We start from the raw sequence: 252187 nt of genomic DNA, 5'->3' as shown, positions 1-252187 counted from the left end.
TCCGTCGCTTTGGATGAAAGCGTCTGCTAAATGACTGTAATGTAATATAATGTAATGTAATGTCCCCTGTTGCTTTCCAATTTAGCTAGCTCTTATGGGGCACATGCTAAAGCCATACCGATTATTACTCAGTAACAACATCCCGTATGAATGAATAGGTGGCTCGCTCAGCTCGTGTGGATAGTTTTGGTTATTGCACGGTTATCTTGGCTAATTGCTGAATCTAGTAATCAGGCTGATAACTGAGTCAGCATCAAGCCGAACAATTTATTATAAACTACAGTTGCTACCGGTACTAGATCATCCAGTGTTGTCATAAGCTTCTTCACAATTACATCAAATGGAGTGATTATTTATGAACTTACTAAGTATCGAAAGTTACATCTGAAAACCAAGAGACTGATTTTAGATATTTAAAGAAAAAATAAATTGAAACAATGCTCCTTTTCTTCTTAGTTGAACATTTAGACCATAATGAAAGGTTTTGTCTTATTTAAACATGAAATAACTGTGAAGATGCTTGGATACCAAATCCATAAACATCAAAGACTTTGAAAATCAATAGATGATTATTTATTTATTTGAGGTCACATTTAAGTTTTAATTTTATTCTACATAGTTGCAGAGGTTTCCTGAAATGTCACAAGATGGATGAGCTAAGTGACTACTTAAGGTCACGATATGTGCCTCAGGAAGACATACAGCGAATGGAGCAGGAGAAGGTAGTTAGTGTAGGAAATGCTTAATTTTGACAAATCAGGAATTAAAAAAAACAAAGTTTGAAAGAGCTTTGTATATAATATCTCGTGCTGTATATGCATTGTTATAATTTAAGGCACTTGACCTCAGAATTCATGAAATATTTCTTAATTTTAGATTGACTCCAGTGTCATACACCTCATGACAGATGACCAGCTAAGAGAGTATCTGCCATCTTATGGTGATCGACTGGCTGTTTTTGGATACTGCAGACGGAAGGAAAAAGAACCCAGTAATCGCAAGTCAAAAATCTTTGAGCGACTTCGAGGAAAGTTCTCAAGAAACAAAGGGGATCATGTGCCTGAGATAGAGCATCAAACCATTTCAAAGAATGCTCAGAAGAACCAGAGAAAAATAGAATTGGGATGGCTGCATTCCAGAGAGGGGGAATTTGTGCAGGTACGCACAAGAAAGGGTGGGGGAACCAGATAAGAGAGTGTGCCAAAGGACAGTAAAAAACAGAACTTGATTGAAAAGGCTGTGCAGTTGTTTTTTCCAGATGGGAAAAGTGCAGAGGGGAGTCTTTCTGATTTTGACATAGATTTAACTGACTTTCAGCAGCATCCATTAGTGGAGAGCGTCACAGTTGGGGAACTGTATGAAAAGACAAAGTTACCGCTGTTACGTTTCTATTTGACAACCAAGAAGAGAGACATCACCAGTGACATAAATGTGGAGGAGGAGAATAGTGATGCAACTGCACAAGAAGGTGACAAGACACATGACAGACAAGATACCGATCACCACACTCCAGGCACTGCAACAAACACTGTGGAGATTAATACCTCAGATGTAATTTATGTTGGAAGCAGCACAGTATTTGCAAATGCAAGCAGTGACAGTGTTTCCCTTCTTTACACCATAGTCGACCCAACTGATACATGTGGGTCTACTGAACATGAAACGTTACTTCACATGGATGCTTTAGAGGATAGTGGCATTGTAACTTTCCACACAGAAAGCATCGCTGGGATGGAGTACTCAAGTCTTGAGGATACCTTGCCTTTCTCTCAGGAACTACCTTTTGAATCACCTTTGCCTCTTCCCACAGATATGTTGCAGGAACAAGCCAATCAGAGAGAAAGACAGAAAAAAATTGTTGCTCTTCATCGTGGACAGATTCTCAAAGAACTTATTCAAGTGTTTTCTGAAGAAAGTATCATGGAGGGTCATGTTCACTTTCAAGTTATTCTTCCTGATGGAAAGCTTGAAAACGCTGTAGATGATGGAGGTGTTTTGAGGGATGTACTGTCAGAATTTTGGAATGACTTCTATGAGCAGTGCACCATGGGAAATGGATTCAAAGTGCCATACCTACGTCACGATTTCGGTAAACAAGAATGGGAAAGTGTAGGCCGAATAATCACATTTGGCTGGCAAAAGGAGAAGTACCTTCCTGTAAAACTTGCACCTGTACTTCTGGAGCAAGCTGTTTTGGGCTTTGTGGAGAGTAATCTTGTGGACTGCTTTTTCAAGTATGTATCAGAGTCTGAGCGAGTGATTTTTGAATCTTGTCGCTCAGATTTTGAAAGTGTTGACCAGGAAGAATTGTTGGAAATCATGGACATTCACAACTGCCGGAGACTTCCAACAGCTGATAACATTGAGCAAATCTTGAGGGAGCTTGCTCACCAAAAACTGATTCAAGAGCCCGCTTTTGTGATTGAACAGTGGACCAACACACTTGCACCTGTTAGATCAGAGCTGAAAGGGATCTCAGCAGTCTATGAAGAGCTACAACCAACATCAAGGAAGATTATGAGGTGTATTATTTACCCCAGTACCCAGAATGCCCAGGAGAAACAAATAGTCAAGTATGTAAGTGCATACCTTAGAGAGTCAGACACCCAGCACCTCTCCTTTTTCCTCAGATTTTGCACTGGATCAGACTTGTTCACAGGAAGAGACATCACTGTCAGCTTCACACAAATTCAGGGATTTCAGAGAAGACCTGTTGCTCATACATGTGGCTGTTACTTGGAGTTGCCAGTCAGTTATGACAACTACCCAGATTTTCGACATGAAATGAACAAAGTCTTGGAAAGCAACGTGTGGGTAATGGACATAGTCTAAGATGCAAAGATTTCAGCCAACTGGAAATTGGACTGCCATCACAGGTTCATGTTTAGGATTTTTCTTTTTCACTTATGTTTTGTTAAACATTGTTTTCTGTTACAGAACACATTCTTTTAAGCAGTAAGATTGATGGCTTATATTGTTAGACCTCACAAACAACCAATGAGTTATTTCAGACAACAAAGTGTTGTGTTCACAAAGTTCCCTCTTCTCTCACATCACATAGTAATCCTATCTTGTTATAATTTCCGTTTTCTTTTTCAAATTTCATATTTCAAGCACAACATGCTCTGTTCAGGTGCTGATGTTATGTACCAAAAGACAGCTTGGCACTGTCAACCTTTCCATAAGACTTTTAGATGGATTATTATTTAAGGATCCCTACTTAAGCAAGTTGAATGCATTTAAACCAAAAGCAAGTGCCGTTTTGTATGCTGTGATTGTTTAAGTATTTGAATAAAAAGTTCATTTAACACGTGAGAATTTTGCATTTTTTTATAGTCAATGTAAAAACAACACAGTACTTTTGTGTGTACATACATTTTGTTAGACAGAACTGAACATCTTTGGTACATCTTTAATGTCTCTAAAATAGCTACAATTATATTTGTCTCAATCACAGGTTAACATATGTGTGAATATATGACAAATTTCAGTCAGTGCACAAGTTTCAGTTTGTCCTGGAATGAAACAAATGGAAAATGTGACAGGCCCAGGTAAGTTAAGGATCTATGTCTAGTTCATTGGATATCAGCTGTCTGAGTTCAATATACAGGTTAACTGTTTCAAACACATCATTTGTTAGTATCAGATTATGCTCTGACATTAGGTCCACGCAGATATGGAACACATCTTCATCACATGGGAAGTCCTTGAACACACACTCTTCAAGGCATACATTAACCTTCTCCAGGTCCACATGGTGCAAACAATCCCTGCCTCCGTACAGTTGAGGGACTGCATGCAATATGGAGGGACGTCCATGAGGTGATCGTGAGTTGTGGACCTGGCGGACTCGGTGGTTGTTCTAAGTCAATACAACCTCATTAAGTTCTACCTAGGAGGTAAATAATATTCAGTCAGACAGAGTGTGTAAAAATATTGGGGATTGTTAATTAATCCTGGCACATGATTTGCTTCATTTTAAGCTTTGTCTTCTTGTTGTAATATGGTAGGTTGGCACACAATATTAATACCTGTTAAATGTATTTTTCTGCAGTGCAGCTAATGTTGAACAGTGCACTTGTGTGCTTGAGTAGGACCAGTATATGCTTAAGTGTTGTGGGTGCAACAGGGGACATTACATTACATTATATTACATTACAGTCATTTAGCAGACGCTTTCATCCAAAGCGACGGACAACTCGGTGCAAACGTAACGTTAAAATATCTGTATTGCCGCATGCTTTAGGTCTTCACAGCGTCACGTTTAATTAAACGTAGGATATAGCTATGACAATATTTGACTTACCAACTCTTGGTTACAGAGATATGTTTAGGCTGCTATGGTATTGTAACCGCCTTCGAGTAAAATAAAGCTACTCACTGCCGCAGTAAACACACGGTTAACACACACTTGTCATTTCAGGGACACCATTTAGTGGCGTGAACGTTACAACGAAACTTTATGGGTTCAATGACATATTCACATATCCGAAGCTAAATTAACAGCAACGACAGACTAAAAGACTTAACGATTACGTCTAACATCCGATCTAACTAAAGTCACCTATAGTTACCTCATTTAGGATTGCATATAGCGTGGTTAGGCAGCGAGATGATGAATGAAGGGACCATTGAACACTGCCATTGAGGCGCATGCGCACTTCGTATCTCATAATTTCGACTTTTTATCTCATAATTTCGACTTTTTATCTCATAATTATGACTTTTTTATCTCATAATTTCGACTTTTTATCTCATAATTTCGACTTTTTATCTCATAATTTCGACTTTTTATCTCATAATTATGACTTTTTATCTCATAATTTCGACTTTTTATCTCATAATTTCGACTTTTTATCTCATAATTTCGACTTTTTTATCTCATAATTATGACTTTTTATCTCATAATTTCGACTTTTTTATCTCATAATTTCGACTTTTTATCTCATAATTTCGACTTTTTTACTTTTCTTTTTTCTTTTTTTATGGCGGAAATGGGCTTCCATAAAGAACAGTATAGCCTATTGTGAAATAAGTGAAGATTCTAAGCAAAACTAATTTTCCTGGCATGAAAGCACATAACCACCGTCACACGGTCCCCCGCCCCCACCCAAACCAAACACATCGAGCCTCACGCCGTCACAGTCGGGAGCTAAACAGGGAGGGATCAACGAAATACTTCAGCTGGTGTCGACACAAATCGCTGTCTGCTTTGACTATTTCTATAACAGGAAAATCGTGAACGTATCGGGGGTGCTGGATACCAGGAGGAAGGCATGGGGGAGTTCATGGCGTTTTTGCTGTTACTGGTGGCGACCTTGACGCTTTCATCCGAGGTTAGTAGCCTTCCGTGGATAAATCACAGAGGGTGGGAGTCGGTGAGTGGATCCGTGGCTCCACGGCTCATCTGCGGGCCTGTAGCCACCACACCGACCAACAGGACGACCACCGTCTAACCGGAATACAGACTTGATTAATAGTTATAATTTAAATGTAACGGTCAATAACTGCTTATATGTAGTGTTATGTTTATAGTTAACGGAGCTGCTAATAAAGACAACAACATTACCGGAATGTGCCGAGGCCCACTCCTTTTTTTATCCACTGAATTGGTTATTTTTCCAATTTTGTGCGTTCATCAATATTTCAGGTTTATAGTGTTACACAACATACTTAATGCGAGGAATTAGCAAACCCGAAAATGTCAGCAATGCTACCCAGGCCTACCATTAGATGTCAGTGATTTGATGACTGTCGTGATTGACAGCTTTGCCCTGCGATGTTGGACATGTTTTGGTTAATCCAGTGGAGTTTATTTTATGCAGTTCTGTATAATGTAACAATAATGCTTGCTGTATAAATACGCCAGATAGACCCTACACATACACCATGTTGATGGTTCATGTGTTGGATCTCCTAATATTGACTTAGTTTTTTTATTTATTGTAATGCACAATAGTGTTATTCTTGCTGCTGCTACGTCGTCATCGCCAACTCGGTCCAGTTCAGCATTGTTGCAGCTGCAGGGTGTGATATTGCTGAGGAGAATGGAAAAAGATGCAGCCTTTTTAGTTTGGCACCAAGCAAGATGGCGCCTGCAGCTTGCTGCTGGTGCTGGTGCTTTGCTGGACCAAAGACAAATATAAAGCCTTAAAGGACCTACTGGAGATGAACAGGGCCTATATTGCATAATTGAAACAATATGCATACAGCTGTACTCTCATTACCATGTTACACTTAAGGGTGCATGTAACACAGCAGAGCGTTTCTATTAACTGCAGGCTTGATATAATAAAATATGTCTGTAGGTTCCCCACACATACCAAACCCCTATGTTTTCGTTATAAAACGTCTTGATAGCAGAATAATGCAGGACACCCTACTATTGTGGCATTCCATTATAGGCATGTTGCCATTATAGTGACTATCCTGAGGTGCTGTAAACATACAATTTTAAGAGCACCCTGTCAATTCATTCACATACTATCATGTTGAGTTGTACTTTTACTCATTTGTTACTCGTTTATATCTCCTAGTTTTTGTAGTATTTTAAGATTGCAATGTTTAATAAGATCATAGGATCTGTCTAGTGAGTGTCTAGTGAGTTTGGCATTATAGCCTGCCAATGCAATCTAGGTAACTTCCAACTGTTAATTTCCCTGCATGTGTTTTAGGATGTAGGCTGAGTCATGATTAAAAGAGTAGCACACGCCTTAAGATGTGTTAACCTTTGTCGTGGCCTGCTTCCACACTTCCCTATAGTCAAACAGGAGTTTGTTAAAACCTTTTCTTTCATGTAGATAAAGACCAGTCCCAACTGGTTGTCTCAGTGTAAAGTAAGGGTGCGAAGTACAGGAGCAATTAAGTAACTCATAAAATGTTTCTACAGATAACTGTGCCTTCTAGTTTAAATGGTGTGTCCATGAACATGATTTGAAAGATTTGCCAATGAAACGACAGGTTAACTCTTGTCATTGGACTGATATACTCAGAGTTGGCAGGGGTTAGGAATATCATCCTGAGTTGTCTTCCCATTTTACTCATTGCAAAATCAATCAATTATAAAAATACCAATGGCCTGACAAGGTGAGAAGAGAATAGTTTCGACATTAAGGAACACAGATTTAACCCATCCTGAGTCACAGGCAGCTTAAATGCAGAGCTTCATAAAAGTCATTGCATTGAGAGGAAATGAGTGGTTTAAGTATTGTCAACATATGGCTTGGTGGCGTATTATCAAACTTGCACCAGTGTTTTCTAGTGTCTGCTAGAAAAATACAAGATCCAGAAGGCAAAGCACATTGAGACTGTTGGGCTGAAGGAAATGGTTATTTGTAGCTCACATTAGCTCACAGCTGATGAATAGTTTGTGGTTCAATAGGTTTCTACACTTTGCAATGAGACGCAATATGATCTTATCCACATACTCACTGCGCTTCCATTTTAATATAGGAGATGGGCAAACAAAGGGCACATGTGCTGGCCTGTGGCTGTAATGCGTAGCTGTCTTGCTTAAAGGGAGAAAACAGAGAATCTTGTCTTGCTCAGGCTTAAACCAGTAATACAATCCTTTATTTTGTACGTTGTCAATTAAATGTGAAATGATTTCATAGATTCATTTTAAAGAGACCTTTATCCTTATGATTCAATAATCTATGTTCTGCAAAAAGAGACAGATTTATGTGGTGCAGGTCTGCATGTGAAAGGAATAGGAATAAACTGGGTGGCTTAATATACATTAGCTGCATCAGGAGATATTTATGGTTGAGTTATACTTCAGCTAGTTTGGTACCATCCATCATCATTGTCCTCTCTTTCTCCTTGTCTGTCCAGGTGCCTGCTGATGACTCTGTAGGTATGCAAACTGAGCCCCAGGTGGCTATGTTCTGTGGGAAGCTCAACATGCACATTAATGTGCAGAGTGGAAAATGGGAGTCTGACCCTTCAGGCACCAAGAGCTGCATTGGCACCAAGGAGGGCATCCTGCAGTACTGCCAAGAGGTATTTTACAGAGACAGAGAAACACATAAGGACAAAGAAAAGCAAGTAGACAGGAAGATACAGCTAATGCAGTCACAAAGGACATGAAAATATCTAACTTTTTCTGCAGGTGTACCCAGAGTTGCAGATTACAAATGTTGTGGAGGCCAACCAGCCTATCAGCATCCAGGACTGGTGCAAGAAAGGCCGCAAGCAATGCCGCAGTCACACCCACATCGTGGTTCCATACCGCTGCCTGGGTAACCAGTTTACTAGTTCTACATTTCAATGTAACTAAGTGTGTTTGTTTGTTTGTATGGATGTGAATGTATTTACACAATGTTAACAGAGGCCTTTTTATTTTTTTCAGTTGGAGAGTTTGTGAGCGATGCCCTGCTCGTTCCTGACAAATGTAAGTTCCTGCACCAGGAGCGTATCGACCAGTGTGAGAGCCACCTTCACTGGCACACTGTTGCCAAAGAGGTGAGTACAAAAATGTCCTCAATATATGTTCCTTTGACAAAAAATGGTTTTCACACGGACCAAGCTAATTCATCACAAGACTACACGGATGACATGTTTGAATCTGCGAGTGATTTGTTCAAATTATTGTTATTTTATTATCTTTCGTGTTCAGTCAACCACAGAGACAATTGTGTGGCATCATTGATTTGACTATAAGCTTCATCTCCTTATGAAATGTTTAATTGTTGTATGGTTCTATTATGTTTATAGTGCTGTAAGAAGTTGTCATTAATGCTCATTATTATATTTAGTCCTGTGGAGACCGCTCAATGAATCTCCATGACTACGGGATGCTTTTGCCATGTGGTATTGACCGTTTCCGAGGGGTGGAGTTTGTGTGCTGTCCGACGGAGGCAGAGCGAGAGGCAGACAGTGCTGAGCTGGAAGGGGATGAGTCAGACGTCTGGTGGGGCGGAGCTGAGACTGAATACACAGATAACAGGTATCACCACTCGCACACATTCATCATACATTCATCCACTCTAAAGTACAAACTGACTCGTTGATACATGAACCTCCTCCTCTCTACGCAGCATGACGCGCCCGCCAGAGACAGAGCCAGCCACTACTGAGGACGATGAGGACGAGGATGAAGAGGCAGAAACATTTGAAAGGGATGAGAATGGAGATGGAGATGTCGATGAAGATGAGGACGAGGATGACGAGGATGTAATCGATGAAAGAGATAGTGATGAGCGCAATGCTAACATCGCTATGACAACCACCACAACCGAATCAGTTGAGGAAGTCGTCAGAGGTGAGAAACCAAGCGAATAATAAGCCGTTTGTTGATATGTTTATCGGCCATTTTTTCTTCGTTGGTTGATTTACAAACTCATATTTGTCATTCATTTTTTTTAATATATACATATAAATTTGCCTGTGTGTACATATCTCAGCCGTGTGTTGGGCTCGTGCTGAGTCAGGCCCATGTCATGCCATGCTGGAGCGTTGGTACTTCCTGCCTGAGAAGGGCCGCTGTGCTCCCTTCTTGTTTGGGGGCTGTGGGGGCAACAGGAATAACTTTGACTCAGAGGAGTACTGCCTAGCTGTCTGCAGTACCTCGTGTAAGTCCCAGGGCCGGAGCCCTCTAAACCCTGAAGTGTCCTAACCACGAGCCTGATTCCTGTCCTCCGGCTGCTGCAGATTATCTATCTGTCTCATTCACTTTCTCTTACTCTCCCTCTCTAATATTTCCATCTGTGGTAAAGATCAAGCAAATTCATTGATTTCCTTTTTTGAACAATAAGGCTATGGATTTTCTAAATTTTACTTTTGTTAAATCCAATAAAGAAATGTAACACAAAAAAACAATCAAGCTTTGACTACACAAACGATATTTGTTATTCGAAATCACTTCACTGATAATTTTCATGGGATTCCTAGAATAGGTCGAATTTAGCTAGTGATCTTCTTTCATAAGCTTAAGTTACAAGCCATTGTACACCATAAGTTTAATTGATAATGTATGAACAACATATTCAAAGGAAAATGAAGCTCATTGCATTTCCCTTTTGAAAAGCAGCCATGATGCTCTCTTTAACTATTCATTTCACCGTTTTCACTGATACTCCTTACAGCATGTGGATAAGGCAGCATAAATTCTGAACACTGAATACCAGTGTGTGTCTGCATGCATTTCTACGCACACACATTAGCATGCTTTGCAGCTACACATTGTTGTCTGCTGCTGCAGCTTCGTAGTGATCTGACCTGTTTGTTGTGGGTCTCTAACAGTGTCATCAAAATGTCCTAACCAGCTGAGTGTTGCAGACTGTTGACAGTCATGTATGGGTGAATGAGGGAGAGCGCTCTTAAGGGTTAATGGGTTCATTTGCTGAGTTTGAGTGCAGCTTCTGCCCTTATCCTTACTCAGCACTTTTCATCTTATCTCCAGGCTCCCACATTAAATACACAAACGCACAACACTCTCCTGGGAAGCTAATCCCCCTTTGTCCTCGTATAACCTCTCATTTTTTTTACAATATTATGTATGTTTATTTAACCCATCTGTATGTACTTAACACATTGTATGTTTTCAACACACTTTGCATTGAAGACTGTTGTATGTGCGTCACTTTTGTAATATCGCCTCAATAATCTGCATTGTGTGTTTTTGATGCACTGGTTCATGTATAATCTATACTCGTTCTCTTGTGTTCTCCCCTGATCTATATTTGATTTCTGCCTCTCAATTGTCCTCCAGTGCCCACAATGGCCCCCAGTCCTCCTGACGCAGTTGATCACTACCTTGAAGCACCTGGAGACAACAACGAACACCCCGACTTCCAGAAGGCCAAGGAAAGCCTGGAGGCCAAATACCGTGAAAAGATGTCCGAGGTTTGTTTGCGTGTCAGGGTTAACATCCTAAACATTCTCTCTGGGATATTGCCCTGTCAACGTGTCCACATGACTTTGTCGGTCTTTAATGCTTCTGTCCCTGATGTGTCGCTTTTTATATCCAGGTGATGAGGGAGTGGGAAGAAGCTGAGAGGCAGGCAAAGAAACTTCCTCGTGCTGACAAGAAAGCGGTCATCCAGGTAGGACACGCATCACAACTTCTTCTGTATTTCTGTGTATTTTACACCATGGGTTCTCAAACTTTTGTAAATAAAGTCACTGGGCTGTTAATATGTGTTATTCCTGTCAGCTGTAATGATTCCATTAAATAAACTGCTTTCTCTCAGTGGGAGAATGTTACTGACTACATTTTGCAGTAGCCTCTTCGATTACGTCTCAGCTCATATCCACACAGCTAGGAATGACAACCTCACTGAATGTAAGGGGTTTCTTGCTACGAGCAGCAACCTTACAGCTAGCTTTTAACGATAACAATAATACTTTAATGTTCAGATCAAGTCTGAAATTTGACATGCCTCACCGCAGCTCCATTTGCAACATTAACAGGACAATTATTAAGACCCATTACAAGAAAGACAAACGTTTAACAAAACATCACAATCACTGAGAGAAACATGCTCAAAGACCCTTTCGCCTAACAGTATTTACTGTTAGAATTGACTGCTGAACAAAGAAGTGCTTCAGTCTGACTTGACTTAATAAAGTGGTCTTTGACTAATTTGTTAATGTTGTGATGACTCTTTATTATACCTTACACCCCATCCATTTCGTTTAAAAAAAATATTAATTTGGCTTCCCAACAGTGCTTTTGTATGAGGTCCCTCTAAGGCTATGATGGTTTAAGCTGCTCACAAGATTTCACCACATTGAACACATTGTGCTGTCGGCATTGAAACACTGCCTGCCTTTATAAATGTATTTAAGGTATTTCCTACCTAAACACTTAGAGCTTATACTGGCACAGGGTTGTCTCCCACATGACTTTTCATTTAAAAAACTGTATGGGCAAAGAAAGGAACTTATTTGAAAGCAAGAGCAAAAGAAATGTGACACTTGGGTGAAGGATTCTTGTATAATTATAACTGGTGTACTTATAACCAGGCATACAAAGTAAAGATGACTAATTGTAAAATTTACTTCATTTGCAGCACTTCCAGGAGAAGGTGGAGGCTGTGGAGCGGGAGGCAGCAGGAGAGAGGCAGCAGCTGGTGGAGACCCATATGGCCCGGGTGGAGGCTCTGCTAAACAGCCGCAGACGCCTGGCTCTGGAAAATTACCTCAGTTCCCTGCAGGCCAACCCTCCACGGGTACACACACACACACACACACACACACACACACACACACACACACACACACACACACACACACACACACACACACACACACACACACACACACACACACACACACACACACACACACACACACACACACACACACACACACAGACTATGCATGAGTCCAAAATTCATGTGTGTTCACGGAATGGTAGATATTCATTTAATGAAGGATTAAGAGAGTATCTATTGCTGTCTCGGTACATTTCCCAAAATAAGTGTCTAACTATTCAATAGTCTTACCTGGAATTTCTAGAATAAAAACATGAAATGACAGTATATGTTTTTATTTGACGTTACGACTCTGCCCCTCCAGGCTCGTCAAGTGTTGACAATGCTAAAGAAGTATGTCCGTGCAGAGCAGAAGGACAGGCAGCACACGCTTAAATGTTACGAGCATGTCCGCACAGTTGATCCCAAGAAAGCTGCACAGATCCGGCCTCAGGTACTTCGCACACAAAACTCTTTGGCTCTTTTTAATTTTTAATGTGTTTCAAGGATGTAAAATCATGGTATTGGTAAATTCTTAGTTAAAATCTAAAGTTAAATGTCAATGCAGATGCATGTATATATTTTTTTAATCTTAAAAAAATGAAACCAGAACTTCTTAATTTTCCTGTGACCTTTAGGTTTTGACCCACCTACGTGTGATCGATGAAAGGATGAATCAGTCCTTCGTTGTGCTCTACAAAGTGCCCAGTGTGGCGAATGAGCTCCAAGGCCAAGTCTGTAAGTGTCTGCTTCTGTACTTCTTACTAACTGTACGATAACTGTCTCATGATTCACGTTTTTGTATAAATTATTATAGTGATCAAAGTTATAGTATTATAACCACATAATATTTTACCAGATACAATTCAATCACATGAAATGCTGAAAACACAACAAATATTAAGTTCTATTTTATACCAGAGCTATTCCTTTTTCTTAAAGTTATGTTTTTACATATTTTAAGGTTTTGCCCTTATTTCTAGATTTCACAGTTGTGGGTAAATATCAGTTTCATTGCTAAAACAGTCAGAACAAAGGATACTTATCTGCAAAAATAAAGATAAAACATCACCTGTGTAAGTCTTTTTGACAATGCCAACAATTCACTAGTTTCCGCTTCTAAAATGTAAATGTATATTTTGCAAATATAACACTGGTTCATGTATACTTTATTTTTTGCTTAACATTTTTTTCATGTTGTGATGTGTTCATTTGAAAGAGATCAGTTGTTAATATTGGAATTATGAAACCTATCAACCTAATATTACTAGCTGATTTTGCAAACAGACTTAATTAAGTGATTCAGTGCTGAGTGAGACAGAAAAGCACTTTAACAGCATGTCTGAGGTCCTGTGATGGAGGGTGTGCTGATGGCACAGAATCTCCTCTGTTAGTTTGTCTTCAGTAACCAGCACACCGGGCACACCATCTATCATCGTGCTGCGACTCACACTCTATTTCTCCTTTTCCTTTCCCTTTCCAGCTGTTCTGATGCAGAGAGTTCAGGCAGAGCTGTCTCAGCAGGTCTCTTCTCTGCAGAGCGATGGGCGGGTGAGTCCAGTAGCACCCACTCACATGTATGGAGTTTGTCCAGTATAAACTGCACCGTCTCTCTGGATAGAGTCACCTCGTTTTCGACAGTGGAGAGAAACTAAATCTTTGTGGGCAGATGGTGGACTTGATACGGAAAGAAGACATTTTGTTTAAATGGCTCAGCTGATCATAGATAGTTGTGAGGATGAAAAGGGAAACCAATATCGTCACACAAGAGGATACTGTATGTGAAGGGTTAAATGTTTAGACTCACAGTCAGAGAAATAATTAGTTTTCAGTTTAGTTTATTGGGCTAATAATCACAGCAGTAAGTTAAAGTTCAAAGAGGGATAACTGAATTTCCACTTCTTCAAGCATGTGAAGACAGAGTAACATCAATATCTCCATATATAGACATTTTTGGGAAAAATCGGGATGTAATGATCATTTTCACACACATAGAATTGTATCAGAAAAATTGCATGTCACAAATGTCCTGGGAAACGTCCTTCAGTTCATCTTCATCCCTGTTAAAGTTCTTCTGTGTTTGCAGGTGGACGGCAGGGTGAGCTACGGTAACGACGCTCTGATGCCCGATCAGGCCTACAGCTCTGCTCCCATGGAGCCCGGCCTGGATGGACTGGGTTTCATCCATCCTGAGAGCTTCAACCAGCCCAACACAGAAAACCATGGTAACACACAACTCATTTAGTATATACAGTGGGGCAAAAAAGTATTTAGTCAGCCACCAATTGTGCAAGTTCTCCCATTTAAAAAGATGAGAGAGGCCTGTAGATTTTTATCATAGGTATACCTCAACTATGAGAGACAGAATGAGAAAAGAAAATCCAGGAAATCACATTGTAGGATTTTAATGAATTTATTTTCAAATGATTGTGGAAAATAAGTATTTGGTCAATAACAAAAGTTCATCTCAATACTTTGTTATATACCCTTTGTTGGCAATGACAGAGGTCAAACGTTTTCTGTAAGTCTTCACAAGGTTTCCACACACTGTTGCTGGTATTTTGGCCCATTCCTCCATGCAGATCTCCTCTAAAGCAGTGATGTTTTGGGGCTGTCGCTGGGCAACACGGACTTTCAACTCCCTCCAAAGATTTTCTATGCGGTTGAGATCTGGAGACTGGCTAGGCCACTCCAGGACCTTGAAATGCTTCTTACGAAGCCACTCCTTCGTTGCCCTGGCGGTGTGTTAGGGATCATTGTCATGCTGAAAGACCCAGCCACGCTTCATCTTCAGTGCCCTTGCTGATGGAAGGAGGTTTTCACTCAAAATCTCACGATACATGGCCCCATTCATTCTTTCCTTTACACGGATCAGTCGTCCTGGTCCCTTTGCAGAAAAACAGCCCCAAAGCATGATGTTTCCACCCCCATGCTTCACAGTAGGTATGGTGTTCTTTGGATGCAACTCTGCATTCTTTCTCCTCCAAACACGACGAGTTGAGTTTTTACCAAAAAGTTCTATTTTGGTTTCATCTGACCATATGACATCCTCCCAATCCTCTTCTGGATCATCCAAATGCCCTCTAGCAAACTTCAGACGGGCCTGGACATGTACTGGCTTAAGCAGGGGGACACGTCTGGAACTGCAGGATTTAAGTCCCTGGCGGCGTAGTGTGTTACTGATGGTAGCCTCTGTTACTTTGGTCCCAGCTCTCTGCAGGTCATTCACTAGGTCCCCCCGTGTGGTTCTGGGATTTTTGCTCACCGTTCTTGTGATCATTTTGACCCCACGGGGTGAGATCTTGCGTGGAGCCCCAGATCGAGGGAGATTAGCAGTGGTCTTGTATGTCTTCCATTTTCTAATAATTGCTCCCACAGTTGATTTCTTCACACCAAGCTGCTTACCTATTGCAGATTCAGTTTTCCCAGCCTGGTGCAGGTCTACAATTTAGTCTCTGGTCTCCTTTGACAGCTCTTTGGTCTTGGCCATAGTGGAGTTTGGAGTATGACTGTTTGAGGTTGTGGACAGGTGTCTTTTTTACTGATAACGAGTTCAAAAAGGTGCCATTAATACAAGTAACGAGTGGAGGACAGAGGAGTCTCTTAAAGAAGAAGTTACAGGTCTGTGAGAGCCAGAAATCTTGACCAAATACTTATTTTACCGAGGAATTTACCAATTAATTCATTAAAAATCCTACAATGTGATTTCATGGATTGTTTCCCCCATTCTGTCTCTCATAGTTGAAGTGTACCTATGATAAAAATTACAGGCCTCTCTCATCTTTTTAAATGGGAGAACTTGCACAATTGGTGGCTGACTAAATACTTTTTTGCCCCACTGTAAACTTGTTGGAATATGCATATCAATTTGAAATGTTTTTCAATTTAACATTTTTTTATGTGCTTTATTCATTTTCCTGTAGTTGAGCCTGTTGATGCTCGTCCAATTCCAGATAGAGGACTCCCCACACGACCTGGTGAGTGTGTATTTCTGACCATTTCTGGGTTCAATATGACTGTGAACCGTTTAAACATGACTGGGCATTTTTGAATGAAAATGTACATTGTGATGATGGAAGAAAAGTTCAAAGGTTCTGTAATCTGTTAGATCATGAGCTCTTATAGTTCACCTGTGGAGATTTTTAATACTCTATAAATATAATATAATGCAATATGTATTTCATTAGTACATTCCTTTAGACATGCATGCATTTTTATAACAAATATTTGCTGTGTATGTTTGTGTCAGTATCAGCCCTGAAGCCAGAAGAGATGCCAAAGGTGCAGATTGGCCAGACGCACAGTTCTGATTATGCAGCTTCCAAAGAAAGACTGGTATGAAATGCTGGACTCCAACAGTACGCACATCATTGTGTCTTTCATTTCTGGCCCTCCACTGATGACTGAAATGTATTGGTTTGTAATTAATTGCAGGTGTTTTTCGCTGAGAATGTGGGGTCCAATAAGGGGGCCATTATTGGACTTATGGTTGGAGGGGTTGTCATAGCAACCGTCATTGTCATCACCTTGGTGATGCTGAGAAAGAAACAGTATACTTCTATTCATCACGGTGTGATCGAGGTAAAGAAGGACCTTTGAAAAGATGTGTGTGGAATGCAGCAGTAGCTATTCCTTGTTACTGAGCCCCTCTGTGTGTCTGTAGGTGGATGCAGCTGTGACACCAGAGGAGCGTCATCTGGCCAAGATGCAGCAGAACGGCTACGAGAATCCCACCTACAAATTCTTCGAGCAGATGCAGAACTAAAGAACCCCCCCCCTTCTCACTTGTAGGGTCTGTTCCTTTCTGTCCCTTACCCTCAGGCCCTACACCCTCAGTTTCTCACCACTACAGGCAAGGGAGAGGTTTGAAGAGTCCTGCAAAGGCTGATTTTGATCTTGTTTGAAGGTTAGGAAGTATTTGTACCAGTTGTCTCAATCAGAAGTTTCCTTCCTTCTTTATCCCTCAATTGTAAAGCGCCACACTTAAGTTTATATTTACCTGTAATTGATAAGACAAGGGTCCCCTGTTTTACCTGCACATTTCTGCAAATCAGAACAAAGACATCAGTGTTTGTAGTGAAATACCCTGACGATTGACTCGCCGCTGAGACCAGAAACATTTCAATCCTAGCTGTTTAAATCCCTGCCTCTCCCGTCTCGCTCCGCCACTTTGCTCCATTTTCCGATGGCAGCTGTGCTGCATTTGATGATTTAACGGTTCTTAGAGCTGGGGACGGGCGGAGGCTCTCAGAGCACCTCTCGCACGATTAAAGCCCAACTGTTTCAGGTTTGTTTTTCAAAAAAGAAGTAAAAAACAGAAAAATATGCATAATCAAAATATGTACAAGTTGAAGAATTTTGAATGTTTTTGGTTTTCTGATTATTATTTTTTATGTGTAATATATTAAGACAGAGATTAGCTGTAAGTATATGTAGTGCATGGCAATATTGAAGACAGATGCAGTATATTGTATGTTGAGTTCCTGGAGAGAGGTCCTCTTACTAGATATTTTAGCAGGATTGTACATTTCTCGTGTCTTCTTTGTGATCTTGTGATATGAAGAAGAAAAAAAGAGTATTCAAAACCAGTCTGCTTTGTGGTCACAGACTTGCTTTAACTGAGTTTGGCTCTTCACACTCATCTCCATGCTTCACTGTTGTGTTAGCTGCATGGGCAAAATGCTCTATATGTAATATATATGAACTGTTACAGTATCCGAAAGGAAAACAATTGTGTTACTGTTTGCGTTCTATGCACTCTGTCATTTTAGAAGAATATTATCACCAAACATTATTCCTGTTAATTCCCCTCAGGCCAATTTCCGCGGTCCATTGGGTTTTTAATAGGTTTATATTGAACTCTCTAAAAGTATCATTCCACTCTTGCTTTTATATATTTGGAGGAGATCAGCTCTCAATGGCCCAGTTTCATTATTAAGCTCCACCTCTCAAGTTTTTTCCCTCGCTTTTTTTCTACATTCCCCCTTTTGTCCTGTTTGTCCACTCTTTCTGGCTGTGTCAGCAATATTTTACAGCACAGCACAGCACTTAGGAGTATTTGCTATAACACGAGTTGTTGTTCTTGGGCCAGCACATATCAAATGTCTCTCCTCTTCACATTCCTTCACCAAATCTCTCACACAATCTATTTTTCTACATTTCCTGCGTAAACATGTACAGTGCTTCTGTCCGTCCTGTGGTGAACATTTCTTTGCCTGCATATCTGTTAACAGTCATATCCTGATGACTTACCATCAGTAGTGGGAGTGGACCACATGTTACATCAGCATAGAGACACATTTCCCTCTCCCTTGATTAAGTTATTAATGCCACCTCCAGTAAACATGAATGTGACATGAATAATGTGCTTTTTATACCATAGAAATACAACACATATCACCCCTCTACACATTATACTCACATGTGATCAGACACTTAATGAAGCCCCTAATCAGGTGAATGTTTTAACATTTGTATTGATGCTCACTCTGGGTGTCTTTGGAGAAATGTGTTATAAAAATGATGCTTTTCCCCCCATTATTGTGCAATTAAATGGACCATTTGCTTAGAGTAAGAAAAAGCTTTCTACACTCACTATACCATGAATAAAGTTTTGAATGTACATAAGTTGCTGGCTGTCATTTTAAGTTTCTTACTATGATTTATACAGAATATTTAATAATAAGTTCAGAGATGAAGAGACTGAATCACAGACATTAAGAAAAATGCTTGCCACTTTATTCCCTCTAGTGGACAAAAAAGGGTCCAACAATTCAGGGAACCAACACTAAATAAAATACAAAGCAGGTCCTCTATAAATGGAAAATATGAAAATACACTTGTCCTGGTGGCTATCAAAAACATGAAGTACCGGTATATACAGTGGACATGATCCTAAACTACAGACAAGGAACTCCTGACACAAAGTCCAAATCTCATTCACTCACTCAAGCATTCAGTCACATGCACGCAGCAATACTCCATCAGCACACAGACATCCGCCTCCTCATCCTGAACACATCTCTTGGTTAAAGGTAAAGAAAGGATTACAAAAACATTTTTACCGCCTCAGGCTCACTTCAAACTGTAAAGACAATAACAAAATTGTTAATCCACAATGATCAGCCTTGCATTTGTGTGCCTGATAAACACGGTTGTATCAAAAAAGAATAAAGTTGATTTGTTTCCAATCAGCGCTGGAGAGCGAACTTTGGCGTCTGGAGAGCGTTTTCACAGATCCTCCTTCAACTGTCTTTGTCTAGTGCGGTGGTGGCCAGCGTCACCGTGGTGATGGGCTGACCGATGCCGTGCATTTGCATGCGAGCCAATTTTTTCTGTTCACACTCAGTCACCAGGTTGTTGAGGTCAGCAGCACTGTAGCCAATCAGAGTTCTCAGGTCGCACACAAACTTGTAGACGAAGCGCTTGCCCTGCACCTTGCTGATCATGTCCCCGTCGTAGTAATACCTGAAGGAGAGCAGGAAGGTTAGAAATCTGCCTGAAAAAAGCCCAAATAAAAATCTGGCAGTTTAAGTATTTTTGCCACATGGAATACAATATTTTTTGTTATCTATTACCATATTTGTTTTTGACCAATCCAGCATGACACCCATGCACAAAAGGATTTTACACATGAATAATTTACTTCTCAGTTGTATGTTTTCTGCGTCCGGGACGTGATTAGCTGCATCTAAACGGAACTTGTGAGCTTTTGGTTATGACGTGTGAAGTTGTGGACAGGATGTGTTTGTTGTAAACAGTTGAGAGAGGAGAACACTGTTGCTAAGGGCAATGGCAATATCGACTGATTATTACCGTTATGGGCAGAATCTAATAGCCTAAGAGGCTAACAATTTAGCAAATAAGCGATTTTATAAAGTATTGCAGGAAGATAAGGCCATTAGGATTACCAACATTTTTCTCAGCCATTAAATTAACAAGAGAAACATTCTATGAACAGAAAAGTACAATATAGTGACCAAAAAGATAACTCTATTGTCTTTTCTGATGTAAGCAAACATATCACAAACTAAGCATTTAGAAAAGTGTAAATAACACAGACTTACTGTAGGCCATGTCCACTTATTGTAAACACAAAAGACAGAGTGCATTAAGCACAGGTGTTTAAAGAAAATATGCTTTTTGAGTTGCATTGTAGGAATCGAAGAATTATTACTAAGAGCAAAGTCAGAATGTGCTGGAGACAGCTGCACTCAGTTTGACCAGAATCTCACCGACTTTACGGAAGTATAATACTAAACCACCCCTTAAAAGGAAGAAACAAACCTGAGGGCTCTGCTGAGTTTCTCGTAGTTCATAGTAGGCTTGTTCTTGCGCTGGCCCCATTTCTGAGCCACAAGCTCCGGCTGGTTGAGCTTGAACTCGCCCTCCTCTCCCACCCAGGAGATGCAGTCTCTTGCATCCTTGTCTGTCAGCAGCTCCAACAGAAACTGCCACAACTGGATCTGGCCGTTGTTGCCTAGCACCGAAGAAACAGAGCATTCAGTGTCAAATCCCAGTTACAAAAATCACACAAAATAAAAGATGCATTTCTATTGATTATTCTGCCAATTTATGTATAGTTCCACATCTGTGTACACCAGGCCAACAATACTGACAGATTCACAGCTTTGTAAAATAGGTACAGTATTTCACAAAAGTGAGTACACCCCTCACATTTTTGTAAATATTTTATTATATCGTTTCATGGGACAACACTGAAGATATGACACTTTGATCCAATGTAAAGTAGTCAGTGTACAGCTTGAATAACATCATACATTTTCTGTGCCCTCAAAATAACTCAACACAGCCATTAATGTCTAAACCGCTGGCAATAAAAGTGACTACACCCCTAAGTGAAAATGGTCAAATGTTGCCCAAAGTGTCAATATTTTGTGTGGACTCCATTATTTTCCAGAACTGCCTTAACTCTCTTGGGCATACACTTCACTAGAGCTTCACAGGTTGCCACTGGAATCCTCTTCCACTCTTCCATGACGACATCACAGAGCTGGTGGATGTTAGAGACCTTGCGCTCCTCCACCTTCTGTTTGAGGATGCCCCACAGATGCTCAATAGGGTTTAGGTCTGGAGACATGCTTGGCCAGTCCATCACCTTTAACCTGATTCTTTAGCAAGGCAGTCGTCATCTTGGAGGTGTGTTTGGGGTCATTATCATGTTGGAATACTGCCCTGCGGCCCAGTTGCCGAAGGGGGGGGGGGGGGGACATGCGCTGCTTCAGTATGTCACAGTAAATTTTGGCATTCATGGTTCCCTCAATGAACTGTAGCTCCCCACAGCCTGCAGCCCCAAACCATGACACTCCCACCACCATGCTTGACTGTAGGCAAGACACACTCTTTGTACTCCTCACCGAGTTGCCACCACACACGCTTGACACCATCTGAACCAAATAAGTTTATCTTGGTCTCATCAGACCACAGGACATGGTTCAGTAATCCATGTCCTAAGTCTGCTTGTCTTCAGCAAACTGTTTGCGGGTGTAACCAGGGTCACTGATTGGTTGAGGGGCGTGAGAGTGGTGGTTTGACTGACAAAGTCGCAGCACCAAGTGTGAATTAAAGTTAAGATTTTGTGGCAAATAAGTATGTAGTTAGTGTCCCAGGATTGTCGGCTCGGCGGTCTTCATGCGGATTCTTTTCTGCACACCGTCTGCAAGGAACTGGATATCTTTCTACTCGAAGTTTGTCACAGAGTTACCCACGTGTGTATATTAGCTTGTTAGCAACTGAGTGTTAGTATTCATTAATAAAGTGAATGTACTCTTAGCCACGTTATAGCTAACTCAGCTTGCGCTATTGGCTTCACTTTGGGGTTTTTATCAGTTTTGCTGCAAGTGGGTGACACAGTGAGGCGTTTTGGACAATATGAGAGAGCACATGGTCGCTGTAGACATTCCCGCCGCTGTTGATCGCCATCTGAGACTGAGGGATCGGTACAGTTGCAGTTTGGAGTTTCAGATGTTCTTTATTGCTCATTTGAGTGAAGAGGACAAATAGTTTTGACTTTCAACACTCTCAAGTATCACATCAGGCCTGCAACGTGAGGGGGTTTTATTTCATGTTATTTGCCGGCTTGTGTGTGTGTGTGTGCTGAATGAGTGTTGGCCCACTGAGTTAAGTGTGAAATTGATACAAAGGTGATCTGAACTAGTTTGATATTATAATAATTTCCAGTTAAAGGGATTGTACTGCCCTCGCAGTGCGTTTCTATGCAAAGCTAGACAAGTAGCTAACAACTTGAATCCTCCAATAATCACAAGGCTGATATACAAACAATTACAATTCACCATTCTACCATCAAAGGCATATGAAAACAACAGCTTACTGTAAATGTAAGTGCAATAAGCACGCCAACATTTAAATGCAATAAGCCTAAACATAGTGCAATGACAATACGGCTTCTACTAGCAAGCTCAATGGAAAGCTAGCTGCTAACTGCTTGCTAAATTAAGCATTTTCTAACAAACTCTCTACATACAGGGAAAATGTTACAGACTCACTTTTCTACAACATATTAATGTTACACAGGTTAAACATTATGTTCTGGTACTTACAGATAAATAGTCTCCAAAGCAAAAGCCTAACACCCAATGAACTCTGCAGCACCGAGAGCTGGTGTTCCAGTTTAACTGGATTCCGGTTCAACTGGTGGCGTTTGTTTACCTTTTCCGCCAGATGTTGAGGTTGCCCGGTTCGTCGTTTTCACATAACTTGTGTGTCTGAAGTGTGACCAGACAACAGAGAAAACCTCGGCGGAAATACGTTAACATCACCAGTTCATGTAAAATGCACATGTTGAGACAACAACACAAAATACGCTGGCCAAAAAATGAAAATAAACAATATTCATACTCTAGCGACAGGATTCGAACCCGTACATTTAGGTAATATACATGACAACCATGAATGTTACTCATTACGCCACCGACTGGCTTAAACAACACCGTGCTTGAACCATATACATTTTGTCAGCTGTTTACAAATCAGTGTTTACCATGGATGAAATAAACCCCACCATGTTAACTGGTGATATTCACAATATGACACAGGCAGACGCTGCCAACGCAAGCCTCAAAAACGAATGCAAAAGCCACGTGTTACGGACAAAACACAAGCATGGCCACCTCAAAGGATATTGCTTTGTTTTTTTTGCATATAGTGCCCATTACAAAGCACATATCAAACGCTATGAAAATAGCCGCTGTGAGATACGAACCCAGTCATGCTTTCAAAAGTTATTAATCCACTGCCTTACCGCTAATGGCCTGAGCTACCGTTCAGACGTTGAAAAAGTAAGTTGAATATTTCATATTGACTAATTGCTTGTAGCTGTTCCCAACAATTGGGAAAAACAGTAACAATGACATTGAAATTGATCACTGGATGAAGTCAATTAGCAAATTAGGTGGCAAAGGATATATATATAGCTGTTTAGACGGGCCATTTATAATCGTCAGCATGGATGGAAAAAGTGCGGACATAATGTCAAAGAAGGGCAAGACCTTGCATAAAGTAAATATACACCAACTCGGCCATAGAGTCAACACCACGTGTGCCGCACAAATGGCCAACTGGTTCCCCATCCGCAATTACTGACCCATCCCCACCTCAGTCCCCATCCCCACCTCAGTCTAGCCCTACATTTCCACAAGTACAAGAAATACAAGCAGACACTCTGGAAACTAGTAATTATGGACTTATTTTGTCGATTGTTGATGAGACTGGTGGCTGGTCCCTTTGATGAGCAGGGGATCAGCCATCTGCGAATGGACATAGCCCAACAGCTCATCACGGAAACGGGTTGGTTTCTAATTTGTTTTCAGTGGTTATGCAAGTGCTATTTATTTCAGCCAATAACATGGCTATCTGTAATCAACAGATGATTTGTCGGAGCTATGTCGGGTGCGTGGCGAACATGACACCCATGACGAATGGGTAAGGCAGGTTTGGAGCACTTGAAGTTGATTACTGTAATGTTTTTATTATACAACTGTCATAAAGCATATCCTTCTTTTTCTTTACCCTTTTTTCTTCCAGACGTAGTGCACGCTTTGTAAAAGCTGGTATCACAGCCTTTGTGTGGGGGAACCACCTGTGGACAAAGATTATTACTGTCTTGCATGTATTTGACAGTCAAAAAAAACAAAAAAAAACACCAAACCACGCCTCTATTCATCCAGGGATGAAGTTGTAGCCAATTATGACAGTTTCTCTCACTTGGGAGCAGCTACAAGCAAATAGTCAATAATAAATATTTACCTTTCAACGTCTGAACGGTATATTATAAACGGTAGAGCAGTGGATTAATACCTTGTGAAAGCATGACTGGGTTCGTATCTCACAGCGGCTATTTTCATAGCGTTTGATATGTGCTTTGTAATGGTCACTATAAGCATTTTTTAAGGCTAATAAACAAAGCAATATCCTTTCAGATGGCCATGCTTGTGCTTTGTCCGTAACACATGGCTTTTGCATTCGTTTTTTAGGCTTACGTTGGCAGCGTCTGCCTGTGTCATATTGTGAATATCATGTCATATATCATGGTTTATTTCATCCATGTTAAACGGTGATTTCTAAACAGCTGACAAGATGTATATGGCTCAAGCATGGTGTTGTTTATATTTTCAGATTTACGGGTTCGAATCCCGTCGGTGGAGTTGGAATATTGTATATATATTTTCTATTTCTTGGCCAGCATATTTTGTGTTGTTGTCTGTAGGTGATCTCCACATACACATTTACATGAAGTGATGCTTACGTTTTTTCGCCAAGTTTTTAAAAAAAAATATTGTCTGGTCACACTTCAGACAAACAAGTAAGGTGAAAATGATGAACCTGGCAACCACATATGATTCGGCCGTATGACGCTCAAGGAGTGGAAAACGTAAACAAACGCCACCAGTTGAACCGGAATCCAGTTAAACTGGAACACGGGCTGCATGTCTTGAGGTCAACAAAATAAATTCCCATATTACATGCACACATCCTAGGTACCGCAAAAGAACATAGGGGGGCGGTATACACAATGCAAATCAACCTTAATTATTTATGTTGAACAGTTTTACTTTGAAACTAATATTAATCTTTAAACAAAGGCAACACAGGGATTATTAATCTGACAATATTGAAGGCACATTCTGACTGTATATTTCATGTTGTTTGTTCACAAGTATACAGTAAATAAGTGAGATCTCTATTTCTTCAACTGATTTCAGTGTGATATTTGGTGATTTCTGTTAATAGAGGTATTTAAACTAATGTGTGTAAGGTAAGTGACTAGTGAAGTTACATTATTTAAAGGTGCTTAAAGGTACTCAAGATAACACAAAGGGTACATTGGTAACATATAAACAGGATAACGAAAGAGAAATAAGACAACATCACCTTATGTATTATTTATTGTAAATTTGATTTATAGAGTTAATGAACTCAGGGCCCTTCACTGAGTAAACTAGAGAATAACTGGGCTACACGGGCTTTGTTGTGCATCATCTTTAGAAGAGGCTTCTTTCTGGGATGAAAACCATGCAGACCAATTTGATACACTGTGTGGCGTACGGTCTGAGCACTGAAAGACTGACCCCCCACCCCTCCTGAGACCCGAGCTTTTGTCTGGTGTGCATTTTTCATTTTTCTTTGCTATTTGGGTCAAGTAGGACCTAATAAATATAATATCCAAATTTGGTTTTGATACATTAAGTAGTTTTTGAGAAAAATGATTTTTGGCATCACAAGGTGCCAATTAGTCTAAATTAAAATTTTTAGCTTTGTACAATAAGTATTTCACTCAAAAATCAATGTCCTCGTATGAGGACAATGGGTCGATCTTGGTATATGACAGACATAGACACCATCGGTTTAAAAGTACAAAACAGTTTATTTTAATAGGTAAATATCAATATGTATCACATCAAATTGAATCAGCTATTCATTTAAAGCCCTTAACATGGCTTTACAAAAATAAAACCGCATAGTCATGCGAATCAGAACCACAAAACACTTAACAGAATTCATTTCAAGCTTCAAACAAACCGTATGTATCCAAACTTTTAGTGATCTAAACTTTTTTTAAAAAGCCAGTGTGAAAAGCTGCAAAGCAGTTGCGTTCACTCGTCAAACAGAGGTAAACATTGCATGTCACGCATTGCACACGGGATTTCCCAGTGCAGCCTTTCATTCTGCACCGCATTGGGTTTTTCAGAGGAACCATGTCTGGAAGATGGGCAGCAGTGGATCGCACTGAGACATGGGGGATTGGAGCAACACGAGAATTTTTCTCAGGTGGTGGAAGGAGATTTTCATTTCCCACGTCACACTTGCTGAGGAATACCTGAGCCACTACCATGCGAAACTCCAGAAACTGCATGATCGCTTTCCTTGGTGTTCCACTTTCTTGGCGATCCTTGCGGTACAGGATCCAGCTGTTGGCCAGTGCCAGGTCGGTGAAGTGCATTAGCATGCGAACAGTCCACTTCTTTGTTCGGACACCCATTCTGTAGTAGCTGATCATTCTGTCTGACATGTCAACACCTCCCATATTTGTATTGTATTCGCGCACAACACTCGGCCTTGTGACAGTGACATATATTTTGTCCTTCTTGGACCACCGCCGGCATTGGTCTTCTGGCTGCTCTGCATGGACAGTGGAGAGCATCATCACTGGCTTATTGTCGTACCACTTCACCACACACACTTTCCCATCTTCCCTGGTTACTGCAGCAGAGGTACCTCTTCCTTGGATTTTCAAGGTTTTGTCATCTGGTAGCTTACTCACTGCTTGTGAGACACGGTTCTTCATCACAGTGCCAGTAAGATAGATGTGATCCTTCAGCATAGTATCCACCGCTGCAGTGGAGGTGAAGAAGCGATCACAGTACACTTTCGTGCCGGCAGTCAGGGTTTCAGACAGACGTTTGATGACGAGCGATCCTAGACCCAATCCATCAGAGTCCGGAACCTGCAATGCCAGTGCCTGTGAGCCTTGGTACACCTCAAAGTCTAGCACGAGACCATCCACCGATGCCATCACGAAGTTCTTCATCCCAACTGGATTTGGCTTTAGTGGCAAATACATCCAGAATGGGCAAGCGCCTGTGAATGGTATCATCTGCTCGCCTATGGAGACGCACTCTGGATGGATCTGCAGGCGGCAGCCGGCAAGTATGCGATCCATGTATGGCCTCACCTTCCAGAATCTGTCGATTCTCTTCTGTTCTTCTGGAACGTCATTGTCAATGACCACTTTCAGATGGCTCCGTAGTTTGAAGAATCGATCTTGTGTGATTTTTTCAGTAATGGCAGGGATTCGTAGAGCATTGGACCAAAACATTCTCATCTGTGGATAAGGCACGCAAGACATCAAGATTGCTGCTCCAAAGAAGTGATACATCTCATCCACTGATGTGTTGAGAAATCTCCCAGTGTTAACGAGTGACATGGCATTTGTGCAGTCAGCGATTAGTTTCATCAACTCTGAGTCGATGTACTGCTCCACATAATTCAGTGCCTGCCAACTTGCCCGAACATCTTTCAGTACAGTGTCATCTTCAGCTTCGAAGTGGACTAAGTTTGGTTTAAATGGAGTATATCTCCAGCGCTGTACACGTCCAGCAATCCTAGATTTTGGCCTGGGCTGCCCATGTCCGTGCTCTTCCAAAACCAGCTCTAATAAGAAAGACAGAACACAGTTTATTTATTATGCAGTCGGGATTGTTAACGTTAAAGTGGCTGATTGAGTTGAGAGATTGTGATGATAATAATAACAACAACAATAATAATAATAATAATAACCATAATCATAATAAACAATATTAGCAATAGTAATAACAATAATAATGACAATAATAATTATAAATATTTTTTAGCTCACCATCATTCTCAATATGTTTACGGCCATGTTCATTCTCAGAGTCTTCGGCTGCATTAGGTGCATCAGGTATGTATTCTTCATCTGAATCATCTCCAGGTGCTGGATCATCAGAGTCAGAGTCAGACTGCTGTTCTTCCATTAGCTTAGCTGCATGCATATCGACTTCATCTTCATCATCTGACAGTTCCTCAACGTCAGAATTCTCTACAATTGCCATGAGCAATTCTTCTGGCCTTGACAATGACAGCTTTCCTATAATAACAGCATGACAGAATAAAGTCCAAATCAAAATCTGTACCAGACATAGAGGATGCAAGTATACATGTATATAGTATATGATGCAGACTAGCTATCAAGCTTGCTTGCTAGCTCTAACTGTAGAACTATAGCTAACTGTGGCTACTGTAGCTAACTGTATTGCATCGCAAACTATAAAATTGTGAAGAAGGCATATAGGAAACCTTTATGTTAGCAAATGTGCCACTTAAATTAACTAAATAACTTATTTACAACTGTAATCTCTTCTGAATCTTCCCAACTTTAGCTAACCACATGGTGAAATAATGTAATGGTGCAATTAATCGTGATCGTCCCAATGTCCTCATATGGGGACGTGGCATTTATTGAGTCTCTAGCCTGCTATTTTTAATTAAATGTGTCAAATTTTCATATCATATGAAACTAGAGACATTATTCTACACAAATACATGGGTTTCATTTATGAAATATAAATAAAACATTACCTTTCTGCTGTTTGTTTCTGGAGCTGCTGTAAAAGTCTTTCGTCGATATCCCCGCCATTTTGTTTCTTTGGTGTAATGTTGTAATAACACCACAAGGTGGTGCGGGCAGTGTCCCTCAATGTGGTCAACAGGTCAATGTTAAAAAAAAATGAGTATCATGTTCCTGAGAGGCAAAAATGTAATGTCCTCATATGAGGACGCAGGGTCTCAGGAGGCTCTGCAGCAATGCTGGCAGCAGTCATACGTCTATTTTCAAGAGACAACCTCTGGATATGACGCAGAGCACGTGGACTCAGCTTCTTTGGTCGACCATGGCGAGGACTGTTTTGAGTGGACCTGTCCTGTTAAACCGCTGTATGGTCTTGGCCACCGTGCTGCAGCTCAGTTTCAGGGTGTTGGCAATCTTCTTATAGCCTAGGCCATCTTTATGTCGAGCAACAATTCTTTTTTTCAGATCCTCAGAGGGTTCTTTGCCATGTTGAACTTCTGGTGACCAGTATGAGAGAGTGTGAGAGTGATAACACCAAATTTAACACACCTGCTCCCCATTCACACCTGAGACCTTGTAACACTAACGAGTCCGGGGAGGGAAAATGGCTTATTGGGCACAATTTGGCCATTTTCCCTTAGGGGTGTACTCACTTTTGTTGCCAGTGGTTTAGACATTAATGGCTGTGTGTTGAGTTATTTTGAGGGCGCAGCTAATTTACACTGTTATTCAAGCTGTACACTGACTACTTTACATTGTATCAAAGTGTCATATCTTCAGTGTTGTCAAATTAAAAGATATAATACAATATTTACAAAAATGTGAGGGGTGTACTCACTTTTGCGAGATACTGAATATGGTATACAATCTGGTTAAAAAAAAACATCCTCCCAGATTTTCAGAACTTCAAGGTTGTGTATCTAAAAAAAGCATGTTACCCGCTTAAAAATGACACATCAACATCATGTGTTATGAATTACCTGTGCGGTTGCCTGGTGAGCTGCGCTCCTCTCCTCCAGAAATACGGGGTGTTCTGGGACCACGGCTCTGCTTCATCACCTTTATGGCTGTGGGTGTGCTTACTTGAGTTGGGATAATCTGTACGGCTAAAGACACAGACGGAAAAGTTAAATGGTAACCAGAATATTAATGATCAGAAAAAAAGCTAGTGTCAATTATAATTTAAGTAGAGCTTTTACCTCTGCAACAAAGGGATCATTTCTACCCCTAATGTGCTAGCTTTGTTTGTTTTTTATCCCCTTTGGTTTATTGGAGACACTTTATATGGCAGATTTTTCAATAAACCACTTACGCTGATCAATGGTGACAGTAGCATCCCCTCCAGACTGGTCCTGGCTTGCCAATACATCTGAAATAAATACAAGGCATTAGGACTGACACATGTATTAGGCTACAATTTCTGTCCAAGGTAAAAAAAAGTTGGGACTTTGACTTTCATTAGATTTGGTGACCCCTTAAAACACAAAATCAACTCATACGCTACAAAAACCTAAAATAAGTATTGAACTTACATTTGCGCAGCAGCTCCAGGTGACTCCAGAGTATCTCTCCGTTGGGAACTTTCTGAAGGAACTCTTCCTGGCTGAATAAGCAGAGATCTCGACCTGGGATGTGAATGCTTCCGATTTCCATCTCATCGATGTTAAACTCCTTCATTACCCACACTGCCCAGTGGATCACCTGGTCAGCTGACCAGAGCACAGGATCTGAGGAAGGAGAGGAGGAAACATCAAACACCATGTACATTTTTTCACCACATTAAAGACATTTCGTCCCAGAGTGAAGCGTCTTATTAAAGTGTTTCTCACCATATGGTATGCCTAGGCGAACCTGCTCTTTGCGGTAACCTTCCAATGCTGCGGCCCAGCGTGTAACCTGCTCCGAGGTCTCATCAGAGAGGCCAGATCGCTCCACAGCAATGAGTTGACCTTCCTCTACCAGCGTTCCATCTTCTCCTGCTGCATCTGGATCAATAACTACTTCTACGGTTTCTACCGGCTTTACAATTTCCAAAATGTTCAACTTCTCCTCTCCTGGACAAGGGAAAGAACACAATTACATGAGTTTGGTTTTGGTGTATGAGGAACTTTAAGTTTGGATATCAAAAGTAATACATAGCTGTATATTATCTGATATTTAAAGCATCATCCGAGTACCTGGTTTGGTTATTATCTGCAGGCTGAGCTGCACGGTGCCATCGGTTTTTACACCCTGGTCAAAGAGGCTGTGGTCAGGGTGAAGCTAAAAGGAAGAACACAACAGATAAGCTTAAAAGCAACACTTTGCAGTTCAAAAGACTACTATATGGTCAACATTACATGATTGATGTTTTAGCAGCAAAAACATCAAATCATATACAGATAATGATATGTTGTATTTATCTAAATTCTTACCTGAATGTCTTGCAAGCAGATCTCATAGGCATCCAGTGATATCTGGATACGGGGCTCCAAAAGCTTCTTCAAATTGCCAATGGGCTCATTGATGTCAATATCTTGTTGAATCAGATCTGATGCAGTAATGGTCTGCTCCTCAACACTACATGTAAAGAAAAGGAAGGGGGGGGGGGGGGGGTCAATGTGTATTTGCTTCATGTGCAAGTGTCTGCCATTCAAATGATCATCTTCCTGCTTACCCTTCCTCCAGGCATGCCTGCTTCTCCTGCTCATCTATCTCGATCTCTATCATCTCTTCAGGTTCACCTTTAGACATTATGTTCTACGCAGAGAAACAACCTGTAGCAAATAAAATCAAGGTTACGTTACTAATGCTTGATACAATATATTTGACTATAGCCTACCATAATTACACGCAAACCCTTTTTGAAGGTTTTTTAAGGTCAATGGCGATGTCTTGAAAGTATGCAAAAATAAAAGAAATAAAGAAAGTAGTGACATTTAAAATTACACTAAATGTTTTTGGGGAGGGTCAGGATCAACTAAAGATCCTGGCAGTCCTTCTGCTGAAAGAACAATTATATTCTGATTGTCCAAAACTGTAATCTATACAGAAGGGTTCTCAGGAAGTTTAAATGTTGGAAACTAATGCAGACTACTTTCATGTATTTCGTAGCTGCTCTTTAACCATTCAAATTTGCAGGGGAAATGGAAAACATACTTTAGGGGATGTGACCTACTGGAGTTAGAAAATGGTACATGAAATAGTTTGTACTATTCTTTTTTTTCTCTGTAATCTGAATCCACCAATGAACAGTTCCAATAAGAAATGGCATACATGAGGGTAATTTTTGTTTTGTTATACATAATGCCATAAATATGTAATTATATATACACTTGCATTAAAAACACTAACATAATAGTGACACTTTATTGCACAGACATGCTAAAGGAGAATAAATGCTTGTGTTTTGGCATTTATTATTCTGTGATTGGAAGGTTTATGAGCACAAGCAACTAAAATTGTATACAAAAAGTTAAAATAGTTGCTATTTTGATAAATGAGAATATTCCGGCTTAAGTGTGTAAATACGTGGTGCTGGGTAAAGTTTGCAGTTTGGGGGGGTTTCTACTATAAAGGCCTCTCAGCCTCGAGTCCTCATTGTCCTTTTACAACAGTTCACTGACTGCTAACGTTAGCCAACTCGAGGGCGAGGCATTGGCGTCTAAAGGCCAACTGGTAGGCCATTAGTTACATTAAGTGCCCACGTATAACTACACAAAATAGACAAATGTTGAAAAATCACATAAAAGTATAATGTATACACCAGGCTACACGTGTGGACACACTGAGCTTGTGTACAGTGAGCCGAGTTAGCTACTATTTTGCACGCGAATGCTGCACGGGGCGAGGCTGCCCGTTACACAACCGTTGCTCCCAACGTGCGAAACAGTGGTTAAAATATCAGAAAAACACATTGCGCTTCATAGCCGAAACAAATCTGTGTTAAATCACACTTTAACTCTGCACGTAGAAAAGTTTTAAAAAACGGAAATAGAATAAACGGAAACAAAACAGCATAGGGCAAATGGAAAGGAGCCGGAAATCCTGGCTAAGGTTTACAGCGTTACAAGACTTCCGAGAGCAGCCGCCATAAATGCGACACGAGCTTCAGGAGAAAAGAGCAGCGGCGGTGTTGCTATGACACCTTAACAACGTTCGATTACATACTGAGTGAAACAATACGGAGAAGTACGAACTAAACAAGTCGTTTTAATCGTTTTGTGGATGTATACGCACTGTGTTTAAAGGCTGGACGGCGATCAGAGGCGCGGCAGCAGTCTCTCCTCTTCACTGCAGATAGCAACCGGCTAACACTAACCTGGTACAACAGAGTTTGTCTTAAACTACATTGAGGCTGTTGTAATCTTCCATATGCAGAAAAAGCGCAAGAAGCAGCTTTAGCGTAGCTTCAAGTTGGCTGATGCTCTGTGAGTGTGTTTTTATGACTGCATGGAGATAGGCGGCCTCTTCCCATTAGGCTAAGAAATCAACAGCTAGCTGGCTAGTAAGCCTCAAAATAGCGGGAAGAGTCTAAACACGGCAAACAGACCCCCTCACATGGCTGCGATTGAGTACACTTTCACTTAAATAAGCAGCATAGTTTGCGATTCATCCATACCTCTGAAAATGCAGGCCTTGAAAGATGTTTGATTGTGTTCAACTGTGGTAGATAGGCAGCCAAATTTCACACAGTCGAGTCGTATCATGCAAGTTTTTGGTCAACACACTCCGGGGAGGGGCGGAGACTAACTGGCAAGACAGTTACTCTACACTTGTATTGAAAATACAAAATGTGACTAGTGTTTATTGAAGTGTGGACTTGTGTGACGTTTTCGTAGTTTTGGATAATATTCTTTGTACAAGTGTGTGTCCAGCATAATGTTTTAATTACAAACATGTTTTCCCGTCAGCTTTGAATGTCATGTTAGTGATCCATTTAAATTGCTAACACACTTTCCAGTTCTTCTTTCCCATCAAATTAAGATTCAAAGGCTTTATTGTCATATGTACAGTAGCTACACTGTAGTTATGGCAATGGAAATCTTCCTCCAACAATGCAACATAAATATATATATATATATATAAGACATAAAATACATTTTTAAAAACCCAATACAAATAGTGCAAGAAGAAGCAGAGTATAAATACAAAGTTCAAGATTATGTTGCAAGACCCATGTTTAATAATGCAGGGGAATTCAACTATTAATATGTCAAATAAAATAAAATTAGCTAAATGTTGCAGGTGACCAAGTAAATGCAGAAGTCTATATACATGTAAATAGAATAAGATAAACAACAACAGAATGTAAAATGCAATACTGTTCAACGGAATGGCACTGCTTATTGTAGTAATAAATACATTTCTAAGACTGAAATGTTGTGAATCCTCAATTGTTTCATATTTATTTTTGAGTTTCTTTGTGTTTCCTGCAGACTGTTAACGTTAAAAGTTTGAAAACAACTATGTGAAATACTTGCAACAGGGTGGTAATAACCCACTATGAGAGGCAAAGATGAGCTTTGTGCCTCTATCCAAACTATATTTAGCCTCAACCTGCACATATTCCCCAACCCATTTGATAACGGTCAAAGAAACCAACACTGTTTCCTGTTTGTAAATTAATAAATGTATCTTATTTGCACCATGTATGTTGAGTTGTTGGAGGAGCACGCGACATAAGATTTTCATTGCCAACATATGCGTTGTATATGCTGTGCATATGACCAATAAAGCCTTGAAACTTGAAACCTTGAAAAGTGTGCACCATGTAAGCACAACATTTTAATTGAATTTGACACAGGCCATGTCGACAAAATCTCAATACAGGAGCCACTAACAATTCAGTACCAGGTCCATTGGGGTCTGGTCAGTGTGGAGTTCTTGGGCAGCTTCTTTTGTTCTGTTTCTTAATCCATCCTTACTTTGCAATATACTTTTTTTTTTAATGGATAAATGTGTTGGATAAAACACTTGAGTCATTTTAATACAACATACTGTGGTGGTTCATTTTGTAAATAATAAGGCTCTTATCTTTTTTGTTATATGTTCTTGTTTAAATTTGCACTGTGGGACTGCCAGAAACGGTATTTCAATTTTCTGTATGTATAACACATGTGAACATTTTGACAATAAAGTGGACTTTGACTAAAGAAAACGTCTCTTGAGATATGCAGTATCATGACTCTTGTATCTGTTGAATTTTCTGTTTGTACTGTTTCAAGATGATTAATCACATTTGTCTAGTAAAATATTACCTAAAGGACAAACTAATGTCTGTAGATGTGCTGATGATGGTTTCTGAATAATTTGTAGTCAGGATTTCACTTTTTATCGAATTTTCCTTGATGAAGTGGACCACATAGTTTTATCAATAAACTTATTGGGATGAAGAACTAATTGGTCATGTTTGTGTTTTGTTAAAAGATATGGCCTTCAATATGTTTCATATCTTTCATAATGATGTTTCCCTCCCTGAAGATCACAAGGATTTAACTTGTTTTTAAATAAAATAATGTTATATATTTAAATATCCAGAATATTGAAAGTTGTTGCTTTAATGAGCAGGTGGTACTGCACACTCACTTGCACTGCAGGTCCTTCAAGTTCTCAGCACCACCAATATATCTCTGGCCTTGTTTGGGTGCCACTCCCTTAAAAAAGACTCCAACAGTCAAATAAATCTATTAGTCTTCTTTACCTTCTAAATGCATATTTGTAACCTTAACTCTACTACATGACAACCAACTATTTAAGAGGCACAATATTTAATGTTTTTACAAATATAACATAAACATGACTCTAAAAGATTTGAAAAAGCTTTTGTTTCAAATTCACTGTAGAGACGGAAATGACCAAAATGACAAATGTCCGGTGTGTGTGCTAGCCTTCAAAATAAAGGTAATCATGTTTAAGTTTTTATTTGTAAACTTAAGCTTCTCAGTCAACATTTGCATTCTAAACCTCTAAGATTTTAGCGTTTGCTTATAGAAAAATGAAACAACTATTTTTCATAGACGCATATTGCCATCACCACCCAATAAGTGCGACAAGTGGGAGTTTAAAAAACAAACATTATTTTTGATTAGTAAATAAGACTAACGGTAGCCCGGTATTCTTCCTGATGCAGTTTATAGTTAATACATTTTGTGCTTTTCTCCCAAAAACATAGACTGATGTAGCCTAATTACTATCTACCTTTAATACATCCAAATCGTTGTTAAATAAGATGAGACAACATTACATTTAACACGTGTAATTTATTAACTTTTGCATGTATGAATAATTTGGGCAGGTTTTGTGAGTAAAAAAAAAAAAACCATTTTCTGCGCAGTTGTATGTGTGGATACATTTATTCTGAAGGAGGGACGGAAGTCTTGTCGTTGCTGCCGCTGATTGAGCGCAGGCTAGCCAAGATGGCGGAATACTTGGCGTCCATTTTTGGGACAGAGAAAGATAAGTAAGTATTTATCTGTAATTTAATTGTTGTAAAGCAATGTGGTCAATAATCACTTGTCACACCTGCTTTTATTAGTAACAGTGTATACAGCAATGTTTGGAGACTCTAGTTTGACACGTTTCACCGGCTCTAACAACTACCAGCTAAGCTAAGTGCTAGCACGCTGGCTAGCATTTGTAAAATACCGCGCCGCGACTGTTAGCCAACATCTGGCTTCTGCTGAGCATTTCTGGGCTGTTTTGAATAAAACGATTACAACGACTTAATTATTCGGAATACAAATATAATCACTTAACCAATTGAATACACCAGCTACTCTCTACCATTGGAGTTAGCTATTGGTACTCAGCTACTTTATGAAACTCATAGAAGCCTTTGTTACAGTGGCACATACACGGATAGTCATTATATAGAGCTAAACAAGCTGATCACTATTTCAGAGTAATGTTTTGCACCCAACGCTACAGCACTAAATTGCACAGTGCTCCTTTTTGTTTTTGGCTGTAAATATTACGCCACATTAAAAGTCAAGTTAATGAATGGGAGCAAGTGTAGTTTCACTGTACATTCATTTCAGGAGCTGTTTCTCCTAACAGTTAACGCTCCTTTATTCATATACAAAAGTTTTGAGAAAACTGAAATGAACCAGGTCGGTCCAAAACTCTTATCTTTTCTAATGAGTCCCAAACAAGATAGGTCCTCTGGAGAGTTTCAAATGTGTTCATTCAAACGTACAGCCTCAACCCACAGAATGAAAATATATTTTGAAAGCATAGCAAGATCTTTATTTGGTCACCTCTCTGTTACCAAGATATGTAATTTTTTTATAAACAAGTGATGAAACTGAAATTAGTCTATGAATAGTGAAATATGCAAGCGGCTGGTAGATTTGCTCTCCTTACTAGCAAAAAAACCCCAATAGTCTTTGGCCAGTGGACAACAAAGCCAAGCCACATTACCTTCAGCAAACATGGACACAGGTCAAGAGAATGCTTTTATGTTTACTTTATCTCATCTGCATTTATTGTGTCTTTTTCCCTAGGGTCAACTGCTCTTTTTATTTTAAAATTGGTGCATGCCGACATGGCGACCGCTGCTCCAGATTACACAATAAACCAACATTCAGCCAGGTGAGATTACTATTCATTTTAAATGTTTTCACATGTCCTGTGTATGTAATAGGAGCTATAAGATTGTCTTCACTTTACCTGACGTTTTAAGTTTTATCTGTGACTCACACATCTTAGTCTTATTTTGTCTGATTTCTTTGCTGTTGACACATTGCCACAAAAAGAAGAAGACAGCCGTTTAATGCCCAGCCCTGAACCAAACAAATTGTTCCAATAATTCACTTTTTTCTGTTTCAGACAATTGCCCTCCTGAACATTTACAGGAACCCTCAGAACAGTGCCCAGTCTGCTGATGGCCTCACCTGTAAGTTTTTCTCTGGATTTTCAAGCCAATTCTTGATCATCAAGAACATGTTTTTATATAGCGTACACAACAATTGTCCTAAAATTCATCTTTTATTTTTCATCTTATCGAAATGGTAAATAAAGTGAATGAAAGTCCAACAGTCTGTGAGGGTTGTTCAGGTAGCACCTAAGTGGAAGTCTTCTGATGTCAGCATTTTGAGTGACTGCAACTACTCAATGTAGGCTTTTCAGACAAGAAGTTGCATCGAAAAAGGATTTGTTGTATCACTGGCATTGAAAAGAAATTACACTATATCTGTTTGTTTGGTTTTCCTGTAATCATTCTCTTTTTTAACCACTAGGTGCTATCAGTGACATGGAGATGCAGGAGCACTATGATGAGTTTTTTGAGGTGAGTTCTGAATGTCTGCCTCAAAACCCAACCATACCCCTGTGTAGCTGATACTTTTCCTTTAATTTATCTTTGAAGAAATTATTCAACCTTGTTTTATAATCGGTAAAACCTTTTTTAGTATGTAGCTGTTGATGACATAATAATGATAGGTCTATTTTAAAAAAATGCATACCTCAAGTATCACATTATGGCGGCGGTACTATTTTGCATTTCTGTACAAAACAAACCATCTCTTTTATATATAACTTAAATCTCAAAGAAATAGGGAAAGTAGAAGTCATAGTAAGGTAGAAACAAGATAAGAAATCCTTGACAAACAAACTATTACTTTTCTGGACTAAAAATCAACAATGTAACTATCATTCAAGGTCAATTATACTTAATTTTTGTCTTTCTTAACCTTACAGGAAGTCTTCACAGAGATGGAGGAAAAGTACGGAGAGGTGGAGGAGATGAACGTGTGTGACAACCTCGGTGACCACCTTGTAGGAAATGTGTATGTGAAGGTGAGCATCAGTTCTAAAAATGACATCCATTACTACTACTTTAAATAACAAAGTTGTTAGCTTAGATACAGAGACTGAGTTCTATCCTCAACTACTCTCCGTGTGTCTCTTGATGGACCTTCTGTAGTTCCGCTATGAAGAGGATGCTGAGAAGGCTGTGATAGACCTGAATAACCGGTGGTTTAACGGACAGCCCATCCATGCTGAGCTCTCTCCCGTAACAGACTTCAGAGAAGCCTGTTGTCGCCAATACGAAATGGGGTGAGTCCTATGTGATTGCATGTATCCTATTTGATGATTAACCAATAACAAGCGTTCATTCCTCATGGTTAGCAGTTGATTCTTTTACACCACAGCAAGGAAGAGCCCTGCAACTGCAGAGCACCCGTTTTTGAAACATAATGTGTCTGGTCACTATAATCTCCCTAAACCCAATTCCTGTTAGCATGCTTTTCATTTTTATATTTATTCAAGTGTCAACATTTATCTTGTCAAATTTTTTAACCATAAAATGAAACTAAAACAGAATCTCGAGGGTATACAATTCAAATCATAGTTTTTACATTAATTACGCTCTCTTGACATTCAGAGCTGTGCTGCACATCATCCGCCTGAAATAATTTCGCACAGATAACACCATTTAGCTAATATTCTGAATATGAGTATATCTTCTTACACCTTACTGATCTGTCTGCCACCCGTTGCCCTCTCCACAGGGAATGTACTCGTGGTGGCTTCTGCAACTTCATGCATCTGAAGCCCATCTCACGTGAACTCAGGAGGGAGCTCTATGGTCGTCGGAGGAAGGGGTACGAACATATCAAGTATTACATTGAGGCATAAGTAAACATTCATGTATAGTTGTTTGTATAGCATTTTATAACAACATCATTTTCTTTAACACAGCGGCGGCGGCGGTGGCGGTGGTGGTGGCGGCGGCGGCGGCGGTGGTGGTGGTGGTGGCGGCGGCGGCGGCCGCCATAGGTCCCGGTCTCAGTCGAGAGAGAGACGATCTCGCTCTAGGGACAGAGGTCGAGGAGGAGGAGGTGGTGGCGGAGGTGGTGGTGGTGGAGGAGGAGGCGCTGGAGGTGGTGGCCGTGACCGCGAGAGACGTCGCTCCAGAGACAGAGAGCGTTCAGGACGATTCTAAAGCAGCAGCCATGACTACTTTTCCCTCCCTCCCTGTATCCACCCCCAGTCTTTTTTTTAAGTTTGTACCCTTCCAGAACTATTCTAGGACTTATTAAAAGGTACCAGATTTTGAAGCTGTGACGGCATTGATAAACATGTTTTTTTCTTGATTTCTGAAAATTTCTTTCACTTCCATTAAATTTAACATTTTTACTGATTATGACTGATTTGTGAATGGGTTTTGCATTGAATATCATTTAACAGTTATCTAAAGCACCGGCTGCTCCAGATGGGATACAGAAGGTACTAAAGGTACACACGAACAGTGTTTTTAACATAAAATGTAGTTTATTAAACTTTCTACATTGCTAACGGGTCACCTTTTCAACACCCTAATAACTTTATCACTTAACAATTTTCTGTCCTGGACTTGGGCTTATACTCTCTTTTTATATGAAAAGGGAAGGAAGCAAACATTTTAGTCTTAGCACACACATGAGTTTCAGCCTTATAGGTTCAACTTGTCATACAGAGATGAATGATAGAAATGAAATGCTCATGGATGGTTCTCCCGGCTTTGGTGATTATTACACAATAATATACACCGACAAAAAATATATAACACAGTGCTAAATGTCTTTAGTATTATCTGTAATTAATTGACCAATCTGAAGGGTTAAAAAGCTTTTGCAGCATTTAAATAGACAAAATAGAATAAAATAGGTTTTTAATAAAACAACATAAAGTCCATCAAAGAAATCCGTTAGAGTTAATTTTCCCCAACAAATATTGTGCTTCCCCGCCTGAAGGATTTTATAGGTTAAGATAGAGTCATATCGCCACCTACTGGGAACAAAAAGTATGTGACAAACATCTGAATATACACCTTTCTTTTGAACGTCTGCTCTAGATAAAGAGCAACATACTGTTTGTTTAGTGCATGTTCACATAGTGGACACTGGAGGAGCTGCAAGATGTGCTAAACGAATGTGCTAAACATTTATTTCAGCACTGGGTTTGTTTTAGGTTTTAGTGATGAATGTAGCCTAATGTTTTGAATTAAATTGGGTTTGCAATGGGCGCCTGCAGTGTCAGGATGAGTATTGGCCAGACGTGGAGATAGGCAGGGGCGGTACTGTGCCGAGAGGAGGCTTCATGTGATGGCAGAGATAAGAGTCTCGGTCACCTGAACACATCATTTCTCGGCTGACATACAGGTGAGTGCACAGATCATTGTTCCCTCAAAGTGTTTGCTACACACGCGGTAAGTATTGCATTGTTCTTTATTTTCATATTTTGAGAAGTAACTACAAAATGTCAAAATATCGTTTTTTTCTGTTGTGTGGTGTATTAAACTGGTCATATACAAAGGTAGATACTCTCTGAGGTCATAGTTTGGGTAAAAGGAATGTTGGGTGATAGCAGAGTATCGCTACAAGATATACCTCAGTTGCAATGGTTATCGTGAATTTATATTACATTTTAAATCGTATATTACGCAATCAAAAGGATCAACAGGATTTTCACTACATCAAAATCGAAATTATTAAAGCTACAGGATGAAGTTATCCTTATAAACCTTATAAGCAGAAATAAAGCTGATAATTATTCCATCTGTCAATCATTTTCTACATATCATGTTTGGTCCATAAAGTTGGGAAATAAAAGTATAAAATATTAAGCTAGAGGTGCACAAAGTACTAAGTTATACTGACGTATAAGCAGTAATATCACATTTAAAAACTATTTCATTACAGGTGAAATCCTGCATCGAAAAGTAGTTTACTAGATTTTTAACATCATCATTTATGTTAACTAGGTTCTTGACAAGTCAAAAAGTGTTTTATATATTAAAATTTAACGGGACCGGGACAAGATGTCATGTTCATTTACCTCGTCACAAATTGCCCTTTTACGTGTATTCACATAGCACAATCTCTCTTTCTGGTGATGTAATCCATTGTTGAACTTTGTATTTACCTCACATAATCCAAACTGAGTCTAACTCTTAAGTACATGACATGTTTGGCCAGATTCAACTAGAAACAGAATGCTATTTATTGATTAAAGTTGGAAAAATCTAATTTATGTTGCATGTTTGGTTATAATAACTGTCCCATCTCCATACAGGTGATCCATGCAGTCTGTTTTTTGAAGTACATCTTTGGAAGAAGTTTCTACACCTTTACCCATTTCCAGCCAACATTATAACAGCAGTTATCAGTCAGGGTCAAATGTCTTCCACCAGTCACATGTCATCTGCAAATGGAGAGCAGCTTGAATCTGTCCATGAGAGTGGGACGGGCTGTCATTTTGAGCCGTACTACAGAGAAAAATCTGCTGATAAGTGGAAATGGGTGAGCCCTGATGTGCCCAGCAGATGTACCTGGAGCCTTGATGCACTCATTTCAGAGTCTCCTCACAGCCACAAAGCACAGTGAGTGTGATGTTTGTCAGATAACAATCACTATATGCTTATGTTAAAGTAATCAGTTTAAAGACATGAAGTAATCAATATTTGAAAGCCTTCTTCGTAATTTAATCATTTGGTATGAACTGATCCATAACAAAAACATTGTAAGGGGGATTAAGATAAAAAGTATTTTGAAAAACAAAAAAAGGGAAATAGATAAAAACAGAAATAAAAAAGAATACTAAAGAAAGTGTATGGTATGTGAAAGGCCCAACACCTCTCCTACACTGGAGCAAGACACTTAGATTGAGAGATAAAACAACTTCAAATAGAGACTCAGGCCCAGGGGCGAAGAGGTCAGCTGTGTTAGTAATCCATTTCTGCAGATTTACAGTTCATTTCTAACGGAAATGTTTGACATTTCATCACAGGGAAACCACAGCTGTAGCTAATTACTATTTAATACTATGACATTAATGCTAACTCCGCTTTACTCAAGACGCTCTCTGGAGTTTCATTGTAAGCAAACTACTCGGACACATTTTGTTTATCCATCCAACAAACCTGTTCAATGTATTTAAAAAGTGGATTTTTCTTTCAGTCATTTTGAAATTTGAAACTGGGATTTATTTTCCATCAGTGCTTATGAAATTGCAGTCTTCGTCCCCTGCCTTTATTGGCATGTTTGTGTGTTTATGTCAACGCCACCTGTCGATTTGTTGAATAAGAAACCATTGGCTAGAATGTGTATCGCGCGTAAAAACATTCTTCCATATGCCCATAACAGTGGTTTAATACTCCACAGGGATTCCTTCAATGTAAATTAACATCATAAGGTAAAGTGAACATACCAAAAATATCTTACTAACAGCTGATGGTCATTTTTCTTCTTCGCTCAATCACAGCACGGAGCCCCCCAGCATCCTCCCCAACATCCTCCCCAACATCCTCGGAAGAATTGGGGACACACCTCTGGTTCGTTTGAACAGAATCCCCAAGGAGTTTCGACTCAAGTGTGATATTTGTAAGTGTATATTTTCCTTGGTAAAATGTTTTCTTTTAGCTTTATATAATTATAAAATTCAGACTTATCACAAACAAATATCATGGTAAAGTGAAAGAGAACATCTTAATTAAACGTTTAATTAAATTATTTAACAACATATTTTAATGTCGTCAACAGTTGCTTACTGAATATAACTAAAAGTTATTTTCTTAAACTAAATAACCAAACAACAAGCAATAATTTCATGTAACATTCCTCATTTACTGCTGGCATGCACAGAAATGATCTCTGAATGAAACTCTAATTGGATGTCACTGAGCGGAAGTTTTTTACAACTTGGTCGAACTAGTTTTGTGCAGATGAAAGGAAGAAACTTGCAGACTTTACTTGTTGGATTTTGTGTCCTAGTTCTGCAACAGTGATTAATAATAAAATAATAGCAGGGACGATAAATCGAACTTCAACACGTGTTTATGTTTTTATATGTGTTTGGAATATTTTATTTAGTAGCCAAATGCGAGTTCTTCAATGCGGGAGGCAGCGTGAAAGATAGGATCGCCGTGCGGATGGTGGAAGACGCTGAGCGAGCCGGAATCCTCAAACCAGGAGATACAATCATCGAGCCTTCCTCTGGCAACACAGGTATCTGGAAGAAAGATGAAGGAACAGTTTGTTATCCAGGCGAGAAAAAAGAAAACAATAACTTATAGGAACATGGCATGTTGCTAAAATGTTTCTCCTCTGGTCAACTGCAGGTCTCGGCATCGCCCTCACAGCTGCAGTGAAAGGCTACCGCTGCATCATCATAATGCCTGAGAGGATGAGCTTGGAGAAGGTACACAACTCTTTAGGAATGTGACCCACAAAATGATCATGTGTACATCAGATCTTCAGCCTGCATTAGCTTAAATTCTTAGAGAAAACTTTGTTCCTGTATATTCAGTACATGATGAACAAAGAATATATGGATAAGAGAAATTCTTGATGAAATAAGTAAGTAAACAGCCCGTGTGTTTAACAACAAATGTATATCAAAACATGAGTTTACAAAACCTCGCAAAATGTGTGCAGTATAATCCAAGTCTTATGTAACCAGTTGCGTGCTAACTACTAGTGGCTAGTTAAAATGTAATTCCATAATATGTTTTTAGGTGGCCTTGCTGAGAGCTCTCGGGGCAGAAGTAGTGCGCACACCTTCTTCGGCTGCCTTTGACTCCCCAGAGTCTCACATAGTCACGGCGTGGCGTCTCAAGAGCCAGATACCCAACTCACACATCCTGGACCAATATCGTAATGCCAGCAATCCTCTGGCTCACTACGACACCACAGCTGAAGAGATACTGGACCAGTGTGGCGGTATGTGATTTAAACATTGTAAGGCCAGTCCATACAACATGATTTAGCTTATTAAGCTGTGATACCCTGTGCTTAGTGAAGCCCAACATGTATAAAACCAATAGAAGGAATGGCCAAGTGTCCTCTATAGATCTAGGGTAAACAAAGATTGGAACAGAAAGGTATTTCTTCCTTTCAGGGAAACTGGACATGTTGGTGGCAGGAATTGGCACAGGCGGGACATTAACTGGTATTGCTCGGAAGATGAAGGAGAGGTGCCCCAATGTCAAGGCAAGACACACATCTTATTGTGATAAGAACCTCATTAATTCTTTTTTTTATTTTGCTAAACAATGGACAGTATTAATTGTATGGAGAACATTTGATGTACAGTGGAGATAATGTTTCGTCGGGGTGGTGCTGAGTTTCAATTTTTACGCTTCAGAGTTAAATTGTCTCGTATGTTTCAGATAGTTGCTGTGGATCCAGAGGGTTCAAATCTGATTGGATCAAATGAAAATAAGACTTCTTATGAAGTGGAGGGCATTGGATACGACTTTATCCCAACAGTGTTGGACAGTTCTGTAAGAACGTTTGTGCATGCATACATTTAAACTATGCAAGATTCACATTTTGGTTTATGCTGCACACGGAGCAATAATCATGTGTTTTCCTCTCCTTCACAAATTCATGTAGCTTGTTGACATGACGTATAAATCGACTGACATGGAGACGTTCATCATGTGTCGCAAGCTGATCAGGGAGGAGGGTCTTCTTTGTGGTACAATCACTGTAATACCTTTCAGGTTTTCCTGATATTGTACATTTTACTGCAGTCATTGGGTCCCTCTCATTATGTTTGAATTCATTTCCATTTTTTTTCTTCTGCAGGTGGCAGTTCTGGCTCGGCTATGGCAGCAGCAGTGAAGATGGCTCAGCAGCTGGAGGAGGGACAGCGATGCGTGGTTATTCTGGCAGACTCAGTCCGCAACTACATGTAAGACAAAGATTCACTGAACTCTTGTAACATTACTTAATATTATTGACACCTGGAAAGATAATCATCCAATTACCATGGTGCTGATTTTACTATACTTGATTAACCTGAGCCTCACTGTGATAGTTGTTGTGTTTTGTTTTTTTTCTACAGAAAGTTAGCTGCTTCTCATTATTATTATTATTGCTGCTTCTTAATTTTTGGTTTTGTATACACCTTATCTTTGAGCTTTTGAAAATCATACAATAAACTTCACTTATGATATAAAAAGTTTGCAAATATATTTAGTATCCTGTCAATGTGAACATGTTTTAAGTGGGGTGTTGACCTTAAATCATCTAGGGGGGTCTGGGGGTATGCTCCCCTTTGACATTTTGGACTTTAATGCATCAATGTGCTGCATTTTGAGGGCAGAATTAGGGACTACATCTTTGGGGACATCTCTCAACACCCAATAATCAAAAAATCATTAGAATATGGCCTCAACCAATAACATACCATAGTCAATAACAAATATTTCAACTTGTTTATTTTATTTTTTTGGTTCATTTGTGTGTTATTTATGCATATTTGACTAATCACTGCTCTTTTTAAACTGCATTTTGTTTTACTGTCCTAAAGTATACATTGGAATGATTTCATACCTGTTTTTATTTATTCTGAGTGTTTGATATAAGTATAATAATAAAAATAACAATAATAATAATGTAAAAAGTTGAGCTTTAGAAATATTTGTTTATATAAATGATGACCAATGTGAACGCGCGATTTGGCGCTTTTAATTTATATTTAAAAAACCACGTTGAATTTCAGGGGGGGCGCGGGGTTCTGTTGGGGTTGCGCAGCGGCCCTCCAAGACAATGTTAAGGGAAACACTGACATTGCTGACTGCATCCCCTTATAATGATAGAAAATGACCAAATCTAGTTACGAGCCTAACCAAAACTTAGTATTATGTCAGAAACAAGTCGCCATTGATCTGTTTTGATTTGTGATCAAACTCACTGCTACATCCAGGTCAAAGTTCCTGAATGACGATTGGATGTGTGAAAAGGGTTTCCTCAGCCCCGAGGAGCCACTGGACATCAAACCTTGGTGAGATAGTCAACCAAAAGGCTAATGGGAAACCTTATCCAGATGTCAATAACTTCCTCTCTCTTTAAGGTGGTGGAACATGACGGTCCAGTGTCTAAAGCTATCCGCCCCCTTCACTGTGTTACCGTCTGTGTCATGCCAGAAAACCATTGAGATCCTGAAGGAGAAAACCTCCGACCAGGCCCCAGTCGTCGATGAGTCAGGGTATATCTCTTCAAAAAAAATTATACTTATAACTGCACATTTTTCTGATTGTTTTCATTAAAAAAAAATCATAACATTCTTTTCTATCTGATCCTCCTCTCATAACACAACCTATTTTTTTAAAAGACGAATACAATAAATACATTCATAAAATATAAATTATTTCCCTCTATCGAAACCTCTGAGTCTAGGTCTTCCATTATGTATTTCAATCATTAAAGTCAAGTATGTTTAAGTTATATAGCCCAATGTCATTAGTTATTTAGCCTTATTTCTTCATAACTAACATTTCCTCAAGTTGCTTTGAATGGTAAATGGCACAATGAGTAGGATTTGTGGGTTGCGGTTTGTAAACACAACATTCAAAGTTGTCTGCTCCTCTCTAGCTCAAATCAGTTATGATGTTATGATGAAAGCCAACTCCAGCTTCACTCTCTCTTTAAAATGAGTTTTGTCGGCTTGTGTTTTTTTTGGCATTGCACTTAGGATTTGTAACCTACATCTACACTTAAATAGAGGTTGTCTTTCAAAATTGTCCCGGTCCCTTGATCAGAATACTGATATCATTATACTGGTACAGACAGTTTACACTCCTCATTTACAGCCATATGAGCTGTCCCATAGCTAATAGATTATCCGGGTGTGTGCTTCCATAGTGTGATCCAGGGTATGGTGACTCTGGGAACAATTTTGTCCTCTGTGACAGCCGGCAAGGTACAACTCTCAGATGCTGTCAGCAAGGTGCTCTGCAAGCATTACAAACAGGTCAGTCCGTAGAACTGTATGCATACTAAAATATTCAATGCATTCAAAGTGAACATGTTTACATGATTGACTCCCTACACTTGTGCTCCCAGGTGCACATGACAGACAACCTGGGGAAGCTGTCCAACATTCTCAAAACCAACCCCTTCGCCCTGGTGGTGAATGATGCGGCTCAGAGTAAGATACTATTCATTTTAGGTTGTAAGCTTGTTGCTTTTCTGCAACTTAGCACAGGTGGATGGATAAAGGACTCTACCTAGTGGCTGAAATCTTAAAACAGGCACGTAGGTGTATCTGAAGAAGCTTGGAACATTTTGCACACTGACTGTAGATATGAACAGTAGGTTGCAGAAAAGATGTACATGTACTGAATTAATATTTGAACCCATAAAGTGCCTTTAAATGCACATATTCATTTTAAAGTCTCCATTTCCCTAGGAAAAAAGAAGAAATGTCATCTTTGTTACTCACTTAAGCTTCACTGTGCAGAATGATGTACGTGCAAACACTGTTTTTACATTAGATGTTGAAGGAAAAGTTTCTTTGTAATAACTCAAATCTCAGTTTAAAATGAAATCATGGCCAGATAGCGTTTTCTTTGGCATTTTGCATTTGTTTAATTGTAGATGGTAGATTAAGGATGACCACATGCAACACATGTCCCAAGCTGATCGGTAGGAATGGTTTTGGGTGTGATGGTGATACAATTGCTGCTTCATTTTGATAATGTTGTCCACTTTAAATGTGCTTGTGCTGATTTTTATGTTAATGATGGCTGTCTAACTGTTCACAAACTTCTTACTAACCTAACAAAGGTATATTTTTTATCTAACTCACCCCTAAAAGCTCAATATGCAGATTTCTTAATATGTCAACCTTTGACCTGAAACAGAGTAATGTCAGTGTGATTTCAATCTACTCTGTCTTTCCAGACGGGGCTGATGGGTCAACTTGTCAGAGGCAGATGGTGTTTAGCGCTGTGACACCTATTGACCTTCTCAACTACATCACCACACATTAGATGCCGGATATCTCGTCCTCTGAATGCTCGCTGTCTGACAGTACGTCCTGTCCGAGGCATGGACAAGACCTCCTGCTCCAATAAAGTAAAACATGTCTAACATTTTTTTAGTCAGTCCATTTCTTCTTGTAAATGTGAAATGTTCCAAGTATAAAATAAAATGTACATAAATAACCAATATTTAAATCAAACCCATCACCTTTAAATTTTATACAAATGTCCTCATCCTGAAGTTGTCCCATTTGTCTCTCATTCCCACTCTGCGGTGACACCTGTTCTAAAATGAAGTGAGCAGGTGAATTGCTTTACATTCTATGGTCAAGTGCGAAAAGGCTTTCACCCAAAGTTGAATTTGGTCAAACTTTGTCATATTTAATGAAAAAATGTCTTGTTGTTCACACTGGTTTCCTTTGAGGATACTATTATTATTGAATGATTATTGTTGCTCGACTAAAACTGCTGCTAACATTAGCCGCCGTTAGCTAGTTAGCTGTTAGCATGGTTAGCTTTGAGCGTCGCTACTAGCACAGGAGCTCTGGGCGGCTTTTGGAGGTTCACAGGCCCCACGGCGTGGAGCGACTCCGGTCTCGGAACCAGAACCCTAGAAGAAGAAGCCGCTACAGAAAAGTGAGTGTTTTGCACTTGCACTTTGTGATGCAAAGTTGCCATCTTGCTAGTTTTTAGTCATTCACAAGTCACAACAAATACACTTCGATGTATTTTATGTGAAAACTGTAGGAGCACTAAATCGGAAACACATCTAAAATTGGTGAATGAGTGCTTTATCCAAATATCCAATTTTAATTTATATTTATAAACAATAAAAGTAACAGGGTTGTGTCTTAGATAGATGAAGCACCAAAGTCCAATAGAAAGAGGTGGGTCTACTGTTGTCCCTATGGTTAAGAGCAAGGGGTTGCATTTGGGCTAACCATCTTCGGACTGCAGGCAGTCTGGAAAACTGAGGAAAAAACCGGATTGGAATGTTCAATATCCAACCTACCTTCCAGTAGGGCCTGGCTCAATTCGTGACATTTGCAGTTGTAACCGGAAGTACCTGCCACTGCTTGAGTGCTTGCAAATGCCACGAAATGCGCTAGCTCTCTCCCAACTTCACTGTGCAGAATGAAGTTGTTTATAGTTTGACACTAGAAACGGTTTAACATTAAGCTGCGGAATGTGGATTGTCTCTGTTAAATCTCAGTTTGACATGAAAGAAAATGTTTGGTTTGAAAACCAATTGTCCTTATTCAAGAGGCAAAGTCCATAAATGTGATGTGACGATAACCTCCAGGTAACAGAAACTGACATCCAGCTAACATACCTTTCAGTGAAGAAGACATCTTATGTCAAGTTGTTTAACATTTTAAATAACAATATATGCATATTCATATAAGGAGATGTAATTTAAAGAAATGTCTTATACACAAATATACAAAAAAATACACAAATTATAGTTCAAAGCAGAGTGTTTTTTGTCTTAAGTCTGGAGGGTATTTGTCAAATATTGATAAAAGACCAACCTTTCATAAAAAATAAAAAAGCAAACAAACTAATCACTTGATCCTTGAATCCTGTGCTCATTTGGTCTGTTGTTACTACGTGTTGGGTCTCAATAGACCAGAGGGAGGCAGCACTGACCACTAACAAAGGCAACAAAGGAAGTAAACTGTGTGTAGTACAGTACCAGTACAGCTCTGTACCTGGACACACTGTACAGTATATTTTGTTTCTCATGAGAACATTGAGTTCTTAGAACTTTAAAGGCCATGCTGTCTTCAGTCAGTGACAGTGTTTATTATTCATTCAGGTGGATTTTGATGCAATGGTTTTTAAAACATTACCTCACGGCATTAGAGGGAAACATCTTTTTAATTATAGGATTCTTAAAAGGCTGAATGTGAAAACAGATTGAAAATACTCTCATTAGATGAAAGGTTGAACCACATTTACCTGATGTCATCCACTTTGACCCTGTGTTGTTGCAGTATCTTAAAATGTTCCCCAAAGCTTAATTTAAAAAAATCCTTGTAATAATGAAAGGTTATGTTCATGAACACCAAGACACATGCTTTATTTAATACACTGCATGCTACAGCTTTGCATGTGCTGCATGTGCAACTGATTAAAAGGACAAATTGTCCTGTCACTAGCCATTATTTCTTCCATCAAATCTAAACGTTTTTTCAGTTTACTAACTGAGATTCCATTTGGTAATTCTGTAGAGTTATATTTTTACCTTTGTGACTCTTTCCAAGGAGTGTTTTTAAGTGACTTTCAGTGGTTTTTGAATATGGAGGTGACCCTGACATTGCGCTAAACTGGTAGCTGTAACCATCAACGTTATTATTAAACAGGACCCCTCTAAAGGGGCAAACTAGTCTTATAGCGCAACCAATATAAAAGCAGATGGCAAACCCCAGACAGCACATTGTACTGTTCTTGACTGTGGATGATGCTCATTTCTAACAGTCATGAACACAAGACTGCATTTACAATCAGCGTTTTTTTTATTGAAAGCATTTTTTTTTTCAATAGCTGCCATGTCATGTGATCAGGGGACTCCAAATACTGCTCTCACACTTCATGTATCAAAGGTTTTGGTCATTCTTTATCCTCTGTATTTACAGCCCCGGAAATAATTAAGAGACCACTTAAGCATTATAATTTTCTCTTGTTTCATTATTTATAGGTATGTCTTTGAGTTAAATGATTTTAATTTTTATTGTATTCTATAAACTACCGTCGATTTGGAATGGCTGCCATACATGGAGAGATAAAGATTTAAGAAAAATTTGAAGTGGTCTCTTAATTTTGTCCGGAGCTGTACAGTATATGCTGTACTGTATATAACAGGCCGTAAATCAAATGTATTTATTAACTTTTAATTAAATATGAGAATCTTATTAGCATACTGTTGGTTATTTAACCATCCACCTTACATCAAACAACATCATCTAAAGATTCATTCATTCATATCCTCAGTAGAATATCAGTCTCTTTAGTTGGTAAATACGCCCCTATGTTTATTAGTGTGTGTCTGTTGGTGGGTACTGAGCCGGTACATTGTTTGTTCTTTGATAGCGTATTTCACTGAAAACAGCTGCCTTCTGCTTCCGAGAACATCCCTATGAAAGAGTCAGCCCTGGTTATTTTCCGGTCACCTGATCCTCACCTGCCAGCACATCTTCCCCTCATTTCCCCTCATCAGCCACGTGGTATATATTAGTCTTTTGTGCTCTTTAAAGTTGAGAAGCCAGCAATCTTGTTATTTCTGTTTCTCCTGTCTTTTTTTTTGCATTAGTTTTGTCTCCCCGTTTTAGTTGCGTGTCGGTCTTCTTTGAACAGTTCTGTTCATTTTAACCCGTTCTGACCTTAAGTCGTGGTCTTGCATCATGAGATCTACTAATTTTTTTTTTAACTCTTTGGTCAAATTGAAATTCAGATTAGCCTAATTTCTTTGAAGCCTTGACATCTTGCATCGGTTGACCCCTTTAAGACCCTACCGATCCTACCGACCATATAAAAGCATAGCGTCCTTGTTCTCATTGACCTACAGTAAACAGGGGCTATTTAATCCTGTCAAAGTCCATGGATTTAGCTAAGCCAGTCTGGCCTTTTGCTCCCTAAAACCACAGATCCACCACCACAACGAATAAATCCCCCCCCTGCACATAGTGATACTGCTAAGTCAAGTCTAACCAGGACAAACATAAATTGACTTCATATTAAAGCAAATCTTTCAAATAAATGAAATAACACTCAAACTGTCTATAAACTGTATCCATACATTTCTGCACCACAGCAAACACTACCACTTATTCTACAGAGCATACCAAAAGCATTGCAAGCTCAATAAAAGACTAAGCAAATCAATTCCTTGAAAAAAACATTCATTTTAAGCAGTCACTTAGAAGTGGCTACCCCAGGTTTTTTTTGGCAGGAGTCCTACTGATGCAAGGATGAGCACTTGTCTCGATCAAGCCTTGAGAGAATGATTGATCCCAACTGGCATTAGTCCCTGACATTGTTAGGAATCACAACAGTATTTTCATGTTGTCAGTTTGAGCAGTAAAAGGGCTGATGTATTTGTTTGTTGGTTGCACATAAACTCCCCAAATTAAACATTACTGTCATTGTCTGGTACGGCACCATGCTAACATTATGTTATTACCTTATATATTATAATGGCAGGGTTGTGGACTTGCACTTGCCATTTTGTTTCTTCTTTCCTTTTTGATCAATCACCTTTACTTTTGGAGAACTTCAGAGAAACTCCTATTCTTGTTTATTATAAACTAGTAAACCTTTTTCATTTGAGCACCACTCCCAAATCTTTCCCGCCATAGCTATTTGTTTTTCTTCAATTAAATATAATTTAGCAACACTGACAACTAGCTGGACAATAAGTACACAGATTTTATGACGCCAAACTCCACTTACACTAAATTATATTATTCATAGACATTCAGAACTCTTTTGAAATTCAGAACAAGCCAGTGTTCCCACAGTTACTGACAGTAATAATGCAATCTCCCAGTCTGAAGCCTGAAGGCAAACCGTTATTCAGAGCTGGCAGCTGCTAATCAACCAGTTTGACCTAAAGACTTTGAAGTCTTTCAGATTGTTTAATTTAAACAGTAAAGCAAAGTATATAAGTATTCATATGGTAAATAACAGCTGGTTTAATAACTCTATATTTGTACCTCATGCATCCATCCATCCATCGTCTATACTAGTTCAAAAATATTTCACTCAGTTGATATCATATACAATTAAAAGACAATGTTATGTTTTACATTTCAGTCCAATTCCAATTTGCATAATTCTTATACATGTGTTTAAATCGCGTTTGCTAATTCTGCTTGTGTGTTAAACATCATGTTTTCAGTTGAAACTCTCAAGGTCAGGGTCACGAGACAGTTCCTATGTTCCTATGAAGTGAATAAAGTATAATAATCCTTGCTTTTAAAAACCATATTCTGCTCTGTAGTTTCACCTGCTTCAACACTTGTTTGTGGTGTGATCTGAGCAGACCTTGCTGCTTCTTGACGTAATGAGAAAAATAAACCGTTTTCAGAATCAGCAGGTCATTTGAGGCGCCACAATTGCTGCCGTTGTATTACTGGCAACTCAAAACAGTGGGTGCCTTTCGAAATTAAGTCTGACGCATGTCCAGTTACTGCTCATACTTTTCAATGCTCCCTTTGCCCTCTGAGAAAATTATAAAATTAGAGGTTAATTATTTCCGTCAGGCTTGAGGCTTTAAATGTATTAATCAAGGTGGGTGAATTCTATGTCACAAAAAAGCCCTTTGACAGCCTGAAGCAGAGCCTAATGTAGCGGAGTAAAAGTATAAAAAACACTAAATGGATAATTTTATACAAAGTACGATATAGGTTTTTTTCCATGACTGAAGAAGATTGATACCACTGTCATGTTTGTACCGTAAATATATTAACCAAAAACCAGCAGTCAGTTAACTTCACTCTGCCCAGGACCTAAAACAGGTATACAATGTTAGCCTGGGTCTGACCATTACCTACCAACACCTCTAAGGCTCATTACTGAAATTAGAAATCTTATGTGCTAGGCTGTTGTTTGGCTGGGAGCATTTTACAGGCAACTGATACCTCAATAAATCAACTCACTAATAAACACCCTCTAACTTGTAGTTTGATACTTCAGTGGTGACACATTTGTTTTACAACAGTAAGAAAATGCATGCATACTGGAAGAAGTGCTGAGCTACGGCCTATTGTTTATAAGCAAAGGTTTTCAAATCTGCACCACTTTCATCTCTTCTGCTCCACATACACTGAGTCTTACCATTAATGCTGGCTGACCATTGTACACACACTCTCTCACACACACACACACACACACACACACACACACACACACACACACACACACACACACACACACACACACACACACACACACACACACACACACACACACACACACACACCAACACTGACATGTCCCGTGTGTGTGGCACCGATTGAACCCCATCAGTTTCTAAGCCAGTGCACAGCTACTGGCAGCGACGGAGGACGTGTGTCACTGGGCTGTTGCCTATGGTTATGTCACCCAGTAGGACTCAGGCCTCTGGTCCCTGGCTGCCAGTGTCAGTAACAGCCCTGCAGCTTCAGCCCCTCACACCTCCCGGCCTGCGTCAGCGCTCCAAATGGTTCAAGCTCTCAGCTATTATCATTGCCATTCCTCTCTGGGAAATCAATAGGGTTGAAAAAAGCACAGTTCAGTGTTAAATGATGAAGAATATGCTCTGTCCTGAAAGCCACTACTGAACAACAAACTGTGTGTCCTGTACGGAAGTCCCCAGGGTTTTTTCCAGCTTGCATAAAAAAGAAAGGAAAATTGAAACATTTGGAGTAAAAAAACCCAAGGGGAAAATACAAAATACTGAGATATATAGATGTATCTACCAATCTTAGATGAGAGTGAAAGTGGAGCAGCTCTAGTGTGCCTTGACTTTTACAAGGCGATAAACAATAGTATATTTTTCTTTTAAAAAGGAGTGAGTATTTTTCTGTGGAACTGCACCTGGTGAACATAACAATCTCAACTCTGATTCGCTCTCAGATGACTTTGCCCGTAAGAACTTACAGTTTGCTCTGAGAAAAGTATTCCAGGGAATCCTGTGTTTGACTCTTGATCAGAAATGCCTCTTTAGCCAACAGGAACACAGAACAATGGAGAACATTGTGAGGAATCACAGGGTATGATGAGGCTGGTAGCAGGAGGCGGCAAGAAGAAGAACATGTCCTAGTTTTAATTGTACTCATTTTACGTCATAGCTCCGTCAAAATAAATAAATCACAAGCGTGTCATCATTTGAAACGATGGAGACCCCTGCCAGCTCTCATCTTCTCTCTGCTCCATGTCCTCTCCGGATTTTGTCACGTCCCTGCAGTTACACAAGATAGCTGGAATGAATTCAAGTTGACAGACAGACATGCAAACAAAATTTGTGTTCAAATGACTAAATTAGAAGGAAGAAAGTAAAATGAGTGGAGGGCAAAGCAGCTGTGTGCTCAGATTTCTCTCTTGCGTCACACTCAGGCCCCTCAGGGGGAGCACAGCAGTTTGAAACTAACCTTTGCACTCTATTGGAAGGGGAAGGGGGATATAGTTTTCAGTTGTGTTGGTTCCAAAAATATGTTGATTGTTTCCCATATTTTGTTACACTGTCCTTTAGGCCAAACTAAATGTCGAGTACTCATGTCTCTGTTTCTGTTCTGATCTCTCTCCGAGCTCCAGATGTCAGCCAAGTGTTAAACTATTCCTCTGCAAAGGACACTTTGGGTTGTTTTGGCATATTGAAGAGCCCTCAATAATATGTGAGCATGATGCTTTCACTTTACAACAAATCACAACACTTCGTTAGGAAGGATTCCAGACAGGACTAAGTAGTGTCTTGATTCTTTTACCTCTAATAATCTCGGTTCGGTTTGACTCCTTTGTTTACTTCTGCAACACAGTGACATCCTTATGTGACACTCAAGCTTCTATTGGCTAGCGCTCCAACACATTGTACTTGATAGGCTATGGGGCGGGACTTCTCTAAGCGGTTGACCAATCACAACCAAGCCGGCCAGCTAACCAATCAGAGCAGACTGGGCTCTGGTTTCAGACAGAGGGTGAAACCAGACAGTATGAGAAACATTTTGAACATTGTTTGTTTCCGAACAACACATTATTCATTTTAGATTTTTTTCTGATGTACATGTGAACAGGCTCTCTAGGCTCTTTATCCTGCTCTACCATGGAGGTGACCAGTACTAACAGCAGCAGAATTTTAAAAAAAAAGGGAGGAAGCAGCCAAACGCATACATTCTTTGAGGTTAAATGCACACACACACACACACACACACACACACACACACACACACACACACACACACACACACACACACACACACACACACACACACACACACACACACACACACACACACACACACACACAGGAATGATAGGTGGATGCATTAACGGGCACATTTTCTGAGCTGATAATCAAACAGTTTAATGAGTAACCTTAGCCTCTGGTACTCTGGTCGTAACACACACACACACACACACACACACACACACACACACACACACACACACACACACACACACACACACACACACACACACACACACACACACACACACACACACACACACACACACACATGCACAACGACACAACGACACAGTGCGTTCGTGCCTCTGAGAAAAGTTTGATGCTGATGTGCAGTGAAGGGCAGAGGTGGTGCATTAGATGGAGTGTGGAGCTGCTGTGATTCAGCCGGTCCAGACAGACGCTGCTCTGCAGGCTGTGAGTAGGTGTCTCTCAGGGGATAGTCAGGCTTTCCTGTTACGAAACCCAGAGTTCAGGCCGGGCAGCCGCTGCAGTTTTTCAATTCTTCATGACACGCAGGGGAGGGGAAACACAGTGGAGCACTTCATCTGAGGGTCACAGTGACTTAAAATGTTTTCAAAGCCAGAATCCATCAACAGATTATCTCTGCCCCTCACTGGTTCTGAATAGCTTTGTTACATGACATGCTCACAATAAGCATTTTAAGTCTGTTATTCAACTGCACTTATCAAGATCTATCCTTGATAACAATCTAATACAACATCTGCTCTCTTAAATATCAATCATTTGTTCATGGATTATAGGATTTTGTAATTATGTGTCATGCAAACATTTTTGGTGTAACTATGATCTGCTCGAACATATTGCATTGATCAGAAAACCTTTTCACAACATTAAATACATTTTGCAGACTTACATCAAGTGAGTCTGCAGTGGTTAATCTATTAATTGAATTAGCAATAATATGATGCTAGTTTGTCAGCTTTAGCAAGTTCCAGTCCCTCCAATACTGCTGATAATAGGAATAGGAATGTGTTTAAAGGAAGACAGAAATTAAACAAACTGTCAAATTAGTTTAATGCTATCCATTGTAGTCTTTTCCACTTGCAATAATTGTAATATTTTCTTGCTTTTAAAGCAGGGGTGTCCCAACTTTTTTCAGAGAGGGCCACAATCAGAAAAACGTATGAAGGACTGGGCCACTCACTGGAGGTGAGGTATATTGCCTCATAAGTTAGCTAAATCAATGAAATGTAGGTTGTTATTGTTGATATTTGAAAATCCTTTAAGAAAACCAATGGCCTACAACATAGCTCTCCACACGGTTTCATTTATTTTGTGAGCAGCTTAACCCCTAAAACAGAATCTTCAGATTGCTTATAATAAGAGGAACTAGGAAGGGTATTTTTGAAGCTTGTTACGAGCTCCAACTAAAAATGTTTTCAACTTTGACATCATTTATTTGAAAAGTGGGCTTATTAACACACACACTCCTGTGAAATGTATCTTGACATATATAAGTACAATATAAGAAACAAGTTTCAGGTTGGGGCCATATTCCATTACACTTTGGAATTTGCTGAGGGCTGATATAAGATGCCCCGCGGGCCGCATTTGGCCCCCAGGCCATAGTTTGGACACCCCTGTTTTAAAGCATCATGTCATGTTGTTTGGCATTAATGACAAATTTGGTCGCATTAAATCATATCATATCAAATAATTGCTGGTTAGAATTAGTCAATGGCATTACGCTTTGAAGCTAGCCATTATCTACTGCTGTTTAGTGCTCAAGCTGTTGTTTGCAGGGGACCTAAGGGTCGCATGTACTGGTCACTGACATTTACTGTATCAGCGGCATGCTACTTGCTCCAGTGGCTCCTAAACGCATTATGAGCTCTCTATCAGTGGGCTTGCATACCTCAGGCTTATGTAACTGTAACAGTCTCTGTTTTCATTGACGTGTAACATGAGTCCCACACAGAAGCCTATAAGCAGCGTACAGTGTGTGAGATCAGTCTGCAGTGTTGCTTCTCACTCAGCTGCTGTTAAACACTTTCTGGTTCTATCAATTTATGGCAGATAGGTGGCAGGTTGTGCAGTGTTGCTTTAATGCAGCACATTTTGAAATATTAGTGGGAGACAAATGGCTTTATGAAAACTGTGCTAGTGCAGTACTGGAGTGTTTGTATTAATCTAAACACATAATAGTAAAACACTAAAAAGGGAATGTTTTACTGCACAATGACTGCTTTTACTCCTTATACTTAACTGTAAATATTTCTTATAAAACTAACATGTAGGTTTTTGAATACTGGACTTTAACCTGGGGTTAACGTGTAGTATAAGACTAGTACTTTTACCTTAGCAAAGAATCTGCTCTTCCGACGGTGCATGTTTTAGATGCCAGGGTGTTTTTGATTTTGTGTTTGTGCCAGGTGATGGGAGAGATGTATATTGTTGTTCTGACTCAGGAGCTTTTTCATTTTGGGAGCCCCCTTCCTCTCATCTATTTTTTCATCTCTTACGTCAATGCCTCCAGACTGTCAGTTAGTGGAAGGGTTTTTCCCTCTCCATGCCCCTCGAGACCTGCTGCCAGCCCTGCTCTATTAATGTAGGCACTTTAACAGACAGTGGTGGAGAGAGAACTGTAGAGGAAATACTGAATCTACTTCCTGACTAATCCCCCAACTTCCTTGTGTCATAGGTTGGGGCCATCCTTTTCCAAACAGGTGTTGTCTGTCCAGTGATATAGTAAACTAATGTGTGATGTTTTCCCTTCATTGAAATGGCAAAAAAGAACACGAGATCCTGACGTCAACAGGATATGCGCTAACTTCCTCTGAGCAAAGTGCTTGTTGCTGTCTTTTGACTTGAGCTCATGCAATAACTTTGTCATAGAGAGTGTTAGAGACAGGAAAAAGCTCATATAAAACCAGCAACTTTGAAGTGTGGGTCACGCAAATAAACTGAGACACATGCAAGCAGCGGCTTTACAAAGTTACAGGGGATCGGCGTATGTGACAGAAAATAACAGTGGACAAATAGGAAAGCAAAATAAAAGCGCAAGAGGCGCGAATCACTTCGACACGACTGAATTACAAATTCAGTCAAGCCTCATGACTGGAACAAATAGTGCCTCTTGTCTCAAACAATCTGCTTGACTAATGCTAACCCATGCCCTCTAAACCATTCCCCTGCTCGCTGTGCAGTTGTGCAAACACACATGACCCACTTAGAGAAGCTCACACTCAGTCTGTCACACACACACACACACACACACACACACACACACACACACACACACACACACACACACACACACACACACACACACACACACACAGCCTCCTGCAGAATTGTATAACCAAGAGTTCGGGAAAAAGAGAGAAAGACAGACTTGTAAACATCTTGCAGACTGTTGGCTGTTTTGTGGTGCTGGAGTAGCTGACGTCAGTGAGGCTTATGACTTCATGTGTCCCCTGCAGGCTGGGGGTGGGGGTGACAAACAGAAAGGTGACACAGAAAAACAAACGTGCTGCATTGAGACGAAGCAGAAAGAAACACTTCATTGAGAGGATAGCATGAGGCAGCGGTTATGACCTTTAACCTGCAGAAAAAAAGGGGGCTGTGTGTGTGTGTGTGTGTGTGTGTGTGTGTGTGTGTGTGTGTGTGTGTGTGTGTGTGTGTGTGTGTGTGTGTGTGTGTGTGTGTGTGTGTGTGTGTGTGTGTGTGTGTGTGTGTGTGTGTGTGTGTGTATTGGATTAGACAAATGCTCATTGTTGTGTTATTGATGTTATTAGGAGTAAAATACCATAGAATGCCGTGTGTGTGTGTGTGTGTGTGTGTGTGTGTGTGTGCATTTCAGTGTGTGTGTTTACTTGCAACACATCTGCCTCTTTATGAGCTCTATCCTTTTCTAAAATGTTCATTGTTCTAATTTGCATTAATGTGTTTATGTCACAAATCAAACTCCAGTATGACTCAGGCTATTATAGTAAATTGGGATGCTTTATGTAAATATTCATGCAGTTATCTGTGTGTGTGTGTGTGTGTGTGTGTGTGTGTGTGTGTGTGTGTGTGTGTGTGTGTGTGTGTGTGTGTGTGTGTGTGTGTGTGTGTGTGTGTGTGTGTGTGTGTGTGTGTGTGTGTGTGCATGTGCATGTGCAAGAAAAAAGTATTCTTGGAATGTGTGAAATCCGACATTACGTTTTAAAGAAGAAAAAAATGCAACAATGATGTCCAAAACAAAGGACATAATAAAACATACTCATTCGTAAGTACCAAAACTGTAAATACTGTAGTTTTCAACAGAGTATACCTGCAGTTAGTGATTGAAACTTAATATTTAAATTTAATTTAAATTTAATAAGTCTACTACTGTCACGCTCAGGATTTCTACTCTGAGACTTATTCATTACGATCCACTCATGGTATTTCAACTGTTGTTGAGATATTTCAGTCCACCATCTGACAGTACATCCTAAGACCCTGCGCTCACATGCGAAAAAATATTTTTTAGAAAAACAAAGTGAAGGTTTAAGGGTAAAATTGAGAGTTGACAAACAGATCAGACAGTGTCCTGTTAGAAAAGTCTCAACAACTAAACTCCGGCTCTTTGTAGTGCAGGGAGTAGCCGGGGGAAGGGATAATGATCCCCATGACACCCACCTGTAACGTGTGGTCTCGTGGCAACAAAGTAGTAGCACTATCTCTGGTGTCACAAGCCAAGTGTAACCGAAGCCGGAGGGCCAGGACTCAGGCTCAGTGACGCACCCGCAGTCTGACTTCAAGTCCTCGAAGTTTCCACCGAGACACAACTTCTGACACTCCTGTGTCATGATACGACCATGTGGTGCAACAAGGCACCGTGACTGCTCTCTGATCATTGTTCCTCTAAACACTAATCCCGTGCATGTTGTTAAAAAAACGTGCAGAGAGAGAGCCAACACTGGAGATTAGATGATGAGGGTTTTACTGAACAGCATAAATACCTAAATATTGTGTATAATCTGATATTCAGACACGACTCTTTAACGGCATCCAACCCAGCTCCATTTTTACTGAAGCACATGGAGTTGAAGGATGAGGAAAGGAGTTCATGAAATGGAAAATTGTATTTAGTGAGTTATGTGTATCCATCCTGTCATATTCAGTAGCAGCTGCCGTAAAAAATGTCAGCTTCTCCTGAATATTGATAATTGTCAATTGAAGGCAAAGTCTCCTAACTGTTTAATGGTCTGGGCTTGAAATGCTCAGTTATTGCTAAATCTGATTTTAGATATAATCGGATTAAGTCATCAGCTGTAGGCATTTATCCTTAGAAATCTTTTGTAGTTGCAGAGAATATTTTCCTGGAAAATTAAAATGTATCTGAATGTTATCTCCCACCACCGGCCCCGTATTTGTTTTTAAAAATGTTTATCTACTCTTATACTCTTCCACACCCTTCAGTGGCTAATATTTGTTTCTAGTGAATTACTGGTTCATTGCTTCTTTTTTTGTTTTTGTAAGAGTCCAATTCAGCACGTACACACACACACACACACACACACACACACACACACACACACACACACACACACACACACACACACACACACACACACACACACACACACACACACACACACACACACACACACCTGCTTTGTGAACTAAGCATGAGAGTGATGGAATGTAATGCCTGTAATGGAATGCTCACACAGACGCCAAAGCCTGCTGTACAATATCAACAGAGCCCAAAGTGCGTCATAGCTCTCACAGCTGACACTGTGTGTGTGTCTGTTATGCGCCTCCCTTTAATCTCTCTCTCTCTACTGTAAAGCCACACCAGTGTTGTGTTGATGGATGAGCCTCCAAATCAAAAGTCCTGGGTGTTGTCCTCACTTCGGGGGAACATTGGCAGCACATTAACCTGATATGCAGTGTCACTGGTATGTGGAGCATTGGTGCTATGAATGGAGCGTCACAGTGAGACCAATTAGTCAGTGGTGTTTTGGTCTTTAAAGCCTTCACATATATTTAAGAGGATAAGGAATGAGTTACTGGTTACTGATCCGAGCGTAATGAGCCGGTGAGACTTTTGTATTTGTTTTTCAAGCCCCACTTCGGTACATACCTGCTTCAACACTGAAACAGAAATGCTACACAATCTCAAGTGGTGGGAAGCAACTAATATTTATTCAAACACTGTACCTAAGTACAATTTCTTAAAGATAAATAATGGACTTGTTCCCTCAACAAAATATGATCAAATTGGTCTTAAATCTTTATCTCTACATGTATGGCAGCCATTCCAGTGTTTTTGAATCTCAACACAGAGAAAAATTGTCAGTAGTTTATAGAACTATTATTGAACTCAAAGACATGTCTATAAATAATAAAACAAGTTTTTCCGGGGCTGTATATTCCTGCGAGGGAGGTCATAGGAATGGGAGGGTTTTTAATTTTAAGCAAACTGTATTCTCTATTACACCATGTCATTGTGTTATTTCGAAGAAAAAAAAACGCAAAATAAATTGTTAAGTATTGTTTCATATGTTGTTAACAGTATACATCTATTGAAACAGATCAATACAACATTTTCAGAGTTTGGTTTGAAGCTACTGTAAGCTTGGCAGCTTCTTGTCAGACTGCTACAGTTCACTAGTAATTATTACTGCTTTGTTCTAGCTCTAACGCTGTAATGCTCCCCAGTTGTTAGCTCTGTCCTAATTTTGGCATGGGTGTGTGGATCTAAAGGCCGACTTAACCTGCACCGCCTCCACCCAATAAGACACTCAAGCTTGAGTTTGCAGTGTTAACAAATGACAAATAGTGCAGAAGTGTAATCCTAAAAAACGTCCATTTCTCGGCAGTGCCATGTGATTAACATCATGTGCAGGCTGTTGACAAAAACAAACTTCAGAGTTCTTACCACACTTTAGTTTTTCACTTCCTCCAGAAGTCCCATGAGCTCCGGTCGTCAGTTTTAATTTTACAGATTTGTCTCAGAGGGCAGGTCAACAACATTGAACTCTCTCCCAAAATTTTTAGCAAACATCTTATTTACCCATCCAGCAGCTATGGAGAAACATTGCCATTTATTCGGAGCTCTGTATGTGGTTTCATGAAGTCCAAAATGTACTCTGATAATTCTGTTTCTGGTCTCTACCGCTACATAGTAGGTTAAGTTCACCTTCTTTTTCATAAGTCATGTTTCCATTAAATTGTAAAACTGATTTCAAGTAAACTTTTTACTGTTGGTGATAAAGTCAAAGCTTAACCTTTAAAAAGAGTAGAGGAATTAGAGGTTGCACACTTGAAATACTAAAAGTGGCGTTGCCCTTGTGAGCAACCTAAAACAGTAAAATGGATCAGTCGGGTTTCTCTTTTTTGACAACGGGAAAAAATATCTCAAGTGGAATAGTTGTTTTTGTGCAAATGTAAAAGTGTCACATTTTCCCAATCCCCTACAGCTTTTTTCAGCGATTCTTGAACATGTTTCACCAAGACATGTTTATGGATGCTATGCTTGAGTAATAGCACTTCATTAGTCCTATCTCTAAATTGGAGTTGTCTCAGTATGATGTCTTTTCCTCAAATGTTTGCTGCTGATAATCTCTTGGGAATGTTATTTTTAAAATTAAAACAACTAAAAGATTCCTTTAACTGCTGCTCGTCCCTGCGGGATCAGTGAAGGAAATGAGAAATTCTGCAGTCGTGTCGAGCACTTCCGGTAGTTGTTTATTTACTTAACTCTTAACCTCCGCAAGTTCCACATATCCTCTGGGATTCATACTTGAATATTGGCAGTGACGCATGTGTACAGTATCTCACTCACGTTCACACAATTAGGAGGGTGCTAATCTCACATAAAGGGGAGAAATCCAAAAGCCCACTACAGAGGCTTCCTGAGAATATTGAGTGTTTTTTTATGCGCTGTCGTCAGGCCAGTGGGTTTATGTGTACAGTATCTGTCCCACAACAAAGCTTCTTATGCAACTGTTCCCCGGGCTGAATATAATTGTCCTCATGAGTCAGAATTTCCCTTTTGTCATCAGACATTAACTTCCCCTCTCGTTTATAGATTCTCATTGAGGTGGGAAGTTTTAGCACATTTGTTACAACACCCCCCCCCCCCCCCCCCCATTCTTCTGTCTCTTCTGCTTTTGTGCACACAAATACATTCGGGGAAAACCTCTGTGCTCAATGCACTTTAACTTTTGATAACCCAAATTACTTATTCAAAACTCTCTGAATGTTTTATGGCGAGCAGTCTTTGCGTGGAACCTTGGATCCTTTTTATTTCCTGTATGTGTGTGTGTGTGTGTGTGTTGGGGAGTACAGAGGGTGAGAAAGGTCCATCTACTTCACGCTTGCATGCGTGAAGTTCCACTTTCTGGATTGGAACTTTTTGCTCTTACCAATTGGTGGAAGTTTAATTGCTATGGATGAGGCTGATATCATTCCTATGACTGTACCTAATACCCTGTGCCATAGACGTCCAATGTTGTCCAAAATCAATTGAAAACACATCAATGAGCCATATAAAGTACTGAGATCTCCTTTTTTCTGCTAACTTTTCATTCAATCCAACCACTCTGCTGGCCTAAATAACCACTAGTACAACAAATTATTCATCCACAGCTGAAAGTAGTCCGCAACAAATACTAATACACAGGTAGCGTGTGTTTTTGCATAATGTTGGCTTGTAAATGTACAGTGACCAGCCGTTTTTTGAAATAACACAATTTAAAAAAATTAAAGAATATATTTCGGAACCGTTTTTTAAGATGAATGGGCTTTCAGACAGGTGGGGGAAGTTGTAAATGATTGAGTTGTACTGATGCATTGTTGGTTTAGTACCGAATAACAAGATAACAAATAGAAACGTACATTAAACAATATCATTTCAAAAGCTCAGTAGCTCATGCGGGGTTCACGTCAGCTGATGACAGATGGGTTTGTGGCGTCTGTTTTTTAAATGCATGGCGTTCCTTTCACGCTCATTCCCACAAGCTAATCCTCAAGGGTCATATGCCAAATGTCACAGCATATGTTACATGTGTAAATATGTGTGAACGTGTGTGTCGGACAGTGTAAATATGTACACCAAACAAGCAGCAAATCATTACGTCTGGAAGATGCAGGTCTCCTGCGGGAATTGAATCAGAGTTTCTTTTCTTGACTAAGAGGAGATAACGAGGAGCAGCGAAAGTAGAGCAGCGGAGTTCACTTGGACGGTTCGCCTTCTCATTTTGCTGTTTGCGTCACTCGATTCCCACATGGCCTTTCCTGTTAGACGTCAGACACCTGTCCATTCTCACTTTTATGAATAGCCGGCCAGCAGGTGGGTCATGGGGGTGCAATGCATCATCACTCTGCATCACAAGATAATCATAGGGTGCCAGCGAATGCATCATCAGAGAGCCTCGTCATCAGCTGGTGGAAGAGGGTGAGGCGTCATTAGAAGTCTTTTGTCCAGAAAACGCACATATTGTTCTGCGAGTATCAACCCTGTAGCAGTGAGACTTAGTCAAGCTGCTATCGTATCATTATACAGATAAAACGTTTTTATCCCACATGATTATTATCAGGGGTTTTCCTTGTTAAAGATCATTATTAATAATAACGACAGGTATTTACTTAGACAACCTTACTTTGACATACGTACTGTGAACTTTTTAGCACATCTATCATTAGTTTTAAAGCTGCAAAAGGTTTGGTTTGTCACATTCAGTATGTGCGGTGAAATGGCAAAAAGCTCTGCCTAAAGATTATTAATACAATAACAGTACACATGATAATCACACGTAAAGAATAAATACAACATATCTAAATAGAGAATGCCAATTTTACATTTATATTACATTTAATATGCCATTCCTTGCTCACTTAATGTAAATAATATCCTTTTTATATCGTGTTAGTTGTGAAAAGGCCCTTCAATAGTGTTTTGTCAGATAGTTTATAGATTTGTATCGTCAAGGTCAACTTGTATATTTTTAGTCCTTTTTTATTTCTATTTTTGAAATGTTTCTATTTTATCATTTTTAATTTTCTACTCTTTAATTTCTAATTATGTGCAATTAATTGTTTTTTTAGCTTCTGTAACAAAACATTTCCCAATGTGGGATCCATAAAGTATATCTTATCTTACTTTGTTTTTGTGGTTTGGATCCTTCATTATTCCTTTATCATAATGAAAGAGATATACAGTTACCATGTCGGTCGATAAGTTATTGAAAAACCTCCAAACAACAGACAGTTTAGGAACTTTATTTTAATAAATAGCCACATAAATACACAATCTTTCGTGAAGTAACATTCTCTCTTCTTTCTCTTCCCCCCCTCCACACTCACTCACACACTCACACAGACGTGCACATGCTCACACGATCAAGTCACAAATCAGGAAAAAGAATCTTCTTATTTCTTATCAAAAAGGAGTCTTAGTGTTTCAATCGTTTTGTGAAGTTTTCTTTTCATCATGAGAAATAAAATACAAATAAAGTGCAATTTTTGCTTCTATTTACACAGCAAGTTCAAAGGTCAGATACAGAAGAGGAGGGAGAGGTCCGAGCAGGTATCAAAAGGGCCGTTAAGTATCTCTCTTTAATGTAACGATCGGAGATGAAGACCTCAGATCAGGAGTTTGTTCAAAGGCACAGGTGTTTGTAGTGAGTGCAATAAACCAAAGTTGTTCTATAGAAACATCAACACTTTCTCCAACGCAGAACTTGGTTTGCAAAAACACTGCTCTTCTACGAGTTGTTTCACAGATATGCGAGGGCTTAATAAGCTTACAATATTACACATCTCGTTCAGCCTTACAATGTGTGAAGTTCAGCTTCCAGCACGACAGTATTGCTATTACATCTTTTTTTTCTTTCTTCTTTTTTTCTACAAAAGTACAAAAATGAACACGACCATGGTCCTGTAGTATAAGCTATAGATATAGATAGCACGTGTAGCTTCGGGATTTGGTGGTAGCCGGAGTGTTCCCATGGCAACAGCTAAGGAGATCATGTGAAATATGTTTCGCTAACCACCTTGCTACATTTTGAGACAGCTTTCTAAGTGAAAAGTCAGTAGTGAATCTGAAAGATCACCCTTCTCTTGTGCTGTTTGCTCTTTGGTAAAACCCAAATTCTTGGACTACAAGCATGCTGTGAGAAGAAACAACATTTTGAAATGCCTTGAGTCTTTTATCTCAGTTTCTACAGTAACATGTTATTATGTTACATAAATAGTATCTGTTCTAGTCAGCTAGCTAGCACAGCAAACAGATAAATACAAAACACAAACACCTCAGGTACATTTGACCATCCTATATAAAGCCTTAAGCGTCCGTTGTATTTCAATGTGAAATATTGCACATTTCCCAGTCTTTGTATACCAGGATTGACAGCATTGTTAGGGGATTTTTTTTTACAGGTTTCCAATTTGTTGCCTGTGCAGAGGTAGTAAAAGCATCTAACGAGGAGGTGATTATCAAACAAGGGAATACGGATCAGTGTATCCACGTGTGAAGGGTGCTACCAAGCTGAAAGAATGTACCTGTTGTGCTTTACTCAATCAGTGAGAAACCATCGTCCTTCAGTTTCGGCTGATGAGGATGAAGCAGTCTTTTGCGGCTTGAGGTAAAAGCAGCATTTGCGTAGCTATAATTATCTTGCACAGAAAAAAAAAATCACAGTTTCAATACAAATAAACTCCTTCAGTGAAGCTTGGGGCACTATACTGCATGTTCATTGCCCTGCTACAGAGAGACGTCTCTAGAAAGGCGAACAAAGTGGAAAAAAATCATTTTGGTCTTCTGTCCAGTCAATTGAAAGACATTGAGAAAAGGAAATGACACAGAAGTGTCAAAAAACAAGAAGGAAGAGGGAGCCTTCCTGTATTCAACCAAGTCCTTTCTCTGAAAAACAGCAGCACAACACAAGAGACGCAACCGTCAACTCTGCTTCATTCAAGTGACACTATCATCAGGCTGCGTCCTTCAGTCTATTATTGCTTCTCTGGCTCTCTGACACGGATTCATCGCCATGTCCAGGGTTTGATTATTGCTTAGTCTTTAGCTTATATGTTATTAAAGTATACACAACACACACATTCTCCCATGTGTACCGCATTCAATAAAGTGTGTTGCTTGCATCTGCTTTTGTTCTTCTTCCTCAGTTCTTCTTCTTTTTTTCTTTTTACGGCTCCAAATCTTTTTTTTCCACAACGAGAATAAGTATCTGGTGGTGATAGTTTTACTTCACCATCACGCAGCTGCTGAGCTGCTGCTGTGCGGACAGACACGACTCCTGCACGCCAGGGTCTGTGCCGGAAGCCGAGTCCACGCCCCACGCGCCTGGCCTGGACATGATGGGGAAGGTGCCCTGTGTTGTCGGCTGGGGCTGCTGTTGGAGGCCAATGTGGGGGTAAGGGGGGGTTTGCTGGCTGATGTGCAGACGTGCCCCGAGGAGGTAAGCAGCGGAGGCCACGGGGGACAGAGAAGAGGCGTAGCAGGCTGAGGAAGATGACGAGGAGCAGCCGGAGGAGGAAGTCTCCAGGCTGTGTTTCCAGGGGCCCTGCTGCAAACCCACTGACGTTTGCTGAGGAGGCAGGGAGGAGGGGATAGGGGCATCAAAGATGGAGGAGGAAGCAAACACCGTAGTGGGTGGAGGAGAGGGTGACTGCTGCCGGGCCAGAAACAGCAGGGGATTCTGGGTAGGTGCACTCGGAGTGGCATGGACCAGAGGCTGAGGTTGATGCTGGATCTGTAGCATCCTGAAAAATGGAGACAGAAGATCAGTCTCTTCACATCAGAGCTGTAAAGTCGGACATGACTGGCCACCTCGGACGAAGACATCAACAGTGTGCTCCGGTGTCTCACCTCTGCTGGTGCAGGACTTCTTCCAGCATGTTGCGGTGCTCAGACAGCGCCGGACCCAGAGACCCCCGGCTGCCGCGGTTACAGGAGGGGGGGGCAATGACTTGCCTCGTCAGACCTTTGATCTTATTTAACCCCAGAAGCCCTTTAGTGCGTGTGTTTTTCCTCAGCTGTTGGCGGAAAGCTTTGAGGCCTGTGAAAAGAGATTGGAAAGTTATTCAAAACGCTCCTTTGATCGTATAAAGTGACAAATTATTAAAAAAAGGATTGGAGTGGATGACTGATCATGCTCCTGTACCTTGTGTGAGGGAGGTGTCAGAGGCGCGGCGACCCTCCTGGAAGCTGGCAGCGGGCAGGCTGCCCTGGGCCTGGGGCAGGAGGTGGGAGGAGAGGGTCAGGGGGCTTTCAGAAGGCAGCAGGGCTCCACTTTCAGCACCAGAGGCCAGAAGTGTTGACATCTCACCCATAGCACCCTGCAAAGTGGGGGCTTGACTGGATGAATACTTCAGACAGCTGTCAGAATAGGCACCATCGGAAGGTGAGACCACAATACCTACAGAAACACATCAGGGACTAAATTAAAACGTTGTACATGCGACAGTGGGCCTCAATATGTGCTGTATACCCAACTAATGGTGTATGTATAGCATACTTACATGGAGGGTTGCACTGATGGAAACGGGCTGACACCTCAGCCAGTGTGTGTCTGCGGGAAGTTGTGCTGGGAGGGAGCAAAGGCGTAAAGGTTTGTGTTGCCTCCTCTTCCTCCAGGTCTCTGGGTCGCACCTCCTCACTGATGCTCGTCTCCAGCAGGCTGTTGGGTGAAATGGAGCGGTTCCAGAGCAGTCGGTTTAGGCTGGCCTCCACTGGAAACACCACACGCTGAAATAGGAAGAGTCTGATCGTTAGTAAAAGATAATGACGAAGTCTCGTAAAACTGAGCTTGCCGACTGTAGAAGGCTGTCAAGTTTTTAATAAATTTTTACCTGAAACAATCCAGCTTGGTCATACTCCATCTCCGGGTACACTGGAGGAGTGCTTTTGGCAGGAATCGAGAATGCTGTAGATCTAAAGCTGTCGGTAGACTCCATGATCGCCTAGGAACAAGCAGAAAGCACAACGTTTTAGAATCCAAGTATAAAGCTGCTGGTTACATCACAGTGTAATGGAGGCTACGTGAGATAGACAAGTCATAGAAAGTCACTCTAAGAATAAAAAAGTGCACTTTTGATCTGTACACTGTCCTTTCTGACACCCTCTGTAATCTGACTTTGCTTGATGGCAGACAATATATACAGATTAAAACATGGTCTTTGTGCTCAAAGATCTCACCTCTGGGCCGGGGGAGTCGGAGGTGCTCCTGGGTCTCTGGCTCCAGGTCTGCTGTCGGCTCAGCTGCTGGGTGCGGTGCTCTTTCACTCTCTCCAGCAGCAGGTAGTAGATAGCAGAAAAGTGGTTGTAGCTGCTGCTCTGCAGAGACTGCACAAGAGGACAGACAGATTAGTGGTGTTGCCTCTTTGTCATCCTTCTGTGGCTCTTAATGCCAGCGTGTATCTGTTACACTCTCTCTTTACTGCTTACTTTAGCTCTTCTCGTCTTTATTCTTAGAGTAAAAGCGAGGTGTGTACGGGCTTGCTGCCCTCGTTAAGTAAAATCTCTTTAGTGACAGTCTTGAATTCACCTCGATAGTTTTCTGGCGGTCGATGCCCAGTGTGTTCATGATGCCCAGCACAGGTTCACTGTAGTCCCCCAGGTTGGAGTTGTACTCCGTCAGGGAGTGGCTAAGGGTCTGATGGACGGCTGTTGGGTCTGCCAGCATCCAGCGGTGCTGCTTGATCTGGGCCATGGTGATCCTCCGGGCTGGGTCCACCACCAGCATCTTACGGATCAGGTTTTCACAGTCTGGAGGATGGGAGACAAGGAATGAGTCTTTGATTCTAAACACAGAAATATTAACTAGCAGTGTTTTTTATGATTGTGTTGCCATTATACCTTGAGACATGAAGAAAGGGATTCTGAATCGTCCCTCTGTGACTCTTTGTCTCAGTGCAGGAAGGCTGGGTCCATCAAATGGAAGAGAGCCGCAGACCAGAACATAAAGCACCACACCGAGGCTCTGTATTAGACAGCAAAAAGGAGAACTTAAGTATATGAAGAAAACAAATGCTAGAATAAATAACTCTGTCTATATATTATTCTATAAGCTTACCCATATGTCCAGCTGAGGCCCCTCATACTCTTTGCCTTCAAACACTTCCGGGGCAGCATAAGGCGGGCTGCCACACCATGTAGCCAGAGGCTCCCCTGCATTATAGAAGTTTCCAAATCCAAAGTCTGTAAAACACAAAAAGAGATACCAACACTTTTATTATTCATACTCCTTCGTTTCCTCTGCATTCCAGTACGAGGAGCTCATAGTGCTGAGTGATGATGCCTTTCAGTGTGTCAAAAGATGTTTCCCACAGACGGGGTTACGAAAAGATCATATTGGATTCAAAACATGCTTTCTAATAAAAACCAATCAACCCTTCAAATCTTGCATCTCAAAACACCAGACTTACCGGCTAATTTGATGTTCATGTTGGCATCCAGCAGCAGGTTCTCGGTTTTAAGGTCACGGTGAACAATGTGGTGTCGATGGCAATAATCCACAGCTGTAAGGATCTGCCAAAACTTCTTTCGTGCCTCTTCTTCACTCATGCGGCCATTTGAGGTCAGGTGGTCTGGAGGGAGAGAGGATATTTAAATTCAATGCCATATTTGAGAGAGAAAATGTATGTTATTTTATCTATTGGAGTATTATGATCAACATACTGTATTTGGCCAACATTCATTTAAAAGTGAAATAAAAATACATTTGAAAGCTGAACTTACCAAACATTTCTCCGTTCTTCGCATACTCTGTCACAATGTACAGCATGTCTTTGGTCTCCATGACCTAAGCAAAAGAAAACAAGACAGTTTTAACCAACTATGCCATTGGCAGCTGTCTATGACACAGCGTAAACCCAGTTCAAAGTTCATCTGTTCAGCCCGCATCAGGCATCTCTTGGCATAAGAAATGTTAAAACCACCAAATTCCTCATTTCGTTATTCTCTGAATACTTGTTCCAAACACACTAACCACCAACGCCCTTTCCATAAAATGTTGTGTTCCAGAAGCCAGCTGCCATCGACTTCCTGTATGAATTATTTTAAAAGCATACTTCCCCAAACCCAGAGGGGGGATGTCTAAAATGCATGTCTTTCACACAAAGTACTATCAAGATTGGAGATGTTGTCCCTGAGGCAGACACTAGTTGGCAACACATGCTAGTGTTGAATTTCAACACTACACCCCCTATCTCTTTAATTCCAGGAAACAGAGAGACAAATTCACACGGGGCTGTGTTCACGTGTCCGTCTAATGTATCAAAAACACCATGAGTGCAATCACTCAATACACTCTTTGCACTATGTGGGCTGGAAAGACGCAATTCCCAATTCTTTCTTGGAGCTCCCATTTCCGAGGAGAGCCTCAGGAACAGGGCAGTTGAGCAGAAAGGTTGCGACACAAAGAATTTTTTCTTCGTCAGATGACAAAGCCCTTTCTGGGAAAGGCTACTGTGAATCAAATGTCTCAAAATGACATTCAATACTCAAGCTAAATCTTTTTCATCCACCAGCCCCTCTAGAAAAACAGCTTCAATACACCGCTCCTCAAAGCGGGGAGTAGCCTTTATCTCTCCAGGGCTCTGTCCCCTTGAGGTGCTGCTGACGTCACAGCGCTAAAGAGCAGGCACGGCACGTCAAGCACCCTCAAGCTAACCCAGGAAGATTACCTCCTTAACATTCATATTTTCCGTAAGTGAAATATTCAAACCTAAAACATTTTATGGTCGCACTATTCCTTCACATGCAAATATTTTAGAGGCCATTATTTCATTTTATAAATATTTCTCATAATTCAGACATATTTGGTAGTTCCATATCATTTCCATATTTTCTGCCATTTTTGCTTGAATAAATGACTGAATTTGATAATCAATTATCAAAAAATGTGGTATTGATTTTTCAGCGATGCAGCTTTAGTGATTATCTGGTGACTTCTCCAGTGTGCAGGGATTGGCTGCAGTTGTCCCCTGAATAGGAATCACAGAGATCAGCGGAGGTTGTTCTGTCGCACAGTAAGGGAGTGTTGTTCAAGAGGATAAAAGGCCTGTGTGATTTATACAAGGTCAAAGAGAGGAGACAAAGAGAAAGGGAAACGCTTCAATTATCCTCGACTAGAGAGGGAAAAAAAAATGTTACTCTCATGAGACCGGTGAGAGCAGCAGCAGCTGATTTATCAGGCCAAAAGGTCTCAGACCACCTCCTCCCCTTCATGGAGTACCAACCATCTGACTAGCATCACCTCAGACAACCCAAGGGCACGCAGATAAAAGAGGATGCATCACATGCGGGATAATAACAGAGGTCATCCATGTTACCTTAGAGACACCTTTACCATGGCCGGATCATAATCCAATCTAATGCAATTACCTTTATCATTGTGTTGTGAAAAAAAACGTACATTGCTTTCAGTTAACATGTGATTTTTGTCATTTTAAAAATGTAATTATTGAAATTTCTGATATAGATTAATGGACTAATTGCTCCATCTCGACAGGATCTTGTTTTATTTGAGACATGATTTCACAGTAAATACTGCTTAGCTGCTTAAAATCAGGCATTAATTCGGTCTAATCTTATAAAATAGCAAAACAGCACAGAGCTTAACAAAGGGCAGAAAGAGAAAAAAGAAAGGGCATTGCATGTTTGTTGGCGTGGGTGTGTGTTTTTGCCTTTTCTTGCCAGACGTGTGCCAAAACAACACAGAAAGGCCATCCAAGGAGAAAAGTCATTTATTACCACTAAGTCTTCAATTTAATTAGCAGTAAAGCTATGTTGGGTTCACAGACACTTTGCACCCGGCATTAACGGCTGGTAATTGAGCTTAATGTGCAGACCTGTGGACGCAGATTTAACCAGAAGCGCTGTAGCTGCAATCACATCTACCAATATCCAACTGAGAACATTCTGAGAGTCAGCAGCTCATCACAAGCCGGTATAATGTCCCCTGGTTCAATCGCACTGTAACTGAGGGAAATCAATGTGCAAAGCTTTCTGCACCATTGCGTTTTTACTCCCAGATGCATGCGTGTGTTCCCTGGCTCCCTGCACTTGGGGCCGTCACACAATCAAGCTTCACAATTGAGGATGTAGTACAGGTTGAACAACTACTGCTGCACACATGCAAAGAACAACACTGCACAAAAATGAAACCTGATACACACCTGGTAGAGTTTGATGATATGAGGGTGGTTAAGCAGCTTCATTATCTGCACCTCTCTGTAGATTTTCTCCAGGTTGGAGGGGTTCAGTCTGGTCTTATCAATGATTTTAATGGCCACCTGGAAAAAATTATAAATTGTACATTTAAACATTTTAAAAATTTGAAAGGTTACTCATCTTTAAAAAAACAGCCTATCAGTCAATGATTATAATAGGGATGCTGACCTGTGTCTTAGTGACTTTATGTCTGGCCAGTTTCACCACTGCAAAGTTTCCCTTCCCCAGTGTGCGTACGATCTCGTAGAAGCCGACCTGCAGGGGTCTTCCCTGTGCCGGGCTGGACTGAGCCCCCTGGCTGTTCTCTGTCATGATCACCATGGTGCATCAACAGTCTGGAGTTACAGCGTTGGGATTGGTTAGTGCTAATACCTGCAGAAACAAAGACTTGCTTTAATTTGAATACATATTCAGATGTAGTTTATATTGTTGCATTACATTCTTATTTTGTGATTATTTTGAAGATACAACTATGTATTGGTAGGGCTCGATATACAGCAGGTTGAAAACTTGCTTGTATAACAAATGATCTCAGTGGGTGAAAGTCTCACTAGAGTGGACTGAGCCCGGCTCTATCAAAATGAAGTTCACTGTCCTATTCTCCAACAATATTTTTTTCAAGCATACACAATTTCATCTGTTTTAAAAGGATAAAAAAACGGATTACTTCTCCTATTTTTTTAATCATATAGACATCATTTGATTACAACATGTTGGTCATTGTGTTACTATTGAATAGAAAGTAAAAGACAAATCAGCTTGACACAAAACGAAAGTACTTTGGGTTGTGTAAGAACATTTAAAAAACGGGTTATTGCCTCTGAGGTTGTAAAAAGTAGGTCTTTTGGAGAGAGGCGTCTTGTCTTACCTTAACAATCGGACATAAACCACCTTCTCTCAAAGTTCAGACAGTTCTCAGAAGAAATGTAAACCATTCCACAAGCAGAGCGAAGAAACAACCACAACAACAACAGGGAGGAAAAACTGTAGAAAACACGCGCGGAGCAACTTTTTTCTTCCCGTCTTAGTTTGAGTTCATACAACAAGTCTCTCAGCCCGGGACTCGGCTGCGACCGTATGTGTCTGTAGGCTCCGCCGGAATGCACAGAAGAGCCTCGGCACTCACAGGGGGAACTCCTCCTCCTCCCCCTCCTCCCTCCCCCACCATAACAAATTGATACCCACCTTATTAACGTCACACCCGCGTCAGAGCTCCGAGCTGGGTGCAAGGCAAGGCCGAGCCCGAGCGCAAGTCACTGTTGCCGAGCAACCGCGCGGCTCGGTCGCACGGTGACGTGAGTGCTGATGGAGGGGTTGCCTGGAGATGGGGAGGATGACGTCAGTGGTAGAGATGTGTCACCACGTGATGTTTCCTCGCTGCCTCGTGCTCTCACTCCACAGCCTGGGTGCGCGCGCGCGCGGTTCCAATAGAAACAGGAAGCAACTGGTGATCTTTTAAAAAAATAGAGTAGTCAAATGCACATTTCATTTGGTTTTACGTGACAAAAAATCTATAGTATATTTATAGTATTCTATAGGTCAAAGGTTTTAATTAAACTATTTATTGTGTTTAGTATATTATATACATCTCAAATAATAATAATAACAATAAAAATGGACCTCACATAATTAATGTGAATTAAACTCAAATTAATTTAGTCACACATTATTTATAAGCCTTTAGGAATACCTTATATTGGCTAAATTTAAACTTTTTTCAGGTTTGGTTTTTTAAGCATACATTGTTGCACAGGTAGAGCAAGAACATCTCTGTCCACTTTGCAAAAAGCAGATGGGACTGAAAGAGGGAGGCCCATAACAATCAATGTGAGAACAGCAGTTTGTGACAGAAAATAATCGACAAGACTTTAACAAGAATTAAGGAAGGGGGATTGTTACCAAAGAATAAGAAAAATGTTGCACGAGAACTAGTAGGAGGCAGTCTGACAGAGACAACGTGCACTCACACAAACATCCATATTAATCCTCACATTACTGTGTTACAACTCACATGATTATCTGACATATTCTTTTATAAGCGCACAGTTAAGAAAAGCAGTGCAAGGGTTGTGTGAAAAAGGTTGAGGAAACCGGACCTGCACTATTTTATTCTAATTTGTCCTACTCTGTTTCATTTTGTCTTATGTCCGATATACTATATATATATATATATATAATATATAATATGTTGCATTGTTGGAGGAGCTCAGGACCTAAGATTGTTATTGCCATAACTACACTGTAGCTTCTGTGCACATGATAATAAAACCCTTGCACCTTGAATCGCTCAGCATCTGGATTTGCAAACCATCACATAAAATGTTTGACATCTGAACAAGTGTCCTTGTTATTGATACTTTCAAACAGCGGCTTCATGCTGGTTATTTTCAGTAATGACAGGGTTGCTGTGTGTTAGGCAGCAGGTTTCTATTACGGGGTTTTCCGACAGAGCTGCCATTTTGCCGCTCAAGATGAGGAATAGTCAATAGTAACATCTTTAAAAAAACAAAAAACACAGGTGATCTCCATAGGTGTTGCTGGGGATTCCAGATGAAATATAAGAATCATTGATTGAAACTCATGTGAAATAGCAAAAAAGCGACCTATTTATTAAGCAGTCAAACTAAGAATACAGTGACAAAGTTACACAATAAGGACAGAACCATATGCCCAAGAGTGCAAACAGTCAGCTTGACACCCCAAAAAGACCAACAACTCTATTATAATATGTGTTAGATGGGAAACATACTGTAACATTTCATAGCATGTTAATAACAATAAGTGCAGGTTAGTGTAAATACCAAACACAGTAGAGAGACAGGTTGTACCCTCCCACAGTCTGAAATGTTAAAGGAATGCAAACTGCATGCAAAGTGTCCCAACTGAAAGGTCATGCAATATTTTGATGCACATTTGCAACACAAAACCACACAGCCCACGTTGTTTCATAACCAAATGTCTCTACCTGTTGACATTTGAATATCTGTCTGACTCAATTTTCTTAATTTCTCAGTGTGAGAAAAGCATGTTTAACCCGTGTCAGATTGTCCAAGTATTATGGGGGATTTGTTTTAACAAATATTTGTGACAAAGCATGAGCTCACGTAGAGTATGTGAGAGTAAGTGAGAGTATCACTTTTGCTGAACATTTCTTCTATGAACATGAGTGGTAACCCTACGCAGCAAGTGTTGTATTCCTAATGAATTTAAGTTTTTGTTCCACGAGAAGGAATGTGTGTCTCATAGGAAATGTAATTTAGCTTTAAGTGGAGACAAATATGTTAAAATCCTTCATTTTAAATTGAAGAGAGCTCCAGAGGTCCATCATGTTTAACGGGATTAGATCTGAAGGAATGAATTACAGAAACAAGGGAAAATAAATACCTTCAGATAAAAAAACAAAAATGCAATGGGGCAGCTTTAAGGCAAATCATTGTATAGTTCAGCTCTGAACGTGAGCCAAACCACAATAAAGCAAAAACCGGTCCCACAGGCACAACCTTTCATTCCTGGTAATAGCATGAATACTAGCCTCCCACACACTCTCACTTTCTGTCATATACACACACAGACACACACATGCACGCACACGCTCTCATTCACAGTCTACACACATCTTTTTAACTTCTATAAGTGTGTGCATTTTTGTATTCATTCATCACTTTTAATTACTTACCACCTAATGTAACAGTCATCAAAGCTGCACAAATAATTCTGGGTTTGCAGAAAAGAAAATATTTTTATTCCCGCTATGAGTCATGTACTGTTTATCTGAAAATAAAGACAAATCTGTACAGTTGAGCAGTGCTTGTTTTGTCCTCAAGAGTTATCAGCGTTTACTAAAAACAGGTGACTTATCAGGAACGTTTCACTGCACATTTATTCCAAAGGGGAAGCCACAGGCATTTTTAGTCTGTTGTTTGTGTGTTTTTATCAAATGTGGGCGCACAAAGGTCACCTCAAAGGTTATTTCTCCCTCTTCAAGCACTTAATTTAGTTGAGGAATCACATTTTCCCTTGCTGACTGACAGTAACAAGGGATGTGTTACAGGAAGTAATGAATCACGCTTTTCATCCAAAGATTGCTGTTTGCATAAATAAGCATATATTTACATTGAATGTTTTCTCCAGTACTAAGTGGTTGCTGTCTACATTATTGAAAGCGTCAATAATGGCAAGTTTGAAAGAGAACCAAGGAGGGAAATTATTCATAGTGGAGATAAAAACATTAACTTCTGTAGGTCAGGATCTCAAGACCGCAGAACATCATTTTGAAGGGGAGATGTGCGTCTACAAAACCAGATTAAACCTGAACACTGGAAGAAAACTCCTACTTTTGACTCAGAAACTATCCATACATCCCTATAATAAAGCCCTATAATCTCTGTCAATAGGGTTGTTTTGGGGGTTGTTTTGTCGGCAGGATCACTGAAAAACTATTGGAGTTCTTATCATTTAACTTAAGGGTGTACCATGTGCCAAGTAAGAAGCTATTACGATTTTGGAGCTGATTGGAACCACAGGGTTGGCCCATATTCTTTGCTTAATGGCCTTGGTGAAAGTCTGATAAACACACTGTTGAACATTAGGCTACATATGCACTTTGTTATACTTTTCACATCCTGAGTGATCTGTGCAGCTGTAGAATCACTGCTTTCCTTTTCTCATAGTCACTTTTGTACGTATTTTACATGACCGCAGTGACATCTGTGTTGCACATCACAACTCAAAGTGTGATATTGCGTGGTCTACAGAACATCTGTTCAACCTGACCTTGACTTAAGAGTCATCGGGACTCTTTTCAAGCTGGCTGCACATGCTGCCTGATATTTTCATAATGTTAAATCACATTTAGAACATGAATTGCAAGGTCAATATTAGGTCAAGCTCAATGCTTAGTAGATTTTTTACATGCAGGTATTTTGGATTATTAAATTGAATTTTGTATTGTTGTTGAAATTAGACATGACTAGAAACTGGTAATGTGCAATAACTGTGGACAATAAGAGTGCTGATGTTTTTCCTAATATTTGGCATGTTTGGAATTATGCTTTAGTGTGTTAACAAGCTAACATTTGCTATGTAGCCGTTAGCATAAAGTGCAGCTAATTTGTTCAATACTTTGGTTTATGACCAAATACCTGCAAATATATACTTCACATATGTGCTAATTTGCAAATGCTCTGCTGAAAAGCTAAACGAAAATGGTGAACATGGGAAACACTACACCTGCCAACATGACGAGCTAGCATTGTAAATACTAGCATGTAAGCATTTAGCTCAAAGCACCGGCGCCATTTTTATTTATTTAACCAGGTAAAAGACCCATTGAGATCGTGATCTCATTTTCAAGGGTGACCTGGCCAAGAAGGCAGCAGCACACGTCATCAACATACAAGATACAAATACATTACAATAAATAGGGCCACAAGTGAATAAAACAACAACAAAGTGCAAGAGCAAAGGAATCGATCATAGGAAATAATTAAGAGCAAAGGCACCGTCCAAATATTTTTTGTTGTCGGTCCTTTAGGAACTGGCGGAAGACATTAAAAGATACAAGTTCAGACATTTTTATTTCGGCCTCAAAATTGTTCCAAGTTGATGGGGCAGCAAAACTGAACGCTTTTTTCCCCAATTCCGTCTGAGCTCGTGGGATATGCAAGCAGTAGGCCTAACTATCGCTGGACCGTAAGGCATACCGGGTTTCGGCTCCTCGTAGGAGTGAACACAAGTAGGAGGGAACCAAGCCAAGCAGAGCCTTATAGATCATAAGCAACCAGTGAGTTTCTGTGCGAGTGCTCAATGATGCCATATGTATCACAGATCCGCTATCATGACTGTATACTGTTTGTCTTGTTACTCTATGTACACTTAACATAATCCAAAGTTCTTCACTTACTGTAAATAAACACAAATAGATAAACATCTCTATTAACCGCTACATAAACAATACCTGTCATTATGCAAATGTGGTTATTATATTGGGCGTATTCTTATTATATTTACGGTATATCTGTAAATGTTTTTGCAGTACTTGATCAACATTACTATGTCATATTCACAGACATGATATTGACAGATAACCTGGGGTGGATGTTCAACTCGCTAAACTCAGTCCATTATCCATTTATTTTGCTATTTGCAACCTCTGACAGTTTGTGAAAGGCTCCTTTGTACGATCATTCGGTGTCATTGTGTCTCACGGACGACAGGGGTACCATTCTTCTGGCTAATTACCACTGGTCTGTCTACAATTGTTGACTTAACAGGAAGGGCCAGCCTTGTGAGCTTGTGCGTCAAGCTATCACCCAGGAGGTCTAGCACCAGCCCTTCTCAAATAAACAGTTTCAGTGATGAGAACCTCAGAAATCTCTCCCTCACATAAACTCACACATGTTTTTCTCGCTGATAGAAAGGGTTTGTGGTTTTAATAGTCATATAAATATTGTATTATCAATGACAATACGTCAGTGATTAAGGATGTTTCAACAACAATGTTTAATTTAGATTGAACATGAAAAATAAAACATTTTTGACTTGGCTCAGTATTGTATGGTTTGTATATACTTTGAAAAACACAATATTTTCCTAAGACAATAAATGACGGCAATAGACTGATCCTTAGATGCTTTTTCCACAGCAGCAGTTTAGTGGTAAAGGCCCCAGGGTGCCAGAAAACTGGAAAATACTTTATTGATGTAAATGATTTGTCTTTACACTCATAAAAAAAACCAACCTTACAGATGGATAACCTGCATTTTTTCCAACCTTTGATAAAAACTACTAACAAGCTTAACTGTTCTGCTAAATGGCTAGTGAGAGGAGGCATGCCATTTTTAACATAAATGTTTTATTATTTTCTACACAATTTTGTAATTTAACAGTTTGTTAAATACATTTCATAACATACACGACTATTCTTCTAGAAGAAAAAATCTAATCTAATGTTTTTTTATTCTGAAATGGTAGTGCACAATGAGTTATTCTACTCGTTGTACTTTAAGTATGTTTTGATGCTAATACTTTGTCCTTTTACTTAGTTGAAACTGTAAAGCAGGACTTTTAATTGCAACAGAGTATTCTAACACTGTGGTTTTATGTATTTTACTTAACTTAAAGATCTGACCTATGTGAAATAATCCCCTACAGCAGAGGTCGGCAGGTCTTACCCTCCCTCCTCCTCTAACCGGCTTGCTGTACATTATCCTTGACACATTGCATGCTATGTGCAAAAAAAGCATTATATTACAGAAACACTGCTCAGAAATCAGTGGACTGTTTTTTCTAGCTTATCGTTGACTATCCTTAAGCAATTGAAACCACATAAAAACAAAACATGTCAGCTGACTTGAATGTCTCAGTGCTTTTATTGGGTTTTACTTTGATGCAAACTGTTTTGGCTTTAAAATAAAAACAGTTATGCAAACTTGAGTCACAAGGCAAAATGATCAGCCCCTTCACTACCCGTCTTAGCTACGCAGTAACAAAAGGCTTTTCTGCAAAAGAATGCCTAATGTATTGTATCAGCGGCTCTGCTGATACAGTAATCTGTGGTGTCAGTTATCTCAAGATGTAAATACCTGGGTAGCGCCTGTGTCTGCACACCAGGCTACGCAGAGCCCTTATGAATGTTCGTGTATGCAAAAGCCCCTCAGGAGACAGAGCCATGTGCGTCATACCACGGATCAGTCTATTATCCAGGGCTGAGGGTGGCAGGAGAGGGGGGTCTGGGGTACCCAGATAGGTGATAGTTTGCTTGGCAAGGAGAATAAAATGAAAAGTAGATAAAGCATAGATAACTAAAAGGGTGGATACAATTAAAAAAAGACAAAGCAGAAAGAGCATTAAACCAAGATACAAAAATGGCATGGGAAAGAGATGGCACAAAACATATCAGTGAATAAAAGCATTAGGAAGAGGTCAGCTTTGAGGGAAGCAGCATGATTCGCCTCTCAGAGCGATTGAGTGACGTAATGCTCCTTTTCCTATGATCAGAAAATACAAATATAAAGGCTGTGCACATTTTTCTCTCCCACACTCAGACACATTCCAAACCAACTGGGGATTTATAGAATTGAGCTTCTCAAGATGAAATCAATTTTATATGTGGGACAGTGGATAGTGTCACCTAGACCTTCTTTTATAATCATTCATACTTTTCATAATATGGGACCTTAAAATGAACAACAAATATCAACCTCAGGATAGCGCTTCCAAAGGAACAACAAAGACATTGAGATACATCCTCTGGCGGTCATGAATGTCTGAACTAAAAGATCTAATTTCCTCTTCATCAATGTAAAGCCATTTTGCCATGGCTAAAATATGTATACCACCTAATATCTCCAACTTAATTTATTCACAGAGGAGGTGAATAAGGAGTATGACCTGGAAGTGACACTGACTTCAGATGGAAAGAACGTTTCTGTTTATCCCTGTAGGTGTTTGTTCATCTTGTGTCCATATGGTCTCTCAGCTGGGCCCCAAAAGCCAACTAACAGCCCTTATCTAGCAAGAGGAAAGAGAGGAAGAAAGTGAAGAGAGAGCTGGAAACATGTTCAAATGTCTTCAGGATAAAGAAAGTGAGTGGTTGTCAAAGGAAGTAACCACCTAAGTCCTTTTCTTTTTTAAATCTATTCCACCTGACCTCCATTGTCTCTCTGCACAGCTGAGGGTTCAGAGCTCAACAGATTGAGTGAAATGTATTTTGTTTTTGATTTGGTGGGAACAGAGTTTGCGAGAAGTCTTCCAGAGAAAGAAGCAGCTAAGAGTGGATTATGAGTACTAAGCTCTGTGAGGGAGGGTGTTCGAGAGGACTCTCAGGAAATAGATGTGTTGGACTGCTCTAACCATGACCTTCTGACTTAAGGGAAGGAGGGGACAAAAACCTCTACTGAACCAAAGCCAAATAAGGACAGCTACAGCTTGGTTCAAGTCCTTTACTTGAAGTAACCCTAACCGTAACTATCTATGCAATTAACAGCTGAGAGGTTAATATATCGTGGTGCATATTTAATTTGGATAAATGAGACATCTCTACAGAAAGCTAAGTAATGATTATCACAAACCTTTTATCTCCAGCTTCTCCTTTATCTTCTGAACAAAATCACACACACACACACACACACACACACACACACACACACACACACACACACACACACACACACACACACACACACACACACACACACACACACACACACACACACACACACACAGTACGTGCAGAACAAATAGTTGTTTTTATTCGCCCGTCTGCCAGTGATTTTGATTTGCTAGAACAATAAATCCATAAAATGTATTGCAGCTTCCCGCAATGCCAAAGACTGTGGATTCATTAGTAACACACCGTTTTTCTTTTCATTTTGCTATTCTGTGCCCTGTGAGATTGTACAAGGGTGCACAGAGGAACAATTAGAGTAGAACACAGTGTACTCAAAACACAGTGTCTGCTTGTGTGTACGTTGTTAATTTCAACCATGTGGGGACTATTTGTGTTTTGGGCAAAACACCAAGGTCCCCACAAAATTAACCACTACATTTCAGGGTAAAGGCAAGTGTTGGCGTTAGACATTAGTTGAGATGGGCAATATATCAAATATATTCTGTTTATATTGCTCCAAGATGTCGTCAGTAAAAAGAACAATTAAAAGATCACTTTAAATGCTAATGCAATGTCCACTCAAGTGATTAGTGAAAAAAGTGTGTGTGTGTTCAGTGCAGCTCTGAGTTTTAAGTTCTGACAATAGGGAAAGAGAGCATGATTATGTCTTCAAACCATCCAATACTTGTTGCTCTGGTGCAACTGTCTAACATGTTGACAGGCACTTCAGCTGACTGTAAGCGCTCCCCTGTTCGAGCGCTGAGTGTTTAGTATTGTGTTTGATTTTGTTGCTAGGGCTTTTGTGAGATAAAAGCAGACGGCAGATAGTTTGACACAGTTTCTCTTCTGTTCTTCGTCCAGCTTGACCTGCTCTCTTCATGTAACACCAGACCACCCATTGCTCGCTTTAATGATTAACTTCAGATTAACTGCAGCCAGGCGCTGCTCTTGTTTCCATCTGCCTTCCCACTCCCCCTTTTTTCCCTCCATAGTTTATCTCCTTCCACTACCTTCTCTGCAGTTAGTAAATGTCAGCCACTTAGGGCTGAAAATAAATATACAAGAGAGTGAACTAGCCAGAGGAGTACCCTGCCACACTGTGCTGCAGTATCTGCACATCCCACCTGAAGCGCACCACCCACAGTTAGACCATTCTTAGCAGCAGAGAGAATAGGACTGTCTCACTCCCAATCACGGCAATTTTTTAGTGCCCTTTATCACAAAAAACTATTATCAAATAATAAAGGATATGTCTCTCAAACTTTAGCTTGTTCTCTCTTTGATAACCTCCAGCTATAGCATGTATGTAAATCAGCTCTAAAGGAAAGTTCACTTCTTTTTAAAATTGCATCCATACCTCCCACACTGTGCGTCACATATCATTATCTCAATGTGAAACTCTGTATAATTAGCGTCACGCTCATGGTGACATTTTTAAAGCCATAATCATGTTTTGAAGGCATGAAGAAGAAGGTGTTTGGATTGCGTCTTTGCAGGAGTGACAGTATAAACATCCTGTTAGGAGGAGTCAGGTGGGCAGTTAAATACCAATCCCTTATTTTTCCTAAATTAGCCAGGCTGCGAATTTCCTACTCCATATAATACCTTCTTTGTCACTTTAGTCAGGCCACAAGCATTTCTTTTAACGCTTCTTCTACAAAATAAATCCTTTCTTTCCTTCACATCAAGCCTCCTCTTTCATAGAAATGAGACTTACTGCACCCCTTCCCCTCATTTTCCCTCCCTCCCCTCCCCCTCCCCCTATCGCAGTGAGCTGACTGCTTGGTCAAAAGGTACAGGCAATGATGTCAGCAGCCTGCGTCAAAGTCTCGGGGGTGCATTTAAAATCCCCTTAGCCTAACTAAGCCTTCCATTGAAATCGTTGTGCACTAATCAAATCTGTACTGCCTCAAGCACGTCAAATTCTTCCTTCAGTTCAATACTTCAATTTCATTAAGATGCAGAAAAGTGTAAATTCTCTGAAAATATGCAGCACCTTGACCAAATGTATGCAGGCACATCTTAGCTTAGGGCATGTGTGTAAACAGGCGGAGAGACAAACGCATACATGCTCAGTCCTTTGGGAGAACAGTGTGTAACCTTGAGATTGCTCAATACAGAAATTTCAATCAATGGAGGCGACTGAATCCTTTATGAGGTGCACCAAACCATATCAGTTGTTCCTGTGGGTCATGAAAAGTCTCTTTTATTCAAATGTTCCTACAGAACCGTTTAGTTCCAATGCTTCACAAGTTCATGGGCACGGATAATGTAGGACGCCGTTTGCTAAATTTGTTGGGTTTCCAGTGAAATTAGTCAGCTGGACTGCGGTTTGCATTAATGCTTGACTGCATCCTAAAGTGACACACCAATACAAGGGCGCAGGTTTAGTTGCAAAGTTGTTGGAGACAAAGGGTGGGGTGAAATGTATATACAATGCCAGTGAATGGGAGGAATTTTTAAGGTCAATTGTGTTATCAAGGTCCAGTTGCATCATTGAGGATGTAAAAGGGATGGCTTATTCCCCTTTCATCCAAAGTAACTAAATAAATAGGATTCAGGAAATGCAGTTGTTTGGTACTCACCCATATCATCATATGTAAGTGAATGGCTGCTTCTGTCTTACTTAAGTAGAGGGGTGAGAGATCCTTTTTCCGTTGCTCTCCCTGGGGTTTCTTCCATTTTCCCCATGTTAATTATAAGGTTTGAGTTGTACAGTCTTTAAAGTCCCATGAGAGAAATATGTGGGCTGTATAAAAAGAAATGTGATAAACAATAAAATGATGTTTCAACAATGTTGTGAATTGTAAGACACACATTTTAAAAAAGCAGCACAAATGTATGCAACTTACGCTTAGCTATTTAGACTTTAGTATGGGTCAAGCTCCCTTCATTTTTCTGAAAGTTGTTTAGGGGCACACCAAAATGACTCGACTGACCAGCATAACATTACCCTGATCTTCATGTCATTTTCCACATCCATGGGCATATTAAACAAATGCAATAGTGTTTCCTTTAGCCTCCCAGCCTGTCCGTCTTAGGCTTGTGCAAATGAACGACATCACAAAAAACATCTCTGGAAACTGGAAGTATTTCTGGGCCCCATGTCATTACATGATGGAAAAGTTATCAGACAGCAATTTTTACAGGCACATTTTTTACCCCTAATAAGTAAACTGAACCTAAGAGTCGTGGAGGCCCCCTAATAGGGCTCCAGCTGTGTCTCGGCTCTGCATGCACAATGACGTAAATCTCAAGCTGATATGTACACAATAACCTTAAATGGCACCATTACAGACAGATGACAATCTGTTACTGTTTTTCACTCAAATGGCTCAGCATCTGCTCAGACTTGACTGTAACATCCATCACACGGTTTAGCTACTCTGCTGAAGTGAAATGAAGGGTGTGTGAGGTAAGCCATTAACTGGGTAGAGCTGTCAGAGGGGCAGCAACCGCACAAACGTTTGTGCTGCATTTACGTCAGACAGCAGCTGTGGTTCATCCCTCCCCCTGCAATACTATGAGAGTCAGCCAGCCAGACAGGCTTCAGGACTGGGAAAGAGAAACACTGCAAGGAGCCCCATGTTTGCTTTTTCAGACATGCTGATATGCTACACAATGGGTACTCACAACACAAAGACAAACTAGGGGGATTAAAGTGGTAGCCCATGGCATTTCCACAGAGGTGACAGTGAAAGATTCATCCACGTACATACATAAAGCTTCCATAATCCATGACATGACATCTTCTATAATCCTCCTTGGCATTTAGGCACAGCTGAGTGATTATAACAGGTGTCATGTTGTGTTTAAGACAGGTTTACGCTGGCTTAAGCTCTGCAAGATTCTGTCAACAAACATAAGTGTGCGTGAGGGTGTGAAATAACCCTGCTGCAGACCCATAAAAGCTGTTTATTGTTTTAATTAGGGAGTGCGTTGCTGTTTGGGATTTGAACTTCCCAGCCTTAATTCTCCGCAAACTAGAGAAGTGCTGGAAACTTGAGAAGAAACCAGGAAAAAGGAATGAAACAAAATGGGCCGGCGCTACTCAAGGTTAAAGGTTTCAGCACAGGGATAATATCACCAGGAGAAACTGTCATTTGTATGATACAAAACATATTCCTCTCCCTGCATTTAATAGGGGTTACGCGTCAGGAAATGTTGAGATTCTGTCTCCATATTGGTCAAATCCATCAAGCGCCAAATTTGGAACAACCTTCTTTTTTTTTTATGTACCGTAACTGAATGGGGAAGTTGAGGACATTTCTCACAGTTAGTACTTCAGCCACTACAGTATTTTCTTAACAGCTCTCTATTGTATCTGAGTTAACCGGTGTAAAAGTGAGAATGTGAGTGCGTTATCCGGGATTAAAAACACTCAATTGCTCCATAACAAGGCTGTATGTCGTTAATTAAAGTACTAACATGGCTGCTTCAGGCTTGTTTGTTTCTGTTAAGCAGTGCCCTGACTGTTTATACATTTGTAAATTTGTCCACATTCACTGCACTTGTCTGAAGTCTTTAATGCTCACTGTTGAACTAAGTCTGTATGTTGTCATATCTATTTGGTGATGTTGTTTGATAGTACTAGTCCTAGTACTAGGATGGGTTAAATGCAGAGGACAAATTTCACTGTGTGTGCTTTGCTGTGTGCATGTATGTGACTAATAAAGAGCGTTTCATCCTCCGATTCTATCTTCTAATCTATCTTTTGGCATTGCAAACTTGTATCATTTGAGTTGATCACTTGAAACGTCATTTCTCATTAAGCAATTTGTAAATACATCAGACGAGGGCTAACGGCTCGTACTATACTAAAAAGGTTTAGACGTGTATATAATGTCAACATTTTCAACACAACTTTTTTCCAAGCACAGCACATTATGAAGCTTGTCATGTTCATAATCTGCAACGTGACGGATATAAACATACTATAAAAGGCTTTTCCACTTTGTTTGCCAGCACAGCCGCCCTTTGTGTTGTGTAACCATCCCTCATGTGAAGATACAAAATGCATGCATATGGCTTTTATTCATTTTTTAATTCTTACAAAAGTTGACTAGTGTGGCTGCAAACAAAGACAAAAAAAGACAATAGAAAGAAAACACAAATTTAAGAAAACACAACACAATTTCCAAAAGAAAGACGGTATTATGCGTTTATGTAGCTACTTTGGAAACATTGATTGTGCCCTTTAACGTCATTCAAGCTTAAAACATCAGACTTCAGAAGGACAAGGAAAGAAGGAAAAACAAGCTCATAATCTGTCTCTGTAGGAGCTGATCCTATGATGGCGTCAGACTCAACCTCCAAAGCTGCTCCCAGCATCCCCCCCCCCTCTTCCCCTGCATGCCCAAAGACTGCATCGCTACTGGGCTCATTGATCGCCTCATGTCTCCCTAGAGACCACCTCATGGCGTGCATAAGTGACTAATGACCTACTCTTACAGGTATATCTCTAGTCTTGTTATTGTTTTAATAGATGGAGACAGGTGCAGAGTGTTACTGTGCTGTCTCTTGTAGACAAAAAAAGAACAGTGTTGTGATGGATCAAAGAATTTAGGAGACAAAGCAATGTACAACAGCAGATACTCTGAACCAGTGTGTGTGTGTATGTGTGTGAGACTATATAGCGTACTCCCTCTCTTTGGTGACGCAATGACTCACAAAAAAAGCCCACAAATGGCACAATATGTACACCTCAATCCCATGCAATCCAATATATCAATGTATGAGGGCTAATGGGGGGGAGGCAAAAGACGTCAGAGAAAGAAGGATCAGCATGTGCAGTCCTGAGATCAGAGAGAAAGGAAAAGAAATGGAAGGGAAACATATTTCATACATCGAGAAAATACCACAGAGTGATGAAGGAGAATCTCACGTTATCATTTATATATGTGTAACAGTCATGTGTGTTACTGCTGACAGCATTACATCCACAAGCATTATCAAATTTGACAAATAAAAACTGCCAGTATGTTGAGTCACAGGGATGTTAAATATAATTTGTAATCCAATGTAATTAAATGCAATAAATCAGGATTGTAAGATTTATTAAGATTGACAAAATAAATAAAACACTACTGCAGTTTCTAAATGCTGGCATAAAAAAAAGTAAATATTCTTGACACAGCAGATCAACCAGAGCATTTCAGAATGTTTAAATAACAACTATGAGCACTCTCTGCCAAGCTGTTAAACCTTATGAGCACCAGTAACTTTATAAAAGCTCTGTCTTTGTATCAAGTTTCCAAAGCAGTTTATAATGAGCTGAGCAAACTCCATCTGCTCCAGAAAATGCTAGGAGGTGGACCTCGAGTTTTTTTATTGTTATGGTTAATATATCAGATTAAGTCATTTGAGGATCACAGTCTTGCAGCATTGAATTTTCCTGTTTTTAAACATATATTTATTTTGTATTTGATTGTGAACCATTTTAAGACATCTAATCTAGAATGATCTAGACCTGACCCATGCATGTACAAGTCTTCAAATGGTTCAAAGCTCTGCATACAGCCTTATTAAAACTATATGTGACCACATTACATCAGCTTTAGCTTCCCCTCATTGGCTCTTACTCATGTCAGACTTTAAGGTGGTTCTGATGATATGAATTATAAATTGCCACTTATTCCTACATCTGCGGTCTCTTTAACATTGTACTGTTCTGCTCTCCGAGTACAGTGCTCCTGTTTGTTGCCGGAGTTACACAAGGCACACGGCTACAGGGTATTTTCCTATCACTTCTTATGGAATAACATCACTTTTTATATCAGACATGATTGATTCTGAGGCCTTTAAATCCCAAAATGTTTCAATTTTCAAAACTTTTCCTTTTCTGGCTTCAATTGTCTGTGTTGTATTTTATTCTTACAAAAGGTTCAGTCAGTCATACAGAGAGCCTCACTTTCCGCAGAGGGAAAGACGAAGAGTAAAGTATGTGTTGCAAATTTAATCACCCCATCATAAGGGGTGATCCGGCATTTGTGACAACGGAATGTTTTAGGTTCAGCAAAAGATGAAGGTCAAACGGAGTTCAGAGAGTGTAAATAATAACTTTGTATGAAACCTTTTTAATAAGGATTTTTCCCAAGCTTAGCAAAGACGTGAAAGCCAATAAATAGAGATACCATAAGCTAGTGAGAATCACACATTGGTATTATGAAAATAAGTGAGTAAAATACTTTTCTGTTACAATGGCGGTTGGGTCCATGCCTCAATGTATCATGAAAGCCTCAGAGTCATGCAGAGGTGAATAATATGAACTTTCTGAGAACAAGACAATGCTTCTGAGCAACCAACTTACCCACTTGTGTGTGTATCCCTCATGTCTGCGCGTCCTGGAAAAGGGATCCTATCCCTTCTCAGTAATCGTTCCTGAATGTATTCCCATCTTTGTCCTGTTAAAGTTTTTTTTTATTCATTGTGGAGAATTCCTTATCTTAATCAGAGAGCGTCATATTATATACCTTCAGGCAGATTTCTGATTTCTTATATTGGGATATATAAACACCATCAACTTGACTCGATCTACAAAGGTGGTAAATGTAATTAACTCCATTGTGGTTAGGGATAGCAATGATGAGAAAGCATGGTAGAATATATTTCAGAGTTGGGTTGTACGTACCAGAGTGTAGGAATACTCTGTTACAAGTAAAAGTCCTGCAATCAAAATGTTGTTCAAGTGAAAGTACAAAAGTATGAGCATCAAAACATATTTTAACGTTAGAAAACTAAAAGTAGTTATTCTGCAGATTGGCTCATTTCAGAATAATATACATTGTATGTTTTGATTATAATTATTGATGCATTAAAGTGTTATCAAAGTTAGTAAAGGCTCAGCTAGTTGTAACTACTTTGTGTACTGCAGGATAGAATATGAATTTACTCCATGTAACTAAAGTCTGATTTGAGTGGTAAAATGTAGCATAAAATGGAAGTACCTCAAAATTGTACATTACTTGAGTAAATGTACTTAGTTTCTTCCTACCTCTGAATTGTAATGTAACTTAAAAAATCTAGGTCTTCAAATATTCTTATCCAAACAAACATCGCCAGTGTTTTGACTTGCAAGCGTTAGCAACATAAAGTCGAGTATTTTTCATTTTGGAACACACTTGTAGGTAATCAACATTACAAATAGCAAAATGCTGATTTCATCTCAAAAGACTGCTCTAACATTTAAAGTTTACGATTACAATTTACCAATGTGTGGATAAGATGCAGTTCAAATATTGTTAAACTTAACCTCTTATTGTTTGTCTTGCTGACACCTACAATACTGGTCGGTCTGAGGCTGGGAAAACATTACCAGCAGGAGGAAGCTGCAGGCTCGGGGGAAGGATTTTTACCTTTGACCTAGATAAAGAAAGGCAGGAAGAGGGAAATACTTGGGAAATGCGAGGGCTTGTTGGAACACAGCGTCTGAACTTTATCCTGTGATTCTGCATGCTTCATGAATGTTGTAAGCTACTTGTGCGGTGAAGAAATGAACAACACAGGAGTTCTCTTATGGTGTACACAGTATTTCAATATAAATACACACAATTGCACACACTGAACCACCCAACATTTATAATCTTGTTACATTTCTACATGTTTTAATCTGAGGACAGCTTTAACTTTGGCTGATACACCCAACAAGGTGTAATGGATATTTGCAGATGACTACCCATAAACATTTTTACTTTTGGTTTATTTGATTTAACTCCATAGACATTTGCACATATCCAATTTCAAATGGGATAAAACAAAACCATAAAACAAGTATAACATATAAAAGAGAGGAGGTTAGACTGTGAACACACCAAACAAGATGAGAGAAATCTTCAGATCTTCAGTTTGTTGATCATTCTTTCTTACTTCGTATGTGTCTAAGAGAAAGAAAAACTCTAAAATACTTTTCTCTTAAAGTACTGAATTCTACACATCTGAGATATAGAATAAGACATCATCAACATACAGAGTTTTCTTATGATCAATATTGTTGCTTTTAATATTTAGGGTCTAATCTTACACTATTTGTAAAGGTTTTCAACCTGTTAGCAAAAAGAAACCATGAGGCATTTCTCCATTATTAGGGTGTGAAAGTGACTATTACTTTGATATTTCAATTTCTCCTGCAGGCTTATTTTCACACAACTTCTACCATAATTTCCCATGTGTACAAATTACTAAAATCACTATGAATGCGGAAAGATGATGTCATTAAGTCTATTGGAATAATTATCCTGCCTCTCTTTATAACAACAGTTCTTTCAACCCACTTTCCAGACGTAGTTGAACGCCGTGTCACGCAACCCGAACAATGATCAGCAATTATCTCCAGGTTTAGGGAAGGGCCCCAGGGTGGAACGATCAAATGCTTTTAATAGTTTTCAAAATAGCTTTTTGAGAAAGCATTCACTGACGTCACCCCGTGAACTTGGAATTCAGTTATTCCAAAAATCAGATTTAGAAATGTAAAGGTTTTAATCATTAACCCAATTTCAACATTTAAAGGTTCAGAGACAAACTTGGTTAGTAAAATGACAGCCCCATGACAAACTGTACATCATGAGCAAAGATGATTAAGGATCAGTATATTACTTTGAGAAATAGGTAGAACCCTGGGTGTGACCTTTTTCTGAAGATCTCACTTATTTTCCTGTAAGTCGAACATTTATAACTAATCTCCATGCTGTTTACCACATTGATACCTAACACCTCTGCATCATTGCTCTTTCATCTGTCTAGGGCTGAATCAGTGGTGTATTTCAGACGTCACCCAATAATCCTTTGTACTCCTATAACACAATCTGAGGGGAAGACTGGGAAGAGCATGTTTGTATGCATGACAAATGGGATGTGCTGTGCCTCTTGAATAGCAAAAACACTCTTTGAATTCATCACATACAGAATTCTAATCTGATTTGTCAGTGTTGAGGCAGAGCTCCCCTCACCTCAGTAGGCTCATCATTATAGATGTAAAAGCTTAGTGGATGGAGGTGAACTTGTTTGGGGTCAGTCCCTCTGAACTGAGCAAACAGACAGAAGTCAGGGAAGATATTGACCCAGGGCTGATAAGCTATCAGTGGACATTCCTGTGTAGATGTGTAATCAAGGTCAACGACAGATCAAGACAGGATAACTGACATCGGGTCCATAAATTCACACAAGAGTGACGCATGAAGAGACACAAGGACTCATTAGACTGACATAACTCTCATTAGAACTGAATGTGAATCTTCTACAAAAAGGCTTTAATGATCCAGCTTGATAGCCATCTATTACCCACTTTCCTTTAACTTCACTCTAAATATTGTGTTCTTGTATAGTTATTTTGGTTTACAAAGAATATTTTAGCACCTTACATACCTACTGTGCTTCCAGGCGTTTTCAGGAGAGTGTCCGTCTGAAATAAATCAAATTATAAGAAGAGGGTGTGTTGGCAAGGTACAAAAGACACCGTGTTAGGCTTATTGTACTGCCTGATCGCTTTAAAGCATGTCTTGTCAATGCAACAATGCAGTTCACTTTATACTTCAGCCTTACAGGACCAATTTTGGCAGTACGTTCATCACACTGTTATGTACTGTACATTTTAAATGCTGGGTGCCTTATAATCAACTTATAACACTATCTCAAATTGTTACTTAACTTTATTAAAGCATAGGACAAAAAACGTTTGCTGATTATGTTTACTAGACATAAGAACTAGTATATTAGGGACAATTTGTATAGTTTTTAGAAAACTGTTTCAGCAGTACTATCAAAACTCAGAACACGGACGTTGCATATTTCAATTGTTGATTAAGATCAATTGCAAATTGAAGAGAAGTGCATTGGAGTTTCACTTGGTGCAATAAAGACGCTGATGTTTCCCTTTAGATACATTAATATAGATGCATTAAGTATTGGGTACCCCTATGAAATCTTTGTTAACTGATGCTGAAAAATGTGTGAAACCAATGGAAATATTTTAAGACGTGCAAGAGGTGATAAATACTAAGTGGATCCCAGTTATATTACGTGCGTCTTAGTAATCAAGCAAAACAATAGTTAAGTACATAGTATACTAGTATAGTAATGCATTCTTAACAAATTGATTAGAACATGTTCCTGCATGTGGCAACAAGTGACACACAATCTGATAAATATCTGGAGCATCTGATAATTATTCCCTGCATAATTTTTGACATTTTGTGTGTTATTCATATGATTTGATATGAATTGGGGTAGGTGTCCATGAGCCAGAAATGCTGACCTGGATTTAACTCATGAAGAAAGGTGAAGGATGTGCGTGGGGAGATTAAGTGCCTTCACAGTGCATGTTAAACTATTGTGCCAATGAAGTAGAGCATGACACCATCACCGTAATATCAGTGTGACGTACGCCACTGGGATTCATTAACATTCCTTTCGTTCCAAAGACTTTCTCATAACAGAAAACTGCCGTGGAGCTCACCCAGTACATACTGTGATAAACTCCAGCACACCACAACTCCCCACAGGATAAACTGGTTTATAATAATGAATGGTGAATATTTCCAGTGTTGGCGCTTACTGGTATATGCAAAACAAATCTTCAGTGTTAAACAAAAAACAATGATAATTTTTGGTGATATTTCCACTGTAATTTCTTTACTGTCCACACTGGTCAGCGTCTGGTGCGTTTTTTCTATTTCTTGTTTCTCACTCCCATCTTGTGGTGAATAAGAAACATAACACTTACTTTGAAGTTCCCTAAGTGAGACTAGGCAATGGTAAATATTATTGTTCTGTTTCTGTCTGTAAGAGAGAAACTGGAAAGAGATGATGGGATGTAGAAAACATTCTGACAGTGATTAATATAAAAGAGAGACAACGGCACTGTTTTGTGTATACAGAATTACTTCTAAAGTTAATCTCAAGGACATGTGAGACTGTCGAGTTAGACAAGTACAAGTCACAGTGTTTATGGTGCAACATCCTTCTCTTTATGTTCCCGCAGTTTTCTTGCTGAGATTCGACGGTTGAATAGTAAAATAAAGATGAAATTTAGTACAAAAAATAACAACATATATGCTTCAGAACACATTTTTGCATAGACATACTCTGGTTTGAGAAGGGACTAGTTACTATCTGTGTAAATAAATGGCCATCTTATTATTGTTATCGAACACCTGAAAACAATTAAAAGAAATAAGTATGTGGACTCTTATAAAACATTTGCAGCATTTCAACACAGATAGAACAATGTCATGTTCATCAATTAATTTAGCTGCAATTATCACCGTACCTCACCCATATATCAAAGCCAAATCCAAAGTCAAAACAATATTTTCAAGTGCATGTCATAACATTTAACGTAACAATTAAATACATCAAATAAGTACACATCCATGGTAATAATCAGCAGCAATAAGAAGAAAAAGACGTGAACATTTTAAAAGAGCCACTAATAACATTATTAAATTGTAAAAATGAAGTGAATAACGCACATAAGCAATGGCATTGGAAATACGTTTTTGAAGTGATTCTGCCCCCTGGTGGTTATTCCAAAAAATAAAAGAAGGCCGTTTCCACAAATGATTCAGACCCACCCTACTGTCCAGACGGGGGCGACAATGCTACAGGAGAAGAACAAAGCCCGGAATAATGAATCCAGTCCAGAATGAGAAATAATACAGTCCGCAGTTTGCAGCTCACTCCCCGTTTCTCAAGTTTCCCCCCGGCGCGTGCTGTCTGCTTTGTGTTGTCAGGCAGAAAGACGTACCAAGCAGGGTGGCGCGTGTCCTGATTCACAGGCACCCCAACAACGACCAGAATAAAACAATAGATAGTGCTTTTTGCAGTAGTAAGCTATTATTTAAAGTTTTTGCTACAATGTCGGTGGGTCTGGAGTCTGGATTCTCGAGTGAGGAGGTCTTAAACAGCCGCTTCCCACTCCACCGGGCGTGCAGGGATGGAGATGTCGGAGCCCTGTGCTCCCTCCTTCAGCGCACCTCAAACCCGGCTGACCTCTCGGTGGAGGACACCTTTTACGGCTGGACGCCCATACACTGGGCCGCTCATTTCGGAAAGGTAACTTGCAACTGCGTTTTTGGCGCTCCAGTTTTTTCTAAATGGTTTCCAAAATGAGCGCCAACGCACAATCCTCGTTTCGGCCATTTCCTGATGTTTAGCCTCAGTGTAAGCTGATGAGACTTAACACGCAGCCGCAGCCATCGTTTACTTGATGCAGACAATGGACCATACAAGTCAAATTGACGCTGTTCATAACCTTAGGGGTTTTCAAGAGACGATGCCGATATCCATTCTACATGTTATGTGAAGTTACGCTCTACAAATAAGAGAGCGTCGTTAAGTTGAGAATGAATAATTTTATTTGAACATAATGACCGTAACATCAGACGTCGACAAAGAAACGGGAACGTTAGCCCACAATAAAGCTAACGTTCGCTCAACTGACGTCTGCTCACCGTTACTGATATAACAACAAAATGAAACCAGGTGGTATCTTAGCAACAGTTATTATATATATTTATTATAATATATGTTTTTACTTTTTTTTCAAAAGTCTCTCAATGAAAACGAGTGGCGACTTGCAAGTGAGCTTTCAACGACACTTTCAAACGAACTGACCTCTCCCAAACAATTACATGTGCCAATACGTGTTTCGCTAACGACACCCCAGGAAGGGCAGGCCTGAAGTCAAATACATTGGATGCAAGCCAACAGTAATAGATCTGAAGACTCCAGGCCACACAATAGTGTTGCATGGTTGTCTCTACTGTAGTATGCTTGTCCAATCCTGCCCAATGTCTCTGTGGGAAGAAATGATTGAATAAACCACTGCACATATATAATTATCTGTCTCACTCCTAATGCATTGGCCTTGTGTCTTTACAGCTGGAGTGTGTCATGCGTCTGGTTCAGGTGGGCTGTGGTGTGAATGCGGTGACCTCCAGGTTTGCACAGACCCCCACTCACATTGCTGCGTTTGGGGGCCACCCTCAGTGCTTGTTATGGCTACTTCAAGCTGGTGCAGATATTAACAGACAGGTATGACATCCAGAAGCACACTTGACACATATCTGCATAAAAGTTCACTTTGGGACTTAGACCAAACTTGCCAAGTAAGATTCCTGGAGAGGTGCATGTAAACATGATCTTTAACAAAGCGTACAGGCAATGCTACCAGGAAAGCAACACTTTACAAAGGGGTTGTACACTTTCACTCAATTTAACCGCAAGTTTCAACAAAAACAACGTGTATATGTATTCCGGCAGAGGTACACATGCATTGACAGAAAAAGGTAGAGCAATGCAAGAGGTCGTCCTCCACAGTTAAGATTAGACTGATCCCATCAAGGAGGATAACTCATAAGTGGGGCCCCGGCCCAAGCTGTTACTACATGCCCCTCAATCTCATTTACTGTTTATTCTTACTATGTTTATCCTATTTTCCGGTAATGCATACTCTCAGTGTTATGTGTATTGCTTGTTACGTCTTTCCTTCTCTGTGTATTTCATGCACTGGCTATATTTTCTGCTCGGCTGCACTGCTGGGAGAAATCAGATTAGCCGGTCAAGGATTATCTAACAATTGTCGTCATCATGAAATGGTTTCTATCGATTGCCTTTAATTTTGCTCAGCACATGTTGGAATCAACACTTTGAGAAACAGTTATTTGTGACTTACATTACACTCCCAACATTTGGACATGGCTGGAGCTGGAGAGCAGGATAACTCAGTTTTAAGCTCCGCCCACAGGCTGCCTTCTGGTGTAGTTTTTTTCCCTCTCTTTGATCTGCATTCCTACTAATGTGTAACTGTAAATGTGTGTGGGCGTTAGTGAAGTCTGGTTGAAAAGTTCAGGCTCTGCCCTGCAGAGTTACGCCCTGTTGTCATCTGTTTTTTTAACCGTGGAAAAAGAGGAGGGAGGCAGTTAGGGAGGGTTTTCATTAAAAACATACTCCTTCATGTTTAGTATCCCACACTGGGTTTTGGGTCTTACTACTGTATTGGTGCACAACACAGGCATGTTTTTTCGTTTAACTACAGTCTTTTGTCATCAATCAGGACTATGTGGGCGAGTCGCCCATCCACAAGGCTGCTCGTGCAGGCAGTCTGGAGTGTATCAACACTCTCTTGATTCAGGGAGCGAAAGCTGAGTAAGTCCTGTGATCAGATCTGTCTCTTCATTTCTTTTCCTCTTTACTATCCAACATCTATGTTACACCTTTGCAAGGGATCACCACCAAACTGAAACTGTAGCAGTGAGGAAATAAAACCGCTTCCACAGTATTTCAAGTTCTAGAGTCAAAGGCTCTGCAAATACCTTTTAAAACAGGTCTGAAAGGTAGATTAAAGAAATTATGAAACAAGCAAATACTAAAACTTTGAAGTAATTTTGAGCTCAACATTTTTATTCTGTGGCTGTTCCTTGACAGACGCAACCGGATGGAAGCTGCTCCATTAAATGCTAACTTTACACTGTATTACTTAAGGCTCTATTGTACGTAAACACTGCTGGGCATACGTTTTTAAAATATCAGCATAACTTTTAAGGGACGTGCAGATTTCGTCTTTTAAATATCCTGCAAATAAAACACTGCCTTGACCTGCTACTGTGACTTTAATGCTGGTGTACAAATAAGCTCCAAGGAATTGTCTGAAACGTTCATATATTTTGCCAGTGGTTATAAAATAATGGCTGTGTGCAGTTTAGTAAGTTTATTAAACAGCAAGTAAAAGCCTGAAACCTTTCTGGTTGGATAATGCTAAAGTTAAACAAAATCATTCTTTAACCATCCAGCCTAAATGGTTTGAAGATGGGATGAGATTCAAAATGGAATAACTGGATTGGTGGTGGTCTCTTGAAAACGTGACATTTTGTTAATCCTTGAAATTGTTGTTTATGATTGCAACAATTCACATGAAGTTGTCCTCTTTGTGTAAAAACATTAGCGGAGAATATTTGTTTTATCTGAACGTATTCTAAGTAACTTTCATTCACATTCAACAGAAACGTTCGTACCACCTTTGTGATTTAGGGAAGCGCTGCATTTCCCGCCACATAAAGTAAATCATTAACTCGCCGTGCCTTTCAGCTGACGGCTCTGTAATCCAGCACAATAGACTCGCATACCAGAGGACAACTTGATGTAAAGGTTGATAAACTGTTAGGAGGCCATGTTGCATGATCTTTGTTAAATCTAGATTTGTGGTTTTCTTTGTTATTAATATTTGTTTTGGTTAGTGTCTTACATTATACAGCTTGACTAGATGACCAAATGCACATTCCCTCTTTTTTTCTGAGGCCCTTTTACATTTAGTAAGAAAAGGCTGTCATTATGTTGCAAAAAAATGAAAGTGCATCAATCGTCCTTGATCGGTTACTTATTTAAATTATTAGGAAACTGCACGTTAACTGGAATACCATATCTCCTAGTTTAACGAAACACACTTGGATCCAACCTTTGTACAAACAGATGTCAATCTGTACAAAAAATGCTCTTGGTAGTGCGAAGATAAAACAAAAAGAAAACCGATGATCAGATAATGTGAATGCTGCCAGGCCACCCTTTTTTCCTAAAGCCTCGTGCTTAGTCACACCTTTTTCAGTTGGCAGCTCTTTATCAGTGTTATCAGTGAAATAATACCTTCTGTTATTGTTGGTGCACCCCAAGCTTGAAGAAAGGCAGAAGAGACACAACCCATATTTGTTGTTTCTTAAATGTAGATCGTGTATGACCTGAAGAGACACAAAACATTTACAAAGGGTCGTTACTCTTAGTGTTGCCTTTCACGTCTTAACAGATCATAGTTACTATTTCTCAAAGACCATTTAAAGCCGTCAACACAATGGACTTGGCGCTTAACCCAACATATTTCATTCAGGCATCTAAATGTTACTTTTTGAGCTGCTTGTAATTAAAACTCTTTCATAGTTTCTTTAATTTGCCTGTATTTTTTGGCTAGAGGAACTATATTAATGCTATGATGCTGACACTAAACACTGCAGCACATTTTAAACAAAGATTCATATTTGAATGAGAACTTCTTCTTTCTTGGCTATTCTTTAACTTGCAGTTTCATTTTTTTGCAACAAACCATATGCCCTTTTTTAAATGCCATTGACGTCCAGAAATCCAAAACAAACCAGGGGTTTTAGAGATGCAAAAGATCTGTAGCTTTTTTATGTTTTAACGTGAGAGAATTTGGCGGTCTTTATGAATCTGAGCTCAGCAAATTACGCCAAGAGAAAAATATTAGATTCACCGTGCTGAATATTGACTCTACTTATTGGCACTGGTGCAAATGAGGATAAATCACATTAGTATTTAAAAATAATGTAATGAATTTTGATACCAGTTACGCTGACTTTTGGGCCTCCAGTTAATTCTGGTTCCAAAGAGGAATGCAAACACATTTATTCAGGGTTATTGAAACATTCATGTAAAACCTATTCCATGCTGTTTCTTAGTGGACTACTTAGTGACACACACATACAGTAGAAATAAAAGGCCTTTAAAAATGTTGTATACATGTTTGTTAGTCCAAATTGTTGAGAAACATCGATTTTTAAAATGATAACTCCGACTGTAAACAAAGTGATTTGATTTATACTCTTTAACTTTCTTTTTCTTTGAAATTCCTGGTGGATTTGGCTGTTTAACTAGCCAAATAAAGCCCATTTGTTCATGTATACATGTTTAAAACATGCTTAATCTCTTATCGGGGTCTGGTAATGTGCATTTGGTTATCGGCTGATGAGTAATGTTTATGATGAAAATGATGTGTGATTTATTTTTTCCCCCCTGCAGATTATAGATAGTGCATTTAGTTCAGTTTATTATCAGGTTATTTTTCCAACTTATGAGCCAGAAATGAATAGAGGTACAACTGGGAGGGAAGCTATAAGAGGCACACTAGGCGGGAATGAGGCTCATGACAAAATAACTAACTTCAAAATGAGTATGCTGTCAAATGACAACTGTTATGTTCAAATTTCTCACTGATCCTTAAAAATATAGGGGGTCTAACGTAAATAATAAAGATTACCCAAAGTTTCAAAAGAAATTGAATGCCGAATAATCCTTGTTCAGTTTGATAGAGAAAAATAAATATTCTATTGAATTTTAAATCGTATTGATATGCTGAAGAAAAAATGCATTACATTAATAAGTTAATAATATTTTAATGATCAAAATTGCTTGGCAAACAATCTACATTACAATTCACCTACTGATCATTAATCCAGGTTTCATTGCTATCCCGTCTTATTTTCTTTAGTAGGTGCAAGACAAATGCATTCAAACCAGTGGGTGATTGAGGTCAATAGGCTGTCAAATGAGCTTCTAAGCTATAATGCAATTAATTGTAATATAAATATAGAATAAATGTGAACAAATAAACAATAAACGTAACATATGTCTAAGTATTCTTCTCGTAAATAACCCATTACAATTGACAATGAACCTCCATTTGAATTCAAGCTCAATTATTATACCTTTTTATTCTAGGTTCAAACCTGAGTCAGATCTTATGCCTTTTTTAAAGGTAACGTGTTCATTTGAGTGGATACCTGCAATCGTTCAGTCTTCCCTCTTCAGAGCTCTTGTCATTTTGCTGTTCTTAAGCGGGCTGGTTTCTTAATCCTCGAAGACGACGCACCAGAAGAAGATCCTCTGCAAATACATCAAGAAAAAAGTAAATACTTCACTGTATATTTATTTTTTAAAACTTGCGGAGACCTTCGATAAGACACTCAGATTAAAATATAGGGCCCGTGTCCGTTTTAAGCGCCAGCGTCTTTCCAGTCGACTCGCCACGCCCAGGGTCTTTTTTTTTCTGGTGCATCACCTTTTTTGTGAGGCTTTTTCGAACACTTCAAGCTGAAAAGATTTCAACTATTCAGAAACCTACACACTGATGGCCCTATTTTTCGCAGGAACTTGGATAGCCCCAATTCCGGGTGATGGGACTACAATACATGTAGTATTTGAAGGACAGAAGAGGAAGCTGCGCTAAATCCTGATGCTTATCCTTATCCCATTTGAAAAAGGAGAAGAACTTTCCATTGGGGCAGCTAGTACTTCATCTGGGTTATTTCAGCTCAGCAAGACTGGAACACTCTTTATGTCTTACCATTCCTTGAAGAAAATCTGGTCTTAATTAATCACTTCCTCCTTATCTTCACCCCATCAAATCGTACATTCAGTCCTTGGGTTTCATTAAAACAACAATTAAGAACTAACTTTAGCTAAAGGAACTTTTTCTTAAAGGCAACTTCAAAGAATCTAATTAGGATCGATTTGTCTCGTATTAAAAAAAATAGATCTGATGTGGTTTAAAATGCAAACCGTGAATATTAAATACATACTGTATACAAGAAGAAATATTAAAGCTCTTATTGTATCTACCTCTAAATGGAATCTAGACGGGTTATAAAAAACTAAACCTTTCTCGAAAAAAACAACTCATTTTTAACAATTGATTCATCAAAACCCTTTTCTTATCCTTTGTCGTGAGCCTCGAGATGTTCAGGTGTTCTAGCGAGCTAGCTGCAGGCAGGAGTGAGCTTAGAGGCTGCCGGTGACGAGAGTAGAGCAGAGACAGAGGCTCAGAGCAGCGGAGTGAGATGGGTTAGATTTGCATACCATCATGTACTGAACTGTGTAATGCTAACTCTCATCCTGTTGCAATGGTTATTCACTGTCATTTCACTGTACAGATATTTTACTTCATACACAGAAATGTTTTATTTTGAATGTCACAGTATTAACCCTATACAATATCATAGTCTGTTTTGACTTCTAATCTTTGTCACCTTTTCCTTTATGAAAGTGACAATAAGTTGACAAAAAAAAAGTTTTTTATACTGAAACAGAATCGTACGTCTTAATGTTTTGCAGCCATTGAATTGGAAATGACTTGGTTTTTTCAAGTAATCCTAGAAAGGGGAAGAATAGACACTGCTGAGTCTGCCCCGTTCCCTGGGATAGCCGCACTGTTGTGGCATTGAGTGTTCTCACTATCGCTTCCTATCTACACACTGGCAAACTGTTGAGGTATTTCTTGCGGTGATTGGTTTTAATGCTAGGTTTTTATGAATCAAAACTAAAGTTTTAGACCTGCATGCTTTGCTTATTATCCATGATTGTTCCTGTATCTAGTCTTTTTGTTTTTATTTTATGATTTTTGTTTTTGATTTTGTGAACTAACCATAGGAGCCCTTTATATGGACAGGTTTAATCACGTGAGTCCCATGTCAACATGTAGCATGATATTAGGCTGCCTCTGGAAGGTTAGAGGATAGTTAGAGAAGATGCATATTGTGTGCTTAGGACGGAAAAGCAAAGCATACCAGGCAATTACAAAGAATTAACGCTTCCTTTTCAAATTTCCACAAAACCTGGGTGAATAAAATACTCTGTTATCCTGTTTTTGGATAAGTGCTCACTATAGATGTCAGGTCTCACTTAAGGAACACTGTTTCAGGACATTTTGAAGGGACTATTGATTTAGCAATAATGAAGGTCTCTAGGATAAGTATGTTGCAGAAAAATTAACGAGTTTATAATAATTCTTATCTGATGTAAGCTAAATATGTGTGCCTAAATCACGTTTCTATTTGAAATGTGTTGTTGGCTTTCCTGTGGATCCAAAACAAAAACACTTTTCTCAACAGATGCTGTTGTTGTGCTACAGCACTGGAAATATTTTTGCTATTTCTGGTCCAACCATAAAACAAGGGTGGGATAAGCAAACATCTGAGAATCTCTGAGTGCTTTGTCAGTAAAAATGAGATGTTTTATTCCCTGAAAAGAGCGGATGACTTAACAGCCACCCTCAGTGTACAGTTTTTTAGCTTGAGTAAACTGAGAAAGCCAGATCTGGGGAGAAGGGACGGTTTAGCGGCTCCAGAGGCTGCAGACTTAATCACTGCACTTCCTCTGCTCTAAAAATATGTCAAGTGGATTTTTAAACATGGAAAGAATTCCAATAAATGTATTTGACAGTTATTGATATTTGTTTAAAGGTTATGATTATAACTTCAGTTCCTTAAAGTTACATTTGCTAACAGCAGTGATGTTATTCACTGGGGCCTCAACAAGTTGTTTAGTCTTAAAAGTGTTTCCAAACTTCCAAAAATGATTTCACCGTTTTGAACTCTAGATGTACGTTCCTGAGAGTGAGACCTACCCATCTATCTTACCGATAAATTGTTTATAACATAAAAAGAACCTTTTGGACTAATCCTTTGGAAGCGTTAATTTGATGGGGACGGGAAATGTGCAACAAGATATTGTGTGATTTTATTTAAATTTTTTCAGTGTTAAATCCTTTATGAAATGTATTCATGTGCATTAGCTGTTGAACTGTTTTTTTGTTTAGATAAAGTGCAGAGAAGTTGTTACACGAAATGAATGACCAAACGGTAACAGTGTCCTTTAAATGAATTTGATTGATGTATGGAAGTCAATGTCACTTGGTTTTAACAAACTAAATACCATTAAATAAATAACAAATAGTGTTCGAATAAAAAGTAAGAATGCAGTTTGTCTCTAAATCGACAATTCCTGCTGTCTTGTGCACACAAGCAAACATACACACCTGCAAATGATAACGTTTTCTGTTTCCCTCATATTTGTTATATAGCAAATATAAGCTTGGACGCAGGCCAGGGTCCCACTTCTCTGACAAAGACCTGACTGTTTGCTTAGAGAACTCATTCTGCAGTTCAGAGACATTTAGACACAGAACAAGTGCAGTATTGTTGTGTAATTGGCCAGTGGAGAAGGGAGACTTCTCATCATTAGGCTAAACGGCTGCTATTGTTTAGAGGAAGACATTTATTCCAGCACAATCATTTCACATCAGCACGAGAACATTAAATCATATCATACAGGAATGACTGCACTCGCAGCTGTTTTGACTTAATTACGTTTACAAATGGAGTACTTATTAAGTAGCATTGCTCATTTGCAATACTGAGACTGTTTATCGTCATGGTTTAATTTTTGCAGGGACATTGCTTCCATGCTCTGGTCTGAAATGTGACACCTGACACAGCACTGTTTGCTCATTCATTATTGAACTAAAGAAAACAAACCTTTTTTGCTGCAACTGGACATGATTAACACAAATGTAGGGATTGCAAGAACTTTAATTGGACTTTATTCATTCTCATCATTCTTGAAACCAGAAGAAGTCTTTACAGCTTGACCAAAAAGGCGTGTGGGTGTCTAATGGTTGAAGATTGTCCTTGTTTCATTCTCCTTCCTAATCCCTGGTTGGAGTTTCCTCTGAAGATACAACTTACATCAGGGCCTCCTCTCTGAAAGATCAACCTGATCCTGTCCCAGAAGAATTCGACACTCTTGCTTTCAAGGGAACACTTGTTATTTTCCACTTTACACACACACTCATTATACACAGTGTACATTCAAAGGGACGTGTCCACCACTCCAGGTTTTATTTCCAACTTTAATTTGAGCCTTGGCTACATCATCGGCTGGAATTTGGAGGCAGCTTTAAAGAAAATCCTTGAGCACTATTCCTGATGGAAATGAGAGTTGACGGCAGCCTTTCACCCTTTGCAAAATCCCCCTTGATGACGCATTTCTTCCAAGACCAAGCTGTTTACATCTACAGAAATCAACAGATCTTTTTATAGCAACATCTGAGTCAGATGACTTCACGTTCTTTTCAAAAATAAATGCCCCTACATTTGTCTTAATCATGTCTTCTTGCAGCAGACATGTTTCCCTTATTATCTGGAAACTGTCGAGGTTTATGGAAGATGCAGATGATCCAAAAGGATCAGTCGTCATCTCTCATGAGAATGACGAAGAAGATGTGAGAGGGTAGAGCAGCACAGGATATTTCTTTACATCTGTGTGTCTGTCTGTGTGTGAAGAGTCTGTATGTGTGTGACTGTGTGCGCGCGTCTGGGCGTGTCTTATTTTGTTAGTTTTTTTGTGTAAATCAAACGTACAGTGAGTGTCTCTAACACGCCTCCTTCTCGTTGTGCAGTATGAGGAATGCCAGTGGGCTGACGGCTGCCGACCTGGCCCACGCCCAGGGATTCCAGGAGTGTGCTGAGATTCTCTCCAATGCCCAGAACTTCCAACAAAACATGGCCCAGTCCCACAACGGGACATTTCTGAATGGCATGACCCAGAATGGGGGCTACGCTCGCCCCACTATCCAGGGACGCAGCTTCTTGAATGGCATGCCCAACAGAAAGAGGTCTTTTGATGGCATGGAAGCAAACCCAGGGAAGAAAGCTAGACCTAATGGTAGGTCCCTCAGCTCAACTTATCAGCATTGAGATTTAAATGTTTTTAAGGGGAAACGGATCTACTGTTCTCCAGCTGGAACATCTAATATTAGTTTTGACTGCTGCACATGCAGTCAGGCTGGACAAAATGACCAGACATGGCTGCTCAACACAATAACTCAATACTGTCCCATGTGGAATCTGTTTGTCTGCATGACATACATACATTATTGATCCCAGTGTTTTCAGACCTTTAAAATACAAATACTTAAAAAGTGGAAGAGGATTACCAATTCAAAATATCAAATATTGTGGATAATTGAAATGTTCTAAAAAGGTCAAATAAATAGTCAAGAAAAAAACCCACACTTGGAGCTCCTGCAGCAGGCTGCCACTTGGCGTCAATAGCAAGTCCTACAAGATAAGAAGGCTAAGTATCATTAAACGTATTCTATATGTAGGCTTAAATCCAGTCTGCACTTATCGTACAATCCCCAAGGGGCTTTGTATTACAGAACAGACCTTTGATGTACTGCAGTATTAGAGTGGCATCGGAAAAACAAAGAGCTTCTTAATCTCTGTTGAGCACACTGCAATAGAGTGGGTTTGCACTTTCTAGTCTTAAGAGTATATGCAGGTACATAAAGATATTCAGCTGGGGATATCTAACATCTTGGCCCAGATTTTCTGTCATGTTTGAAGTTACATATGAAGTTATTTTCAAATGTCATTCCTGTTATTTTTGTATGCATCTTGCTCTCAGGTCTGGGCATGCCGACAGAATTGCGGAATGGGAATGGGCCACTGGGTGGTGCTGGAGAAGCCCAGATGGAAACCATGAACCTGGAGTCGACTGTAACCTCAGGTGGGCCAGGACCCTTTGCATTTGGGCTTAATGGGGTTGCACCCCAACAAGGGCTGGGGGCCATGGATCAGTGTGAGGACAGAGGGGGGCCGCAGAGGTCCAGCCCTGCAACTAAAGAGCTGGAGGTCATCACTGTGGCGTCAATGCAGACCCCTTGTCGCTGCACCAACTCTTATGCCTACCTGTAGAGGGCTTGTGCTAATGATCACATCTGTGCAGTATATCTTTTTGGTATCGTCAGGCAAATTCTTTTTTATGTTGCAAACTGCATGCACAAAAGATCCATTGGTTTTGATTTGGTGGTAAGCTACATTTGAACAATGTATAGCAGTGTGTGTTGTATTTTATACTTATCCATGTATCTAACTATACTCTGACGGATCAAACATTGAGATTATTTGTTCTACTAAATGCATCCGTCCAGTTATAAAGATAGTTGTTGTGTAAACCTTTTTTATTTTAAGGTTCATGATAAAAGGAGTTTTGTTTTGCACAGTTATACGGCAGCATCCCAGATAACGCAAACTTATTGGCGATCCCTCCAAACAGCAACCACCAGTGAAATGTAGGTCATATTGGCTCGATGGATAAAAATAGTCTCGGTCACGTTTGAAATCCGTCATGACTGCCTTTTTGATTATACCTCGTTGTATAAAAGGAAAAATGTCAACTTCATTGGTCCCCTGAATATGTTACTATGGGAACGTGTGATTTTCAGCATGGAACGGCTAAAGCATGATCATCCCATTAAGCTTAGAAACATGGTTTCTTTGCAATTCTATTAAGAGAAATCTATATAAACACATGTAATATCTACAGGGTGATTACCTTTGAGTAATATGTTGAGTTTACCGATGCTGATTGATTATTATGACATTTATATTGAAATGATGAGGGCCTTCGCACTCTTTAATATACACTTTAGCATACGCTGTTTTGTATTCCAGAATTTGTATATGCCAAAGCATATTCCAAATTGAATGTAGCTCGTAAAGTATAAACGATTCATTTTGCAGCTTTCCTGTAGTTTGTAGATGTCATGTACTAAGACATTGTGGTCTGTTTACTTGGAATTTGGTTATTCCTGTTTTTCATGCTGGTTCATTTTGGCTGTGTGCTTATTTGATGGTTAAATATGGTGAATGTTTTTAGGCAACTATAGCAGAGCTTGAACATCTCTATGTTATATTCTAATACCCCGTCTGATTCTGTAACTGGGACTTTTCCATTTTACAATCAGTAGTTATGAGTTAACCATACCGCTCAAGAAAGTTTGCATGGATTTGCAAAAAGCCTTATTTCTTGAGCGGTATTGAGTAGTGGAACAATAACTTTTGGTAAGGGACATTCTTCTTTCTGAATTTTGTATTTCATGTTACTGTTTTTTTGTTTTTTGTTTGACATGGCAGAACATTTGAGTGTATAGACTGACATTTGGAATATCCGATGTTTAGTACTGAGCAGGTTGAGCTTTGTACTTGATTGTGTGAAATCATTAAATGTGGATTAATTTTATAAATGTGACTGTGGTGGACTTTTGTTTTCTTAAAGTACTGTGTCGTCATGCATCTGTCCAGTCCTGTTTATATGGTTTCTGAAGTGCAGAACAAGGACTTAACTTCTCTAAGGAATCACATCTGCTTCTTTTGCTAGCGTTGGGATTATGGCATGCCAACATGTCTTGTAGATTTAAGGTTTCCTAGAGGGGACGCAGTATCTTAAATATCAAAGTGAAGACAGAAACATGTCACTGTATGTCAAAGCACCCTCAGATCAGGATTTGACTCATCTGAAATGGTCAAAAATATGTGGCTTTATGTAAAGGCGTTGGAATTAATTTTGAAATTGGTTGATCTACTTTCTGTAAGGGTTTTCTCAAAGTATTTGATCATTATGAGTCCCCTTCTTATAATTGTGCAAAACAAAATCAATCCTCCCTGTCTCTCTTGTTATATTTAAGGAAGAGGAATATGGTAACACAATTATTATATATAAATCCCCTTTGACAATTTGTCTCATTTTCAGTGGCAGGTGAGAGACACTGTGGGGACTTTTCCTCAAATGGTCACAATCCACCACAGCCTTCATTTGGGTATGAGCCTGCGGCAGAAATCCTCCACGGCCAGCTCCTCTACAGCGACTCCTCTGAGAGCGGCAGCAACGCAGGCAGCCAGGTGGAGCACCAGAAGTCTGTGAAAGCGGAGCAGCTGTACGACCATGCCTTCTTCACCACCATGCTCCTTTACCACGGATCCTAAAGTAGAAAAGATCTTGTTGACAGGCTGTCCTCTTTTGCCTGAATGTCATATAAGCCTAAAAAAAAAGTGTTAATTTGCCTTAAAGCCATTGAGTGGTGCAGTAATTCATTGAATGTTTTGTTTTTGGAAAGGGCCGGCCCATAGTTGTGGATGGACTGATATATTATTGATTGTTGATGAAGTGGATTTTGTAGTTTGTGCTGTTAAAGAGAAAGTGTTTTTGTTTATAATTTACGTTTAATTCAGCTGTAAATAGCCTTGTTGTAATATACTCTAAACTCAGCATTAACTAGCCACTGACAATACTTACATTTTGTTTGTGTCAAGTGGGAGTGTGGGGGGTCCCTGCCTCTTGATGTTATGAAAAAACATTGACTTCATCCCATGTTACTCATAAAGAATTAAAAACAGGTTTTGCAAAAGTTAAAGTTTGATGGAGTATATTTGTTGCTGCAGAAAGTACATAGTTGCAAATTGAAAACAGTTGTGAAAAAAATGAATCGTACTTATTTTCTGTAACATTTTTACACCTGTTACTCAAAGTGTTTGTGATGCAGAATCCTAAAAGAAATCGCATTATGCAAGCGTCTGTAAAATAAATAAAAATACAAAATTCGACATGGGGCTATCTCCCTACTATAAGAAATACGTTTCCCTATATGCCTGCTGGTTCATCTGTTACTCGTATCAAAACCACTTATGGGTGCAGTCAACTCTAGGAACATGATGTGTTACTTTTCATTAATCATAATACACCATTTGGAATTTATTTGAAAAGCTAAATTATTTCAACTTAAGAGTGTGCTTTCGACTTTTTTCTTTATACTTGAAGAGAACACAAATATATACTCTCCAGCCTGCTAAACTACAGGTGTACTTTCTGGTCATTAAGCGCCTGTCTCCAGGGGTGGCATAGCCATCGTCAGAGCTGCGCTGCACAAACAACACGTCACTGTGACCACGCCCCGTCACATACGACGTCCTTAATACGAAAGGGGGGAAGTGAAAAAGCCGTTCTAATAAAATAACGTAATACATAACTGTATCTTGACAGTATGTAAAGCAATGCATTGACGCCCATATTTGTAACATTTCGGATGTATCTACTGGTATTCCAAGGCTAGTATGTGTTGTGAAACTTAGAATTTGAAATTGTGTCTTCCTCTTTTCTTGATTTGGTATCATCCAGTAAACCTAGCTGGGCTAACCAGAGAATCAGGATTATCGGCAGAACGACTCTGGCTGCTAACAGGGTCACTGTGGAGGTGCCAAATAACTAGTAAATACAATATTACCTTTTGATAATTACGTACCTGTTAACGTTTTGAGTGTTACCATCACGTGTTTCACAACTTAAACCATGTCAACCCCGGCTAGAAGGAGACTTATGAGAGATTTTAAAAGGTAAGTCGATGATTTGTCAAAAACAGCTATCATTACCCTAGCGTTAGCTTGAAATAGCTCACCTGTATTTCTTTCAAATATAAATTTGGATTCAAAATGTCTATACATTAAACAATTAAAGTAACAGAAACAATGTATGGTTAAGCTTGCCTTTTTACGAACCTGGGACATTGAAGTGAAATAAAGTTCATTTTATAGAAGAGCTTCGCCCGTAGCTAGAAGCTAACAGTGCTAACCGATAAATGCTAGCAGAAGAATCGATAGAGTAACTATCACATTTTAGGGCTATTAACTTGCATTTCAATATCCGTGACTAGTCGGTGGTAAATTGTTTTTCAAATAACAAGAGAATGTCATGCCATGTATAAAACGTTAGTGCTCCGTGAACTCAAGCCGGTCGCTGGTTTGGTATTATCTGGGGTAAGATGGTGTAAGTTACGTTGCCAACCAACAATAGCTTAGCTTATTTTGGAACCATAGTTTCCATAAGTTATATCTTTCAAATAGTTAGTAAAATGTTTGTGCTAGGTCAGTAATTATAGATGGATTAGTAGTTCATAGAGGTCTAGCACCACAGATTATTATACTGAAATCCCAGATGAGTGCATTGTCTCGTTCGTAAAACGAATAACATAAAGCCAAAGTAAAAGTATGCCTGATCTTCTGCAGTCTCTATGAAACGGTGTTGTTATTTCCTTTTTTATATATACATTTTCTTCAAACGTGTTTACACTGTGTATTTCAGTGGCTTCAGATCCTTTGATTGTGTCAGCTTGTTTTTAAAAATTCTGACCGGAAGTGGTAACCTGTAGGGATTTGGACAGGGCTCTCCAGGTATTGGGAGATTGTGGAGATCAACTACAGGGCCCCTTGTTTAAGACGGTATTTAAAAGAGGGAAATTATTGCCATTTCAAACTCAGTCTGTACTCAGTGGTCATTACAAGTGTTTCTACATAAGCTACTGAAACCTTTTATAAGTAGTGGTTGTTTTTCTGACCGATATGGTTCCTTAGGTTTGTGAAAGGTGGGAGATTAACGTCTTACATTTTTCCTGTTGTTATTTTGCTAGGGTCAATATGAAGAGAAGGGTAGAACCAATGCCTACACAATACTTTCAACTTGATTCAGAGTTGGCTTGGACTTTAAGCTTCCACAATATGAAGGTCTCTGTTGCATCCTTAGTTTGCTGAGTGATGACATTACTGTTTTCTCAGCTGAAAACACTTTGAAGCTGTAGCATTGTGTTTGGGAAGAGGTAACAATGCACAATTTAAACATGACGGCATTGACTTGATGGATTTACAAAGACTGTTAAGTTTTTTTTATCCTGATAAGTATACATTTGTTTGAAGCAGGCTAAATTGTTCTTTGCAAAACTCTAAAACCACAGTTTGATGTGTTAATGGCACAGCCAAGGTAGTGAAGTCATCAATCTGGAATCATTTAATTGAGTCTGCTGTACTGCCACTTTAGCTTGTATGTACGTTTGTTTAGAATGTCAGATTTGTCTGTGGCCTAATGGTGAAAAAGGTTGGAGGTCATTCGATTACTGAATTCACCAGACTCTGGCTGAATAAATATAGTGGAGCAAAGTTAAAAGTCCTGTTAACCCCCCCCCCGCTTATTTTTTTATAAAGGCTACAAGAGGACCCTCCAGCGGGTGTCAGTGGTGCCCCATCTGAAAACAACATTATGGTGTGGAATGCAGTCATATTTGGGTAAGACATTGATGCACAGTCATAATTTACATCAAAACCATTTGTGTTAGGCGTTCGAAATCAATGACCTATCTTTTCTTTCTCTAACCTCACAGCCCTGAAGGAACTCCCTTTGAGGATGGTACGTTAATAACTTATTATTTTTTGTAGTCAAGCATATTGCCACTATATTACATATGGAACATTACAAACATAGTAACTTTAAAACATGCAAACCCATTATTTATTTAGCAATATATTTAAAATAGAGGCTTATTTTTCAAACATTAGTTCAAAGGTGTTTTTCTGTTGTTTCAAAGTGATACTCACAAAATGAGACTCATCCAGAAACTTACATATCATACAACACTTTGCTACACCTAATTCTATGTCAAATGCTTCAAAAAGGTTTTGAGTATTTCTCAACAGCCGTATCATAACCCTGTAATATACAAGGTAATGCTGATGGAGAGATTGCTGAAGCACTGCTCCGAACGTTTGTTTCTGCCTTGGATCTTTCCTGACAGCAAACTCGCAGTCAGGTTTAATGGCTAACAAATAAATAATGTGTGTGTCTTCTCTTTGTCCCAGGTACATTTAAACTCATTGTAGAGTTCACAGAAGAATACCCCAACAAACCCCCCACAGTACGATTTGTGTCAAAGATGTTTCATCCAAATGGTAGGAATATGTTCTGCTCTCTTCACACATTAAAGTGTAAATATTTGTGTGCCTGGTATAATTGTGTTTTTATCCACAGTCTATGCAGATGGCAGTATATGTTTGGACATCCTACAGAATCGTTGGAGTCCCACTTATGATGTGTCCTCTATTCTTACATCTATCCAGGTAGAAAGCGTCAATAAAGCATGATTAATGAATGTTAAACCCAAAGTTATTCTGGGTTAAGAGATATAAAGCAGAGCAAAATTGGTGGAGTTGCAACTAAAGCTCTTCGATTAACAGTCAAACATATCCAGTTAAAACACAATACACAATAACAGTGATTTGAAGCATCGTTTTAAAAAAAAGATTCAGGTATTTTGCTGATTTAAAAGTTGAATGACTGTTTAAAATAGATGTTCTTTAACTTTAAATGAGAACGTGCATTTGTGACAGGGTGTGACTGAGGAAGATAAGAAGTACCTTTATTTAGTCCCGTGGGAAATTCCGGACTTTAAAGCAGTGCAAAACAGGACTGTACAGATTCACACGAGGATAATGACATCAAAAATAACGGTTATCACAGCAACAAGGTCAACTTTGATACCTTGAATGAACTTGTATACATATTTGAGTTTGGGTTATTAAATATATTTTAATGGAGCGAGAGCAGGTCAAAGTCATTTGTACAAACAGTGCAGATTTCGTTATATGTACAGTACGGGTAACTTACTTACAAACTTTTACTTCCCCCCCCAGTCCCTGCTTGATGAACCAAACCCCAACAGTCCAGCTAACAGTCAGGCCGCTCAGCTGTACCAGGAGAACAAGCGGGAATACGAGAAGCGTGTGTCGGCCATCGTAGAACAAAGCTGGAGAGACAGTTGACCTGACCGTCCTGATCGCTGCTCTCTCCATTGTGAAGCTGTGTGTGCTGCGAGTTTTAGTGGAGTACCTCTTCATTTCTGGCCCCCCCCCCCCCAACACCTTTTTGATTTTAAGCTTTTATGCACTTTACCTTCAACTTCCCTTCATAGAATGTTTTTTTTGCCCGCTAAGAGGGATTTTTTTGTTCCTATTCCCCTTTTCATCAGGGGAAACGTGCTGAATCTTGCCTTCATGTTTTGTCAGTATGGACTTCAGGGCCATTACCCAAAAACTCTGGTGTGTTCTTACTTGCTGTAATAACTCCCAATGTCAAATTATGTTTAATGTCTTGGAAGGTGTGTGAATTAAGTCATGGGTCCTCTTCTGTTGTGCTCCTCATCTTTTCTGCCAGTTAGTTTTCACAGGGCAGTTTATCGGCTCCAGTGTGATCATCATACCCTTCCTTGTGAGAATGAGCAGCCTGAGCATCACGGACTAAAACTAAATCCGACATATTTACACCGTGTCTTTTGCTGTGTTGTGACCTCTGTTACATGCATGACAGAAAAGAGTGTATTCACGTTCCTGTTCAGTACTCGTGTATATAAGAAATCTGCATCTGAATTAATGTACAGATTTTGCACTGGTTGTTCCCATGTCATTTTTTCAGCACTTGTAAATAAAAGAAGGAGAATCCACCTTTGTGAGTCGCTTTTTATTGTGACTGCAGATGTGATGCTATTCAACAATATAATACTGCTTGCCTTTACTTGAGTTCAATTATTATTATTATGATAATAGTTTTTGAGATTGATATCAAGAACGACTAATCAATCAAAAGGTTAAACATGGTTTCACACTTTCTAAGTATTGCCAAACAATATTAAACAGGCCAAAAACTACTACTATTAATAATAATAATAATAATAACAATACATTGTATTTATAAAGCAACTCAAAGTGCTAGAAGGGGTTTTTAAAAAATGAAACAAACACAGGTTTAATGAAAGGCGTTTTTAGAAAGAAAGGTTTTTAGGTCCTTCTCGGAGGCGGCAGTGGCCTGTGGAGCCCTCAGGTGGTCTGGGAGGGAATTCCACAGGTGGGGAGCAGCTGCACACCTAAGGATATTTATTTGGAATTGTGTGTGTCTGGATCTGGATTAATACTGAGCAAAACCCAGAGGTATCCCCGCTAAATGTCTATTGAAATTTCCCAGGAGCACTCCAGACTCTGCGTTGACAGCTTCTTCTGGTCGCATGTTCCCCTCTGATTGTAGCCGAGCGAACGATTTGCCTGTGTTGCCATTTGATCAACGTGTTGGCTGAACTTCAGGTTGTTGTGGATTTCTACTCCCAGCTATGGGTGGCGTGTCACCTCTTTTAACACCTGTCCACATAGATACATGTACTACCACAATTCAGCATCACTTTTAAATGTACGTACTCGTAAAAACAGCTTTTGAGGGGATATCCTAACGTCAAAGGGCAGTTTTTGTAACTATGCCTAATGGTTCAAACCCTACTAATCCGTTAAAGATAATACATAGTCGTAGCTTATTTTACAGTATTTAATTAATCTGATTTTGAAATGTATACACTACATATTGTCTCCGCTCATGGGTTTACATTTCTGTGTATCTTAATAAAGAAACTGTTCATAGTGGCCAAAGCTTTTTCTTAAAATCTAAATATCAAAATATGAAATGAAAGCTGCCAATATCCATAGATCTCTACGTGTAAAAATGTCCCCAAGGCTTTTTGGTAAAAACTACCTTGTGATTGTTTTGGCTCAGCAAACATTTGTCACAGAAAAATTGACTTTAATGCTTAAAAGTAAATATTTGTACTGTCCGACCCTTTAGCTTTAGCTGAACTTTAGAAGTCAGAGCACAGAACGAGGACTTTGGATTATGTTGTATATAAGAAATCTCTTCATAGACAGTACAGTCTAGGGGAAATATTACAGGGAATAATAATCCTAAAGGTCATTCGTTTTATTTTGCAAAAACAAACATGGAACTAGCTTTTTTTAAACTGGAATATCCCCGGTTGTGAGATGTTGCACAGCACTGAAAGTGAAATAACTACTTAGCTTTGTTTGTTGTGTCTACGAAGTTCGTAGGGTAAAATGTATGAATAACATCTTCACAACATCCTGAAATTCTCCTTTGTTAAGAAATGTTTTATTTGTGAATTGAGCATATATAACAGACTGGGTTATGTTGCATGCATGATGAAAACAGAGGGGATGTAAGTTAGGTACAGGTCGTACTGTGTCTATTCTTTATTCTTTCCCAACCAGGAGGGAGAAATATTTTTTCACAGCTATGCAGCGGTTACAAAAATAACTATTTACAACATCCCTCTTTTCCTTACTTATTTTTAACACTGTTGACAATATGAAAACAAGGACACTACATAAAAATGTAATTTGAATGCAAAAGTGTTCATCGGATGGATGGAGCGAGCTACCTGTTGTAGGCCCGCTCCTTCTTGGCCCTCTCTAAGGCCTTGTCCATGGTCTTCTCATTCTCCCCCCTACACTTGGGGCAGTACCACTTGCCCTTTGGCTTATGATGGAGCCCCACACAGGAGAAATGAAACCACTCGATGGGACATTCCTCGTTATCACAGCCAATCATCTCTCCGTATGACACCTGCTCACACAGGCAGTACGTCGGCTCATCTGGATCAATGGGCAGGTCTGGGGGGGACACTTCTCTCTCTGACTTTCCTTTGGACCTTTTCTTCTTCTTTGAAGATGTTTTGGCCCTCTTTTCCCGGGATGCACCTCCTGCGACATCCTCGGCGTGTTCCAGACCCCCGTAACTTTCCCGATTGTCTCCATTTTTCTGACGCCGTGAGCGTTTCCCTCCAGCCTTGTCTCCACCTGCAGAGCTTGGAGTTAACTCATCACGCTTCTTGTCATGATGGCTAGTTTTTCCTGGAGTTACGGTGGCTGAGGATGACGACGAGGACGACATCAAGGACACTGCAGTGGTTGTCACGGATGCCGGTACGGGGACGTGACTTTCTGGGACTTCTTGAGAGGAAAGCAGGAGTTCAGAGTGCCAGTCTATTTGTCGCGTCCGGTTCTCGACCAGCTCCACCTGAAATTGAGATTTTTTTATATTTTACTGCAAAGCTCATTCTGCTGTTTGAAGAACATGTAGATATCTATGTGATTTCAAATTGAATTAACTTAGAGAAAGTAGCAAGTTGAAGAATAGTGTTCTTTTTAGAATACGGTTTGATGATTTCATCTGTAAAAACTTTTTTTACTGCATAAAACAAACTTGATTATTAAGTATTTGTCCAATTTATTCATATTATTATGAATTCAACAGACTGAAAACTTCTTGTTATCTAGTAATACATTATGTTACATTATAACCAGAGGACCAACCACATGACAAGACACAGGTTTTATATTAACTAAATATGAAGTTGTATGTTTAAAATATGATTGTTGCAACGTTCCTTGTACATGTGCTTTATAAGAGAGGCATACTTGTTCAATCATGAGTCAAAGGGGAAAGGAATAGTTATTGTTATGGTTCTAATAACCCTCCAGTGTGAAACTACAATAATAGGGAATCTGCGTTCATATTTGGAGTTCGGTAGATTAAGCATGTCTGAAATACCTGTTTTTCCTGTTTATTTACTCTGGGTTCACTTTCTGAGCACATTTTTCCAGGAAAGCACTTGAACCTGGAAGTTTGCCCCCTGAAGCAGCGGCAGGGCGTTCATAACGTACCATTTGACCGGCGATCTGTATCTTCTCATCTCCGAGCTCTTGACTGCGAATCAGTGCCCTCTGAATGGATAACTGAAGTTTCCTCCTCTGCAGTGAGTCAGACTCCCGGCGATACCGTTCATAAGCGTCATCAAGCTCCTTCAGAACATCTGCCAAACAAGAAATAAAGTGAGAATAAGAATACCTTCATTTAACATTTTCACAAAAAGTACACACGACATAAAAACGTTCAGCTTATTATAATAGAATTCTTTCTGGACTGTGAAGGGTGTTTTAGTGAATACCAGGTGTAATAACGAATGGGGTCTGGTATGACATGTGTTTTAGCTAGGTGTACTTGATAAAATCGCAACTGAGAATTGTTAGTTGGTTCAAGTATACCAGTTAAATAGTTGAACTATTATCATGGCATTGGTTTTTGTTTAATTTAGAAAAGAGACATTTTTGCTTGTTTGGGTTGGTTTAGTAAGGAAAAAACCTTGTGATAAAGCCACTCTATAGGTGCTGAACTGTATGCTCATATAAATACACATTCCCATAAAATAAATAGGGGAATTGCTGGGATTATTCAAACACAGCACACACTAGTAATAATAATGTATAACAAATAAACAAGGGCACATCCTTAGAAGTCAAAGTAATCATTATGGTACTACAAATCCTTATGGTACTGTTGATAATTCTTTCCTTTTATGTTTGATTGATCTAAACATATTTTAAAGAAATGTGTCTGGCATATCGAGTCCACATTGTCTATCCTCTTTACCTTGATACTTAGCATCAATTTCCTTCATGAGGGACACACTCCTCTGCAGATCAAAGGGCAGCGACTCCACCAGGTCCAAATACTCCTCCACATAATTCACAACAACGTTGCCTGGGTCGCCATTCGTCGGGTTCAACATTGCGGCTCCCTCCTTCACCCGCGACACCTGCACCTGTCAACAGCAAATCAATATGTGTATTGTTGCGGAAACGATGTTTAAATGCTGTTTTTTTGGGGGGAAATATGACTTCGTTTAGTGCCATTAGACTTTTCTGATACAATTGTGGAAAATAATTGTGCATTTTGTCTCGTTTTCCGGTATAGATTATTGGAAATCAGTCCGGAGATATTGACTTTAATGTTGAAGATATGAAAGGGGGAGGGGGCACTGATCTGGAGTCAGCCACCCTAAAAATTGCTACGTGTGCTATGAATCTGCCAACTGTGAGATATACTAGTTGGGGGCCGAAGACGAATAAATCAGTTTAGGATGAATATAAATAAATATCAGACAACTATGGCTAGATAACATAGTATCATAACGTTGTTACTGCGTGGAACTCAGGGTGCCCTTCTCCAATCCAACGAAGAAGACAACACAGCTAAACAGTAGCATGATTTTAACATTAGCTGGGCTGCTGGATTTCCTGGGGACCTGGCGTGAAAACTAGGAAACGTTGAACGAGTTAGAAACACACCAATGTATCAACATGAAATCAACCATAATATGTTCACTGATGAGATGAATATTTACATCAGCTGAGGTCCAGTGTCTAATTTTAGTCGCGATGATTAACGTGAACGTATCCTGCTACGTCAAGTAGCACTAACCAACTTTACATTCTTACCAAGTTTCAGATTGGCTTAAAAAGCACGAAATGAAAGTGAGATGTGATTTTAACTTTAATCGCTGGCGGGGAACGCTGAGAGCTATAGCAACCGATACCCCAATGTGTCAAAAACAAAGATTAACGCTTAGCCTCTTCATTCAACCACAAAGTAAACAATCACAGAACACTTACATCCATACGCAAACACCACACCGACAAATCACTTTAATAACAACCATAACAAACAGTATAATCAAATACTTTGAAACTGTTTAGTGGCCTGCTTTTTAATCATGAGTTCTTGTATTTAACTGCTAGCCAAATTAGCTTTGATTAGCTTTCAACGCAGTGCAATACTAAACGAAGCTTTTAATAAGAATCACTGCAAAAACTTCAATGGGACTTAACCAAACGAATCTAAGTAAGTCTGTAGCCAGGTGGCGTGTAGAGGAACTTACCTGTGTGGATATTAGTCGTTGGTCTGTAGCAAACGTCTGACGTTTACCCTCCGCGAAGCAGCTGCTGTTGATGCTAACGCTAGGTCGTGTATACAGCGGATCCGTGGGTCCTTCAGGAAGCTAACGTTAGCTGCTAGCCAAAGTGCCTGAGTAGATATTTTTAAATATGCGCCACAACAAAGCTGCTATGGCAACCACAGACACAAGTCAACTATTCAAACATCTGCTTCCTGGCGCGTGATCTTTTTAAAATGTATTGAATTATTGGACTTACTGCCACCAACACAATCACATAATATACTGTATAGTACATCATTTATTTTGTAATACAACTGATATTTTAAGTCAGAGGAGGAGCAAACCACTCTGCACTTTTATTTACACTGCCACTTAAAGATGCAATGTCCCTCTTTTGGTGTGTATGAATTGTATGTTGTACTGTGAATGTTAATTGATCTTATTTGCCAGTACCAAAGGCACATGTCCATATGTAAATTCAATGGACAATAAAGTATTCTAAATCTTAACCTTCTACCATACATTTCACATAGGTCCCCTTGTTTTTAGCACATACAGTATCTTTCTGTGCTCTCAATGATTTTGCAATGACCGATTTTAAACACAATAAATAAACCAGCAACAAACCGCAAGTCAATATTGCTCCATGAGGCAATGAAGCTACATTGCCATGATGGTTTTCAAGAACTTGGTTAAAAAGACACTCCCACAACATTTGATTTATTATTTATTTCAAAATTCGAAGAGGATTTTGTTTTGCAGTGGCCCCATTTATCTTAACATCTCAGTTTCTTTGGTGGGTTGTGAAAAATGCATCTACTTCAGCATATTTGGCAAATGCATTAATGATAAAATGGAAGACTGTCTGTTTAGCGAGTCAGTATGTTTTTCTTCGTTTCAAATCTGATCATTGAAATTCAACTTGATGACAACATTTTTCACTAGCCCACCAAAAGGCAACAGGCTATATTACGGCTTCAAGAATGCAAAATTGAGTATGTATGTATAGTTTTTAAAACAACAGTTGTGATATTAGTGTGATTCTTTCAGCTTTCAAATAGCTTTTTGAAGGCTGAACCAATCTCCTGGATCATGTCCGTTGTGGTGGTGGACCGGCCATGTCGCTCGAATGCTTGGTTGTTGCACTGTCTTGTAAGAGAACAGGCCCCGAATGCTGCAACCACTGATGGATTCGCACTGGAGGAATACAGAAATAATGGATTAGGTAAACAAGGAGACACGTACTTAACATGTGTTTGTTCATACAATACTACAAGTCAAAATATCATACCGGTGGTTTAGCTTTCAAAATGCGATGTCATTTTCATCTATGAAACACTAATTTTGGAAAATCCAATCCAAAGACAGTCTTTTCTGATCAAAAGCGTGTATCACAGATATTTTGTATGCTATACATAAAACAAATCTAAGAAAAGCACCTATGTTTTAATGTAAAAATCAATGGATGCTGTAAAGGTATATAATCTATCCTAAAACTAACATAATTTTAAAAGGGTTCACATATTTGAAATGGTATGCTTTGTAAGTACTGTTTGAGCATAAAAACACTTGCATGGCCCTTAACAGAGGAGCTATATATTAGTATTAAAACAAAATGTTCAGGCAGCCAATCATGTCTTCACCTTTTACCCATTCCAGCTGCAGAGGCAGCATGGGCCCAGTGTGCAAACACTCCCAAAGATCCAGAGAGAACGTCCCCCTGTCCACCACATCTTCTCCCACTGCCCTCAACGCTGCACGTGATCACTGAAAACAAAGTGAAAAAGTTACTACATGACTCCAGAGTAACAGTTCAAAAGGTGAAAGATCAGCTGGAAAGTTTGCGTCCTCTAAATATTGTTTTACTGGCAGAAGACTTGACACTTACCTTTACTGCCATCTGTGATGAGATCCTGTTCTCCTTTTAGCACCATAGTGAGATTGCCCATGGCAACACTGAGCTGAGTGATGCTGCGCTGATGATTACTGATGTCCATTGGCTCGTGGTGCTGAGACAGCAAACACACACACATGCGTACATTAACACACAGAATAATGTGCTATATGCCATCAGTTGGTGTCTCAATCAGCTCTGCAGGAGAAGACCCACCAGCGCCTCATACAGTCGAGTGAACTCCATGAAGTTAGGTGTCAGGATGCCTTTATGGTACCCGTGAATAACAGATGGTTGCTGTGTAACTAGCCATAATCCGTCCTGTTGGAAATAAACAAACAAAATAAAAAAACAACATACACAAATTCATTCTTCTTTGTACAGCTCTGTGAATAAAATCCCATCTGTTCAACAGCTTTGAGACTTACTGCATCTATGATTATCGGGATATCTCTTGTTTTAGACTTTTCTATCACCTCCTAAAAGACAGAGAAGAAAAATGTTATTTCGAGATAATGTAGAAGGAAATATGCAAAGAACAACAAGGCTGAGGATAAAGAAACACACTGTAAAGTTATCTCCGGTTGAACTAAAGAAATCTCGTTTGATCGTTCTTGGCAAAGTTGGGTTACAATTTGACAATAATTACCCAATTTATATAAAATATATCTAGTTTGAGTTGTATAAACGTTTTCCCACAAGGCACTGATGGATTAAAGCATCTTTCTAAGAGCCTCCTTAGCATCAGTGTGCTTCTTTCCGGTAAGCAAGTATCAATTACTGTACTCGTACTATATTTTTTCATGTGCAGCTTAAATTCATCACTGTATTATAAATAACAAATGTAAAAAATGTCGTGTTGGTCCAGTTTTGTGTTTATGCTCAAGCATCTGTTCTAAGAGACTGTTTTAGGTGAAGAGAGAGTGAACATATTCCACATGCCTTGGCTGTTTTTAGTAATGCTTCTTCTCTTCCTAGACCTGGTCCCACCACGAGGGCGTGAAGTCTTGGAAGCCATTTGTCTATCTCTTCCACTGCATCAGGACTGTCCCTTGATACACACACACAGACACAAGTGAGATTTGATTAAATACACTACTTTTGACCCACCATAGTAATGCTCTGCGTCTTTATGCCTTGGCTTGCACATAAATATTCTGAACTTTTTCTACTAGACATACTATACTTTGACTTTTGATGACATACAAAGGTGGTGGCCAGGAGATAGAAAAAATGATTTGTACATGCCTCTGTTACTCCCAAAAAAGTTATGCAGGTATAAAAAAAATGGCGCTGTGTTGTAGACACACAGAGGTGTTCTACTGAACAAATTGTTAGAGGACATTCAGATAATAATTGGTCCCTGTGGATTTCTACTTACAGGATAGGATGAACTATGAGTTCAGGGCTGTATGATTTGATGACAGTTGCAGCATCTTTGGTGCAGAACACATGAGACAAGTCAGCCCCCTGGAGAAAAAACAAAGATGCGGTCAGTGCATCAGAACTAGACTTCAGCTGTTTTATATTTCATGCTGGATAAATGATTATTGTCTCATAATTACAGCATACCGCTTTCAATGCTGAGATGGCGGCAAAGTACGGTGCTCCAGTGTAGCTTGAGAGGGTGGATATGAAAGTAATTAGGCCAAATGTATTACAGAACAAGCAAACTCAACTGAGTTTGGTGAAGGATGTTTGTGTTGAGGATGAGTTGTGTGTCATACTCTTGGCATCCTCCAATGATCCCAATACGTCCATCTTGTCCCTTGTGCTTTTTTGATGTCAGTGGAGGGACGATGCTCTTTACTAGTGAGAGGAAGTCCTCGTCCATGCCTCTGTGCGACGTCGATCCCAAACTGTAGTAGCGTTCGAACACTGAGGGAATAAGCAAAGTGACAAAGTGTTTGAAAGGGTGGGATACTGGTTTGGCTTGATCTACATTTTTAACAGACTTGTGATGACAAAAATACATAAATAGAAATATACTGCCAAATAAGACAAATTAACAAGCCACCTAACAAAAAAAAAACAAAAAACTGTCCACTGTGGTGACAGCTCCATCATGGAACCTTAACATTGAGGCTGATTTGCCTTTTAATTCCCCCTCGAGGCTGCACACGATGGCTAAACCAATACCTATTGCCTGTGGATCTGGGTTCAACAGTTGACTTTTTTGGGTGCAACAGTCTGTCTTGGATGAAGGGCGTCGGAAGTGACCGGACTGGCCTTGTTTACATGATGGAGAGGCACTGGAGGACACAGGAGCATGGTCAGGAGGAGCTGTTTTGGAGGGTTCGGCTGCAGAGCCAGCTCTGGTGGAGGAGATGCTGGAAAACATCTGGCCAAGCATCTGAAGCATTTGCAGCTCCCTGGTGTGTTCGGTTTCTCTTCGGTTGTCTTCTGCCTGCAAGCGCTGCTCCTCCATTCGGTAGAAGTTGTCCTCAGCATGGACACTCTGCTCCAGGAATTGCTCCATTAGTTTTTCCATAGGGAAATTTGCGCGCCGCTTCCTCGGCCGTTTAGGTTTTCTGGCTGACAAGTTGCTGGCCAGCTGGCTGCTGTGATGTGGTCTTACTGAAGTACCTGATGGAGAGAGGGACGATAAAATCTTAGAGGCATCTTTGAGCACATACAATCAAATCATCTAAGTATTGTAAATAGTAAATCAATAAATGTGGAATAGGAGGGACGACTTACTGTTATTGCCCACTGTCACTTTAACTGGAATTGGGATGGGAATAGTAGGGTATTCCAGCTTCACTTCAGTCTCTGCAGGATAGGCACACTCCCCTGTGCTCTCTGAGTATGCATCCTGAGCATCTTCTGCATCTTCCTCCAGGCCCTCCCCGGCCTCCTCTCCCCCCGCCAAGCTGTCTGTGAACTCATGAGGGTCAAGAGCAGGCCGGTTGCTCAAAATCCTCTCCATGGTGTCATAAAACTTACAGATTTTATGATACTGCCCGTTGTTCCGTAGATTGCCTTCCTTTGCCAACAAGTACTGTCTCTTGAGGCTTTTGATCCGCACCCTGCATTGCTCCGGTGTCCTCTCAAACCCCGTGGCCCCCAGCCTCCGGGAGACGTCGCGGTACACGAAGCTGTTTCGGAAGTTTCCATCCAGCGCCGCCTGGATGTCCTGCTCCCCCCAGATGTTCAACAAGGTCCTCGTTTCTACGTCCGACCACAAGAAGCCCCGCGTTGTGTTCACTTGCATAGCGAATCGAGACAGGCGTGCTCACAGATCAACCTGCAGCACCAGGAGTTGAATGGAGATGTTGACTCCGCGAATTGTAATGGACGTCTGGATGTTTGGATCAAAGGCAAGGAGCGACGCTACCCTAAACAGCAACAACTGGCCATTTAGATAGCTTAGAAGGACTTGTAAGGATAATAATAATAATGTTAACCCTGCTCACTATTATAATGTATTGTCAAATCAACTCTTTGTTTTCCAGCTTAAGCATAGCGCTCTATGTGTATCCCTTTACGTCGTTAGAAAATGCGTAGCCAAGTACTTTGGGAGGAGCTGACCGGAGATCAGTGTCCGAAGCCCTTTTCACAATCTCACCTTTTATTGGGTGGAAGAAAACTGACCTGTGATCAGCAGTCTGGCGATAAATTCCCTTTTCTCTGTCTCTGTCAGGTGTCTGCGGGGTCCTAGAGCTAGCATAAACTTTCATTACCAACATGGAGGAAAGGCACCACTAACATTAAACGGCTGCTAGCTCAACTAGCATCACAGCTAACTGGGCGGTGCGATAAACTGTCACACTTTTCATTCACTTTACCTTTCTCGTTCAAACAGACCAATGTGGCGAAAAGCGACAGAGCAACTGAGATAAAGCAAAAGGCGAGCATCTGAACCTCTTGCGGCATGTTGTTGTCATTCTTCACCCCTGGTTGTAAACAGTTCTTCTTACCTAAACTGGAGCTGCGTTTCAACTGTACACAAAGTATCCTGATCATGAGGCTCCACTCAGTCCAGCAGTACAGGAGGAAACGATGCCTTTAAAGACGCCTCGGACACTCCTATATCGATATAGACTGAAATCTGTCAAAAGTCAGGTGCAGCCCAAACATCCTAGCAGCTAGACCAAACTGCAATTCTACTGATGGCCGCTATATGATGCTGGTTAGTAGGCCTACTCCAATAACACATTATAAACTACAAATTAGTATTATTAATTTGACTTTATTTCCCTTCTGGTTATTTTTCAATGTTCTAAATAAAGTTTTTTTTTAATGTATGTTCTTGAATGATGCAGTACTTAACCTATATGCTAACTTTCTATTTTTATGTTTATGTTTGCACCAAAAAAAGGGATTTTTTTGTAGTGAACAATGAGTGTACCTTCATATCAATCGTATTTCTTTCTTAAACCAGTAAACAGAAAAACGACTGCAAATGCTTTTGTGCTTTTGCTTTTTACATTACTACATTTCTGATAGTTCTGCCCCTCCTCTCACTCAAAGATATTTTGACCATTTAGTAAGGTAAAAAGCAAAACAAACTAAATAAAACCTTTCAATCGCTTTACACAAAGCTACACTGACGTGAAAAACCTACTTGGATTTAGACTTTAATTTGATGCTGAATCTGTTCAATGTCAGGCCTGTACATTGCCACTATATTTCTTTGCCTGGAAGTTGGCTACTAAATGTCGCATCTAACAAAACGAAACAATTAAAAAACAAAAAAATATAAGCATACTCTTTACACAAAATACTTTAAAATGACATTTTTCTCAAGTTCAGAAATAACTATATATATACAAAATATATAGTAATAATAATAATAATAATAATAATAATAATAATAATAATAATAATAATAATAATAATAATAACAATAAAAAAGGCTGTTACATTATTGTCCAATGCAATCATAAGCCGGGATGAAGCATGACACGGCCTTTGCTCATTTACGACAGTACTTGAACGCAGCACACGAGAGGCTGAAACTGGAGTTTTGAATTTAAAATCTTAAAGGTTATTTAAATCGAAACAAAATTCATACAGCAATTTCAAATAAAAAAATGTCACCCACTGTCACTAAATGTTATTGCTTTATTTTTATTTCTCCGGTGAAAAAGTCTATTTGGCTTGCTTTTAAAACTTAACTCCAGAGTCTGAATAACATTAGCCTACTTTGTCCACAAATGTATTAAATACAGATTTATCTCCATTGAAGAGTGTTTGTCATGGTTAAACTCGAGTGTGAAAACTATAACTACCACCGCCCACGGGACCATCCCACGGATTTATAACGGTGATACAGCTTGAAAAATCCGGCAGGCGAAATACGTGTGGTTTTGCCCTGAGTTTGGCCTTGAAGGTAAAAATTAAAATCTGACTTTTCTATGTAAAAGTCATTCCTGCGTCATTTAACCTGGAAAACCCAAATACCAACTTTAGCTAAACTAAACAACAGAATAACTTGAAATGTGTTAACATTTTTGCAATTAGTGCATTTTGCACAAAAACGTTTTTCTATGTAACAATTAAGTGTGTAGCCTCCTCACAGGTTAACTTGGAAATACAGCCAGCCTGTACCCAACTGGTTGTACTCTAATTCCAAAGTTTACCTTACAGTAACTTTCAATTATATGATTATTCTCTTACTCTATCTTATTAAAACTAGGCAAATGAGTCCCCATAAACCTATTATTGACTCTGGGAATCTTGCTAGGGGTTCAAGTTCCCTCCTTTCTAAGAAGTTTTCATAATGGTTTCAAAATATTTACTGATAACACGGTTTACATACCATTTCAAGAACATGTTATTTATTTATGTATGGCCATTTTGTCATTATTGGGGACAGTGTTGAAAGCACGTTGAACAATTGTCAGAAGGCCTGAATCAGAACCAGAGGTTTGAGTTTATACAGTAGCCCATGGCATGAACTGCAAACACGATTGTTCTAAAAAGGTGATTCAAATGTTATCAAATGAGAACTTGAAATATCCCAGGAATATGAACAATATGGGTCTAACCACCACTTTTTCTTAATCACAACAGTTATTTTCATTTAGAAATATTAGATGAAAGGAAAACCCCCAAAACTGCATATCATTAAGTATTGTATTTTTTTGTCTTAAAGTTATTGATCTTTATTTGGACGTCCTGTTGTTTTTTCTCAATATTCACAAATCTTGTGTGTCATTTTTCTATCAGAAATTATTTCACCCCTTTTTTGTCCAGTAAATTGAGTTATTGTAATAATAAAAACTAAATCAGCTAGACTGCTGGGGCAGTTCACAGCCTACGAGTAGTAATACGACCTGAAAGACACAGCTCAGGGTAAAAACGCTCACTGTTAATCATTAGCTCCTCACCTACTTCCTGTTACTTTTAGAAGTTCGGACAAGAGGTTGACTATGAGTCTACACTGATGGTCGTCGCACCGTCACACATTTAAACACTTTTTCGTTCACAACATGGCGTTTGTCAGAGTGATTTGTGACATTAATTTTACAAGCTAGACCGAATCTTTCACGATACGGTAAGAAGAAAAGTAGCTCCACTGCAGCGGGACCGAACCAGCACCATGCCCGAGGTCTCGAAGATGAAAAAGCCCGACGTCAAGCTTGTTCTCCTGGGGGATATGAACGTGGGGAAGACGTCGCTGCTCCACAGGTACACGGAGAGGAAGTTCAAAGACACCATCAGCACCGTTGGAGGGGCTTTTTTCCTAAAACAGTGGGGCCCATACAACATCTCTATATGGGACACTGCTGGTAATATGTTGTTTTTTTGTTGTTCAACTTTTCCCCTGTTTATTTAAAACTCTTGCCTCATTCCTCCTGTTTATGAGCTGTGTTTACCTGAGGAAGCCTGACCCCACAACCAGAGGCAATCACAGGCATGTGACCGCTCAGTCTGCCCAGACACTCTGCAAACATGTCTGTTATTTAGTTTTTTTTTTAACAAGATAGACTAAATGCTGAAACTAATTACATTACCATGTCCTGTAAAGCTTTGAACAATTCAGACGTGACTGTTGAAAATACATTAGATTATCTAACACCATCTGGGGGAAAAACAACCCTTGAAACCACATCAAAATAAATCTCTTAATCTATACACAGTCACACACCAATACCAGGGTCCCTTGAACCTCTTTGATAAACATGTAGAGAAATCTACTGGGCAAACCTATACTCATTAACATGATATTTGCATTGGCCCAAAGTCGCATTGTGTTTAGCCTTAATCTTAAAATAAAATAAAAAACGGTTAAACATAATAATAATTAATACCATTCAATATTATTGTAAGAAAAATATAGTTTTTTTTTGATAATCAGAATTAGCAAATATCCTTCATATTGTTATTAACATTTAACCGATAAGTTTCTGGCAGTTGGAAGACTATCTGAGAAAATCATCTCTAACACATCCCTTTGGCTCTGGTTATTTGTGGTAATAATCAATAAAGCATAAACTCCTTCATTGGAGAGAATGACATTCATTAATAATGGAAGTAATTATTTGGTCCAGTTACTCGTATGCTAAGGAGCATTTGACACCCTTCAAAAGATATGAGTAAGCAAACACCACAAAATGACCCAACCTGCAAACAACTGCGTGGTTAAAACAAACACATGGAGGTCCTGTATATTATCATACACTTCAGTTTTTTCTGCTTGCTTAAAAACACAGATGCTAAAAAATCCCAGTGTTTTTTCTTGTGCTAAATTGCTCAATATTGGACTAATCTCAACCATCATAACCTGCACCGTCATCTGTGTACTTCTGCATTACTGCTTTTTCCCGTTTACAGAGCACCTTTGACCTTTATTTTCTTATTTATAAAGAGCCGCTTCAGATAGCTTCTTTGATAGCTGCTTGATAAATAACAACAACTTATTTATGTGAGTTAGCCTACGTGAAAAATAAATGTCAAGCGCCCTTAATATATCAGGTCAATCCTTTTAAAGTTTGAAAAATATTTGTTTTTATTTTAGTGAATTTTCATTTGGCAAATGCGTTTGATTATCACCTATCTGTTTCAGCGCAGCTTGAGACCATGTTATACAGAAACATGATCAGTTATCTTTAGGTTCAGTCCGTGTTAACATCTTTATAAAGAACACTCTTAATTTGCCAGGAAAATTTGTTATCCCCTGTCCGTCATATTGCTCTTATATTGACTACATTGAAACTTGTGATTTTTCTCAAGCTTCCGTCCCTCATTAGCCCCAAGGATCACAATGACTTAAGAAATGTTTGATTTTATATACATTAAATTATACATTTTTATATTGTCAGTGGCAAGAATCATTTGGTGATTCATCTAGCTACTGCTGATGGATAAGCGTATAACTCCCTTACTTCCCAGAATTGTGTAAACATGAATTACAGTAATCCATCTACAGCAAATACACACTGCACAAGAGTAGAGTGAGTGAGCCACAGTGATAAGGAAAGTCACAGTAAGCCATTTCCTGTCTATGTTCCCCTTCTCCTTGACCTCTGACAGGACTCTGGTGTTGCATTTGATTTAGTCACTGTGGTAGAGAAATGCAGGATCAGCACTAAATTATTTTAGGGCTGCAGTTTCAGACCTATCAGCATCGACCATAAAGACTTATACTGGTTTTCCAAGAACGTGTAGGGTGATTGGCTCGGCAGCTCAATGAATACATGCTGTTGCAGATTTTGGTGCTGACTAATCCTTTTTTTAGTTTAGTTTCAAAGCCCCATGAAGGCGTTCCAGCTGCCTGTCCTGTTCCTCTTAATAGTCACATGACAGGGCTACCCGTCTTCCCATGCTTCAACGTATGCTTTCCAAACTTGCATAAAACAGTAATTTCCATAAGCACGAGAAGGATTGGATGAGTTTTGTCACCGCCAGTAGTTTGTAAAAAAAAAAATCTTCTTCTTCTTCTTCTTCTTCTTCTTCTTCTTCTTCTTCTTCTTCTTCTTCTTCGCTGAAATGAATAGTTAATCAGTTAGTCGACCGACAGAAGATCTATCAGAAACAGTTTTCGATGATCAAATAAAAGAAACATAAAACATTCTCTGGTTTCCGCTATGAGCATTTGCTCTTTTACTTATATAGATATATATAAGTAAAAAGTATATATTTATTTCATATTTAATAGTAGACTCAATATATTTCGGGTTTACACTGTTAATAGCAGAAAACAGGGAATTTTAAAATAGTTGATTTGGTAATTCTATGGTTCTTTTTCCCACTTGGAGTCACACAATGTGCCCTTTCAAGAAACAGCATTTTTTTTAAATCAACAAAGGTTGTCTCTGTTTTCAAACTGCTGACTATCTTGCACAACTTTGCTCTGTGCTGCTGCAGTACTGTGCTCATAGACTGCTTTTAGTTTTGTAGGTTTAAAGGGGTCATTGTTGAAATTGAGTCAGACTTTGTTGACCTCGTTGTCTCCTCAGGTCGGGAACAGTTCCACGGTTTGGGATCAATGTACTGCAGAGGTGCAGCCGCTGTCATCCTCACCTACGACGTGACCAACTGGCAGAGCCTAGCCGAGCTGGAGGAGCGCTTCCTGTCCCTGACTGATACCGCTAACCACAACTGCATCTACGCTTTAGTAGGCAACAAGGCTGACCTCACGGACCCTAAAGCCCAGCTGCCCCAGGATTCAGATCCATCAAAGGACCAAACTGAGTGTGGGGTCGAGAGGACAGATACCCAGGTACTGTCAGCTTGCCCCACGCCCCCGGCCTCCCCTGCTTCCCTCTCAGGGATTACGCTACAGAAACAGGTGACCCCCGAAGATGCAATGGCTCTTTACGGAAGAATACTGCGCTACAAGGGCCTGGACGAAAAGAGCAGCCTGCCTGCAGAAAAGATGTGCTTTGAGACGAGCGCCAAGACGGGCTACAATGTGGACGATCTGTTTGAGGCCTTGTTCGATCTGGTGCTGCCCTCCATCCTGAGAAATAGAAATGAGAGCCAGCAGTCTCCCACAGTGGACCTGGAGGAGTGTAGGGGGGCCGGCAACAAGCGGGCCAAATCTGGCTGCTGCTAGAGACGGCATCCAGCAGAGACTTGTTTTTAACTATAAACAATCAAAAGTTGGTCTGCGGACCAAATATAAACTGTGACGGTACTACTTAATTGCCTTGACTGAGACCTAATAGCATTAATGACTTCCTGTAACACAAACCGATTCTGTGATGGTGTCCGCTTACATTTTAAGGAATGGAAATTAACGTGTGCTGCGTTTTGACTCCTTCTTTGAAGCCTTCCACCCCAATGACTGAAACTGCACTTGTATCCCAAAGATGTGCCCATGGCCAGATAACACATAAAAGTCAATCACTGCTTTTTGTAAATGTTTTAGATTGTCACAAATTTAACAGCACTAATTGTTATGTGTGTGGCAGGTTGCACAGTGTCTATTATAGTTGCATTTTAAGATTTCCACCGATCACACTAGCTTTATGCTCTGTTACTAGCATTACAATTGATCTTTTTATTTTATAGGCACATTTTGAACTTTTCAGTGATTGTAAATAGTGAATAAATCTGTAAAATGATCAAGTACTTCCCTTGTTTTTAGTTTTATCTAGGGGAAAATGCACATAAATGAACATGAGCACTTTTAGTCCACAATGTTAACCTGGCAGATTTGGCCCTACAGGCTAGTTTTTATCTACTGTCATAATAAAGATTTTTATTTTGCAGCCTTTCTGGTCTGCCAGATTCATTAAGTGTACCCTTAAGGGGTAACCAACCATGCCCTTTTTATATACATTCTATGACCAGATTCTGATAAGACTGTGAGAGTAAAAGGACACAATCAGAAGTATAACAAACTTTAATCTTTACAATCCAATGAAATGATGATGTTATGTCAGTTTAAACAAACTGTTTATTTGCAAATCTAGGTGAAGTAGAACATTTGACCTACTTTTCTAAATTGTGTAAAATACTTTAATCTGACCCAGGATCAGTGACCACAGTATGGATTTGCTGCAGCCAGAACTTTGATCTGAGCTGTTTGCAGTCTGTCCTGTTGGAAGTTCAATAGTTAGTAGATTTCTAAAGGAAAATGAGTGTCACATGAGTAGTATTAGATAATATATATATTTAAACTCTTAGCGAGTGGGCCTCAAGTTCATTCAGCTAGTATAAATACAAAGAGAATCAGTGCATTGTGTGAACATATGGGGAATGAAAAATAAAGAATTATAGATGATTTTGCAATAGTTTTGATAAATACATAAAACAGAAGAACGGCTTGAAGAGACTGTTGTATTATAAAAATACATTTTTAAAAGAAATGGAATAAAAGCAGGATAATACTGTGGATAGTATGGACCAACAATTGTTCAAGACACATTCTTCAATTGGCAAAGAAGCAGTGTTAGTGGCTTTATGGTGGGCTGTAAACCCTAAACAATACAAACATCTAGAGAAACTGAAGCAGTGCATTCACACGGGCGTCTTTGGTTCAGCTGTAGTGTACGGCCTCTGATTGTTAACAATGAGTCATCATAGCTGAGGTAATAAGTTAAACAGTAAGCACCAATTTAACACAAAAATACTTGTTTTCCCATAATGCTGTTGACTTCATAACGGGGCTTCTCATGGTTGATTTACAGTGGGACATTTCGCTCAGCGTTCAGGGCATTGCACAGTCATTGCATTTCTGAGCTCTGTGGCTCGGGGAGAAAGTTTCCAATTCACATTGATCTAAATGAGTATTTCAGATCCCCCTGTGTTTGGTTTAGTACACGGATAGAGAGACAACACTAGACCACTGTCAATGCGACCAATACTTTGTGTCCGCTGTTGCGTCTCTCACAAGTTCTTCATGCAGACCTGGCAGCGGCTGATGCGTGACAGCAGCTGACCGGCTTTGAGCGTCTCTGATGCCGGCTCAGTGTGGAAAGACTGATCGATGGAGGTTAGCCAGAAGCTCTGCTTGTTGGCAAAGTAGTGGCATGTGCCTTTGGCCCCGTTACACTCAAAGAACGGTGTTGTGCGGAAGTCCTCCAGGCAAGAGCCCGGCGATGACAAAGACTGACCTCCGCCTTCATTTCCTGCTGCTGTGTGCTGTGGAAACAAAGGTGAGAGGGGGAGAAATGAGGCAGGTGTGAATTCAAATCTACATAAGAGAGTTTAGTTACACGTTAGAATTTAGAATAAAATGTAAAAAATTGATATTGTGTAATTTTTATATTTGTCAATCCCATTTAGGATCAACAGCAACAATTAATTCATCATCCAACAAGTTATGTCTTTTATGAGAAAGCCTAACATTGCTTATCCTTTTATAGCAAAGAGCATTGGGCAAGTTTCATAAATGCCACATCATACAAGTACGACATTGAAATTTCATGGGGCCTTTTCATGCAACCCTCCCTGTTTAGTTGACAAACACCCACACATCTCATTCCCCACATTCCCAGTTTGTCACCAAGGCGTTATGTTTTACATCTGTAGTCAGCCATTCAAGATTTGTTCAAATTTCCTAAAACTGTCCTCTTGTATCAAGGGTAAAATCTTGCACATTTGCAAATTTACCAATCTGTCCTGAAGGTACAGCAGAACTCACCATAAGGAAGGAGTAGCCGATCCACATGCTGCGCCAGCCCACAGGACACTGAGGGATGGTGATGTCCTGGCTGTGGATTGCGATGGCAACCGATGGAGCTTCACATACTGAGCAGCGGCTGATGTACGGTTTAATCTCTCCCTCTTCCACAGGCATCATGGGAAGAGGAGCGGTTGTCGACAACCAGTAGGACTTATCATTCCTGCTGGCATAGTAACAAAGGTCTCCAGGATTGCAGTACAGGAAGGGCATGGTGTTGAACCGTGGGAGGCAGGAGCCAGCCAGACCTGAGAAGGACAAGGCACACATTTCATGAACAAACTCCAGTTAAAGTGTATTACACAATAAATATTTTAGACTAAATAATTATGATATAGTTAAAAACAGATTAAACGAATGAGAGTAAATAGGGAGAATTAAACAAAATAAAATAGAAAGGAATTACATTAAAAGGGATAAAGTGTTGTTAAGCAAGAGTACATTTTAACGTCCTTATAAGTGAACACAGCAGCCACTTTGCCACAACTGACATCTATGCGATAGGGAAAAATGCTAAAATGAAGTATAACCGTAGCACAAGTACAGAAGAATAATTCAAAATCTCTTATCTTGACTAAGTAACGTCCGCTATCAGGCAGAATCCAGCAAAAACTACAAGAAGAATTAAAACTTCTTTAAAATAATATTGAGCCAAGCAAGGGTGCATTTGATAACTTAGGTTCATTTGTTATAGGAAGTTATATTGTTATTCTTTCTTTGAAATGTATGGTGTGACAGTAGTTTCCGTACAAAAGAAAAGGTCCAGAGTTTCCGGGAGTTCAAACAATTATATTGAAGGTGTTCTTTGGTCTGGAGCAAAAAAGCTCCAAAAACAAAAGTCAAAGTTATTCTTCTGGGAAAAGTTAAAAAGGCACAATTACCTTGGCCTTTTGTTTTTGGAAAGCAGTTTCTGCATGATCTTTTGATGGTCTAACCAAGTTTTACAGTCTTCATAGTTTTAATGCATCACCTGAAAAAAACGACTTACATAAAGTGTAATGTGGTCAAATGTATAGAAGATCTTTAAAAGGGATTTTTCTTTTTAGTAAAGTCCTAACTCTCATGCATAGTTCATTCACTTAGAGACAAAATCTGATTACATTGATGAAAAGTCAATGATTGATTTAATCAGGCTTGAACAGGAATACCCAATTGAATTAGACTTTAAGGCTGTAATGGCTTCACTGGCCAAGAGATCAGATCTGAAAAACAAGTCTGTCCTTTTCTATAGTCAACTCTTGTTATACTATATTATCACATGTAGCATTTCATTTATTTCAACCCCATCATGCCACTATAGTTCTCATGTAATTGTGAAATTCAAAAGTAAGAACCCCGGCTGCTCTGATGCCTCCAATTGAAACTCAGCCAGCACATGATGAGCCTGGCTGCTCAGGAATGTCTTCTGGTTCACTGGATCCAATGAATCCTTTCTGACAGGACCATACTGTAACAAGCTCACTCTGGCACATGTCTAGACAATGCACTGATAACATGTTCTCCCAGTCTATTGGAGTAGGACAATTATGTTCATTCGCAACAGAGATTGGAGATGACAGTCACCTTGAACATTAACATGGCAATACAATTTTAGCCAGACTTACCAAGGTCCTGGTTGTGGGCCTTCTCCTGGCCCTCGAAGTACAGCAGACTGTAGCCGTCCCACAGTTTAGACATGCCCACAGGACACATGGGCACCTGTGCTGTCTGACTGTGTTTCACCAGCAGGTATCCCACGCTGACGCTGCGTCCCGGCATACCAGTTATCCCAGGGATACCGGGGTTGCCGCGTTGACCTATTGAGAAATGATGTAATTATTGGTTTGCTTTCATGCACAATTAGAATAAGGCGATAGACGATTGGAAAATTCTGTGTAAAAATAAATCCACATAATCATCCAGATAAACTTAAACCTCTTAAAAGGCAATAAAACACACTGCAATAACTTTGCAGTAACATTTTGTTACGAAACAAGTGTTTGTGTTGCATAACAGATTATCCCGGTAATGGAAATTTCACAGTCAGTTTATAATTATTATTTTTTTGTCGCTATAATATGTCCCATCTCTACTCAGTAAGACTTGATTCATGCTGTACTGTTTAAGATGGGCTAAATATTAGTCATACAAAGAAGTTACATATCCCTTGACTTTACAGATGTATCTGAAAACAGGATGCGTACATGTGAATGCTTTCAAAGCTTCACTCAATGTATCAATAATCCAAAACAATGACATAATAATACAAACAGACGTTGAGGAACTCTCTAGCCCTAAGCTCAAAGCTATAGTCAATGCTCAGGGCTTATTTATTCAGACTTTCACAAAAAATAACAATAAAAAACCTGAAAACCCTCTTGGTAACTGGCTTCCTGCTCAAGACTGCACATACTTTAAATCCTTTAATCCAGGTGTATTAACCCTAATCCTAACCAGCCCCACAGTGTCGGACGTACCTTCCATGCCTAGCAGACCGGGGTGGCCAATTTGTCCGAACTCTCCACGGTATCCAGGTGTTCCTGGTGTACCACCAATCCCCGGCATGCCCTTTTGCCCAATGGGTCCCATGAAACCTGCACAGGAAGAGAATACATTTGTGTTGCTGATCTGGACACTACAATAAGCGATGCTCAACAACAAATGTTTAAATAGAATGACTTACCTGTATCGCCATGGGGCCCATGTGGCCCTGATTCCCCTTTGACCCCTTCTGGTCCTCGGATACCCAGTGGTCCAGAGGGGCCTCTCTCTCCTGGGACTCTCACTGGAATTGGAAGGGGACCCTGGTTTCCTGGGAATCCACGAAAACCTGCAGCAGAGAAGGATAATGTAATGACCGTGACAAAAAACACAAAAGCTCTGGTAACAGTGAGCCGTCTCTAGATTATGTGAAAGTATATAATTTACCTGGATGTCCAGTGTTTCCTTTTGGACCAGATGGCCCTCTTCCTCCCTTCAAACCAATGATCCCAGGAACGCCCATCACTCCTTGCTCTCCTTTTTCCCCTGTAAGGAAAAAAGGACACACACATAGCGGGTGATCATATTATCAGGAAGTATGGGTGAGAGGAATCAGTACAGATGGAAATCAAAATTCACAGTTTGATTCAATAATCTTTCCAGGCCTTTAACCTTTATATAAACAGTCTATGCCTCAGACAGAGAAAGTGCAACATACTGGTCGCCAACTTACACATTTTCCTTTACAATACGTTTTATTATTTTAGTGTTGAATCTTTCTACTTTATTTAATATCTTATATTTTGTGAGTTTTATTGATTTCACCTTGACCAACTTAAAAAAGTTCACTCACCACTTGAACACAAGCCACTGTAATAGAGCTTATCGTAGAAACATCGATGCTTACCTTTCTTCCCAGAAACACCGTTTGGCCCCCTGTATCCAAATGAACCTCTATCTCCTTTGAGTCCTTTGCTTCCAGGGATTCCCGGAAAACCATTTATTCCTGATACACCTTTTTCACCAGGGGGAGCATTTACACCAGGAAACCCATTTGCTCCAGGGGAACCTGAGAAACAAACAACAAGTGTTCATAAATACAGCATTAAAGCCAGTCTGAAGTGACACTTCTGACAGTTCACTAATGACTTTTTAAATGAATTACTTTTCCATTTTAGACAACATCCAGTACTTTATGCAGAATACTAACAATCATATGAACTGTGTGTATGATCTTCCATAAAGCTGAAACTGGTTCTTTACTCCACTATTTCCACAGCCACTGTCAGTTATATTGAAAATTAGAATTCCAAAATACTACTGTTGCTTTTTACCCACTCAGATCTCCTCTGGTGACCAGGAACTAACCTTACCTATATAAACCTGTGAATCTTAACCTGAGGGCACCTTATTTTTCACCTAGTTTAATGATTTCTCACCAAACATGTGCTGTTAATTTACCTTGCTAAACAGTTTTAACTGCTGTCGAGGCACCAATGAAAATATATACTTGACGGAAAACAGCACATGGATAGTTATGGTATACAACTAATGCGTGTCCAAAAAAGAGTATATGCCTTTGTTCTAAACAAAACGCTGTCACTCTCGCAGACCCAACTCTTCAAATAGGTTATTAGGCAGCATGTAAGGAGTCTATCGAGTTAGGAAGGCTATAAGTTAAAAGACTGTGTTATTTTGGTGAGCACACTCCGTGCGCCTCAGTTCAGCAGAACACTTTTAGAGTATATATAGTAAAGGAAGTGATGTTTTCAGACACAGTCATAGTATAAAATATAAATCTTCTCACCTGGGTACCCTTTAGGTCCTGGAGAGCCAGGGTCCCCTGTGAGACCTGGTTTGTCAGGGGTCCCCTCCGGTCCAACGGGGCCTCGGAGTCCTGGCGATCCAGGTTGACCCCGGTCACCTAAACAAGTGACACATAAGATTGTTTCAAATCTCAAGATGCTTAAACCCTTTCAAATTGTACATTATATGTTGTTGTGCATTATTTGTCCTGGTTTTGAAAGTTTCACATTAATGCAGAAGAGTATTGCTTTACCTAGAGGGCCCTGAAAGCCTTTCAAACCCACTGTGCCGGGAAAACCTGGCTGGCTGTTGGGGTCCCCATCTGTTCCCTTCTCTCCTTTGCTTCCTGGTTCCCCAGTTTGTCCAGTGGTATCCAGACCTGATGAAAATATGAGCAGGGGATATTTGTGTCGGACTTCTGAGGAATTTACATAACAGAAATATGTATATTCAACCTGTTTTTAACTGGCAATATTCATTCATTATGTTCTAGTCGTGAACAGTGCATAGAGACAAATCTGGTTGAATACCTGGTGTGCCGGGGACACCCTTTTGTCCTTTAAGTCCATGTAATCCATAAAGACCCTTCACGCCAGAGAAACCTGCATACATTTGCATATATCAGATGGACCAATATGGGGGACCACAAGTATGTATTTCAATGTAAAACTGAGGAAATACATTGGTCTGGTTATGTTACCTTTGTTTCCTGGGAAGCCTGGAAAACCCGGATGTCCGTCCTTTCCAGGAGCTCCAGTAAAGCCTTTTTGACCTTGGTTACCAGGAGTTCCCTTCTGCCCATCAGAGCCTGCATGAAAGACAAAGATTAAAATATTGTGTACACATTGCTATTAAATTAAATTATAACATTTTATAATGAATGGTAGTCTTTTACCTGGGTGCCCTATTATTCCAGGATCCCCCGACTCTCCTCTTTTCCCTACAATTCCACCAAATCCAGGCATGCCCCAATCCCCTGGTTGTCCAGGTACTCCTTTCTGGCCTGTGAAGGAGGTATTACACACCACATGAGATGCACAAATTAGCCTCTACATGTTAAATGATGCAGATCAACACAGAAGATATTAAACAATCCGACAGAGCTACAGTTTTACCTTGTCCTCCTGGAAGACCATGCTCTCCTCTAAATCCGGTGGTTCCTGGTAGGTCTATGCGTGGGCCTTTCTCACCTGTAATCAAAATGCAACATCACTCCCAATATTTTTTTTACCACTTTTACAGTTTTATTACTTTATAATTAGCATCTTGGTCTCCATCTATCTGGATACTAAATATGAGTTTGTACCTTTAAATCCATTCCTTCCTTTTTCCCCTGATGCACCATAGGCACCAGGACCTCCTTTAATGCCCTGAAAAGTAATGATGTTGCAATGAATATAATGTATTGAATAATTGTGTATACAAGTATTTGTAACTTCAAGACAATTAACAGTACACAAACATCAGCACGTGATGGAGAGAATAAAATAAATAACTATAGACTTAAAGGAATACTAAAGGAATGGCAGTTTGAAACACAGACATAGACAGACCGACACACAGACCGACCAACAGACAGACAGACACTCATCAAACAGTTGTGCCTCTTCTACTGTTGACGAGTAAACTGAACTTGAAAAAAGTGGCTCTTTATGGCCTAATAATTAGCGTTGACTGAGTCGTGTGAATTTTCCTAGTATGGTTCTGCTCACCCTGTTGCCTGGCATTCCCCCAAACCCAGTAATTCCTCTGTTCCCAGTTGTGCCCGGCATTCCTTTTATTCCCGGCAGCCCCTCTGCACCTAGGTCTCCAATTTGACCCTTGTTATTGCTGGGTTCTCCAGGAAGTCCGTGAGTTCCCTCATAACCCGGCACCCCAGGCAAACCCTTAACACCTGTGGAGCAGAGAAGATGGTGAGGAAGTGAAGCCTGAGCGGACAGGGAAAGTGAGAAGGAAAGAGTGACTGATACTCACCTCTCGGCCCGGTGAAACCTTGATTTCCATAATAACCTGTGTCCCCCTTCACTCCCTTCATGTCAACAACCAACTGGGCGGTGATGTGAGGCTTGTCCCCAGAGGGCCCTCTCAAACCACGATCACCTGGCAGACAGAAATTATAAGCCATACAGTTTTTGTGTTGGTCTCACTCCCAGCGGAACAAGGCAGACCCACTGGCATCTCAAATACCTTAGAAAAGAAAAGTCTCACCTTTCTCTCCGCTTTGACCCAGCAATCCTTTTGGGCCCACTTGGCCCATCGTTCCAGGGTCACCGCTTTGCCCACTGAAGCCCTTCACCCCAACATTGCCCCTGTTACCCTCAAAGCCTGACATGCCGGGAGATCCTTTGTATCCTGCAAAAGAAAAAGATCACAAGGCACCCCATTTTGACTTCTTATTTGATGTTTATTTCACTCTTTACAGGGTAGGAGTGTCTTGCTTAATTACCCTGCTTTCTGATGGTATCCATGATGGTAAACATTTGACACCAGAACAGTTACAGGAAGGTACACTCATCTTCTAACAATGGCCGTTTTTAGACGGTTTACCAACCAAAAAGCTGCCTATACATACCCATTTAGATGAGAAAAATGTATTGATATATGAGAGGAACAAACCCTTCATTCCTGGAACTCCTGGGCGTCCATCTGGACCAGTCTCTCCCAGTTCACCTGATGGGCCGTGCTCTCCCTTACCACCATCAATCCCATATGGCCCTGGGATTCCTTTTAATCCTATTGGACCTGGAGGGCCCGGCTCTCCATCAACTCCCCTCTCTCCAGTCAAACCTGATGAGCAGAATGATGAGCCAGAAGGTTGTCGGACATACACATTTCTGTTCATTTCTGAGAGACAGTGTGTTGGTGTGTGTGTTCCTCTAACCTGGTTGTCCTGTACTGCCTTGCGGCCCAGGTAGACCTGCTCGCCCAGGGTCACCAGGGTAGCCGTACCTGCCTGCTGGCCCAGGCCTCCCTTCCTCCCCCTGCAAACCCAGAGGGCCAGTCTCACCCTTTTGGCCGATCATACCAGGCATACCGCCCAATCCTAGAGGATGGATTAACAATATTAGTGGTTAATGGCTTATTTTTTTAAGGATGCCACCAATGCTGAAAGTAGAGCAACAAGGCAGTGTGAGACATAGTTAGGCTACAGGAAGGTTAATTAAATTGTTAAGTTTGAATATAAAGTTATAGACATGGTGAGGGTTTGTCTAACCTGGATAGCCTTGTTCTCCTGGATTTCCGGTCTGGCCTTTATACCCTTGCAGTCCCGGCTGCCCTGGGTCACCGGGGGAGCCTGCCGACGCTCCAAAAATCACTCCGTGAGCACCCTTTTCACCTTGCAGACCGTATCTACCGGGCACACCAGGCCCTCCAGGGGCTCCTACTGAACCTTTGCGGCCGGGATCACCCAAGTCTCCACGGGGGCCGGAAAAACCTTTATTGAAAGAACCAGAAATATTAAGAAAATAAAATGATCTGTATTTAGGACAAACCAAAATAACAGATGTGATCAGGACTATCTGGCTATGCCCAGTTAGTGTTTTCCAGTCACTCTTTACCTGGTGGTCCAGTACGGCCACCTATGCCTTGATCTCCTGTTTCGCCTTTCCCTCCATGTTCTCCAAGAGGACCCTGTGATCCCTTCTGGCCCGGAGGACCTGTTGGTTCACAAAATAGAAACAAGGAATAAAAATGGACTCAAAGCAGGTTCCCGTGGACAGCACTCCGCACTTCTTTCTTACCTTTGAAACCTGGTAATCCAATGTCGCCTGGAAGTCCAGGAAGCCCAGCAGGTCCGGGGAAAGTGTCACAAGGACCTAAGAGTAAAATAAAAAGGCTTTAGGGCAACATCATGGTCATATATACAAGTTTAATGTGGAAATGATTACTGTGCATGTGGTTTTTATCTGCTGCCCAGCGTGGATTGTTTTCACAACATGAAATCATAACTACAGTACATTAGCTAGTTTCTATGTACCTTTTGTTTATTGTTAAACCATTTCAAAAAAATCATCATACACACAAGCAAATGATCCAGAGGCAAAAGCAAAACAAAGCTGTTACCAAGCAGCAATAAGGTAAAAACATTATTATACCAGCTACCTGTTATATCCACCTGTCCTCCATCTCCTGGACTACAGCCGCCTTTCAGTTTCATTGAGAGAAAAGGAAAAAGAGAGAGGCATTCGGAACAAGAGTTAATTAAAAGCACAAGCATTATCTCAAACAAGCTTCACTGCAGCTTGTTTAAGGGATGCAGCTCCTGCATCAAAAGGACCATAGGAGGCAAGAAGAAATAAATAAATAAATGGCAAAATGTAAATGTCATGCCCTCTCCTTTTTCAACCTCAAGCTATTAATGTTCATTCCAGTTTCAGAGCTTTCGCATTTGAAGACACGCAAGGTAAAATGAATTACTTAGAAGAGTGAAAACAGGTCAAATCATTATAAAGACATAAGCATTGAAGCAGAAATATGCAACACCATATTCAGATTGAAAGGACAGAAGGAGGCGGACAGCCACCTCTCACCTGGAGCGCCAGGTGTTCCTTGAACTCCATCATAACCTGCAAGGCCGTCGTCCCCAGGTAAACCACGTTGGCCCTTGACACCCCCAAGGACTGCACCGTCTTGTCCACTTAGCCCTGGTGCGCCGGGTTGACCAGGCCGACCTGGGTAACCTTTGTCTCCAGATATTCCTCTTAGACCTTCTCCCTGTACAAAAAGAGATAATGCCACTTTAGTGGAAACCCTAAGGAAACAGAATATGTAAACTATGAAACTGTTATTCTGACAGTTGCACTCACTGGAAGACCTCGGGTCCCAGATATACCAGCAAAACCAGTTCGGCCTGAAACCCCATTTGCTCCTTGCACACCGTCTGGCCCCGGCTCCCCTGAGTCTCCAGGATATCCTGTAATGATCATACACACACACACACACACACACACACACATACATATACAATCAGTACACAGCACTGCTCATGGGCTTGCAATGTATTTGGCAAACCAGTCTTAATGTTCTTTATCCCTGAAACTCTAGATACTTTCTGCGTTAGAAATGTCGGAAAAGAGATCTCATTAGGACTTACCTGCTTGAATAAAGTTTAATAGGAATAAAAAACAGCAGTTGGGGAGTCATTGTGTGATTTCTTGACTTAATTGTTCTGAAATGAGATATAATACCAGGTATACTGCACCTTTGTTGGAGGCCACCCTTGCTTCTCCTTTTGGACCTTTTTGTCCCGGCTCACCATCGCGCCCAGGAAATCCCTGCAAGGTGAAACAGACAATTGTGAGGAGACAGAAAGGGCTTTAAATAAGCAACGGAAAACAAAGAATAGATATGACTTGATTATTCTTACAGGGACTCCGAAGTTTCCATATGGACCTGGATCTCCTACATCCCCCTCTCGACCATACTCTCCAGTCATCCCAGCATCGCCGCGCTCCCCGGCAGGTCCAGGTGGCCCCGGTGGAGAGTTTACAATGCTGCATTCACACAGCCCGTGATCACCTACATGTACACACCATTGCACCCACACGTCAGCAACACAAAGAGTGTGTTATGAATTTAACTCACTCGTTTACTCAGGGTAAATTAAATAGAATTTAGTAATTCAGAAAACTATGCCTTTTTTTTTGCTATTATCTAATAATCCATCATTATGTCAACAAAAAGCATGAAATGAACAGTATAACTACAGCACCTTTCAATCCTTTAAAGCCTGCATTGCCGGGCCTTCCTCTCCCACCAACAGGCCCCTTGAAGAACTCAGACCCTAAAAATGAATGGAAATAGAGACATGTAGAAATACAGTAAAAGGTACAGCTCAAAGGATACAACATGTAAAATTAAAATTAAAACGAGAAAGAAGGATATAATATTTAATACCTATTCGTGAACACATAAATTATAATGCGTAAAGTGTCCACCAGCGTAAGGTTGGGAAGCGTAGGTGCAGGATTCAAAAGTTATATCATCACATATTTATATATTTAGTAAAAAAGTGAGACAGTGGGTCTCAGATATCTACATTTAATCACATTTTCTCAGCCTTTTTTCATTATCATTATTTTTCAACAAACGTTTAAGTCCTTTCTTTACAAGGATTGTATAAAGTTGATTTCTCCTCAGCATGCAGATTTTGCCAGGAACAATTTATGACTTTTCACTGAATATTCAGTTGCTACACATTTGGCATTTCAGAAAACACTGGAACGAACAACCTGTTAAGCATAAACACCGTTGTGCATGCTCGTAGCTCACATCACATCTCACTCACATGATCCTTTGGGCCCTGGAGGGCCTTTGGCACCTGGACGCCCATTGGTGCCTGGGGATCCTGCCCTGTCCGCAGGGAGTCCTGGATCTCCTGGTTGGCCCTTCTCTCCTGACTCCCCCTTTATACCAAATGGCCCAAAGAAGTCCAAAACTGACAGACAGAAAGACAATTTGTTATTTTTGGCCTTTGACTTGAACTAATTTCTTATGCTATTTTTTAAAGGTTTACCTTATTTTGGAGAACACTGTTGGGATATTTAGTTTCATTTGGTTCCGTGCTTTAGCAGCTAAACTATTTATTGTTTCACAGAAGAGGGATCCCTCATCCCTCATCAATTCCTCTTCTTGAAATGTAAGCCCATTATTCCAAATTAATGTTTGGAATAATGGCTAAGGGATGTTACTAAAGATATAGGATGTCATACACAGATTTACATATTTGACATTTTTGGATTAATAAATAAAATTGCAAGTTTCATAAACTGGCTCCTGTACTTGTGTGTAGTGTACTTGTGTATGTGGATACATCTCTTAAGATGGCTTCAGTTCACAGACCTTGTTGCTGTGATAGGGAGGCGGGGCGACCTGGGGGTCCGGGTATGCCTTGGTCTCCAACCGGGCCCCTCTCTCCCTCGGGACCCTGATCACCAAGAGGACCGGGAGGACCACCTTATCAAAGTTAAAGCATATTTAAAAGAAACAATTATAACAACAACTTATGCTCATACATCACTGACACTTAAAAATTACTTTACTTTCAGTCATAAATGGATGATTCATTTTCAACAATTGTCACTACTGTTAACTGCCAATTTTTTTTTTTTAACTCCTTATTGGTTTTTGTCTGTATATAAAAGCTATTATTATATATATATATATATATTATATATATATATATATATATAATAATAGCTTTTATAATTGCACATTTGTTTTGGTTATATATTCTTCTTTCAGTGTCTCTCTATGCAACACTTCATCAAAGCATATTCCTCGTATGTGTAAAACTACTTGGTAAATAAAATCGATTCTGATTCTGATTCACATGTGTCTAACATTGAGTTTCATCCACAAAATATTTATCTTCTCTTTTGGCTGATTATTTGAATATTTCTTGGGTAAAAATCAATGTACCTCCTGAAGACCAAGGCCAAGATCCTAATGAAACCAGTTCTCCTGGTTCACCTCTGACTCCCTGAAAGAAAAATAATGTCAGTCTCTTTTTTAATAGATCACATACTGGATGTGCACACATGACTTGATCATAATAGTGACACGTGTCATATCTTTGACACTGACAATGTTCAAATTGGATATTCTTTTTTAAATCAGATAAGAACATGAGCAAAATGTTGTTGATCATTTTTTAAGTTGAATAATAGCCTGTCAATTGTAGAATATGCCCAGAATAGTTGACTATGTAAAGCCACATGTTTAACAGTGTATTCAGGCTTTGTTGCTATGTCTGGTAGCATCAATGCTTAAGCTGTAATCACCATCAGGTACATTCTCACCTTAAGACCATCTCTTCCTGTTGGTCCTTGTTCCCCATAATCTCCCTGCAAGAGTGTTGTAATTATAAAGCTAAACAATGACATTTAATTCACTAATAAAGTAATTATTGTTGAACATTATTTTTCTAAAGCATACCCTTGGTCCAGGACGCCCATCTGCACCAGATGTACCCTAGAACATCAACAATAACATATGATATACATTTCACAAACACAAACAGGACAGTTTCCAGCAAAACCTGAAGAAAAGTGCCTGTGCTCACCCGCGGGCCAGGGAATCCCATCACACCAGTTTCTCCTTTGTTGTCAGCCTGAAGAAAACCGAACAAAAGAAAATATGACAAGGGGAATTGACAAGCTGAGGCATATATGTTGATATGTGTCTATTTACATAAAGATATGATCATTAGTGAGTTCATACCACATCTCCTATTTCTCCTTTGAGACCTTTCTCGCCGCGAAGTCCCTATACAATTTAAAAAGTCAGATATTGTTGGTGCATGTGTCATTGTTCATAACACTGAAATGCATAATTCATATTTTAGAGACCAACTTTGAAGATTACAGCAGGTTAATGTAAAAAGATGAACATAATGAACATGTACAGACCGTGGGTCCATAGGGGGGCTGAATTTGCTGATGAGTTGAGTTTCCTTGCAACCCTGGTGGTCCAATGTCCCCCTGTGGTAGAATTAGGAAAAGCAAAAAAAGTCAGACACACAAAGAAATAAATATAATCTAGTTCTCGGATTTTTAATTAAAATTACCCAAAAACTATTTCATACGAAAAATATAGACATATGTATAAATGATGCCTTGAATATTTGTTTATCCTGTAACTCAAAAGGTTAATTGCAGCTTTGGACAGAGGGTTTACTGTTCTTGTAGTCCTAAAAACATCGGAGTTAAAATTTCTTGGGGTCTAAATTAATTCAAGAATTTTTGTGCAGAAACAGCAAGCCATTTTGAGTCATAGCATTTGCCTTATAGCATTGCAATTACACTTGGCTAACATATTATCAATGCATTTGACAAATATCGTCACTCACTTGGTCTCCACTGAGTCCTTTAAGCACTTTGGTCATTGTGCCCTGCCCGGAAAAGCAAAAAACACTTAAAATGTGATCATGAATTCAAGTCCCGGTTTTATACCATGATATACAATACTTAGGCATCATATTTTTATAACATAATATTAAATACATATTGTTGTTTCCTTACCTTTGGTCCACGGGGACCTGGAGGCCCTTGGGGACCCTACAGGAGGATGAAACAAAATCCAACTAAGCATTTTGGATCACAATAGATAGAGTTTCACAAACTTAAATTAAAATTGCACTCAAACAATTACCTTTGGTCCTGGATAGCCTTGGTTACCCTGTCTACCTGGGTTTCCTAGAGGCCCCTGAAAACAATCAAGTGCCGTTAGTGTTAGTTTTGACCATTATCTGATCATGGGTCCACATAATGAATAATTTGAATAATGTGCCTCACATATATTCCTTTGAATCCTGGCATGCCTGGATCTCCCTGTGGAGAAATGGACAGAGATCCATGAAGTTGTTGCAATGTAATTAGTTTGTTTACAACAATATCAATAAATATCATGGTTTAAGAAGACAGGAGATCTTTTAACTCAAGTGATGTGTGGTGTTAACTCACCCTGAAGCGCTCCATGAACACACTCAGCTCCAGAGAGTCTCCCTTCGGTCCCTTCCAGCCTGGTTGTCCCTGAGAGTGAGAAACAAAAACACAGTCGGCTTGTGCACTTCAAACCATCACACATTTGACTAATTACTATCTGAGTAGGGTTGGAGATGCTCTTACAGGAAAGCCAGGTGAGCCATTATAGCCAGGTTGCCCAGATGACCCAGATTCTCCCTGTGTCCCGTTACAGCCGTCTGCCCCTGGTTTCCCCCGGGGTCCAGCTTGTCCCGGGTGGCCCTGCAGAACAAAAAGTTAGTTCACAACAGAACAGACTGGAAGTATGGCAGGCAGCAGATTCAATACAGTGAGCTTCTCTTGCAGTCATCCAGACAGACTTACAGGAATGCCATCATTTCCAGAGAAACCAGGTACACCGGTCATTCCCTGCGAAGCGACAAGCATGATACAATAAACAAGAGGACAAACAAGAGCGTTGTGATCTTTAATAATCAGAATTAAAAAGAAAATGATTTTATACCACACTTCCTTTGGGACCCATGGTGCCACCACGGCCGTGGTCACCTTTCTGCCCCTTTGGGCCTTCAATGCCTGCATCGCCTGGTCTTCCTGGAGGCCCTGAGGGGCCCTGAGGACCTACAGGCCCTGGCCCACCCTGAGATTGGAGAGGTAGAAAAAGTGTTGATCAACTTTTGGTTAATGACATCAATAATACACCAAATGATCTGTCAGAGACTGCACATTGGCTTAGTGTTTGACACAAATTCACCAGAAGCCATTATCTATTCTTGTCTTTTCCTCAGTTGTTTAATGAGTGTAAAGTGTAAACACAAAAAAAACTGACATTAATGATGCAGCTCTGAAAAAAATCAACTGTGGCATTATCAGTTTCTCTGGTTTTACTATGTATAGGTATGTCTTTGAGTTAAATGATTTATTTTTACCTTTATTGTATTCTATAAACTACTGAAAACATTTATCTGAGTTGGAATTCAACACACACTGGATGGGCTGCCATACATAGAATAGATAGATAAAGATTTATGAAACATTTGGAGTGGTCTCTTAATTTTTTCACAGACATTTTTTGTACCTCTTAAAAAGAGAAGAAAAGTGTTAAGAAAGGCTTAGAAACAAAGTCTCACATCGATGCAACAACAAGTATGATAAACCATGTTAAATCAATTGAAATGTTGTTCTTACCTTTAGGTAGCCCTAACTCTCTGTTCCTATTATCCTGCTTGTACTTACTGATTGTATCACAAGGGGGAGACAAACACCATTTCGTTTCAAATGAAATACTCTCCCTTTGCTCATCCGGCTCTCTACATCCATCCAGTGTTCAGACAGTGTATCTACATAGTGCACTCAGCTGATAGATTAAACTCCCTGTGCTGTCAAGACTTAGGTACATAAAAGACAAGACTGTAAACAGTAGTACATATATGTGAACAAAAAGAAATATTTAAAGAATACATTTAGCGCCAGTTAACACCTATTCGTTATTTTTTTTTACATTTTAGGAGACACAATAATACAAAAGAGATTCTTACACACAAATGAATTGTTTAAGAATCATCTAGGTCCCGTTTATTAACATGCATTCCAAACAAAGAGTTTTCCTCTTTTTCTAATACATGCCAAATAGAGCCACAAGGAGATGAAGTTTGGGTGGATAAAGCCAGACTCAGATGTCAAATATCTCTTAAAAAAACAAAACAACCCCAGCACGGCCAAGCAAGCTTGAAAGGGAAAGCAAATGGCGGTTTGAAGAGGAGTTTGGTTGCTGAATGTTCGAAACTGCAGACAGTCCCCTAATCTGCAAGCTAAATATAAAAATGTGATTATGATGAGAGTGATGAAAGAAATAAGACAGGGACGCAGATAGGGAGGGAAAATGTCTGGCTGCTGTGGAAGTATATTCCTACACTTCAAACCGTACCTCATTTTTAAACTGAATGTTATCTCCTAATGAATAGATAGATTTGCAATGTTTCTGCAGATGAGGCACGCACAATGGGTTCTTCTCTTCACACCAGAATCCCTGCTGCACGTTAACAAGCAGAATCAAACAAACACACTCCTTGGCTATGTGAATATTAGGACAAGGAGATTCAACCAAAAGATCAGACCAAACAGGTGATACAAACACAGACACACACGTATAGCTCAGTGGGTGGGTGTCATTTACATCTCTAGGGTTAGCAGGGTGGAAACATAATATGAGGGCAATGCCTTACAAGGGTTAAGGTTGTAGATATTCTGGGAATTGCGTGTGTTTTCATGGTCTGGGAGTTCAGAGGTCAGTTAGTGAGGACCTCTGAGGTTTGGGGGGCGGACAATGTTCCTATGAGAACCAACAATCGGGGATGTTGTTTGTCCCCACACACAAATGCTCTGGGCCTTGTTATATGAAGCTCAAGCCAAGGGTCTGAACGGCATTAATACAATTGCACAAAGCCTAAACAATGTCAGACAACAATTTAAACAAGCTTACAGACAAATCAGACACAGATAGTGAGAGATAAAGCCTCAGATGAAGTCTTATAACTGGAGGCTACTTGAGTTTTGTCTATGGCTGGCTTTTTGAAACAGGAGGTGTATGTTTTGTCTACAATCTCAACCCTACAGCTGTTGCCTATAATAGAGCCGGCCACAGAGACAACTGTCCTTTCAGAACATCTCCAACTCTGCATGAATAACAAACATTTCTGTGTTTTTTTTATATTTACGGATAAGTTAGTCGATAAGTGATCAAATCTGTACCTCTTGCCTACAAGTGTGATGGTTTTCACTGTACTGACTCCAATATGCAATATTTTCTAGATAATTGGGATAAAACAGTGACTTAAACCCCCCCCCCCACACCACAGCCAGAATCGGTTATACAGTGTCTTGTCAAGATTGTAGACACAATAAAAGCAACAATTACGTTACAGCACAAATAAAGTAAAACCAAGATAACTTGCCTATCTGGGGCTGAAAGCCAGAGAGAAGAAGTGGGTTTTCAGCAGTGTTTTAAAGTGCTCAAGTGACTGTGCAGCTCTAACATGTACAGGCAGGCTGCTCCACATCTTCGAGGCCCTCATGAGAAGGCCCTATCTCCAGAGTCTTAAGTCTGGACCTTGGTACTGCCAGGAGCAACTGGTTTGCAGACCTCAGTGCACTAGTGTAATGTGGCTTTAAGAGCTCAGATAAATAAGAAGGTGCTAAATCATTTACACATTTAAAAACAATAAGTAAAACCTTGAATTGGACCCTGAAATGAACAGGAAGCCAGCGCAAAGAAGGAAGAACAGGACTAATGTGGGTGACAGAGGTAATTTAAGAGTCAGGTCGGGAAAGCAACAACCACCTCTCTTCTATGAGACATCATGTTCTCTATTGTTACGGTGAAAGAAAAGCTTCTCAGGCACATGAAGTAAGGGCAACTGTACCAATAAACACCCACATTGCAAATCATTCAGCCTCATAAAGAGCCAATGAATCAAGCTGGCTAATTTTCTATGACAAATGGTTCTGTCAAAAGTAATAATTTACACAGAGGAAGAAGAAAACATACACTGTAGGGCTGGAATGGTGTGTCGTTACTCAAAATTAGATTATTTCTGAAAGAAAAAAACCTGTTTGCGTATAAGCATTTAAGTTAAAAATATGATGCTTGTCTTAAGTCCTTGCATGGTACACTATGTGCACAGGTCTTTATCTTTCTGCATCACTTAAAAAGAGGGTTGATAAATACCAGCCTCCTTTCATAGCTGATAATGGGGGAGATGTTTTTAAGTGCATTCTTGTATGTGTGTGTGTGTGTGTGTGTGTGTGAGAGAGAGAGAGAGAGAGAGAGAGAGAGCGAGAGCGAGAGCGAGAGAGAGAGAGAGAGTAAGAGAGAGAGAGAGAGAGAGAGAGAGAGAGCTACAAATGGTATACCTGCTGTAAACACTCAAAAAACAATGTACAGCAGGAAGCAGTTTAGTGAGACATGGAAAGAACATTATTCACATATACCATTAATGGTTTTCAGATGTTTTAATTTGGTTTCTACATTAAGGTCCACAAATTTAGGTAAACTCGAACTACTTGGCAACATGATGTTTTTGTTAATACTTTCGAAGTCAACTTTAATTTGAGTTATCTAATGAAGTCAGAGATTGTGGTCTTCTTGTAATGGAGTAATTATACTGAAATATATATGAGAATGTTGCGTCTCGGCAAATATGCTGAATTATGGTTATGGTTTTTTGACCTTAGTTTATGTATATATATTGTCTAGTCGGTGTCCAATAATCTTTTTGTTGTCTGCCATTTCCTGTGTGTCATTTCCGGTTTTATTTTATCACTAACATCCTTTCTCATTTCAGGTAGCTTGATTGCCCCGCCCTTATCGTTTACACCTGTGTTCACCTTGTATATTTAAGCTGTGTTTGTCTCTGTGCCCAGTGCCAGATCGTTTTGAGTTATCACCACGCTAGTGTGCGTTATGCTTAGACTTTTGTGACTATGGAATATTACCTCTAGTAAAAAACCTTTTTTTGGAAACTCCTTTTGTGTCGAGTCGTGCATTTGGGTTTTATCATTTTTATTGTGCCCCAGACGTAACAGAGAAGATACAAACCAAAGCAAAGAAACATTATTTATGTTTTCCTTTTGTCAATGTTACGAGATAAGGCATTTGACCTTGGTGGGGTTGGACATTGAAGCTGAGCTGCTTTATTAGATTGCATTACAGGTGTATATAAAGTGGCCACCCAATAGAAAATTGCCTTGCCTTTAGACGGGCACTCTAACTTGTCAAAATAACTATTTTGAACCCTTGAGTATGTGTACATCAAACCGAACCTTTTCCAACAACTGTATTATTATGTTTCATTGTACTTTGGGAGTTCATCATTTCTCGTTTCCTCTTTTCTCTCCTGAGCTAAATCTCTTTCCAGTCCTCCCCACTCTTTAATGGCAAGTCCTTCACAGCTCGACTTCCTTCGAACCTCCATACTCCCTATTCTTATCTGCTCACACTACTTCCGCCCAGCATTTCCTCCCCTCTGCTTTTCAAATTTTCAAGGGCTCTCGCCTCCCTTTGCATTTCTTCTAGCCCTATTTTTTTTTTTTGCCTGTATTCTTTCCCTTCCTGTCTCTGCTGGGTGTAAAATTACCACATGCAAACATAAAACATTTGGCCAAAGACCATGTGGGGAGAGAGATAACAAAATCTATCCATCTGTCATCTAGACATTAATGTAGAAAATGATAAGTTTGAGTTTTGATGCAGCAGGTAGTGGATAGCTTTAATGGAGAAATCACAAAACTGAACCTCTAAAAAACGATCAAAGAAAGTTGAAGGCTCTTCAAACAAACATGACTTGGACTCACTAAATGACAGTACATGCGTGTCTGTTTCATTCCTCTTTCTTTGAAGGCCGGTCATGACTTCCAGATTATGAAGCTCAAGAGACACATGCTGCCCTCTGGCTTTTCTGTGTAACTGTAACTTCTTTATTTTTCTTTCGGTCACAGTCGGCTCACGTCATACCTTCAGCCTCATGTCTCTTCAGCTTCATAATGGGAAACAACGAGCCATCAATCAGCAGCCGAATCTACTGAAGTCACAGGGGGAAAAGAAGGAAATGAGGAAGGCAAAGTGTAGACAAATAATCTCAAGGATGTATTTTAGTTAGTCAAGTCAATTTCACTTACTATACACAGCCCTGAAATTGCTAATCTGCCCCAAAGGACTTTACAGTCTGCAGAGCATACGACACCCTATGTTTATTAGGCTTCAATTTTTATTTTTGTCAATAAATAAAGTTCCAGCTAATCAATTGTGAGGACTTGTTGCTTTTCTTTGACTAGCGTCTTGGCTAATTGGTTATTTCAAAGATTTGGACTGCTTAGTTTTATCCTGATAAGGTTAATGGAGCATAAAACTGCATTACGTTTTTAAACCGCCAAAGCAAGACTCTAAATCTGTGTGTGTGTGTGTGTGTGTGTGTGTGTGTGTGTGTGTGTGTGTGTGTGTGTGTGTGTGTGTGTGTTTGTGTGTGTGTGTCTTAACATGACAGGTTTAGGTTAGATCTTGGACAGATTATGAAGTGAAAACATACTCCAGACACCAGTCACTGCTGTCGTAGGAAGTCAAGTATTTTAGAAGAAGTTCTTCATCAATAGCTTCATGGATGTATGTTGAAGTTATAAGGAGGCTTGTCACTTCCTGTTAAACATATCAAATTTAGGGTCTTAGCCAATGCTGAGCAGTCAAATTATAAGTGGGACCTACGAACAGAGAGATGAATCAGAGGTGTTTGTCAAGGGGAAATAGAAACAGACTGAAGTAACACAATTTAACCACACAGGGAAGTAGTAACAAATGGCACTAAAACAAAGAGTGACTGAATATAAACAATACATTAGGATTGTTGAAAACAGCCCATACAGCACAGATTTTAAAAGTGCAATAAAACACCAGCCCTTCCCACACAGGTCTGCCAATGGTGTCTGCTTTTTATCAGATCACTTCTCACCTCATTTAAGGGACATAAATTACCAAACACGCATAAAACACACACGCTGGCTAGATGAACTAAGTGACTGAAGTTAAAGTGTGGAATGATGTGATGCTGATAGTAAAACAAATCCTTCTTTCTTCCTGCAATTAGGCAGAACAAATAGCAAACTCACAGCAGTAAATATCTTAAATCCTTTAACACCTTAAAGTCTTTTCTCACTATTCCAGTCTCTATCACAGCTATATTTCTGTCTCTTTCGAGGATTAACCCCATCTGTAATTTATCATGTCTGCTATTGACAACAAGATCTTCTGCAGCTGTAGGAATGTGTTGGAAGGATTTTGACTTGTAGCACAGGTTCACAGCTTATGTGAACCAAACATCTAAACTAAACAATGCTTTGAATGTTGTGGCGCTACTGAGAAGATGGATAATTTTACCCAGGTGTGGACCAGAAATCTCCAAATATGCCGCATCTTTCATTGCCACACAATACAAAAAAGAGACAATCCATAACAGTTAACAGTTTTTGTCAGAGAAGTTACGACAAACACTGTTAGCAGTGAGATCTGCGGATTTAAATACAAGTATATAGATTCATACAAAATTGCTCCAAAGCTACATGCTACCTAAATCTTAATTTTGCAGACCTATAGGGTGTGTCAATGCACCACAACAAAAGTTAAGTGCTCTCTCCTGACCACACATGTTAAATGGAACTTAATCTTTTCTTGTGTATTTTCGTTGCATCAGTATATGGTCACATGTGCTGTATGGTTTATGTTTAAGGTCCTAGGGATAAAGGAAATAGATAAGCATTAAGGTCTTATATTTTTATAATGATGTTCATTTACATGATCCGTCTCAAAAAATGCAACCACAACCATCAGTGATGCAAACTAACATTTAACCACAGATAGCCAATAAACACTGGTTTTCTTGTTATGGGTTTATACAGTAAATCAGCAATAGAAAATATTTAACCTTCTAGATTTTCTCTCTGCCTAAAACTAAGGTTTCTCTATAATCCTTGTTTATGTCTGGAAGATAGTTGGAATTTTGAGTGGACATATTTACATTTCCACTTTACTTGTGTAAACTTGCAAGTGCTTTCCTGACATTGGATGTTCAAGAAATCTCTGAGAAAATCTGTGCTCTTTACACTGTATAAAATGCAGTAAACATAATTCCTTTCTCCCTCTGTGTACATGGGTGTGTTTGCATTTCTCATTCCTAAATCACAGATCTATTAAAAGTTCCCAAGTTTGACACCATAAATTTCATCTGGACCCAGACTGTCCCCTGGGGAGGACAGTTTGGGAATGGCCCGCTAAGTGCAGGATGGGAACCCACAGCCCAGTGCACAAACCTCTGACCTCAGAGAGGAATAAAATAAATTAATAAACAACTGGCCGGAAGCTTCCTCTGTTATTCCATCTGTCTGTCCGGAAAAACCAGGACATTGTGTAATCTTTTTTAAAGCAAAGAAATGGAAAGAGTTGCTGATTAGAAAAAGGAAGGTCAACAGAGATAATAAATATGCTAAATCGGAGAAAAGCTGATAACATGAACCTAGTGACATCAACAGAGAGACTCTAATATTCCTTAAATATTTTCATTTTACCAGCTTGGGTTAAAATTGTTATGTCCTATACATGTTTCCTTGTCATGTTTCACAAATAACCCAAAGCTAATCTTTGGAATAATACACTATTTCATAAACTTTGACTCGTAAGTAAATTAAGTTTCCATGTCTCTTTTTGGATATTCAACTCTACATTTACTCAGTTGCAAACAATGTGAACATCTTTAATCCTCCTAGTGGTTGTATAAAATGTATTTTGTCAGAAATAACAATGGAATATAAACAGAAAGTGTGGCAGTGAGGGGAGGCCGATGCTGTGCAGTGTGGACATTGTATTGCATCTCTGATGTCATCAATGTGGGGCAGGCTCATTCTTCCACAGAAACATCTCCAGACCAGAGCTGGTACACAAACATTTACACATCACTCACTGGTGTGAACTGTGAAATCATGGTGAGTTAGGCTTACTTACAAGCTTACTGGTTTGTACAAGATGACATCCGAACCCAACAAGTAGGGAGAAAGTGTTTAGTGTTTGCGTTGGGAAAAAGCCTGATGTCAAATGGCTGGAACAGACCTATTTTAACAAATGTTTTTTTCTTTCCTGGAGGCACAGATGATGTGTTACTTGTTTGTGCATACCAAAATAATGAGAAAAAGAGAGCGTGTGAAAGAAGCCTTAAACCCAACAGCCAAATACTGCAAGACGAAAGTTGCAAAATGTGTTGGACTTAGCTTTCCTGATTTCGATGGCAAAGAAAGTGTGGAGAGGTGATTTCATCCACCCAACAAGTACTTTGGCAGAAACATACTGATATCTGTATTCACTGAACATCAGCAGTGTCCCAGCAGTTTTGAGCATTTCATGAAGGAATAGTAGAAAGAATTGATTGATTGAATTGAGAAAATTCGGGAAAATGGTAGGAAGAAAGGAACTAAAGATCAAATGAAGGTAGGAATCAAGTAAGTAGAATAGGAGATGTTAAAATATGATTTAAGAAAGGAGGAAAGGAATAAAATAAGCAAGCAAAGAAAGGAGAGAATTAATAAAAAAGGAATCGTAGGAAACACAGGAAACACGGAAGGAAGAATAGAGGCCAGGAAGGTAAATTACAGCATGTAAACTAAATGTCGGCCCTTTCTCTCTGACTCCCACAATAAGGCTCAGACACTTTGGTGGATTCGGTCCCACTGCTCTGAGACCCAGCTCCCATGTTTTTCTTGGATGCATATTTCTTGGCTCATTTCCTGAAGATCTGCATCCCCTTCTGCCTTATGCACAGGGGGGAAATGGGGCTCAGGGGTTAGGTGAGAGGCTTCAGGGGCTCCGCTTGGAGGATGAAGAGGGTCCTTAACTCAATGCCCTGAGGAGGACTGAGGCAGAACCAATAAACATCTGTAGATGATGTTTAGATATCTATTAGAGTGTGTTTAGATCTCCTGGCTCAAATCAGGGAGGTCAGCTTTCTGAATTCCTGGTTTGAAAAAAAATGTCCTACTTCTGAATATCCTTGAAGACTGTGTTGGATCAGAGCGGATATATAATGACAGAAGAGGGTAACATAAAAAGTAACAAGGCCATGCAGGCTACAGGGTGGAACAGCGTCATATAAAAAAACAGTTCCTGATGAAGGACTAACCGTGGGAAAGTGAGAATGCTCTGTTGCTGTGGAGACAAAACTCCAGCCAGATTTGTAAAAGTATTATTTAAACATTCGTCATCAGTCCCTCTGACTCATTCGCCTAAAATGTCTCATGTCAAAGAGAGAGGGATGAAAAAACAGCTGACATGCAAACAGGGATTTCTTGTCACTTGTGTTGTTTCTCATGGAGGTCTGCTGCTTTTTGTTTAGCTGTTCGGCACAGAGTGGTTTGGCTGCTTTGAGACCGGTTTACATTAGAATTAATGTGTTTAGACTCTGAGCTAATTTCTGCATGCACAAGTTACACTTTCACTGAGCATGTGCACACGCATGAGCCAGCAATCTGACAGCATCCAGACCAGAGATGAAGCTGCTAATGACCGGTTAAACTGAAGCGTGGGTGTGTGTGGGAGAGAGTTTTCATGTGAGGGTGTGTGTTGTGTTGAAGATCAGGACTCGAGGGGGGGATCCTAGGCTGAGAACAGAACAGCTTGAACCTCCAACTATCCCAGGGGTCTCTGGGGCCCGACACCTGTGCTATTGCCTCACGTCAGAGGAATGAGACGTCTCATGTCTGCGCTACAAGCACATGTGTGTCTAAACAGGACGCAGCTGCAGCCTGTGTGTGTGTGTGTGTGTGTGTGTGTGTGTGTGTGTGTGTGTGTGTGTGTGTGTGTGTGTGTGTGTGTGTGTGTGTGTGTGTGTGTGTGTGTGTGTGTGTGTGTGTGTGTGTGTGAGAAAGATCGAGAAATGGCCAGTCTCAAATGAGGTGTTGCCCTCACCTTAGAGAACAACCACCTGTGTGCCTGTATCATGTGTCCGCGTGTGTCTGGGTGTAAGTATGTGTGTAATGAAGTCCATCATGGGTGTATTGCCTATATAATCCCACTGTTACATTTATCACCATGACTATTATGCCATTACAGCTTCCATACAGTGGATCGCCCAAGGCGCAGTGACCCGCTGTTTATAAAACTCCACCAAGGATCACTCGGTTTCCTCAACAAAGCTGCTCTCTGACGTTGTACATCACACCCAGGGGCACAAAGGTATGTATATTGAATTGGAGGGTTACAGTTTGAGAGGCCACAGGAACTATGATGAAGTGTGACAAATGTACTTATTTTTATACATTCTTCAAGAAGATCTGCTCTTTTAAAGTAGGTTTTACTGATCTTTTTTCTTGTTGTTGTTAACAGTAAAAACACTAATAATAATAATTATCATTAGTAAGGTTATACAATTTTTTACTGGAAGTACTCAGATGTTAAGTTATTAAGTCCAGCCGCAGAACCTTAAATGGAAACTTTAATTAATTATTTCTTCACATAATCGATTGTCAAGTACAAAAGTAGCACATAGTGTTTCCAGTCCCTGTATGATGAGGCTTTGCTGCCTTTTTATAATCATATAGAAAAGGTATTATCTGACATTTAACAGACTTAACGATCACTACGTTTTTTTTTTTTAACAAGGCTAAGGCTGCAGCCAGAGTACACACCAGAGAGCAGACAAACTGATCTTGATTATTACGCAGACCTAATTGATAATGAAAATAATTGTTTATTCCATACAACTTTATGTATCTAGGAGTTTTTAAGGCAGCATTACAGGCTCTTCACAAATGGTTAAAAGAAATAAAACACAGCTATGGGAAAAAAACAAGCCTGTGAAATTAGATTTATAGTCAAACACCCAGCTGTGATCGTGGCCCTGATTGAACTGCACTGCATCTAGTCACATTAGTGTCGGGGATACACATTAAATCCTCGAGGTCTGTTTCTGCACCCCTGATCCATCCAGCTGGCCAAGCCCACACCGCAATTTTGCCAGTCTGGAAAAGTTTTTCATTTTCCCACATAAGGATGCAACGCCCACAGCCATTCCAGCTAATGCACATTCCTGGATAGTTCACAAGGGAGCAAATCTGTGCAAAGGGCCATGTGTGTAAATGCCTGTGGTTAATTTACTGAATTACTGGCTTCTCAGGTGACTACAGTATGTTTTGTATAAATGTCAATTAAATCAGGTTGATATTCATATTTATAGTAAAAATGAGGGCACAGTTTTACCTTGACCTTTCCTATATGTATATATAAAAAATCACATATTACACAACACTCCCTGTTTCACAGCGCCATTCAGAAAAAAGTCCTAACTGAAAACACGTCTTTCCCAGAAAAGTGGAATTAGTATGAGAATAAAACCCATTTAATAATTTCCTCTGTAGCCGGCCCCCGATATGGGTTTCACAACAAGGCCTGATTGGGAACACATGGCGTTGCCGTGGTGACCCACAACTCTGGTCAAAGTTTTCCTACAGCCCCGAGGACCCTCTGTGTTGACCAAAACCTTTCGTTACTGCTGTCTGCAAATCAAATGCATCCCACAGGAGGTACTGCATTAACACCTTATTTGCCCAACTTTCCTTATGTGAGGATCAAGAGAGCGCAGATTTGATTGATGTGGAATACATGGTATGTGTCTGTGTATGTTTCCCAATGAGACGCACAGGAAGATGGATTCAGCCGGAAACAGAAGGAGTCCACAGGGGAATAATAAGGGAAAAGCTCCAGGGGGAGGCTTGGGACATAAAATCGCCATATTTCTCAGTGATCAGGGCTAAAGTATGCTTGAGTTCAGAGTCCCATGATGCACTGATCTCCCAGCCACAACACAAAAGAATATCTCACACTTATTATACTCTTCTGGATCTTGGATTAACCTAATTTGTCCTCGTTACAATCAACTCTATGTGCACTAGCTGACGACAACACAGTCAGGCTACAGATGTTAAGGACAAGGCCAATGTTTACCGTCTTAATACACACAAGGTCTCACAAATACTGGACTACGGACTGACTGTACTGTCAGTGGCAAAGTGAGGTTTATTCTACCTCGTCTACTGCCTATTTGACCGGCTGAGATCATTTCCACTAACAAATGTGATCAGCTGTAACCAACTAGCTTAACACGCTAATGTTAACTTTTCCAGGTGGTTGAAAATGCAGCCTGTCGCTGACTTGTTTTAGAAAGTCATGCTTAATATCATAAAAAAAAGACTGAGGCTAAAAGTTAGCATCCTCAACAGCACTGTTTCTGTGTTGTAGTGCCAGGGTAGTTCACTTTATATGTGTATTATAAATGTGATAAAGTCAAATGTAACATCAGAAATGTATTTAATTTTAACATAACCCTTTTTGACCATCTACAATGCTTGGAAGATGGGCGTCGTGTTGAGGCTTTATTGTTTGCCTTTTCAGACAGTATGTCATAATTTTAATAATAATTTAAAAAAGGGTTTTGGAAAAGGACTAACTGTGAAAACATTAGTTTCTCAGGTAACACTGGCTGGGGTACTGGAGTGTAAACTTTCCCTATTCTAATAAAGAGCAGGACAGAGTCACGGACAGCAGTAGTGAAATACAACACAGTGTTAAACATTACCTCCAACTCGACAAAATGCAGAAAGCTAATGAAATCCTTTTTGGCCTGGGAAGTAATGGCGGCTTAAACTACTGATCTAATCTGGACGAGTTTGCAGTTTACATTGAAGCAGAACAAAACACATTTCAATCAAATGATAATACACAACATTTCTTTAGATATTGAGCTTCAGTACCACGCATGCAAACTTCAACATTGTAGAGAAAACCAAGGCTGGACAGGTCCTCTCTGCTTGGTTACGGTTGCTAAGCTATGATTGGACAGTTTTTTGGGGGATGAGTTCAGAGAAGGGTCAATGGCTAAAGTCATTCTATAATCAGAATCAGAATCCCTTTATCCGTCATTCATTTTCATTTGTACAGCAGAAAGACAACCAAAGACAGACCAAAGACAGCTTAATATTATACAAAGATACAAACATATATACAAGAATCAAACATTTTACAAAATACACAAAAATAGACCTCAGAAACCATTCTGAGGTATAGCAGCCAGGTATATAATAATAACTACATCTTAAGTAAAAGTATATACCCATTTGCGCGTGTTCCCCGTGTTTGTGTGTATTTGTGTGTGCCTTTTAAAAAGAGATGCTCCTTTGTCCACACCAACAATAGCCCTCTTGTTCCAGAAACAGCACCCATCATCTTAGAATGTGAGAGAGAGCTACTTTTATTGGCCCGTCTGCAGCTGGGTGCAGGACGAAGGGTCAAACTCGGTTTCGTCAGAATTGAAAAAAAAAGAGTAAAAGCGACAGGAAAAACGTCTTTAGAGGCAGACGAAGATTGCATTAGAGAAATATGATGTGATCTTGTGATGTTCTTTTAATAAATTATCTGGAACATCTTTTAGTTTGTTCCTTGTCCGTCGAGTGAGCTGTACTATATCAAGGTAGCACATAAATATTTAAGGGTGTTTTAATCATTTTTCCTACCAATAATAATTGCAAAGATAATGAAGAATGTAGAAGGGGTTAATCGTACCCAACAATTATCATTTTGCATAACTGCTCTGATTAAATTTAACGACTGTCACGGATGTTGATTCTGGACAGCTGTTATCACTTCAAAAAGTTCCTTCTTCCTCAAAAAACAGACCCGTCTAACAGCCATATGTCGGTAGAAACCAAATTTGATAAAAGTGGATAGCACATTTACATAATTATCAATGCAGCATCTGTTCGTCGAATTATAATATGTCAAAACAGATCCGTTTTTTTTAAAACACAAGAAACCACATGAGGAATGTGTGGAGATTTAATTTCTAGGCATGACTCAGAGCTTTGCTAATTGTTATAATGTTCACACAGTGGCTGAGATATCTTTTAGTAACAGCCAAGTCATTTCTTTCCCGCTTTTGTCTGAAAAATGATGTGTTAACACACACAAACAGCTGTTGACTGTCTGTTTTTTTTCTAAGTGTCTCCCCAGATATTTCCTCCTGCTCCACAGTTTGAATTTTCATACAGGACAAAGCCAGTCTGTGATCCCCACTGAATTCCTCTTTCCAACAATTTAAAGAAAAGAAAAATCCTCCCGGTCAAGAGTTTTAGTGATAGCAGCAGGTTTTCGCTCCCCTCCCCTTTCATCCACTCAAACACACATGAACCATTTTTTCAACATTGCTCCACAGTTGGTAGTTCTTCCCTAATAGGCCCTGTCAAGGTCAGGGTTAGGGGAGAGGGGCTACAGGGAAATATGAGGCTCCTGATTGCAGGTTTGATTTAGGGGCTTACAAAATACCAATTACGCATCAGTTTGTCTTCTGATATGTGAAGCTACAACAGACCCGTAATACAAACAGACATGCTGCCAGTGCAAGTGAATCAGTTCACCAACTTATCTCGTCTCCCCTACTGACAGAGAAATAGTTTCTATCACAGAAGATGAGTCCTTTTTTTATCAAAGTAACTGATGGAAATGCAGCTCTAATCAGGAGAGCTCAACCTGATTTAAGTTCAAGAGTTTATTTTATACACACACACACCATAGTGCACACACCAAGTTGGAACGTTTTCAGAGACTAATAAAAACCTTCTTCACCATAAATGTCATGCAAGTGTGAGTTTTAAGATTTACTTTGTAAAGTTTTTATATGCCGATCGGTTGTAAACTGTCCTCAAGGCCTAAAGGTCCTCCAAACAAAGCCACAACCTGGAAAACACCAGAAAGGGCTTTGGTGCAAATATATTCAAAGGGCTCATTGATCTTTCCCGAACCGACAGCATTCCTTTCTGTGCCGTTATCCTGTTCCTGAGCAGACAGGAAAGTAGATGACAGTCATGGGTACTGGGCAAAGAATGTAGGCGCACAGTAAATACTTGTTTTTTATGGAACAAGGACATCTTTGCCATTTATAGCTGCAACTAAACACACAGATGATCTTGTTTCCAGAAAAACAGAGAGCGTCTGTATTAAAAAAAGATCAGTGGAATTTCATTGTGCTCAGCTTCCTGAAACGTGTGTCATTTCCCATGGTGGAAATCTTCTGCATAGTGTCTATAATGGTTGCACTTCCATCATCCATCTGTTTCCCTCTGGATGTGTCCTTATCACTCCATGTCCACTGTATAGGATGAGGCGAGACAGTGGGCTCATGCAAATTGACGCTACTGTTCTCTAAACCGAAGTTTCTTTTTCTCTATAAAACCCGGCGCCACTCCCTGCTTCTGAGAACTGAAGACGGAAAAACTCCCAGCACAAAAGACGGCATTGATCTGCTAAACATGTTTTCTGGTTAGGACGCAGTGCTAAGTTTCTCATGCTGCCTTGGTTTTTCATGCTTTAGAGGCCACACACTGTTCAACCTACTTTAGCTTGCTTGACTTGGCATTCCTATCCCTTTATTTGACCACATTTTACTTTCTTCGTACAGATGCCAACTCTGTTGTGAGATTACGATTGCCCCCATGTCTTGGTAACTACTTCAGAAGCTTTGTATGCCTTGTTTCCTTTCTCGTAACACCCTTTTAGGGCTGCTTGTTTTCCTTTTTTATGGCAGAATCTGAGACGTACAATCCACTAATGATTCAAATGAAACAATGAGGACTTTTGGAAGTGTGCAGTGGGGAGCTTGATATGTTTCAGCCCACCTGCAATGTGCTCTCTGCCAGGGCCGTGGGTGGTGAGGCTGGAGACTCTGCTTGCCTCTCTGCTCTCCACCCAAAGCACAAAACCAATGTAATTAATACTGGACATTAAGCCACACTACAATCTCTATAATTTCTTCACTTTCTTTCTCACGAGTCAGAGTGTCTAGTCTGGTTTTTTTGCTCACATCTTTTTAAGGTGTTTTAAGGTTGAATGCGAATATTGTTCTGGTATTTGTTTGTTTGGCCTCTTGGGGACAGTACAACAAGCTATAAACACCATTTTAACATATTATAACCGTTAAAGGTTTTCTGTGGGAAAAGTGTTTGCAAACATTTGCATATTCACCAATCCATAAGACCTAGAGCACCATTTTTTTCTTTTACAGTCAAGTGTTGGTTCCCCTAATAAATAAAGTTTATTATTCACTCTCCTGCAAGCTGATTTGGTCTACAACAACTCCTGAGCAAATAATCTGGCTGTTAAGGTGCTAAATAATAATAAGCTGCTCCATTTGGCTAAGGGTTAGGTGTCTGCTGTTTAATTTGGTTGACCAGTTGATTTATAGATCCTTTAGCGGAAAACAGCTGCCTGCTACAGATGAGTGAGGGAACAAGTTGCAGGCCAGAAAATCACAAAAATTGGCGAAAACATGGTGAAATGTTAGAGCTAAGGTAAACGAAAGATTGGATGTAGTGACGATAATACTCAAATTAAAGGCTCCCACCAGCACGTAGCCTGCCCAAGATGTTGACATGACTACAACATTAACCCATTAACAAACATCGACTAATCGCCACAGCTGTTTCAGGACTCAGCCAATCTGGACAGCTGGGAAGGATCAGTTTGACCCATTCAGTAAAATGTACATCGCCAGGACTCTCCTCAGGGGAAAGATTAAGACAGAATGGAGATAGACGTAAAGCAGACGCAGCAGAGGGATTAAAACATCTGTGAGAATCCATCTTGGTTTTCATTGTATTTACAAACAGCTACATGATTTTCATTGTGCCTACGCTGTAAAGGGAAACATTTGTTTAAGACTCTTAGGCCTTGGGAATTTAATAGCTTAAACATGCATGCAATGTGTCAGAGACAACAAGTGAGAGACAATAACACAGGAGAATTTACAGCCAAATGTCTGGTTTCTTGGAAAGGAGATTCTAATCTTCCACAGAAATAAATGCTTTAATGGCCAAATCATTGCGGGCGAGAAAGGTTTTTACAGTACATCATTAGCAGACCAGATGTGTTCTTATTGTCTTAATAGAAAAAGCACAAACAATGGTTAAGGATTGAGTGTGTATGAGTCCTTCACTTTCATGGCACTGCCGTTATCACTCTGTCACTGAATGACCAAAATCCTTTCCTTCACATCCAGCTGATGCAGAGGAACAGCGGGATAGAGAGAGAGAGAGGGGGGGTAAAGGAAGAGCTGGTCTGCTGATCCCGTCATCGGACTTTTGCATCCTTCAGATGTGGAATGTGCGTTTCCTGTACCCAGAGGTCAGACCCACTGTAAAGTTGTTCTGGTAAATTCTCAGCGCATGCCAGAGTAGCATTCCTTTCTTCACCTTTTTTAAAGATCGTCTCCCTCAGGAGCCGCTGTTTACTGGTAGACAGGGAGTTTTTTAAGAGTCCATTTTAGTCCTTGAGTTAACCTCATCATACTGCTGAACTGAGACTTGTATAGTTCTTATGAGCACTCCATAAAGTTTCTCTTTAAACATACATTAGCTTTACAAATGTATAAGATGTTCAGAAGATACCTTTTTGTTGTCATTCATTTTACAAAGATATTCTGTGCGATGGAAACTTCTGGAGCAATGGAGACAAAACTCAGAGAGACACGGGGAGAGCTGGAACTTGCTGGCAAACACTGAAGGTTTTTTATGAAGTTAGCGACCGGAGAATTGACAGAAAATATATTTGCTGCAGCCACAAGTTGACACAGCGGTTGCCCGAGCAATTCTGAAGATTTCTCAAAAATAAACAACATTCTGTATATAACACCTCTATCAGCTGACACCAACAAGCAGGAGTAAGAAGACAAAACACTGAGAGTACAGCAGCCCAAGGTTGCAGACCTGTGCTCAGTGAGGGCAGTACAAACTGAGAAACTAGGTCAAAAGGTATGGGCGCAGGAAAATATTTCCCCAACATTCTGTACAACTGCTCTTTTAAACAACAAATATCCTATAGAAATTGGCTATGTTGGCGCCCTTGCTCTGCACATCCATCTTCGTACTGATCCTTTATTTTGAACTACACATCTGGAAATTTTATTGACCCCAAATCTGGAAGGGTATAAAGTAAAAATATAAAATGTATCCCTGAAAAAAAGGTTGGAAATAAATAAAAAACTAGACCTACAAGCAACTGATTCAACTTGGAACCATAACTATGTGACTGATTTGTTTTTCTTTGTCTTGGATCTTGTTTGAAGATGTTCTTCCATACTCAGTCAACTTGTACAGCACAGTGCTAAGGGCCTGCAGAGTGTAGCTAAGGTGTTTATGTCAGCTCCTCTTCAAGCCTCTGTGAATACGAAGATTAGTCAGAAAGCACTTCTTTATTCAAAGCATGTTACGTCACAGATGAAACGATGTTTGTTTTTTCACTCCTAAACACGTCTGGCAACATGTTGTAGAGAGTAGGCGCTGTCTGTCTGATCCTAAAGTTACAAAACGTTATAGATGTGCATCCCCCAGTCCAACGATCAGAAAGTGATATGATGATCTGAGCAGCACGTGTCTGAAGCATAGAGCAGCCGTTAGTCATGCAGAACACCGGTTATTCCCTCTGAGTTTGTTATCTCAATATGTTTAGTCTATGTCTGTCTCTTGAGTTAAAAACCCCCTGTCCCTCTCTCTTTCCTCTCCTTCTTTCATTTCTCTTCCTAATGGGTCCGCCACACTTCAGACACACCTTCCCCTCTGACCCCCTCTTTAAGGGGTTAATGGTGTGAATTTCATCGCTTAAACTGTACGGAAGAGTGATAAGTATTTCTAACTAATGACTTTCAGCAGCACAGTCTTACATAAGGCTGAAAGACTCATACATTCAACATTATAACATACACTGCCTGGCCCAAAAAATGGCCACACACTCTAATATTCATTGGACCACCTTTAGCTTTGATTACGGCATGCATTCGCTGTGGCATCGTTTCCACAAGCTTCTGCAATGTCACATTTATTTCTGTCTTGCATTCATTTTTCACCAAGATCTTGTATCGATGACGAGAGATTCGGACCACTGCGCAAAGTCCTCTCCAGCATATTCCAAAGATTCTCAATCGGGTTCAGGTCTGGACTCTGTGGTGGCCAATCCATGTGTGAAAATTATGTCTCATTCTCCCTGAACCACTCTTTCACAATTTGAGTCCGATGGATCCTGGCATTGTCATCTTGGAACATGCCCGTGCCATCAGGTGTGAAAAAATCCATTGATGGAATAACCTGGTCATTCAGTATAATCAGACAGTCAGCTGACCTTATTCTTTGGGCACATAACGTTGCTGAACCTAGACCGGACCAACTGCAGCAACCCCAGATCATAGCACTGCCCCCCACAGGCTTGTGACCTTTTTTTTGACCGGGCAGTGTATTTATGTTGCACTGTTGTGATGCTTTGTTTCCTATTATAGGCCATGATTACACATGATGCTGTTGTTTGGAAATGATATGAAGGATAGATGTTTGCATATAATTTAGATGTTTTGTTCTGTCAACCATTATTAGAATAAAACCACAACAATATGCAAGTTCCTCTATAAATTCATTTCTTATTTCCCAACATCTGGACCCACAGGGCACTGGTTACAACAGAAGATATAAATATTTCAAAACAGCTCACAAAAATATCAGCTGGGCTACTAACTACTCAAAAGGCTTTGAGTGTCAACATATTACAATAGCCATGTTTGAATATGTTTGGCCTAACAAATAGCCCAAAAGTTTTGTTTGAAATGAAAACGGCAGGCACATTTCCTGGTGAGAGCTTTGACGGCTCGACCTATTTTCAGAAATCATGCGATTAAGAAAAGGCTGTTTGGTGTAATCATTTAAGTGTAACATCATTTTTTATAGAAATGATTATGTTGCAAATAACATTTTATGTTAATTTAGGCTTTAAGTTGTGTTGCCGATTTAGTTAATGTGCATACTACTCAACTATGCTCCCTGGTGGTCGAAGGATAAGATTATGTAAAGTGATTGGTTGACTACAGTCTTGGTTACAGCTAGTTAGAGAAAGGTTTGCACTCTTGGCAACCAAGGTATTGAAATTGAAATTTGCAGATGCATTTTAAGAACATCACATGTAATCATGACCTAGTTTGAAGAGGAAGAGCAGGATAACACAGAGGTTAAGGAAGATAGTGATAGATAGAGAGGGAACAGTAGTTACAGTATGGACTTACCCTGGCACCTTTCTCTGGGAAACATTTACAGCCTCCGCTGCAGTCTCTTCCTCCACAGGGGCCACTGTGCTTCTTCCCGCCCTGTCGGACACAAAACAGACAACATAAATGTTAGCGCTGGGCTATAGGAAGTCATGGTATAGACGTCACAAACGTAAAACAATTTGCTTTCCACTCAATTTACAAGAATACAGTGCAGATAAGTCCTATGTTGTAGCTTACTGTAATCTTAGTGCATTAGATGGGACACAGTGTGGGATAAACTGTTGTTTACTGTAGGTGTTACCGGCTGTGTTTGTGTACATTGCGGTATGTGAATACGCTTGTTGTTTATGTGTGGAAGGTTGTTTTAGTCTTGTCTGCAATGCTGTGTGTAGTGGTCTTGTGTGCAAAGAGGATGTTTTGCATGTGGCCTCAATGACTCATGACGCTCATCCAGACATAATGGATGTGCATAAAAATGCTATTCATCAGTTGGGCTGGGACCCGCCTGTGACGGGGACAATATTGCTTTAGAGCTCTGCATAGCAACAAAACCACCCACCATCACAGACTGTGCTGTGCTCAACACGACAATCACACACACATGTCTACCCGGGGGTCAGCGTGGACATGAGATGATCAAGGACAGCAGTCACACAAACGGGGTTTCCCAACCCGCAGGTCAGAGGTCTCGAGACCCCGAGCTAGCTGAGATCGCTGGAGACATTAAGACAGAAAGGCGTCTTGGAGAATTGTTGTCTTCATGTGGTGTTTCAAATCAAAATCACATGCAAAATCCAAGTTTGCTTTACGGATTTGCCATGGCGGCAATTTTCACTCATTAGAAGCAGAAGCAAAACAATGGGAAGCCTTGACAAAAATGTAGCACACAAAACCTGTTGAAAACCACGCCTTAAACAACAATTTATTACTGAAACAAATAAGTGATCCAAATTTAAATGCAGGACTGGAAACTTGATTTAAATGTTCCATTGAACTTTCTCATTGAGCCTGAGAGCGATTACTAATGAAACACACAAGCTCTGGCAAAGTCCTTATAAATCTAGACACATAAAATTACCACTGCAAAGCTGACTTTCAGTAAGTGTTTTAACCTAAAATAACAAACGTATTGCTGTGTGTCACAATCAAATCAGAGTTTGTATGGGCCCAAAGCTAACATGGTCCCCATTTGTAGGTATAGACTTTAAATGATACAGCTTCATTTTAAAACTTATAGTCAATTATTATTTTAGAGTGCTACAGACTTTAAGAATCACTGGTTAAGGGGATTGGGTGCTGTCCATTACAATGTATAAGTGAAACTTTGACTAGACATGCTAAGGCTCCATGTAGCCGGTGATGACGTCTCTCTTTTGTGTTTGCCTACGTGCTACACCTACACAGCCATACCATAGCAAATGCTTCAATACCCTCCCCTCTCCCTTCTTAAAAAAACAAACAAAAATGGCCACTTTATGCCCACAATGGCAACCAATCAGCAAATAAAGAATCAGAATAATTTGACAGCAGAGATCCCAGCAGACTCTCTCACAATGGCCACATTGAGACACTCTTGCACACAAAGACCTCCTTTTACTACAGAGACGTCGTCCTTTAATGATCCCCTATCTCCACAACAAAAAGACCCTCTTCCTCTCTTTTATGGAATGCACAAAGCTGCATTTCTTGGTTAACTACCAGAGGATCTGAGGAGTTCCTTTCAAATGTTTGATATAGACATGACGTAATGGGTTTAATTTAGCCTGCCAGCCATGGTGACAGAGTCACTTTAAACAGCATTTGTTACTTATATCCAGATGCTTCAAAGATGGAGTATCCAAGCCTCCTCTCTAGGGGAATGGCTTTATGTTAAGTTTCAGGAGGTGACAAATAGAGAAGGTCATGTCTTCCCAATAAGGAGAGAGCTATTAGCAGTGCGAAAAGACAATACAGGGACAAGGTGGAGTCGAACTACAAGGGCTCCAACGCCAGAAATATGTGGTCTGGACTAAAAACAATAACACACTACAAAAGGACAACGAGTGGTGTTGAGGAAGTGTCTGCATCTCTCCCAGATGAACTGAACACATTTTATGCACGCTTTGAGAGGCCCCTGGCTGTGGAGGGTCAGAAGGCCCAGGATCCCTGCTCACTGGTTTTAACCAGTGCAGATGTGTGTAGATCTCTGAAAAGGATCAACGCACACAGGGCTCCTGGACCTGATGGCATCCCTGGCCGTGCTCTCAAGGTGTGTGCAGTTCAGCTGGCAGATGTGTTCACAGACATTTTCAATAGGTCACTGCTCCAGTCTGTAGTCCCCACATGTTTTAAAGAGTCCATCATTGTCCCTGTCCCCAAAAAGACAAAACCCATCTGCCTCAATGACTTCCGCCCAGTTGCACTCACCTCCATCATCATGAAGTGCTTTGAGCGGTTAGTCAAAACTTTTATCACCTCCTCCCTTCCTGACTCACTGGACCCCCTGCAGTTTGCCTACAGAGCAAACAGGTCCACGGATGATGCCATCTCCCTCACCCTCCACACTGCCCTCTCCCACCTGGACCAGATGAACACTTATGTGAGAATGCTGTTCATTGACTACAGTTCAGCATTCAACACCATTGTGCCCTCCAAGCTCATCATTAAGCTCAGGGACCTTGGGCTCAACAGCGCCCTCTGTGACTGGATCATGAGCTTCCTAACGGGCAGATCCCAGGCAGTGCGGATGGGGAACATCACATCCTCCACCTTGACCCTCAACACCGGAGCCCCTCAGGGTTGTGTGCTCAGCCTTCTCCTCTACTCCCTGTTCACGCACGACTGCGTGGCCACACACAGCTCCAACACCATCATCAAGTTTGCTGACGACACGACCGTCATCGGCCTGATCACAGACGGCGACGAGACGGCGTACAGAGAGGAGGTCAGAGCCCTGGCATCTTGGTGCCAGGACAACAACCTCCATCTCAACGTCAGCAAAACAAAGGAGCTGATTGTGGACTACAGGAAGAGGCAGAGAGAGGCACACACACCCATCACCATCGACGGGACTCCTGTGGAGAGAGTCAGCAGCTTCAGGTTCCTCGGGGTAAACATCAGTGAGGACCTGACATGGACACATCACACCAGGGTCATATCTAAGACGGCTCGACAGCGGCTCTTCTTCCTCCGCAGGCTGCGGAAGTTCAACATGGACTCCAGGATACTCTGCAACTTCTACAGGTGCACCATCGAGAGTATCCTGACTGGCTGCATCACCGCCTGGTATGGCAGTTGCACCGCCCTCAACCGTAAGACTCTACAGAGGGTGGTGAAAACTGCTCAGCACATCACCAGGATGGAGCTGCCATCCATGGAGGACCTCTACACCCAGCGGTGTAGGAAGAAGGCCGGTAGGATATTAAAGGACCCCAATCACCCCAGCAACAATCTGTTCTGTCTGCTGCCGTCTGGCAGACGGTACCGCAGCATCCGGACCAAGACTACCAGACTCAGAGACAGTTTTATACCACAGGCTATAAGACTGCTGAACTCCTGAGCTGTGTGAATGTCTACTCACATCTTTTTATAGTACACACATACATATATATATATATATTATACACATCCGCCATACATATCTGTTTATAGTACACATATATATATATATTATACACATCTGCCATATACATCTGCTATACATAATATATGCATCTGCCCATACCTCCTCATTCAACGGTGTAAAGTGTTTAAATACTTTCAATGTGTAGCGGGGTTCTACTTCATACCTCCACAAACACAGGCATAGTCGGAGAAGTAGTGACGTTATTTTATTTTGCCGGTCTCCCAAAGTGAAAAACAACTATTTACAACAAAAAATGAAAATAGTGGAAAAAGACTGGAAACATAAATAGTTTACCCTGTAACACAAGGATTCACAACAAATGGAGTTCCTCATTAACTCTGACATATCATCACGCTTAAACCAACTCTCACTGGGCTTTACAGGTGCTACCTGCTCTGTAGCTTCCCCAGACTGAACCCCGTCCCAGGCCAAACCAGCCCCTTTTAACTGTATAGCCCCTCCCACTGGGCTTAACTTTCTCATACCACCAATAGTTTCATCTCGCAAGCGCGCGAGAATTCACTACTTAACCGGGAGAAATGGTGCGCCCCGTCTTGCCAGCCACTCTTGCCGGAAGAGGAGACGGTGGTGCATATGCCTCCCACACTTGAAGAAATGTCCGTCTAAAATCAGGTTTGTGTAAATGTATGCTTAAATGCAACGAGAACGGCCAAGTGTGCACCCATGGTCGCGCTACTAACACAGAGGGGAAAACAGTTATCATAGTGAGGTTTGTCAACCAAGCATGCAAGAACGGAAGGGAACAGGGAATGTGTGTGAATGTGAACGTGTATGTGTATGTGTGTGTGTATGCGCTGCAGCATGTGACAGAGCCGGTCAGTGACAGAGCCGCTCCGTCACATTATCCCCCTCCTCCCCTAGGTTGGCGATGTGCGGCAACCTGGAAAGGTAATCTGCCACAACATTGGTCTTGCCCGATCGGTGTCGGATGGTGAACTTGAAAGGCTGTAGTGAGAGGTACCATCGGGTAAGGCGGCTGTTGTGGTCCTTCATGGAGTTGATCCAGGTGAGAGCTCTGTGGTCAGTTTCCAGATCAAACTCCCGCCCAAGCAAGTAGTACTGCAGGCTTTCCAGTGCCCACTTTATGGCCAGGCCCTCTTGTTCCACCGTAGAATACCTGGTCTCGCGTGGCTGCAGCTTGCGGCTTAGGTACAGGATTGGATGTTCCTCTCCAGGGTCCCCTTGGGCCAGGACTGCTCCAAGGCCGACTGTGGAGGCGTCCACCTGTACCAGAAATGGTTGGTTGAAGTCCGGACTCTTTAGGACAGGGGAAGAACACAGGTAGGCTTTTAAGGTGCAGAAGGCTGCTTCACAGTCGTCTGACCAGGTTACTGGGTTCCTCTGTTCCTTACAGGTCAGGGCTGTTAGTGGGGCTGCAATGGTTGCAAACTGGGGCACAAACCGTCTGTACCAGCCAGCCAATCCCAGGAAGGACCTTACCTCCTTCTTGGTGCGAGGTCGAGGGCAGTTTTGGATAGCTTCCACCTTATCCACTTGCGGCCGCACCTCTCCTCTTCCGAGTTGGTATCCCAGGTACCGTGTCTCCTGCCGTGCCCACTCACACTTGGAAGGGTTGAGTGTCAACCCAGCCTTCTGAATCCTTCCCAGGACCAGTGATAGGTGCTGGGTATGCTCCGCCCATGTGTTGCTGAAGATCACCACATCATCCAGATAAGCTGCGCTGCAGTTGTCACAACCCTGGAGGACTCTGTTCATCAGTCTCTGGAAGGTGGCTGGGGCTCCATGCAGTCCAAATGGCATCACTGTAAACTGGAAAAGTCCAGCTGGTGTTCTGAACGCTGTGTATGGCCGGCACGACTCCTCCAGCGGCACCTGCCAGTATCCCTTACACAGATCGAGGGTGGTGATGTACTTGGCAGCTCCGATCTTCTCCAGCAAATCATCAATTCTTGGCATGGGGTAGGCGTCAAACTCCGAGATGGCATTGAGCTTCCTGAAATCAATACATATCCGGAGAGACCCATCCTTTTTGAAGACAATGACCACTGGACTGCACCACTCTGAGTTGGAATGCTCAATCACCCCAAGCTTCAACATCTCCGCCACCTCTTTCTCCAGTTTTTCCACCAGCTGTTGTGGGACCCGGTAGGGACGTTGGCGGATTGGTCGTCCATCCTTCAGGCGAATGACATGCTCAACAATGGTGGTTTTCCCTGGACTGGCAGCAAAAAGTGATGGAACTTCCTGAAAGATCCGCAGGAGCCGCGTAGCTTGCTCCGGTGCAAGATGTGCCAGCACAGGAATGGCAGTTGTGGTTAGACTTTCCAACCCAGTCTCCACCTCCTCTTCTGCATCCACCTCCTTCACCAGCAGAACCTTTGCTGGGGCCTGGATTGGACGCTCCTTCCACTCTTTTAGTAAGTTCACATGGTAGGTCTGTTTTGTTTTCCTCTTCTCTGGGTGATGGACCTCGTAGGTGACCAAGCCCATCTTGCGGGTGATGACATACGGCCCCTGCCACTTCGCCAAGAGCTTGCTGGTGGAAGAAGGGAGAAGCAACAGGACTCTTTGGCCAGGCTGGAACTCACGGTGCCGAGCCTGTTGGTCATACCAGGTCTTCTGGGTTTTCTGGGCCTCACGCAGATTGACCTCTGCCTCCTCCTTGTATTTTGCCAGCCGCTCCCTCATCTCAAGAACAAACTGTACCACCCCCCTGTCACTTGGAGTGGTCGAAGGGGCCTCCCATCCCTTTCGGAGCAGGTCCAACGGTCCCTGTACCTCCCATCCATATAGCAGCTCGAATGGGGAGAACCCTGTTGAGGCCTGGGGAACCTCTCGGTAGGCGAAGAGCAGGAATGGTAGCCATCGGTCCCAGTCCTTGCCAGTGTCCTCCACAAACTTCTGGAGCATCCTCTTCAGCGTCTGATTGAATCTTTCAACAAGACCGTCAGTCTGTGGATGGTATGGCGTGGTCTTGATTGCTGAGATGCCCAGTTGTTTATGGAACAGCTGCATTAACCTGGAGGTGAAATTGGTCCCTTGGTCCGTCAGGATCTCGTCCGGAATCCCCACTCTGGAGAACAGCTGTACCAAAGCACGCAGAACAGCGGGTGCGGTGATGGTGCGCAGGGGAAAGGCTTCTGGGAAACGGGTGGCATAATCACACACCACCAAGATGTACTGGTGACCACCACTGCTTTTCACCAGAGGGCCCACAATGTCCATAGCGATCCTGCGGAATGGAACAGAAATGACAGGAAGTGGCTGCAGAAAAGCCCGGTCGGACTTGCGAGCAGTAGCGGTTTTCTGACATGTGGGGCATGTGCTGCAATATTTCTGAATGTCGGTGTACATGGAGGGCCAATAAAAACGTGAACTGATGCGAATATAGGTTTTGTGGCGGCCTAGGTGTCCGGCCCATGGGAGTGTGTGTGCTAGGTGCATGACAAGTGCTCTACAGCTAGCAGGGACTACAAGGCGTCTATGGTCATCCTCAATTGTATACAACACATCTTTATCAACAATCAACCTCTCCCTTGCCACACAGTTCCCGTTTGTCTGATTCCCCATTTTCACAAACAAAGGTTTCAACGTTTCATCCCCCCTTTGCAACACAGAAATATTTTCAGGTACTTCCCACATTTTATTGGACAGTAAACCCGCGCTCTCCGGTACCGTTGGTCTTAGCTGCTTCTCAAAGCGGCGTTGACGACGGGATTTTTTTGGCCCCTTAGTGCCACCCTCACACAGACTACTGTCAAGGTCTGGGAGTGGTTGGACACCAGCTTTCGCTTGGGCTCGAGTGGTCACAGGACAGTAAACATTCACATTGACCTTCCCCCCAGAGTCAGTTTCCGCTGGCAGTTCTTCTTTGTGCAGTAAGTCCAGAAGTACTGGTAAGTCCCATCCCAGGATAGCATCTACTGGCAAGTTCTTTACCACACCAACAGTCAACAGGTAAGGCTGCTCATCAATGGTCACCGTTAAGTCCGCTTTGGGATAAGGATGCTTATCCCCATGAACACACAAAATGTCCGCCTGTCTGCTGTAATCCACTCTGCCTACTGGCACTAGACTGTGTTTAACCAGCGACATGAAGCTACCAGTGTCCAACATAGCCGTAACCTGCTGACCATTAACCATGACAGTCTTATAGCGCTGAACTCTTGCTTCCATTTCCCCCGTGGGCCCAACCTCAGCCCGCGGTGCATAGCAAGCGCCTGTGACCTTTGCTCCGCGGACTGGACACACAGCAGCTTTGTGGCCCGGCTGCTGGCAATAATAACAAACCAAGTCCTTACCGGCTGCTCGTTGGTTTGGGGCAGTACTGGTGTTACCTGGAAACTCCTGGCCATACTCTCTCCTTGTTGGCCTGGGCTGGGGCGGCTGGAGTGTTGGTCGGGGTGCTGCACTGGTGGAGCGTATAGCTGGTCCTCCTCTGCGAGCATTGAGGTACTGTAGAGCCAGCTTGGCAGCTGCCAGGCCCTCTGCTGGCTCATGCTCCTTCACCCAGGTCCTCACCTCATAGGGAAGTAGCCGGAGTAACTGCTCCAAGATGATGGCCTCACCAATCTCCTCCTTGGTGTGTTGCCCTGGCCGAATCCAGCGCCGGTAGAGGCCCTTCAGGCGATGGTAGGTCTCGGTGGGGTTCTCGCCTTGTGGTAACGTAGCAGACCGGAACTGCTGCCGGTATGTCTCTGGGGAAATGTCAAATTTGATCAGCAGCGCTGCTTTTAGGTCCGTATATGAGTGGGCTCTATCCTCGTCCATCGCGGTGTAGGCCTCCAATGCCTTCCCCGCCAGCAGGGGAACTAGCCGGCATGCCCACTCACTCTCTGGCCATTTCCATGTTTTGGCAATGCGCTCAAATCGCAACAAATAGTTTTCAATGTCCTCACCCATCTGGTATGGCGGAATTTTTGGCTCAGCATAGTGCCTCCACTCTGGTCTTGGCTGCTCTGGTCTGCCGCTAGCGTCGGGAAACGGGAAAGAAGGTGCCGGTGATGGGGTATACTGCTGCATACGCCTGGGTGCCGGTGTTGGTAGGTAAAGTCTTGGGCTACTTGCCGTCACTGTGCTTGAGGTCTCAGCAGTGACTGGCAAGTGGGGAGTATGCGACACTTGGACCACATTTTGAGGTGGCTGGGTGGCAGGTTGGGGCAGGTGGTCAGTCAACGGGAGAGAAGCCCTCAGACCTCGGAGCTCTGTCAACAGACCCTCCTCCCTTCTTTCCTGACCTGCCAAAAAGTCTCTCATCAATGTCAGTAGCTCTCCACCTGGACCACCTGTCGCTGCTGCCGTAGGAGCTGCTGGAGGCACCCAGAACCCGTCCTCCTCCTCGTTGTCCTCCGATGATAGAGCTGTTTCCCAAGCCAGGTCTGCATTGGCGGTTGCTATTCCTTCATACCGCGGTCGCTGCTGGGAACGCAATCCTGTGCGCCGCTTTGGGAGGCGGTTTGTCTTTCCCCGACTAGCCATCCCACTTCTGACACCATATGTAGCGGGGTTCTACTTCATACCTCCACAAACACAGGCATAGTCGGAGAAGTAGTGACGTTATTTTATTTTGCCGGTCTCCCAAAGTGAAAAACAACTATTTACAACAAAAAATGAAAATAGTGGAAAAAGACTGGAAACATAAATAGTTTACCCTGTAACACAAGGATTCACAACAAATGGAGTTCCTCATTAACTCTGACATATCATCACGCTTAAACCAACTCTCACTGGGCTTTACAGGTGCTACCTGCTCTGTAGCTTCCCCAGACTGAACCCCGTCCCAGGCCAAACCAGCCCCTTTTAACTGTATAGCCCCTCCCACTGGGCTTAACTTTCTCATACCACCAATAGTTTCATCTCGCAAGCGCGCGAGAATTCACTACTTAACCGGGAGAAATGGTGCGCCCCGTCTTGCCAGCCACTCTTGCCGGAAGAGGAGACGGTGGTGCATATGCCTCCCACACTTGAAGAAATGTCCGTCTAAAATCAGGTTTGTGTAAATGTATGCTTAAATGCAACGAGAACGGCCAAGTGTGCACCCATGGTCGCGCTACTAACACAGAGGGGAAAACAGTTATCATAGTGAGGTTTGTCAACCAAGCATGCAAGAACGGAAGGGAACAGGGAATGTGTGTGAATGTGAACGTGTATGTGTATGTGTGTGTGTATGCGCTGCAGCATGTGACAGAGCCGGTCAGTGACAGAGCCGCTCCGTCACACAATGTATTCCACATATGTATATATTTCACATCCTCAAATCTTTATTGTTGTTATTGTAAATATTCTTCTCTCTTTTTGCACTATTTTATTTATCTTATTTGCACCATGTATGTTGAGTTGTTGGAGGAGCACGCGACATAAGATTTTCATCTACGTTGTATATGCTGTGCATATGACCAATAAAGCCTTGAAAATAAGGATGTAACAGAGTCATTGTATGACCTTTCTCCACGTTGAAGTGGAAATGTAAAACCCAGACAATAGACTGCTCTGGACAGACACACAAAGGAATGTCTCCCATAAAGGGAATTACACATTATTGTGCTATGCATAATGAATTAAACTTAAGAGTTTACAAGCTCCAAATAGATGATGGCTGTTTTTGAAAAGGACAAAGGGAATGTGCTTCAGTATCCTGTTTTCTCCACCCACAGTCACAATGACCTAACAAAATATTTGTCTCCATTGATACTGCAAGGCAAAACTTGGTTGCTACAGTATGTGTTGCTGCATTTATTTGTAGTTTTGGTGCTGTGGTCTAATTTTCGTTCACACTGGCTTATTACAGATGAAAGAAAAAGCAGTTAACTTGAAGTAAGCAGGACTGTTAATGTATTGATAGGACAGTTCATTCCTCCTGTATCATTAGAGCTATAGGGCCATATAGGGAGAGGTGAACAGGTTTATCCTAGTCCACTACAACGCAGCTTTATTTGTATTGTTGAAACAGGGCAGACCAACAACACGATATCATGATGAGAGATAAAGAACTACACATCCTTTACTTCCAAACATACTGTGAAAAGAAACAAAAGAGAAGTACAGCATGAATTGACCACAGTGTATGGTCTTACAGATTTGTCATAAATCCAAGTTGTAGAAAGCTTCTCAACATGCAAAACGGAATGCGCCATAGAGACCAAAAGATAAATAGCTAGGTGGCTGCTGGTGATTGTTCATTTCCACCTATCCCATTTTAAATAAAAACACAATAATAATTTGTAACTCCAGCAAGTTTAAGATAATAACTCACTCCAATGACCACGGTGTGTATGACTTAAAACGACAAACCAGGTCATAAGCTCCAGGTAGCTCTGTTCATTTGTCTCTTTATGTAGTTTACAGTAGGGCTCCCCAGTGTTGACCATCTTTTTTGTGCTGTGAACTACCTTCAGCTATCTGGACTGCCACTACAGACATCTGCTCTGCTTCAAAACTGCAATCATGTGCATAAATGTAAACATGCTTTCGACAAAAAGCCACCCACTGTTCATTTATATAAATGAACCTGTACATTTGTGTGCACCACTCAGACCACACATGACGGTTACAGGAGAAATAAAAACGTTCCTTGGAAGATTAGAAAATTAGGAGAGAAACAACATGCTGTTTTCCCCTTAGAGCCAACACGGTGTCTCCTGAGCCAAACAAATCCTAATCATCTCTTGCCAAGTTCCCAAGTTTTAAAGTATGTCGGGAAGGTGTATACTAACTTCTCCATTGCAATAAGCATAGCCACAAGAACAAAATAAGCATTATTGTGGAAAACAATTAAGAATTGTTTGTCCCTAGAAGAAACACACCACATATAGAGAAATACACATATTTGCCAGGATGAAGTTCAGAGGGTTCAGCTTACCCAGAGCAAATAAAACTTTAATAGAATAAGTAAATGTTCATGATTTAGATCAGTCTGTAAAAATAGAGACAGTGAGTTCAGATTTGTATGGTAGATGTCTGTAACTGATACTGTATCTATGTGTGTCTATGTTTGTTGTATGTCTACTGTAGAGGGAGGCAATTCACATGTATGTTTATTTTTAACAGCTACCTGCCTTTATCAGTATTTCCTGTCAAAGTGCTTTGTAAAGAATCCTTAGAATAGTTCAAGGTCTTCAGGAGACAGTGGTCCGATTAATGCTTTTCTTAATAAGGAATTATGTTTTTGTTGCCTCCCTGTTCTTTACTTCACTGGAGCCTCGCTCAGAATGTCCTTCAATGTACAGTAAATTAATACAGCTGGGTCAACAGCACTCTTTCTCACGCTCATTTCTTTCCTGTTGGTACTTATACATGCAGCTTTGATAATAATGCTTAGAGATACTTCGACTAAAGACCTATGTAGGTAGGGTTCATTTAGCTTTTTTCAATATTGTTACAAGTGATGCAGTGAGCTCTGATTTCTCTGATGTGTATAATCGCCTTGATAAATGGAAAAGGATGACCAAACTGGATGCAGACACAATGATGGTTGGCTTGTGGGATTTGTCTGTGGTCTCAAGTGAGTCACTGTAATATACAGCAGGTTAACCGCAGACATTACCGACTCATAGCACTTCTGGATGATGTCAGAAGAAGCAAAAAACAACACAGCATGAAAGCATGTTATGAACACCAAACTAAAAGAAAAACTTCACACAAATTAACCTGAAAAACGAATTTAACTAATTAAAAAATACACATGCAGAGAAATAAGGAAGGATTTGAGATGGGGAAATCTTATTGGTATGGCCTTCAACTACAGTTACAGTTACTAAAACCAAGACGCCCAAAGAACAAGATTTATGGTATTCCAGAGCAATAAGGAACCTGCATGATGATGACTAAAATAATAAGAGACAAATACTTTGAAAATGTATTTAAAATATATATACAAAAAACGTATGTAATGCACATCAGTGCATTAAACAACCATGAATGGAATTCAGAAAATGCACGCATAACCTCTCGTCATGGAAATGGCAAACAGGGCATAAAACACAAAAAAGACAGGAGTCCATGATGTCGATACGCAGCTGTACATTCCAAATCTCTCATGGTATTACTCACTTAAACATCCCGTGATACCTAGAGATTAATAATAGACTAAAAACATAATTCAGAAATGTGTGTGATGACCTTGACTGAAAGGAGTGACGTTTTTGAGAACACAGAAGGATTCATTTCAGATAAACAAACAAATCTTCCTCCTAAAACCACCGTTTTTTTGTTTGCAGACCGCAGCCAGTGTTAAGCACTCTTTTTGTCACACGGATAGTATTTCTTAGTCGCTGTTGCTTAGACATTAAATCATTTACAGGTAAACTGTGAAGCCACATAAAGATCTCTTGTTACGGATTCTCTCTGAGCCTCAGGTTCTGGAATTGACAAACTGCCTATTTTGAGATGGTTACTCAGTTTTCGCACATGAAACGAAACGGTGAAGCATAAACAGTGTTTGTGTGAGACCCCCCTTGTGTTTGAGGTATCAAATTTACAGAGATCACAGACTATTGCAGGTCAGGATGTTTGATCTGGGATGGGTGGTGACATGGTTTCTACCCGTCAGTAACTCAGCCTATAAGGAGGACAGAGGAAACTGAGGAGGGAGAATGAACCGGTAATGAAGGCTCTGAAGGCTACTTGAGTCAACAGAAACCAAATCCAACTACAAGGAAACCTGTGACCATAATAAGTGGTTGATCTGTGGGCTGACTGTCAGAGGCTGGTGTTCATCCTTTACAAAGGATCTGACCTGCGACCTTTCCACTTTGACCGTGGCCCAGAGGAATGCTTGATCCCTTTATCAATTTGATGGAGGCCAATTGCTTTCTACAACCACTTGTCTTGTAAACTGAGCCATCAGAGGGCTGCGGCCATCGCTGCCTAACTTCAAAAGACATGACAGACATGACTCACATCTGCGGATTCAAGAATAGGCATTGAAAACCCTTCTGATCTTGATACTGAAGCATTGAAGTTAGATGAACAAATGTTGTTCATACAGTTTACTTATCCGAGTCGCCTTAAGTTGTTAACGTCAGTCCAATCAGCTTTACAATCAGCAGCAAGTGCTTTCTGGAGTTTTTTAGGCCTATTTATGCAGGCTGAATGTAATATTTTAATATAATTCAAAGACAGTACAGAAGTGCAGTGCTCTAAGTAGCTGACGTGCAAATGTAACATTGTGCATTGGCATTTACATCCCATTCACGTTTGGTTGTAATACAACGGTCATTTTGACATTTTTTCACATTTGTTAGCGATACTGGTTGGTGTACTCATTATTCATACTACTTGGAGAGGTCCCAGTTCACCTCCTAGGCCCTGCTGTGGTGCCCTTGAGCAAGGCACCGGACACCTCCAATCCCCCCTCCCCATTGCTCCCCGGGCGCTGCACAATAGCTGCCCACTGCTCCTAGTACTAGGATGGGTTAAATGCAGAGGACTAATTTCACTGTGTGTGCTCTGCTGTGTGCATGTGTGTGACAAATAAAGAGGGTTTCATCCTCCGATTCTATCTATTAAAAAGGAAGAAAGCACTTTCGTGGCATTTACAGTTTGCTTAATTGGAACCATTTTCTTTTAAAATGTGTATGTCTTTGTGGGTGCATGTATACACTGTATTTCATCTGTTACTGCTATCATGTGCCAAGGTTGCAGCATCCTTTCCTCACACTAATGATGTGCAAACATGTTGAATTTGAAACACCTGGCCACCTTCAACAAGAAACTATGAGAAGGGGGAATTTCTGAAAGTATAACACTCATTTGTAATGGAAACATGCAGTTTGATGTATATCTGCAGTATATCTTAATGTCAGTTGTGAGACTCAATCTGCACTGGGTGTGTGATACTCCCTTCACCAGCTGAGAACGATCTCTGTGAAGGACTCACTGTAAGTATTCAAGCCAGAGTTATCATCTGAATAACTACTTCAGTTTATGGCCAGATATTTGCAAAACTATTGACATTTGTTAGCAAGTTACTCAAATCTTTTAAAATCATAGTTTCAAGTCTTTCGATCCCACGCACACAGCTCTGACGTACGAAATTGTTAAAGAAAATAGTAAGGCCATGCCAGCCCTTATGCTGCGGTTCAAGGCTTGCCTCCCTGTTGCCTCCTTGAAAAAAAGTAAGAATTCATGTGAGGACATTTGCTGGATAAAACGACAAGAAGCATGTCTGTCTGTCTGTCAGTCAGTCAGTCAGTCAGTCCGTCCGCCCGCCCGTCCGTCCGTCCGTCAGTCCATCCGTCATATCACTGAGTAAGAATGTCTGCAAATGTCTGTGTCTACAAACACATTATGCTGTTCGTTTCTGCCGTCCTGCTTTGTGACTCATAGATGGGCTGTAAGAAATGTCAGGAACATTTTTACAGATACAACATAGTATATGAAATGATAAATAGTGATTTTACTAATTCAACTTTCAATTCATTTATGAATGTATTGCATGAACTTTAATGCCTTTTTATATTAGTTTCTCATTTTTATTACAGTACTGAAATACAAACTTTTTTTAAACGCTGTACGTCGGCTAGCGTGTAAAAAGGGAGAGTTTATACTTACAGTGCAGATACAGTACAGCTTCCGGCAATAGTTTCACACAGAATTGAATAAAATAATCAAATTCATACTTAAAACAAACACACTTACAAAACGGTTATAAAACACATACACACATATAGAAGCCGGAAAAGCAAAACATCAAACATAAAAATGTTTGTCTTGGCATAGATTTTATTACTGAGGCATGTCTTGATATAACACCAGATGTCCCAAAGGCCCCCATTATGTTGATAGGGGAAGTTCTTGTGCCGGCCATTATGGATCTCACAGATTTCATACTTGATATTCAGTACAGCTTGTCTGCACCATTACGTCTTTACAGATCATTCTGGTTCCTGTCAAACACCATCTACATCCTATTGGAATGGAGTGTGCACTCACAAAAACACCCCAGGACAGTGAATGAATAATCAAAGTTATAAAACAAAGGTCTATATGCTAACAGCTGTGAGAGGTATCAAGGTAGGATTTCTCACATTCACGTGGAGTAGCTATGGAAAGACACTCAACATTTTAAGACATATCCACACATCTAGGAAAAACCTCCAACTGTGTGCACTGTATGGTTTCTGTAGCTACAAATTGAAATAGACAGTCGTAAGTAGTGCGCGGGAATTGTAGAGAGGGAGGGACAGGGTAACTCTGCTAAGAGAAGGACATGACTTTAAAGGAGAACATGAATGAGCCGAGGGACCTGTAAGAAGCAGGACAGAGCAGAATCTCCTGTGGTGCCCCTCTGGCTTGACTCCAGAATAAACACAGCTCTGGTTCCTGCCCTGGGCCTGACACAGCTGGACCTCCCTTCTCCTTAACTCGCCTAAGGTCACAAAGAATCCCAACTGAATTTCCCAGTGGGACGCACTTCTAATCTATGCTTCCTGCTACAGTCTGAGCCAAATTGAGGTGGGATTAGAACCATTCTGGATCTTAGTGCTAACAGTCCAACCTGTCAAACCGTGTTATGTTGATGGCCCTGTAGCTCACCCTCTAATCAGATGATCAATCAAAACCAGACGGGAGGATCCATTCAGTGAGAAACTGGACACCTGAGAGGCCTGAGAACTGTTGTAATTCTACTAATAAGCACACAATGTCCTTACAACGAAACCAAAATGGGGACTTTTTGGATCAAATATGTTCATTGCTATGTACTGCTCCAACTGAAAAGCTATCGGATCATTAGGTTATTACAATACATCTTAAAGGGGGCATAGATGTATCTAGCAAATTTCACTAAAGTTATAAGGATTCATCTACTCGGTACCATTACTATCATTAGCCTACACAATGTCATATCAATCTATGACATATTGTGTTGGAGATATAATTATCTGGACCAAAGTGGCCGCAGGCTGAGAGGCTGACATTGCCAATCTTTTTTTTTTTTTAAAGGACAAGACAGATAAGGGGTAAGAGAGAGAGAGACGGGGACATTTGAAAAGGTCATGTTATCACAAAGTGCGTACCTAACTTTGTTAACATTCTTTCCATGACAAGAAATAATTCACTCTAATCAATTAGGCCACAGCTGGGAGGGAAATGTTGTTTTCTCTGGTCCAGAGGAAAAATGTGTAAAGCTGGACAGTCAGATCAGTCAGATCAGTGAGATCAGTGAGATGGCGATGTTCTTAATAAAGCTGTGTTGTTATGGAGGACATACATGCCGCAAGATATGACTACATTAAGTGCATCACCAAAATAAGTACCCATAAATCAAATTCAAACCGATGACTTCAGGAATGTAATCACCGTGTGGATACCCGTTGGACCAACCGGCACATAATCTAACAGTCCAGAGTCATTTTGTGAGACTACGTATGGTCTTTGTGTAAACACAGCTGAAACAATCCTTCCGTCTGAGCTCACTGAGTAACCTCACCTCTACTGAGGAGAGACAGACGACCAGAAAGGCACGTGTAGAACAAGGGAGGGGAGGGGGAGCTGAAATGTGTAGGAGACAAGCAGGGGAAGTAAAGTAAAAGAGAGGGAGGACACAACGTCTGCGAAGTGTCCCTTTCAGAGATAGATGGAGAGAGAGCAAGGGGACAGTAGACTGGGGCAGAACAAGGCTATAAAAGGAAGTGAGGGATGGAGCTGTACAGACTGAAGCCTGGGAGCACTGAGAGGAATTCTTTCTGCACGGCCTGATGGGACCCCTGTGTCCCTCCATTAATCACTGTGAGATGGAGAAAGGGCAAATGACAGGGGCGTGTATATGTACAGAATATAGGGAATTTCCAGAGACCACGTCCATGATGAATTTACTTCCAAACCACATTCCAAATCAAAGATAAGTCAGGTTAAATAGCTGGACCTCACTACAGCAATGACAATTTAAACAAAGCCCTGATTTACAGTTCGGAGGAGAGAGGTAGATAAGATGTTAAAAAAAATGCTCAAACAAAGTTGCATTTACAACAACTTAATTCAATATGAGTTAAATACTATTAATATTAACTCCATACATATTGTATTCCATGTAAGATAGAAGTACATGGGTGGATTGGATATGTATGGGCAAGTGTTTCCAAGGTGGAAGTACATAGGAAGGTATGCACTGTATGTACACATATAATATTTACAGTAGGTAAGAGTGCATAGGGATGATGGATATTTTCTTGAAGTAAATTCAAAGTAAATCCAGATGGGAATGATAAGCAAATAAACGTTATCATACCACATCGCATTCATAACACCAATGCATAAATTAAGTAAAAATGTAACTCTGCATACATTAAATGATCAGCAATATTGGAGTATTATCCACAAGGGCTTAATGCACCCAGGGACATTCAAGGATAGCTGCTCCATAGAGCTGAATGCATCAATCAATAAATGGAAGTATAACAATTTGACTCTTTTGTCGTTTCAATCAGCTATCCAGCAAAAGTACAAACAATAGTTTATGAAAGTTTTTTGTTTCAGCCCAGCAAGATAGAGAAAGACTGCATGGTATAATCTTTGACAGTACTCATTAATGTTATTTTGCCTCAAACTTGTACTTCACTACAAAGATGAATGTACACTGGTAGTTATGTAAAGATACATCTTTGTGAAATGGAAATAAAAGATCAGTAGGTACTTTTTCTGTTAAGTAAGTCATACATATATATATATATATATATATATATATATATGTGTGTGTGTGTGTGTGTGTGTGTGTGTGTGTGTGTGTGTGTGTGTGCACATACAGTACAGTATGTTTGGTAGCAGGGCAGTGGTACTGCTGGCTGTCACACACGACTTGGGAAGCAAATGAAGCATAAAGGGTGATTATGCACAATCAAAACACTAGAATTCTAACCTCCCTGTGCCTTGGGATATAGAACTCTCCTATTACTTTCACATCGTGCTAAAAAAATACAATTATATTCTTAAATATATAAATGCCAACAAAATAACTGATGGAAAGTACAAGATGACTATAACCACGCTTTAATACACTGTGTGCACACATACTGTATGTCTGTATGTAATTGAAAACAATTAATGCTCTTTAGATTTCATACGTATGGAGTTAACATTAATTATATTTAACTCATATTGAATTAAGTTGTTGTAAATGCAACTTTGTTTGAGCATTGTTTTAACATCTTATCCTCTGTACAGTGCTACCAAGTCTCTGGAAAGACTATAAAGGTACACTTAAGTGATTAAAGGCAGTGCAGCAGAGTAAAGTAAATAGATCAAGCCACAGAGCCCACACAACATCGTCAAACATCCACTGACAGGCCCATGTGAATACTTTTGAGATGAAATATAAACTGTATATACTTATTAACAGTCCAAGTTTAGTTTTTTTTTAAAGTTGTCCTATGGACTGAATAGTGAGTGAAGGTATCTGGAGAGAGACCAGAACAGAGTATATATATATTCCCTGCTCTTCCTCACGTACTATGTGAACCAGAGTCTACATTGTGAAAATACCGTAAAACTCTCTGGAGAAGCAGAACTATGTGAGGTCCAGGTTGTAAAGAAACTCTTGACACATTTAACTTCACCCTATTTCCTTTTCCTGTTTAGAGAGCCTCTCTGGATAATCTATTTTCTCTTCACACAATTTTAAGCCCAGGATGTTTTCCATGGAACAGAACTTTACTTACCCCACAGATAAACACAGCCCCCACACAAAGCACGTGAGAAAAATAGGGGGCACACACTCATACATCCTGACAATGATGGATAGCAAACATGGTGACTAATTCAAGACATCTTTCAGTGCCCTAATATAAACAAATGTCATGCACATTTACTAACCTTCTGCTTTCAACATTGTTCAAAATTGTACATGTGTGCTTGTTTAAAGAAGTCATTTTGTATCCCAATGGGGGCAAACAGCCAAGCTCACCAAGCCTTTCCTCACCCTTACAATGCTAAAACCACAGAGACTAATCAAAAAATCCACAACTCAAAGTCCCATTTCAAACAGCTGTTCCTGAGGAAACAATTCTTAAGCGAACAAACGACACGCACACCATACATCCATTCACATGAGAGCATGCATGCACGTGCATCCACACAATCGTTACGCAGTAAAAATGCAAAAAGGTCAGAGAGGTCGGTCTCTGAGATGAGGGCAACACCTCAGTGGAAAATGTGTGTCGCCACACAATACACACACACACATTATTGCTGGCACACACCAGTGACAGGGAAGCCCCACACATGGGCTTCTCACCGGAGGCTTCCTGCAGAACAGCACAATGGGCTCTTCCCCTGATTGTTACGGCCAGGCACTCTCTATATCACAGCCACTATTTTGGCGAGGATGTTCTGGACATTTTTCTATCCTTATCACAGGCAGACATCTTCCCCCTCGCCCCGGACACACGCCTTCCTCAAACATAAAACAATCAAATTCAAAAGGTCAGTCACGTGTCGGCTTTCCATTGCTGACCCCATCACACAGCACTCATTTAGATTTAGGCTTATGCTTTGTACATATTCCCAAATGAACTGCACAGCTGTTTTACCAAGTGAACTGCATTTCCATCACTTGCATATTTTCCCTATTTTCTTATGAATATTTATAACGTACGCAGTTTGATATAAGTTTCACTGTGCAGTGTCAATGTAAAACTTGCAAAAAAGCACAAGGCAAATGCATAAAAAACATTCATCACAATCATCCACTTAGCTAGTAATTGCAAAAGCAGATGTTGCTGCTGTGGTTTCAGGTACTGTAAAACATCTTTAGCCAAAAACATCTCTTCCAAAGTCACAGCGCGGATTCCCACAACTCAGACATCCTCAGCCAGCATCATCCCCTCATTAAACCACGCTCAAACACATCTTGAAATATATTCTCAAACACACAAGAATAAGAGCCTCTCAAAGGGTCCTATAGGAAACATCCTGTTAACTTTTCGGCCTCAAGAGCCTTCCTTCCGTTGCCAATGGACACTGATAAACACTTATTGTGTGCAAGGTTCATGTGTGTGTGTGAAGGGGGGTGCACATGAATGGAAGATTTTTCTCTCTTGTTAAATTTTAGTCTTGCCTCTCCATGTAGACAATCCAGAAAAGAGGATCTTCTGATGTAGCAAAGAAACTGTACCCAAGGCCCTGTAATGCGGCACCTTAATGTCAAGCAGATATGGCCGACACACTTAAAGGTGGGCTAAGAAGCTTGTCATGATAGTGAAGATCATTTGAGTGATTTTGGAAAATAAAAGCTTAGTTTTTTCGCTACTGGTTTGCCAAATTTTAGGATTTGATACTTTATTTTGTCATAAATGTGAGTGTATCAAATACATTTGTGTTGGTCGAACAAAACAAGACGTTTGAAGCACTGGGAAACTTTGATGTGCTGTAATAGAAATTGGTTGATCAAATGATTCGCACATTGATTAACTATGTACAATTATTGTTAGTTGCTTAGTATGCACACACATTGTCAGTTTCAGATACAAAATGTATGAACACTGAGGAATTTAGTACGATCAGTCAAAACTGTGTGTCGGATGACTAAACTTTATTGGAAAAATGTCTTGGTTTTTGTAACTTCCCGTAAAACTGACCTTCACACCCACTTCACACTGTGATGATCAGAAGTGTTGAGATTGGAAAGCAATCAGGGTTTCTCTAGCCCTTTTCTCTGACTCACTCTTTTATGTTTGCAACTACGTGCAACACTCTAAATGCTTTCCAGGAAAGAAAATCTGTTCTGAAATATAGCTATCCCACATTTAAGTGGTAAATGTGTCAGCCCTCTCTCCGTACTGGTTGGCTTTGCACCTCTCCTAAAATGTGGCCATTCGTAAAACAGACATAAACACATTTTCCCACCGATGTTGTTGAACAACATGCAGTTTGTTTCTAGTCCTAATCACAGAGGTATATGTAACTATGGCAGAGTGAGGAAGGTGAAACTTATTAAATCTCAAGTGAGAAATATACTTTCAATAGGGAGATAATTCTAAATCTAAAACATGAGGTGAGGGCAGATGGTGGGAAACATTCGTCCTAGAAAACGGCTGGGTACTGGTTCAAAGTACTGAAACTGTCCCGTGGGTCAGATTTAGATTTGTTATTACACAGAAACACATTTCCTGGGAAGCGGCTTGAGAAATTCTGTGTCATATGGGAAACTTCAGAGAGTGATGTTTGATTGGCAACTGCTTTCTTCACCCTTTTCATATGTAAATCACTACCTCATTTCTCAGAGCTCATAACAGCTGAAACATGTTCCTTATTATCCTTTCAACAGCTTCTTTAATGAGCACAGATGTAGGTGTTTCACCAAAAGGTCATATGCTGGTTGTACTGTATGCCACAATGTAACTTAAGCTTATTGTATAATCAATGTGAGTTGTTTCTTAGTGTGACAGTTAACAGCCTGCACAGAGCACATGGATGTTGCTAAACTAAAATTAGACTTTGTCAATATTACCGCCTTGGAGCAAAGCTTCACAATACACAGAGGAGCTGAGCCGGGCCACACGCTTTTAATTGAGGTTTGACCAAATCTGATAAAAGCAAGAGACAAGGGGCCTTTTCATTACACCCGAGAAAAAACGAGTTTATCCGAGAGCCTTAAATATGATTTCAGATGTCTGACCAGACCACTGGCCGCCTTATGTTGTGAAAAAGTTGCAACAAACAAAAAAGCAAAACACACTCACATGCTGCACACTCACAAACACATAAAGAGTGCAAACATGTGCAATTTTATTTCCTTTCATCAAGCCAACATTTTAGAGGTTGATGTAAGAAAAAATTAAGTATGTCATGCAAAGTCAGGAGGTTAGGAGTGAGAAAGAGATTCATTAATTATTGAAGGAACATTTTTTATGGGTAACTACTTTGGCCCAGTCAAACAATATACTTGCCTGTATTCTCAACTATATTCTATCTTTAACTTGAATTCAAGTGGAGTTGTTATGCATATAGGGAAAAAATAATAGGTCAATTTATGTGAGCAGGAAGGTTTAGTCCAAAGGATTTAATTGCTATTTTTATTTGTGCTTTTTGGATTAAATTTGTGCACCTGTCACAGTTGGTTTGCTTGTCATCAACTAGTCAATCATTCCAGTGTTAACATACCTTTAGACAGATTACACCTAAGTTGAAAGAGGAAAAGCAACAAGCGCTAGGACATTAGCACATTGAGCTGCGGAAGGGATATGCCCTTTGACCTCTCACAAACTCTTTTTAGCAGGACCTCATGATGGTGAATCTTTCCTTTACTTTTTATTCAAGGAATTATATTATATAGGGAAATTGTTTAATGTTTGTGCAAAATCAATGTTGATTACACAATGTCCTCCTATTTGTTTCCATGTACATAAAGATGGACTCCCATACTGATGAGATTGCAGGTTTGGAAGAAACTCAATCGATTTGTCTAACTAATACTGCTTAAATGTCATATTAGCTTCATCTGAAATTAAGATGTGGATTTTGAACCGTTTTCCTAAAGTAAAGGGGATGATCACCTTTTATGAGGGATTTGAACAAAGAAAACCTCCAAATCATGAATAGCCTATGGTTCTTCTAAATGCATACTGTACAGATTCCTATCTTAAGCTGTTGGGTTTGATTAATTGATGCACAATATGAATATCTGGGTCTCTTTGAAATTTGCTTAAGACAGACAATGTATCAATCCATTATATAAATGTCAAAATGAACTTAAGGGCCACCATGCAGTCATAAGTGTTGACTGTATTGTCTTTTTATAATGTATCTTTGGTCCTTTAAACATTGACAGAAAGAATAACTGACACAAACAAACATACAAGATGTGGCGCATGCCTTTCTCATTAAAAAGTTGTTTTGTATCATATTAGCACAGCATTGCAAACTTGTAGTCATAAAGATCAGCTTCTTGTCCTGCAGAGGTCATGACCCCACCTTTCAATCACTGCCAGGTTAAAGGTCAAGCAAATCAAATCTAAATTGTAGTCTTGTGATGATAGTTCATTTCTGTTTATTCAGTTTGCGTAAGCAAAACAAAATGAATGTTCTTATTTAAACCACTAAAATTTCAACATGAGCCATTTCACAACATTCAAACTTTGCTGTTATTCACCGGCATGCAAAGCCAAGGACACTCCTACAGGAAGACCTCCCCAATCAGACACTCCCACGGTCTGCATGTGCAATTGCCGAGCAGCACCCAGATACAAACTAAGCCCGGAGACACGTTCAGTTTCCGTTTTATAAATTAACTATCAACAAGTTTGCAAGTGGAAGTTAACAAGCATAAATAAATAAAAAACACGTGGGGGATAAAACTTACCGCGTGCACTCCAGAGGCGAGGATGGCAATGAAAAGACACAGAAGCAGCAGCCTGTAGCAAAACAAATGACAGCGTTAATAAAGCTGCAGAACGAATACGTGGTGATGATTTTCAGTAAAATAACCCGCTCACCTCAGGTTTTTCAGTCCTCTCTCGTGTTGTCCTTGCATGGTCCCACTCATGCGCACCGCAAGCTTCAGGTCCACTCCGCTGTCTCACTTGTAGAGACACTTCTACAGCATGTCTGCCCGACCTGAGGCACACCAACACCCTAAACGTCAAATATCACTAATACTTGATGAGAGTCAATACATTTTACCGGCCTGGTTAGCGTCTAAAGTGATTTATAACGTAATCATTGTAACTATTTTTGGTGAGACATTGACATCACAAGGTGCTCCGTATGGAACAACTCTCCTGCGACAGTTGCAATATTAACTGGTGTTTTCTCTAGTAATTGTTGTTCATTCCCCATCCCATTTGATAAAGTAATTTACTTACAGTTACCCCAGGCTTGGGTGCGGTGGCAAGGTAGAGGAAATGGATATCTCGGGGTTAAAGATGCGCGGGATCCCGAGTAGAAAAGTTTAAAAACAGGTAGCAGTAGCACCAAAACCTGCGTAAATATTCTCACAAAAACACACCAAAGTGTGCCGAGTAGTCCCTCTTCTCACGGAGAAAAGTCAAAGTGTTTGTTAGAGCAGGGTTTGAGCCCGTTTGCTTGGGCGAGGGTGGTCGTTTTGGGAGGGGGGTGTGGTGCAGCAGAAACAAGACCAAGTTGCATTGATCAGAACCTCATATCGTCTTGGACAAAGATGCAGTCAAACGTGCTGTCCGTGCTCTGCCGATAAGTTTAACAGTTACCTGAAGAAAGAGGACAAGAGGCGGCACACAGGTGGTTGTTTGCAGACACTCTGCACTGTTGCGCACACGGTAACCAGCGCGCACCGCCACAATGCTGTTACCGTCCGGCACCCTGTTACTGCTGCTGGCGGCTTTCTACTCTACTGTGGACCTGACGGGGGCTGAGGTAAGTGGATGAAGCATCTAAAACACTGGGAGCTTAAAAGTATAATTTTGTCACGTACACTTTATATCTGTTTAAGTTAAGGTGCGCAACTTTTAGACAAATGCAGCAGTAGCTCAGGATGATCTTTGTTTATTCTAGCGTATTTTGGCAAGACATGAATACATATAGTATACTGTATGTCCTAAGTATTGAATAGTCGGTCTCTGGCCAACTGGCTGTGTTTGTGACAAATTCAGTGTCATTATCATTAACACAGCATTAACTGTGATCAACTGTGGTAGAGGTTAAGTCGTTGAAAATGACATATTTCAGTGTTTAATGGTTACTCTCTTTATTCCAGATTTTGTAGAATATATCTTTTTTGTACTATAAAGTTTATAATGTTTCTTTTCAACCACTTGCATGTTTGGCTCCTTGAGACAGTTCTAATACTTTGAGCTGAATCTACTCCAGTCAAAGTATTCCAGTCCAGCCTCCTCTTTTTCTCTCCACTGCTGGAGAGGAGAAGAGAGACAGCAAAAGAGAAGGAGGGTGGGGCAGACTGCCTACAGTAGCTGAAGTGTGTGTGTCCGTGTGTGTTTCTGTGTGTGTTACAGGGAGGTATGACGAGGTAATGAGGGAGACACAGATGTGTATGAAGTTAATCATTGGTATGTTTAGATAATCAAATAACCTTCATGAATGGGTCTCCTTAGAATAAAGTCTATTTTTGCTCTTATGTTGGTACGGTCTCTTTTGTAGTCCAGAAAGTCAGAGGAGATTTAACTATTTCTGCAGGTTTGAAAATAAAATGTAGGGAATCTAAGACACTTTCCTATAAACATTTTTGAACATTGTCTGAGGTGTTTTATCGGAGTAAATGTTTGACCAATGTACATTTTACAACTTGAGTTGGTATCCAACATTTAAAACAGAACACAGGCACATTTTAAAATAGTTTTCCAGATACAGTTTTCCTGTTCATAATCTCCTTGTATTTAATGGAAAACAGGAGAACAACTGGGGCTTCAAACCTCCCCTGAGAACAGAAAGAGTTGAGAGGTTTACTGCTCTGTGTGTTGATCCTCATTTGGGCCGTTTGTTGAAATGAACATAACTACAGCGGTCTCCTTCTGCTGAAAAGCTTGTCAGATGTGGGACTTTATTTCAGGCGTGGGTGGGGTTAGCAGCGGAAACATCTCTCACACAGGAGTATCAGAAATCCAGGTGAGGGGGAGTAAATCTTGGTGAACTGTGTCACATGAAAAGTTAAGGAGGACCAGGCTGTTAATCAGTTTGTATTGTTTTACATTGCAGGGATGTGTAATGTTTCAGAGAAGATTGACACCTCTCAAGGGAGCCTGGATCATCACGTGGGGAGTTTCACCATTATCGGGGGTTTCTTAAGGTTATGTTTTCAGCTGGGATGGATTGTAACTCTGAGCAAAACATGTAGTTCATGAATGACTTGTGATTAACATGTTGACAAAAAAATATGCCAAAAGAGCTTTTGCGTGTCTGCTTTGCTGGCATCAAGCTGAGCAGAGTATCTTTAACATTAATTTCCCCAGATGTTTTATTGAGATAACAATATGTTTTGCTCTTTTATTCGCTATGGAATCAATTGTTCAATGTAGATTAAGGTTAAAGGAGCTGCGTAGGATAGAAATGCGGACCAAAGTATGAGGTTAAACAAATCCGCAGAGGAAACTTTTATCCACAGCCTGCCTCCCTTTAGAAGCACAAACACTACATAAGACATCTGGATAGAGGAGCGGATTGGTGAAAAGGTGTATATCTGGGCTGAACATCTTGTTACTGATCAAATGACGGCACTAAAATCAGTATTATTCGACATTTTGGATTTATTGTTGGCAGTAGTATATTTTCCTCTCCACCCACGGGAGGTCCATAACAGGAAGTTTGTGTTCCTATCATCCATCCAAAGCACCACGGTGAACAGACAGGGACTTTCCTCATCAGTTATAGCCTGAAAATGACACACATACTTGGCTCAAATATAACCTTATATATGTCTCTTCTCAATGTCGTATTGCTTTTGTATCCCTGCACCTTTGTACATATGGATCTCAATGTTTGGCTAATGTCTACAGGTCACTTCAGAGTGTTTATCTCTTCTTTGTCTCCACATCCACAGTTACATGTCGTTGACTGAGTATCAGACCATCCTGTTTGGTCTTCTTTACAATCAGTGGGGCTAAACTGAGGCCAAGAGTGAATATACAGTATAAACACTTCACGGTCAACCACTGCAATCACCATCAAATGTCATAACTCTGAGCCTCGCATGGGTCAGGCTGACTTTATAGAAAGGTCACAATGAAAAGATAATCTAAGATTGCCTTTACCCACAACACTCAGTTTGAGAGTTAAGAAACAAGCTAATATTTAGACCAACATAGACCTTTGCTCCCAATAATTTCACCGCATCATCTGATCCTAAGTATATTTCCCCATTGTTTATATAATATGAACAGAAAGAGTTTCTCTCCCTTGGTGGTCATTCAATCTGGTCAGAATGAGTCATTAGTAATTCCTAAAGGAGGAGGAGGAGGAGGAGGAGGAGGAGTAGGAAGAAGGGTAGATTAGCGGATTCTTGCAGTGAGAGTTTTTGTGTGGGATGTTGGATGAAGGGATTGTGGAAAGGCGGTAGCTGGTAGGAATGACGAGCTTCTCCGTGCTGCCAGGTTCCTGCTCCTGGCTTGGCCATGATGTTCCAGGACAGTGTGAACCCCAGGGATGATGAACACAACTTGTATACGAAGGAAGAATTATTAACTCCTGTTAACGCCCGTACAGCCTGATAAATATTGTCCTTACAAAGTTAATAATCCTAAAACTTGATCTGTTGGTCACACTAGCCAACATGCTGACAAAGCTGCCTGCGGTCTGGTTTGAGATCACCCCCCACAGAGACAACAGCTGACCCTGTTACTGTGAGAGTCCACCAACCAAGCAAAGCACCCTGGTTAGGCAAAAGCAGACTGACACCTGTCCCCCGGTGTTGTAAAAATGCCTACATTTGGAAGAGTTGTGATTGTGTTTGTTTACCTGTATTTTCACAGGCTGTGTCTCTGGGTGGCAAAGATAATTCTTCCCTGACCCTGATCTACTCAAGTAGCGTGGCAGGCATGCCCTAGTCAGCCTGTGTCTGTTTCTGTGTGTGTCTTTCTGTCTGTACCAAGTGAGGACAGGATAAACTGGGAGTTAAGCATGGTAAAGCCCCTTTCGATTCCCTGTGGTCCATACATAACTGAAAAGGCATTGAGATTTGTCACATTTGATTTTTCTTTTTACAAATAAACCACATCTTTTGTCCCACGCTAATATTTTCCCCTCTTTAACTACTTTGGGATCAACTTGCGTTTGTCGTTGAAATCTGATACTTCCCTGAGGTGTATTGTGATGGGGAAAGTGCAATTTAGCCGCTGAACTGTGAAATTGGTGAGTCATAAATGTCATTTGTGGTTTGGACGGAGATGGCGTAATGGATACGTCTGTCTGACAGGGAGGTGGGAGCTTGAGAGTGATGGTGGGATAAAGAGGGAAGTTTCTAGAAGAGGGGGAGAGGTTATGAGTCTGAGAAATGGAAGAATGTGGGTCGGAATCCGAGATGATACCCCTTAGCAAATCTTTTAGTCTCACTCTTTTGACCTTGACCTGCCCTTCCACTCACCACTGCCAAATTGTCCAACTGATGTAAGATAATAAAGGCAGTGATGATAGCATCATTATATGTATTACTTTAGTGTTTTATTTGCTGTTGGTCCACATGAAGTGAAGAGTTAACATTTGGCTGTCTTTTTTCCCCATCTGTCCCATTTGTCAGTTTTTGGCCTGAAAGACTTCCATTTTATTGTATTGCTTCAAAAACTAATGACAGGTGCAAGATTTAAGAATGGTTTGTAAATGGTTCCATAAAATACACAATGCTCAAGTGTTTTATTAGTACAACCCTTTTGGACAACATAGGCACCGTTACCATCTGTGCTTACTCTGTATGTTGTCCGACAGTACAGTGCATTTTGGGGTATTGGTGTGTTTGTAATGGATTTGTGTGTCTTGGCTGGATTCAGTGATCAGAATAAGGGGAAGTTTTGCGCTGCCTTGATGTCCTATCCTTTGTGTGACTTTGCACGTGTCAGTCAGAACAGTTTTGAATGCTTTAAAAATACAAGAAGCTATCATCTATTTGATGTTTTTTTAAATGCATGTTTACGATAATGATTAACTTTGATTGCTTGATTATCTGACAACAATTGATGGTGAAATTATCCCACTAGAAATTCTCTGATTTTTTTCATATTTTTAGTTGTTTCTGGTTAAAAACAAAAAACGTACCTAGAAGTGTTTCTGATTTTGTATCATCTTGAGTTGCAATGTGTGTCAGTGTGTGCGTACAAATACAACATACCAATGATGGCAACAATCAAAACGCACATTGGAGAGGCAACTTTTTTTGGATTAAAGTGCCCCTCTTGTTCCTCTAATATAAATACACATGTGGAGCTGGATCCTCTCAGATAAACATCATAGAGTTTGTGCCTTCTCCCTCTGCCAACAACACAGACTTAGCTTAATGACTTGCCTCTCATGCAGAAGAAGAAATGTTTAAAATAGATATTTCTTGTTTATCTGACTGCACTGGAAACACCTCAGGATATCTGAAAGAAAAAGACAGTTTGTTCTAATAAAATATTCCTCCAAATGAAGCAAAGATAAAATCTGCAGCAGCTTAACTGAATAGCTCTTTTTTTCTAGCACCCTGCAGAACTGGGTGTTCCTGAACTAATGTTGCACCGGCAGGCTAGTCACGATGGTTTTTGTTTGGTAAAAGATCACAACAGACGGTAGATTAAGTTTTAGCAACAACTCATGTTCAACTCACTTTCATATCCTTGCTCACTCACCACTTGTGTGTAGCTGATGGAGTTAGTGAAGGTGCATTTAACCAGGAAGCTGGATGCGCCCAGTGCTGAAGAAAGAGAGACACTTACAGTAAGACCACATGATATTACAGATGACACAGGCACATGCTTCATATTTGTCCCATTAACAGTTAACTGATTAATGCTGTTGCCAGAATGTGGTATATATAGTGTGAGGCACCTTTCAGCAAGTATGAGCATTAGATAAATGGATACATTTATTATTTCTGTCAGCTGAACATGACAGTGATGTCTCAAGTGGTGCAATCTGGGTTTTAACTCTGTATGTGCCTTGAACCTCTCACTGCAGACCTCACATATTCCTGCACAACCTTAACTGAGCTACAGTTACTACGTATTTCACAAGACATGGTAGTACTGGAATGATAGGACACTAAATTTACAAAGGAGGATTGATAGAAATAGCAGATCCGACTGTAATTCAGAGGACCTGAGAGTGCCTGTGAATCCATACCTAGACCTTGGAGCCTATTTCCTGGAAGAACAGATGCTTTATCCATCTTTTCCTAATGTTACTGCTGGCATTCATGCTCTGTAGACTTGCTGGACAATCAGGATTGTTATTCAACCAAAGTATTTCAGAAGAGCATAATTAGATAATGAGGAGTAGGAAATTAGCTAAGCCAGTCACATCCCGTGGTTCACATCAGGAGAAGATGGGATTTGCTAATCTTTCATAGCTGACTCCAGGGGTAGATTAAGACATTTGAACTGATATGAGAGGAAATCTGTTGTCAGGGTTCGGCATCTGTAAGGCTCCAGAATGGGAAAATCTTGAAGTTAAAGTCTCAATATGTCCAGATGGAAGTGAGGCAATGGTGATGAAGGAGATAAGGCTTGATATGGAAACAAGAGAACAATAGAAAGCAGATTTGTCTATTAGATAGCTATCATCTGAAGTGTATGGTAATGGCCCTAAAGACTTCTGTTAATAGTCCCATTACTGTTTTGCCGACGTGTAAGTTAAGTGTGGGGATAAAGGCTGTCTTTCTCTGGACCCTGGAATTTCCTCTTGTTCTAACACATATTCTTACTCCTATAGTGCCGCAATTATGGGTTTCTGATGTCAAGTTGAGGGGTAATTTCCTCATTGGAAACAAACAAAACGAACAAATGGGAAGCATTCAGAAATGGATAAGCCTTTGTTAAAAAGGATGTAAAATAGGGCTTACACGCTTCCTGTATATGCATACTCCCTGATGGATGCATTGTGTTTTCCTGTATAACAGTGATGGTGATGCATCTGTGTATAAAGTACTAACACAAATCCCAGCTGTTCAACATATGTTCAACGATACAATGTTGATGAATTGCAATGATTATGTTGAACCTCTGACTTTTCTTCGAGGGCATCCATGCTTTCAGCTACATTTTTACAGCAACCTCCCTTCTCATAATTCAGTAGAATTATTTTTGTCCAATGTTTTTGTTATTGATTATTGCCAAATAACCCACAAACTATCAGATTCCTATCACCTTCACCTGTGCTTTGTGTTTAGTGCTAATATGCAAATGTAAGCATGTTAACACAACTAAAATGGTGAATATATAAACATAAAACCAAAAACAATCCGCGTATTAGCATCGTTAGCTTGCTGATGGCTAGAAATAGTATATATTTTATGCTATTGATCACTTTTTATACGTTTTTAAAACAAGCAGGATAAGAAAACTGGGGGGAAAAGTGTGAGAATATTCCAGGTTGGATGTATTTAGTTGGTACAAGTCACAGAGGTCATTCCCTGTCCTCACGCTGACGTTATCCCAGATACCAGAGCACTCTTGAAAGAGACGCAAGGCTGACCAAACCCCTTCTTGTCTTTGTGAGCATAAAAGGCAAGGAAGAGGCCTTCCTCCTTAGAGAAAGAATGGCTTCCGAAATCCTACATCCTGTGGCACAGTACTGCACATTCACAGAGGAGCAACAGGCAGAGCTGAAGTCCTCAGAGCTGTGCAGTCGCTCACATGAACTGAACCAACCATTTCTCAGAGAAAACAGACGTCTTTACAAAGTAATTGTTGCTTTCACCACCCCCTCACCATGCTCTCCCTCTAACTGCCTCAATACCAGATTTGTTGCAGAGAAAAAATGCGAACTCTGTTCTAGATTATTGTCAGATATTAATTCTTGCACAGGCATCCAAGACTGAGCTGCAAACAAGAGTGCAGAGAGAGAGAGAGAGAGAGAGGGAGAGAGAGAGTGTGTGTAGTAGCCCACTGAGCCTGTTCCCGTAGGATTTTAGAAGAATGTTTTTTTTCTCTCTTTCTGGAACAATAGCCGCTCAGACCAGTGATGTGTGGGCATGAGAACAGAGCCCTGCACACAAACCAGAAAGCCTGTCTATCCCACTGGCTGAGACAACACAACTGTAAGAAGATAAATCTCAGTCAGGTTGCCAGATTTCTAATCCACCTATTTTCTATGAGAGACACACAGCATCTCCTGCACTTGAGTACTAATGTTTCTTGTATCCTTAACTAGAGGGCATAACTGCATCAGCTGTCTGGGTGGTGTGCTTGAGTGTGTTTGTGTGTGTTTGTGGAGCGGTTAGCGCCGGAAAATCACCTCAGAGGTCAACAGCAGTCTTGCTTAATTTGTTAACAAAGTAACATTTCATTCACATGCAAATTAACACTCAGACACTGAAGAACAGTTATCAAGACGACCTAAGCTCTGTTTGAATGTCTAAATCCCCTCTAATGGCCTGGCTGAGGTTAAAGGTCAACAGGATGAGCCTGTGATGGTCCTTTGTTTCTGGTCAGGATGGGATGAAGATGGAGTAGTTGATTAAGAGAGGTCAGGGACTTTTGTAATATAATGCAAGATTATTGTTTAGAATATGTAAGAGGCACTAACTTGCTTTGGAAGCTAAGTGAAAGTACACCAATTATGTTTAGTGTTTGTAGAGATTACTAAAGCAATAGAATTAAATAGAATAATATTGTTCCATTGAATTCTTTTATTTTTGGCTCCAATCTAAAAAATAGTTTCACATCCTTCCACGTCTTGTTTTGTTAACATGCAAAGCGAGTTATCGGCAGAGAACTGTTTTCTTGCACCGGCTGGAGTTATCCCACTAGCTCTTGAAAATCAGCCAATTCTAGGGTTTTCATAAAACCATACACACATACCGTACAAGTGAACAGTCAGACACACACAAACAACATTGTGCCGACCAGCAAGCCCTGAGAAAATGTCTAAAATAATGTTCCCATTTGTGGAGTTAATATAGCTTGTGGGACTTCCTGGTTCTGTTCTGATGAAGAGGACTGTACAGTGTTCTGTCCTATTGTTGCATGTCTGCTGACAAGTTCAACAACTTTTGCACTCCCAGAGGATAAGAGTTGTTTGCAGTTCTGTCTACCATTGGCCTCTGAATAATATCAGCCACGACTTCTGTTAGGTCTCCCAGTTTGTTGAGATTCTGAATTTAGGCATTAACCTGCATGGTGTTAATAAGTGGGTGACAAACTTGTTTTTTCTTTTGGTAGGGATATGGCATGTGTGCTTGCAAATTTACATTCCTATATTTAAAATTTGGCCTAAGTATTACATTTCATATATCTACTTATATTTACAGTATTTATATAGTTAGCTTTTTCCAATGGAAAAATATTTCCTCTCAAACATCTTTTTGCTATTACTTTTTATTTCTTTGTTTACATCAGTTATATTCATGCGTTTCTGCACATGTGCAGGTTTGTGCAGACATTATTTGGGCCTGTGTGAACAGCTTTCTGCAGATGCATCTGTTTTGGGTTAAGAAGCCTTGAATTATTTCTGTGGTGTAGATGAAAACCTGCTGCCTGCAGCCAGAATGTCTTACATCAAGTTGGTCTCAGCAAATGAGCGTTACAGAAATCCTTAAATAAAGGAAACAGAAAAACATAGCCCAGTTTTATTGCAAAATGTAGGCCTATGGTCTCTAGGTATAGGACTATAACTTGGCCTTGGGGCACTGAGTATTGATGTGTAACCATGATGTATGTACTGTATTGTGTGTCTCCTCAAGACATGTTGAGCAATCAAGTGGTGCATTTGTTAACGGAGTGGTTTGACATTTTTGGAAATATGCCTTTTTGTCTTTCTTGCGGAGAATTAGATGAAAGGTGCAATACTGGTCTGTAGTGAATTTAACAAATGTGACACAATGTACAAACTACTGAGCATAAGAGTTGCTAATTGACAGACTTTGCACTTGGCAAGAAAGTTACTGTGTTTCCAAAACTTTCCAAATATTTCTTAAAGTACATCCAACTAAAAATATTTTTGCCTGTGCCAAGGAGGCTTTATTTTCGATTCGGTTCATCTGTTTGTTTGTCAGCAAGATAACGGATACTCGATGGATTTTCGCCAAACTTTGACAAAGAGTTTTGAATATCATGACGGATACACAATCTTAACATTTGTTAATATTGTGAGATTGACATTGAGTGATGCATTCATGGGTGTATCGGAATGATTGGATAAATGAGTTCTGACTGAGAAAATGTGCCCCCTTAAAGTGGCCATAGAATGCATCTATCTGGTATTTTAAATTGTTCAAAGAAGGTATATAACTTTAGTTGATCCAAAAAATGTCCAGATGTGGTCTTACAGGCTCCTTTACAACCCCATGATTTGGTCCTAGACTGACACAAGCTGAATTGCCTTATTTGGGGGCTCATTTAAATAATTATGATGAGCTCTGCTCTGATTGGCTGGTTTACAAGGAGCAATCCATGGCTGCCTCAGATCCCACAGAAGAAACTGAAGTTTGCGAAACTGTGAGAGATGAACCATGGAGGCTATTGGCATCCAATCTTACATGTTTGAGCCTTTGTCGGAGGAGGAAACCGATGAATTTGAAGAACAGCCAGTTGGTCGGAGATTGGAGAGCACCATTACGGAGTGGTAAGTGTTAGCGTTAGTGTTTCCAGTAGCTGGTGTATGTGAATGTTGGGGCTGGACTACCGTATGTGACGTAACACACAGGGATTGTTGTAATTCGCCCGTAATTGAGGTTCACGGTATGTGAGTTCAATGTACCGAACTCTCCTTATTCAACTATGCCAAGTTAACTACAGTTTTCCATTCTATGGCACCTTTAAGTTGGCAAAGACCTTGGTTTACCTATTTATGGTTCATGACTTCCAAATGCAGGCAATGGGACCATCAGAGGAGCATGTGAACGCACCACTGACTTTTTGATAGAACTTTCTGAGTGCCATTCTAGTTGAATGTTAATTACATGGCATGTCCCTAGATATAACTATTCTTATGAAATCAATAAAAAAAACATTTCTATTGCATATTATGGCCTATTAGAATTGTATTTAAAGGCTATTTTCCTTCCCTGTTTACTCTCATTTTAAATGTTGCTTTCATATAATAGGTCACTAAAAACTAGAGAGAGTATGAAATGCATTCACGGAATCAGGCACTTAACGTGAAAATGGTTCCGCTTTTAACGATAGGTGTTATCTTCTTGGAAATAAGAAAAAACGTTTCAAATCATACCAGTCCAGTTATATAAACACACACACACACACACACACACACACACACACACACACACACACACACACACACACACACACACACACACACACACACACACACACACACATACACACCAGGAGGCTTGTCTTCCAAGTATGGCAGTCAGACAGAGAATTCCCCTCCTCCTCTTTTGTTCTCTCATCCCAGCCTCTCAGTACCAGGGAAGGCTAGGAATGCCAGAGCTATCGTGGTTCAACCCATCACAGTCTGAAATAACTTATCTAACCTCCTCCACTCATCTTTTATTATTTTAGTTTTTTTCTGTTTATCTCCTTCTCTCTCGAGGTTCAGTGTGTTTAACCAAACATTACAATTGTGGGAACAGCATAGTTGTGGTCAGAAGCACCTGTGATGTTTATGGCCGTGAATAAAATCTACAAATAAAAACCTCCAAACCACAAAAAGCTTGAATGAGTAAACAGTGCTGGGATACAGATCTCATAACTTTTATTACAGAATCAGTTTAGGAATAGCAGGAATACATTGTTGGTATGTGTATTGTTTGTACACATGTGCTCATTTACTGTTGCTGCTACATTTATCATAAGGTATTTTATTGCCTGTACTGCAGTTAGCTTCATAATGTCTCATTTAGTGTTGCTCAATGAGCCATGCCTCCAATTGAGATCCTTTTTTACGGAGTAAAACTATCCTGATTGTCTCCATATGGAAGCCATGATGTGTGGTTTAAAGCCATGAGCACGTCTTTATGGGGTGACTAACCCAGATTAAACCTCTTAGACCTATTGTCTCACTGTAGGTGCTCTAAGTACTTGTCAAAAGCACTTAGAGGCACAAAAAAAAGTAAAGAAAGACAAGAAAATCTGTATAACTCTACATGTTATTTTAGTGGGACTAAAAAACCTGGATGTTTATGTAAAATGTCATGGATGCTTTTTATTTAAAAGTGTTTCATAATATTGTGCGGGAAACTAAGCCAAAATCTCATTGGACGCCATCAAGAGTAATTAGATCAACCAACTTGAAATCAACCCAAACAGCCAAACCCCCAAAACATAGAGCAAGATTTAACCCAAAGTGAAGTGATGCAACATTATGGCTAACTTGTGTACTTCTCCCTCACATGGACAGGCTGGTGTTGTTGGTAATCATGGTTAAGAAGTCTTGTGACAGTTAATTTTAGAATTGAGTCAGAGGGACAATGTTAACCTCAGAGATTTTTTTTAGATTTAGCTTGAAGTAACCAATGAGAGAAATCCAAGCCGCAAAAACACTATTAAAGCACCATTTAAAACCCCATAATGCCAAGTCAAAGTGTTACAACTGAGTTAGCATGGTTATCTGGTTTCCTCCTCACTGAAACCCATATCAGTGTGGAAGGAAGGATCCCCTCAGAGTGGAGGTGATAAACTGAGAATTATTTCTGCAGTCGAATCACTTTCTCTGGCTCCACAGACTTTAACATTTCTGGGTCAGGAAAACCTTTGTTTTGTTTTCTGAAAACAATGACGAAAAACAACAGTCTGCAGAACTCTCCCGATAAGAGCAGCCAGACCTTATAGTCATAACTCTGCCAGAATGCCCACTACGGACTGTGTGTGTGTGTGTGTGTGTGTGTGTGTGTGTGTGTGTGTGTGTGTGTGTGTGTGTGTGTGTGTGTGTGTGTGTGTGTGTGTGTGTGTGTGTGTGTGTGTGTGTGTGTGTGTGTGTGTGTGTGTGTGTGTGTGTGTGTATCTTGTGGTCTTAGAAATTAATTTAATCCAATGTATAAAGTTACACCATATTTGCAAGGCATTGACGGTTCCCAAGTGTGTGTGTGTGTGTGTGTGTGTGTGTGTGTGTAAGTTGTGTTAAAAAAGAAGAGAGGATGTGATATTAGCATATCCTCCCACACTGTATGTATTCAGCCCCTCCTGGAGACCCTAGGGGTTTGTGAGATACTTCAGCAGCGGTGGGAGGTTATGGCAGGAATGTGCTGGGAATGTGATGTCGTTTTAAGAAAGGTCTGTATATGACATTGACCAGATGTTAGCATGATCTTTAGTTTTCCTTAACATGGTAGGAAAGATACATCCAGCTGTTGAAAATGCAAAGCACTCTAGTGATGGGAACGTTTTCACCCCCAGGTGGTTACAATCAGCACTGCTGCAGTCCTGTTGCAAAAAATAGGATGTACATTTTTCAAACAAGATGAACGACATTTAAGTAACATTTTAACATTTGCTCACACACTTGCCATGTTTGGAGGTTGAATGAAATAGGTCTACATGAGGGATGGATTTGCCCTCTTTGGCAAGAAGAGTAGAGGCAGTAAGTCCTGTAAGCTGAAGGACAAAGTGAATTAATTTACCCTGTGGGCTGCAAATAAAACTACCCTTTTTGTTTTTGTTTGCTTCGTAAAGTCCAATTGTCTTCCCCATCCATTGTTTATTCATGAGAAATAAGAAGAGATTTGGTGTTGTGGTACTGCTTTGATTGGTTTTGGAGTAAAAAATGTTTCCCTGAAGGCCTCATGATTCTACTTTATGTACCATCCTTTATTAGTACAAAGTCTAATCATAAGTAAGACTCGTGGTAGACTCCTGTGATCTGCAACGAGTGCAAAGGCAAAGTGTGCACACGTACAGTAGGTTGACTTATTACAGATACACCCTTTTTGTTCAACTTGGCATTGGTTTTATTGATTGCTATATTATCTTTTTTTAAATACATTACCCACCCTAGTACCTAGAGTAAGGTAAATAAATAACTGCAATATGTAGATTTTGTGTAGCTGAAGTTGTATCTTATAAGGCCCAATCCATACAAGCTATTCTCTAAAAGGCAGCGTTCGGCTCAGCCATGAAGGTGCTGCTATTGTCCTTTTTAGGATCCAGTTATACTCTGTACCCTCACCGTTGGTTTACATAAAGAGTGTTTGTGCTAATGTCGGGATCTCTGCACCAGCCTCTCTTGCTGGCTGGGTCCCGTAATCTGGGGAGAAAACAGGACTCTCTCCTTGGCTCATCCTGTGTATCTAATGATGTCAGACATATCGAGTATGTGTTGTTGAAACACCAGACCTTTTGGGGTTGAATTGATGTAACCTCCAGCACCTCTGACACACCAGAGACTGAGATACCTGTGAACTGCCTCTGTGCACCTTGTCACAAATCTCTGGATTCAAGGTTTCAAGGTTTCAAGGTTTTATTTGTCATATGCACAGCAGATACAGCGTATATGTTGGCAATGAAAATCTTATGTCGCGTTCACATGCCGACTTTGGCCTTGTATATGTAAAAACACTTTGTAAAGACTGCAAGATACAGTATATGAGTGCAGTCCACTTACAATCTACACCAGCCTCTTCCTCCTCTTTTGTTTGAATTTTCTATCTCAGGTTGTGTCAAAGCTGACCTTCAGGCCTGTGTTTTCCTTCTAGCTCCAGCACAGTAAACAATCACAGACACACTGTCATATACTCACAATTATGATGAGGCACTGTTTTGCGCAGCGCCCAGGAAACGTAAATACTCTGCCTCCTCAAGTCATATTGATTTTTTACAGTTTAGAGACATCCAGGCCTGCCATCCAGACTCAGGAAGGACATAAACACTTGTCGAGAGACACATGGGGCTGTCTGGTGTGGAGCTTTGCTGGGTCTGATACATTTTCTCGAGAGCTCAGTGACTCATTGCCAGCCACTGTATATTCACAGTGAACACTAACACTGCAGTATCTCAGGCTTCTACTCAGTCTGTTTGCTCTGTGGAAGATCACACGGGCACACCACATACTGTGCTGGTAGTAATGCACCTAAAGCATAAGCAAGAATTTAATTTTGGATCCATAAAGGAGTTAATTAGCTATTTTAATTACTGTTAGGGTATTCTATTAAATATAATTATGAATATAAAACTAAGTAGTGACGATGCTCCAATCTAACTTTTGTTGGTAAGTATAGTTAAAAGCATAATCAATTGATTAAAACGAGATCGAATAAAAGGCATTTCAACTGCGGTAACAATAATATTGGTCGTTTATTATCTCAGGCTCGTGTGTAAACTGGTTAGTTTCATCCTCCATGATGAGGGCCTTTTATAAATGATATTTATACTGTATTTTTTATCATGGATAATCAAACTTCTCATCAGCAGATGCACCCATGCATCTGTATGATAAAGTCCTCCTCAGTTCCCTTTTTCTCTCAAAGCCCAGATAACAAATCAGACAACATCTTCTCTATAGCTTCAAGACTTATTAGCACGATGTTCTTATTGTGCAGATGTCGGAAGTCTTTGCGTCACCTTTACCTACATTTTTTAATTTCCCCTCTGTGGGACGAATGTTTGGGTTTATGGTGGTGCACAACACGTAAAAGGAAAACAAACAGGAGAATCCAGATAGACACCACTTTGATCTACCTGCAGATTACTGAGCTTTGTTTGGAGTTCCAGCAGTAGACATCACAGAGTTGTGGCTTTTTATCACACTCGAGTGCACACAGTCTTCATCGTTGTGCGTGTCATTTTGATGCGTAGGTCATGCCTTCCAACATGCAGGAATGTCTGCTCATGTAAGTTGCTCCTTAAAAATAGTGGAGTAAACTGAAGAGCTTAAAATTCATAGACAGAGAGCAACAGGTGACTGAGGGGAATACTTCAACACGAGTAGCTGTGATTAACTTGAATGATGCTGACAATATGCGAGTGTTACCTCATTGCATTAGCAGGCCTGAACGCCCTTGGTGAATTGTCAAAAAAAAACAATCATGTTAAACCAACACCAGGAGCTCTTATTGCTGCGTGCCAGGTTTGCCATAATGAAAGACACGTGCTTCATTCTGAGAGTTAATTTTCCTCTTCCTCTGTTTGACTTATGACACTAATCTGATCTGAAGCAGGTGTTCGTTAAGTTGTATTTAAGTGGTGAAATGAATCCTGCGGAAAAAAAACACACACCTTATGAACCAGAGGGGGAGAGGTGAGATGGAGAGAGGTGTTTGAAAGAGCTGAAATAGGCCACACATGAGTTATAAATACTGCAAAAAAAGAAAGGGTGGGGGCTGTCGAGGCTGAACGTCCTGGTCTGTTTTCTGTATTTTCCCATGGTTTTAGAATCACATATTGATACAGTTATCAGGTATGTTTGAAAGGATTGAGCAAGAAGAAAGGATGTTTTAGGACTTGGATAGAAAGTTGATGTACATAAACTATAGAATTAAGAATGAGTCATGTATGATTTGTCAGGTTTAGAAAGTAGAGAACAGAGCACAGTGAATGGTTAATGGAGAGCATTGTGTGTGTGTGTGTGTGTGTGTGTGTGTGTGTGTGGCAACCTGAGAGAAATATTTGTGGGTAGTGTAGCTGTATACTCTCTACCCAAGCCTGCAGAGCCTGTCCAAAGCCCTGACAGACTTTTGGCTGGACGCCTTCCACATGAGTCGAGCAACAGCTGGATGATGGAGGGAAGAGGAGCAGTGGAAATAAAGCCAAGGCAGTGCAGGCCAGTTCCCAGGCTCCATCCTCTGGAGACCCCAGAAGAGAGGAAGCAGGGTGGGGCCAGGGGGGGACTGAAAGGGCTCAGAACAGCTGCACTGATGTTCTGCATGCTTGTAGTTTTAATAGTGTAATCTATTAAAGAAATAAATCCTTTCTTCATTGTCTGAGATCAAGCAAGTTAAAGCTGCTACACAGATTAGTTCATATTTTTACATTAACAATGGATCAAATGACTAAGTGGATGTGAACTTGTCCACTTATACTGTAAAACCCACAGAGAATTTTCACACCACCCTGCCGTTTTCTTTAGCTCTATGGGGCATTTGAGCATCTTTCAGTACATTGTTTAAGTTTTAATGCTGGTATCTAAGCTGTTTTGGCCCACTCTCAGTGCATAGCAACTGTTTTCACCAGACAAGTGTATATTTATCCACCAGGTGGCAAGACAAACAACATCTAGTTAACGTTGCCCCCAAGTGGTCGAAGTAACAAAACAAATTATGCCTGTATAAAATGCAATTCAGAGCATTCTTCTCTATTTGTGAATACATAATTGTGATTCATAAATGCTTATCTTTGACGGACATCAATAGGGATGCATGAAAACACTTTGTGTCATCTGGCTGATCACTGTGATGATTCACAGTGTCAGTGGGGATTTCTATGAGCTAGTGGACAGAGGCAGGACACAAGTTGCTATTAAAAAATTAAAAGTTCCTAACACTGTTTACACATCTGATGGATGACATTAAACACTCTCAGCAGATATATTTTATAATGTCCAGATGTCCAGTTTCTTCTCCATGTTTTTATTTTCTTGTTTTGTAAAACCCAAACCTTTGCCCTCATGTTTTGCCTTTCAGGTGATGGATCATTAATCTTTATATTTCTCCTCACCCTCAGGGCTGCGGGGCTTCATGTGGAAAATGTGACTGCAGTGGTGTGAAAGGAGCAAAGGTGAGATTTTCTTTTGTCACTGTCAATCAATCCATGTGCGTTTTTGCCCCAATTATTTGATATCAGGCCACCATGTTAGTGTGCAGTTAATGCAAAGTTCATTGGGGGCCAAATCAGACATGACTACCTCCTATGTTCTGAGAAATGGGGTGATCTCAGTGGGACAGACTGGAGTTGGGCCCGGCTGGAAAAGCAGTGGATGTGGCTCAGTTACGGAGCAGAGACCAGGATGGGAACAAAGATCAGTTTGAATTAGAGCATGTCCGGACACACAGCTGGGCTGATGGTTTTGTTTCCAACAGAGGGAGGCTCTCATACCATTGTAAAAGCGGTGGGGACACTAGCAATGAACTGGCGGCGAACCTTTGAGCTGTCAGCACTCTAGCATGACCTGATTGTTGACCTGAAACATGAAAAGTTGGTATTAACTGACTTTTGGCAAAGGTGGTTTTGCAGATTTTTTTGATTTTTCACTAAACATTCTTACTTGGACTCTTTTACTCTCTATTTAAAGGTTACAAATCCTAGACAAAATAGCACATAGACATTCAAGAAATTACTATAAAGTCATCCTCCTATCAAGTATTGCATTTGTAGCAAAAGCCCAATTTTATGTGGACCCAAAACAAATGTTTTATAGAAAACTTTTATACCTTTTCTACACATTATCTTTTAGTTTAAATGCTTAAATGTTCGCTCTTTAAAGTAACGATAATGATTTACGTGATTATGGATGATTAACAGGATATAAATCAATCAAGCACTTTCAAATTAAAGTAAAGACAGATAACTTTTTGGTTATCATATCTAAAAACGGGAGAAATATGCAGCATGTAGTGAGGAGTTAAATGTAGAAATTGCTTTGTTTTATGTTTTCAAAAGCCAAGAAAGGAAAGAGGATTTATTTTCACTGCTTCTCCTGCTATTTGTGTTCATGCGTATTACTGGCTCAGTTATATCAGATGTCTGCTTGTTTTTGTATTCTATTAGTGGAACGATCTGGCCTTTTATGGCTGATTCTTACAGCAACAGTAGCCAAACATTCAGCTACCCCGACATCAACAGATGTATTGTTACAAAGAACTTCTGTGTTTTGAAAGCTTTTCTAAAATCTCATGTGAGCTTTATTTCTTATGGTATCACTTCCTTAGGTTGCATAAACAGGGTTTGTCGTGGTAACCCTATTGATGATCCTCATGTTTCAAAATGCAGGGTTTCTCTTGACCGATGGACATCAAATGTGTTGTGGTCAGGAAATGCAAATTTGATCCAAAAACTTTCAGCATAGAGCAATGCCGCTATCCAGTGGCAGAGAGTGGAAACAACATTCAGCAGTCACTGCAAAGGACACCGGGATGATTATTTGTAACAAATATTTGCTTTTATTGATTAGAACATTGTGCTCAAATACATTTTATAACAATATTTCTATGTGGATTTATTATGAACTACAAGTCTATTTATATTGTAAAAATATGGTTTATTATTGGCTGTTTTTGGAAAGGAAATAATCCTCATCGAGTCTATGTAAACTAGAGGGCAGCACGTTCATTAAACATTATTTGAACGTTTGTTTTTTAACTAAAGAAGAACTCATAAATATCATCTCTCAATTTTTGTATTTTTCAAAAATATTCAAATTTTCATGCAAATTTTATAGCAATAAAGGACAACTTCATAAATTATTTGGTCAAATGATCCCTGTCAACCAAAGTTGAATTAAATCTAATGGCCCCTAGTTTTAGTGTCTATACTTTTTAAGTAAGATGTAAGATCTGTGATTATTCCAGTAATTGATTTAAGGAGCAGGGTGTAGCATTTAAGGGAAACCATTGGCAGATATGGAATATAAAGTCACTATACTATTTATTATTGTTTTCTCCTGGATTAAAGAATTGTTCTGTTTTCAACACTTTAGAAATAACCCCTCATGTAACATTACCATGTTTCTACAAAAAATGTGGTGTTAATGGAAGGGTAGTTTAGTTTGCAATCTGCAACCTCGCCACTAGATGCCACTAAATCCCGCAAACTTTAAAATCCATTATAGGTTGTATTTATTAATGTAATTAACGACAGAAGAGCATAATACAATTTAGGATTAGACTTTGAGTTGTGTTATAGAATTTGGTCATAAAACGGTACCTTCTAATCTCCATTAATATAAAAATATGTATTCTTGTATAATTAACACAAGTGTCTATGCTTCACAGGGTGAGCGTGGATTTAATGGTCTTCAGGGTAATATGGGATTTCCAGGGATGCATGGACCTGAAGGTCCTGCTGGACCAATGGGCCCCCCGGTCAGTACACACACACAGAATAAATTGATAACTGTAAAAACCTTACCTGACCAAATGTTTCTCCCCCAGTCAACACGTGTATCATTGTAAACAAATGTTTTACCCACAATTAAGATTAAGAACATTTTTTTCTCTATTATGATGATCCTGATTTGTTTCTATTAGGGCAGTTTTGGTGAAGCCGGAGCTCCCGGGCTGAAAGGAGTGAGGGTGAGTAACTAACCAACATAATGATTACAAACAGTATGAAATGACACAGACTTCCCTTCAACAATTGATTGCTTATGTTGTGGTATTGTCCTGAGACTTTAATGTTGATATATGGTTTTCATCCTGCAGGGTCCTCCTGGTCTTCCAGGTTTCCCAGGAAACCCCGGACTACCGGTAATTTCCTTTGATCTGTGTCACATCCTGCAAAAATGTGTACTGTAAAATCACCCCAAAAAATAAGATATTGTATAAGACGCAATCATTAACTTAAAAGTAATACCTGTAAATAACATGGTTTAGGAAGAGGTGTTTTTTAATAGGAGATATTGTACTGTTGGATGTGTTGTCACTTTGAAAATGTAAACTGGTTCAAATTGGGTATTTGTGCACTCCTGCTTTCAGGGCATTAACGGAAATGATGGCGCACCCGGTTCGCCAGGAATCCCAGGATGCAATGGGACCAAAGTAAGCCACTACAAACAATTCTACTGTGTTTTGAATCAGATCTGCTGACTGTTTGAACCTTCTGACTTTGTGTTTTAGGGAGATAGAGGATTTGATGGCACCTCTGGTTTTCCCGGTCTTCAAGGACCTCCTGTAAGCAACCGTGACTCGCATAACAACCAACCACCAGCTGACTTACCAGCAAATATTTCTTTTATGGCCACTGTCCTGTGTAAAATATACAAAACCCATCTGAATTTCAATTAAAGCAATGACCTCAGAATATGTTTGGATGCATAACTACATTCCTCTTTTCTCAGGGCAACCCAGGATTTCCTGGAATGAAGGTCAGTTGTTATTTGTGAATTGTTAACATTTTATATGTAAATATGTCCCGTCTACTAGTGAGACACATGTGTTTCTACAAAACCATTTATCTTTTCTCCTACAGGGTGACCCTGGTGGTGTGATTGGGATCGTTCCCCTGAAGGGAGACAAAGGATTTGCTGGCACACCTGGACAACCTGTATGTTTGTTTGTGTGTGTTTGTGTGTGCTTCTGTGTCTCTCTCTCAGTGTATCAGTCTGTCTGTCGCAAGAAAATGAGAAAGACTGAGACAATATTTTTTGAGTTTCCATTTAAATCCATGTGGTTCCCACACTCGTCTTTCTCTCCCAGGGAACAAGTGGTTTTCCTGGACCAGTTGGACCTCCAGGACGAACAGGCTTTCAAGGACCCAAAGTGAGTCAAATTTATGGAATATTGGTTATACAGAACCCCTTGATTATCTTTAAAAATAATACTACTGTGTACTGGAATGAGCAAAAAAAAAGTTTAATCTGTGTAGATTACTAAATTTGCACATAATGGTGGCTGATTTATTTTAGCATTTTGTTTACTAATTGTGTTTCTGTTTGACAGGGTGATGCTGGCCCCCCTGGCCCTCCTGGAGAGAAGGTAAGACTAATAAAAAAAAAAGGATCCACACTTTTCTGACTTTTATCACCCAGGTGAGATCTTAAACAAACCTCTTTTTTTTTTACCTCCCTGTAGGGTGACAAGCTGGCCTTTGTCAGTGAGAAAGGAGAAAAGGTGAACATTTGAGTTTATTTTAAGTTGCGAAAAAGCTACTACTAAGCTGCAATACATTCTGCGTAATATTATTCATAAAAATGAGAAACATATTTTAAGAGAAGGATCATGTTGGAAGTTTGTGAAAAAATCATGTAATTGCTGTCCTGTAATAACTATGGATTTACTAAATGTCAACTTTTAAAGAGCCAAGAACAACAGTCCTCTCCAGCCCTTTTGATTCACAGCAATGCATTTTTTATTCAATCCAATGAGTATTTAAATAGGTTTGTTAATGTATACCACTAATGAATATTTACACAAAATGAGTAGCCTGTTTCAATTCAATTTTGTGAGTAATGGTCAATGCATTATTACTTAAACATGTATGTGGTTGTAGAAGTTGTTGTGATCATTGCCGTCTCTCTGCAGGGTGAGCGAGGATTTCGTGGCCCACCTGGCCCTCCCGGGACATCACTGGGAGTGGAAGGAGGACGTCCCACAGTTCATGTACCTGGACCGCAGGTACTCACTCAGCTCTTTCAAAACTGAATACAAATTGTGCTTTTTTGTGGATGAATAAACCTTAATTTCAACATTTCTGATGATCGGTGTGTTTATGTTTTTTATTTCTAAAGGGTGAGAGAGGATTTCCAGGAGACAAAGGAGACAAAGTAAGTTATTTCCATCCAAATATTGGGGTGGATGCTTTACATCACTGTGCACAGACGCTGTTTGTTATCTTTAGGCAAAACTTTTCTACTTTTTTTTAGACTTATTTTTATTTCCTTTGCAGGGCTTTTGCACCCCGTATCAAAATGGCATCAAAGGTGAAGCTGGCCCTCCTGGATCAAGAGTGAGTTGCAAGAATATCTCTATATGGGATGATTCAATAATTTAATTTAAAAAATAAAAATGTAAGTGAAAACTAAACCCATTGAAGTAAGTGTTTCTGTAATTTCAGGGAAAACCTGGCAAGGATGGAGATGATGGGTTGAAGGTAAAAATGACGTACTATATTATACACCTATTGTCCTCCACCTTCCAACTCTTGTTTGATTTTGAATATTTTTGAAATATTCATTGCTAAAGTACCAATATACTTTAATACAGGGAGAAAAAGGCTTTCCCGGAAATACAGGATTCTCTGGTTCCCAGGTAACTGATGCACCTTTTACCTATTTTGCAGATTTTCAAGTCCAATACTTGAAATATCCTCAAGTCATCATTCATACTAAACTCTCTCTTGTTTCAGGGTGAAAAGGGAGAAAAAGGACCGCCAGGAAATGTAAGTCTTAAAACTACCAGCAGATGTCACCAGATCCTTATTTAGTTAAATGTGAGACCCTGTTCAAGGGGCTATAGACTGGTTTTACCGGTGTATAATATCTTCCATGAATAGTTTGAGAAAATTGAATCAGATAACATCACGTAAGTTAGGCCTGAAGCTTCGAAAAGGAAACCTGTTGTTGGTATTGTCTACAAAAACACAAATCCCTTTTAGCAGAAAAAACAATTACACACACAGTTTAAATGCTGTATATGACTAAATACCTTTACGTTTTTAATAACATTACTTCTACATTGGCAGTTGATCAATCTCAAAAGATGCGACTTAAAGAACAAGATAACACCCCCAAGTTTTGTTGATGTTGACCACTAGTAGTTTCTTTTTAAACTCTGTAACAGTGATGTTGAAGTGTACTCGAGGGTTTCGCAGTACTCTGTGACATCACTGTCGAGGTTGGCTAAGGGTGCACCAGAGGACACATCTTACCAAACACATACACGACCTTCAGTGATGTTTGGAGGTCTCAGTGGGGCAAAGTGTGTTCAACTAGATATAGTGACGAGTAAAACATTGCTTTTCATCCTGGTGTAAACTTTATCCTTTACAGTCAGGATTTCATTGCCTTTGCTGTTTAGATTTCTACTTCTTTAATAGAGCCCAATTCTAAAAGACTGAATTGCTCCTTTAAATTACCGAAAAGTTACAAGAGTGTGTTGTGACTGTAGTGTGTGATTGTGTTCTTCACTTGTTCAAATAAAACACTTATTTTCTGTTGTGTGTGCATTCCAAGGATAATGACAAGTAATATATTAAGCAGTCACCATGCTTAGTTTAGGTAGATTGCTGTAAAAAACATAATCTCAAGCAATGGCCGTGCATCCTTAATGTTTGTTATTATGTAACTTTAGGGTAATGGTGCCCCTGGTCCTCCTGGTCCTCGTGGTTACCCAGGGTTACAAGGAGAAAAAGGTAATGTAAGACCATGGGTATGCCCCAGTTATTCATATGCATAAACACCCTAATTTGGATCAGTTTACATGTTATGATATATATTTTTTATGGTTTCCTCTTTATCCACAGGTTTTCCTGGTCCTCAGGGAGAGGCAGGTCCACCAGGTACAATGACATTATATTTCTACAGTATATAATAAAACAACTTTGCATTAAGGCTGAATATGTCAGTGAGACACACGCTCACCTGGATAACAACTGGCTCGATTGACTTTTACTCCAGGCCGGCTCATTGAGGGGTCTCGTGGAGAGACGGGACAGAAAGGAAACTTTGGTGAGAAAGGAGACAGAGGATTGGATGGCGAGTCTCTCGTTGGACCTCCAGGACAACCGGGAAACCCTGGACTCCCTGGACCACCTGGACTACCACGTATGCCTTATTTTTTAATACAACAGCCTTTTCAATAAATGAAAACAAAAGTGTCTTTATAACCTAATGTGTCTACACAGTTGATCCCAATGAATGTACCAATGAGAAAGGAGCTCCTGGCTCACCTGGACCTCCAGGGTTACAAGGAGAATTAGGACAAAAAGGTAAGAATCTCAACAATACATGCTCATCGATACAGGACATCAATAAATGAAAACATTAACATTCACTTTCTCTTTGAGGTGTTGTTGTACCTTAGTGGCCACATGTACTACATGTTTCACTTCTGCAGTTAGACTACATGTTAGGCACATTTACAGAGTTATCTTTGAACATATGTAACTGTTTCTCCTTTCAGGTGACATAGGAGATACCTGTGTTCAATGTGAAAGTTCCGGCCCACCTGGATTAACTGGCGCACAGGGCCTTAAAGGAGATCAGGGTGAGTGAATTTGGTTATATTAAAAATAAACAGCGGGGTCTCCCAAAGAAATGTATTTGGGCCGTGTGCCTGAGGACTTGTGAGGGACCACAGCTTGTTTCAGTTTACGTACGTTTCTGTGTTTTGACAACCACAATGATGAACATTGAGAATGAGTATTCCATTTTCACCTGGCAGGACCTCCAGGAGCAGTAGGAGGCAAGGGACAAAAGGGTGCTTCTGGCTCTGCTGGACAACCTGGAATACCTGTGAGAATAATAATGTCTGCAACACTTGGGAAAACGGCTTTCAGAGTTTATCCCTCATTTCATTGAGGACAATTGAGAAAATATATATTTTAATCAACCTGTTTGCAGGGTTCTCAAGGTATTCCTGGGTTGATCGGAGCCCCTGGTGCTGTTGGCGAGCCAGGGGACATTCTTGGAGTTGATGGTCTGAAAGGAGAGAAAGGTCTGCCTGGTTTTTCTGGTTCTCCAGGGAGGCCAGGCCTGGATGGACAGCCAGGGAGAGACGGTGTCCCTGGTTTACAAGGCTTTAAAGGAGAACCGGTAAGTGTGTGTGTGTGACTTGTTTTAGGAAAAATATAGAATATCAGGACAGCATGAGCTCCACTAGTTTAACATGTTGTTAATAAATGTTTTGTCAGCAATAAATCAAAGTACATTGGACATCGACACCTTTCTCCAATTGCTTTCAGGCCAAGGAGGGCATAAAGGGTGAGCGTGGACTAGATGGGGACCCTGGTCAGATCGGGCTTACAGGAGAGAGGGGTCCACCTGGCCTGCCAGGCTTCGGTCGACCCGGAGAGCCTGGAGAAAAAGGCGTTCATGGAAGGCCGGGCCTTCCTGGAAGTCCTGGACAAGCTGGTAAGCATGAGATATCCAAAGAGAGAACTCATATTGTCTGACCTTTTTTGAACTTTAACTCAACTGCACTTCTGAACAAAGTCTCTCTGATACTGTAAACATACAAACCTACTAAACATTAATTAATGTATAACATAAACCTTGCATTTACCAGGTGTTAAAGGTGAGCCAGGTCAAGGTGTGAGCACTCCTGGACCTCAGGGAGTACCTGGAGCACGCGGTTCAACCGGCATACCTGGTCTTCAAGGTGAGCAACACCAGTCAGCTTGTTTTTCATTTATAGTCATTTAGACACCTATAAAAGGTTTTCTTAATTCATACGTTGCTTTTATCAGGATCAATCAATCAATGATGTTTAAAAGTGGGTGGAGTAGCAGAGATTCAGCATCTTATTACAGAAAAACTAAAAATATTGTGAGGATTCTTAGCAATTGGTGTGGATTACCATTCATCTTATTGCTGGCTGCAGGTGACAGAGGCCCACAGGGAGATCATGGGCTGCCTGGTTTCCCTGGACAGAAGGGTGAATATGGACCCCCTGGTATTGGATTACCTGGCCCAACTGGTCCTAAAGGTATGCTACTCCATGTTTTACCTATTCCTCAAATTTGTTGATGAATCACAGAAAGCCAACAGGACAACACTAAGAGGAAATGTTTTGACTATGTTTCTAGGAATTAATGGAATACCAGGAGCTCCAGGATTACCAGGAGAGCCAGGAAGAGATGGAAAGATGGCTTGACTGGACAAAGTGGTACACCTGGGCAAAAAGTGTGTATTTTTCTGTATATGTCTTGATAAAATGGGAGAATTGTATTACATGTAAAATGACTATTGCCATTATTGAGTGCAGATGCAAATCAGAGATTTTTTTTTTTTGCAGGGTGAGCCAGGACGAGGTCTTCCAGGCCCAAAAGGTTCTCAAGGTTTCACAGGAATAACTGGCTTCCCGGGAGAAAAGGGTAGCATTGGACAACCTGGTATTCCTGGACTAGAAGGCCAGACAGGACCACTGGGAAATCAGGGAATCAAAGGTACTGCAACACACTTACAACAGCATAGCTTGGTTGGATTCCCATGCTATGAGTTAAAATGCCCATCTCCTGTAGCAAGTACAACATTGTTTTTCTTTGTTCTGGTCAAAATTAGGTGAGGTTGGACCCCCAGGACCTCCTGGACTGGTCGGCGTGCCAGGTTCTCCAGGTAAAGGTTCACCTGGAGCCCCTGGACCACCAGGACCAGCTGGAGAGACCGGACCATATGGTAAGCACAAACTCTGCATCCAAACATTTTGACATGTCCCTGAAAGAAAAGTTCAGGTGTAAATTATAAGATGTATAATGCCTTTATTAATTATAGCTCCTTCAGTTTCTTGGTACTGTGAATACATGGACACTTCAATAGACAGTTGAAAGAAACAAAGCTATGTGTCGTTCTCTGTAGCATGTGAGATATTCCTGAAATTTCTGCTAATACATTGTGAAGCACACTCCTCATTTACCTCACCTGACTTCATGTATGGCGTTATATTTGTGTGTGTGCATGCTGAATAGGTAGGGAAGGTACAAGGGGAGAAAAGGGCTACCCCGGTTCTCCTGGTCTGGACATGCCAGGACTTCAGGGAGAGAAGGGACAACCCGGGTTCCCAGGAAATCCCGGATCTAAAGGACTGCCCGGACGACAAGGTCTACCTGGCAGAGAAGGGCTAATTGGACAACAAGGTGAGACTGACTGACACGTGTTTTTGTTATATTATTCATGTTTTGTTTATTTAGAACTTGCACTCAAAGAAAAAGGTCAGGTTTTTTACATTATCAAAAAAGAGTACATTTCTACAACCTTCATTTTTTCTGTTTGCTTTTTTAAAAAGCACTCGCTACTTACAACTGTGGAAGTAATGTGTCTGTTTGTTAAACAGGTATTAAAGGTGAAATGGGTGTCATGGGGACACCGGGAGTACCAGGATTTCCTGGACCACCTGGTACGTCTGGATCTTCTGGACTGAGAGGTAAAGAAAACCTTATCGTCTGTTTTTCATGTATAGTTCTTTCTACAGCCTCTTTAATACTGGTAATACAGAGTATGCTTTACAAGTTTAAATAGAAAGATTCATTAACAGCAACTACAATGTATCTTTCCTACCGTTGCTCTCAGGTGATCCAGGTATTTCTGGACCAAGAGGTAATATTGGAGAGCCAGGACTCAAAGGAGAGAGGGGAGAACAAGGTCTTCAGGGTCCTCCTGGGAACATGAGTGAAGTTGACATGGAGCACATGAAGGGGGAGAAGGGAGACCTTGGGAACAGAGGTAGAAATCAACATATGTGTTCAACGAGAGAATATGCATTGATTCATTTCAAGCAGTTCCATTGTTAATTCTTTCCAATTACCCATTGTTTAAGAAAAATGTCAATATGGTGTTTAATTTCATTTCCCTTTCAGGTGACCCTGGTTTCACTGGAGAGAAGGGCCACCGAGGACTTCCTGGTAACCCGGGAATGCCAGGCAAAGATGGAGAGCCTGGATCACCTGGACAACCAGGTGAGCACATAAACAGCACCCTAAAATATTTTAAATTTCTTTATAGGATATTTAAACTATGCAGACATTGGGTATCTCTATATGTCCTACATATTCAAATGAACTCTAATCTCAGTACATTCTTTGCACTTGCTTCATCATCCGGTAAAAAATAAAGGGAAAATAAAGATATTGATCAATCTCTCTCATTGATGTTTCTCAGGTGAGAAAGGAGACTCTGGTTTACCTGGAGAGCCAGGCAGTTTCGGACAACCTGGACAGAAAGGCACTGTAGGAGAGATGGGAATCCCCGGTAAGATTGCACAAATGAAACTAACAAAATGTGTATCATGGAAATGCTTGTTCGAAATGTATCATGTGTGTTACAAACATAACATTTTGTCCAGAAATGATTGAAGTATAAACCGCTGTATTGAGAATATTTAAGCGAGGGAAAATCTAAATTTGAAATTAAATTGGAAATAATGTTTTTTAATTCACTTGAAATACAACTCTTATAATTAATCTGCATTTTGCAACGTGTGTGTGTGTGTGTGTGTGTGTGTGTGTGTGTGTGTGTGTGTGTGTGTGTGTGTGTGTGTGTGTGTGTGTGTGTGTGTGTGTGTGTGTGTGTGTGTGTGTGTGTGTGTGTGTGTGTGTGTGTGTGTGTGTGTGTGTGTGTGTGTGTGTGTGTGTGTGTGTGTGTGTGTGTGTGTGTGTGTGTGCAGGTCCGCTTGGTCCAAAGGGTACTAAAGGAGATTCTGGTACACCAGGACATACTGGATTCAGAGGAACAGATGGAGAGAAAGGAGACAAGGGAGCAGGTGGTGACCCAGGTATTGGACTCCCAGGATCTCCAGGAGATAAGGTAATCATTATGTTTTAGAAAATTGGATATACAAAAATGAGCTGAACTTCTACTGTGGCTGTATATGTGTAACTGCCCATCGTTGGAGCTCTTGCCATGCTTGGGTGGTCATGAAACACCAAGAAAAGAAACACAATCAAAACTCTATCTTGTAAACAGCCACTCTAAATATATATATGTATATATAGTTTTGCACATTTAATTTCAGTCTTTCATAGTATTCCTCTCCCCTCCTCAACTCTCAAAGGGTCAAACAGGCCAGCCAGGATTCCCAGGATCCCCAGGAGAGAGGGGTCTGAAGGGTCATGAGGGTATGCCCGGCAAGCCAGGACTGCAAGGAACCAAGGGAGTCAAGGGAAGCATCGGGTATTCAGGTCAGATTTTAGTCTGTGTCTTTAGATCTATCCTATGGGTCTTAAAAACAGGATAGATAGATAATATTGTGGTGTGTGTATGTGTGCAGGTCAGTCAGGTAGACCAGGTGAGAAGGGAACTCCTGGACTGTCTGGGTCTGCAGGAGAAACTGGTCCTGACGGTCGGCCTGGTAAGTTACAGAATTTATTTATTCAGCTAATCTGACAAATGCTCACACATGAATCACTGTAATAATTTCATAAATGTGTTGAAAAGACATCAGTAACTTCACAAAGATGTTGTGTGATCAGTTTTTTTGTTCACGATTTGTCTGTAAGAATTCTGCCATCCTGATAAATGATAAAAAAATAGTGTGTGAACATCTTCTACTTCAGGGGAAGCCGGCTTGCAGGGACCTCCTGGTGTTCCTGGGGAGAAGGGAGATCCTGGAGTAGATGGCATCCCTGGATCCTCAGGGGAAAGAGGAGACCCAGGTAAGTGTCGGGGAGTTAAGAAGAGACTAAACAATTTCCTTGTTTGCTGATATGCTTTAACATAGAATAGCATCATTTTATATCCTACAGTCGAACTCTGGCTCCGGATATTAAAATTAAGCTTCATACAAGCGCTCTTCACCAGTGCATGCTAATTTTACAGAAAAACACAAGCACTTAACGACCCATCATCTAAAGTCAGGGATTCAGGTAGCAGTGCATTCTGTTGATATAGTAACAACTAATATCAACAGACACATGCTAGATTTAAAGTTGTTTCCTAGGCAGTCCAACAATCTGCAGACCCCCACTTCTAAAAATCTTTTTAGAGCCTTACTGTAAGGTAATTTCTCCCCCTTCCTCCTGCAGGTTCACCTGGTCGAGGTTTCCCTGGATCTCCTGGAGTGCTTGGTGGCAAAGGTCAGTGTCTTTGCAACATAGATCCATATAATCCCTCAATCACAGGAGACAATCAGAGTTTCATCTTGTGGCATCCTCTTTCCCTCTTCAGGTGACAAAGGCAGTCCTGGTTTCCCTGGCACTCCAGGTCATCCAGGTGTCCCTGGTATCAAAGGCGACAAGGGACTTCAAGGCTCACATGGACCCCAGGGTGAGACAGGAGAGAGGGGGTACCAAGGTATCTCCCTCGAGGGCCCTAAGGGAGTAAGTGGAGCAACAGGACAACCTGGAGCAACAGGTATGCCATACACATGACAGACTAAAAAGGTATTATGTTAATGAGAACCTAAATGTAGGCAACATATTATGTTGAATAGAATAACATTATCTATGGTTTCATTCGTCATCTTAACCTTCTTAAAATCAAACAGGATCCCCAGGAGTACCAGGGGCCTCTGGTGTGCCAGGCATAGGGGGCCCTAAGGGAGACAAAGGAGCCCAGGGTCAGCCGGGTTTCCAGGGAGAGTCGGGACATAAGGGTGATTCTGGAGTTCCTGGACTCCCTGTAAGTCAGGAGGCTGTTTCCCACATGACTTTTTACTTTACATGTTATGTTAGTTAATGTGCATGTCAGTTAGATTCCATAACACTTTGTGTTTGTTTTACAGGGACAAGATGGCCTTCCAGGTCTTTTTGGACAGAAGGGAGAGAGGGGATTGCAGGGAGTCCCCGGTTTCCCAGGTGAGTTCATAGTGTGAAAGTCTATTACTGTGTTTTTTCATTCATATTTTTTGAAAGGAATGTGAGTACAATACAACAATTAAAATACACTTTTATTGAATGCAAACTCTAGGAACAAGGGGTACAGGGGGTGACATTGGATTCAAAGGAGATGTTGGAGACAGTGGATTCCCAGGAGAGAAGGGTAAATAAAAAGGGCAAACTATTCAGTCTATAATCTCTGTCTCAATTACAGGAATCATAACAACATATGTTAAAAATCATATCATAACCAAAATGATCAGCTGGAAAATGTTGTCTAAACACTTGACTGTATATTTCAGGCATTGATGGCCCCCCTGGTCCCCCTGGCCCTCACACCTTCATCAAAGGAGACATCGGGTTCCCAGGTACTCAGGGCTTACCAGGTCCCCAGGGGCCATCTGGGCTCCCTGGACAAAAAGGACATCAAGGTGTGACGGGTGTCCGAGGGCCAAAAGGTGAAGATGGAATTCCTGGATATAATGGTCAGCCTGGAACCAAAGGAAATCCTGGCCTTCCAGGGCCACAGGGTGAGAGACAAACATGGATTCATGGTGTGGGTAAGAACTGCTGTCTTGTCACTGTCATTCCTCATTAATCACCTCATGTCTTTAGGACCCAGAGGATACCCTGGCCCCCCAGGACCCGATGGTGTTCCAGGTCAAATTGGTCACCCCGGGCCCTCATCCATGGATCACGGTTTCCTGGTAACTCGTCATAGCCAAACGGTGGAGGTTCCAATCTGTCCTGAGGGAACTTCGCTCATATATGATGGCTATTCCTTACTCTACGTTCAAGGCAACGAACGCTCACATGGACAGGACTTGGGTAAATAACACAGCACGAGATTAAATGGTTAAAATAATCACAATAACAAAGGGTTTTTGGGATACATTTCATTTCTATTCGCTTTGTGTCTTAGGTACGGCAGGCAGCTGTCTGAGGAAGTTCAGCCCCATGCCCTTCCTGTTCTGCAACATCAACAATGTGTGCAACTTCGCCTCCCGTAACGATTACTCGTACTGGCTCACCTCCCCTGAGCCAATGCCCATGAGCATGGCCCCTATCACTGGACAAGGCATCAAACCCTTCATCAGCAGGTTTGTCAGCATTTCTATCCTTTAAAGGTTTACAGGGGTGTCTTCATCTTTTCAACCAAAAAATGTACTCTGTATCTGTATTCTGATAAAAGAGGGGAGGGCAAGCTTTATACCGTAAGCTGTGTAAATGTTTATTGGCAATGCAATTTGAAATGTTCATTCTCATTTGACCTTAACATACTTTGTGTGCCTGTGTGTGGGTGGGCAGATGTTCTGTGTGTGAAGCTCCAGCCATGGTGATAGCGGTTCACAGTCAGACCATCATGATCCCATCATGCCCTCATGGCTGGGACTCTCTATGGATTGGATACTCTTTCGTCATGGTAAGACAGACAGGATCAGATGTCAAGAATACATCCAGTTTGCCCGTGCACCGCCAATACTTCAACAAGGGGAGTGATGATTCAGGAATGTGTGGCAAGCAAAATCAAGCAGAATTGCTCACATACACTCCAAAAAAAAAAAAGCTTTGTTCTTTTGTTTTGAAGTCAGTTTTTTAATTGACAATATTAAGAGGATCAGCTAATGTAAATATACATTTCTAATATAAACCTACTTCATCTCTCCTGCCAATATCAGTTCACACATGTAAATTCACAAATAAAGAATTAAAGTGTCACTGAAGAAAAAAAACATATTTTTTGCATTTAGACATTCTGTCTTTAAAAAAACAAACAATGACTGATTTCAAAATGTGCTTTATTTGGTTACGGTACTAAGCAGTTTTCTTTGTGTGTGTTATTGTAGCACACCAGTGCTGGTGCAGAGGGCTCCGGCCAGGCTCTGGCGTCTCCTGGTTCCTGTCTGGAGGAATTCCGCAGCGCTCCCTTCATCGAGTGTCACGGTCGTGGAACCTGCAACTACTATGCTAACTCCTACAGCTTTTGGCTTGCCACCATTGAAGACGAGGACATGTTTACGTAAGACAAAATGCTCAGACATTGAATATCTCAATTCCCCACATTTCATATTAAATAGTAACTTACACCCCTAGAAAATCTTATTTTGTTGACCTTCAGTATGTTTAACTTGACCAACTTTACATTATGAGCATGGTAAAAAAGACTTCTGTTGTCTTTTCCCTACCTCAGGAAACCTGTCCCGACAACGCTAAAAGCCGGAAGTCTCCGAACACACATAAGCCGCTGTCAGGTGTGCATGAAGAGGACATAAACATAAAGAGTCCTCCTTCCTAACCTGCAAGGAATCCTGCGGGCCCTCACGTCCTTGACTTGGCTTAACTTGCTGTTTTCATACGACGGTGCTATTTCCCTGCATGTGACAGGAAAGGGACAGAGGTTTGCAAAAACAGATGGAGATTGAACATTACAAACCAGAACACGGAGACCAAGCAGCCTTTTGATTGATGCACAACAACATGATAACAATATTTCTCTAATGAATTGGACCAAGTTTACCACTGCACTGAGTACATGCCCCCTAAACTGGTAAGCTGGTGTTCATTTTTTGTCAGTCAGGTGCTATTCCATCTTACTTATCTGCCTTATTCCATTGTTTTTATCTTTTTCCTTCCAATGCCACCGCATTCAAAGATATAGCCACATTTTATTCTAGATTTGAACTTTTTTACACATACTAATGTAAAGGATGGGACTTACCACTGGTTACAGACGCTTGTCATTTGCTTAATCACCATTATGTTGCAGACACAGATATATAACAATCACTCTGTTGTAAATATAATGCATTCCTCTAACATAGTTCAACATACTCTCCTCAGGTCGTTATTGAAATACTTGTGTGTTATTAAGTCCATTTTTATTTATAAGATTTATGAGAATATGTTGGACTTGAGTGTATCTAAGATTCCATTGATCCCCAAAACATCTGACAATCAGCGCCTTATAAACATACAAAACAGCACTGAAAGAGCATTTGTATGTGTGTTTGTGTGTGAGTGAGTGAGTGAGTGCGTGTGTGTACATATGAGAGGATTTGGAAGTGGGGTGTGTTTTGTGACATCCACATATGTATGCTCATACAACCCTGTTGTTGACAAACTCCCAAACAGAAGCACAACAAGAAATAGACCAAAAAAAAGACACCTCTGTGTATAACAGCTATGTGTTAAAGGATTTCACTTCTCACATCACATGAACCAAATGTACTAAACCAAAGAAATGCACATGTATATATACTTAGGCATAACATTTTCTTGACTGTTCCTGTTTGTGAATTACTTTGATATCCGTCTGACATAATGCAAAAGAAAATTGTGAAGGGTCAAATATTTTTTGATCCCTAATATACAGTTTTGAAGATAGACAAAGTCTTGGCGTCCCTTTCACAGATATTTAAAGATGCAAGCTCTTGCTACTGGTGGAGTTACAGCAGTTACGCTACGCTGACCGTAACCTGTTGTTGTTTGTTTTGTGTGTGTGGTTGTGATGAAATGCTCCATGAAGTATATACAGCATCAGTTAACAAACTTGATTACTGTCAGAATAATCTATCTAATAAACAAACCGAACCAAATATACTTCCTCAACACTTTATATACTCCAGATCCCATACTGTGTAATTCCAGCAATAAAGTGATTTGTAGAATGTTCTCTTAATATATGACAGGTGTTCTTTTTTGTTCTGGTTAGATGTATAATGTAGTACGTCAGAAGGACCACATGAGGGCAGCACCAGCACACTTTGTAAGATAGTTGCTGATGATGCATGACTTCAAAGTTCTCCATTCATGTGGTTCATAAGCACTCTGTGTTTTTGGGTTTTACAGCCACTGGCTATTATTACAAAAACAGACCGCAAAAGCTGACCTCAAATTCTTCAACCCTAATTTAAATGCAGCCTCTGCAACGACACTTCCACTGTGTAATGCAGCCGATACCTCAGCACTTCTGCCGGGAGTGCAGCCAACAAACCCGTTCACCCCATGAAAACACAAACAGATCGATACGCTTTGTGAAGAACCAGATAACCCCTCCTTTCATCACCACTCTCGTCTTTCACCTATTACTGGAATGCTATCCCTTGTTTCCTCTCTTGTCACCAGACAGACAAACACCGTCCTTGACCCCTGGCTATCTTCATAAAAATGTCTAACAAAGCCTTGCCTTTTGACCTTCCAGTGCTAGGTGACTCAGGTGGGAGTCACACTGGATGCGCATACATGGCCAAAAGGCCAAATGGTCAAATGACAGGTACAACTGAGGGCAACAGCCTAATGACCGCGATCCAGATCATTTGCTGAACTGCTGACATGTCTGCAGGTAGGCCAAAGGCTGCATTTACAGACAAGAGGCTGAAAACTGTCCTTAGCTGTTGTTAAGGGTAACATAACCCACAAGGTGAAGTTGATACATGTACCTGAAACTCTGATCAGTTTACTTTGAGCCACATTTCAATTTTTTAACCATAGCTACATTTACAGAAAGTACTAATGTAAAACTATGATATAATTGTCTTTAGTTCTCATGCATTAGTGGTAGGTAAAGGCCTATAAAGACATATTTTTAAGAGTTAAACACTTGAGGATTTTATGCATCACTTTTTCCATTATAGAGCTCTAATACTTTGCAGTGTATGAAAGAAGAACGGATGGAATGTAGTTTTGTGCTAGTGAAGATGAAAGACAATTTACATATTACATTTACAACTTCTGTTTAGAGTCAACAATGTAAATGTCAAAGTAAAAATAAGCTTTCAACTGTGCCAAATAGTGTATTCATTCATTCACCCACTGATTATTTTTATAGTGAGAGTGTAACTCACCACACAGCTGATTTATAGAGAAATCCCATTAAAACTAGTACATAACTTCAGAATCAGCAGAATCACAATTAAAGAGGTTATCATTTATTGCTTCAATTAACATAATTCAGTGGAGAGAGAGAACCTGAAAATAAGTAGAACGGTTGGTTGCCCTTTTTATTTTATAAAAAGCTTTTCGAAGTCCCGAATTTTAAAACCTGCATGCATGAAGATATGGTTTTCAAACAGATTTAAGAAATTAGGCACATAAATTGCTTATATAGTAAATACACACACAACAAAAATGCCATGTGATTAGGGTCAACACCCAGCATTCGTTAGGGGCTTTGGAGGTCAAAACATTAACCTTTAAATGATTTAATCCTATTTGTTGTTTGTAACACTGCTAATTTGAGACCTGACTTCAAAATTACAATCACCATCAGTGAACTGAGGATTATGCTGGTAAAACTTAGTACAATCATCCAGCCATCTAAAAGAGAAAACAGACTGACTGACTGAAATGTAACACACAATATTATATAACGTTTTGGTATTGCTTATTCTAGGTTGCTCAAACAAACAGCATTTTAAGGTAGGGAAATGTATTTGACTGTTGCCTTAGTTTGGATATGTATCATTACTATATGAGTCACATTGATAATGAGAACTTGACTTAGTTCCTGTAACCTAATATGCCATGTTTTCCGTAATGTGTTTACCATAGGTGTGGGAATACCTCAGGGGGTTAGTATGACCCTGACCTTTCTCCTGAGTGGATCAAGCACAAAGTCCACAACCTCCACACCACACCCCCCTGACTTGAGCCAAATACAGATTAGCTTGCAACACAGCTCGCAACATGAAACATAACAGAATCCACACGGAGCAAACACCCACAAACATACTCTCTCACAAGAGAGAGGGACTTTGCATACCAGGGATTTTGCATCATTCTGGCATTGCACAAACAGCTACAACCACAGTGTACTGTATGTGAATCAGCTTTACTTTCTTACATTCAGGAGGATAAGTACGGAGAAACATTTTAAGACTGATGAACCTTACAGATTTTATTTCGGTTTAGTAGTTTTATATATTCCTTTTTATAAAAGGCTTTTTGTTGAGTTCAGCTTGAAAGACAAGATAATTTGACACGTTTGAAACCATGATAAAATACTAAAAAGTTAATAAACATTAAAAATAGATAAGTACAAGTAAAAACAAAAAGACACATTTCCCTGATGCATGGCAATATAAACTGATGTAAAGCGGTGTAAATCTTGCCGTCTTTAGTTATTACTTTCTAATTTCTTTGCTTTTAAGAACATCCAACTATCTGCAGAAGTTAAGTTTCACAATAGAAAACCCTTGCAAATGTCAAGAAAACATCTACATTTGAACAACCTTAAATTGTTGACCTGAGCAACTTTTTTGATCTTCTAGTTCAGATTCCTTACATTGCAGGCTCATAGTCCACACATTGTAACCGATTGAAGATATGTAGAATATGGCAGTAAAAGATAAAACATAATAGTGGGTTTTTTTGTATTTCCTGAGCAAGCTAGCTTGCTTTGATGCAACTTAGCAGGTATGTTTTTCTTACACCCTAGTTGGATGAAAAAAGCAAGATACACATCAGGCCTTAAAGTTATTTGTTCGAAGCATAATATAGATGTTTTTTTATAATTTTCCTAAAGACAGCAAATCAGGCTTTGATCTGTTTTTCTGGTTGCCTTGATAATACGACTATTGGATGTTGTTGTCTGACAGGCTGGAGAAGGATCCTGAGGATGTGACTGTTGTGTTGGTCAACTGTGCTTTTTAACTTCAGCTCTTATGTTAAAAAGGAAAATAACACCTACTAGCCAATAACTAGTTGTAAACCTTCACTTTACTCCTTCCTTAGCTTCCTGATTGATGTTTCCATCCGTTTGCAGCTCCATTATTAGCTCTAACACACACACCATTAGCAGCACCTTTGAAATGCTTTCCTCTCATGGTTTCCCAACCAGCTGGTTTATGAGCAAAATATAATGTGTTGTTATGTTCTTACTGGGCAAGGTCCTTTATACTCTCTGTTGAATTGAAATACAGGCTAATTTTACCCAAAATCAAATGCAGTAGAAGCGATGCATACACAAACTTCATTGTGAGCAGCTATTATTAGAACTTCTTTACAAAATAAATACTTTGTGATAATGTGAACTCGAATGGAGCCGTTGTATAATCATTAATTAGTGTGCCACTTTGGAGATAATTACCGGCTGTGGACAAGGCCTCATACTTTGGTGCAGTACATTTTATTTCTTCCTTTTTTTTTTTTACATCTAATTTTTTTCAGTTTTCATTTTGTACTTGTCCATTATTTCTTTTCAGACGAACCGACTGAAGGACGAATATGCAATTTATTCACCTTAAAAGGAGAAAAATAAAACCTTGACAAAATACCATTAATTCTTAACTGCATACTATAAATAAATGTTGGTTTGAGTGTGAAGCACCTCCACATGTCCAATAAAAAATGAAGAATCATTAGCATTTAAATCAAGATCATCAGTCATCAGAGTCAAAATGACTTTTTTTGCCTTATTTATAACAGATGGAAGAATTAACAGATTTTCACTGTGTACGCCAGAATGGAAAATAACACCCCCCTTTCTAAATGCACTGTTCTGATCAGGATGTCCCATCAAGTGACAAATGATAAGCATATAATTAGCATATAATTAGGAACACACTGTTCTTGTTGATAAAGGTTATAATTGTAGTAGCTTGAGCAGTTCTCAGTACACGTCCTCCCCAAATATAAACAAAGTAAATACACCCTGGAGTTTACTAACATCTCAAAGTGAGAAGTGAGCTCAACAAAGTTATATGGCACAGCATATTTACTTTTTAATCTGAATTTCTGGTGGATAATGACCGTTATTGACCATCCTGGTTAGAGTCCTGGTGTTCACATGGACAAAGAATGGCGAACGTTTGAAATGCATGATGCTTTTTGTTCTTAAAGTGAAATGAAAAAAGTTACATTTTTGTAAGACAGCACTGGACAATATGCCTGAATAAAGTCTTGCTTCACTTTCCAATGAACAAAGATGACATAATTCCATCTGTAAAGCTTGGCTCTCATGTGAGGCCTGATCATGACCACAGCATGATCGGAAATCTGATCGGATGAGCCAAACATGGTATTCCTCCACCTCCTCCCCCCCTCCTCCTCCTTCTGTTCTTCTTCCGCCACAGAAATGTTAACTCAATGCACACTGTCCACAAATATGGAAATAGAGCAGCAGTGTATGAATGAGGGAGTACAGAACGCCTCCACAGCCGAGCGGAGGAGTAAAAAGGAAGAGTGGACGTCACCGTAACAGAGAGTGCGTGGGCACAAGAGGAAGAGTGGGAGAGGATCTGTAGGAGGCATTCCAGTATAACTCTCAATCTGTCTTTGTTCTTGTTATTCAGCTCAGCTATATCAGTCTTAATCGGATAAACAACCTTTTATAGTTATTCCAGTACCTTCCTCTTCATTTGTTGGCAAATCTGTACACTCCTGAACTACTGAACTGTTATGTATACATTAAATGGCACTTTGCAATCAACACCATTGACTCCAGCCAGTATTTACTGTCACCCAGACTCTTGTGTTGAAGCTACTCGTCCATCTGCTGATGAGAACTCAAAAGCAAAGAAGATCAGACAAAAAGTTATTGAAACCCAATTATGGTTACTCAAAAATAATAGAATAGAATCACACATCAAAATAAACCCTTGAAACAAATATTTGACAGCTGACAGTTGGTTTAGCTTAGCATTAATACTGGAAACCGCTAGCTTGGCTCTGTACAAAATTAACAAATCAACTTATCAGCACCTCTAAATCTATACAAAATCAAAAGAAAACACATTTTGTTTTACAAATTTTTGGCACAAACTTAAATTGTGTTCTGACTTTGAGGTTTCCAGGCAATCACTGTAAATTCTCTGAAACCCATTGCTAACTGTTTCAGCTGTCTTAGAAAAGCGAACAACATATTTAACCAAGTAGAGTGGTGTTGATTTTCCCATCTAACATTGGCAAGAGATGTGTACAAGCACATTTTACAAAATTACACACTGTTGTTTTGAATACTGACAAAGCTTCTCTGGTGGATTCAGGTATTTGAGGTTTAAAGCTGAAGCAAAATGAGGCATAGCATTTAGTTTGTGGTTAACTGATGTGGTTAAAATGACAGTCAGCTTAGCACAGGAGGGTCTGCCTGTGCCTTCTGGACCAATAGTACGATCAGATGGTTGGCATTCATGGAAAGCCGATGTCTAGAACTGGAACGTGAGAATGAAAATGGGACATGGTGTGAGTGGAAGTCAGTAAAAAAAGGAGAAACCATAGAAACCGTCCATTGAAATGGAGGCGTAACTGCCAGGCGGAAAAGAGAAGGCGAGTTGAGATTACATCCCATCCCATTAAAAACTGGCATTGACAAAAACTACACATGCAGAAATCAAACAGTTGATTAATATGTGGAGGAAGCAGAGCAGAAATGAGGATATCTGGTGTTGCATAAATGCATTTATCTGCACCAAGCATCTGTTCTTTAATACAAGCCTTTCAGATATGGAAAGCAGCGCATGAGTCTGGATGTATGCATCCATATTATTCAGTAATAAACGCGTTTTTTGTTTATAGTGTTAAACCACCAAGAAAAAAGGTACACTTTGTACGGTCCATTCTTCACACATATGAGGAATAGTGATTAGGTACCATTCTTTCGAGAGCAAGAAGGGGATTGTGGGTGTTGTGTGAACATTAGCAGCTAAGGGTGTGAAAACTCAAAGCTAAAATAACATTTTCAGTACAAATCAACTTTCCTTCATGTAATTATCTATTATGTCAATAAAAAACAGACTTGATTAGTTGTAAATGATCATATCAAGCACATATATAGATGATTGAAATCCATGACTGACCAGTATTTCACTTCATGATGAACCAATCTACACTTCTGTTCAGTTTTTATGGTCTTGTTGTCACATCCTAATGTAAATGACCAACTAATGATTATTAAACTATATGTTGAGCAGAAATGCACAATTGATTATGCATGACTCTGCCATCTGTCTTAATGTCACTTCAATGTGTAAAGGGCTGGCTCACTGCACAGTTTACATTGGCTGTGTTTCAAAGATCACACCGTAACTTACATTCCAATTTACACCGCAGACACATCCATAACAGCACATCATACTTAGTAAATAACCTTTTACTGTGTTTCATGCTAAATTACCTCAGTTAATATTACAAGCCTGATGCAGGAATCTCTCACCCACTCTGCTGCTTCATTTACATGCTGAGTGAAGTCATCACTTACCACAAGTACCATTAAAAAAACACTAAAAGAAGCTCAATTACAACAGATGAAACAGCCATGCATGCTTAAGCTAACCAGCTACATCTACTAACGCTGAGCATGCTAAACAACAAGGTGGAGGGTGATTTTGTCAATAAAAATAAGGCCAAAAAAGAGGGCAAATTAAAAGCATTTAACTTTATATTTTGCACACTGCATCACATGCTGCACTGCACTTCTGAGTAAAGCTATAGATACTGCACATCATTTGAGTCCTATGTGAGTTGTGACCCTGGTTATCTGATGACATTGCCTAGAGTGTTGTTTGCTCTTTTAGAAAACTGTATTGTTGATTTTCTCAGCAGCTGCTAAATTATTGAACAAAGCTATCATCACACCAGCAGACCAAGTATTTACAGTACTATTAGAGTTGTTGTGGTGTTAATGGTCTCTTCCATTAGCCTCTGTGAAGGCCAGAGTAACACCTGCATCAACAAAAACACACACATGTACACACACGCTCACAGACACAAATGCCTGTGACACGGTTGTTGGGGGGAGGGGGCCCTCATGGGAGTTAGTTGTTTTTCAGCAGTGGTTCGGACACGTCAGGAAATGTGCTTACACCACGGCAACACATGCTGGCTCAACAGTATTACGGAGTGTGGCTGTCCTTCAATGTCTCAGGAGACTCCAGATTAAATACAGAATCACATACATGAGGCCTATGTGTGTGAAGGATGTCACAGAGCTCTAAAGACTTTCCCTCTTTTGGTCACCTTCTGCTTGTGTATGCATGTGTGTTTCAAACCATTTATACACTGCCCGGCAAAAAAAAAGGTCACAAGACTGTGGGGGCAGTGCTATGATCTGGGGTTCCTGCAGTTGGTCTGGTCTATAGGTTCAGCAACATGCCCAAAGAATGAGGTCAGCTGACTATCTGAATATACTGAAAGACCAGGTTATTCCATCAATGGACTTTTTCTTCCCTGATGGCACGGGCATGTTCCAAGATGACAATGCCAGGATCCATTGGGCTCAAATTGTGAAAGAGTGGTTCAGGGAGCATGAGACATCATTTTCACACATGGATTGGCCCCCTCAGAGTCCAGACCTGAAAACCGATTGAGAATCTTTGCGATGTGCTGGAGAAGACTTTGCGCACTGGTCCGAATCTCCCGTCATCAATACAAGATCTTGGCGAAAAATTAAACCAACTCTGGACAGAAATAAATGTTGTGACATTGCAGAAGCTTGTGGAAACGATGCCACAGTGAATACGTGCCGTAATAAAACCTAAAGTTGGTCCAACGAATGTTAGAGTGTGTGACCTTTTTTTCTGGCCAGGCAGTGTATATCTGTGTGCCACGAGTATTTTCCATCACCATGGGCAATGAGGGGAAAGCTATAATGAGTGTAACTGTGAACCTCTCCTGAGAGACAAGGGATGCCTTTGGCCTTTCACCAGCTATGCACACTTCCATGTTTACAGTCTTCTTCACTGACTCACCTGCTCCTCTATCAGCTGACAGACTGATATGTAAAGCAACATAGTGGCAACAACATGGTTTGCCAGTATTTGATTTACTCCCTGAGCCAGATGCCCTTATCATTTTACTCCTCCCACCTCAAACAATAATATGCAAATTTAACATAGCCCACAACATTAAACGACACATCACTGTTAAATTGAAATTCACTCACAAGCTACTTCACAATTAATTAAACGGACCCCTTGTAAGGCCCCACCCCCCTTTTGGTTACTGTTATAATGACTACTTATAAGAGGTAACTCTTGTAAGAAAGAAGTTATTGTACTAGCTACTGGCTGGTTAGCCCAAGTAATATATCACAGTAAACCAAAATGTTATTAAAACTATTGATGTGTTCCATAATGACTTTATATGGATCCTTGTGGAAAATTATACCGGGTCATGCAACACAGAGGAACTCCTTTGTTCAATGAATAAATTCAAGTTAAGTTTGACAGGGGGTGTTTGAGTGTAAATCTCTCACAGCCAATAAAGAGAAGGATAAAATGACCTAAACTCTTTTATAGCAATATCCAGGTCCAGCACCTACACAGTAAATGTGTCAGACCTGAACAGGGCGCCAGTGTTGTACAATGCTGCAATTTGAAATCTTTTTTCCTTTTCCCCTTTGCTCACTTCTGTCACAGTGTTTAACATGTTGTGTGTCCATTTCTGTCCTTGTTTATGGTCTATGTCATCAGACCATAGCTTACTGTGGACATATTAAGTTGGAAGGCTTATCATCTCAGAATGTGTCTCCGTTATAAATAAAGGTGTGGAAGAGATGTCTGATCCTTTAATCGCTATTAAAAGCTCCTATTATTTTATGAGGAAAGACTTGGCTTTGTTGAAGCCCGCACATGTGAGGACTTATTATTGTCGTTGGGCCTTTCCTGACTGATAGTTCCCAAATGATCTGAATGGATACTGACAGACTCATGCTGTGTCTAGTCTCTATTTATTAAAGGTTGACGGTGTGTAACTAAAGAAAAGACATTGCTGCTGATAAAAACAAGTGGAACCGTGGAGGGCAGTGGTACAGTAAATTCTACCATTTCTGTACTGTCACACATGGAAGCTTCGATTGTCAACCACCTAATTTCTTGCATATCAAAACCTTTCTCAAAGACTATCACTGTCAAGGCCTATCTCAGGAAGCCAACAGGCCACTATTTCTAAGATCCCAAAGGCCTAAAAATGCAAATGCATATATTATGGGTCTCCCTTATATCCTTTCAATTCATAATTTATTCAGTACACAAGAGCAGCCATGCGTTGACCAAATACCCCTATACTGAGCTTCTGGATGTTTAATCCTTCTTCCACACATAGCGATTAGCATTTCCACTGCCATTGGTGTTTTTATTATTCTTGGTTGTATATAATGACATATGGTTGGTCTTGCTAGAGCATTTTTCACAAAATGATGCAGATTGAACTCACTTTAATATTTTTTCTAGTTGTACTAACACTGTATACTGCACAGTATGTAAGAATATGAATTTCATCATCCACATAAATGTAACCACATTTAAACATGTGTTCATGCACAAAACCCCAATGTATATAAGGTATCCCTGCCCCCTCAAAGTCAAACCCTCAGACTGGTTTTCATTATTCAGTGCACTCCACTCTTAATTGTCTAAGAAAATCATTATATCTGAAATATATAATTGTGCTTAATGTATGCACAATTAGGGCCCTTCTTAATCAATTACGGTCATCTAAATTAAACCATGGATTCATTATTGAGTAAATGATCAAGATCTTAATGCTTTTCCATAGGATGTTCCTTTTGCTGCACTGCTGAAGTATAATGTGTTTAAAAGTGATAAGAATATAAAATCATATACTCCCTTTTGCAAAGTTGTGTTGTTTTATTTAAACTTGAAATACAGCCTGGTGTGTTGAAGGCGAGGAGTGTCTTTGAAATATATACAGCCCCGGAAAATATTAAGCGACCACTTCAGCATTATCATTTTCTCTTGTTTTATTTTTTATGGGTACGTCTTTTGAGTTAAATGTTTAAAAAAAAAAATGGTATTCTATAAACTACTGGCAATTCTTCTCTGTGTTGGAATTCAACACACACTGGAATGGCTGCCATACATGTAGAGGTATAGAGTGGTCTCTTAATTTTTTCCGCGTCTGTATGTGTAATTATAAACAAATCAAATTAAATGGGTGCCGCCGAAATGTTACTTTCCCCCAAGATGTGTCTATACGCTACAGTGTGTCAAACCCAGCACTTCTAATGAATAAGTAAGTCTTGATAAACAGGTAACAAATATATGGTTGAATTTTTCAAACCTTTTAAAAAGAGTTTCTATAGCAGTATAGCAATACTTAATTTGGCTGGGAATATTTTCACATTTTGTGAAACATTGTGGCTTTGTTTGTTTCCTTATGGCACAGAGGAACAGGCCATATCAAACAATGGCTAAACAAATGATTTTTGTTAGTTGTATAAATTATTGTTTTTTTGTCGTGATGTGTTGGCAAAAGCAACACTTTAAAATATTATTAGCAGAATCGTCTTCAATCTTCTTGGTGTGTCTGGTTGGACTTATGCATTTAATTAAATAGATAAAATATTGTATTAAATACAAAATAAATTGGTTCAAAGCAGCTCTGTATTCTGAGCTCTGATATTCTTACATATTGTTAGTAATTTAAATGTTAAGGAAAGAATGATGAACATACTTTTTCCTACACCTTTTATACAGTGGATGATGGCTCAGTGTGAAGACATTTTATTGCAATATTGTTGACTCGAGATGCAGACACCCCCTGTGTTGTTCATCCCACAGGGGGTGTCCAGTACACAAGGAGGATATTTCCTGGCAATCAGTCCACCTCCTCACATCCACCCACCAAAACCACTTCCCTACTCCTCTAGTCACTACCCACACAGCCAGCTTCCGACTGACGAATGTGCCAGTAGACAGTGTATTTCACCATACTACATACCACACATGTGATCTTCAGTGTTCTCCACCCACTACACAGGCTCAAACAGATACACCGCTCAATCTTCCAGACTATATGACAATAAGCTACGAGACACAGCTTCTTTCTCAATATGGAGATATGTCTGATTCAATGTAAAAGAGGAAGATGGACGCAGATCATTCTTTTAAATATTTAAATGCTGCAGACCTCCGACAAATAGAAGGAACGGAGGAGACGAGAGGGGATGGGGGAGGAGTACTGAAAGTGAGAAAGGGGAAAACGATATAAAACTCCATCCTTCTAATTTCAGTAGACTTCATTACATATTCATGTAATGGTGCAACCATTATGTATGTGTGTGCAGCGCAGCCAGTGATCATATATATTACCTATCACTTCCCCTTTAATTGCACAAGGCCAAGAGAGGGTGGGCTCATATCAATAATTCTGATAATACATGAAGGCAAATATTCTCGTTTTTCGAATTATTTGCTTGAACGCTTTCTCTGGGGTTTTGTATGAATATATTTATGTATGTAAGTTGGTCTGGGATATGCTTTATGACTGATTCTTCCATTAGCATAGCCTCTGTGAATTCATGGTTCTGTCCGTGCATGTGTGTATAGCTGTGTATCTGTGTGTATGTTCATGTGTGTGCTTATAGATTTTCATTACAGCCCTTATGAACGTCCAATTTATAAGACATCATGTCCGAACTCATAGCATGTTGCACTTCAGATAAATGCTATTATGGTGCTGTTGTGTTTGTGTGTGTGTGTATGTGAGGAAGTACTTGTGTTATTTGAAGTTTATGTGCCTTGAATAATGAGGGTTTTTAAACAATTATAAAACAAATCACGTTCATTTAACAACAAAAATAAGAACTGCAGGGCATGCTAGTACACATCCACATTTAGTCCAAATGTCACCATCACCTATACAGTAGTGAAGAAGGAAGAAATACAGTAAATTACATTTCCTGATCCCATTTTGCTTTTGTGACCAAACCAGAATGATGGTTTTTTAAATAGGGATTCAAACAGGGAATGTTGCAATTACATGGTATGCATTGTATAGACCTCTGGGCAATGTGTTTTTTTTTCAGTGTGAAGTAAAATCAATGCAAGCTGAATGGGGACATCGTTGAATGATTTCTAAATTGTTTACATTTACAGTACAAGTGCACTACAGGATGTGTTGAGGATTCAACTAAATCAATGTATCAGACGAGCCAATAACCTCTTAAAGGCACCATTAGAAAACTTATGAAAAGGCTTATTTTTGATAAACAATACTTCTGATCAAAATAAACCAGAATTATTTTGTGCACTGGAATCGGGTGTTGATCCTCTCTCCGCAAGAGAGTGCCCTTTTGGACCTGAGGAAGTTTCCTTTTTCTCATTAGTGGCAAAGAGTCGTTGACATATAATTTAAAGACTTGATTAGCTAATTACACTACATGCATAACTTAACTTTGTGACCTCTCTCGCTCTCTTTCTGTTCATTAGAATAAATATCACATACACCCATGCGCACATGTATGCTGGAATGTACTGCTTTGTAACACGATCATTTCAAATAGTGATACAGTAGCATCGTTACAGGAATGAATACACACACACACACACACACACACACACACACACACACACACACACACACACACACACACACACACACACACACACACACACACACACACACACACACACACACACACACACAGTATGTGAAGGTCAAATGAGTATCATGCTAACAGAGCACTATGGACAGTAGGGTTGTACCATATGACAAATCAGATCTTCAGGAAAGAACAAATATTATTTATCACTGGCCAATATAGGCTCTGAAACGGACAGTGTCTATATTCCAAAAATATTCTACAATATGGAAACCTGGGAAAACACTTTTGAGAAGTGATATGTTTGCAATCGTGTATTTTAAGGCAAACTGGGTACTATACAATGATGGTGCCGCGTTCATTTCGAGTTGCTTACTGGGGCATCCGCCCGCTACTTCCTTTTTGCTCAAACACATGAATGGGATTAAATAATTCAATCATTTCCCTTTTCCTCACTTTCCAAATGTGATTACTTTGAATTAATCATATAAGTATTTGCAGGAAATGTTTTTCAAACAGATGTCAATGTCTGTCATTGTTTGTAGATCAGATGGGTTGAGATTCTTTGATGAGCTGTAGTTCTGATATCAAGTAACAACAGAGGGAACCTTTATTCTGAGGCAACCATATAACCCTGACCTTTAACATCATGTGATCTTTGCCACTGAGATAATCCTTAATCAGTTCTTTATCCAACCAGTTTGCCATTGATTTTTGTTGAGCAACTGTTCTGTAAAACATCCTGTGGCACTGACAGACTCAACAAGGACAGACTTTCATTCATTCTACGTTTAACTTGTGGCCCTCACACAAAGCAGCTGCTCACACATGTAATCCACGTGGTCCAATGTGATAGCCTTTCAATGTTCCTCATTTTATTAGGAGTCGTCTGATTTATTGAAACTGCCATATGGTCAAGAAGAAGTGGTCAGACAGGAAATAGACCATTTTGCAACAGTGTGACCTGAATTATACACTGCCTGGCGAAAGAAAAGGCCACACACTCTAATATTCGTTGGACCGCCTTTAGCTTTGATTGCGGCACGCATTCGCTGTGGCATCGTTTCCACAAGCTTCTGAAATGTCCATCCATCCATCCATCTTCTCCCGCTTGTCCGTCAGGGTTGCGGAGGTAACAGCTCCAGCAGAGAGCCCCAAACTTCTCTTTCCCTGGCCACATCAACCAGCTCTGACTGGGGGATTCCAAGGCGCTCACAGGCCAGCGAAGAGATATAATCCCTCCACCTGGTCCTAGGTCTACCCCTCGGTCTCTTCCCAGCTGAACGTGCCTGGAACACCTCCCTAGGGAGGCGCCCAGGTGGCATCCTCACTAGGTGCCCGAACCACCTCAACTGGCTCCTTTCAACGCGAAGGAGCAGCGGTTCTACTCCGAGTCCCTCCCGGATGACTGAACTTCTCAGCTTATTCCTAAGGGAGATGCCAGCCACCCTGCGGAGAAATCCCATTTCGGCCGCTTGTATCCGCGATCTCGTTCTTTCGGTCATGACTCATCCTTCATGACCATAGGTGAGGGTAGGAACGAAGATGTCCCAGCAGACAGAGAGCTTTGCCTTCTGGCTCAGCTCTCTTTTCATCACAACAGTGCGGCAAAGCGACTGCAGTACCGCTCCCGCTGCTCCGATTCTCCGGCCCATCTCACGCTCCATTGTTCCCTCACTCGAGAACAAGACCCCGAGATACTTGAACTCCTTCACTTGGGGTAAGGCTTCATTCCCTACCTGGAGTGGACAGTCCATCGGTTTCCTGCTGATAACCATGGCCTCAGATTTGGAGGTGCTGATCCTCATCCCAGCAGCTTCACACTCGGCCGCGAACCGATCCAGTGAGTGCTGAAGGTCACAGACCGATGAAGCCATTAGGACCACATCATCTGCAAAAAGCAGTGGTGCAATCCTTAGCCCAACGAACTGCAGACCCCCTCCCCCACGACTACGCCTCGAAATCCTGCCCATGAATATCACAAACAGGATTGGTGACAAAGCGCAGCCCTGGCGGAGGCCAACCCTCACCGGAAATTGGTCCGACGTGCTGCCGAGGACCCGGACACAGCTCTCGCTTTGAGAGTACAGAGATTGGATGGCCCTGAGTAGAGACCCCCTCACCCCATACTCCCGCAGCACCTCCCACAGTATCTCCCTGCGAACCCGGTCATACGCCTTCTCCAAATCCACAAAACACATGTAGACCGGATGAGCGTACTCCCAGGCCCCCTCCAGGATCCTTGCGAGAGTGAAAAGCTGGTCCGTCGTTCCACGACCAGGACGAAATCCGCATTGTTCCTCTTCAATCTGAGGTTCGGCAATCGGCTGGACCCTCCTTTCCAGCACCTTAGAGTAAACTTTCCCGGGGAGGCTGAGTAATGTGATGCCTCTGTAATTGGCACACACCCTTTGATCCCCCTTTTTAAAAAGAGGAACCACCACCCCGGTCTGCCACTCCTTCGGTACTGTTTCCGACTTCCACGCAATGTTGATGAGACGTGTCAACCCACAGCCTTCAGCATTTCTGGGCGGATCTCATCACCCCCCGAGGCTTTGCCACTGTGGAGCTGTTTAACTACCTCAGTGACTTCCCCCCGTGAGATCGGAATTGATCCCCCTTCATACTCCAGCTCCGCCTCTAACATAGAGTGCGGAGTTGTCGGATTCAGGAGTTCCTCAAAGTGTTCCTTCCACCGCCCTAACACACTATCAGTTGAGGTCAACAGCGTCCCATCCTTACTGTACACAGCTTGGATGGTTCCCTGCTTCCTCCTCCTGAGGTGTCGGACGGTTTTCCATAACAACTTTGGTGCCGACCGAAAGTCCTTCTCCATGGCTTCTCCGAACTTCTCCCACACCCGCTGCTTTGCCTCGGCCACGGCTGAGGCTGCTGCCCTTCGGGCCTGTCGATACCTTGCAACTGCGTCAGGAGTACCCAGGGATAACATATCCCGGAAGGCCTCCTTCTTCAGTCGGACGGCTTCCCTGACCACCGGTGTCCACCACGAGGTTCGAGGGTTACCGCTCCTTGAGGCACCTAAGACCTTGAGACCACAGCTCCCCGCCACAGCTTCGGCAATAGAGGCTTTGAATACCGCCCACTCTGGTTCAATGTCCCCAGCCTCCACAGGGATGCCTGAAAAGCTCCGCCGGAGGTGTGAGTTGAAGGCCTCCTGGACTTGGGACTCCTCCAGACGTTCCCAGTTCACCCGCACTACACGTTTGGGCTTACCAGGTCTGTCCAGAGGCTTCCCCCGCCACTCGACCCAACTCACCACCAGATGGTGATCAGTTGACAACTCCGCCCCTCTCTTCACCCAAGTGTCCAAAACATGCGGCCTCAGGTCCGATGATACGATAACAAAATCGATCATGGACCTTCTGCCTAGGGTGCTCTGGTACCACGTACACTTATGAGCATCCTTATGTTGGAACATGGTGTTTGTTATGGCCAATCCATGACTAGCACAGAAGTCCAGTAGCAAACCACCACTCCGGTTCAGATCAGGGGGGCCGTTCCTCCCAATCACGCCCCTCCAAGTGTCTCCATCATTGCCCACATGTGCGTTGAAGTCTCCCAGCAAGACTAAGGAGTCCCATTCAGGAGCCCCATACAGGACTTCTTTCAGGTTCTCCAAGAAGGCCGAATACTCTGAACTGCTGTTTGGTGCATAAGCACACACAACAGTCAGAGTTTTCCCCCCCATGACCCGCAGGCGTAGGGAGGCGACCCTCTCGTCCACTGGGGTAAACGCCAACAAAGCAGCACTCAACCGGGGGCTTGTGAGTATCCCCACACTCGCTCGAAGAAGAGAGTCTAACCCCTATCCAGAAGTAAGGTTCCAGAACTGACGCTGTGCGTAGAGGTGAGCCCCACCAGATCCAACTGGTAGCGCTCCACCTCCCGCACAAGCTCCGGCTCCTTCCCCCCCAGAGAGGTGACATTCCACGTCCCCAAAGCTTCTGGTCGCCTGAGTCTGGTCCGTCGAGACCCTCTGCTTTCACTGCCACCCTTCTGGCAGCGCACCCGACCCCATCGTTGTTTCCCGTAGGTGGTGGGCCCGCGGGACGGAGAAGCGGAGGTGTTGCCCACGTTGCTTTTTCGGGCTGTGGTTCCGTGGCAAGCCCGGCCACCAGACGCTCGCGGACGAGTCCTCCTTCTGGGCCTGGCTCCAGAAGGGGACCCCGGGCTTCCTCCGGGCCGGGTATCCTCGCTTCCAATTGTGTTATTCATGGAGTGTTTTTGAACCAATCTTAGTCTGGCCCCTTACCTGAGACCAATTTGCCATGGGAGACCCTACCAGGAACTCAAGGTTCCAGACAACACAGCCCCCAGGTTCATCGGGGCACACAAACCTCTCCACCACGATAAGGTGCTGGTTCTCGGAAAAGCTTCTACAATGTCACAACATTTATTTCAGTCTTGCATTAATTTTTCGCCAAGATCTTGTATTGATGATTAACCTGGTCATTCAGTATATTCAGGTAGTCAGCTGACCTCATTCTTTCGGCACATAACGTTGCTGAACCTAGACCAGACCTTCTGCGGCAACCCCAGATCATAGCACTGCCCCCCACAGGCTTGTGGCCTTTTTTTTGGCCGGGCAGTGTAGTTTCCTCTGTGAATCCTTTTCAGACCTTGTGTCCTGTACCAATCTATTTATTCAGATCATTTCCACAGCCAATTAAGGTGGATAAAATGCACAACAAATGTGTGTCAAATAACCATTTGTAATTGGACTTTGCTTGTCTACTCACATTGATTTTGGCTGTGGGAAAAACGAGACTCTTGCTGCATCATATCATCAGACAAGTTCAAAAACATTTGCTGGACATAAAAAACATCAACTCAGATTTGTTCTGCAATGACAATATCTCACGGTTTGTCTGGATACAGGTTTAAGCACACTGCCAGGGTGACTGGTTGGTCTTTGTTGATCGAGGACTAATTTGCTTTAACACTTTGAGGAAAAATGTTCACATACACCCTTGACTGCCCATGAATGTGACACCAGAGGTGGTTAAGGGGGTCAGACCAGTTTGTTATGAGGGGTGGGGTCACTGGTGGCACGTAAGTTAAAATGTATTCCTGCCTGTTGTTGCTTGCTGCTATTTTGCTGGCTTAGACAGTGGGTGTAACTCTGAACCACCAGATTAAGTGAGGGGGACTCTGGACAATTGTATAACAGGGCTGCAACCACCCAAGTCTGCTTTAGACACACCCTTGAACATGTAACCTTATACTTTTAGGTTGCTCTATCCGAATCTGTCCTCCTGTGATCGGCTCTGAACACTTATTTTCGTGCAAACTGAAACCCCTTTGTTGTTTTTCTGTATATATGATTTACATTTAAATTTAGTTTAGATTTAATAATTTCAGTTTTACTTAATATCATGGAACCAGTTTTTTTGTATTACTTAATCACCCGTTGTCTATTTATCATGCTTCTGTCTACCGCCATTGTCCTGCGGTTTATTTATGTTATTGTTCTTTAGTATGTTGCTATATAGTATATTTAAAGTTACACATGTTTTTGTATTCTTCAAAGTGAAATCTCAGATTCCATGGGCCTTACAGTATTAAGTTAAGGTTACATTCCTGTGGTCTTTGTTTTGGCTGTATTACTATTTATGCTGTGTGTTAATCTGTGAAAGCCTCCAGCTGAGGTGTTTATTCGGAAACTCTGGAATAAAATGTGCTTTTAAAGGGACTACTACTATCTGTAACATTGTTGTGTTTAACTCATTTACCCTCCACCGGCATAATTTTGGTCTAGTGCCAGATGCTCAAAGGCACACAGCAGTAATGTGTACTACTGCATTTTCTTGTGAGTGTGTGTGTGTGTGTGTGTGTGTGTGTGTGTGTGTGTGTGTGTGTGTGTGTGTGTGTGTGTGTGTGTGTGTGTGTGTGTGTGTGTGTGTGTGTGTGTGTGTGTGTGTGTGTGTGTGTTTGTATGAGAGACAGAGAACAAGATAAGAACAGAATGTGTGTTTAAAAGAATGGAATGAATATTAGATCAGCGGGTCAGATGAGGAAAAGTCACAGTAGAAACTCAATGTATGCTTAAACTACAAACACACACACACACACACACACACACACACACACACACACACACACACACACAACACACACACACACACACACACACACACACACACACACACACACACACACACACACACACACACACACACAGGGAGAAGGGGTGGGTAGCTTCCTACACACTCCTACTTGAATCCAATACAAATACTGTAGATACTTCCCACCGTGCTTTAATCGTTCTTCCGCTGCAGTGTGGATTAACTTTAAGGAAAAACATCAAAACATTGATTATCAACTATGCAAGAATACAACACAAAGGGAAACACACCTACGTTTCCCTTTGTTAACAATTAACTGGCATATGTTATCATTTAGGCGTTTGTCTCGGGTCATGTGATGGCCCGAGATGTAAACAGTTGTTGTAGCCATTATGTTGATCATAGACACACCTCAATTAATATTTCCTGCCCTCTTTCTGTCAAAGTCATATTATTCCTTTTCTGACCACGACACAGAGGGGGCTTTCATGTATCATTGTCATTTATATCAAACCCCGTGACTCCAGAAGACGCATAATTATGACAAATGACTGATGATGGTATTATGGAGCCTGAAAATCATATACATTCATTTAAGTTTAATACAAGTTAAATAGAGCTAAGACTTCAAATGACAGGCTGCTGTTATGTCTCTCTGTATGGCAGAGAGAGTAGTTTGTTAAAATGTTGTCTGTCAGCTGACATAAACATATTATCATTGCTTTCTCTTCTGGTCAAATGAACAGGCTATGGCTGCATTTGCCTGAAATGTCTCTGTTTCCCTTCTAATGAGCATATCAAATAAATATCTGTCTCAGTGACCTGTAAAATGAAAAAATCCAAGTCATTTTCAGTTTCTATACAGCAAATTATTTAAAAGAGGTGGATACATTATGAGGAAATAAAATAGGAATAACAGTTAAGAGGGACATTTTCACAGTTCAACGGTCTTGGATAGAATATCCCTTTAACGCTACAGATCTTCATCAAACATACACAAACTGTACTACACAATGCAAGTAGAGCACAAAATACAACATAGAAAACATTGCAATCGACTTCATTGTATCATTCTATACAACTATGCCTTCCCTGTGTCCAATTTGCAATTTAATCAAAAATAGATTATGTCCACTCCACTGAGTTGGTTAACTGAAGTAATCAAAACTGTAATCACTTGTGCTGTGGCTCAATACAGCCGCGTGCAGTCATGTCCAATAACACAAAGATGTCTATCAGCATACGCTGTCTTTCCTCTAGGTCATGCTGCCTGTGATTAATCAGCACAAAAATTAAGTAGAAGAGAATTTTCAATTTCCCATTTGTGGTAGCGTTTAGAGAATCGAGTCAATTATGGGTGACAAGATGAGATTGAACCAAGCAATCTATATAGTATGTGGTCAAGAACAGAAAACAGCCTCCATTATCATTACTGGGTTACATGGTCGGATTCAAATAGTTTACCCTAATTCTTCTCCAAATATATAACATAGTAAGGTCACAGATTGCATCATATCCAGCTATGTTTTCCACATTGTGCCATTTAAATGCTTATGTTTCGCTTAGCTTCACTTCCTCGTTCTTTGGAGTCTCGCAGACCCTATCACTAGTCATAACTTATACATGTTTAATTTTTTACATATTCCTCTGACTATATTTAAACGCAATAATAAAATTCCATTTGGTGAAAGCAACAAAATCTAACAATTATTTAACTACAAATAATCAAACAGATCTTGTTTTTTCTGTTTTGAATAAGCTTTGTTTTAAAAAATGTTAAAATAAATGTCCCTGTTATAAATCTTGTTGGCTGTTTTTGTTAATTTGGGAGGGGTATTGCTTATTGAAACACCAATCATAGATATTGATCATTGACATTTTCATTGTATTAAACAGTGTTTTCCAGCTTGGTTCTTCCTCAGTTATTCAAAAGAAAAAATCTGAAATGGTATTATTTTGTTCACTAGATGTTAAGTCTGCAGTGTCAATATCAACAATACAGTTCAAACTGGTTTTATAAACGTTTGATTGTTTTCAAAAATGTGATATTTTACATTATCTCTGACTTGGAGAAAACTATTCATGCGTTAAACTGGTCAAACAAAGAGATCACATAAACTAATTTCAGTCGTTCATCAGTTTCTAGATGTATTCAGGATTGATTTTAAGCTTTTACTCTTTTCTTTTTAAGCATTATGGTTTCATCATTCTCTTGGGCTTATGGACACCATACAGAACACCACCTAAGATAATCTATTCGATTCAGTCCCTGACACAAAAAAACAAACACCCGGCAACATATCATCTACTCAGGAAAGTAAAAAACAGAAGGATAATATTCAGATCCAAAACATAAAAACAACATGACCACAACAATACCAATCAAACACCCCAGGCTTCGGGTATAATCTATTTTGCCTATGACTAACAAGATGTGGCAGAGGTTGGGCCAGAGTGTGTTTGATGTTTGTGTGCCAACAACAAGTGTTTGTGCTGTTCATTTAATGTGGCAGTGAGTGGAGTATGAGGCTAATCTTAACCCCCCCCCCATGTCCTTAATCTTATCTCATCAAATCGGCTATTCTAATCTGCTTTATGAAGGCTTATGAAACTAATCGTTGCACACAGTGACAGTGCAGTGGGTGAGTGAGACAATTTGTGTTTATGACTCAGCACATGGGGCATGCGAGGCTGTTTGTATTTGAAGAACAGCCCTAAGATCCTGAATGAGATTAGGTCTACACAAAGCTATACAGCTACAAAAGCTACTGACTACATAGTGAATTTGATGAGATATACTTACTTTGCTTATTTATCTTACTTTACCTTATTTGATAGTTTGCTCACACTTCAAATTTCAGCATTAAATTCACCTGCACTAGAAAAAAGGAAACAATGTGTATACATACATTAAGACGCCCCTATATATTTTTGAGGATATCCCCTATCCTTTACTAAACAAATACCTAAGGACCTAATGGGTTCATAACAGGGGATGATGAGAAGGCCCATTTAAAGCACAGTCAATAAGGTTCAGCTGGCTGTTTAATTAACTTGTAAATTAATGCACCATGCTGTGTAAATTGGAGGATAATAAATATTCATGTAGTTACCTAAGAAAAGAGCAAGGACGTATCACAGGCACAACCACATTGAGTTTGCAAGCAACACAGTTTATGGGACAATTGCCTACCTTATGGTATTTTATAGACAGCTGATTTGCATTTCTTATGCTTCACTGGTTACGCAAAAAGGAAGGAGTTGCTCCTTCAACCCCTGCTTTTACTTCACACCACCCCCACTTATGTTCTGTTTATCTTCCCAGTGTCAGGTCATTGAACAAGGCGAGCCGTCATGGACTTCAACTGCTTCTAGCATAGACGGCCTATTCCACATTTATCGTTTTCGCAACTGTGTACTGTAATATTACATAAAGCCACACATTCACAATACAAACATTCTGTAACAGTTGTTTGTTATGAGAGAGTATAACGTTTAAGCCCACGTCTGTCACGTAGGACACCAAATATCAACACGGGGAACCCTCCTCATTCTACAGGGAGATATCTGAGCCTCAGTAGGTTTTAGCAGATAGCTCTTCTACATCTATTTATATCTATATGCCTTCATGCTGCTTTAGGCAAGGCTGAGGTAAACACAATGTGTCAAATAATGAAAACAAATCAACTGCACAGAACACCAAATCTACTCAGCTCCGCTCAAATCTGCAAGCTAAAGGTTATTTAAGGGACAGATCACAAGAGGTTGTTTGAGGATTTGATAGTAGAAGTCAAATCATTGCTACTGGTGGCGTAATTGACCTGAGCAGGGCAGGGCATTGTGATTGACCTTGCCTCTAAGGACAGGTGCTGAGCCAGCATTGGGATCTGAAGAAGAAAAATAAGGGGGACGCAAAGTGTGTGTGTGTGTGTGTGTGTGTGTGTGTATGTGTGTGCGCGCGCGCGCGTGAGAGGTGGAGGTAGTTTGTAACATATTATCTTCATGGGACATGCAAATATTAATAACTGGAACTGCAGTGATTTAACTGATTACTTATTGGATTATTGACAGATAATGTTTTCTGAGTGTCAATATATCTGAATCCCTATGCAATAATCGTTAAGGGTTCCGTTTGATTTCCATGTCTGCCTCCGTTCACTGGGCAGGAAGGGGTAAATCCCTCACGGACTAAAGGCTGCCAGTTAAACTCTTTCATCATCACTACCACACCACGTTATCTAGTTGGCTCCACCATTTCATCATTACGCACGCTACCAGCATTGACGCATTAAGATCAGGAGCATTTTTTGCGTCATCATAATTTTTTTATATAACCCTAAATAGGTCATACCGTTATTTCGCTGACAACTGAGGTCCATTTGAAGTAGAAAAAGCGTTTACCTAGTGTTATTTATATTATTTTTGTTATTATGAGTCGCACAGTTTAGACTGTTTCTAAATGGGAAAACTAAATATAGGCAAGAGGGGAAAAAAGAGTCCGAAACTGCGTAACTATCCCGGGAGCTCCGGGCAAACATGAATAGCAATAGGCGACCGAGTTACGCAATAAAGCACACTGTACTATACCAGGGCTCTACTCCGATTCTTGTAGACGTTGTTTATCATGAACGCTTTGATACGTTCACTGAAAACTATAAAAGGGAAAGAGGGTACAGTATATCCCGTTCTAAGCCATGATAGGAGTCTGGCTTTGCGACGCAGGGGGAATATAAAATTCCTGTCATAGAGCTGCAGTCTCGACGAGGTGATACTTGTTTACCAGTTGGGGAGGACCTCAAGGACTCCCTCTACAGTCTTGTCAAAATATGGTCAAGGGGTTGTGAAAAACATCACTGGGTATAAGACTACACTATGGGAATACGACAAAAAGAGTACAATAATTAAGTTAAATAAACATATTACTCATTAAAATAAGCTCCTTTAGTCGGTGCAAATAATAACCATAGACTATTCTTTTTCTTATTATACACTCGAGTCACGATTAATACTAATATTATTTATTATCCACTTTGACTCCATGACGCAAATGTAGGCTTTAGGTTCAGAAACATTTGCTTTGATATATTTAGATT

The 252187-nt window shown here is 40.4% G+C and overlaps 12 protein-coding genes and 1 long non-coding RNA gene across 20 annotated transcripts; 7 read left to right on the top strand and 6 right to left on the bottom strand.

Annotated features, from left to right (window-relative positions):
• Nucleotides 1-3315: 3315 nt before the first annotated feature.
• Nucleotides 3316-4652, bottom strand: LOC134867676 (uncharacterized). The gene is made up of 2 exons (XR_010166168.1): nucleotides 4575-4652; nucleotides 3316-3892 (listed from the first exon to the last, which is right to left on the bottom strand). It is a non-coding gene; the product is annotated as an uncharacterized LOC134867676 (long non-coding RNA).
• Nucleotides 4653-5110: 458 nt separating this feature from the next.
• On the top strand, nucleotides 5111-18824 carry appb (amyloid beta (A4) precursor protein b). 2 transcript variants are annotated; one of them, XM_063888095.1, is made up of 18 exons: nucleotides 5111-5336; nucleotides 7834-8001; nucleotides 8111-8240; nucleotides 8351-8463; nucleotides 8757-8947; nucleotides 9039-9262; nucleotides 9405-9572; nucleotides 10712-10845; nucleotides 10971-11045; nucleotides 12015-12173; nucleotides 12523-12651; nucleotides 12836-12935; nucleotides 13681-13748; nucleotides 14284-14422; nucleotides 16121-16174; nucleotides 16447-16532; nucleotides 16632-16778; nucleotides 16861-18824. In XM_063888095.1, the coding sequence occupies exons 1-18, from the start codon at nucleotides 5277-5279 to the stop codon at nucleotides 16960-16962; spliced, it is 2247 nt and encodes a 748-aa protein (XP_063744165.1). In that variant the 5' UTR covers nucleotides 5111-5276; the 3' UTR covers nucleotides 16963-18824. The 2 variants fall into 2 exon arrangements, with proteins under 2 accessions (XP_063744165.1, XP_063744166.1); XM_063888096.1 differs by lacking the exon at nucleotides 9405-9572.
• Nucleotides 18825-18918: 94 nt separating this feature from the next.
• On the bottom strand, nucleotides 18919-33562 carry gabpa (GA binding protein transcription factor subunit alpha). 5 transcript variants are annotated; one of them, XM_063888093.1, is made up of 10 exons: nucleotides 33425-33561; nucleotides 31481-31580; nucleotides 31239-31383; nucleotides 31002-31086; nucleotides 30654-30878; nucleotides 30357-30551; nucleotides 30137-30193; nucleotides 29805-29930; nucleotides 20484-20676; nucleotides 18919-19664 (listed from the first exon to the last, which is right to left on the bottom strand). In XM_063888093.1, exons 2-10 carry the CDS (start codon nucleotides 31555-31557, stop codon nucleotides 19442-19444), a joined length of 1326 nt encoding a protein of 441 aa, XP_063744163.1. In that variant the 5' UTR covers nucleotides 31558-31580; nucleotides 33425-33561; the 3' UTR covers nucleotides 18919-19441. The 5 variants fall into 5 exon arrangements, with proteins under 5 accessions (XP_063744163.1, XP_063744160.1, XP_063744161.1 ...); XM_063888090.1 differs by lacking the exons at nucleotides 18919-19664; nucleotides 20484-20676 and adding exons at nucleotides 26081-27887; nucleotides 28093-28344 and having other exon boundaries at nucleotides 33425-33562; XM_063888091.1 differs by lacking the exons at nucleotides 18919-19664; nucleotides 20484-20676; nucleotides 33425-33561 and adding exons at nucleotides 26081-27887; nucleotides 28093-28344; nucleotides 33043-33300.
• A 2545-nt stretch (nucleotides 33563-36107) lies between these two features.
• u2af1 (U2 small nuclear RNA auxiliary factor 1) lies at nucleotides 36108-39949 on the top strand. Its single transcript, XM_063887192.1, has 8 exons — nucleotides 36108-36265; nucleotides 37308-37395; nucleotides 37633-37699; nucleotides 38043-38092; nucleotides 38503-38601; nucleotides 38729-38862; nucleotides 39318-39410; nucleotides 39508-39949. The coding sequence occupies exons 1-8, from the start codon at nucleotides 36144-36146 to the stop codon at nucleotides 39749-39751; spliced, it is 897 nt and encodes a 298-aa protein (XP_063743262.1). The 5' UTR covers nucleotides 36108-36143; the 3' UTR covers nucleotides 39752-39949.
• Nucleotides 39950-41821: 1872 nt separating this feature from the next.
• On the top strand, nucleotides 41822-48664 carry cbsb (cystathionine beta-synthase b). The gene is made up of 14 exons (XM_063888114.1): nucleotides 41822-42169; nucleotides 43051-43169; nucleotides 43659-43793; nucleotides 43907-43986; nucleotides 44303-44507; nucleotides 44686-44777; nucleotides 44957-45070; nucleotides 45183-45267; nucleotides 45378-45483; nucleotides 46501-46578; nucleotides 46648-46782; nucleotides 47439-47547; nucleotides 47640-47724; nucleotides 48480-48664. The coding sequence occupies exons 1-14, from the start codon at nucleotides 41967-41969 to the stop codon at nucleotides 48566-48568; spliced, it is 1635 nt and encodes a 544-aa protein (XP_063744184.1). The 5' UTR covers nucleotides 41822-41966; the 3' UTR covers nucleotides 48569-48664.
• An 18045-nt stretch (nucleotides 48665-66709) lies between these two features.
• On the bottom strand, nucleotides 66710-75827 carry sik1 (salt-inducible kinase 1). Its single transcript, XM_063887602.1, has 14 exons — nucleotides 75566-75827; nucleotides 74866-75069; nucleotides 74643-74759; nucleotides 72202-72265; nucleotides 71889-72050; nucleotides 71537-71661; nucleotides 71320-71443; nucleotides 71009-71229; nucleotides 70660-70806; nucleotides 70314-70424; nucleotides 69984-70209; nucleotides 69626-69880; nucleotides 69331-69520; nucleotides 66710-69224 (listed from the first exon to the last, which is right to left on the bottom strand). The coding sequence occupies exons 2-14, from the start codon at nucleotides 75016-75018 to the stop codon at nucleotides 68705-68707; spliced, it is 2415 nt and encodes an 804-aa protein (XP_063743672.1). The 5' UTR covers nucleotides 75019-75069; nucleotides 75566-75827; the 3' UTR covers nucleotides 66710-68704.
• A 20682-nt stretch (nucleotides 75828-96509) lies between these two features.
• On the top strand, nucleotides 96510-110615 carry ankrd10b (ankyrin repeat domain 10b). Its single transcript, XM_063887342.1, has 6 exons — nucleotides 96510-96853; nucleotides 97682-97834; nucleotides 98856-98947; nucleotides 106818-107083; nucleotides 107828-107929; nucleotides 109955-110615. The coding sequence occupies exons 1-6, from the start codon at nucleotides 96656-96658 to the stop codon at nucleotides 110185-110187; spliced, it is 1044 nt and encodes a 347-aa protein (XP_063743412.1). The 5' UTR covers nucleotides 96510-96655; the 3' UTR covers nucleotides 110188-110615.
• Nucleotides 110616-111291: 676 nt separating this feature from the next.
• ube2al (ubiquitin conjugating enzyme E2 A, like) lies at nucleotides 111292-115517 on the top strand. The gene is made up of 6 exons (XM_063888505.1): nucleotides 111292-111591; nucleotides 113230-113310; nucleotides 113406-113431; nucleotides 113881-113970; nucleotides 114050-114138; nucleotides 114712-115517. Exons 1-6 carry the CDS (start codon nucleotides 111548-111550, stop codon nucleotides 114838-114840), a joined length of 459 nt encoding a protein of 152 aa, XP_063744575.1. The 5' UTR covers nucleotides 111292-111547; the 3' UTR covers nucleotides 114841-115517.
• Nucleotides 115518-116979: 1462 nt separating this feature from the next.
• On the bottom strand, nucleotides 116980-120792 carry ing1 (inhibitor of growth family, member 1). The gene is made up of 4 exons (XM_063888754.1): nucleotides 120630-120792; nucleotides 119342-119513; nucleotides 118576-118724; nucleotides 116980-117928 (listed from the first exon to the last, which is right to left on the bottom strand). The coding sequence occupies exons 2-4, from the start codon at nucleotides 119478-119480 to the stop codon at nucleotides 117287-117289; spliced, it is 930 nt and encodes a 309-aa protein (XP_063744824.1). The 5' UTR covers nucleotides 119481-119513; nucleotides 120630-120792; the 3' UTR covers nucleotides 116980-117286.
• Nucleotides 120793-121361: 569 nt separating this feature from the next.
• naxd (NAD(P)HX dehydratase) lies at nucleotides 121362-126120 on the bottom strand. Of its 2 annotated transcripts, XM_063888620.1 has the most exons (12): nucleotides 125488-126120; nucleotides 125242-125418; nucleotides 124681-125127; nucleotides 124269-124419; nucleotides 124114-124159; nucleotides 123923-124011; nucleotides 123484-123592; nucleotides 122970-123020; nucleotides 122758-122862; nucleotides 122536-122656; nucleotides 122291-122414; nucleotides 121362-121844 (listed from the first exon to the last, which is right to left on the bottom strand). In XM_063888620.1, the coding sequence occupies exons 1-12, from the start codon at nucleotides 125753-125755 to the stop codon at nucleotides 121694-121696; spliced, it is 1839 nt and encodes a 612-aa protein (XP_063744690.1). In that variant the 5' UTR covers nucleotides 125756-126120; the 3' UTR covers nucleotides 121362-121693. The 2 variants fall into 2 exon arrangements, with proteins under 2 accessions (XP_063744690.1, XP_063744689.1); XM_063888619.1 differs by having other exon boundaries at nucleotides 125242-126120.
• Nucleotides 126121-128885: 2765 nt separating this feature from the next.
• Nucleotides 128886-133205, top strand: rab20 (RAB20, member RAS oncogene family). The gene is made up of 2 exons (XM_063888047.1): nucleotides 128886-129278; nucleotides 131949-133205. The coding sequence occupies exons 1-2, from the start codon at nucleotides 129089-129091 to the stop codon at nucleotides 132545-132547; spliced, it is 789 nt and encodes a 262-aa protein (XP_063744117.1). The 5' UTR covers nucleotides 128886-129088; the 3' UTR covers nucleotides 132548-133205.
• A 116-nt stretch (nucleotides 133206-133321) lies between these two features.
• Nucleotides 133322-194114, bottom strand: col4a2 (collagen, type IV, alpha 2). 2 transcript variants are annotated; one of them, XM_063888044.1, is made up of 48 exons: nucleotides 193908-194114; nucleotides 193539-193659; nucleotides 193406-193457; nucleotides 169542-169622; nucleotides 149375-149509; nucleotides 149236-149280; nucleotides 149017-149133; nucleotides 148852-148920; nucleotides 148684-148719; nucleotides 148541-148594; nucleotides 148411-148446; nucleotides 148239-148280; nucleotides 147799-147870; nucleotides 147611-147655; nucleotides 147453-147500; nucleotides 147326-147361; nucleotides 147190-147234; nucleotides 146810-146870; nucleotides 146231-146344; nucleotides 145677-145826; nucleotides 145101-145172; nucleotides 144756-144907; nucleotides 144591-144663; nucleotides 144196-144302; nucleotides 143920-144103; nucleotides 143492-143533; nucleotides 143131-143205; nucleotides 142948-143046; nucleotides 142602-142823; nucleotides 142269-142430; nucleotides 142004-142174; nucleotides 141596-141739; nucleotides 141362-141487; nucleotides 141100-141281; nucleotides 140694-140757; nucleotides 140503-140577; nucleotides 140283-140390; nucleotides 140088-140195; nucleotides 139918-139989; nucleotides 139641-139766; nucleotides 139389-139505; nucleotides 138489-138650; nucleotides 138029-138127; nucleotides 137784-137930; nucleotides 137578-137694; nucleotides 136726-136917; nucleotides 135083-135369; nucleotides 133322-134580 (listed from the first exon to the last, which is right to left on the bottom strand). In XM_063888044.1, the coding sequence occupies exons 2-48, from the start codon at nucleotides 193586-193588 to the stop codon at nucleotides 134326-134328; spliced, it is 5028 nt and encodes a 1675-aa protein (XP_063744114.1). In that variant the 5' UTR covers nucleotides 193589-193659; nucleotides 193908-194114; the 3' UTR covers nucleotides 133322-134325. The 2 variants fall into 2 exon arrangements, with proteins under 2 accessions (XP_063744114.1, XP_063744115.1); XM_063888045.1 differs by lacking the exon at nucleotides 143492-143533.
• An 82-nt stretch (nucleotides 194115-194196) lies between these two features.
• Nucleotides 194197-228406, top strand: col4a1 (collagen, type IV, alpha 1). The gene is given in 52 exon segments (XM_063888046.1): nucleotides 194197-194436; nucleotides 211272-211325; nucleotides 213539-213628; nucleotides 213794-213838; nucleotides 213968-214012; nucleotides 214241-214303; nucleotides 214382-214435; nucleotides 214603-214629; nucleotides 214734-214808; nucleotides 214961-215023; nucleotides 215204-215239; nucleotides 215336-215374; nucleotides 215786-215878; nucleotides 215992-216027; nucleotides 216150-216209; nucleotides 216318-216353; nucleotides 216467-216511; nucleotides 216609-216641; nucleotides 217553-217613; nucleotides 217725-217760; nucleotides 217879-218025; nucleotides 218106-218189; nucleotides 218384-218467; nucleotides 218645-218715; nucleotides 218824-219015; nucleotides 219165-219333; nucleotides 219488-219580; nucleotides 219803-219907; nucleotides 220008-220061; nucleotides 220064-220104; nucleotides 220217-220367; nucleotides 220483-220596; nucleotides 220887-221054; nucleotides 221252-221341; nucleotides 221488-221640; nucleotides 221775-221873; nucleotides 222076-222165; nucleotides 222581-222720; nucleotides 222968-223094; nucleotides 223184-223264; nucleotides 223470-223568; nucleotides 223938-223988; nucleotides 224080-224265; nucleotides 224399-224532; nucleotides 224636-224708; nucleotides 224821-224892; nucleotides 225032-225259; nucleotides 225345-225557; nucleotides 225652-225829; nucleotides 226038-226152; nucleotides 226577-226749; nucleotides 226921-228406. Coding segments are annotated over 52 exon segments (4923 nt in total). The 5' UTR covers nucleotides 194197-194361; the 3' UTR covers nucleotides 227003-228406.
• The last annotated feature ends 23781 nt before the right edge of the window (nucleotides 228407-252187 follow it).

Source organism: Eleginops maclovinus, chromosome 7 (genome assembly GCF_036324505.1).
Source record: "Eleginops maclovinus isolate JMC-PN-2008 ecotype Puerto Natales chromosome 7, JC_Emac_rtc_rv5, whole genome shotgun sequence".
Classification (NCBI taxonomy): Eukaryota; Metazoa; Chordata; class Actinopteri; order Perciformes; family Eleginopidae; genus Eleginops; species Eleginops maclovinus.
Note: the sequence above shows the minus strand (reverse complement) of the source record. Positions and strands in the feature narration are given on the sequence as shown.

Bases quoted from the DNA above. Each gene is read 5' to 3' on its own strand.
- gabpa (XM_063888090.1), bottom strand. From the start codon at position 31,557: ATGTCTAAAGGTGAACCTGAAGAGATGATAGAGATCGAGATAGATGAG. The intron at 30,552-30,653 runs GTGAGAAACACT...CTCCTTCCTCAG, and splicing joins TCGCCTAGGCATACCATATG to ATCCTGTGCTCTGGTCAGCT. The intron at 30,194-30,356 runs GTAAGTTCAATA...TATTTATTTCAG, and splicing joins CCTGGAGCTGCTGCGCAAAT to ATGTATTGGCAAGCCAGGAC.
- col4a2 (XM_063888044.1), bottom strand. From the start codon at position 193,588: ATGAGTGGGACCATGCAAGGACAACACGAGAGAGGACTGAAAAACCTG. The intron at 149,134-149,235 runs GTAAGTCTGTCT...TTTGTTCTGCAG, and splicing joins CTGGAAATGATGGCATTCCT to GGCCACCCGGGACAAGCTGG. The intron at 147,362-147,452 runs GTGAGCACAGGC...TTGATGTTCTAG, and splicing joins TGGGATTCCCTGGCCCGCGG to GGTACATCTGGTGCAGATGG.
- rab20 (XM_063888047.1), top strand. From the start codon at position 129,089: ATGCCCGAGGTCTCGAAGATGAAAAAGCCCGACGTCAAGCTTGTTCTC. The intron at 129,279-131,948 runs GTAATATGTTGT...TTGTCTCCTCAG, and splicing joins CTCTATATGGGACACTGCTG to GTCGGGAACAGTTCCACGGT.
- ing1 (XM_063888754.1), bottom strand. From the start codon at position 119,480: ATGTTGAACCCGACGAATGGCGACCCAGGCAACGTTGTTGTGAATTAT. The intron at 118,725-119,341 runs GTAAAGAGGATA...CTTGTTTGGCAG, and splicing joins AATTGATGCTAAGTATCAAG to ATGTTCTGAAGGAGCTTGAT. The intron at 117,929-118,575 runs GTACGTTATGAA...TCTCAATTTCAG, and splicing joins TACAGATCGCCGGTCAAATG to GTGGAGCTGGTCGAGAACCG.
- naxd (XM_063888619.1), bottom strand. From the start codon at position 125,755: ATGCAAGTGAACACAACGCGGGGCTTCTTGTGGTCGGACGTAGAAACG. The intron at 125,128-125,241 runs GTAAGTCGTCCC...TCTCTCCATCAG, and splicing joins AGTGACAGTGGGCAATAACA to GTACTTCAGTAAGACCACAT. The intron at 122,657-122,757 runs GTGGGTCTTCTC...TTGCTGTCTCAG, and splicing joins CTCGACTGTATGAGGCGCTG to CACCACGAGCCAATGGACAT.
- ube2al (XM_063888505.1), top strand. From the start codon at position 111,548: ATGTCAACCCCGGCTAGAAGGAGACTTATGAGAGATTTTAAAAG. The intron at 113,311-113,405 runs GTAAGACATTGA...CTAACCTCACAG, and splicing joins TGGAATGCAGTCATATTTGG to CCCTGAAGGAACTCCCTTTG. The intron at 113,432-113,880 runs GTACGTTAATAA...TCTTTGTCCCAG, and splicing joins AGGAACTCCCTTTGAGGATG to GTACATTTAAACTCATTGTA.
- u2af1 (XM_063887192.1), top strand. From the start codon at position 36,144: ATGTGTGGATACATTTATTCTGAAGGAGGGACGGAAGTCTTGTCGTTG. The intron at 38,602-38,728 runs GTGAGCATCAGT...GACCTTCTGTAG, and splicing joins TAGGAAATGTGTATGTGAAG to TTCCGCTATGAAGAGGATGC. The intron at 39,411-39,507 runs GTACGAACATAT...TCTTTAACACAG, and splicing joins TATGGTCGTCGGAGGAAGGG to CGGCGGCGGCGGTGGCGGTG.
- appb (XM_063888095.1), top strand. From the start codon at position 5,277: ATGGGGGAGTTCATGGCGTTTTTGCTGTTACTGGTGGCGACCTTGACG. The intron at 8,948-9,038 runs GTATCACCACTC...CTCTCTACGCAG, and splicing joins ACTGAATACACAGATAACAG to CATGACGCGCCCGCCAGAGA. The intron at 12,652-12,835 runs GTACTTCGCACA...TGTGACCTTTAG, and splicing joins CTGCACAGATCCGGCCTCAG to GTTTTGACCCACCTACGTGT.
- cbsb (XM_063888114.1), top strand. From the start codon at position 41,967: ATGTCTTCCACCAGTCACATGTCATCTGCAAATGGAGAGCAGCTTGAA. The intron at 45,484-46,500 runs GTAAGACAAAGA...TGCTACATCCAG, and splicing joins GACTCAGTCCGCAACTACAT to GTCAAAGTTCCTGAATGACG. The intron at 46,783-47,438 runs GTATATCTCTTC...GTGCTTCCATAG, and splicing joins CCAGTCGTCGATGAGTCAGG to TGTGATCCAGGGTATGGTGA.
- ankrd10b (XM_063887342.1), top strand. From the start codon at position 96,656: ATGTCGGTGGGTCTGGAGTCTGGATTCTCGAGTGAGGAGGTCTTAAAC. The intron at 96,854-97,681 runs GTAACTTGCAAC...GTGTCTTTACAG, and splicing joins GGGCCGCTCATTTCGGAAAG to CTGGAGTGTGTCATGCGTCT. The intron at 97,835-98,855 runs GTATGACATCCA...GTCATCAATCAG, and splicing joins GTGCAGATATTAACAGACAG to GACTATGTGGGCGAGTCGCC.
- sik1 (XM_063887602.1), bottom strand. From the start codon at position 75,018: ATGGTGATCATGACAGAGAACAGCCAGGGGGCTCAGTCCAGCCCGGCA. The intron at 74,760-74,865 runs GTCAGCATCCCT...AATTTTTTCCAG, and splicing joins ATAAAGTCACTAAGACACAG to GTGGCCATTAAAATCATTGA. The intron at 70,807-71,008 runs GTGAATTCAAGA...CCTCTTGTGCAG, and splicing joins ACCGCCAGAAAACTATCGAG to TCTCTGCAGAGCAGCAGCTA.